The 256,232-nt window shown below is 48.6% G+C and overlaps 8 protein-coding genes, 1 long non-coding RNA gene and 1 other non-coding gene across 33 annotated transcripts; 4 read left to right on the top strand and 6 right to left on the bottom strand.

The window, feature by feature from the left end:
- Positions 1-6,371: 6,371 nt before the first annotated feature.
- Positions 6,372-11,962, bottom strand: LOC114782565 (monocarboxylate transporter 2-like). The gene is made up of 5 exons (XM_028968393.1): positions 11,918-11,962; positions 11,239-11,444; positions 10,166-10,309; positions 7,996-8,769; positions 6,372-6,511 (listed from the first exon to the last, which is right to left on the bottom strand). The coding sequence occupies exons 2-5, from the start codon at positions 11,435-11,437 to the stop codon at positions 6,372-6,374; spliced, it is 1,257 nt and encodes a 418-aa protein (XP_028824226.1). The 5' UTR covers positions 11,438-11,444; positions 11,918-11,962.
- A 1,391-nt stretch (positions 11,963-13,353) lies between these two features.
- LOC114782575 (kelch repeat and BTB domain-containing protein 8-like) lies at positions 13,354-17,720 on the bottom strand. The gene is given in 5 exon segments (XM_028968424.1): positions 13,354-13,840; positions 15,279-16,251; positions 16,253-16,382; positions 16,634-16,841; positions 17,664-17,720. Coding segments are annotated over 5 exon segments (1,788 nt in total). The 5' UTR covers positions 17,680-17,720; the 3' UTR covers positions 13,354-13,379.
- Positions 17,721-40,148: 22,428 nt separating this feature from the next.
- Positions 40,149-63,895, top strand: LOC114782579 (leucine-rich repeats and immunoglobulin-like domains protein 1). Its single transcript, XM_028968428.1, has 18 exons — positions 40,149-40,828; positions 47,190-47,261; positions 47,784-47,858; positions 51,574-51,711; positions 51,788-51,931; positions 52,677-52,820; positions 54,002-54,145; positions 54,595-54,738; positions 56,129-56,209; positions 57,637-57,708; positions 58,282-58,353; positions 58,428-58,591; positions 58,684-59,004; positions 60,668-60,949; positions 61,786-62,220; positions 62,307-62,438; positions 62,521-62,742; positions 62,814-63,895. Exons 1-18 carry the CDS (start codon positions 40,644-40,646, stop codon positions 62,936-62,938), a joined length of 2,952 nt encoding a protein of 983 aa, XP_028824261.1. The 5' UTR covers positions 40,149-40,643; the 3' UTR covers positions 62,939-63,895.
- A 766-nt stretch (positions 63,896-64,661) lies between these two features.
- LOC114782584 (S-adenosylmethionine mitochondrial carrier protein-like) lies at positions 64,662-82,498 on the bottom strand. Of its 3 annotated transcripts, none has more exons than XM_028968433.1 (10): positions 82,389-82,498; positions 82,129-82,285; positions 81,650-81,759; positions 78,052-78,156; positions 77,924-77,971; positions 70,398-70,442; positions 68,446-68,515; positions 66,138-66,202; positions 65,821-65,894; positions 64,662-64,908 (listed from the first exon to the last, which is right to left on the bottom strand). In XM_028968433.1, the coding sequence occupies exons 1-10, from the start codon at positions 82,419-82,421 to the stop codon at positions 64,812-64,814; spliced, it is 804 nt and encodes a 267-aa protein (XP_028824266.1). In that variant the 5' UTR covers positions 82,422-82,498; the 3' UTR covers positions 64,662-64,811. The 3 variants fall into 3 exon arrangements, with proteins under 3 accessions (XP_028824266.1, XP_028824267.1, XP_028824265.1); XM_028968434.1 differs by lacking the exon at positions 64,662-64,908 and adding an exon at positions 64,930-65,309; XM_028968432.1 differs by lacking the exons at positions 64,662-64,908; positions 65,821-65,894; positions 66,138-66,202 and having other exon boundaries at positions 67,462-68,515.
- A 13,816-nt stretch (positions 82,499-96,314) lies between these two features.
- LOC114782569 (membrane-associated guanylate kinase, WW and PDZ domain-containing protein 1-like) lies at positions 96,315-155,564 on the top strand. 13 transcript variants are annotated; one of them, XM_028968410.1, is made up of 24 exons: positions 96,315-96,909; positions 121,576-121,692; positions 133,055-133,174; positions 133,515-133,721; positions 134,105-134,315; positions 134,584-134,666; positions 135,307-135,342; positions 136,205-136,262; positions 136,595-136,680; positions 137,095-137,214; positions 137,729-137,914; positions 138,014-138,637; positions 144,789-144,820; positions 145,471-145,690; positions 146,485-146,576; positions 147,129-147,321; positions 148,743-149,090; positions 149,519-149,722; positions 150,136-150,229; positions 150,331-150,418; positions 150,597-150,746; positions 152,189-152,327; positions 153,439-153,518; positions 154,110-154,289. In XM_028968410.1, the coding sequence occupies exons 1-24, from the start codon at positions 96,624-96,626 to the stop codon at positions 154,152-154,154; spliced, it is 3,819 nt and encodes a 1,272-aa protein (XP_028824243.1). In that variant the 5' UTR covers positions 96,315-96,623; the 3' UTR covers positions 154,155-154,289. The 13 variants fall into 13 exon arrangements, with proteins under 13 accessions (XP_028824243.1, XP_028824242.1, XP_028824236.1 ...); XM_028968409.1 differs by having other exon boundaries at positions 96,315-96,975; XM_028968403.1 differs by lacking the exon at positions 153,439-153,518 and having other exon boundaries at positions 154,110-155,564.
- A 14,547-nt stretch (positions 155,565-170,111) lies between these two features.
- Positions 170,112-196,286, top strand: adamts9 (ADAM metallopeptidase with thrombospondin type 1 motif, 9). 10 transcript variants are annotated; one of them, XM_028968423.1, is made up of 39 exons: positions 170,112-170,286; positions 170,351-170,712; positions 172,259-172,415; positions 172,947-173,233; positions 173,526-173,609; positions 173,691-173,815; positions 173,890-173,930; positions 174,012-174,117; positions 174,207-174,350; positions 174,444-174,585; positions 174,688-174,792; positions 175,515-175,660; positions 175,736-175,917; positions 176,014-176,150; positions 176,321-176,438; positions 176,516-176,611; positions 179,502-179,668; positions 179,744-179,873; positions 180,091-180,217; positions 182,097-182,307; positions 182,378-182,539; positions 182,632-182,793; positions 182,941-183,060; positions 183,563-183,670; positions 183,800-183,967; positions 185,183-185,428; positions 185,595-185,756; positions 186,376-186,552; positions 189,531-189,698; positions 193,064-193,234; positions 193,460-193,654; positions 193,736-193,865; positions 193,950-194,041; positions 194,107-194,201; positions 194,276-194,409; positions 194,995-195,086; positions 195,600-195,704; positions 195,894-195,998; positions 196,130-196,286. In XM_028968423.1, exons 1-38 carry the CDS (start codon positions 170,220-170,222, stop codon positions 195,981-195,983), a joined length of 5,511 nt encoding a protein of 1,836 aa, XP_028824256.1. In that variant the 5' UTR covers positions 170,112-170,219; the 3' UTR covers positions 195,984-195,998; positions 196,130-196,286. The 10 variants fall into 10 exon arrangements, 8 of the variants coding, with proteins under 8 accessions (XP_028824256.1, XP_028824255.1, XP_028824251.1 ...); XM_028968422.1 differs by having other exon boundaries at positions 173,890-174,117; positions 193,040-193,234; XR_003748085.1 differs by having other exon boundaries at positions 173,890-174,117; positions 193,040-193,234; positions 193,460-193,865; positions 195,600-195,697; positions 196,130-196,143.
- On the bottom strand, positions 188,922-192,368 carry LOC114782574 (uncharacterized). The gene is made up of 2 exons (XR_003748086.1): positions 192,066-192,368; positions 188,922-191,877 (listed from the first exon to the last, which is right to left on the bottom strand). It is a non-coding gene; the product is annotated as an uncharacterized LOC114782574 (long non-coding RNA).
- Positions 196,287-197,852: 1,566 nt separating the features above from the next.
- nucks1a (nuclear casein kinase and cyclin-dependent kinase substrate 1a) lies at positions 197,853-206,180 on the bottom strand. The gene is made up of 8 exons (XM_028968427.1): positions 205,947-206,180; positions 203,836-203,885; positions 202,821-202,917; positions 202,690-202,736; positions 202,292-202,450; positions 202,056-202,208; positions 201,754-201,903; positions 197,853-199,016 (listed from the first exon to the last, which is right to left on the bottom strand). The coding sequence occupies exons 1-8, from the start codon at positions 205,961-205,963 to the stop codon at positions 198,754-198,756; spliced, it is 936 nt and encodes a 311-aa protein (XP_028824260.1). The 5' UTR covers positions 205,964-206,180; the 3' UTR covers positions 197,853-198,753.
- Positions 206,181-215,038: 8,858 nt separating this feature from the next.
- Positions 215,039-215,111, bottom strand: trnav-cac (transfer RNA valine (anticodon CAC)). Its single transcript has one exon. It is a non-coding gene; the product is annotated as a tRNA-Val (tRNA).
- Positions 215,112-230,191: 15,080 nt separating this feature from the next.
- On the top strand, positions 230,192-254,809 carry epha8 (eph receptor A8). The gene is given in 18 exon segments (XM_028968411.1): positions 230,192-230,452; positions 235,568-235,632; positions 242,157-242,823; positions 248,237-248,392; positions 248,474-248,538; positions 248,540-248,912; positions 248,987-249,111; positions 250,186-250,348; positions 250,422-250,527; positions 250,894-250,961; positions 251,034-251,159; positions 251,246-251,431; positions 251,502-251,563; positions 251,642-251,851; positions 251,996-252,145; positions 252,238-252,428; positions 252,781-252,936; positions 253,538-254,809. Coding segments are annotated over 18 exon segments (3,072 nt in total). The 5' UTR covers positions 230,192-230,364; the 3' UTR covers positions 253,653-254,809.
- Positions 254,810-256,232: the final 1,423 nt, after the last annotated feature.

The raw sequence follows: 256,232 nt of genomic DNA, 5'->3' as shown, positions 1-256,232 counted from the left end.
CGGTTTGGATTAAAGTGATTATGATGTAAATTCTATTTAAGGCATCTGCACACAAGGACAATATGTCAGTGGACAGAAGAAGCCCTGAAAGCTCCGTCCTCTGTTCTCAGACCTGGGTCCTTGTACAGTACTCTGTCCTACTTGGGTTAATGATCTAAGTCATGGAGCACCAGGGGACACCAATGCTGCAAGGGCCTGAAAGTTCTTGTTTCTTGCTGCATTCCCATACTCCATCATGATGTCGTGCCGGCAGATGAACTGAAATGTAGAATTTTGGGGCTGAACTTCAGCAGCTGTAATTCTGCAGTTCTGTGGTGTCTTCGCTTACCGGAGCCATGCCTCTGTTAATCAGGCTGTTGTTGGGGCGCTGCCTTGCAGTAGACCCACTGAGGTGGACCTATGGTCTACCCAGACATGAGTAGACCCACCAAGGTGGACTCGTGGTCAATCCAGGCACAAGTAGACACACTGAGGTGGACCTATGGTCTACCCAGACACGAGTAGACCCGCCAAGGTGGACTTGTGGTCAATCCAGGCACAAGTAGACACACTGAGGTGGACCTATGGTCTACCCAGACATGAGTAGACCTGCCAAGGTGGACTCAGGGTCAATCCAGGTATGAGTAGACCCAATGAGTATGGCCCACTGTCTACCCAGGCACAAGTAGACCTGCCGAGGTGGACTCATGTACAGTCCAGGCATGAGTAGACCCACTGAGTGGACCTATGGTCTACCCAGACATGAGTAGACCCGCCAAGGTGGACTCGTGGTCAATCCAGGTATGAGTAGACCCAATGAGGTTGTCCCACTGTCTACCCAGGCACAAGTAGACCTGCCGAGGTGGACTCATGGTCAGTCCAGGCACGAGTAGACCCGTGAGGTGGACTCTGCTAATAACTAGGATTTTGCTGGTGGGAGCAGAGACATAGAAATGAAAAAGATTGAAGTCTCAGCCCCAAAAAAATGACATGTCACCTTTGGGAATAATCACAGTTTCACTGTGATTTTCTAATTCCTCTAATTCCACTAATAACCAAGAGCAGAAATCATCTGAAATATCCAATCTGCCTGATGTCTGGCACTGACAGGACTTGTCCCAAGAATGCCAGGGTGGCAGCTGTAAGAGGACATCTGATGCCACCCCCCGTTTCAGCAGCCAATTAAGCTCCCTAATTAGTATTCGCGTGATCAATGTAGAGTTCATGCAGACCGGCACCATCCTCCACCCTGCAGCTGGGCTTACAATATTAAAAATAATAATCAGGTAATTAACGCGTCTAATAACACAACAAAGTTATCCCGCTTGTATCCTCCCGAGACGAGACACGGCGTCCCCGTCTAAACGCGGGGACGTGCCCGCGCTCCCACGGTGGCAAACTGAGGGATTAGGGCACAAATCCTTAAAGCAACTCCGAGAGTAAATGTATTAATATGATTTACATAGAGATAAAACGTCCCCGACCGAGGACGCCGCACTAAAATAAGGCCGCTGACAGCAGCCATGCGTTATACGTGCCACGCCCGAGGGCTGCCGGGCCTCGCGGGACCGCTGGCCTGAAAATGACACAAAGTGAGGAAAGAGGGCCGATGCAGAGAAATCCGTCATTTTCACCGGGGGGGACCGCTGTGTGGGACAAAAATCGTTGGTGGACTGATGTTGAGAAAAGCGGTATTCCTCGCGGGGGCCTCCGTTTATGGATTTTATTGAAGCCACCGGCGTGTGGATGCTGGTAAATGTATGAACCTTCTCTTCGCTGTAATTAGACCTATCTGTTTTCATGATTGAAATCTGAAAGATTTCTGGTTTTGCGTTTCAGATTCTCGAATTATTGGGTGAAAAGCGCCCCCGATTTATGCTGCTTTTGTGTTTCCACTTTGAAAAGGCCGAGAAGAGTAGCTGACCTGAAGGAGACCACGGGCCTTCACGTGGCACCATAATGAATCAGCGCCGCCTCAGTACTCCGCTTATGCCAGGAAATTCAGAGCCACGATACCGTATTAATTACCCCGGCAGGGATGGAGAGCAATATTTAATATGCGCATCTTCATTTCAGCTGGTCGTCGTGTCAGCAGCAATCACATCAACACACTCGTCAATCAATAAAGAAAACCTGGAGAGACGGACACTAAATTAGAATCGTAATGATATGTTCGGTAACAATAATATTGTCTGAATGTGATAAACAATTTTCAATATTTAACTGCTCAAAAAACCTTTTAAAAAGGGAAACAGTTACAGTTATGAACGGTATGTCCTTGTTTCAATCTGGTATTTTTATCATACTTACGTGAATATAGTTCGCGTTTAAACGTCTGATCTCCTGTAGAGCAACAGTGACATCTAGTGCTGAGCAGACCCGTGTGAACCATCTGACCAGCTGAAGATCTGCGTTGTTTGAGGCGGAGCGGCGCGCTCCGTCCTCTAGTGGACTGTGGATCTATGTCCTCCGCAGCTCCTCCGGAGGCAGGTCGCGGTTATAGATGCTCTCTGGAAACAGGGTCACCTCTGCGCTGAGCGGCTGGACTGACAAAGTGCAGTGTTTTCTAATTAGAAGTTCCGCTCCATCCCTGGTGGTCAGAGCCTGACGCTCGTCACGCTGCACCCACGGGTGCTTTCTGGCACAGGGAGGCTCATTAGCGCCAATTTGCATTGTCCCAATCAGATGAGGATAAACAGGCCGCCACACGACCCGCCCTGGGGTGGCAATCTTCTCTCATAAGAGACAGGTGTAGAGACGTGGACATCCCCGCCACTCCAGCCCTAATTAACGAAGGCCGCCGAGCTTCGTCCAGTAAATTAGCGGCGGCCATCTTGGCCGGCCTGGCGCTTCTGCTCGTGAGGAGACTTCACCAGGTGGCATTCAGGATGACCGGAGCGAGTCCAGCCCCGGTGTGACATATTGCGGTAATAAAAAGCTCGTCCTCTGGGACCGTCATGCCGGACTAATTAAACACTGCGCGAGCCTGTTGCCATGGCGTCCTAATACATCTTCTGGGCCCTGTGTCAACGTACATCTCCCGTCTCCGCTTCGGAAAAATAAACCGTCATGTGCTGCAAGGTCGTTACCACAGAAGGTCCAATTACGTGGGACAATCAAGTGGGGGGACAGGTGATGGACAAGGACTTCAGATGTAACGAAGATCAATGGCGACTAATGGGGCTTTATTACACAGCAGGCTCCACCGGCAAGTTCTGCTGCGATGTGACCACTGCTTCACGTCTGCTGTGAAGATGCCTTCAAAGAGAAGACCGACTCAGAATGGAACCTTCATTCGTTTCCAGTCAGGACTCCTGAACCCCCCATAATTCATCAGAACACAAGCCATGATCCAAACAGAACAGAACCTTTTCAGACCAGGAGCAGATTTTTTTTTGGTTTTCTCTTGTTGTCAAGGTTCAGATCGCTGGAAACAGGTTGGAACTGGTGACATTTTCTCTGATGGCTTCTTTATGGGCAGTGACCCTCATAACGAGGACGACTCCACATTTCAGAGATCCTCTCGGGGAATATTAATGGGCAAGTCCTACAAGTCAGCACCCGTCACTCTGGGGTCACCACTCATCCATCAGCACCCATATGCTGCCCATTAAATTCTGGTCACCTGCCTGACGGGGCTGCACCATCCAGGTGACCCTGTCCACATCTGCTCAGAGACCTGCAGAGGACTTCACCTTCCAAACCGAAACGAATGTGATGGAGCTGGAACGACTGCACTTTCAGGCACTTTAATGGCGTTATTATTATTTTTATTATTATGCAGTTTCCTCTTTCCTGTGTTTCAATAAATATATATTTGGTGGGGAGAAAAAGACGAAGCACCTTTGGACACTTTTTTACACTTTATAATGAAGTGTAAACGAGAACAGAACAGAACACGCGAGTATTCTTCAGTCTATAATATAATAATCACATAACCTTCTTTTAATTGGGTTTGTTTGTCTGTTCTACTTGGTGCTTGTACTATATTGACTGGGTTTAATAGAATAACATTATAAAAGAGACTAAAATACAATTTTCATTTACTAAAACTAGACTTAAATAGTCTGACTAAAATAAGACTAAATTGAGTCTGGACGTGATGAAGACTAATAAAGACTAAATTGACAGCTGGACGAAAGGACAGGACTAAAACTGAAATGAAGACCGGCCGCTAGTCGCTAGTTAGCTGCATGGGGCAGCAGTGGCCTAGCAGTTAAGGAAGCGACCCGGTAATCAGAAGGTTGCAGGTTCGAATCCCGGTCCGCCAAGGTGCCACTGAGGTCCCCTTGATGAAGGTCCCGTCCCCACCCGCTGCTCCCCGGGCGCCTGTCATGGCGTCCACTGCTCACTCAGGGTGACGGTTAAATGCAGAGGACACATTTTGACGATCACTTCACTTTGCTGGAGACGAGGAGGTGACGACCCATCCAGCCTTCTCATGGAGACGGACGGAGGGTTGGTGTGGGATGAGAGGCGGGGCTGAGCCTGCACATCAGCACCACCCGACCGCCGCCCCTTCACCCGGCCACGCCGGCCCAGTCAAGAGCACATAATAAATACACTCCATCACCGGCGAGGCCGGCCGCCAGGAGCTGGGAGAAGCCGAGGAAATTAATTATAGATGCACGTTAAATTACTTTCGTCTCCTCCCCTGGTCCAGAGGCGGGACGTGGAGGAGGCGATGACTGATTAAATGGAGTTTCAGTACGTCCCCGAACAGCGTGCCGCTCGCCGCGCTCCTCGCGGTGCAGTGATGTCACGCGTTCGCTGTGCGAATAGATAAGGTGCTGAAAGAGGCACTGGGGCAGAGACCCACAATGCATCACTGCTCTGAACTCTAAAACGGGGACCAAAAAAAAAAGAACCCGAAGAAGCGATTTCCAGTCGTTTTTTTAATAAAGACAGTAGAAGAACAGCCTGACATTTCCTCAAACTCAGGCTTCACTGTGACACTTCACACATCTGGGACACGGGCGCCACAGCCTCAGGAACGTCCACTCAGCTCCGTCTCCAGCGGATCAGCGTCCTACCAAACGGCATGGATGTAAAACCCTGGACTCGGTGGTCCCTCGGATCCGGAACATTCTTCTCACCATACGTTCTGAAGCAGAAAACAACAGGGTCCCAGGTTCAGTACGGGCTCATTAAGCATAAAGGACAAAGCCTGGGCGGGACAGCGGGGGGGCGAATTAAAATAATAAAAGGGACGCGGCGTCTCCTGGGCCCCTCCCGGTTAATTTATGGACGCGCGGATCTGCTGAGTGAGTACGGGACAGCGCTGGACTCGGCCCGCCGGGCCGGAACATCCGGGTCCTGCTTCATTAGGTGGTCACGCCCTTTGCGATGACATTTTGAAACTTGTTAACGGAGATTTTTAATTGTTGTCAGTCGAGCGCTTCGCCCCGACCGCCGAATAAAAACATGAAATATACAACCAGCATACGCTATATATTAAATACAGGGGTCGTAGTGCAGGGGTCATAGCGAATGAAGTGCACACACGGTGCACACAGTGAAATTTGTCCTCTGCATTTAACCATCACCCTGAGTGAGCAGTGGGCAGCCATGACAGGCGCCCGGGGAGCAGTGTGTGGGGACGGTGCTCAGTGGCACCTTGGCGGATCGGGATTCGAACCGGCAACCTTCTGATTATTGGGCCACTTCCTTAACCGCTAGGCCACCGCTGCCCCATAGCGCAGGGCTCCTAGCGCAGGGGTCGCGGCACAGGGGTCGTGGCGCAGGGCTCCTAGCGCAGGGGTTGCAGCGCAGGGGTCGCGGCGCAGGGCTCCTAGCGCAGGGCTCCTAGCGCAGGGGTCGCGGCAGGGCTCCTAGCGCAGGGGTCGCGGCGCAGGGGTCGCGGCGCAGGGCTCCTAGCGCAGGGCTCCTAGCGCAGGGGTCGCGGCGCAGGGCTCCTAGCGCAGGGGTCGCGGCGCAGGGCTCCTAGCGCAGGGCTCCTAGCGCAGGGGTCGCGGCGCAGGGCTCCTAGCGCAGGGGTCGCGGCGCAGGGGTCGCGGCGCAGGGCTCCTAGCGCAGGGGTCGCGGCGCAGGGCTCCTAGTGCAGGGGTCGCGGCGCAGGGCTCCTAGCGCAGGGGTCGCGGCGCAGGGGTCGCGGCGCAGGGCTCCTGGCGCAGGGGTCGCGGCGCAGGGCTCCTAGCGCAGGGGTCGCGGCGCAGGGCTCCTAGTGCAGGGGTCGCGGCGCAGGGCTCCTAGTGCAGGGGTCGCGGCGCAGGGCTCCTAGTGCAGGGGTCACGGCGCAGGGCTCCTAGCGCAGGGGTCGCGCTCTCCACTGGTTTCCGGTGTGTGTGCCGGTGACGGAGGATCGGAGCGGGCACCTGAGAGGCTGCAGGAGGTAGAACGCGTCGGGGCAGCGCAGGACGAAGACGCCGGCGCTACGCGTCCTCCGGTCCCTCCCGCCGCCGCCTGTAGTTGTAGCCGTTCATGGCGAAGAGGAAGAGGCCGGCGGCCAGCATCATGGCGCCACACAGGAAGTACATGTAGCGGTACTCGCCGAAGACGTCCACCAGGGTTCCTGCGCAGGGGACAGCGTGCGGCGTTAACCGATGACTCGCGACAGATTTTCCACCAGCTGTCCACCGAAATATCACCATTAATATTAGAAACGAGCCGCGCGCTCGACAGTCGCGGAACCCACATGAGCGGCGCGGGCGTGGCCAGACGGAGGGCAGGCTCCAGGTTACATCAACCAATTAAAAGCACCATGATGAGGGAGCGCTGGCCGTCTGCCGTGACCGGCGGCGGCCCTTGATTGGCGCGCGCGGGTAATTGCGCCCATCTGGTGGAGTCACCTGCTTTTTTGGCGTCTTCATCGTTTAATCATCACACAGGTACTTTAATGAGTGGCGGCTCATCTGAGATTCATTAGACACAAGAAGCACGAGGCTAATTGCAGCCGTTTGACCGGCCGGGTCCTCATTACGCCGACCTGCGGAGGAGAGCGCGCAACACGTGGGGAGACTCTTCTTTACCCCATTAATTCCAACAGGGTCACACCACACAAGCCGGGGGCCCCACACGTTCCCCGCTCATTAAAAAGAAGAACATGTTCTTCCAGAAGAACACGACCGGCATCCAGAAACTCCTCGGCGGAGGTGACCTGTGTGTTTTACCCACTAACAGCTCCAAGGTGGCAACCACAAGAGCCAGGGAAGCCTCCGGAAGGAACAGCTTCTCCTGGAGACACGCTCTGGTTAAGATGGGAAGAAGGGGCTGATGGGAAAGCGTGGAAGGCGCAAAGAGACTTCATTACGGCCCGCGCCTATTTAGCTGCGAAAAATGTTCCATAATTTGCGTGGAGGACGAATTCTCCAGCGGGCGCCGCTTCTTTATGCCACTAAGTAACCGTGACCAATTACAGCCTTTCTCTGGGGCGAGAGAGAGAGATCCATTCCGGTAATGACACCCTGGGCAGAACGTCCACGTCCAACCTGAAGGACACAAATAAAACCAGTTCCACCTTCTACAACGTTCCAATTCCACAATCTGCAGGTCTAAAACAGGACGAAGTACGAGCAGGTTAACGTAATAAGTAAGAAGAATATTTCAAACTTTGAACGCCCTTATCCAGAGCGACTTACAATCAGTAGTTACAGGGACAGTCCCCCCCCGGAGACACGAGACGGTTAAGTGTCTTGCTCAGGGACACGATGGTAGTAAGTGGGATTTGAACCTGGGTCTTCTGGTTCACAGGCGAGTGTGTTACCCAGGCTACTAGCACCCACAATTAAACATTGAATCAAAAGAAAAAAAGACTTTTTGCATTTAGTCGTTTTCTTATTATGTGTCTTTTTCAGGCATCTTTCACTTTGATTAGAGCCTTTCCAGTAGCAAGGGGGTCACCTGGAGACAACCCTGTCAAAAAATGGACGTAAAGGTGCTTAAGAGAGACCAGAACGATGATAATCAAACACATTTTTATAACATTTACGGAGGAATACAGTAAAAAACCCACTAAAATCAGTTTGTGCAGATGTTTGCACCGCTCCATGTTCTTACCTCCAATAGGTGGCCCCAGAAGAACTGGACAGCATTCAATGATGGTTACCAGACCTACGGCGCTGGAGAACCTCTCTGGTCCGACCAGGTCCATCAGACACTCGAAGAGTAGGGCGCACACCATCCCAAACGCGATGCCAACAAAGATGGCGTAGACCACCAGCCCACCATACCCAGAAGCAAGGGGGCATAACAGGTGGCAGATGCCACTGTAGGAGATGGCAAAGCTAAAGAGGTACTGGACTCGGGGGCGCATCCATTTGGTGTTGGCCAGAAGGCCTGTGCCAGGTCTGGCAAACATGTCCACCATGGCCAGGATGGAGAGCAGAAAGGCAGAAGAATACTCATCCACCCCCTGGTGCTTGGCATAAGGTGCGAGGAAGACAATCGGAGCGAAGAAGCCGAAGAACATGAGCACGTTGCCCACAAGGTAGATGACGAAGCCTCTGTGCTTGAAGAGAGAGAAGTCCAGAAGCTTGCCGACATTGTCCATGCAGGTTCTCTTCTCCTGACGGCCCTCCACCCTCGGCTGGTCCGGGCGCAGCGGCCTCATCAGAGAACCGGCCACGCAGCAGTTCAGCAGCACGGCGCCCAGGATGAAGAAGCTGTTCCGCCAGCCAAAGCGATCAAACAGGAACTGGTTGAGCGGCGCCAGCGTGCAGAGGAAGACTGGACTTCCTGCCATGGCCAGACCGTTGGCTACCGGCCTCCTGGCCTGGAAATACTTCCCGATTATGGTGAGAGAAGGCTGGAGATTAAAGGAGAGGCCGAACCCTAAACAGAGAGGAGAGCCAGCGTTACTTCACCGTTCAGCGGGGCTAGCGGGCGTGGCCCCGAGATCTTCTGGTCGTCAGAAATCATTTACGTTTATTAAAGTCTAAAAAGTCACTCATGGAACTTTATTTCATTCCAGGAACAATTTCCCCATTTAAATGACAATATATGAAGGTCAAGATGATCCATTCCGTCGCTAAAAATCTATTAAACAGCGTTTCATCGTCTAAATGAACATCTCGGCTCCAAATGAGACTCCAGATGAAGACAGAGCTGCACGTACTAGAAATTCATCTCTTAAAACCCAATCACCAACATTTTTGCCGCTATGTTTTCCACTTTTTTTATTTTATTATCGAATGAGGTCCAACTTAATATTAGGCAATTTTATTTAATTCCGTAAGCTCCTCTTATACGGACAGAGTAAAGTGGCCGGTCAGAATAAATACAAGCGACTTCCAGCCGGCGTGTAATGAGACCCGTGGAGGGCCATCGGGTCCCCGCGGGCGGAACCAGGGTGGGGGGGACGCTGCTGCTTTAATTACACCCACAAACAGCAGCCCAGACCCGGTCTGATGATGAAATCTACCAACGATTCGGCACATGATGCACACAAACCAAGGATATTCTCATAACCTTCATTTTTATATTCATCATGTTATTGTATTTTAGATTTATTGCATTTTGTTCATTTGTCCATGAAACAAGATTTTATCACTTAAGTAAAATCAATTTCTGTAAAAAGCACTTTGAGCTGAAAGCTCCCTCGGAACCTTCAGGACCTTCAGGACCCTGCCACGGAACTCCAACGACGATGATTTATTATAAGAGAATTAAATGACAGAATTTAAACTATCGGGGAAAACTCACAGGTTATCTTCATAACCTTCATTTTATATTTATCATGTTATTGTATTTTAGATTTATTGCATTTGTTCATTTGTCCATGATACAAGATTTTATCACTTAAGTAAAATCAATTTCTGTAAAAAGCACTTTGAGCTGAAAAGATGGAAACTGCTCCATTCCGGGTCCCTCAGGACCTTCAGGACCCCGCCGTGGAAATCCAACGACGATGATTTATTATAAGAGAATTAAATGACAGAATTTAAACTATCGGGGGAAAACCCACAGGTTATTTTCATAACCTTCATTTTTATATTCATCATGTTATTGTATTTTAGATTTATTGCATTTCGTTAATTTGTCCATGCTACAAGATTTTATCACTTTCTGTAGCACTTATAAACAGAATAATAGTATTAATTACTGTATTTCTATTACTGTTATTATTGGAGATTCCCAAAGGAAAGCAGCGCGATTACACGATATTAAAAACCCCACAGCACAACGCACAGGAAAATATGTAACAGAGGGATAATAAATACTGAAATACCTCCAACGACTCCAACGCACACATACAAATGTGTAATGGTAGTGGCAAAAGAAGCGGTTACCATAGCAACCCCACACATAACTCCTCCCGCTATGACCACGGGTCGGCTGCCGTAGCGATTGACCAGGATGCTGCTGACCGGTCCTGCGGGGAGAAAAGTGGAGGCAGGATTAGCCCTATTTACTCTTAATAAGGGGGAATTAGGCGTTAACGCAGTTCAGAGATTTATAGATTCATAGGTTGTAGTTAATAGTTTTTCTGCCGGATACATCCTGACACGACAAGTACGGACCATCAATCAAACAAGCGTCAGGGCGGCAATAACCGAAATGGTGTGTTTACAGACACAGAGCAATAATGGATATTAAATCAGGGCGGTTATTAAAACATCAGGCGTTGGAAGACTCAAGGACGCGGCATCTGGAGCAGCCAGCAAGTTTTCCGTGTCTGATATTAATAAGAGGAAAATATTCCAGCACGGGACTTTTCTCTTTGATTCATGAATCCCGTCCTGGCAGGGCGGCGTCCCATCGCGACTCTTCACTACCGGAGTCAAAGTCTTTCAGACAAGGTCACCACGGTATTCCCACAGGGCGGCGGGCGCGGCCAAAACGCACTGAACCCCAGTCTGATGTATTCCCCCTGTCTCTGCTTCTCTTTGGGGTGACATTGCTGGGAACAACGTGGAGGACAACATGATGGAGGCCACGCGCCTCCGCTAATACACAAGGGGACATTCCGGGTCCCTCGGAGCCTTCAGGACCCCGCCGTGGAACGATGCCGATGATTTATTATCGGAGGATTAAATGGCAGAGGTTGAAAACTCCCGAGTCGGCTCGGGGGGTCTGGACCCTGGACTGCAGGATAAGGACGTCAGCTCTGATCCTGGTCTTTAGGCGTCGAGCTGATTCAATCAGGCCTGATAAGAGCAACACAAAGTCCTCAGAAGAGGTTTCACATGAAGAAATTCAGAAAAGTACAGATCAGTTCTTCATATTTCATGATGTTTGGTGCTCCACACGTGAGACCTGCCGCAAACTGGTCAAACTGGCGGTTCCACCCTGAGAACGTACCTCCAGCGTACATGGCCGCCAGCATCAGCGACGAGACCCAGGCGATCTCGCTGTAGGAAACGGAGAAGTACTCCTGGATCTCCTTGAAGAAGATGGTCAGGGCTTTGGGGAAGGCGTACGAAAAGCCGATGGAGATGAAGGCCCCGAAGACCACCGCCCATCCCCAGCCGCCATCTGGAGGAGGATGTTCTACAGACATGATGGACCTGTTTTAAAGAGTGAAGAGATGGTCATTGTGGTGACGTCACGGTGACCCAGTGGGCGGATTCGAACCCGTGTCCGATTCCGAACCACCACCGTGATAACCGCGACACCACAGCCACGTAAAAAGCACATGGCGCCAGCAGCGGAGCAGAATCTCGTTTCCGGGTTTAAAAACGACTTTAAAATATTTCATATAAAGAACACGTGACCAGAGTGACGTCGACGCGGCGCCAGTTGGACCCACGTGGTCGAAGTTCTCCTCCTTTACTTTACTTCCTCCTGGTTCTAACTTGTTCTGTGTTTTTAATATACGACTTTTTGCTAATGGTATTAACGGCAGCGACGCATTTATAAAAGTGCAAAAAACAAAAAAAAACGAGTAAATAACGTGCAAAAAAGCCAATTCAGTCTGTCGTGGCGGCGAATTAACACACACACAAATAACATTAATAAAAGTTGTAAAAGTTGAAGTGACCTGCACGTAAACACGGACCTCCGCACAGCGCGACCCTCCAAAACAGGGAGGGGACCTCAGCTGACGTCACCGAGCCCGCACCACGTGACCAGGCCGCGGCTGGTCACACGTGATCAGTTATAGATCAGTGACGTGCTGATACAGCTGATAATATACCATCATCATCATCATCATCAGCTCAGACAGAAGCGAGGTCATCTCCATCTCCACCAGGGTCTCCTCTCAGGCCAGACTTGCTCTTCTTCTCTACCCCGCGTCCGTTTGGTGTGGAAGGAGAACCTCAGAAGAGCCACCTGAGAAGATCTGAAGGCCCCTGTTCAGTGGAGAATGTCTCTGGTCGTCTGTACCACAATATAAATCCGATCCGCAAATGGACAGAAAACCCCAGCGTGGCGTTTCATCATTTTATTCTCAAATTATGTGCAATGTGAATTTCACAGTAGAGATCAATTATTAAACCAAAGTCTCTTTTTATCATCATCATACAAACAAGGGAACGAAAAGCGGAAAAAAAAAAAAAAACCAAAAGAACTTAAAAAAGCGAACGGAGAAGAAGTGAGCGGAAAGGAGGTTTTCATACGCGCGGCGAGGAGCTCAGCTTAATGCACCGTACTGCCGTGTTTCCATAGTGAAGAGCAGACGGTAAAAGTTTTGCTTTTCTCACATTGATCTTAAACAGAAAAAAAAAAAAAAAAAAAACCTGCAGATAAACGTCGAAATATAAGGAGAGGGAAACCAGAAGCAAAAACCACGTCTATTATAAAACCGAACGGTAAAAAAAACCTGTGCAAGTACAGCAAACATTAGAGTACAGTATTTTACACATAAACCATTTAAATACAGTACTGTATGATCAGTAGAAATCCTGAGAAGTGTCCATCGTCCAGGGGGGTCGCGGAGAAGTAGTGCAAACCACGGGACCCTGCGTACGAGAAGAGGAGGGACGCAGCGCGGCCGCACCAGATTGTCGGAAAAAGCAGCACCGCGAGCCGGCCGTCCTCCGTGGCGCGGACGCAGGGACGGACGTCTCCGCCTCGCCGCCAGTAGGCACGAGGGACGCCAGCACCAAAGCCCCGCCCACCGGCTAATGCACTTGCAACAAGGAGCCGAGAATATTAACATATTCATAATTTCAGTCCTTCTGGTTATTGCTGCCAGGCTCGGCCTGGTCACGTGACCCCGCGGCCCCCGCGGGGCGGGTTCGTGCACCTTCCCTCCAATATGGAGACGTAAGTTCCCTCTCGCGGCAGAAACAGACGGAAAAAAAAAAAGAAAAACCAAGAGGGCCGCCGAACGTCCCTCGCCGTACCCGTATGCATATATCTCTCATATACGTACTCTACTATCAATATTCCGGACGCTGGCGCCCCGCGCGAGGCCTCGTAACGTACGTTCCTACAGGATAATTGCACTTAAAGTTGGCGGGGGGGGGGGGGGCCGGCGTAGGCTGCCAGGGGCGGGGCTAGAGCACCTTCTGCAGGCACTGCGGGTACAGCTTGGCCACCACGCACTCGAAGTGGCGGCCCAGGTCCCAGAGGCGGTCGGGCGTCTCGTACACCTTGGTCCAGCGGTCCGCCTGCTCGTCGTACTGGTACAGCGAGTTCTTGCGGCTGGTGCGGAACACGTGCTCCTCCACCATCACCTGCGTGGCGCGGACGAACAGGTGCAGCCGGCCCTGCAGCAGCAGCGCCTTGATGTACGGGCTGGCGGCCTGGTCGAACGGCAGGTCGCGCTTGCAGCTCCAGGCGTTCTGCTCGATGTCGTACGCCTCCACGGTGAAGGTGCGCTGGTGGTTGCGGCAGATGCCGGCGATGTAGTAGATGCAGCTCCGGTGCACGGCCAGGCCCTGGCTCCGGGGGACGTTCATGGGGGCCAGGTGGCCCCAGTAGTCCTTCCGAGGGTCGAAGCAGAAGAAGTGCTCTCCTGTAAGCGGCAGAGGGCGTGATTTACGTTATTTATCAGGAATATTTACAGAATTACACATAGATAAATACATTTACATATTCATTTCTTCCCGTTATTTCCTCTGTTTATATCCACTTTCTGCCGTGACAAATGCAATTTCCCACTTTCCCACAGGTGCAGGGGGCCTAGCGGTTAAGGAAGCGACCCCCGTAATCAGAAGGTTGCCGGTTCAAATCCCGACCCGCCAAGGTGCCACTGAGCAAAGCACCGTCCCCACACACTGCTCCCCGGCGCCTGTCATGGTGCCCACTGCTCACTCAGGGTGATGGTTAAATGCAGAGGACAAATTTCACTGTGTGCACCGTGTGCTGCTGCTGCTGTGTATCACATGTGACAATCACTTCACTTAACCACTTGCGAGACTAATAAAGTTGGAACTTATCTTAATATATACGCGGGTGGGCGGGGCTCTTCTCCATCCAATAAACAGACCTTTCACTGTCACTCACTCTGGACTCCGTCCCACCCAGAATTTTTTACGCTTTTACTTTGACTCCTTGTTACACATATTTTATGCTAAAAACGTAAAAGTGTAATATTATTTGGTCATGTTTGCAATATTTGCATATTGGTTCACTGTTTACTTGCAATATCTGCAATATTGAGGCCTGTACAGTCGCTAAAGCGTCTGACTGCATATCGTACCGCGCACGACTGTCAATGCGAAAATATCGGCAAAAAGGACGTGCAGTGGTGCCGGCCCCCGTTTTTGAAAAATCGGAATGTTCTGTTATTTACATTCACGGCATTTACGGGACGCTCTTATCCAGAGCGACTTCCAGTCAGTAGTGACAGGGACGTCCCCCCCTGGAGACACTCGGGGTTAAGTGTCCTGCTCAGGGACACGATGGTAGTAAGTGGGGTTTGAACCCGGGTCTTCTGGTACGTAGGCGAGTGTGTTACCCGCTAGGCTACTACCAGCCAGTAGTTACAGGGACAGTCCCCCCCCCTGGAGACACTCAGGGTTAAGTGCCCTGCTCAGGGACACGATGGTAGTAAGTGGGGGTTCGAACCCGGGACTTCTGGTTCACAGGCGAGTGTGTTACCCCCACTAGGCTACTACCAGCCACACCCGTTCTTGTCTGACTTCTGTATAGAAACTAGAACAGAGTGAATAAAAGGTTGTATTCATAGTTGAACCAGAACTGACCGCTTCACCACGGCAACACGGCAGCAAGTTGTAAGTCGCTCTGGATCAGGGCGTCCGCCAAACGCCTTAAATGTAAATAAAAGTGAAGTGATACACAGCAGCACAGCGCACGGTGCACACGGTGAAATGTGTCCTCTGTATTGAACCATCACCCTCGGTGAGCAGTGGGCGGCCATGACAGGCGCCCGGGGAGCAGCGTGTGGGGACGGCCACGTCGTGGGGAGTTGGGACGCGGCGCCGGCTCACCCTGCAGGATGTAGATGCGGTCCTTGTGCTCCACGGCGCTGTGGAACTCCATGGCCACCGGCATGGGGCTGACGGCGGTCCAGCGGTTGTCGCGGGCGTCGTAGCACTCGACGGACTTGAGCGCGTTGCGGCCGTCGCCCTCGTAGACGCGGCCGCCGAGCGCGTACAGCTTGCCGCAGCAGTGCGCCAGGCGGCAGCCGATGCGGGCGCGCAGCAGCGGCGAGCGCGGCAGCCAGCGGTTGCCGGCGTGCTCGTAGTGCCAGAAGTCGCTCTCGGCGCGGTGGTCGATGCACACCTCGCTGCTGCTGGGCCGGTAGCCGCCGGCGATGTAGATGTCGTTCTCGGGCGTCACCAGGATGCCCACCTCGCAGGCAGTGTTGGGGGCGCTTGCACAGCTTGTAGACGCGCCCGCGGCGGCGTCCAGGCACGGCACCGTCTGCTTCTTCCCCGAGTGCTTGTGCGCCGCGTCGAAGCAGATGACCATCTCCGACGCGGTCATGCCCAGGCGGCGCGGGCAGCCGCCGGTGCCGTTCAGCCGCGCCTCGGGCAGCGCCAGGGCCAAGGCGGGCGGGATCCGGTCCCGGAACGTCTCGTCCAGCAGCGGCAGCCGCACGCACCGGGAGAAGACCTCGGCGAGGTGGGCCTCGCGGCGGCCGCGGTCGTGCTCCAGCCAGCGCACGATGCTCTCGTACACGTGCTCCTCCTTCTCCACGTTCAGGTCGTCGTGGTCCAGGATGCGGACCAGCTGGTCCTGGGTCAGGTGCAGGAACTCCTGCTCGCCCGCCACGCACAGGAACTTCTTGCGGATGTAGTCCTGGGAGCGCTCGCGCAGCTCCTGGTGGCCGTAGGCGTCGGCGAACATGAACACCCCGATGCAGTTCTGGGGGTCCAGGCGGCTGACCATGAAGTGGGCGCACTGGTCCTGCAGCGCCGGGATCTGGAAGATGCTGGCCGCCGTGAACAGGGCCTGCACAGTTGGACTCGGTCAGCGTGACGCGCGAGGTGTAGGCGTAGTCCAGGACCAGGTGCATGGACTCGTGCTCCACGCCCACGATGCGCACCTCCCGCTGGCTGCTCTCCGTCAGGCCGCTGGTGAACATGGATCTGCAAGCAAGGAGAAGAGTCAGCCGGCGCCCGACGAGCCACCGGGGCGGCAAAAGGGCGGTAGTAGCCCAGCGGGTAACACACTCGCCTATGAACCAGAAGACCCGGGTTCGAATCCCACTTACTACCATCGTGTCCCTGAGCAAGACACTTAACCCCGAGTGTCTCCAGGGGGGACTGTCCCTGTAACCTACTGACTGTAAGTCGCTCTGGATAAGGACATCTGATAAATGCAGCAAATGTAAATGCACCTGAAGTACGGGCTGATGGCGGCGAGGACGTTCCGGTGGCACGAGAACGTCCTGCCGTGGTCCACCTCCACCACGATGTCGGTGAGCTGGGACTCGTCGTACAGGGCCTTCAGCTGCTGGAGGATGTTGCAGGCGTGCAGGGCGTCCACGCCGTTGTAGCTCGAACTCACCGGAGTCCCATTCTGTACCTGTAACAGCTTCCCAGCCTCTGCACGAGTAACAAGGGGACATTTTAAACACATTCAAATTCAACGTGTCACATACAGATATGCAGTGAAATGCTGTGGCGACTGCTACAGACCTCAGTATTGCAAAGAAACAATGAACCAATACGCAAATATTGCAAACATAACCAAATATCACACGTTTATGTCTTTAACATACAACGTTTTAAACGTTTCAGTAAAATCTCGTCCAGCTTCCCAACCTCAGCAGAAATAAACACATTTTAAACGTTCCGCTAAACTCTCATCACTGGCTCGTCATTTGATCCCCGTCGAGCGGGTTCCGACCCCACAACTTTCTACACGGGACCCGGAGCCCCCGACCGGCGACACAAAGGACGCGGCGCCGGCGGAGACCAGCCGGCAGGCCCGCGGCGCGGAGCTCTTCCCCCGGCGACGCGACGACCGCACGGAAGTTAGCCGGCTAGCGCTACGTAGCCCCGGCTAACCCACCGGGAGGCGAGCCGGGCGGCGTGTTGTCATTTTCTCCGCCGGCGGACGACGCGGCCGTTTAAAGGAGCGGATGAAGCCGGACGGCGCCGCCCCGGCGCGGCTCGCCGAACTCTCGCCCCCGGCGGCGCTCACCCGGTCGGCTAGCCGGCTAGGCTAACGCTAAGCGCCGCTCGTTCCCCCGACCATTCATTTCAGAGTCGGTCTTTCTGTCGGGAAATAGGGAGCCGCGTCCCGCATCAGCCTGCGGATCAGCTGCCGCCACGCCGGGCAGCGCCCACGGCGACTTTTCACACGCGGGACGCGGCGCGGCGACTCCCACCCAACAAGCGAAAGAGACAGAAAGCAGCTCTGACCTCCACCGGCAGCCATTCTCGCCCGTCTGTGTGAGCGCGGTGACCACGGGCCCCGGAAACAGGCGGCGGGGGCCGAGCGGGGCCGAGTCGAGCCGAGCGAGGCCGAGCCGAGTCGAGTGGTTCCGAGCCGAGCCGAGTCGAGTCGAGCCGAGAATGTCTAAGCTGCTTAGTTTGGTTTTTGGTTGCAGCTCTTCTGGGTGGAGCAGTTCATTTGTCGTGCACACTTGAACAGGCACATTTATTTATTTAAAGTGACTGCGTTTTCATATTGCATTTCATTTTAATAGAACAAAATTCTCTAAATCAAAATTCCAGACGTAGATGTGATTCTTCTGTCTGGACATTTTGCCATCTTATATTATCTGAAGTGAAAGTGACAGCACAGCACGCGGTGTCACTGTGAAATGTGTCCTCTGCATTTAACCATCACCCTTGGGGAGCAAGGGGACGGTACCTCAGTGGGACCTTGACGGGTCGGGATTGGAACTTGCAACCTTTTGATTACCAGACATAGATTACACATTATGAGAAAAATATTCATAATTTAAGGGTAAGCTGAATTACTTTGATAGAATTCTCGACCATTGAGGTAGACCTCAGGAAAGTAAGGTTGTAGACCTTGGTGTAAAACAGTATTTATGAAGAGGGGGGGTTGTGGTAGAATGGACCACGGAACCCCTAAAACCATGCCGTTGTGCCCGGGGCGGGGTTACCTAGTCCGTCACATGCCAACATACCACTTAATGTGCTCAGGTCCACGTATTTTTACTTCCTCCAAATCGCCACCCAATGCTGTAAAATGGCCAGAGGAGAGAGGAATAAAACAGAACTGCAATGCACACAATCGATTTCCCTTTTTTCTTCCAATTTCTTCCTGCTCAGCCCCAGTGTATTCTGTGAAATTGGCCCCGGCTGCTTCCTGGGGAACCTGTTATTTAATGATGGCTTCAGTTTAGGCTCAGCTCTCGATAGGCCCCGAATCTGCTCTCTTTATATACGTGCACTTTATCATCATGTTTCACCATGAAACTGCTGTTTATTAATTCAACATCTGGCATCAACAGGAACAGATAGAAGAGGCACATGTGGGTGACCAAGTGTTTCTTATTCCTCACTATTTCTTCTGTCCTTCCTATATTAATAACACATATATGTACATGCAAGTTTGTTATTTTGAAGCATGAAGCAATCAGTGGATTTTTTGGTTCTTTTTGATCTGCAGCTGTACAGTTTTCACACGGAAGATGACAGATTAACACGTATAACAGGGTTTAAATAATATACATGAACACATATACATGATGATAAATTTTTGTTTTCATGGTTTGAGTCCTAGTGAACCAAACTGATTAGTTCATTGATGGTAACATGAAAGCACGCGGTACATCGCTCTGGATATAGGCCTCTGCCAAATGTCATAAATGTAAATGTTAAAATGTACTATTGCTTACATCTGAGCAAAGGAGTAATCACACAACTAGCCCCGCCCTGTCTCTGATTGGCAGATCAAGTCGTTCTTAAAAGTCGCATTATGAAATAAAAAGTTTCCACTCCCACCATCTCCCAGCTCTACGAGAAACACCTCATCCGTCGAGCTCGGACTCTCACCACCCCACACACGCCCCGTTCTCCCTCCTACCGCCTGGCAGCATCAGAACTGTAACTGCCAGACACGGCAAGAGCTTCTTCCCACAAGCAGTCAGGGCTCTCAATGCACCGCCATCAAGTGAAAAAGTGAAAGACAGCAGCACAGCACACGGTGACACGGTGAAACGTGTCCTCTGTATTTAACCATCACCCTTGGTGAGCAGTGGGCACCATGACACACACATATCATACTGGAACCAGTCCACTGCACAAATGCTCAACCACTTACAAGCATCTTACATGATGTAGTTTTCTACTATTTGTAAATGTATTTAAATTTCATTTTAAGTTAGTTTTATATACACACACACGTTTATTTATTTATGTGTTCGCTTGCACTATTGGGGAGTCTGTGTGAAACTGTATTTTATTACACTCTTTACTGTTGTACTGACTATAAACGCCTCTTGAATCTCTCTTGAATCTAACACCCCTAATTAATACATCTAATATTATATACGTAACACATGTCGTGTGTAAATAGGGTGTAAATATTATATACACCTACACTAGGGTGTAAATAACATACGTAAATTCTGTGTATGTATGTAAAACATAAATGATACTTTAATAAATGCAGTAAGAGTGAAATGGCGTCCAGGATTGAATACGTATTTAAGGTAACATGTCTGCTGCAGTTATGTGAAGTGTATAAGAATTCTCGATCTGGCTGTGAGGCACGGTGGATTGCGGAAGAGGCGAGGGAATGAGATGGAGATGGCAGGGGGTGTAATTGAACTTTAAATGTGTGTTTTTGTCAGAGATGTAGGTGATAGGTTATTATACGACTCCGGGGACCTGGGAGAAAGTGCCTGCAGGTGTTCGGAGGAGTTGCATGCCCGCCCTGCATCTTCCATGCCACCCAGGATGAGACGAATAGGAGCACAATAGGAGGCGCCTGTAAATACCATCGCGAGGTTCCCTCTTCATGTTTAAAAAGTGCCTCTCGACCCCCCGTCTGCGGGCCTGGATGGATCCTCGAGCATCTGCTCGGAGCGCCGCCATCACTCACGGGGAATTTTTCCACATAACGTCAGCAAATAAAAGCCAGAAGAATGGGTGGCATATGTTCACGTCGCGAGGACTGTGCCAACACGACAGCGGTGGCCTAAATGGCCTTCTGTCTGCCATTTGCGAGAATAAAAACGACTGATTATTGATTTACTGATTGATTGTGCATCTCCACTCAGAACACCGAGTCTGTATTAAAACAGCAGCAGCACTTCCATTTAGAGACACATTTCCTACAAACGATCAAATTCCTGAAACCAGGAACAAAAGTCTCGTCTCACATACGAAGATCAAGGTATAGAAGATGTGGACATTTTCACAAATTTCAGTATAAAAACAGTAATAACAAGAATTATAATGACTATTATTTTATAACATAAGATGGAATTAGTCAATGCATTAAATAATTTAAAATTATAACATGTATAGTTATTCTGGAGTGAAAATGGCTAAAAATATTACATTTGAAACAATATATGTATTTTTTTCTATTTGTTTTATTTAATATTTTTAACATGTGTAAATTTGAATGCTGCATATGAAGAATCATGTTAACATGATAGTTTTGATGTTAACATGTCATCAAATTTATTTTTTTATGTATATACTGATACTTTTATTTTTAAAACTTAGATCCACTGTTTTTTCTAATAGGACTATTTATTTGTACAGTGAACTTTTATATTATACAGTCGACATGGTGTCTGTACTCTTGTATGTAGCACTTTCTGCTGAGACAATGTAAATTTCTTACTTGTGGGACTAATACAGAATCGTCTCATCTCTCATTAAAGTATTTTTTTATTAAGTTTAAGTTTCTCAGCTGGCCTGACTTTAAGAAATGAAGGACAGGAGCCTTTATTACTCGGTCGGAAGTGATTGATTAAACGAACGGCCGGCCGGAGGGGCAGATCAGACCAGGCGGGGGCATCAATCGGGTCAGCCTAAACAAGGACAGGGCATTTTAACACGCGCCGACTTTGGTCTTTTTCTGCCAAACAACTGTAGAAAAATCTTCACCGTTTTACTCATTTCTTTTTATTCCCACATTCTGAATGTTTTTATTCTGATTCAGCTGCTGAGCTCTACAGAAGTTGACCGTGGATCAACACCGTCCACCAACCACAATGTTTTTCGCAGACAGGAAGTCGTGTCGCGTTTTCCCAGAACAAAATAAAATGAATCCGCCGGTTCTTCAGAGTCTCGCGTGATGGAACTAAAAAATACATTCGTGCACATTTTTACATCCAATCACACAGCAACTGCGATGCTTCACATGTTTGGAAGCCATGACGGTCGGTGGCGATAATGTTTTAGGAGCGGGGCGGGAAATTCTCTGGGCGGAAAAAGCATGAGAAGCGGGAGGTAACATTTCCCCTTATGATGTCATGAGGGGACAAATTCCAGATCTGTGCTAAATTCAGTTCAGTACTCATAAATCCTCCTAAGTAAAGTAGCAGAATATGTTTTCGCTGATTTAGGTGAATCCACATTTTTTCAGGTCCTTCGGAGGTGTCCACCCCTCAGTGAAGAAATGTCCATCACTGAGAGTAGGGACGTGGGAGCAGGAATTCTAATAACAAGGCTTTCAGTGTCAAAGGCACTGACCTGACGCATATACACACACACACGCACACACACACACCACACAACACACACACGCACACAACACACATGCACACACACACACCACACAACACACACACGCACACAACACACACGCCACTCCGGTGTAATAGTGTAGAGTCCGGAGCCCCGAGTGGACATCTCTTCTCAGGAGGGACTGTGGTGGGGAGGTAATTAATGTCTCCGCACCCGGGACCGGGCCTGACGCCTCCTCGCTCCTCGCTGAGGAAGAGGATTTGCTGGTGATTTGCCGGTTTATGGCCACATCCTCCTGGTTACTGGGAAGGCAGTCCAGCACCCTCTTCACTGTAAAAACGTCCCGGTCTTCTCTCCTTCTGTGTGATGTTATTACCATTGATGAGGAGTTAAAGAACATTTTTATGCTGGAAGCTAGATGTAGTTTTGATGCTTGTAAAGCATCTGAGTCTGAATAATTAGCAGCATCATATAATCACCTTTGGCAACTTTGGTCATTATTTATAAAACATTTGTCTTATTTTGTCTTATTCTGTGTGTACATGAAACCTGTCATATCTGTCATGGACTCTGTCTTGTCCTTATGTCCATATTTTGAAGGTTGGACACAAATAAAGAAGTGAAATACATTTCATATTGTAATTCATGTGGACCATAGATCTCATTTATAAATCTTATTCATGTCCCTCTCAGTCAGATCAGATGTCCAGGTGATAATATTTTTGATTATTTTATTTATGACATTTAAAAACAAGAAGTATGAATAGTATAATACTATATGAACAGAATTTATAAGGTATGAACATCCTATCAGCGCAGATTCTTTGGAGGAGCAACATTGCCATCTATCATCTGAAAGCAACATAACATCCACAAATACTTACCACCGTGATGCAGATCCTGATCCCGAATGGTGGAGACTATACAAGATTGGGGTGAATCATCTCCTCTGATTGTCATTGTGAAACGCTGCAGCACAGCACATGGTGACACGGTGAAACGTCCTCTGTATTTAACATCACTGGTGAGCAGTGGGCACCATGACAAGCGCCCGGGGAGCAGCGTGTGGGGACGGTGCCGAGATCAAGGGGACCTTGGTGAACCTTCTGATTACGGGGCCACTCCCAGGGTGGCCGAGAGTGAAATGCTGATGCTTGCATCCAGTGTGACATCCACTAACATAAAATCATAATAATGTGGCACAATAAGGCCTGGCGTCCCACCGCGGCGTCCTTGTTCACTTCCATGGTGGCCAGTGGAGCTGCAGCAGTAGGCAGGTTCAAGATGTTCTGAGGCAGGTAATGCCAAGCAAACGGTCCGCAGCGCGGAGCTTCCAGAGCCTCCTGCTGCCCCACAGTGTCTGATTAAGGGATCCTTCTTACAAATACTGTTTTCTGCATAAGGTCACAGGGCACTTGGACCATGAATACTAATTTAACATTCTGAGTTGGGCTGCAGCAGAAAATCTTTCCTCAAGTTAATTGGAATGACGCATTGACTCTAAAACAACACTGTGTTCACTAGATTACACTGTATTGGTAGCAGGGAACCAGTGTGTGTGTGTGTGTGTGTGTGTGTGTGTGAAAAAGCTCATTAATGCATGTTCACTCACAGTAGAGAAGTGGGAATTTGATGAAGCAGAAACTCAAAACCAGGCTGGTTCCACGCTGCAGCCCTGAACGCGGCCCGCATAATCACGCAGCACACGGCCCAAAAAGAAGAATATATATAATATATATTAATATATATTAATGCTCAGGCCTCAGAGTGGAGCACAGAGAACAGTGTGCCACACACTCTTCCCTAACAGGCCCCGACAGCTGGAGATGAAATAGAAATTTCTATATCAAACACCTACACAACGGAGGGGTGACCTTTGATCAGCCGAACGTTTGATGTCCCGACATGAATTTTGCATCAGAGGAGCGCGGCACGGACCGCTCGGCGTGCGGCTAATGCTCCCGCTGGCCGAGGGCGCCAGAGGTCGCCGGCCTTTTTTAAGGGAATAACGGGCACTTTAACGCCGACGCTGCCATGGCTCCTTATTTGAAGTGCCGCAGTGAAAACGGGCGCTCTTTAACAGACGGCGCGCAGCGGGCCGCTCTTCATGCGGATTAAAGTCAAAGGAAAAGTACAGCGCAGTTGGCAGCGCAGCTCCATCGAATTGCGGTAAATGTGGTGGCAGCCTAGCGGGTAACACACTCGACCCAGGTTCAAACCCCACTTACTACCATCGTGTCCCTGAGCAGGACACTTAACCCTGAGTGTCTCCAGGGGGGGACTGTCCCTGTAACTACTGACTGTAAGTCGCTCTGGATAAGGGCGTCTGGTAAATGCTGTAAATGTAAAATGTAAAAAAAACGTCCAATTATTCACACACTTGCAGAAGCCGCTTGTCATGGCAACGCCTCATATGTGATATGAGGCGATATGCAAACTGCAGTTATATCCTCTCAACATGAAAATTCACCGAAGTTTCACACACTTATCATCTCAGTGACATGAAATTCCATATTTCTTCAGTCATAATGCACAACTGTACGACACTGATAAGAAATACTAAATATAAGACGAGTCACCCATGAAGATTCAAGATGGGTTTATTGTCAGAACAATGAAATAATGTGTATTGAAATAATGTTTCATACAGACCCCCATAGTGCAATCATAAAAGAAATAAAAGAATATATGTATATACACACTAAACTAAACTAGAGTAACTGAAAGTAAAGCTTAAATACTGTACAGGTTTCTCTGCAGGAGAAAAGTAGAACTTTTCTGTACAATGAACAGGTTGAGCAGGACATAACTGGACATCATCATGTAGGATGCTTGTAAGTGGATATGTTGGATATTTCAGGACACACAATACAAGACAAACATGCAAATGTGCAGGAATGTGCAAAAAGAGCAGAGATGTGCGAAGTGAGTTGAGATGTCAAAATGGGCTGGAAGTGTACGGACTGTTGAGTTCATCAGCGTTCTGGTGATGGCGGTGCATTGAGAGCTCTGGCTGCTCGTGCGAAGAAGCTCTTGCCGTGTCTGGAAGTTACAGTTCTGATGCTGCGGAACGTCTGCCAGACGGTAGGAGGGAGAACAGGGCATGTGAGGGCTGGTGTGAGTCGGATGAGGTGTTTCTGGTAGAGCTGGGAGATGGTGGAAGTGGAACCCCGATGATGCGCTCTGCTTTCTTCACTATCCGCTGCAGGGCCTTCTGCTCAGCGACAGTGCAGTTCTAGTAGCAGACAGTGATGTAGGAGCAGAGAACATCTCAACGGTCCCTCGGAGGTTGGCCTTCTTCAGCTTCCTGAGGACGTGTTGAGGTTCCAGGAGAGGTCGTCTGTCATGTGCACACCCAGGAACTTCACGCTGCTGACAGCAGATCCATCGATGTGCAGTGGGGTGGGAACAGTCGGTCCCTAGAAGGTGAGATCAGCGTTTAGAGCAGAGCCAAGACCAGAACGAGGAAGTAGAGGCTGCGGCAGCTATCAATCACGCATACTGGCCCCTCCCCTTTTTAAATACAGATACAGAAGTTATAAATGATATTTCATTTTTTAACTCTGCCCATGTTCTACCAGGAAAATACGTCCCTGTGGGCCTGATACGGATCAGATTGCATTTACACAATTTATTTGATCGGTCTTGTCCAGACTGGGATTACATTTCATCATTCAAACCAAAACAGCAGCATCAGTCAAGCCAGCTGCTCAGGAGGTCACCCTGCACCACGTCACAGATTCAGAATAAAGAGGACCTGCAAAAGCCCAAACCAATCAATGGATGCTGCCTATATTTACGGCTTTTACAATCAGTAGTTACAATCAGAGCATCTAACAGTCAGTAGTTACAGGGACAGTCCCCCCTGGAGACACTCAGGGTTAAGTGTCTTGCTCAGGGACACAATGGTAGTAAGCGGGATTTGAACCTGGGTTTTAAGTGTCTCACCCACCAAGCTACTACCACCCTGTTTATCTGACTATCTGTGTGTCGGAGTGGAGGAACTAACTACTCAGCCAGACCCTTTTCTTGGTGTGGACTTGTTTTAAAACAGTATTTTAAACGGGGGAGGGACCTGTAGGCATGATTGACAGCTCTTGCACTACCTACTTTCTCATTCTGGACGAATGAAATGTTTGTTCAGAGACCCTTTACCAATAATGAAAAGCAGCCACTTCCTGACTGAACCAGAAAGATGAAAGTGAAGTGATTGTGATATACAGCACAGCACATGGTGTCACGGTGAAACGTGTCCTCTGTAATTAACTATCACTCTTGGTGAGCAGTAGGCACCATGACAGGCGCCCGCTTCCTTAACCACTAGGCCACAACTGCCCCATGATATGACTTCAGACAATATTTCTAGATTTTTTAGGAACAAATCCGTCATTTTGATCAATATTTTCATTGGCAATAATTACATCCCCATTCTAGAAATTATTTACACTTTTAACCATGATCTTTGTTGGGGTGGATGAATAAAGTTGTCTGACGTTGGAAGTGGCTGAGGTTATTGCCCGTCTGTCGTAATCCTCTCCTGACTGCAGCTCGGCTCGAGACGTAGAGGGTACTCTCAACATATTTATCTTAACTACAAATTGAAGTCCGTAGTAGGGATACGAAGACAGAACCGTGGTCTGTGGGAACAATAATCCAGGATATCTGTAGGTGAGGAGAGTGTAAAGTGTTATGATGAGGGTGAAAAGTCTGATTTTGGCTCCATGTAGAAAGCAGATGTCAGATTTACTGGAAGCCTGGGGTTCGACATGAAGCAGCTGCTGCCTCCGTTCCTGAGGTGACAACACTGGATCTCTGTACAAGTCTGACATCAGAAAGAGACTGGAATCAATGGCATGACATCATATTCTGGCCCTGAAACTACTGGAATAGCTTCAGTTAATCAAAGGCGGAGAGGTGACCTTGATCACTCTTCACCATAAAACCGCTCGCCTTCATCCCTCTTCACCATAAAACCACTTGTCTACATCACTTCACCGTAAACACACTCGTCTTTATCACTCTTCACCGTAAAACCGCTCATCTACATCACTCTTCACCGTAAACCCACTTGTCTACATCACTCTTCACTGTAAAACCACTCACCTTCATCATTCTTCACCGTAAACCCACTCATCTACATCACTCTTCACCGTAAACCCACTCATCTACGTCACTCTTCACCGTAAAACTACTTGTCTACATCACTCTTCACCGTAAACCCACTTGTCTACATCACTCTTCACCGTAAAACCACTCACCTTCATCACTCTTCATCGTAAACCCACTCACCTTCATCACTCTTCACCGTAAACCCGCTCGTCTACATCACTCTTCACCGTAAAACCGCTCGTCTACATCACTCTTCACCGTAAACCCACTCAGCTTTATCACTCTTCACCGTAACCCACTCGTCTACATCACTCTTTACGGTAAACCCACTCATCTACATCACTCTTCACCATAAACCCACTCGTCTACATCACTCTTCACCGTAAACCCACTCATCTACATCACTTTTCACCGTAAAACCGCTCATCTACATCACTCTTCACCGTAAAACCGCTCATCTACATCACTCTTCACCGTAAACCCACTTGTCTACATCACTCTTCACCGTAAAACCGCTCGTCTACATCACTCTTCACCGTAAACCCACTCATCTTTATCACTCTTCACCGTAAACCCACTCGTCTACATCCCTCTTCACCGTAAAACCGCTCGTCTACATCACTCTTCACCGTAAACCCACTCAGCTTTATCACTCTTCACCGTAAACCCACTCGTCTACATCACTCTTCACCGTAAACCCACTCATCTTTATCACTCTTCACCGTAACCCACTCGTCTACATCCCTCTTCACCGTAAAACCGCTCGTCTACATCACTCTTCACCGTAAACCCACTCAGCTTTATCACTCTTCACCGTAAACCCACTCATCTTTATCACTCTTCACGGTAAACCCACTCGTCTACATCACTCTTCACGGTAAACCCACTCGTCTACATCACTCTTCACCGTAAACCCACTCATCTTTATCACTCTTCACGGTAAACCCACTCGTCTACATCACTCTTCACCGTAAACCCACTCGTCTACATCACTCTTCACCGTAAACCCACTCAGCTTTATCACTCTTCACCGTAACCCACTCGTCTACATCACTCTTCACCGTAAACCCACTCGTCTACATCACTTCACCGTAAACTAGTTTGGATGAAATAAGACTGGATTCTCTGTGTGCAGAGTACAGGTGCAGTTTACATTTAACCAGAAGAACAGAATCATAAGAGAAAAAAGTCAACATTGCAGCATTAGCATAAATGTTTACTCCGTATTATTGTAAAACGGGTTTAGTTGAACGAGTGATGAGTTCTTTTGCTTTTTGGCTTGTCTGTTTCTGGTTGGGAATGTTTCTAGATTTCGGTGTTTGGTGGTCATTGCAAGCTGGTCAAACCCAACACATCAAGAGCTGAGCAGTCAACACCAGCTGATCCATCAGCAAATAATCACCTTCTGAAAAGCACAAGATGATGTCTGTGTTCCCCCCAGCTGAAAAGTATTCCTGGTTACGTGACGTGTGCAGTTGTTCGTTCAGGGGCGGTTGTGTAAATTGAAAGGGTGTGTGGGTGCAGCAGGTGGGAGCAGAACGAAGACCACACCCACACACACACACACATTTCACGCCTCAGCAGCAGAGAAGTGAAGTGAGAAACGGGGTGTAATAAACCCACAGAGGGTTTTCAGCCCAGACCTGCACTGCACGAGACCATCTGGTAATGCGACTGTTACAGCCGAGTCTTTATTTAATGTACCAGTTTACCAGGGTTACATCATATTGGGTATGAATCATTTATTATTACCATGTATTAACAAATTAATACGTTGTGGGGCAGTGGTGGCCTAGCGGTTGAGGTCCCCTTGATGAGGGTCCCGTCCCTACACGCTGCTCCCCGGGCGCCTGTCATGGTGCCCACTGCTCACCAAGGGTGACGGTTAAATACAGAGGACACATTTCACCGTGTCACCGTGTGCTGTGCTGCAGTGTCTCACCATGACAAATCACGTCACTTTCACTTCATGTAAAACAAACTCAAACTAAAAGCCCAAATAAGCTTACGTATGCATAATTATTTGTTTCATTTAAAAGATGAATTAAATATTACAGAAGTAAATACAGTTTGTTGCTAGAAACAAGAGCCTGAAAAAGAGGCTCAGATGGCTTCTATGTAATGCATCCATTAGATATGACCAGCAGGTGGCGCTCCCGCCCCATTTACACTCATGTCTGGCGGGACGGAGGCTGGAAAGAACAGAACATATTTAATGAATTCGGAAAGCTGTTCCTCACCAAACTCTTTACATTAAAGAAGTCAAAATGAATATTTTATTCTCCTGATTACTCCAGACAAGGAAAAACCAGACAGACGTTAAATCAACTCCATGTTGGAGATAAGACAGGAAACAGGTGTGAGCCTTGACCTTGAAATCTCCAAAGGTTCCATCCCTCTCCCACCGAACCCATGACGTTCTCCTGGGGACTGCGGGCTTTAGCTGATCATGGAGCACAAAGGATACTGATCTGGGATCAGATTCGGCTTATCCTCTGCACTAAAGCTCCACGGCGCGGCCTGCAGACGTCTGGATCCCGACGTGCCACTGGGAGGCATTACGCTGAAATATCGCGTTGTTGATTCATAGAGTCAGATTTGGGGTTAAGCCTGGACAATGGGCAGTAAAAGTTTGGAGGCCCTCGGGACGGGCCCCTAACAGGCCCCCTCTGCCCCCCCCTTCAACTTACCTCATCTGTCAGCGCTCGCTCGTATCAGCCGCTGCTGCTTTCCTCATAAGGAAAAGATTCATTCAGCAGATTATGGAGGCTGGATAAAGTGCTCGCTGTTAACTGGTATCTGAAGGAACTTCTCGCTGTTTAACCGCCGACGGTGAAGATCCTGGATGATGCCCGGCACTGTTCTCAGACCTGTGGCTGATGCTCCAATGCAGCGAATTGTGTGTCCCTGGACAAAGGAAGGCCTGTGACAGACCAGAGCAGGAGCGAACATCTCGCACAAGAACATGTAGAAGTGGTCGGGCCGCCTCGGTGTGTGTGTGTGTGTGTGCGTGTGTGTGTGTGTGCGTGCTTGCCCGCGCGTTGGCCGAGTTAAATGGTGTCGTGTTGCAGGACTATGTGCTGACACGGCGCGAAGGGCTACAGGTCGCACCTGGCGTGCGAGAGGAGTTCACCAGCTGCTGACACACACACACACACACACACACACACACACACACACCAGCTTCTTCACTGCATGAACACTAACACGTACACATGCTCTGCGCAGAGGTCGGGGATGCGGCTGCACGGCTCCCCAGCGAGATGCATGTTTCGCCGCATGCATTTCCCAGCTGTCGTTCTGAACAGCCAGTCGACTGCAGAACTGCGGCGAAGCAGGAAGTCGCGGAATCGGTCCGTCACGCGACTGCCTTTCATTGGACAAGAACGACTGGCCACGCCTGCTGACGGCGTGGAAATAGCCGCCCGGACACGAGGGGGACGTATGAGCGGAATTCTTCTCGTATGGGGGCGCGGCGTGTGAAGGAAGGTGCTGGTGAACGTTGGGAGCTTATCAGCTTGTGAAGGAGAACGCAACGTTCTGCTGATTCCTCACCAGCACCCAGGAAATGAGAAGAATGGAAGGAAGCTTCATTTAAAGTGAAGCAGCACAGCAGCACAGCACACACAGTGAAATTTGTCCTCTGCATTTAACCCATCACCCAGAGTGAGCAGTGGGCAGCCATGACAGGCGCCCAGGGAGCAGTGTGTGGGGACAGGACCTTCATCAAGGGGACATCAGTGGTACCCTGCCGATTTGGGATTCGGCAACCTTCTGAATACGGGAGCCACTTCCTTAACCGCCAGGCCACCACTGCTCATGTTGAGCTTGATATCGATAAAGTCCAAATCACACCGATTAACACACTCACACCAGGAACGTTTCATAGAAATCCAGCATCTTGGACACAGAAGGTGTTTTGATCCAGTGACTGTTGGGAGTCAATCAATCAATCAATTTTTTAACAACACACACTAGCACATTCGTATTTAACCGTACTTCACAGCGACATTATAAAGTTAAAGTGAAGTGATTGTCACATGTGATACACAGCAGCACAGCACACGGTGACAGTGTGAAATTTGTGCTCTGCATTTAACCATCACCCTGAGTGAGCAGTGGGCACCATGACAGGCGCCCGGGGAGCAGTGTGTGGGGACGGTGCTTTGCTCAGTGGCACCTTGGCGGCTCGGGATTCGAACCGGCAACCTTCTGATTACGGGGCCGCTTCCTTAACCGCTAGGCCACCACTTATTCTGTGGCCCGTAACTGGTCACCCCGACAGGAAGCTGACCGGGAGATAAAGGCGGGAGAAATCAGAAGGGACAGCGTTGTGCGCGTGTGACCGCGGGGACGGAGGAGAACGTTGCTCTGGGTCGGGTGAAAGTATGTGAGCCCGGGTGACGCGTCACCCACAGATGTTTGTTTTTCCCATTTTGCCGGTATTGACATAGCTGTTCCCTCGTTCCGGCCTGTCCTGTCCTTCCACAAACACGCCCAGGTGCATGCTGGGAGCCTAGCCGCCAACGAACCATGTCCCTGCAAGCCTGCTCGGCGGAACTTGGCCTGAAGGATTGACGGCTTTCAACACTTCTCTTCTGGAGAATCAGAGGAGAAGAAGGTGTGTTGGGGCAGATGCAGTCCAGCTGCTCCTGCAGAACAATGGGGCTTGTTGGTTCCACGCTGAGCGAACCCTCTTGCTTAATTTGGGATTTTGTGCCAGTGTTTGGTGTGACATTTCGCTGAGAGCTGAGAACTGGAGCCGCAGCTGTCGTCTCCGGTCTTCCTGGTTCCAGATGCTCAGATGCTCTGCTCGGCCTCAACAAACTGCTAAATACCATCGGATGCAGCGTTTCTCCGGCCAGATGAACCAGCTGGCCCGTCTGGACCCATGTTTCCTACGTATGCTGCAAGGAGACCTTGTTGGGTCATTGTCCTCAATGTCACTCCTATGGACCACGGCGGGGTCGTGTTCCCCCACCCGGCTCCAGCCGCCTCTGCTTATCAGATGAGGCTTCCACTTCAATTTGCAATTTTAATGAAAACCAGACACCTGCGCTGCAAGCGATGGGGACTCTGTGGACCTCCACCAACACGGCCGGGCGAGGGAGAAAGGAATTTTGGCTCCTTCTGCCCTCCCCCCTATCAGAGGAACTGGAGCTGCGGCCGTGTCCAGTTACCAGAGACCCACCAGATTGGATTTTCAGATGGGTGACGGCCGTGGGGGAGAAGAAAGGCCCTTTCATTCTCCATGCAGCTACAGCGATCTTCTCACATGGTGAAAGAATCACGGGACGATGTCTGCTGTTTGGCCCCCCGGGGAGACCTCTGAAGCTGTTTACTGGGGGACCAGTGGAGGGAAGGAGGGGGTCCATTACAGCAGGTTCTCCCTCTCACACGCGGCCCTCAAACATTCCACCAAACGTTGAGAAGTTCCACAGCAGACCGTTTAAAAGCTCGGAGCGGAGAGTGGCGGCAGGTGGCCCGCCGGAGAGTAAACGGTGACAGGAGACCAGGCCGGGCCGCCATCGTGCTGAGGCAGGTGGGACCGCGGCCTGTTTGTTTGTGCGCGCGTTGCAGGGGTCGCCGGAGGGGGCCGGTTAGAAGAAACATCTGGAGAACCCCTTTTCGGTTGCTATGGCGATGACACGCAGGGGCTTTGGCTGCAGATGGACGTCGGGCCTGGGCTTTAGATTATGGGCCAGAGGTGACGGTCGCCACACGAGCTGCAGATGACAACGCGGGAGAATCAGTGATGGTGTCAGTCAGGTCAGGTGACCATCAGCAGCCGCTGAGAGGAAGACGAGCGAAGCAGCTGCGTCCCCCCCCCCCGGGAACCGGACCGAAGCCAGGTAGAACTGGGGAAAAGTTCACCATCTGCTTCTGTACACCACGATAGCACCATGTCGGCTTCTATACGTTTCCCTCTTATATATCTACATAACATCATTCCGAGCCGTAATTATTCCCCAGCGCCGCTCAAACGCCAATTTGTCACCACCTTGCAGGAAGTGGTCCCGTGGGGCCGCGAGCTAATACCAACGGGCCCGTTTAATTGAGAAGTAAGTGCTTGCAGGAATTTGAAACCCCCGAGGTACGGCGGCCGGTGGGCAGCTCGGGGAGGCGGATCTTGGCAGATGGAGGACAGGCGGGCTGGTTGATGCAGGCATCCGTCACTTCAGCAGGTGTTCGCGATACTCAAAATGGATCAGAGATGACCTGTGCACTGAAGATGAATCGAAAGTCAAATTATAGTAAACTTGGAGCCAAATACAATATTAGTTAGTGAGTACTTAGTTTTGAATCTTCTCTTAACAGTGATAAGAAGGTTGGTTATAATTATAATTATACTATAATTAAATATTATAATTATTGTTAAAAATGGCATGAAACTGCATAAAACCGGGTGTCTGCTGTGCAAAGAGCTTCTATGAACCAGAAGACCCGGGTTCGAATCCCACTTACTACCATCGTGTCCCTGAGCAAGACACTTAACCCTGAGTGTCTCCAGGGGGGGACTGTCCCTGTAACTACTGACTGTAAGGTGCTCTGGATAAGGGCGTCTGGTAAATGCTGTAAATGTAAATATTCTTCAACATTATTCTTCTGAAGGAGCTTCAGGAGTTGTCCTGCACGCTGCTTCTTCACTTATGACGGTGTTGAGCAGCACATGTCCCTCCATCTTTAGCAGACAAAAGGATGTGATCTGAAGAACAGAATCCGAGTCCAGGCCTGCTTTTTATGTCCCGGGGATGTAACTGGACACGATGCAGCAAATCTCATTCTGAAGTCATAGTTCTAGTCAAAATATTAGAAATGACACGTTCTCCCTCACGGCTTGAATCTCTCAGTGGGTTCTTCTTTATTCTCGGTAGTTGCAGCGCGAGGCATCTCGCTTTCCTTTATCCTGCTGCTCAGACCTGCCTTCTGACAGGGTGGTAAAACTTCAGGACATTTTATGGAATCCATATCTGTACCTGCATGAAGAGCATCAAGATTCTTCAGATTATCTTCTGTGAAGGTCTAGGAACCTGAAACAAGGTTTTATTTTGGTGTGTGTGTGTGTGTGTGTGTGTGTGTTCCATGCCTTGGCTTCATTTACAGTGTCGGACAGAGTGAGAAAGTGCCAGTTTGTCAGAAGATGAGATCAGTAGAGCAGGAGGTTGGGGGCTGCAGGCGGGTGCAGCAGGGGATCGGGTGGTGTTTGGCTTGGGGCTTTAGGAAGTATCGTATGTGACACCTCCAGGTTACACCGAGCCGCAGCGAGGACTGGATCCAGGCTCCCCGCTCTCCAGACCTGCTCCTCTTTCCATCTCCAGCTCTCCTTCTCTCCATCTCTCCACGGAGCAGAGATGACGCTTCGTTAATTGATAAATCCATGTGTCCATTCAAATGAACCCAAACCAACCTGTACAATCCTTAAATAATTCCAATAAAAGTGAGGGGCTGAGGGACGTGGACCTGCTGCTCTGGACACGGGAGGAGGGTCTGTACACCGAGGTTTCACCCCCCGGTTTCTCCTGGAACGGGATGACTGACAATTTCATTTTTAATTATTCATCCGGCCCTCGGCGTCTGAAGGTCAGAAGATGATCCGCCTGTGCTACCCCACGGCTGGGGAGAGGTGGCATTGTCATCAAATATTTATTTACCCGGTGTGTTCCACGAACACCGTCTCCTGGCTTCAGGGTCGGAATTCCAGCACAATGTCAGAAAGTGGGCTTTTTGGACATCACTGTACTGGGGCGAAAGGTTATGGGGTTATTGATACGATGTAGGCTGAAGGTCCCCATAATTCCGAGCTGTGACCCCCAAACGATGGCGCTGATGATGAACAGGCGCGATATGATGTTTGGAACGGCAGAGCCATGACCTAATCAGATCCTGCTCCATCATGTTCCTCCTGGCCGGCGTGGAAGCATTACTCACACGCGCAGGTGCTGTGCTGTTTGTTCTTCTCTGGCAGCGAGCGCTCTGAAGGTTCCTCGGCTTCGGAACGCGCCATCGTGACTCATTAACGGCTCCTTGTCTGAGGGTTTTGCAAGAAGCGGGTTGTTGTGCAACAGAACTGAGGTGAGAACGCTGGAGTTTAGCTGGTGTGTTAACGGTGTGTGTGTGTGTGTGTGTGTGTGTGTGTGTGTGTGGAGAGAGACGAGTCCGGACCTCGTGTGGTCGACGAGTAAAACATCAGCGCCTGATGCGTCTCATGAGTGTTTATTTGCCTTCCGATGAGCTTGTAGTCCAGCAGTCAGGAGATGTAGACGTCTGTGTGTGTGTGTGTGTGTGTGTGTGTGTGTGTGTGTGTGTGTGTGAGATGAAGTGCACATGCTTGATTGCAGCGTGCACCTTGAAGCTGGATGTGTTTATAATTACGCAGGTCACTGGGCCCGGGGTCACAGAGGCGGGGCTGACCTTTGCTGCAAAGTCCATCATTTCCATTCGAGCCGAGATCCAGCATTTCCCCCGTTCTCCTGCTCTCCTCCCGAACGAATATTAAAGACCGTCTATAAATCGCAGCTGCTAACGACAGCGTGCCACTGCTGAACGGAGGGGTCAGAGGTCAACTGCGGTGCTAGCGGTTTGTTTTATTCTGGGAGCTCAACAGGTGAGCAGGGGAGGGGCGACGCTTCTAAAAACAAGGAGAACACACACACACACACACACACACACAGTCAAATGTTGTGATGGGCGCAGGAGCAGCGCTGCACCTGTGTTCGTCCAAAAAATTATTATACGAATATAAATACCCGCGTTGTTGGATTATTCGCATTATCTAAGGCCTTTCCTCATGATAATAACATGGAGATAATTCTACCACTAATATCTCCTGGCTGAAGATGGGTTCCATGTGGGAGGTCATGATGTTCTGGCTGCTGTGTATATATGCAGAGGGATGGACGTATGGAGGATCAGCTTTTCTATGTCTGTGGAGATGAACCCCACCCCACCGCCTCCTCCTCCTGAGGTAATGCTGTTTAAACGAGTAATAACGTGTAATGGTGGCTCCTGCCGAACGGATCTTCTGAGGAGATGCCTTCGTTACGCTGGTATATACATACATATATACACACACCTGATACTATCCCGTTTTTCCCAGAGATGTGATACGAATACGGCGTCTCCGTGTCCTGTTGGTCCACCAGCTCCGGTAACAGCTTCATATAAACATGTGGGTGACGGCTGGTTGTTGGACCGCGGCCCCTCTTCTCCCAGCAGAACCAACAGGAAGCGGCGGCCTAATTGGGAAGATTAGCGGAGCTTCTGCCAGCTGTTGGAGAAACGCGGGAAGGCGAGGAGATGTGACCTCCTGCAGCACGACAATTACAATCTTGCGAGGAATTCTGGCAACACCACGACTGATGGGCTGTGGGGGTCACGACATCTAGGATCAGAAGGGCAGTTTCCACCACATGGTTCCATGAATAAATGAAAAGAACCAGCTGACATGAACCTGAACATGAAAGTGAGCATCATGGGTTCAATATTTGCACAGTTTATACAAATTGAATCATGTATAAGTATGATAATTCAGAAGATGACTCCCGCGCTCCAGGGAGGATCGTGTACTTCAACACAGGTCCACGTGTTATGATGAATTAAAAATCATTCCCAAGTTCCGGAGGAGTTCGCCTTGTTCCATTTACACGCAGGCATGGAAGCGGAGCTCTAATTAAGAGTCCTGAAGCTTTTCTGGGAAAAGCCTCCATTCATCAGTGAGCAGAATGGCCCTGCCTGTCCAAGTGCTTACAGCTGGGCTCTCGCTGGCCCGGGGGCCCGGGGCCGGTGGGACTGAATGGCCCTGCTGTGTCCAGCTCAAGTGCTCTTGCTGGTGGGACAGATGTATTTTCCGGAGCAGAGAGGGAACGTTTGGGATTATAATCCCAGTGCTCGTTACTAATCTGTCCGACTGACTGTTCATCGTGAGGACTTCGCGGGGACCCACACGTCCAGTTCACCCCGGAACATTGTAATTCAAGGCACATCTCGGCTTCTGTGAAATCAAGTACTTGGCATTGATGTTCCTCTGAGTTCCTTTCCTCTATTGTTCTCACGTTTTGCACTCTCTCTCTCTCTCTCTCTCTCTCTCTCTCCCTCTTTCCCCCCCTCGTTCCCACAGCGGTGTGATTTAGAGCATGCCTCCCAGCACAGCAGCGTGGGCCGCCATTCTGCATAAGGTGGCAACCATTATCCCATTAGCTGCAGCGATGGCCGGCGGGCCTGGAGTCGCAACCCCGGCAGATGTGGCGCGGCCGCGTCGGCCCCGTTTTACCGAGCTGCGGATTCGTCCGCGCCGCGGCTTCATCAAAGCACGCTTATTTTTTAGGTGGGGTCGAGAAGTCCGGAACGGATTATTACCTTCAGAGAGGCTTTTTAGGGGGGTTTTCTTTAAAAAAAACTCCCAGAAATCTCCTGCACCTGTTTGGACGTGGACTTGGATTGGCTGCATTTTTGCATGAGAAGGAAGCCTGAGGTCGGCATGTTTGCGCTCGGCTCCTTTGAGCCCCCCCGAATAATGAACTTTTCTGCCGGGTTCATTACACCATGCTAATTTCTATTATGGCCGATTAAATGCTGCCCCGCCGTCCGTGTCCCAGCCGCAGCGAGGAGCGGCCCCCTGACAGCCCCTCACACCCCATTCAGAGCCCTTCTATTCAGGCCCCGGGAAAAGGGCCCGGCAGCTGCAGCTGCTCCGGCTTTCGCTCAGGTGGAGAGAAAGAGGCGAAGCGAGGGGGCTCTGTCCTCCATTATACTCCACCAAGAAGCACAGCCAGGTTTTAATACGCCAGATTCGTGTCTTTACAGTCCCTCGAAGGGGTTAATTTAGTCGAGGATTCGGTTTAATAAGTGTCTACGAAACTGGCCCCGCGTCTACATACATGCGGCATATTTAACCAAAGTCATGACGCGCGGCGGCGTGCTCAATTATTAACCCCGGTGAGACGTTTTTAACTGTGGAGGGTTCTTAATGAGCCACTACTATATATTAGATGTGAATAAGATGCACCAAAGCACCACTTTTCCCTGTTTGGTGGATGACTGTGAAGTCGGCAGCCGTGTGAACCCCAAAGCCACTGAAAGTCCCCCCGAAACGCTCCACCCCGAAAAACAGAGCAGAGTATTGAGTTTATAGTGACCCCGCCCCGCTCCGCCCACACCCGCCCACTGAGGCCTAATTGGAATTTCTCCACACCAACCATGCAGTGAAGATAATGTAATGATGGACCCCCCCGTAATCTGAAATAAATGTCACCGTGACCGGGATTTACGTCCAGGAGCCGGTCGGCGAATGTCAAATTTCTCATTTTACAACCTCATTAGATTCAGTAATTATCAGAAAACATATTCTGGTGCCGTTGATGCTGAGTGTGACGTAGTAAATATGTTTTGCTCCTTAAATGTTGCACTAAAGTCTACGTTTTAAATTCAGTTAATGCGTTTTATAGGAGTGTGTGTGTGTGTGTGTGTGTGTGTGTGTGTGTTTGAGAAAGAGAGAGTAAAAGAAAGCAAGAGAAAGAGAGATGGCGCAAATGCATTCAACCCAAAAACACGGAACAAAGAATGCTGCCAGACAAAAGCTCCTTCACCTCCCGGCAGCCCAGCCGCACAGAAGTCACCTTTCAGTGCCGCTCAGCCCGGTACATTCCTCTCCTGGGGCAGGACAAAAAGCGTTCCGGGCCACCGCGTCCTTTATGAAATATTCTATAGCGGAGGGCCGCTAAAACAATCACCGGCGAATAGGAACAGAAAAACATTCCACCTGATTCCGCCGCTGACCCCGCCGAGCACCCAATCGGGGCCCTTCAGCCGAACAGGTCGGGGAAGAAGGCGTCGGGCGTCGCTGGCTTCATTAGACACACAGCGGCGGGAAGTGTAAATGTTGGTACACGTACTCCGTCCGGTAAAAAAGCAGGAGGAGTCTGCGGAGCTCCAGGCGCTGATTACGTGCCATCGATTACCGAAAGCAGCAGTGATTTATGATAAAATCCCGGATTATCTTTATTAACTGATGATTAAGGACGCCTGCTTCCCATTATCCAGGTATTTCCACGCTCCGGCACAGCCATTGAGCGAGAGCGCGAAGAACTGGCCTCGTTTCACGCCTCTCCGTTTTATTGTTGATGAATGGCTGCAGCAGATGGCTCCGGATCTTTGAAGATCCCAACATGCCGAGCATGATGAATTGTCTTGGGCCTGAGACCCAGGTCCCCTCAGACCTGGAGAAATCCCCAGCCTGAACGGTCCGACTCTCCTCCAGATCCTCCACGCTTCACACCTTTCTCATCCCTCTCCGGCCAGATGGCACAGACGGGGTCCCTCATCTGGCACACGAACTGACCCCCAACTCTGCCTGGTGCTGGCGTAGAGAGAGAGGAGGAAAAAAACAAGGAAGAGCTTCTGCTGCGGAACATTCCTGAACCCATGGCCTCGCCGGGCCTAAGATTAACCCTGCCGCTCTGACCCGCATGTCACACAAAAGTTATTTGTACACCAAATAATTTACAGCTGGGCCGCGTTCGAATAAATCACCGGAGGAGACGCGTCAATGGTGCCCCGAAAATAGTCCTCCGGAATACCTGCACCGCATGCCACTTCGGCGAAAGAGCAGGAAAGGCAGCGGCGCGTGGCTGGGATGGCACTGACTGGGGTGACACGGTGAAGGACAGTGGTGTCCAGGTGGCGTCCAGCTCAGGATGCATCATCCCTTCTGAGGAATCACTTCGGAGACATTTCCATGTGAGATGCATGATGGTGGACCTCTCACTTATTACGTAATAATATTTTTTATTTTTAAGTGTTAATTAGATTTTAATAGACTAACATGTTCTTGTTCAGGTTGCTGTTGTCATTTTTTCCTGATTAAAAAGCGCAGGAGAACCGCGCAGCTGCGCCTTTAAGGCCGGAAGGAGGCGAGGCGCGTTCACACCCGGGGTGGGAAAGATGGGCGGGGCCTGAGCGCTGTGAGTGACAGATGGCTCCGGCAGAGTCCAACTATGGGCCGCCTGAGAATTCCAAACGGGCCAATGGGAAGGCGCGCTCGCCCGCCCCTTGCGGTCGGCCAGCCAATCGGCGCGGCGGGTGGGCGGGGCCTGCGCCGTCTCCAGCGTGGGACGGAGGACGCGGGGAAAGAAGGAAAGTGAAGCGCGGAGGAGGAAGACGGGATTTCGGCTGGAGTTCAAACTTTCCGCTTCGTGACTGGATCCCGCGGACAAAACCTGCGTCTGGAGACCTGGAAACTTTTTTTGGAACTTTTAGGAACCGGGCCGGGACCGTCCGGGGAATCCGAGGATCTGCCGCGACTTGGGAGCATGTTGGTGGGACGCGGTTCGGTCCGTGGCCGTGAAACGGGACCTCTTTCTCCCCCATCGCCCACCGAGGCGTAGAACCCGAGCACGCCCGGACCGCACGGACCCGTTTCAGCCTTTTAAGGAGAAGTTGACCGGGTCTCACCCCGGTTCGGTTCCCGGGACCGGAGCCATGCGGCGGCGCCTTCCTCTCCGTCCCTTGCCCGTGTGACACGTCGCGTTTGGACCGAACCTCCGCGATCCCAGAACCCCGGACCCCCCCGAGCCGAAGTTCCGCCACCGCAGACACTCGAATCCCGGACACAAAATGGCGGCGTCCGCGGCTCGGATCCTGCGCCTGGTTCTGGTTCTGGCTCTGGCGCTGCTCGGCCCCGGCTCGGGTTCGGACGCGCCGTGCCCGGGAAGCTGCACCTGCACGGCGGACCGGGTGGACTGCAGCGGTCTGGACCTGACGGAGATCCCGCGGGACCTGCCGAGCCGGACCGGCGCGCTGTAGGTCCAAGTCCGCACACTTATACGCGGTTCCGCTCGCCCGCTTTATTCTGGAATAAATTGTCCCGGTTCTGTTACTCTCGGTGGGGTCCGTCACCCCGAAAACGGCAGAATTTACATCCAATCTACTCACTTTATAAAGTTCTGACTGCGCGTTTTTATCGGGGTTCTGCAGGGTTCAACTTAAGGAAACAGGTGGTCTCCTGGTTCTTGAGAGAGTTTTTTGTATGTATTTTTATTTACTGGATCTCCTGGTCCTTGTGTGGTGGGTTTTATTTACTGGATCTCCTGGTCCTTGTGTGGTGGTTTTATTTACTGGATCTCCTGGTCCTTGTGAGATGGTTTTATTTACTGGATCTCCTGGTCCTTGTGTGGTGGGTTTTATTTACTGGATCTCCTGGTCCTTGTGAGATGGTTTTATTTACTGGATCTCCTGGTCCTTGTGTGGTGGGTTTTATTTACTGGATCTCCTGGTCCTTGTGAGATGGTTTTATTTACTGGATCTCCTGGTCCTTGTGAGATGGTTTTTGTACAGACCAAAAGTCTGGACACATCTTCTCATTCATGTTTTCACTTATTTCACCTTTTTTTGTTAAGTCCAGAACTCCACATGTGTTCATTCATAGTTTTGATGCCTTCAGTGAGAATCTACCAACGTAAATGGTCATGAAGATAAAGAAAACACGTTGAATGATGGCCTGTAGTGTATTTTTCTTTAGTGGATCACCTGTTCCTTGTGAGGTGTGTGTGTGGATATTATATATAAATTTAGGGGATCTTTTGGTCCTTGCGACACGGTTTTTGTATGTATTATTTTATTTAGCGGATCCTCTGGTCCTCATTATTTTGTGTGGAGTTTTTGTCAAGTGTTGGGGTGTAAACTGTAGGGTCCCTCGAAGCCCATTGAGACGTACTGTATGTGATTATGGGATATATAGGAAGTAAATGTTGATGATGTGCTATTTTTGGTTGAGGTTGCCTGCTTCTCTGTGGATTCGAGGTGTTCCGAGCAGCTGTCACCTGTGAAACGGGACGGGGAATTGAGCTGAAATGGTGGCATGTTGTGATGTCCACTTGTGTGGGAGAAGATTTACACAGCCCAAATGGTCAATGTCATGGTCAGGGTTTCTAGTGACCCCTGTGTATTGATGCATCTTATCAATAATCAGTTTTTTATCTTTTAATACCGCGTAACGTTCACCGCGATGACGAAAGAACGGATTCCAGTGTGAAGGGCAGGAAACCAAACCGGTTTAAGTTTGCTCTTCTCTGATTGGGAGCAGAGTGTTCTCGTTCAGAACAGAACTAGAACCGATACATTTAAAACCCGTAAGTTTGAAGGTCTGGAGAAGGTGTATGCAGGGCTGCTGTAGTTATCACCCGCGTTCTGCTCTTTGCTTCGTCGTAATTGGACTGTTAGTATAGTTGGATATTTATCAGATTGCTGTAATTTGTTGTATTTTACATTTTTGTCCCATCGTACCGTATCTGGCCGGCAGACGGATTTAGAAGAGCAGGATTAGTAGGTCCTCCGCCGCTGATGTATGTGGCCGTAAACGGCGCTTTATGGCAGGAAGAAGCGCCGCGCTGTGCCGTCTTCATAAACGGCCGCCGCTGACATCACTTCACACTTCCAGAGAGCGAAGTTCACGCGGCGCTTATCAGCGGCGAAGACGGGCAGATGAAGCGGGAAAATGAGCTCACTTGTCTGTCTTTACCCGCCCTGCACAGCTAGTAACTTCACACCAGCGCCGTTCCTCCTGCTCTCATCTTCATTTTCATTCACTTCCAGCCATCACTGACATACACATTTACAGCATTTACCAGACGTCCTTATACAGGGACAGTCCCCCCTGTCTTGCTCAGGGACACAGTGGTAGACTACTACAATTTGTCCAGAAATACTCAATATGCGGATGTTCCAATTTATACTTCCAGAGTGTAATTATGGTATTTTGGATTTAAAAAAGCAGGAAAAGAGGGGTGGTATGAAGGAGAGGAGCACAAAGTCCCAGGTTCAAACCGCACTTACTACCATTTTGTCCCTGAGTGTCTCCAGGGGGGAAATGTCCCTGTAACTACTGATTTGTCATGGCCTGATCTTGGAGGGCCAGTGGACGTACAGATTTTTCATGCAGTCACATGAATCAATCACATTATTATTAGTATTATTATTGATAATGAATAGGACATTGGCGTGGTGGTGGTGGTGGCGCTCTGTGGGAGGCAGCCTGTTAGGACTAGGGTGAAAGGGCCTTCTGTCAGTGTGGGCGTGTAGTGTGGGGTTGGAAGTCGGAGGTCAGGTGGGGTCAGTGAGTGGGTGGCTGAGTGGCATTGCCCCCCCTCCCCCACTGTGCCCCACCCGGCCCCCAGCAGAACTTTGTCAGCTGTGGAGAGTTTGGAGAGGGACCGATCTAACCAGATATATCACTAATAAAGCAGACAGTTCTTTTGTGTGTGTGTGTGCGTAAAGGAAAGAGTTCACTTATCGCTCCAGGGTCATACAGTAGGTGTGAAAGTAATCTGATAAGATGGAGGTTAAAATCCAGCGTGGAGGAGGAAAGAACTGGGCCTTGTGTAAACACTACCTCTGCAGGCCAATCAGAGTAGCTGCCGCTCCCCGACCTCGTTTCTCACCAACGAGAGATTGAGTAGCTTTTACTCTTTCACTTCCTCCCTCCCTCCCTCACCTTACTACAAAAGCAGCCCAAACCAACAAAACCTCCCTTTTTCATTGGGTTGCAGCCCTTCTTCTTGTATCTGTCATGTTGAGAGGAAAAAAAAAAAGGATAGCAGAATTAGTGTATTAATATAGCGTGGAAGCAATATGTGGTGCATCACCATACTGAACACTGTCAGAATCACCCTGGAACGATGGCATCGCCATGACTGTTCATTCTGTCACCTTGCAGCATCTTCCACCGGGTTCAGGGTGTCAGAGGGAATATGGTCATATATTGCTTCATCATTATATTATAGTGATGAAGTGCAACTGTTCTGTACAAAGTGGCCTGGTTCGGTACGACTGTTCTGTACGAAGTGGCCTGGTTCGGCGGCATGGTTCGGTACGACTGTTCTGTACGAAGTGGCATGGTTCAGTACGACTGTTCTGTACGAAGCGGCCTGGTTCGGTACGACTGTTCTGTACGAAGCGGCCTGGTTCGGTACGACTGTTCTGTACGAAGTGGCCTGGTTCGGTACGACTGTTCTGTACGAAGTGGCATGGTTCGGTACGACTGTTCTGTACGAAGTGGCCTGGTTCGGTACGACTGTTCTGTACGAAGCGGCCTGGTTCGGTACGACTGTTCTGTACGAAGTGGCATGGTTCAGTACGACTGTTCTGTACGAAGCGGCCTGGTTCGGTACGACTGTTCTGTACGAAGCGGCCTGGTTCGGTACGACTGTTCTGTACGAAGCGGCTCGACTCGTCGCCTGGTTTGGCACGACTGTTCTGTACAAAGTGACCTGGTTCGGTACGACTGTTCTGTACGAAGCGGCATGGTTCGGTACGACTGTTCTGTACGAAGCGGCCTGGTTCGGTACGACTGTTCTGTACGAAGCGGCCTGGTTCGGTACGACTGTTCTGTACGAAGCGGCCTGGTTCGGTACGACTGTTCTGTACGAAGCGGCCTGGTTCGGTACGACTGTTCTGTACGAATCGGCCTGGATCGGTACGACTGTTCTGTACGAAGCGGCCTGGATCGGCACGACTGTTCTGTACGAAGTGGCTCGACTCGTCGCCTGGTTTGGTACGACTGTTCTGTACGAAGCGGCCTGGTTCGGTACGACTGTTCTGTACGAAGCGGCCTGGATCGGTACGACTGTTCTGTACGAAGCGGCCTGGTTCGGTACGACTGTTCTGTACGAAGCGGCCTGGTTCGGTACGACTGTTCTGTACGAAGCGGCCTGGATCGGTACGACTGTTCTGTACGAAGTGGCTCGACTCGTCGCCTGGTTTGGCACGACTGTTCTGTACGAAGCGGCCTGGTTCGGTACGACTGTTCTGTACGAAGCGGCCTGGATCGGTACGACTGTTCTGTACGAAGTGGCTCGACTCGTCGCCTGGTTTGGCACGACTGTTCTGTACGAAGCGGCCTGGTTCGGTACGACTGTTCTGTACGAAGCGGCCTGGATCGGTACGACTGTTCTGTACGAAGCGGCCTGGTTCGGTACGACTGTTCTGTACGAAGCGGCCTGGTTCGGTACGACTGTTCTGTACGAAGCGGCCTGGTTCGGTACGACTGTTCTGTACGAAGCGGCCTGGTTCGGTACGACTGTTCTGTACGAAGCGGCCTGGTTCGGTACGACTGTTCTGTACGAAGCGGCCTGGTTCGGTACGACTGTTCTGTACGAAGCGGCCTGGTTCGGTACGACTGTTCTGTACGAATCGGCCTGGATCGGTACGACTGTTCTGTACGAAGCGGCCTGGATCGGCACGACTGTTCTGTACGAAGTGGCTCGACTCGTCGCCTGGTTTGGCACGACTGTTCTGTACGAAGCGGCCTGGTTCGGTACGACTGTTCTGTACGAAGCGGCCTGGTTCGGTACGACTGTTCTGTACGAAGCGGCCTGGATCGGTACGACTGTTCTGTACGAAGTGGCTCGACTCGTCGCCTGGTTTGGCACGACTGTTCTGTACGAAGCGGCCTGGTTCGGTACGACTGTTCTGTACGAAGCGGCCTGGTTCGGTACGACTGTTCTGTACGAAGCGGCCTGGATCGGTACGACTGTTCTGTACGAAGTGGCTCGACTCGTCGCCTGGTTTGGCACGACTGTTCTGTACGAAGCGGCCTGGTTCGGTACGACTGTTCTGTACGAAGCGGCCTGGATCGGTACGACTGTTCTGTACGAAGCGGCCTGGTTCGGTACGACTGTTCTGTACGAAGCGGCCTGGTTCGGTACGACTGTTCTGTACGAAGCGGCCTGGTTCGGTACGACTGTTCTGTACGAAGCGGCCTGGTTCGGTACGACTGTTCTGTACGAAGCGGCCTGGATCGGTACGACTGTTCTGTACGAAGTGGCTCGACTCGTCGCCTGGTTTGGCACGACTGTTCTGTACGAAGCGGCCTGGTTCGGTACGACTGTTCTGTACGAAGCGGCCTGGATCGGTACGACTGTTCTGTACGAAGTGGCTCGACTCGTCGCCTGGTTTGGCACGACTGTTCTGTACGAAGCGGCCTGGTTCGGTACGACTGTTCTGTACGAAGCGGCCTGGATCGGTACGACTGTTCTGTACGAAGTGGCTCGACTCGTCGCCTGGTTTGGCACGACTGTTCTGTACGAAGCGGCCTGGTTCAGTACAACTGTTCTATATGAAGTGGTCTGCAGATGTTTTATGCGTTTTCGCAGGTTGTGGTTTAAGCGGCTGCTGGAACGCGTTGGTTTTGCAGCCGTATCTGCTGCTGCTGCTGCTTACCGTAACAGATTAGCGGCGGGTGGCGCGTCCCTCCAGTGGAATTCCTGCCTCCCAGCACAGCCGACGTGAGGGAACCCTGCAATTTTTCACTTTGCTTCAGTATAATTAGGTAATTGCCTCCTGTTACAGGGACGGCAATTTTGCAATCCATGACACAATGGCGGTGGGTGATTCTGCTTGTCAAAGCAATGGCTTCAGGGCAGAACACACATACAGAGGCCATCTTGTTCCTCATTTGTCACACTTTTACAGCCAGCAGAATGTTTCTGCTGATCTGATCGTTTGTGAGCCGAGTCCTGCACTTGTCCTTCTGAGTTTCTGCTTTCCAATTCCTCCTGGTGTGAGATGTTGCCCATCTTCCTGAACTACTCCTGTGTTCCTCCCAGGTGTGATCACTACATGAACGATCACCTGAGGCCTGTTCAGACCTGCACTGTTGTCCGTGAGAACATGCGTGTTGGAATATGTTGGACTGGGTTCAGGAGCTTCTGAGGACCGGTCCCTGAAACATTGGTCCCTCACCTCAACCACCATGGTGGAATATTTGAATATGGTTCTTCATCAGCAGTTTAGACGTACACATAGTTGTATTTTGCCAGGTGTGTGTGTGTGTGTGTGTGTGTGTGTGTGTTTGACCACCCCAGCAGCTCTGATAACGTCCTCCAAGTCCTTGACAGCTGGTGAGACGCAAGAGATCCCTCTCCAGCACTGAAGTATGTTTAGATATCGTACCGTAATCAATCACCAGCATTTCAGCAGCGTGTCCCTCATGGAGCTCACAGCTGACCAGCTGCTCTGCCCCCCCCCCCCCATCACCACGCACACCAACAGCGTTTAATTATCTCTGTGTAACGATCGATTTCTGCGTCTGAAAGTGTATTTAATTCTGTGAGTATCTGCAGTGACCTGATCCTCCTGGCTTTCTCTGTCTTTCTCTATCGCCAGTAACCTGAGCCACAATAAACTGGCAGAAGTCCAGACCGACGCGCTGTCCGGCCTCCCCAGCCTGCGAGAAGTGTGAGTATCCCGGTCCATCTCCACCTGCAGGTTCACATTTACAGCATTTACCTGTGCCAGGGACAGTCCCCCCCCCGGAGACACACTCGGGGTTAAGTGTCCTGCTCAGGGACACGATGGTAGTAAGTGGGGTTTGAACCCGCTAGGCTACTACCACCGTGATACGCACGTTACCATCACCGCCAGTCTTCAGGTTGGAAATCAGCCAGTAGGAGTTCAAGAGAATAACTTTTTTTTTTTTTTTTTTTGGGGGGGGGGGACCTCCAAAGTTAAAATGTGTTTGTGGGTAATGTTACATTTTGATTCTATTTATTGACGGACCCCCTCAGTCACCATGTGGTCTTGGTATTTCCATAGAGGAAATATCTCATCCAGCTAAAATTCCCGCTGCTGGAGCTGGACCCCTGTGTGAACTCCGACCCCAGAGCTGGGAACGCTTCCACCACCTGCTTTCTCACGAGCTCGGTCCGTCCAGCCGATAAACACAGATCCTCACAACATGTCTCATGTCTTCGTGTGCAGGAGGTTGGACCACAACGAGCTGACTGCGATCCCGTCTTTCGGAGACGCGTCTTCCAAAATCGTCCTGCTCCATCTGTAAGTACCCGGAACGCGTCCCTTCCCGAGTCCGAGCATCACGGTGTGCGGACGCTGCTGCTGCATCCACAGTGCTTCACTCGGCCCATCGTGAACGTGTCCCTCACGGGTGGAGATCAAACCCGGCCTGCAGGGATCGCCTTCGCTGGCATCCCGCTGGAGATTTACTGCCCTATTTGGGGAGAGTGAATTTCTGAGTGTGTGTGTGTGTGTGTGTGTGTGCAGTCACACAGAGCTGTGAGCTCTCTGCCCTTTGAATAGTCTCTCACACACACACACACACACACACACACACACTCTCTGCTGTGACCCCCATCCTCTCTGGTCGTAGAGAATTTCCAGTTTCAGAGCGTGAAGGTTTCAGTTTCCCTGCCCTCCATTGGCCCGGCGGCCCATAATGCCGCAGGGTTCGGATATGTGCCGCTACGACAGTAAATGTTATTGCAGGGGGTGGCCGGAGTGGGGAATTCGGAGCAGCTCCGTGTTTTGGAAGATGGGGGGTGGGCTTCTTTTTTTGGTCTGGGTCGATGCCTGTTGCTATGGAGGGCTGTATGTCTGCAGTGCATGCTGGGAAGACATAACTTCTCAAAGCTGCACAGCTGAAAGCAGCAGAAAGCCACAGCTGCCGTCGTCAGTCACCGAGCTTACTGTAAACGAGAGAGGGGCGGGGCCAGGCATGTGTGACATCACCCTAGTTACAGCCAGAGACCCCTCCCCCTCGGTCCGCACCCCGGATCCTGTTCGGAGCGCGCTGCTCCACCAAATTCCTCTCCACTTGGTTCACCGGCTGGAATGTCGTCAGACGGCAGCGTTCCGTGTTCTCCTGGAGCGGCGGGTTTATGGTGGAAACATCACAGTAGGCTGCAATGTAAATTATTGATTAACCAATTCATGTTTACAGAACTGCATCTATGATCCCCAATAATTATTATTTTCATAAACATTATTTCACAACGATGTTAGAAAATGTTAGAGGGCCAGTGGTGGCCTAGCGGTTAAGGTAGCGACCGGTTGCCGGTTCGAATCTCGATCCGCCAAGGTGCCACTGAGCAAAGCACCGTCCCCACACACTGCTCACTCAGGGGACACATTTCACTGTGTGCACCGTGTGCTGTGCTGCTGTGTATCGCTTCACTCTCTCAATCACTCAATCAAAAGGGTTTTCACAAACTAGTAGTTATGAAATTAAACTAGTATAAAATAAAAGCCGCTTCGGATGGCTGCAGTGTTAACAGTATTGATCTTCACATTATCAATTATTATTGATATGTTGTCCAGCCCTCTGTAAACGGGCTTTTGATGCGGCTGAACGGGCCTCTGTGGTTCTTGGCAGCTCGTGTGGTCCTGAACGGGCCTCTGTGGTTCTTGGCAGGTCCAGATCTTGGCCGATTTTTCTCATCTTCTCACTTCTGGAGTCCATCAAGCAGTTAAGCCAATCACAGCGGCGCGGAGCAGCTAACGCGCTAATCCCCGGCTTCAACCGGGATTAATCAGTGGAGCCAGATCAAGTGCGGCGGTCCCACCACACAAACAGTCACACGGGTGACGGGCGGGGCTTTCCCCCCTCCAGATCAGCAGCTGTTGACCCCCGCGGACCCGCCGCTGCGGTGAGCCTCCGCTTCGCAGGAACTTCCTGTAGGGCCCCGGGGCCAGGACTGGTTTGTTCAGGTGTGGAGAGACCCAGACCCCCTCGGCCCGGCTCGCTACTTACGAACTATCGGTTTATCACGTTACGTGGTTATTTTACATATTACGTCTGGTAACTCCTGGTTGTCGGTATTTCGGTAGGTCGCAGGGTGAGACTGGTTACCCTCCTGGTAGACTCGGCCCGGCTCGCTACGTACGAACGATCGGTTTATTACATTACGTGGTTATTTTACATCTGGTAACTCCTGGTTGTCGGTATGTCGGGGGGTCGCAGGGTGAGATTGGTTACCGTCCTGGTAGCCTCGGCCCAGCTCGCTACGTACGAACGATCGGTTTATTACATTACGTGGTTATTTTACGTCTGGTAACTCCTGGTTGTCGGTATGTCGGGGGGTCGCAGGGTGAGACTGGTTACTGTCCTGGTAGCGTCGGCCCGGCTCGCTACGTACGAACGATCGGTTTATTACATTACGTGGTTATTTTACGTCTGGTAACTCCTGGTTGTCGGGGGGTCGCAGGGTGAGACTGGTTACCGTCCTGGTAGCGTCGGCCCGGCTCGCTACGTACGAACGATCGGTTTATTACATTACGTGGTTATTTTACGTCTGGTAACTCCTGGTTGTCGGTATGTCAGGGGGGTTGCAGGGTGAGACTGGTTACCGTCCTGGTAGCCTCGGCCCGGCTCGCTAAGTACGAACGATCGGTTTATTACATTACGTGGTTATTTTACGTCTGGTAACTCCTGGTTGTCGGGGGGTCGGGGGGTCGCAGGGTGAGACTGGTTACCGTCCTGGTAGCCTCGGCCCGGCTCGCTAAGTACGAACGATCGGTTTATTACATTACGTGGTTATTTTACGTCTGGTAACTGCTGGTTGTCGGGGGGTCGGGGGGTCGCAGGGTGAGACTGGTTACCGTCCTGGTAGCCTCGGCCCGGCTCGCTAAGTACGAACGATCGGTTTATTACATTACGTGGTTATTTTACGTCTGGTAACTGCTGGTTGTCGGGGGGTCGGGGGGTCGCAGGGTGAGACTGGTTACCGTCCTGGTAGCCTTGGCCCGGCTCGCTAAGTACGAATGATCGGTTTATTACATTACGTGGTTATTTTACGTCTGGTAACTCCTGGTTGTCGGGGGGTCGCAGGGTGAGACTGGTTACCGTCCTGGTAGCGTCGGCCCGGCTCGCTACGTACGAACGATCGGTTTATTACATTACGTGGTTATTTTACGTCTGGCAACTCCTGGTTGTCGGTATGTCTGGGGGTCGCAGGGTGAGACTGGTTACCGTCCTGGTAGCGTCGGCCCGGCTCGCTACGTACGAACGATCGGTTTATTACATTACGTGGTTATTTTACGTCTGGTAACTCCTGGTTGTCGGTATGTCTGGGGGTCGCAGGGTGAGACTGGTTACCGTCCTGGTAGCGTCGGCCCGGCTCGCTAAGTACGAACGATCGGTTTATTACATTACGTGGTTATTTTACGTCTGGTAACTGCTGGTTGTCGGTATGTCGGGGGGTCGCAGGGTGAGACTGGTTACCGTCCTGGTAGTGTCGGCCCGGCTCGCTAAGTACGAACGATCGGTTTATTACATTACGTGGTTATTTTACGTCTGGCAACTCCTGGTTGTCGGTATGTCTGGGGGTCGCAGGGTGAGACTGGTTACCGTCCTGGTAGCCTCGGCCCGGCTCGCTGTGCGTGAAGGTAAATAACGGGAAGTGTCTGGAATTCTGGCGGACTGAAAAGACGATCTCTCTCCTCGCCGAGGCGGTGGAACTGGACCAGAACCCAAATAAATGGCAGATGTGGCGAGACGGCGACCTGCCGCTTTCTCAGGCTGCTGCAGGGGATTGTGGGGAGGAAGAGGGCTTCCCTGGAGGAACGTCTGCCTTCCACAGCTGTCTGATTATCCGTATTAAACCTGCACGTCTACAAACGTCTACAAACGTTCTCATTAGAGCAAAAAACGGAATCCTTTTACTGTTAAATAATTTACAGGACGTTTTTTTTTACGCGAAGGACCGCTTTGTCCCCACGCACACCGTAGCTGAGCTGCTCCGCTTTCCCCCTGCAGGCAGCATAATAAGATCAGCAGCGTGGACGGCCGGCTGCTGAAGCCGCTCGTCGCCCTGGAGACGCTGGACCTGAGCAACAATGACCTCACCGAGCTGCGCGCCCACTGCTTTCCTGCCGGCCTGCGGATCCGCGAGCTGTGAGTGAACTAGAACTTTCTACAGAGATGTGTGGTAGGTGTGAGGGTTTAATTCTCCAGTATTAATATGCTTCAGGTTCCTGGCGAGCAATAAGATTGTCCAGATGGAGGCGGGAGCGCTGGACCGGCTCTCCAGCAGCCTGCAGGTTCTGCGGCTGAACAGGAACCGCCTGAGCCAGATCCCCATCAAAGCCTTCCAGCTCGGTCACCTCGCTCAGCTGTGAGTACCTGGACGAGGGCTGCTGATGCTTTTTACGTAGTGGATTACATCGCAATGAAGTCGGTTTTTGCTCTGCTTTGTAGCGGCTGGAAATGCTGGAGCTGAAATGCTGTATGGACGCTTTGATTTGTCCCAATGTGCAAAAATCGATAATCGAATCGTGACACCAGTCAAGGGTCACACCTCTGCGCGAGACTGACCTTCAGTCCAGCTGTAGTACCAGATACGTAAATGTCCAAACCAACTCTTCTGTTTCCATAGTAACATGCCGGGTTGTAGAAGACGTGTCTGGCCTGAGGTCCCCTCCATCCATACCTCAGCACTCGCTGCCTGGCTGTAACTGGACCCGGCTCCTTTGTAAATCAGGGCTCCCACTTTGTCTGCCCTGTGATACACGTCCCCACCCCCCCACCCCCCCGGTCCCAGTGGCCATTGTTCCCCAGGTGGCCGGAGTGACACCGAATCTCTGGCTGCTTGTGGCAACATGGAGTGTACAATGGCCGTCCTTTAGATGCTGTCGGGCGGTGATGTCACGGCTCACACACCTGGTGCTCTTGTGTGTGATGTAGCAGGAATACGATACGAATGGCCTTTTTTTGCCCGTGTTTATTTGCTGTGCTGCGCCCATGATGCTCAGCTGTCACTCGAGTGTTTGGTTCCACTGAAGGGCTGCTGTTTTGTGTTGTGGGTACATCTGTCACACTGGCTTTCAGGTGGATGATGTGGGTGTGTGCCTTGCCTGCAGGGAGCTGAGCAGAAACAAGCTGCGGATGATTGAGGGTCTGACCTTCCAGGGCCTGGATGGCCTGGAGGTGCTGAAGCTGCAGAGGAACAACATCAGCAAGCTGACAGACGGGGCCTTCTGGGGTCTGTCCAAGATGAGAGCGCTGTGAGTTCCTCAGCAAATTCATGGTCTTCAGAACAAGAATACAATACATTATAATGCAGATACTGCAGTTATAAAGAGGAAAAAGCATTTAAAAAATACAGACGCTGCGGCCGTGACTAGTAAAACATACGTTTACGATATAGAAATACAGACGATGCGGCTGTTACGCATAAAAAACACGTTAACGTTACAGAAATACAGACGATGTGGTCGTTACGGGTAAAAAGTATGTTAACGTTCCGGGTAAAAAGTACGTTAACGTTACAGAAATACAGACGATGTGGTCGTTACGGGTAAAAAGTATGTTAACGTTCCGGGTAAAAAGTACGTTAACGTTACAGAAAAACAGACGATGCGGCCGTGACTATTAAAACGTACGTTTACGATATAGAAATACAGACGATGCGGCTGTTACGCATAAAAAACATGTTAACGTTACAGAAATACAGACGATGCGGTCGTTACGGGTAAAAAGTATGTTAACGTTACGGGTAAAAAGTACGTTAACGTTACAGAAAAGCAGACGATGCGGCCGTTACGGGTAAAAAGTATGTTAACGTTACGGGTAAAAAGTACGTTAACGTTACTGAAAAACAGACGATGCGGCCGTGACTATTAAAACGTACGTTTACGATATAGAAATACAGACGATGCGGTCGTTACGGGTAAAAAGTATGTTAACGTTACGGGTAAAAAGTACGTTAACGTTACAGAAAAGCAGACGATGCGGCCGTTCCGGGTAAAAAGTACATTAACGTTATGGGTAAAAAGTACGTTAACGTTACTGAAAAACAGACGATGCGGCCGTTCCGGGTAAAAAGTACATTAACGTTACGGGTAAAAAGTACGTTAACGTTACTGAAAAACAGACGATGCGGCCGTTCCGGGTAAAAAGTACATTAACGTTATGGGTAAAAGGTACGTTAATGTTACAGAAATACAGACAATGCGGCCATTATGCATAAAAACACATTAACGTTACAGAAATAGACCATGTATGTAATGAACTTACATGAACGTTCATTTTACTGTTGAAAAACACTTATGTAATTATGCAACAATGTCTCTATTAATTTATGTAAACTAATCAATTAATAGCCAAATGATTTAAATAACGTAATTCTACTAAAATAATTATGTGTCTTGAATAATGCTCCTAATTGTTCGATGATAATCTTCAGGCACCTGGACTACAACAGCCTGAGGGAGGTGAACAGCGGTTCTCTGTACGGCCTGTCCTCCCTGCTGCAGCTCTTCCTCAGCAACAACTCCATCTCCCACATCAACCCCGACGGGTGGAGGTTCTGCCAGAAGCTGCGTGAGCTGTGAGTGACAGTCCCAGGCCCCGCCCCCTCTGGATAATAAACCCCCTTTATCCCTAAATGAGGGGCAGATTGGCAGCCCTTAAGCGCTTGAAGAGCTCGTTTTATTCACCTCTCAAAAACGTACACAGCCAAAGCGTGTAATCTTCTGTCGGGATGAATAGCCGACTTTTCCCGTTCTATGAATGAAATATTGTCCCAGTTTCCCCTCGGGCTGAGTGTTCTGTACCACACCCACACGCCGGCTTCCATTAATACAAACCACAATTAGCCTTCCGCACCTCCCTGATGGTGCCGCGCTGTGGCGGTGGGTTGATAGGGTTTTATTAGAGGGTTTTACGACGTCTCCGTCCACAGGACTGTCCCCGCGCTCGGCTCTGATTGATTCCCCTGAGTGGCCACCACCCCAAAAACTGTTCCTAATAAACTGGCCGTTTTCTAACTGCCCGCAGGAACCTGTCCTACAACAACCTGACTCGTCTGGACGAAGCGAGCCTGGCGGTGCTGGGAGACCTGCACACGCTGCGTCTGGGACACAACGCCATCGGCCACGTCACCGAGGGGGCATTCCGGGGTCTCCGGACCCTTCGCAACCTGTAAGTCTTCATGAACCCCAACAGAAAACCCTGAACTCGCCGGGCTCGATCCTGCATTTATTCGTCCTCGTCAGGGACAAACATTTTTAAAGCTCTTTCGTTTTTCCCGTTTTTGTCTGCTTGTTTGTTCCCACTGAACTTTGATCCACATGTGGCCTCCCAGGAGGATCTGAGTGGGGACAGGGGGGCGGGCGGGTCCCCGAGATCTTTCTCCAGCAGTACTGGAGGCTCGGAGTATACGAGGTGCAGTGCGAGGTGTAATAAGGGCTGTGAGGTAGGATGGTGCTACTCCATGTTTGGCTTTGTAGGCCAGCATCAGTATTTAGAACCTGATGCGTGCAGCTACTGGGAGCCGGTGGAGGGAACGTAGCAGAGGGGCGGTGTGGAGAACTTGGGAAGGTTGAAGATCAGTCGTGCAGCTGTGTGCAGCTACTGGGAGCCAGTGGAGGAACGTAGCAGAGGGGCGGTGTGGAGAACTTGGGAAGGTGCTGCTGCGTTCTGTATTAGTTGTAGAGGCCGGATGGAGCTGATTCTGGGGTTTTGGGAGCCGGTGGAGGGAACGTAGCAGAGGGGCGGTGTGGAGAACTTGGGAAGGTTGAAGATCAGTCGTGCTGCTGGTCCTGTATGAGTTGTAGAGGTCGGATGGAACATAGAGGTAGACCAGCTAGAAGGTAGTTACAGTAGTCCAGTCGTGAGGGTACTGAGGACTGATCCAGGATCTGGGTGGCCTGGGTTGGTAGATCAGGGCGGATTTATTCCGTATTTCCCCCCGTTTTCCTCCGCCGCTCTCGGCCAGCTCTAATTGAATCAGCCGGGCGGCGCAGCGTCCCGTCGGCGCGCTAAGCGGAGTGGGGGAGCTTTAATTGGAGCGCGCGTTTGGCCGGGGGTAGAAGTGCCGGAGCGGCCGGGTCCGGGGCCCGCGGGGTCAGCCCCCAGTGGCCCCGCCCTCCTGCGCCATCATTAACAAGCCGGGCCCCATTCATGGCCGGCCAGCCAGAAGGAATAGGAAATTGGCAGCGGGGGCTTTCAGGGTCTGAAAAGTCTTTTAACGGCGCCCAGACAAAGCGGAGCGCTCAGGAACGGCACCATTGTCTTCTGCCTCTTTTCTTCACAACGTTTCTTTCTTCAGGATTCAGGGAACTTTCTGTGTGTGTGTGTTTTTAATATCCGAGTATTCCAATTAAGCTCATTCCAGTTCTTCATATCCGAGTGTCTGCAGAACATGTTCTGCAGATGTAAATGTTGACTGTGAGATGTGCTGCTTCTCCCTGCTGATGGATGTGGGGACGAGAATGGGGAAACGGGCTGGGAAATGGGGTTTGTTAAGATTTTGGAAGCTGCACCTCCATCTCATCGCTCCCTCCCTTCCGCTTTTCTTCTCTCTCCACAGGGAGCTGGACCACAATGACATTTCAGGCACTATAGAGGACACCAATGGGGCCTTCGGTGGACTGGACAGCCTCAGCAAGCTGTGAGAGTCTCCCTCCATTCCTCCCTCCTTTTCTTCTCCTTCCCCCAACTCGGCATGTTGTATGGGGTCCTTTCAGAGGTCGGCCATTCTTCCTCCCCCAGCACTCCGCCTTGCCGGCAGGGGTGCGCTTATCCGCGCGGCCAACAAATTCCCACTCGTTTCCCCCAGTAGGCGCGGAGCGGCGTGAGCGATCCGAGGCTAGCGGGTGAAAGGTCACAGAACACGCTAGTGACGTATTTATGCCTCGTCACTCGTAATATTGTAATATAGGGGTGGTAGTGGCCTAGTGGGTAACACACTCGCCTATGAACCAGAAGACCCAGGTTCAAATCCCGCTTACTACCATTGTGTCCCTGAGCAAGACACTTAACCCTAAGATGCTCCAGGGGGGACTGTCCCTGTAACTACTGATTGTAAGTCGCTCTGGATAAGGGCGTCTGGTAAATGCTGTAAATGTAAATGTAATATTTAAATTGGAGCGAGAACCCAGACTGCTTCGGTCCCCGGGGTGGGGCCGTGAGGGGTCCCTCCGCCTTTCTCCCGTCCGGGGACAGGACATCAAAGTAATGGCCGCATGCTTTGTGTCTGTCCAAACGGGATCGGGAAATATGTGGTGGAGAGGATGATGGGAAAGGGGCCGTCACGCCGTCACCCTCAGAGTCAGGGGCGGGGCCAAAGGTGAGGTCTCTCTCCTGCCTGCCTCTGGCTGACCTGCGGCTCGGACGTCCCGCTGACAGGCGGCGCCGAGGCCTTTCCCCGCCTCACTGACAGAAGCTCTCCGCTCCACGGGCCCCCCGGGTACCTCCCAGCGCCATCTTCCTCCCCGCAACGCAAATGGAAGGTTCTGGACTCTAGAACAAGATATAGAACAAGTGAAATGACTCTTTTTATCGTGTTAAATATACACGGACTAGAAGGTTCCAGAACGTTGTGGTTTCAGTAAAAGTCGGTCCCTGTGATCCCTCTGGTCAGGAAACGGGGATTTCGGGAACTTCCCCCTGGATTGAAGTGTTTGGATGCTGGGGTCACCTCTGTGAATCGGGGGTCTGTTTTCTTCCTGCCGGGGGGCTGGTGGGCTTTTGAAGACCGGATTAGACCCCCAGAACGGGGCGAGCAGCTTGTTCACTGTTTGAACCCGGCTCCTGACAAGGCTACTTTTATTACTTTACAAGCCGCGTTGTCTTCCACCGCGAGGACGTGGCTCCGCCCTGTCATCGCTATTAAATTCTAATAAAGATAAAAGTGCGCTTTGAAGAGCTGCGCGCCGGGGCCCCGAATCCGCCCCTCGCCAAATCTCTACACAGTTCGGATTTCCAATACCTCCATCCCGCCGCTTATCAGATTCAGCCGCACTAATTGTTCTCTTTTCCCATCATGCCCCCCTCCCTGCGCCGCTCACCGCCGTCCTTCTGGTGTGGAAATGGCAGGACTCTGTTTGGAAACAAGATCAAGTCGGTGGCCAAGAAAGCCTTCTCCGGCCTGGAGGCCCTGCAGCACCTGTGAGTTTCCCAGCATGCCGCGCGGCCCTGCGGCGGCTGCCAAAAGTGGCTGCCTGAGAGGCCTGCTAGCGATTTAATAGCGTCTTTGTAAGCGGAGAAGCCGGCCGGCTTCGGGGGGCCAGCTGCCTCCGTCCAGGGGTGGTAGTAGCCTAGCGGGTAACACACTCGCCTATGAACCAGAAGACCCGGGTTCGAACCCCACTTACTACCATTGTGTCCCTGAGCAAGACACTTAACCCTAAGTTGCTCCAGGGGGGGACTGTCCCTGTAACTACTGATTGTAAGTCGCTCTGGATAAGGGCGTCTGGTAAATGCTGTAAATGTAAATGTCCTGGTCCCGGGGTGGAAACGGGATCGTTTGGAATCCCGTTATAATGCAGAGAGTAAATGGGGGAAAAGAGCTAAAATAGAAGGTGTGGTGGTGGTGGCCTAGCGGGTAACACACTCGCCAGGTTCACCCCACTTACTACCATCGTGTCTCCAGGGGGGGGACTGTCCCTGTAACTACTGCCTGGATACGGGCGTCTGGTAAACGCTGTAAATGTAAATAAAGACGTGTTATCTGCCATCCAGGAACCTGGGAGGGAACGCCATCCGTTCCATCCAGCTAGAGGCTTTCTCCAAGACGAGGAACCTCCAGACCCTGTGAGTTCCTATCGAGAACGGGGACGTCTGTCGGGACGTTTTTCGGGAGTTTTCACCCCCCCTCGTCTCTGCAGGGTGATCCAGAGCGACAGCTTCCTGTGCGACTGCCAGCTGCGCTGGTTCCCCGAGTGGCTGGTGGCACGGGGCTTGCAGGGCGGGGTCAGCGCCACGTGTGCCCACCCCGAGAGTCTTAAGGGCGCCAGCCTGTTCAGAGCGCCGGCCGAGCGCTTCGTGTGCGGTCAGTACCACTCCACGACCTTTAACCTTTCAAAGACACGCTGATGCCGATCAGCCTGTAAGTGACGGTGACGATGATGCTGTGACCTGCAGACGACCTTCCGAAGCCGCAGATCACCGTGCATCCCGAGTCCACCATCTCGGTTCTGGGGAAGGACGTCCGCCTGACCTGCACGGCGGCGAGCAGCAGCAGTTCCCCCATGACCTTCGCCTGGCGCAAGGACCAGGAGCTGCTGCGACACGCCCAGATGGAGAACTTCGCCCACGTCAGCACTCAGGACGGCGGGGTGATGCAGTACACCACCATCCTGCTCCTGCACCAGGTCACCTTCTCCCACGAGGGGCGCTACCAGTGCGTCATCAGCAACCACTTCGGCTCCTCCTACTCCAACAAGGCCCGCCTCACTGTCAATGGTAGGCTGACGAGGTTCGGGTCGGCTCGAGCTCGTGCACTACCATTCTTTTCCATACGATTTGCTGCTTGTAAATTAGTTTTTCGTAATTTCCTAATTGGTAAAAGGGCTTTGCATGCTGGGAATTAAGTTTTAAATGTACTTTTTTTTTTTTTTTTTATTGAAACGGTCGTTTGATGTGTCGTTGGCGTATGGTGATTTGTTTAATTATCGCGAGAGACGTAGATAAACCCTGATGACCCGCCGTGCCGCTGTTCCCACAGCCTTAAAATGATCTGGAATGTTCAGCTGTGAAAAAGCTGCGATTCCAGTGATGCAATGAATAGAATGGGAGAGGGCGGTAGTAGCCTAGCGGGTTACTACGAACCAGAAGACCCAGGTTCAAACCCCACTTACTACCATCATGTCCCTGAGCAAGACACTAAACCTTGAGTGTCTCCAGGGGGGGACTGTCCCTGTAACTACTGATTGTAAGTTGCTCTGGATAAGGGCGTCTGGTAAATGCTGTAAATGTAAATGGAACAAAATGGGGCGTCCAGTCATGGTTGCCAGACCCAGCCGTAGCATGGCGGGAATCTCTCCAATCTGGCCTGTCGGTGTGTCCAGCAGATGTGGACTGATGCCCGTCTGTAAATTACAGTTTCATTACAGAGCGTGTGTGTGTGAGTCTGTTTGTGAGCGTGTGTGAGTCTGTTTGTGAGCGTGTGTGAGTCTGTTTGTGAGCGTGTGTGAGTTTGTTTGTGAGCGTGTGTGAGTTTGTTTGTGAGCGTGTGTGAGTTTGTTTGTGAGCGTGTGTGAGTTTGTTTGTGAGCGTGTGTGAGTTTGCGTGTGTGAGCTTGTGTGTGAGTTTGCGTGTGTGAGCTTGTGTGTGAGTTTGTTTGCGTGTGTGAGCTTGTGTGTGAGTTTGTTTGCGTGTGTGAGCTTGTGTGTGAGTTTGTTTGCGTGTGTGAGCTTGTGTGTGAGTTTGTTTGCGTGTGTGTGTGTGTGTGTGTGTGTGTGTGTGTGAGTTTGTTTGTGTGTGTGTGTGTGTGTGTGTGTGAGTTTGTTTGTGTGTGTGTGTGTGTGTGTGTGTGTGTGTGTGAGTTTGTTTGTGTGTGTGTGTGTGAGCATGTGTGAGTTTGTTTGTGTGTGAGCATGTGTGAGTTTGTTTGTGTGTGTGAGTTAGTTTGTGTGAGTGTGTTTTTGTTTGTTTGTTTGTTTGTGAGCGTGTGTGAGTGTGTTTATAGTTGTGTGTATGTGTGTGTGAGCGTGTGTGAGTGTGTTTATAGTTGTGTGTATGTGTGTGTGAGCGTGTGTGAGTGTGTTTATAGTTGTGTGTGTGTGTGTGAGCGTGTGTGAGTGTGTTTATAGTTGTGTGTGTGAGCGTGTGTGAGTTTGTTTGTGTGTGTGAGCGTGTGTGAGTTTGTTTATAGTTGTGTGTATGAGTTTGTTTGTATGTGTGTGTGAGCGTGTGTGAGTTTGTTTATAGTTGTGTGTATGAGTTTGTTTGTATGTGTGTGTGAGCGTGTGTGAGTTTGTTTGTGTGTGTGAGCGTGTGTGAGTTTGTTTGTGTGTGTGAGCGTGTGTGAGTGTGTTTATAGTTGTGTGTGTGTGTGTGTGTGAGCGTGTGTGAGTGTGTTTATAGTTGTGTGTATGTGTGTGACGCTCTGCTCTCCTTCGCTCAGTGCTGCCCTCGTTCGTGAAGATGCCTCGTGACATCACCATCCGCACCGGCACCACGGCCCGCCTGGAGTGTGCCGCCAAGGGCCACCCGACTCCGCAGATCGCCTGGCAGAAGGACGGCGGCACCGACTTCCCCGCTGCCCGCGAGCGCCGCATGCACGTCATGCCCGACGACGACGTCTTCTTCATCATGGACGTGAAGCCGGAGGACATGGGCACGTACAGCTGCACCGCCAAGAACACGGCGGGCACCGTCTCCGCCAACGCCACCCTCACTGTGCTGGGTATGGCTCTCTCTCTCTCTCTCTCTCTGTGTGTGTGTGTGTGTGTGTGTGTGTGTGTCTGGGGGGGGGGGGGGGGTTGCCAGTGGAATGTTGTTTTGTTTGCTGCAGCTGTGGCCTTGTGCTGGGGGCTAAAGGTCAAAGGTCAGCAGAGAGGTCGCCTAAGGGGCACGAAACTCACAGAGCTTTGTGTGTCACCATTTCTGGGACGTTCTCTGAGAGGGGGTGTTGGGTGGTGGCAGGAAGTTGTGCACCCTCCCTCTCCAGTTGAGATGGGGGCGGGGTTAGTAGACATGTATTTGATTTTAGATCATATTCATATTTTAGATCATATTCAGGATCCTATTCATATTTTAGATCATATTTTTAGATCATATTCAGGACCATATTTCCATATTTTGGATCATATTCAGGACCATGTTTCCATATTTTTAGATCATATTTAGGACCATATTTCCATAGTTTTGGATCATATTCAGGACCATATTTCCATATTTTTAGATTATATTCAGGACCATATTTCCATATTTTTAGATTATATTCAGGACCATATTTCCATATTTTTAGATCATATTCAGGACCATATTTCTATATTTTTAGATCATATTCAGGACCATATTTCTATATTTTTAGATCATATTCAGGACCGTATTCATATTTTTAGATCATATTCAGGACCATATTTCCATATTTTTATATTATATTCAGGACCATGTTTCCATATTTTGGATCATATTCAGGACCATATTTCCATATTTTTATATTATATTCAGGACCATATTCATATTTTGGATCATATTCAGGACCGTATTTCCATATTTGGCTGTGTTGTCGTACAGAGACGCCTCACCTGGCGCAGGACCTGGAGGACAGGAGCGTGGTGGTGGGGGAGACGGTGGCGCTGCAGTGTAAGGCCCTGGGCAGCCCCGCCCCCCGCATCACCTGGCTGCGCGGCGACGAGCCGCTGCGCCCCGGCGACCGCCACCACTTCACCGCCGGCAACCAGCTGCTGATCATCCGCAGCGCCGCCCTGGACGACGCCGGCCGCTACACCTGCCTGATGTCCAACACGCTGGGCACCGAGCGCGCCCACTGCCAGCTCAGCGTCCAGCGCCGCGCCCACGCCTGCCTGGCCGCGCCCGGCCCCAGCACCATCACCGTGGGGATCATCGTCATCGCCGTGGTAACCAGCATCGTGGTGACCTCGCTGGTGTGGGTTTGCATCATCTACCAGACGAGGAAGAAGGGCGAGGAGTGCAGCATCACCAACACTGGTCCGTCTCCATGGAAACGGGCCGCCTGCAGTACACCACCGCGGCGTTTTCCTTCTCTAACCTTCTCCGTGTGGTTCTCCTTGCAGATGAGACAATCATCCCTCCTGACGTCCCGAGCTACCTGTCCTCGCAGGGAACGCTGTCCGAGCGCCAGGACGTCTGTGTCCGGGTGGAGTCGAGTGCAGGGTCCCAACCCAACGGCCACATCAACTCTAACGGTACGTCTTCCTCGCTTCTGAAGATCATGTTTTGAGGGTGTATCCTGGTGAGATACTCAAAGTTCTCCACACGTTCCTGCAGCCTTCGATGGGCCTGTCTGCACTGACTGTCTGGAGAACTTCTCCTCCAAGCCCCCAGAGTTCATCCAGCAGGAGCTGGACTACCAGAAGAGCCACCCTCCCACGGGGTACAGCAGCGTCCCCACAGAAGACATGATGGGCACCCCCAATGGTGTCCGAAGGGAACCTCAAGCCCCGACCTTCCCCAGCAACCACGACCGGATATGTCCTGGTGGCCCAGAAGGTGAAGCAGATGAAGACTCCTCCACTTACTGCATTATTACTCCATACGTCAACTTTCATTTTTCTTCTCAGGTTCCTTCCACCGACATGGTCAACCACCCTCTCTGTCCCTGTCACTCGTCACCGACTGTGGGTCAGAGGTCACACAGACTCTCCTGTCCAATGGACACGTTCCCCGAGACGCCCTGAGCGACTGACGCTGTCCCCACCCCTCTTTCTCTGCACTGAGAGCTGCTACCTCAGACCGGGAGGGGCGCCGAGGAGGAGGGAGGAGGGGGCGGAGCTTGTGCGGGCGCGGTTCCACGCGAGCGTTGTGGCTGTATATAAATCCTTAAATCTTCCCAAGGGAGCTTTCATTCGTAGAAAAATGTCTTGCATTTGAAGCATGCAAATGTGGGGAATATTGTACAGCGGGAGGGTGAGTGCTAGTGTCCCATAAAGATTGTACATAAGAGTTTTCATATATGAATATATAAAAAAAATATATAACTTTTACAAAGAGTATTTTGGTTTTATTCTGTGCATGAATAGAACGGAGTGATGCTTTTTTTAATAATGAAAATCAACTGTGGTGCCTTAACACATGAACAAAGAACGCAGGAACCCGAACCCCAATAATGGACTTTTTAAAAAAAAAAAAAAAAAAAAACAACTCCTGCATTCTGTCACTTTTTTGAAGGAAGAGATTCGATATATTTGTGAAATTTTTAAGCACTTTGCTCCGATTTTAAGTTTTTAAAATGCAGATAAAAGGTGGAATCAGGTCTCTTCCATCTGTTACAGTACCGAGTTCTCCCCTCCGTTCTTCTAGAAGCTTCAGACATGAACGCGGCTTCTTCCAAAAGCAACTCTGGTTTCCTTTAACGACAAGAAAGAAGCGCGACGTTGCCAAACTCGAAAAGGGAAAAAGCTGAGACCTGGACTGACTTGAAAGGAAGGGACATGGGACCTTGCAGGCAGGAAACGGGACTTTTATTCTGTGAAGATGCTAACTTGTGAAACGTAGTCCTACCAAATGTGAGCTGACCTCTGGTTCCTTTTTTTTCTTTTTAATGTCTCACTTTAATTTATTTTAAGAGAGAGTAAAAGTCCTCTAAACGTGGTGTCTAACATGGCTTGTGTTTCATTATTAAAGTCACATTTGCTACTTCAAATGAAGCTTCTCTCTCGTGTTCTGTTTTATGGAGAAAATAATATGGATATTGTAGGTTCTGTAGGGTTTAAGGACAAGTTACTCCTTCTGCTGCACAACCTTCTTCCAGATGGAGGTTGAAGTTGAGCGTTATAGTAATTTCAGACAAAGTGGGTGAGGTCCTGGTCCATCGTTTTGATGTACAGGACGCTGTGATGGAATGATGCAGTCATGGTCTTAAGATGCTGCAGTAAATGACAGTTCTTTTGGGACCAGATACATGTGTGTAATGGTGAAACGCACTCCAGATATCTGCAATAGTTCCTCCTGTGAAGACCGGGGCTCTAGATTAGACCAAACATCTTCATCGTACACATCCATGTGGGTCCCTTGTAATGTTCTGCATGTTCTCCGGTTGTCCAGTCGGAGGCGGAGAGAACACATTCCAGATTCCTGCCTGCTGATGACGACAGGGCTGGAATGGCCACCAATGTCCCCCCCAGCAGGATGGTGACAGGCCTGACAAGGATCCACACCTGTGGCCTCATTTGTCTCCAGGAGAGTGGCATAATGGTAGAGGTTCCTCAAGGTTAAGTCAAGATAGGATTTACTCAAGGATCTCATGGGCGAAAAGCCTGAATTACAGAAGGTCATGTAAAGGGTGCAAATGTGGACCTCGGATTCAAATCCAGGCCTTGTTTTCAGATCTTTCATGATGACTGGTGTCAGACCTTCACACCTTAAAGACCCTGAGATGATGGTGAACAAAAAAGCCCAGAAAGCAGCAGTTTGAAAAGAACAACGTTTAATGTGGAAACCATGCAAAGGTGGTCATACAGCAGATACGTGAAGTCCGGTCCACGCCACCAGGTGTCCATCTGCGCCCACAGGAGGACCAGCTCAGACTGGGACCGCACCTTCACCCGTCCGCCCAGCAGTCAGAGCAGGGTGTGGCGGACCTTCTCGTACGCCCCCAGGAAGATGAACCCGCCCACACTAATGAACGTGATCCTGGGAACGCTACCTGCGAAGAGCCTGGGATGGACACACGTGCAAAGTTGATGAGAATGAGGAGCTCCCTCAATGACAGGAAGGTGACGGGGGGCGCAGCCGGCCTGCGGAACCGGGGTTCTGCTTGCTCCCACAGCTGTTTTCGGTGTTAAAGCCGGCCCCCGGGGGCCAGCCAGCATGACTGGGAACGGCCCGCTCTCTCTCTCTCTCTCTCTCTCCCCTCAGGAAGGAACCGGGTTGCATCGGGAATCGCTGGGAGCTGTGACCATGAGGTGACCGGAGCACCGGAGTCCACGTTTCGAAACGGGGTCACAAGCGGCCGGCCGCCAATACGTCAGTTTCGCCAACTGCCAATGTCGGGATCTCCGAACTATTCCGGCCATTCCGAGCGCGCTTCGGAGCGCCGCCGTGTGTAAACGCTGCACCTGGAACAAGTCAGCAAGGACGCATGTGTCCCCGGCTGCGCCGCGCTGCGACTGGGGGTCAGTGTCGGTTTTTAATCTGTAGCCACGTCACTGCTGTAGCTTTCGGGGACACGTTTAAGTCCCTTCCTGTCCCTGTCCCTGGGGCTCTGACTCGGCACAACACGTCACCTCCAGTCACTGTTAATAAGGCTAAAAATAAGCGATCACTTCCCAGAGATCTGGAACCCGAGCTGGCCGCGTTCAGGGTCCGGCGTGGGGGCGTGGCCAGACCCTGACCGCTGCAGCGAGGGGTCGGATCGGGACTCCGGGGCTCTGCGGACACATGGAAGCATTTTCTGGCCTCGCTGGGCCGATTGAAGCCTCGCCCCGTACTTTCAGTCTAAATTCATATCGGAATACCCAGCACATTTCCCAGAATTCCCCTGGCTGGTCAGCTGCCAGTCTCGGCAGTATGTGTGGAATATTTTCAGACCACCTACCAGCCAATCACAACTGAGGGCGCCAGACTTACCCAGACACGCCCCGACTCCGCCACACTCCGTACAGGACCGAGGGGAGGCTGCCTCTGGCCACGCTGGAGCCGGCCTGAGGGGACAGAGGGGACGAGTGAAGGACCATTAACGCCTCATTAACGCCTAATAATCAGAATCATGTAAATAATAACACGTTTATTAACGTTGTAGAACGTCCATTTCAGACATGTTCTACCAGGGATTTACACGCCCGCGGCGGGAGACGGATGAGGGTGTCACCGCGTCCCCAGTGTTTGTTCCTCACATTCGGTCTGGGAGGCATCAGCAGACAGGAGTTTTAAACACGGCGTCGTACCTTCGCCAGCATGATCCTGGTCTTCGCTACGTCCAGTGGCGTGGTGACAAATGCAGCTACTGCACCTGAGTGCGCGCACACACACACACAGACACACACACACACACACACACACACACACACAGACAGAGATCAGGGATGTGGAAACTCTGCAGCTGCTGACACTGGCTGGTGTGGTGGAGATAAATCCAGTGAACTGACACACCGACTGAGGTCAGGAGACCAGGAAACATCTACCCACCCCGACCTGAACATACACCATTATTACAACACAAAACCTCAACATCATGTGCTTCAGTCGGACCCGCCCCTTCTGGACCAAGACCCCACCCACCTCTCCACTCCAGGCCAAGTTGGAATGATGTGAAGGACACCCCTAAACCTGCTCAGAAGGCCCCAAAACAGGAAGACTGTTATATAATATGGATTATGGATGCTGAGTGTGAACGGAGAAGAAGCCAGGAGGGATGGAGCACTGGAACACCGAGAGGCTTTTAAATCACGTCTCATAGTTGAACGAACCGGGTCATCGCGACCTGGGTGTGTGTGTGTGTGTGTGTGTGTGTGTGTGTGTGTGTCTAATAGTCTACAGAAGAGGCTGCGTCACATCACTAATGGCACTTGGTCACACACGGAGCTTCTTCATAAATCACAGAAGACTCAATAAAATATTGAGAAATGTGTACAAATTAAATGTGAGCAGAAATCTGCTGGTGTGTGTGTATGTATGTATGTATGTGTGTGTGTGTTTGTGCATCGGTTTTCATATAATTGTGTGTGAAACCAGTTGCTAGAATCAATGAAATCTGTGCATGTATCTGGTTTTTGTGTATATAAAGTCCCTGAAAAGTCTTTTCTCTCGTGTTCTCTCAAGTGCCACTATAAATACACAGTACAGGCCAACATTCAATGTGGTTTCTTTATCTTCATGACCATTTACGTTGGTAGATTCTCACTGAAGGCATCAGAACTATGAATGAACACATGTGGAGTTCTGTACTTAACAAAAAAAGGTGAAATAAGTGAAAACATGTTTTATATTGTAGTTTCTTTGCTCTGATTACTGCTTTGCACACTCTTGGCATTCTCTCGATGAGCTTCAAGAGGTCGTCACCTGAAATGCTTCTCCAACAGCCTTGAAGGAGTTCCCAGAGGTGTTTAGCACTTGTTGGTCCAGCTCACCCCAAACCATCTGGACTGGGTTCAGGTCCGGTGACTGTGGAGGTCAGGTCTCCACTTTTTGTTAAGTACAGAACTCCACATGTGTTCATTCATAGTTTTGATGCCTTCAGTGAAAATCTACCAACGTAAATGTTCATGAAGATAAAGAAAACACATTGAAGGAGAAGGTGTCCAGACTTTTGGCCTTTCTAATCAAGAAATGTCTAATTTTATTCCCAACAGCTTTTGTAATAATGTTTCAGTGCAAAAAGAAACAGTCACAAAGTATTCTGATATTGGAAGCCTGGTAAAGCCCATTGAGTCAATTTTTGCAAGGCATTTTTGCCCGGGGGGCAGTGTGTGGGGACGGTGCTTTGCTCAGTGGCACCTTGGTGGCACCTTGGCGGATCGTGATTCGAACCGGCAACCTTCTGATTACGGGGCCACTTCAGGACATCATGAGGCTGGTGAGACGTCGCCATCAAGCTGTCATTGTGGCAAATGGTGGAAACACCCGCTACTGACAATGTCAATTGTTGTTATTTGGGGTGATCCCTGTCCCTGTCTACATTTTTGGGGTAATAAATATTAAACTGGTGCATCTTGAAAATTGTGTTTCTTCTCATACATTATTAGTAATATCAAAGGGAGCTTTGAATTACAATTCAGAGCAAATAGGAAGAGCACTCCTGAAAATAACAATGTCCCTAACTTATTGTGAGTAGAGTATATATTTTTTATGTATATTTGTGTATCTGTTATATATATATATATATATATATATATATATATATATAAATATAAATGAGAGAGAGAGAGAGAGCTCAGCCAGGTGTGGTGGCTTGCGGCCATGCTCTGGGTCCTGCGGGTGTCATGTCCTCTGCATGACGCCACTGCAGCGCGTCTCAGCCGCTCTGAATTATGGGTCCCGCGTGGAAACCAGCACAGGAGGTCAGACAGCTGGGATGGACCCCGTCCCCACTGACCGTCCCCTGCAACTCCGCCTTCAGCCTGACTACATTTTCTATACAACAGCCAATCAGGCGCGAGTGACAGCGACCGATCGGCCGACCTGCTGGAATGGAACGTGAATCCAGAACACTCCGTCCCCTCCCCGTTTCCCAGGGATCCACATAATCCTCCCCACCTGCAAACGCTCCACACAGCGCAGCCTGCCAGGAGTGGACGGGGCGACCTTCCCTCCACGACCACAGACTCTGAGGGAGAGAGAGGGAGATGTTCTTCACAGTTCAACCACAACATTCTACTACACTGAGATTAAACCCAGGATGATGTTCATTTTACATCAATTCTGGAATATGCCAGGTGATTATTTCACTATTTATGGACCAGACCTGACAGGATTAGTGTAAAAAACAGCATTCACCCAATTTACTGCCCATATTCAATAACGCTGCAATATTTCACGTGTGAGGGCGGGCCGACGCGACAGAGGAACCTTCAACCCAGCTGAAGTCTGGTGATGAAGCTGCACTCCCAGGTGAAGGTCATTCCATTCTACATCATGCTGAGCAGGAACGCTTCAGAACATCCAGAACCTCCAGAATCGAGCTCGTGTTCATGTTCCAGTCAAAAGGAAACTTTCTCTCTGGGCAAATTCCTGGAATATTAATGGTGTCCCAGCCAGTCTTGTTTGTTTGTGTGTGTGTGTGTGTGTGTGTGTGTGTGTGTGTGAGAGAGAAGGGCGGGGCTGCAGGTGATCTTGCACCTGTGAGCTGCTGATCAGCCTGAGGGCAAAAGCAAGTGAAGCAAAGCATGAAATTATTGTAAATATTTCACACCCACCCACACACAGTATTCATATATTTGTGGGAATCTTGCACACCACAGTAATACAGGGTGTGTGTGTGTGTGTGTCAGGACTGAGCTGGGGAGCATCGTGTGTGTTTCATTAGTGTGCAGATTAAAAGGAATAACAAATTGAAAGCAAATCTGAGCACACACACACACGCACGCACACACACACACACACCTGGACAGAGGAGTGTGTCATGGGTCAGTTCTGGGGCGTGGTGAACTTATGTTGCCATGGTGATGTTGCGAGACAGAGGAACACACACAGGTGACTTGTGTTCCATGCCGTAGATGCACTGACTTCTTCAGAAACAGATCAGGTTCACGTGGTAACCTGGTAGCCCCGCCCCCACGTGCAGATTGGCAGATTAGCAAGGAGAAATGGCGGAAGGCGGAGCTACAGACCTCCAGCAGCAGCAGTTTCACATAGTCAACAACGTCTTCTTGGTTGACGTGACTGAGGCCAGCGTTAGAGATGGAAGAACCCAACATCTGCTGGATTCCAGAGCTTTTTTCAAATGTGAGAAGATGCTGAAGAGCCTCATGGCGAGTTTCATCCAAACGAGCACTTCACTCCACCCAATCATAAACCATCTAATGACCAAGGAAAAATGAGCAGAAACACCAGAAACATTTTTCCTACTCTGATCAACTTCCTGCTGAGAAGATGTTACATGTGAATTCTGGTTAAAAGTGTACATGGTCAGATGAACACTGGGAGCTGGAAGGACATCAAACATTTGGCTTCAAACAGCCAAAAACAGTCCAATCCATGAAGTGGCGCACAAGATCTGATGTGTTCCCACTGGAAAGTGTTCCTGCTGGCAGATGTTTGTAGAAGAACACAAAAAGGCCTTCAGCTGAGACTCGGCTGTCACTTCACGCCTCTGTGGCCGTTATGGAGCGCGGTTCTGCACCAGCTTTGTGCAGATGGCCTGGAGAGAATGTCTTTGAAAGTGTGACAAGAAGGGGGGGCCATGAAAAGACGCCTCTGATTCTCAGAGAGGAACGTGGTTCCGTCACCCCACAGCTGCCAGCACCATTGTCCTCCGCACCAGGATTCCGGGCGGCTGGACCTTCCACTCCAACGTGACTGGAATCTTCTGTTTTCGCTTCAGAGACGTGATGTCATTCGCAAAATTGAGCCGCGCTGAGCCCGGGCCCCGGGGCCGAGGCTGCAGACGAAGCGGGCGGGGCAGCGGGGTCACTACAGGCGACGGCTCCTTCAAATCAACCCTGCGGTGGCCACGGCCGTAAACATGCCAGAGGAGCGGCGCTACGTACCTTCAGGTACTCCCACAGCGGGAACTGGACCAGGGAGAACGGGATCTGCAAAAGGACATAAAAAGACGTCTCACAGAACCGAAGATGGAAAAGACGTGAAACACGTGAGGTTATAAACCTAAAAAGTGACAAAACCAGGGAGCTTTTGCTGTGATGGCAGCATTTACATTTACCGCATTTACCAGACGCCCTTATCCAGAGCGACTTACAGTCAGGGTGACAGTAGTGACAGTGTCTTGCTCAGGGACACGATGGTAGTAAGTGGGGTTTGAACCCAGGTCTACTGGTTTATAGGCGAGTGTGTTACCCACTAGGCCACTAGCACCCCATTTCACCCTCTAGTCTTCTGTCCACCAGTTTCCAACAGTCCTGGAGGTTTATTATACTGAACTCCTTCTGATCATTCACTCATGTTAATGATCATCTCATCGAGCGGCTGACGGGGATGACGATGGTGAACAAAGCCGCCATGAAGGTGAAAAGGGGAAAAAAATGATTCATCAAACACTTCTCAAAGTGCCCCTAGAATGGGAGTTTCAGTCCTGATGGACAGAGAACATCTCCCGTTACACCCCGCACACGTCACCACGTCACCACGTCACAAGGTCACTACGAGACGTTACGGGGGTGCAGGCGAGGCGGTGGCGAATGCGGGCGTTAAACGAAATTGGCCGTGGCCCAGAGACCTGTGCCATATAATGTTGGGGATCAAGGTAAGCGAGGAGCCATATTTAAACCGGTTTTACAGTGGTGAAAGAGATTTTGAATTACGATGATATCAGATGCAATGACGACTCGACTCATTACTCACTAGCAGATCACTGAAAATAAAACAGCTTCTAACTTTTCAAAGATAATAACGGTCCAAATCTCCTGGATCTGTTTGGAATTTGACGTTTCCTGGTCTGCACCTGGTCACCCGCTGGAGAACCATGCTTCAGTTTAGGGGAGCGTGGAGTTCGAGGCACAGATGACGCACACTCGTACTTTACACACTCGTAGCAGCCTGAATGAGAACTTCTGAGACATCCTTCAATCCACAAGCTCCTCAAACATCTGTGTGTGTGTGTGTTTGAGGGGTGGAGCTTCACACATGAATGTTAGATGTGTCTCCGTGTGTGTGTGACATTATCATTCCCTGTGACCGTCAGGGAGATAAAGACCAAGTTTCTTGTCACTTTGTCCCATGGGACGCGGCGGTGAGGACATTAGTATTCTGGTGGGCCCTCGTCTGACGTGGAGCGTAACGCGCGTCGATATAAAGTGAAGCTGAACCTGATCACCGAGGCTGCGGCCACCTGAAATTTGACTTTAAATGGCTTTAATAGGGCAGCCGTGCCGTCTGCATTCTGATGAGAAGTCCAGATCCAATCAGGAGGCGTGTCTGGAGGCGGTGAGAGCACACACACACACACACACACACACACACACACACACCAGCCGGAGGACAGCTGGACACAGACCCAGACGAGGAACCTCCCTCAGACCTCAGCAACACAGGTCTGAACGTCCAGGAACGTCCAGTGGAAGTCGGAACGGTTTCTGGCACTTCACTCGTTGGAAAGAGAGTCTCAGGAGGAATTTTTGGAGATTCGTGAGGAGAAACATCAGCTCCAGCGTGAGGGGAGGGAACAGAGACTCATAAAGGGGGGAGGTTGAGCAACAGGACGCAGATGGGACTCAGATGGTGAAGCAATCAGCGCGGCCTGATTCAGCAGAACACGGCACGGACCATCACATGAGAAGAAAACAGAGCATCTTCACCCAGGACCCTTTCTAAAGATCGCCAGTAACGGTTCTCCAGGTTTATGGCCTCGGGTGTGGTCATTCTTCTGGGTTCTGGTTTTGCAGGTGCTGGTCTTGTCCAGCCAAGACTGTCAAAAATCACATCTGTCCATTCCTTTCAACCTGCAGGTCAGCCCCTGCAGATGAAAGGCAATTTCGAGAAGAAAGTGTAAAATATGGTGGGCGGGGCTAAAGAGAACTGATGTCTCCACCTTTACTCTCATTTTTAATTTCTCCATATATGGGGTCACAGCAGTGAACACCACGCCCCCCACATACCTCGGGGTCAGGGGTCGACGCTGAACAGGTGTGAGTTGGAGAGGACGTTCTCCAAGCTCTCTTTTCTCTTGCCAGGCCACAGAATTGCGGCTGGATGGCTGATTAATTCTGAATTTGGTTGGAGAGGAATTTGTTGTTGGGTCTAAGCTGGGATCAATAAATCACAGAACACCACCGGATCATCAGCTAAGTCGGAACGTGAGCAATTAACCACGGCGGTCCATCCCCCCCAAAAACTCTGTTCTCTTTCATCGGCACGGAGCCAAATCAACCTCCAAACGTCCTGAATGCTGAAATCACACTCCACCCACTTCGACACACACACACACACACACACACACACCAGATCAGTGGAGAATCTCAGCACAGAGCTCACAAACACAGAATGGCTGTAATGGAGGGGCGTGGCATTCTGAGGAATCATCGTAAGTGCTAATCCAATTTCAGAAGAAGATTTGATCTCGTTCCTGTGGGACCCAGACATTTTACTCCTGTTCAGGTATTTGTGTGTGTGTGTGTGTGTGTGTGTGGGTGTAAATGTTCATCAGTGCACATGACCGTAACCGGAGAGCTGAGGCTCCACCCTCTCCAAGCTGCCCCGCCCACGTCGTGCGCTCGCCAGCAAATTCCACCTGACGGCTCAGAACGCCTCGGCCTGCAAAAGTGTGTTTAAACAAGCAGAACCCCAGATCCCACTCCGGAATGTCTCCCTCGGCCAATCACGGCGCAGGCCACCTCCGGTCCCATCAGCCTGCAGTGCTGCACCAGGCAGGACGAGCCAATAATATTCCTGACAAATTAAGACTTGTCTTGAGGTGTGTGTGTGTGTGTGTTCGGAATCAAAATGCTGGCAGGCAATCAGGAGAACAATTCCAACACGATGAGAGAAACCGTTCCCAGAAAAAAAGGGCAAAATATTTATGTCGTGCGGTTCGGAAAAAAACGCCGAGCTGCAGCCGCAAGTGACGGCGTTCCACGCGACAATCAAACAAACAAGACAAAGTGCCGCATCAAGCTGCTACCAGTTCACACACACACACACACACACACACTTCAGAGCACGCTGAGTCCTGGAGGTTTAGACCGTTATTATCTTTGAAAAGTTAGAAGTTAGAGTCGAGTCTTCATTGCATCTGATATCATCATAACTGATTAAAAAAATGTATGAATGCAATAAACGAGTTCCCGCTTCATCATGACACGTGATGCCCCGAGAGGCAGGAGGACGTTCAGAGATGTTGTTTTTTACGGAACTCCCCAGACAGACACCAGAAGTATCTGCTCGCTGCTCCTCTCCATGTTATTTCTGAAGTTCTCACAGACATGACTTCCTCCTGTCAATAGGCCACATGGCCAAGTGTAGCACAGCATCTCCACCCCAGACCCACTGGTGCTGCTTTTCTAAATGTGTCTAGATCCAGATCATTCTGTACTCATCATCTCAAAGATCTCCCATCAGAAGAAAAGACAGAGGGAAGGAGGGAGGGAGAGAACACGGACACAGCAGCGTTCCAAGAATCCAATTACTGACCCAGAAAAAATCTAAACAAACACACACACACCAGAATAAGATCTGGTTGGATTATGGAGGTCAGGACTCTGAGGAACATGGACGGAACCAGAACAACAAAACTCCCTCAGGCTCAGCGGTGCTGCAGACAAACACTCCATGTATGGAACTCCCTCCGTCCCACACAGCTGATTCAGCGGCGTCCTGACACCACCTCCACAGGGCAGCGTCTCCAGCAGGTGCAGCCCACCTCCTGGTCCATGCATGTGTGCCCCCCCCAAATAAGGTTTAAATCCACAGGTTCTAACGAATTTACAGCACACAGCTCTGCTTTCTCCTCGACCCTTTTCAGGTGCAGCGTCTCCTGCACGTCTCATTAAAACGTGAGGAGTTCAGAAGGTTGAGCAGATCTTGGAACCAAAGTGAAGTCTAGGGTCAAGGTTGGAACCGAACTTTCAACTGTTAGACAGGAAGTGTCTTAATCGTCAGCATCTTCCTGGAGACGTCCTCACCTCGTCAACCAGCGCCAACCAGCTGATTTATCACAGCCAATAGGATGAGAGGAGCCCAGCCAGGTCTCACACACATTCCTGCTCGGGTCAGAGGTCATCGGGCCATTTGGAGAGCCCCACTTACCCAGTCCAGAATGTCCACGCAGACCCCCACAGCCCCTTCTCCTCGCCGCGGCATTAACCTTTATTGGAAACACATGTGACCGCGATGGTTGGCTTACATTGTATTTTTGGTGACATATCACTACCGACTGGGAGTAGAATCAATGACAATCAGCTGCGGCTTAAACCCCAAAACACGCCCCATCCAAACCCACTCATATCCGAGCCGGGACAGCAGCGTCCCACCGAGACGGAGAACGAGGGAACACGCCGACCAACAGCCTGTCAGGCCTGATGAGAACCAACCGGCACGACTCCACCACAACACACAACCTGCAGGGCCTGATAAATCACGGCAAGGCGGCGAACAGACGCTGGTCCCGTACGAGTCCCTCGCCAGAGCTGATTGTCTCTCGGGTCTGGGGCGCATGTGGATTACATGAGCAGTGATTTAGGGGCGAATATAAAGTTACAGTGCAGGGTGCTGCAGTAGAGTCACGTACCGTATACCACGCACCACAGTGTCCCTGGCGTGGAGCACGAACTCCATCCTGTCCACCACCCACCATATGAAGCATGTATACAGTGGACAACAACATTTATTTCTACATGAAAACAGGGACTTATGAGCAGAAGAGATCCCTGCTGTGTGGGTCTGTGCTCCATATGGACCAGGGACAGCCTGATGGCAACACGCTAATGAAGACACGCGTCCAGGTTCTGGGAAGAACCGTCCCTTCAGACACATGGTGTAAAATATCGCCCTCATTTGCCGGGTGAAAAACCAAACGTCCCACCCGTCCACCGTCCACCCCTGGCAGCCAGGATCAGATGAGCGAATGTGGACCAGAGAGGACATCTACAGAGTACGAGCAGAGTGGTCCCTTCAAATTCAAAACCACAGCATTGCAAATATTGCAAGTATACACTGAACCAATATGCAAATATGTGGAAGGTGTGGAAGTCCAGAAGTGATTGACAGTGAAAGTGCTTTAGTGTATTAGTGTTACGTCCTTAAAGTGTTGTGTTTGTTGAGAGCTCGTATTATTACATTAAATATAACACTGTAATCCCATTTTCACCATTATATTAAATTACAGTAATACGCTGTTACGTTTTTCGTGCGAATACGACAGAAGGAGCTGCAACTCCTCCTCCACCCGCCCGAGCAGAACGTGCTGCGAGCGCCACGCTGCAGCAAAGTAAACTGTGGGTTAATCCAGACAAATTGGGCTGGTGCCGCACGGGCCCCGAGGGCGACGCTGCCTCGCGTCGGGTGGAGGAGGGCCGCCCGGACCTGCTCAGAGAGAATTCCCACGTGCTCCACGCGGCGAGCTTCCGCACCTCAACGCTGCAAGTCCTCCAGGCCACCAGCTCACCTTCCCACTCATCTCTGCCCAGAAGAAGCGCTGATGCTCAGGAGCCCATGGAGATTCGGGGAACGTGTTACGCAAGGAACGCCAAGCCCATAAATCATCGGGGCTTTTGTTCTGCTGAGCCGCCAGCACCCCGTAGTGCAGGTGAGGGACCTGCCAGGAGGTGGTGAAATCAGAGCGAAGATGGACGGGTGGCACGGCTGTCAGAACAGCAGGATGTCTCGTGTAAGACAAGTGTCGTCATCATTGAAAGATTTAGGACCATTTAGAAATGTAAAAGGGGACAAAATACGTATATAATATTTTAAATGACAAACAGGTACAATATGGCAACCTGAGACATTATTTTTGAGTGATATTACACTCAAACATAACCCATATTAATAACAACAATAAATATATAAAAAGTTATATCCTTTGTCTGACCCCTAGTGGCTAAAGTGCTCAATGTGACAGAAAGTGAAGTGATTGTCACATGTGATACAGCACACAGTGCACACAGTGAAATTTGTCCTCTGTATTTAACCATCACCCTGAGTGAGCAGTGGGCAGCCATGACAGGCGCCCGGGGAGCAGTGTGTGGGGACGGTGCTTTGCTCAGTGGCACCTTGGCGGATCGGGATTCGAACCGGCAACCTTCTGATTACGGGGCCGCTTCCTTAACCGCTAGGCCACCACTGACCCAATGTTGATGAACACCAGTTTCAAAAATAGTTTCAAAAGCCGGTCGCTTTCAATTAAGACACTAAAATTCTGAGCATCTCGACAGGCAACCAAGTAGATTCATCTTTTCAGAGCCCCTTCAGGACGACTTGCATCCAGAAAATTACTAATTAGGTGGATTAGATGGATAAAACGAGGGCGGAAAAAAAAAATCCTACATCTTAATTTCTCCAGAAATCAAAACGTTTTAGAAAAAGACGCTGCAGCACAACACACAGTGACACGGTGAAACGTGTCCTCTGTATTTAACCATCACCCTTGGTAAGCAGTGTCCACCATGACAGGTGCCCGGGGAGCAAGGTTATTATAGTTAACGAAAACGAACGATAAAACTAAAACTAGAATTGAAAAACCATTTTCATCAACTGAAATAAAGAGTTAAAGAAAAAAAAAAACCAAAACTAACTGAAACTGTTTTGTGTGTATACAAAACGAACGATTATTATAGCAAAAACGTCCTTCATTTTCGTCTTTGTAATAAGCCTTTTGGGTTGAATTAAAATCTATTTACTTCACGCTGCCAGTTTTAAGCCAGGTGTTTGTCCAGTATGGTAACACGTGGTCTGTGACGTCATGTGTCCATAGTCTGTCCGTGACGCCGCCGGCTAGCCTGGTGGCTGCAACGAAAGTCGGAAGAAAGCGGCAGAGTCCTATTTGGGATTTCTTTGATTATGACAGTGTCAAAAATAAAAGTAAGTGCCTTGTTGTAGAAGCAGGTGATACAATATGTGGAATATTTCCCAAGGGGAAAAACCCCACGAATCTGAAAGTCCATTTGAAAAGCTCACACAAAAAGGCGAACCAAGAGTACCTGGACAAGCCAGCCTCTCGCCCGCCCTCCGCCGAAAGAGAAGCGGTAGCCAGGCCAGGTAACATGGGAAAGGAACGTGATACGAGACCTTCATCAAGGGGACCTCAGTGGCACCTTGGCGGATCGGGATTTGAACCCTCAACCTTCCGATTACGAGTCCATTTTTCCGTACCTGCTAGGCCACCACTGAGCCAATTACATAACATATGCATTACATAACGAACAGTAATATTGGGTCTGTGCCCCGTTCAAGAAGCTCAGTCCAGGGCTAGGCCTTAATTAACACTTATTACACAATCATGTGGTGGGAGGCTTTATTTAGTGGCTATAAAATTCATCCTTGGACCCCCACCACGTCTGTACGGTTCTGAATTCAGACCTCAGTTATTGTTGAAGGTGGAGATAAAGGTGGAGCGACGTGTCATTACCTCTCTGAGCACGGTGCTCCCGTAGCCTCGATAAAGCCCGCGGAGACCCTGGGTGAGGGATGAAGTGAGGTTAGATGGGCATGCAGGAAATGCAGGATGGACAGTCCTCCAGGGAAGGGGGGGGTTACCTCCTCTCTCAGGGTGGACAGCAGCACCCGGTAGGTGTTGGTGGAGGGAGACGCCTGCGTCCTCTGCTTCACCACTTCGGTGGGCACACGGACCAGGCAGGCCACCTGCAGGACATGTCACAGGTAAACAGAGCCCAGTACTTAATAAAAAGTGGAGACCTGACCTCCACAGTCACCGGACCTAAACCCAATCCAGATGGTTTGGGGTGAGCTGGGCCAACAAGTGCTAAACACCTCTGGGAACTCCTTCAAGACTGTTGGAGAAGCATTTCAGGTGATGACCTCTTGAAGCTCATCGAGAGAATGCCAAGAGTGTGTAAAGCAGTAATCAGAGCAAAGAAACTAGAATATAAAACATGTTTTCACTTATTTCACCTTTTTTTGTTAAGTACATAACTCCACATGTGTTCATTCATAGTTTTGATGCCTTCAGTGAGAATCTACCAACGTAAATGGTCATGAAAATAAAGAAAAAACATTGAATGAGAAGGTGTCCAGACTTTTGGCCTCTACTGTATATGTGTGTGTGTGTGTGTGTATATTTACAAAACCGCTAAACACATAAAAATCACATTACATTAAAAGCAAATATGTAATAAATCAAATGTCTCCGCATCCTACTGGCTCAGAAAAGCGCTCAAGTTAGACAGGAAGCCATGTTCTACAGTGCCAGTCAACTGCAGGCCCAGCTGTTCTTACTGGTAAAAATGACCAATAACTACAAGATGTGAGTCATTGAGAGAGAGGGGACAGCAGGTACAGGTCCCTTCACTAATGTCCCATCATTCCTGCACTTAAACAACTCCTATCCACCAGCCCCAGGACGCGCCACTTCGCCGTCTGTATCTTTAAATGCTAATGAGGAGGGGAGAGGCGGGACGAGGACGAGAGCGGCCTATAGAATCAACACCATTCACCAACCACAGTGTTTGGTACAGACAGGATATTGTGTCATTTGGAAGCCATGACAGTCGGTGGAGATGATGTTTTAGGGGCGGGTGTAAAAAGCGTGAGAAACAGGAGGTGACCTTTCCCCTTATGATGCCATAAGGGGAAAAATTCCAGATCCGACTGTCTGAGCTGCCGCTCTCAGAACGGTGAAGCAGAACGACCAAAACTCTTTACATCGACCGCCATTTCTAGCCACCGCAGGACCGTAGACAGACTGGAGGAACTCGTATTAATGTTCAATCATCTCACAAAGTCACATTTTCATGTCGGGGACCTTTAAATGAATCCTGTGGATGTTTTCCACCTTGCTGTGATACGATGCTCACAACAGCCATAACAAGAGTGTAGAGCGCCACCAAGAGCTGACCGAGCTCTACCATGTGATGTGAGCGCCGCCGAGTGTCAAGTCAGGGAACAGCACCGCCATCTGCTTGAGATCCAGGGTGACAAAGCTCGTTTCACAGATCTCCTGTAGTTGAGGCCCCTCTGAACATTCAGAATCAAAATTCCTGCTTTAATCGAATGGGGGCGCTGCTGCTCACTCAGACCCCAGCTGGTTGGAGACCCACTGGATGCCCCAGAACAGTGATTGGAACGCTGGACTGTAATATGGGGACTTTTTGAAAGATCCTGACCAGGGGGACCGTCCCTGTGCTGTGGCCAGTTCAGAAACGGTGGTGAAAATGGGGCAGTTAGAGAGACAGAATAAATGTGAGGCGACGCGTGGATCATTTGTGTAGCCGCACTCCTCCCGAGTCGCGTCACGCTGTATTTTCCACCACGTCCCCCAGAGACGAGGTTTATAAATGCAGAAAAAAGAAAAAGTCCTTTAACTTGACAAATGAGCTTTCAGCACAAACATTGCGAGAATGAAGATGAATGTGCTGGACAGCAGCGGTTCTCCACCCCGACAGCAGTGAACAGGGTTTTTCTACACAAACACACAACAAACATCAACACAAATATACACACACACACACACAAACCGTACACACACAGCACACAACAACCAAAGATACACACAAACACACACTACACAACGAAGCGAGGAAGTGTGACCAGTGGTCATGAAGTGGACTCTAATAAGAAGGGTGCCACTGATGTCCCCTTGATGAAGGTCCCATCCCCACATACACTTTATTCTTTAGACCATACTGAATTTTTGCAGTAGACTATGAGGTTCAGTATGGAGCGCGGGAAGGGCCATGTTAACAAATATGTTTAGAATAAACCCTCTTTAACCATAATTATTATTGACTATTTCCATCAGGATACTCTATAAAGTTTCATAGAAAGCTATAAAATCCATAAATCAGCAGCAGCTGAATGCTAAACGGCTCAGAGTCGACAGAGACGCCAAACACATTTACAGCATTTACCAGACGTCCTTATCCAGAGCAACTTACAACCAGTAGTTACAGGGACAGTCCCCCCCTGGAGACACTCAGGGATTTGAACCTGGGTGTTCTGGTTCATAGTCGAGTGTGTTACCCACTAGGCTACTACCACCCTACACCGTTCATTCAAGCTAGTGACTCTATACAGGCAGCACTCAGCATACAGCGTGATTTCAACACGTATTCAACATCAGATGGCGATAAATCATTTTATGCAGAAACGCAACATTCATTCAATTTGTTGCTGTCCGCTGCAAAATATTATACAGCCGGACGGAGTTTTAGGCAACCAGGTGCACTGATGAATCCTACGCGTTCCATTTACAGCATTTACCAGACGCCCTTATCCAGAGCGACTTACAGTCAGTAGTTACAGGGACCTAAGTGTCTCCAGGGGGGGACCGTCCCTGTAACTACTGACTAAGTCGCTCTGGGTAAGGGCGTCTGGTAAATGCTGTAAATGTACATTTTTGATGAAGCTGCACATGGTTGAGCCGGCATCATTTATCCCGACGCCAAGCTCTTTGCAAGTGAAAGTGAAGTGATTGTTGTGGTGAGACACACCACAGCACAGCGGTTCGAATCCCCTTGATGAAGGTACCGTGTCCACACGCTGCTCCCCGGGCGCCTGTCATGGTGCCCACTGTCACCAAGGGTGGTGGTTAAATGCAGAGGACACGTTTCGACGTCTCACCGTGTGCTGTGGGTAGCTGGATCACCCACTTCTCTATCAAATCTGCTCTGGAAATGTGGACACGGTACCTTCATCAAGAGAATTCGAACCGGCAACCTTCTGACTACGGGGCCGCTTCATTAACCACCAGGTCACCACTGCCCACCAAAGTACTACTGCCAATCATTGAAATGACATAATGTAAGAAAACCGCAGGCGGACTGATTTTCCCTCCCTGAAATCTGTGCATTTCTCCCGTTTTTTGGTTATAATGCCCTCAAGTGGCCGTTCGTCTGTCTGAGGGCTTTATAACCAAATACGGGTGAACTCATGACGTTGCGCGGATTTCAGGGAGGTAATAATTCCATAAAATGAACATTGTTTATGAACGTCCATGTCATTATTGGAGCGACTCTCTGAATCAGAGCCCAACTTTCAAAATAAAGACAATAATTTAAAAACAACTGTGTTAATGTATAATAATTAGTTAAATAATGCAATATAATAATGAGTCAATTTGCACATTTTGTGCACATACATGCACAAATAACCAGAACCCCCCCAACGGCACACTTACCACTTCTCCAAGAGATGCAGCCATCATGTGGCTGACAGGAGCCATCGGTGCTGCCATGAAGTCACCAAACAGAGTCTTGCTGGTCTCATAGGTGACAAAGAAGGCGGCAGCTGGAACCAGAAAATCCCCAAATCCTGAATTCTACCCTGGGACTCCTTCTCAGGATTCATGACATTCCTGCTCACACCGTCCTCATAGGCTGGTATCTGGAACTACGTAACTTGAAAAGTTCACGTCTCCCACCCTCCTGAGTGTGAATATTAGTTCTGGTTAATTCCCTCATCAGCCAAGTTACAGCACCATTACGCCCCGTCACCGAGTACAGAACATTAAAAACCAGAAAGACATTCCTGGTACAATCATAAAGCAGTTTTATCTTTAATCCGCTCTTATAATCTTAACGTTAAACTCTGAGAGAAAGATGCAGCTGTTTGTGGAGGTTTAAGGGTGACATGAAGATGTACTGGTGCAGGTCTCACCGCTGGGGAAGGACCCGGCTGCTGCAGAAGGGACCCCGGCGTAGATCCCTCTGAAGCCCCCGGCCTTCTGGAAGCCCTGTTGGCTCTGCAGCCTGGTCTTAATGGTGTCCAGTGGGAACAGTGCGAGGTCAACACACATCCCGGCGCAGCCACCTGCCTGCAACACACCCCCTTCATGGAAAACGCGGCTGTGCAGGAATATGCAAACCACCAGAAACGAGCAGCAGATGCAGCCGCCGGAGTTCTGCTTAAAAACCGACCAGAAGCGACGCGGTGAACTCTCTCCGGTCCATAACGCCGGTCACACCAACGTCCACTTTCTCTCCGTCGAAAGCACGTTTACCAAGGACGCCGCCATGTTGGAACTGATGGCGGCCGTGTCACGTGACGTTTACATTTCAGATCTGCAGATTCGCTACAGTCGACACTTTCTTACATCCTATAAATACAAGTTTTATATAATCTATGAATCTACCTCCCCAGGTGTACATTTACAAATGATTTAATGCATAAACGTGTCATAAAACAACTGCACCGTGCAGGGTTGACCAGTATAACCAAGATGGAGTCCAGCTGTGATCTCTTCATTTCCAGAGCAGATTTGATAGAGAAGTGGGTGATCCAGCTCTTCCTGGATGATCTCGTACTTTCTGTACATGTCTTCCCCCTCATTTTATCCCATTTTATCGGTTACTGTCAGCATGAAACAATTAGTGTTGCTCATCCAAGTTCTTTGCACCGTCCACGATGGACGATCAATCATCATCATCGCCGTTCCCTGTCAGTCCCCCCCAGACGCCCTGATCTTATTAATGTCCCTGTCTTGTGTTTTTATAGCTGACACTTCTGTCATTTCTCAGGTTTCTACTAAACGCCTCTTTCCTCTTCCCATAGTGCCACCTAGTGGGCAGCTAAATTCAGGCCACTTTGAGATGACAGTCCTGAATCTGGACATTTCCATATAAAGCATTTATCCAGAGTGACTTGCGCTTCTCCAACCTCAAGCCGTTCTTTGTTGTTCTCGTATGAAGTTCCTGGACTACAGATTATAGAACGAAGCTCTGAAGGTTGTTCTATCGTTCAATATCGGAAACTTTTTACGTCTCGGTATTCATAATTGCACCATATATCATCACTGAAAGCCCGACAGAAAGCAGCTCTGTCACCTTCAGCATGGTCACAACCTCCTACTACCCCCAAACGACAGCTTTTAATGACTAATTAATATGCTAATTTACAGGAAGCACTTTATGGATAATTGTCCCCTTTGGCTAAAGGTATCATTTCATATTCAGTAATTGTTTTATCATATTTTCACATATTTTTTCATACTTTTGTGCTAGTTTGACTGTGTAGCGTGCAACATGTTCTGTTACTGCCTCCGTTTTTGTGAAATATTCTTATGTTATATTAATGTATTTTTTACATTGTATTGCATGTTTCCTGCTTCAGTCCACACTTGAACCAGAGCTGGAGAGAAGAAGGTCGTGAATTGGTGAATAATATTAATATTCTGCTGTCGCTTAATATCAGACATGAAGAAAACAGACACAGGATACTTCTAGGAATTTGTGGATGGGAGGTACATGGGCGGGTGGTAGTGGCCGAGTGGGGTAACACACACATTATAAACCAGAAGACCCAGGTTCAAACCCCACTCAATACCATCGTGTCCCTGAGCAGGACACTTAACCCTGAGTGTCTCTAGGGGGGGACTGTCCCTGTAACTACTCTGGATAAGGGCGTCTGGTAAATGTAATCCCAAATGTAATCTAAATCTAACATAGAGGTAAAATGTTCAAATGCAGGATCCCTCTCGGCCAATCAGAACGTACTATAATATTACATCAGAATAAGAATGTGCGACTTGACGAGGGTGGTAGTAGCCTAGTGGGGTAACACACTCGTCTATGAACCAGAAGACCCAGGTTCAAATCCCACTTACTACCATCGTGTCCCTGAGCAGGACACTTAACCCTGAGTGTCTCCAGGGGGGGACTGTCCCTGTAACTACTGACTGTAAGTCGCTCTGGATAAGGCCGTCTGGTAAATGCTGTAAATGTAAATGTTGACGAACATCTGCAGTAACCTCTCCAGTCCTGCAGGCGGCGCTGAAGTGCCACTACCGATGCAGATGCAGTCAGAACACACAGTTATGGTAAGTTTTTTAATAAAATATAACTTAATTGGTCCGGATATTTTATTATGCACCACTAATTCATAACACCTGCTTAGCAGATGATGTTTGGGTGCATAAATAGGCGTGTTCTCCAGGAGAACATGCTGTAGAGCATTTCCGTCCAGGCTTCAGCGGCCTGGATTCCGTGTCTCATACAGGAATTCTGGATTTTCAGGGCTGGCGATGGTGTTGCCAGAACTGCAGGTGAATAAAATGCCTCAAAAAGCCAAACTAGTAAACCTGTTGAGTTCTGTGCGACTGCTGAATCAGGGTAAATGCACTAATTACACTGAGCTGGTGTCACAATATTCCCGCCACCAGGGATCATGGTCTGGCCACCGCCTATAACAGCCGGGTTCCCACTGGGCTTCCGCCGCCAGGCTGTGTTCCCCTGCCAGAGATTTATGGGTAAAAAGCGCTTGGCGATGCATATTCTGGCGCTCGCAGAACACTGCAGGAACGCTGGGTTCCTCAGAGCTCAGAACGGACCTGCACCATCACCCACTGCACGCTGTAGGGAGGACATGCAATTTCCATGATGCTCCAAACGTGTTGGACTCTGCCGTCATTGTCTCAGTATTAACACCGGCGCTGATGTTTCCAGTTCGTATTAAAGAGTCTTACTAAAAGTACAAGACCACGTGAATTTCACGGCGTAGCACAGCCTATTAAGAAGAAGCGGTAATAATAATAAGGATAATAACGTAATTTCCCCCTCCGGCCCGCACCATGACCAGCCAACAGGGCCGATAATCACCAGGTTAACAACCTCAGTCCTCGACAACGTAAAAAGCGGCATTCTGGGGACAGTACCTCGGGTTTGGGTGACTTTAACAGCTCGGACGGAATTCGGAACTATCAGCCTTCCATCATGCTGGTGAAAGGTGTTATCTGTGGACACCAGTGATGTTTGCCTGGAGTCAAGTTCACGATGATGTAAACGGAGGAACCGGATAGTCGACTGTGGTCGGAATTCCAGTGGAAACATCACACATGTTATTTTACTATAGTAGAATATATTAAACACAGTTGGTCTCCCACCGTGTGCCTTGTGTCATCAGCACAAAATATGTCTGGTAAACCATAACATTCCCAATCCGCCCTGATCTGGGTGGTGGTAGCCTAGCGGGTAACACACTCGCCTATGAACCAGAAGACCCAGGTTCAAACCCCACTTACTACCATCGTGTCCCTGAGCAGGACACTTAACCCTGAGTGTCTCCGGGGGGGGGACTGTCCCTGTAACTACTGATTGGATAAGTAAGTCTGGTAAATGCTGGAAATGTAAATCCGGTGCCTACAACACCTCAGTTCTCAGGCCAGAAGGTGTTTCGGTGCAGATCTGAAGAAGCCGCGCCCAGGAAGGAGTTCACGTGAAGCTCGCGGTCTGCTTGCTGCTCACCGGCGTGGATCATTCGCTCGCCGGAGTTACATAAGTCCATTGTCTGTGTGTGTCAGGGATGAGTGTGGAAGCCACCTAAACGTCATGAAATATTCACCCAGCCGCTGTGCACACGGTGAATGAAGAGAAGATGTCGTATTAAAAATGGGCTCTGATGCATAAAATACACGTTTTGCCTAATGTAGGCTGTGCAGGAGCACAAGTTACGTAAAGTAAGAACTCCACTTCCATGTGTAGATGCATCGTGCACCTTCAGAGTCCCCAGAATCCCCCAGTAAGCAGAATTCGGGGGACTGTTCTGAATTAGCCGGAGCCCCTTGTCCATATGCCTGAAACCTGATACACCTCTGAAATATAGAAGTGGGGTTCGGCTCGGGCCCCCCGCCCACGTGATGGGGGGAGCGTTGCTCTTATTCTCCTCTCCTAACGGGAAGCCACGTTAACAAGAGAAATGTGCCCAGATTAAGGGGCTAAGACAGGCCGCTTTAACCACACCCACTTTTTATCACCGTCTGCCATCATTTATTTTCCTTTGATGGATCGCAACGATGACACGGACACCCTGGGCGGGACGCATGTCCTCCACAGATCGTTCTGACTTGTTCCAGCGCTGTATGTATGTGATGTATGAGTATGAACATGTCCACTTTCCCTGATTTAGAAAACCTGTGCACGGGGGTCCCGGTTTTCATAGGGGCCCTTTGTCCCAGGCCTCCTTGACGTGGGAAGAGGACGGAACCACCTGCACTGTGACGCCCTTCTGAGCAGGACAGGAGAACAATACAAGATCAGCGTCCCTGGAACCCATTACCAGGCCTCTTCGGACCCTGGTGTGGAGGAAGATGGTCTCTGAAGAGCTGTTCCTTCGTGGACACGTTTCTTTTTCTTACGAAGGTTACGATGTGACACGTCGATAACTTGAACTTCCTAAAAGGCGGCAGACGCCAAGTCCATATAAAGTCATGCAGAAATCCGTCAGCCTGGTGTGTTTTGGAGCCACTCCAGGACCCACAGGAGCTCGCTGGCTTCCACGCTCTGGAGGAGGAGGAGCCTGTCGCGGTGAAGTCTGTCCAGAAGTCACCGTGGCCTGCTGCGATTTTCTGTTTCGGTTTAGAGAGTAATTAAACGTCATTTAAGAAGCCATTACAGCGTCCAGGGTGTGATGGATGTCCTCTTCTAACTTATTGCCATGTTTCAGTAAATAACATTTCGTTTAGCTGACATTTTATCCAGAGCGAATTAAATTTGTGCTGCACAATGATTCGAATCTAATGCCAGCGTGTGCTGTTATGTCACCGCGTAATTCTGCATGGACATGGCGACGCCTCGCTCTCGGCTAATAAAAAGATGACCAGATCGTCCACCTCATGATGGACAACATGTCTTACATTCACATTTACACTTAAGGCATTAATCCAGGACAACTTCATGGTGTTGATGAGATTGTTGTCCTGATGGGACTGATGGTACTGACATCACTTCATCAGCAGGTCCCAGTGTTAGGTGTGGTACAAATGTCTCCATCATCGATTGATCCAACCATAGCCACTCTCAGGCAAACCCCACTTCATCGCAGAGATGAATAAGGTGAAAAGTTTGTGAATGGACATCACATCATCATTAAACATCATCATCTTCCTCAAACATGCAGATCGAGTAGAGATTGGAGAACATCTGCATGGGCTTTACCCGTACTTCTGGTATTTGTTCTGTTTTCGTATCACTTTAGTGAAGTGATTGTCACATGTGATACACAGCAGCGCAGCACACAGTGCACACAGTCAAATTTGTCCTCTGCATTTAACCATCACCCTTGGCATGTGGGGACGGTGCTTTGCTCAGTGGCACCTCAGTGGCACCTTGGCGGATCGGGATTCGAACCGGCAACCTTCTGATTACGGGGCCGCTTCCTTAACCGCTAGGCCACCACTGCCCCTTTAGCCACTTTTGCTTCCTTACCAATAAGTCAATACACTTAACCAAGTCCCTAGGGTAGCAGCATTTTCATTTGTGTTATTAAGTGCACTGACATGCAGCATTTCATTCACTGTGATGGATTCCTGCTCCTCTCAACACATGCTGCATTTCAGTTTCATCTCCTGAGAGAAAAAATATCTCCTTATAATGTAAAGACTGAGTCCTTATTCGGATAACATGATTTTCAGAACGGCGAAGCACACCGAGCAAAATCCCGAGCAAAGACGCAAGGCTGCACAAACAGTGAAGTGAAGTGATTGTCACTTGTGATACACAGCAGCACAGCACACGGTGCCCACAGATTCATAATCACGACTTACGGACCGGATCATGAGAGTAATGAGTGTGTGTGTGTGTGTGTGTGTGTGTGTGTGTGTGTGTGTGTGTGTGTGTGTATATATATATATATATATATATATATATATATAAATAAAAAAAGGGTGGTAGTAGCCTAGTAGGTAGCACACTTTCCTATGAACCAGAAGACCCAGGTTCAAACCCCATTTTTCTACCATTGTGTCCCTGAGCAAGACACTGTATCTGTAAGTCACTCTGGATAAGGGCGTCTGACAAATGCTGTAAATGTAAATGTAAATGAGGACGAGACTCGAGGCGTGTCTCTATAGAGGAAGGTAATGAGGTAGAGACTCGGGGCGTGTCTCTAAAGAGGAAGGTAATGAGGTAGAAACTCAGGGCGTAACTCTATTGAGGAAGGTAATGAGGTAGAGACTCGGGGCGTAACTCTATAGAGGAAGTGTAATGAGGTAGAGACTCGGGGCGTGTCTCTATAGAGGAAGGTAACGAGGTAGAGACTCGGGGCGTGTCTCTATAGAGGAAGGTAATGAGGTAGAAACTCGGGGTGTAACTCTATATAGGAAGGTCATTTGAAGTGAAGTGAAAGTGAAGTGATTGTTACACGTGATACACAGCAGCACAGCACACAGTGAAATTTGTCCTCTGCATTTAATTCATCAACCTGAGTGAGCAGTGGGCAGCCATGACAGGCGCCCGGGGACCAGTGTGTGGGGACAGTGCTTTGCTCAGTGGCACCTCAGTGGTACCTTGGCAGATCGGGATTCGAACCAGCAACCTTCTGATTATGGGGCTGCTTCCTTAACCAGTAGAGACTCAGGGCGGAACTCTATAGAGGAAGGTAATGAGGTAGAGACTCGGGCCGTGTCTCTATAGAGGAAGGTAATGAGGTAGAGACTCGGGCCGTGTCTCTATAGAGGAAGGTAATGAGGTAGAGACACGGGCCGTGTCTCTATAGAGGAAGGTAATGAGGTAGAGACTCGAGGTGTGTCTCTATAGAGGAAGGTAATGAGGTAGAGACTTGAGGTGTGTCTCTATAGAGGAAGGTAATGAGGTAGAGACTCGGGGCGTGTCTCTATAGAGGAAGGTAATGAGGTAGAGACTCGGGCATGTCTCTATAGAGGAAGGTAATGAGGTAGAGACTCGGGCGTGTCTCTATAGAGGAAGGTAATGAGGTAGAGACTCGGGGCGTGTCTCTATAGAGGAAGGTAATGAGGTATAGACTCGAGGTGTGTCTCTATAGAGAAAGGTAATGAGGTAGAGACTTGGGGCGTGTCTCTATAGAGGAAGTGTAATGAGGTAGATGGGCATGTCTCTATAGAGGAAGGTAATGAGGTAGAGACTCGGGGCGTGTCTCTATAGAGGAAGGTAATGAGGTATAGACTCGAGGTGTGTCTCTATAGAGAAAGGTAATGAGGTAGAGACTTGGGGCGTGTCTCTATAGAGGAAGTGTAATGAGGTAGATGGGCATGTCTCTATAGAGGAAGGTAATGAGGTAGAGACTCGGGGCGTGTCTCTATAGAGGAAGGTAATGAGGTAGAGACTCGAGGTGTGTCTCTATAGAGGAAGGTAATGAGGTAGAGACTCGGGCGTGTCTCTATAGAGGAAGGTAATGAGGTAGAGACTCGGGCGTGTCTCTATAGAGGAAGGTAATGAGGTAGAGACTCGGGGCGTGTCTCTATAGAGGAAGGTAATGAGGTAGAGACTCGGGGCGTGTCTCTATAGAGGAAGGTAATGAGGTAGAGACTCGGGCGTGTCTCTATAGAGGAAGGTAATGAGGTAGAGACTCGGGGCGTGTCTCTATAGAGGAAGGTAATGAGGTAGAGACTCGGGCGTGTCTCTATAGAGGAAGGTAATGAGGTAGAGACTCGGGCGTGTCTCTATAGAGGAAGGTAATGAGGTAGAGACTCGGGCATGTCTCTATAGAGGAAGGTAATGAGGTAGAGACTCGGGCGTGTCTCTATAGAGGAAGGTAATGAGGTAGAGACTCGGGCGTGTCTCTATAGAGGAAGGTAATGAGGTAGAGACTTGGGGCGTGTCTCTATAGAGGAAGTGTAATGAGGTAGATGGGCATGTCTCTATAGAGGAAGGTAATGAGGTAGAGACTCGGGCGTGTCTCTATAGAGGAAGGTAATGAGGTAGAGACTTTGGGCGTGTCTCTATAGAGGAAGTGTAATGAGGTAGAGACTTTGGGCGTGTCTCTATAGAGGAAGTGTAATGAGGTAGATGGGCATGTCTCTATAGAGGAAGGTAATGAGGTAGAGACTCGGGGCGTGTCTCTATAGAGGAAGGTAATGAGGTAGAGACTCGAGGTGTGTCTCTATAGAGAAAGGTAATGAGGTAGAGACTCGAGGTGTGTCTCTATAGAGGAAGGTAATGAGGTAGAGACTCGAGATGTGTCTCTATAGAGGAAGGTAATGAGGTAGAGACTCGGGGCGTGTCTCTATAGAGGAAGTGTAATGAGGTAGATGGGCATGTCTCTATAGAGGAAGGTAATGAGGTAGAGACTCGAGGTGTGTCTCTATAGAGAAAGGTAATGAGGTAGAGACTTGGGGCGTGTCTCTATAGAGGAAGTGTAATGAGGTAGATGGGCATGTCTCTATAGAGGAAGGTAATGAGGTAGAGACTCGGGGCGTGTCTCTATAGAGGAAGGTAATGAGGTAGAGACTCGGGGCGTGTCTCTATAGAGGAAGGTAATGAGGTAGAGACTCGAGGTGTGTCTCTATAGAGGAAGGTAATGAGGTAGAGACTCGAGATGTGTCTCTATAGAGGAAGGTAATGAGGTAGAGACTCGGGGCGTGTCTCTATAGAGAAAGGTAATGAGGTAGAGACTCGGGCGTGTCTCTATAGAGGAAGGTAATGAGGATTTCAGGTGTGTTGTGGAGTCGAGGTAAACAAGGTAATGATGATATCGAGTTGGACATGGAGAAATTTAGTTTTTAGCTGAGTAATGTAAAGAACTGGTCCAATTAATCTTCAAAATGTAATACTGAGCAAAGAAGAGTGAAGAAGGAATGTTCTTCATTTTTGTGTTTTCTCCTCTGGTTCTTAATCTTTCATATTAATAAGACCAGACTGTAATAATAGTGCTGGTGATGTTATTTAGATCACCATTATGATATGATACAGGGTGATTAATGACCCCGTATTAAAGCCGGCTTCTCAGTAATCAGATATCCCCTCTTCATGACTGACATTCATCTGCAGGGCAGCACCAGGCCCTTCGCTGCTGCTTCAGTTCAAATGAGGGATTGAGTTCATTCACACGGTTGATTTGAAGAATTCACTGGAGTTGTGTTGAAGTGTTTTTTTCTTACCGACGTACACCCCTGACGTTCAGTGGTGCACACGAATGTTCTACATTATTAAAAGCTTCCTTCCGATCGTCCCTGCGCTCATGTATGCATGTACGTATGAAAATGTAGATAAAACAGAAAGCGAATATAAACTCTTATAACGGCCTGATATAATCTCTTAATTAAATCACTTTAGTGCCAGATCGTTGGGCAACATGAAAAGCTCGGTGGAGATCAGCAAAAACTCAAAACAAGGCAGCAATTTTTCAGCCACAGGCTACTTGTGGAGTAAAGGCCGCTATTAATTTCATTCCTGGTACACCACGTCTGCATGACTGATGTAGCTGGCTGCTAATATTCAACCAGCATTATTTATGAAGAATATCAGAGGGCCTAAATTGATTTTGGGCGATTGCAGCATCAAATTGTGCCTAGACAAAATAAGTTGTCAGCCATGAAAAATGGGCCCGTGTGATGGATAAAGTGAGAAAAACCCCACGCCGCCTTCATTAAAGCAGGTACCAGGACGCCTGGCCACTGTGAAGGCCAGTAGTTTCATCCTGGCTACAGATCTGACATTTCTGCATAATCCATTCATATGGAAGAGAAGAACGGCCTGAATCTTCACGTTAGAAGAGTCTTCACGTCAGAATGCGCACGTTATGTAAAGGAATGTGAAATGTCCCCACCCTGCTTAAAGCAGGAATCACTCCGGTGCTGGTGACACGTTGTGACAGGAATTTGGCCGCGGTGGTTCCTGACGGGCAGAGCTCTCGACAGTACAGGAGAAGGACGAAAGAGGAGAAAAGCTCGAGGTTATATTTCATCTGTCCAAAAGACCAACGGAGGAGACTGTTCCAGCTTGAGTGATGTTGACCAGGCAGCGTCCAGCTGATTGCTCACCAGCATCTTGTAGCTCCGCCTCCAACTGGCCCCACCTTCGGAAAAACACGTTTGAAAGTGTGGTGGGGAGAATGGTGTAGAAGCAGCACGAGTAAACGAAATAGATGTAATAAATACTTCTGTATAGATCATTTATGTTTAATATCTCGTCTGGATCATTTGAAGGGGGCGATTTTCGATTTTAAATTGGGAATGACTGTCTGAGACAGGGGGTGGGCGGAGCCATGGAGGGGGCGTGGTCAGCATCCACCTTGGGGGATTTTAAACAGTAGATGGCATCTTGAGACACTATTCTCATTTTACCAATTTACGTTTCATGACAGAGCAGACAGAGAAGCAGAATCTGACGCTGCATGGACTCCACACGCCTCTGAAGTACAATATGATCCATGTCCCAGCATGATGACAGAACGTTCCAAAAACTTGCTGCAGACCTGGAGGCCAGTCTCCTCAACATGACTCCTTCTCCTCGTTTTATATCATCGTGATGCGGTTGTATTCAGGCAGACGGCTCTGTGGACGTGATGATCAGAGGAGAAGTTAAAAGTGCTCCGTCTCCCATTCCCATCCAGGCCAATGGTTCCACTCTTCTGGGATGGTGCGTACGTCCACCGTTATTTTTAGGCTTTGAGAGCTCATGTGCTTTTCCCCTGGTGAGCTGTACAGCCCATCTGATCCCATCAGAGAGCAGTGGACCAAAAACCACAGCGGAAAACATCTATTACTGCTTTATATTTCTGACGTCTAGTCTCAGCTCTACTCGGTCAGGGTGGGAGCTGGACATGACAGCTGGATTTTCCAAGAAATGGAAATTCCGAAATCCCCATAGGCCTCGTTTGACCTGATGAAAACTGAGAGCAGGTATCAGTCAATCACTAACGAAGGGAAGGTTACGGGGAATTACGGGGAAGCGGCCCCATAATCAGAAGGTTGTCGGTTCGAATCCCGATCCACCAAGGTTCCACTGAGGTCCCCACACACTGCTCCCCGGGTGCCTGTCATGGCTGCTCACCAAGGTATTAGAGTGTTTGTGTGGGGGTGTGGTTGTGTACATATGCGAGTGTGTATGTGTGTGTGTATGCGTGTGAGTGTGGATGTGTATATGACTGCTTGTGGATGTGTGTTTGTGTGCATATGTGTGTGTGTGTGTGTGTGTGTGTGAGGTCTGTATTGTAGTGTGTGTGGTTCCCGGGAGGGCTGCAGTAGTGTGTGTGAGGTCTGTATAGTAGTGTGTGTGTGTGTGTGAGAGAGAGAGAGAGAGAGGTCTGTATTGTAGTGCGTGTGTGTGTGTCTGGGTCTGTGTGTGTGTGTTTGTGTGTCCATGTCTGTATGCGTGTGTGTTTTTGTGTGTCTGAGTGCTTGTGTATGTGTGGGTGTGTGTTTGTGTGTCTGTGTGTATATGTATGTGTTTGTGTGTGTGAGTGCTTGTGTATGTGTGGGTGTGTGTTTGTGTGTGTGTGTGTGTGTTTGTGTGTGAGTGTGAGTGCTTGTGTATGTGTATGTGTGGGTGTGTGTGTTCGTGTGTGTGTGAGAGTGCTTGAGTCCATGTGTGTGTGTGCGTGTGTGTTTGTGTCCGTGTGTGTATGTGTGTGTGTGAGTGCTTGTGCATGTGTGGGTGTGTGTGCGTGTGTGTATGTGTGTGTTTGTGTGTGTGAGTGCTTGTGTATGTGTGGGTGTTTGTTTGTGTTCGTGTGTGTGTGTGTCTGTGTTTGTGAGTGCGTGTGTATGTGTGTGTTTGTGTCCATGTGTGTATGGGTATGTGTGTATGTGTGTGTTTGTGTGTGAGTGTGTGTGTGTTTGTGTCCGTGTCTGTATGTGTGTGTGTGAGTGCATGTGTGTGCGTGTTTGTGTTGTGTGTGGGGGTGTGTGTGTATGTGTGTGTATGTGAGTGCGTCTGTATGTGTATGTGTGAGGTCTGTATTTTAGTGTGTGTGTTTGCCCGTGTGTGTGTGTATGTGTGTGAGTGTGTGTTTGTGTCCATGTCTGTGTGCGTGTGTGTGTGTGTGTGTGTTTGCGTGTGTATGTGTGTGTGTGAGTGCTTGTGTAAATGTTTATGTATGTGTGCGTGTGTGTGTGTGTGTTTGCGTGTGTATGTGTGTGTGTGAGTGCTTGTGTAAATGTGTATGTACGTGTGTGTGTGAGTGCTTGTGTAAATGTTTATGTATGTGTGTGTGTGAGGTCTGTATTTTAGTGTGTGTGTTTGCCCGTGTGTGTGTGTGTGTGTGTGAGTGTTTGTGTATATGTGTATGTATGTGTGTGTGTGAGTGCTTGTGTATATGTGTATGTATGTATGTATGTATGTGTGTGTGTGAGTGCTTGTGTAAATGTGTGTGTATGTGTGTGTGTGAGTGCTTGTGTATATGTGTATGTATGTGTGTGTGTGAGTGCTTGTGTATATGTGTATGTATGTGTGTGTGTGTGTGAGTGCTTGTGTATATGTGTATGTATGTGTGTGTGTGAGTGTTTGTGTAAATGTGTGTGTATGTGTGTGTGTTAGTGCTTGTGTATATGTGTATGTATGTATGTGTGTGTGTGAGTGCTTGTGTATATATGTGTGTGTGTGTGTGTGTGTATGTGTGTGTGTGAGTGCTTGTGTAAATGTGTATGTATGTGTGTGTGTGAGTGCTTGTGTATATGTGTATGTATGTGTGTGTGAGTGTTTGTGTATATATGTATGTATGTGTGTGTGTGTGAGTGTTTGTGTAAATGTGTGTGTGTTAGTGCTTGTGTATATGTGTATGTATGTATGTGTGTGTGTGAGTGCTTGTGTATATATGTGTGTGTGTGTGTGTGTGTATGTGTGTGTGTGAGTGCTTGTGTAAATGTGTATGTATGTGTGTGTGTGTGAGTGCTTGTGTATATGTGTATGTGTGTGTGTGTGAGTGCTTGTGTATATATGTATGTATGTGTGTGTGTGTGTGTGAGTGCTTGTGTATATATGTATGTATGTGTGTGTGTGTGAGTGTTTGTGTAAATGTGTGTGTATGTGTGTGTGTTAGTGCTTGTGTATATGTGTATGTATGTATGTGTGTGTGTGAGTGCTTGTGTATGTGTGTGTGTGAGTGCTTGTGTAAATGTGTATGTATGTGTGTGTGTGAGTGCTTATGTATATGTGTATGTATGTGTGTGTGAGTGTTTGTGTAAATGTGTGTGTATGTGTGTGTGTGAGTGCTTGTGTATATATGTGTGTGTGTGTGTGTATGTGTGTGTGTGAGTTCTTGTGTATATGTGTATGTGTGTGTGTGAGTGCTTGTGTAAATGTGTATGTATGTGTGTGTGAGTGCTTGTGTATGTGTGTGTGTGAGTGCTTGTGTAAATGTGTATGTGTGTGTGTGAGTGCTTGTGTATATGTGTATGTATGTGTGTGTGTGAGTGCTTGTGTATATGTGTATGTATGTATGTGTGTGTGTATGTGAGTGTTTGTGTAAATGTGTGTGTATGTGTGTGTGTGAGTGCTTGTGTATATGTGTATGTGTGTGTGTGAGTGCTTGTGTATATGTGTATGTATGTGTGTGTGTGAGTGCTTGTGTATATGTGTATGTATGTATGTGTGTGTGTATGTGAGTGTTTGTGTAAATGTGTGTGTATGTGTGTGTGTGAGTGCTTGTGTATATGTGTATGTATGTGTGTGTGAGTGTTTGTGTAAATGTGTGTGTATGTGTGTGTGTGAGTGCTTGTGTATATGTGTATGTGTGTGTGTGAGTGCTTGTGTATATGTGTATGTATGTGTGTGTGTGAGTGCTTGTGTATATGTGTATGTATCTATGTGTGTGTGTATGTGAGTGTTTGTGTAAATGTGTGTGTATGTGTGTGTGAGTGCTTGTGTAAATGTGTGTGTGTGTGTGTGTGTGAGTGCTTGTGTAAATGTGTGTGTATGTGTGTGTATGAGTGCTTGTGTATATGTGTATGTATGTGTGTGTGAGTGTTTGTGTAAATGTGTGTGTATGTGAGTGCTTGTGTATATGTGTATGTATGTGTGTGTGTGTGTGTGTGAGGTCTGTATTTTAGTGTGTATGAGCGTGTGTTGGGGCTTTAGGACCCTGCAGGTCGGGGCAGCAGCCAGGATTCCCCTTCAGGGTTCCCGGGAGGGCCGCAGTGCGCATGCGCGCCTCCCTCCCTCAGCGCGTCCCGATCTTCAGAGCGCAGAACCGAGCAGGACGGGACGGGACCGGACGGGACTTTAACGGAGTACCTGTTCCAAGGAGCGTCAAGTAAAAGTGGAGTAAAGAGAGTAAAGTGCGCGGAAGTACGAACCGGGCGAGTCGAGTGGATTAAAGATGTAAAGAAGGTGAAGAAGACGTCCAGCACTCAGTAGGACGGGCTTGATGCTTCAGAAGTGAAGCGCCGGGACAGGCAGCATTCATGCTTCCGGGGAAGAGGAGGAAACTTCTTCTTCTCCTCCTTCTTCACCTGTTTTAAAGCCGCCATGGCCAAAGTGCTCCAGAAGAAGAACCACTGGACCTCCCGAGTGACCGAGGTCGCCGTGAGCAGGGACGCCCGCGGGGAGCTGAACGTCCCGCTGCGCGGCGGCGCCGAGAGCGGCCAGTTCGCCCACGTCGGCCCGCTGCCGGACTCCCAGCGCGGCCCCCTGGCCGAGGGGGAGCTGGTGCTGGAGGTGGAGACCCTGTCCGTGTCCGGACTGCCCCTCTACGACGTGCGGGCCATCATCGCGGGCTGCCAGGGCGCCGTCCGCCTAAAGACCGTCCGGCCAGGTGAGCTCAAAAGTGGGGTTCAAATGGGCGCAAACAGGGTGGCGCCTCGATCAACTGGAATTTCAGGTATTTCTCCCTCAGACCTGCACGTTGCACGTCCCGAATATAATATTTCTACTGTGATGAGAGTGATTTGTCCTTCCCCTGGTCCGCGGTCTGGGGTCAGGGGTCAGGGGTGGTGCTCCATCCCGAATATAATATTTCTACTGTAATGAGAGTGATTTGTCCTTCCCCTGGTCCGGGGTCAGGGGTCAGGGGTGGTGCTCTGTCCCGAATATAATATTTCTACTGTCATGAGAGTGATGTCTACAGGAGCAGACTTGGCCTTCCCTGGTCAGGGGTCAGGGGTCAGCGTTTTACTCCGTTACAGGTGCAAATGTCCATATTATTACAGTAAAGGCCAAAAGTTTGGACACCTTCTGATTCAACGTGTTTTCTTTCATGACCATTTACGTTGGTAGATTCTCACTGAAGGCATCAAAACTATGAATGAACACATGTGGAGTTCTGTACTTAACAAAAAGTGGAGACCTGACCTCCACAGTCACCGGACCTGAACCCAGTCCAGATGGTTTGGGGTGAGCTGGACCAACAAGTGCTAAACACCTCTGGGAACTCCTTCAAGGCTGTTGGAGAAGCATTTCAGGTGACGACCTCTTGAAGCTCATCGAGAGAATGCCAAGAGTGTGTAAAGCAGTAATCAGAGCAAAGAAACTAGAATATAAAACATGTTTTCACTTATTTCACCTTTTTGTTAAGTCCAGAACTCCACATGTGTTCATTCATAGTTTTGATGCCTTCAGTGAGAATCTACCAACGTAAATGGTCATGAAGATAAAGAAACCACCTTGAATGAGAAGGTGTCCAGACTTTTAGCCTGTACTGTATGTCATTTACATGTCATTTTTAGTGATGATGAGAACAGGAAGTTCTCTGGAATAATCAAATTCCGATCACCAATTCCACATTGTAGATGAGGACGTAGAAAGAAGGAGGTAAAAATTGTTTTTTTTTTTTGCTTGCTGTATAAGTTTGGATGGCGTATCGCTCCGGCGCGATTGCTCGCCTTTTCCTGTGGTCAGAGGAAGCGACTCCACTTCCTGTCCGGCCTGTTCTGTGTCGACTCGCTGCTTCCTGTAAAGCAGGGCTGGTTATTACAGGTATCAGATATTTAGTTAATGTAATTATGGGTCGGCCGAGTGAAAGTCCAGTTATAGTCATGTTGAAATCTAGAAGTGATGAAAAGATTCTAATACCGACTTCACTTTTCATTAGAACGAGACAGAACGTGTGGGGGTTCCTGGTCGCCAGGTCGACGCCCGTAAACCTGCCAGTTGGGAGGGGCTTCTGTCCTGGTATCTGTGGGTGATCACAGACGTCTGCATTCGGGGTTTTTTAGGAAATTGGGAATTTCTTCCACAACCCCCCGTCTCTCTCTGTCTCTCTCTCTCACACACACACACACACACACACACACACACACACACACACATATTTCCAAGGTCTTTGAAGATCCTGTGTGACCAACATTCCAGACGTCCTGGTGGGCTGCCCGGTGGTGACGGTGTCACATGGCGAGTGTGTGAGAGAACAGATGCCTGTAAAGGTGATAAGATCACGTCAGGTGGGCGGAGTCCGAGTCGGGGGGGTCCCGGAATAAAACTTCCGTACGGACGGTGATTCTGCATGCACACGCTTGGGTAAAATATGAGGCTTAGTGACCCAGTGTCAGCTTTGTTATTCAGAGGAGTGTGTGTGTGTGTGTTACAGGTCAGTGTACAGGTTTCTACTGCAGGTTACAGAGTTCTTGACTGAGTTGTTTTTTTATATAAAAAATGTTGAGAGAACATATGTATTATAATGTGTATAAATAATTCATCCGGTGTAGTTTTTTGTTTGGTTTAATTTTACCTTGTAATTATGGCCGAGCCAACACTCCTGGGCTCTGAGGACACAAATCTCATTAAAGTACAAGGTTTTTTTGGGGACATCAGTGAGGGCCAGTTTTGATAAAGAAGATTTGGACAGAAGCTGCATGCTCTTCATCAGACCCTCCCCGCCCCCCCCAGAGACGCGAGTGGATCCGCCCCCAAATCCCACAAGTCCCGGCGTGGCTTCCAGCTGCCGTCTGGAACTTCAACTGAAAAACTGACTCGCTGGTTTGAAGCAGCAGATATTATAACACGGACTGAATGGGCTGTGTGTGTGTGTGTGTGTGTGTGTGTAGGGACGGGTGTTTGATTTGGTGTCTACCCTGCAAGTAAAAGTCTCAGTAGGGTGTGTGTGTGTGTGTGTGTGTGTAGGGACGGGTGTTTGATTTGGTGTCTATCCTGCTAGTAAAGTCTCAGTAGGGTGTGTGTGCGCGTGTGTGTGTGTGCGCGTGTGTGTGTGTGTGTGTGTGTGGGGACGGGTGTTTGATTTGGTGTCTACCCTGCTAGTAAAGTCTCAGTAGGGTGTGTGTGTGTGTGTGTGTGTGTGTGTAGGGACGGGTGTTTGATTTGGTGTCTATCCTGCTAGTAAAGTCTCAGTAGGGTGTGTGTGCGTGTGTGTGTGTGTGTGTGTAGGGACGGGTGTTTGATTTGGTGTCTACCCTGCTAGTAAAGTCTCAGTAGGGTGTGTGTGTGCGTGTGTGTGTGTGTGTGTGTGTGTAGGGACGGGTGTTTGATTTGGTGTCTACCCTGCTAGTAAAGTCTCAGTAGGGTGTGTGTGCGCGTGTGTGTGTGTGTGTGTGTGTGCGCGTGTGTGTGTGTGGGGACGGGTGTTTGATTTGGTGTCTACCCTGCTAGTAAAGTCTCAGTAGGGTGTGTGTGTGTGTGTGTGTGTGTGTGTGTGTGTGTAGGGACGGGTGTTTGATTTGGTGTCTATCCTGCTAGTTAAGTCTCAGTAGGGTGTGTGTGCGTGTGTGTGTGTGTGTGTAGGGACGGGTGTTTGATTTGGTGTCTATCCTGCTAGTAAAGTCTCAGTAGGGTGTGTGTGTGTGCGCGTGTGTGTGCGTGTGTGTGTGTGTGTGGGGACGGGTGTTTGATTTGGTGTCTACCCTGCTAGTAAAGTCTCAGTAGGGTGTGTGTGTGTGCGCGTGTGTGTGCGTGTGTGTGTGTGTAGGGACGGGTGTCTGATTTGGTGTCTACCCTGCTAGTAAAGTCTCAGTAGGGTGTGTGTGTGTGCGCGTGTGTGTGCGTGTGTGTGTGTGTAGGGACGGGTGTCTGATTTGGTGTCTATCCTGCTAGTAAAGTCTCAGTAGGGTGTGTGTGTGTGTGTAGGGACGGGTGTTTGATTTGGTGTCTACCCTGCTAGTAAAGTCTCAGTAGGGTGTGTGTGTGTGCGCGTGTGTGTGCGTGTGTGTGTGTGTGTGTGTGTGTGTGTGTGGACATGTGTGCTCTTGCATTCTCCTGATGAATTGGAGTCTGGGATGAGAATGGTCATTAACGCCTGTTTAATTGGCCGTCGTCTCATTTCTCACATGTTAATGAGTGCTGGGGGGGCGTGGCTCTGTGATGGACGATGACGGAGGGGACGGGGGACACGGGAGGGGGGTCACTGCCGGAGGATAACACGCTGTGACACGCGCTGATCTTTCTGTCCAAATCCATCTCCCTCCCGTCTGCCTCTGGCCGTAAGAAGCGTGGGAGGTCGGGAGGGGCGGAGCTTCGTAATTTTGCTCTATCGATCCGCCGACGCTCCTCCACTCCGGTTCTATCGTGGCGTACGGGCTGCGGTGTGTGTGTGTGTGTGTGTGCGCGGCTCCGTAACTTCGCGTCGAGTACAATCATCTCATGACACGCCGATTCGCCGGCTGCCTCCGTAATTCCAACATGGCTTTCAAACGTCCACACTCATCCTCGCCGTCCAAGCCTGTCCAGATCCAGCACCCTGTCATGCCGTCTTCTCTACCTGCAGACAGTAGGATCAGGTGACCCCTGACCCCTCAGAAGGTTCCAGGTTCGAATCCCGACCCGCCTTGATGAAAGTCCCCACACGCTGCTCCCCGGGTGCCCGTCATGGTGCCCACTGTCACCAAGGGTGGCGGTTAAATACCGAGGACATGTTTCACCGCGTGGTTTTAATACGTTCTTCAAGCAGAATTTATTAAACACTCGCTGAGCCGGAGGGGCAAGTTCTGTAGATGTGGAGGAACGTGCTCTGCTGGAGGTTTTATATCCGTGATGTATCACCTCATCTGTTTAATAGATACGGAGGAGCGTCTCAAGTATTCGTGGAATTTGTGCAGTAAAGGTTGGTGGCTGTAGAGGTGGGGTGCAGAACATCCGAAATCCAGGATCGTTCTGCCGGCTGACTTGCTTTGGTCCTTCTCTGTCTTTACAGAAAAATGTCTCTGAGACTCTATTAGAGCTGTCTGTGTCTCGGCACATTGGACATGGGTAGGAACAGACAGTAGATCGAGACATCGTGTTTATTTGGTGGAGCAGAATGAACGGTCGTAGATCTGATCTCCATTCTTAGACCAGTTTACTTTAGTCGGATTGGCCCAGAAGGTTGAACATTTTGTCCCCAGACCTGGATGGAAAAGCCGGTTACGTCGTGTTCAGAGTGGTGGAGTCTAACCACAAATGTTGGACCTTTTCTCTTCGTGTTGAGGTCCTCCACATTGTTCTGCGATGGTGGGATCAGAGCCTTGGACTCTGCTGCTGTTCGTCTGACATTTGAGCTCTGACTGTTTTCCCATCGCAGGGCGGGGCTTCAGAAACCGGCGTTGAAGCTTCGGCCTGACGCCTTGCGGCTGTTCGACTTCAGAAAATGCCAGGAATGCATCTGGCACAGTTTTTAAGTCTGGAGAGCACAGAAGAACAAGTCCTCCACCTTGCTGGAATCTGGCCTGGCCGGTCGCCTCTCCCCATCTCCAGCTCGCTTGTGCTCCTCTGGCCCGCTTGTCGGGGAAACTGTCCCATTTCCCGCCAGTTCGGCATCGCGCTCATCCCGTAATCTGGAGCTCTTAGCGCCCCCGCGTCCTGCCAACATGAGTGACCCGGCCGCCGCTGCCATGCCGGAGATTACTGCACCGCGGGGGCAGGCACCTGCGCTCGCCAAACAGGTTCGGGCGAAACCGCGGCATATCTGCATTTCACCTGCCTGGGGGGCGGGGCCAGAGCCGGAATGTTCATTTACAGCATTTACCAGACGCCCTTATCCAGAGCGACTTACAGTCAGTAGTTACAGGGACAGTCCCTGGGACCCGGGACTTCTGGTTCATAGGCGAGTGTGTTACCCTACCACCCTACTACCACCCTACATGTTCAGGGCTGGGTGGGCGTGTCCGGCCTCTTTTCAGCAACGTGGAGCAGTCCTGGCGTAGGAGGTGGCCAGTCGGGCGAAACCGCGGCATATCTGCGTTTCACCTGCCTGGGGGGCGGGGCCAGAGTCGGAATGTTCAGGGCTGGGTGGGCGTGTCCGGCCTCCTTTCACCTGCCTGGGGAGCAGTCCCGGCGTAGGAGGTGGCCAGTCGGACGAAACCGCGGCATATCTGCATTTCACCTGCCTGGGGGGCGGGGCCAGAGCCGGAATGTTCATTTACAGCATTTACCAGACGCCCTTATCCAGAGCGACTTACAGTCAGTAGTTACAGGGACAGTCCCTGGGACCCGGGACTTCTGGTTCATAGGCGAGTGTGTTACCCTACCACCCTACTACCACCCTACATGTTCAGGGCTGGGTGGGCGTGTCCGGCCTCTTTTCAGCAACGTGGAGCAGTCCCGGCGTAGGAGGTGGCCAGTCGGGCGAAACCGCGGCATATCTGCGTTTCACCTGCCTGGGGGGCGGGGCCAGAGTCGGAATGTTCAGGGCTGGGTGGGCGTGTCCGACCTCTTTTCAGCAACGTGGAGCAGTCCCGGCGTGGTAGGAGGCCAGTCGGGCGAAACTACGGCATATCTGCATTTCACCTGCCTGGGGGGGGCGGGGCCAGAGCCAGTTGGGCGTGTCCGGCCTCCTTTCAGCAACGTGGAGCAGTCCCAGCGTAGGAGGAGGCCAGTTGTCTCATGACACAGATTCCCAGATAACCTTGTTTAGATCTGTGTCCACATTCCTGGCGTCCGGCCGTGACTCCGGTTGGAATGTGGAGTTTTCGCGCCGCGCCGCGCCCCGGGATTAATTGGGTATCGGTTTTACAGTAACGCCTCGTAATGTAGGTCTGGCAGATTAGAGGGTCACGCGTCTTTTCAAGCGCGGCGATACCAACGCGAGCTTCCATTAATCTCCTCAGCAGATTTGCATGCTAATGGAGATTTATTCTCGCTTCTGCTCTGAACGTAGGTGCAGATCCTACAGAGGTCTTGGCAGGTTGAAGTCATGGTGTACCATCCTGTCTAATGACGTCGTTCACGGTGCGTCATTTTGTAGGCCTGTAACAAAAGTGAAATCTCGATACCGACACGGAGGACGGTACTACAGGGGGAGGAAAAAGAAACGCAGGAACTTTTAATCATTTTAAAAACTATTTAAGGAATAAACACCTACTAGGGCTGCACATTATATTGAAAAATTATCGTTATCGCGATAATAGTATAGTTGCAATAAATTAAATGTTTCTTTTTAGCCTGAATTAGATTTAATTAGATCAGATGAATATATATTACCTGTTTATTTTAGTATGATCATTACGTATATAAATGATTTTTTAAAAATAGCTAGTAATAATAATAATAATAATAATTTAAAAAGCATTTCTCTAGGGAAATGTTATATCGCAAGAAATATTGTTATTGCAATATTCAACAACAATATTGCATATTTTCCCAATATCGTGCACCCCTAACACCCACCCACCCCCACACACACACACACACACACACACACCCACACACGCTTCATAAGGAAACGAATAAATGAATAAAATGATAAATATATATATTTAAAAAGGCGCTCCTCGCTTCTCATGCTGCGGAAGTGAAGAGCGAAGCGAGGACACGGCTGTTCTTATAATTAACAGTACGATCAGAATATTCGTATTACGTTGGAACAACTTTACTCCGCTCTCCGAACTCCACGTATGATTGGGAGTGCCGCTGTTCCAGATGTTTTGCTACATTTTGAAGCACCGCTTGCAAACGGGTTCCTCTGGTTGATCCCTGAAGGACCTCCACACCGCGCTCCTGCTTTTTACGTTTTCCATCGAGGTCGGTGCGCTGGGGACGCCGCCGCCAGGTTTAAAATGTCTCTCGTGGCCCGATTTACGCCGGTGCTCGTTGATACCTGAACCAGTAGGACATTTTAGTATGGAGTAGTATCTGAGGATGGATCAGGATGTGATGGTGCATCATGGTGTATATCTGCTCCTGCATAAATCATCTGTATTTTGATGCAGGCGGGACCCCAGATGTTCCTGGATGTTCCTCCCCTCCTTCACCGCTTCTTCTCTGGCCCTCAGCATGCCAGGCCTCGAGCAGGCCACAAAACCATCTCCGAGTCTCCAAACCGTGATGTAATCACATGTAACAAAGCCCTACTGTATCGCCTGACCTGGGCCCCGCCCCCCTTCGCTCTGTACACACGGGCGTGGCCGTGTTTTGTAATGTGGAGAATGTCCCCCGACTGCCGCCGCGACGAGCGCTCCTTCCACCGCCCGCGGCGGGTCAGCTGCTGCGGTCCCGCGGAGCGTGAAGGGAACACGCTCGGTCACATGTCCCCGACATGACGGAGCCACTCTCCTGGTCCTAAAACTGACGGGACCCGCCCATCCCTCTCCACGCCGCGTTATTGACTTTTCCCAACCGACCGCGTTCCCGGGAATTCTGCACAGCGGGTGACCAGGCCTTCATCTCCTCTGTAGGTCCGGGGTTCTCCACCAACTCCATTTATACAGCGCTGGGTTTATTTGTTCTGTGTTCTGTCCCGCTGCCTGGTCCTCGGGTCACGGTTTACATCTCCACGTCTCCCTGGGCGTGGTCTCTTGGCCTGCACACCTTCTGGCTTCTTACCACCGTGCACACGTGTGTGTGTGTGTGTGTGTGTGTGTGTGCTGGAAAACATCATTACGCTGCGGGGACCTTGAGTAGAAAGCGCCAGATATTGGAACCATATTTCACACGGGGGGGGACATCTACAAATCACACCCTCTCCATGTGATGTTCACTACTGCATGCTCTTCACTATTCTCTCCTCTGTGTGTGTGTAGCCTCACGGAGGGCGGGGCTACACGTCAGGTCTGCTCCGCCCCTGTTGGAAGTCCCCATCGGCGTGTTCCACTCTCGCTTGTTCCTTCCGTTCTGCAGACGGTTTTGTTAGAACCTGCCAAATTCGCTTCGTTTGAAGAGTTGCTCGTAGCGGACGTGGCGGCGTCAGAATCCTCCCGTGGTTCTCCTGAGGTTGTGTAAACACCATGGAATCCTGAAGAGCTCCTGATTCCCTTGATGAAGGCGACGGTTGATACACAACAGAACCCTGTTTCTCGCCCGCATTCTACAGTCTGGCTGTTTAGGCATCAGCGCGACCTGTGACCTCCGTGACCTCGGCCATTGTGTCCGTTACACTGCGGTAAAGTAGAGTAGCGAGGACACCTTCATCTTCTGAGCCTCGCAGCTGATTCTGATGATTGTGATGTGTGTGTGTGTCTGGGCGGCGGCCATGTTGGGTGGTTCCGACCGTAGAACAGCGCCGAGCTTCTGTTTCTCTCCAGGCTGCTTGTAAACAGCTAATTAGACGGGCGGGGCGGGCGGAGCGGCGGAGAAGCAGATGGACGGGCAGAGACCCCCCCGCTGGGGGCGTCGCCACCTTCCTCCTCCACTCCTCCTTCTGTGGCGTCGCGTGTCCGTTATTCTTCGATGGCTGTGGTTGTGGGTTGTGGGTTGTTATTATCTCTCCTTTTGTCCCGAGAATGAAACACTCGGTTTAATTATTAATATGTTGACGTGCTCCGCTGTGATTGGCTAGTTGGGTACTGGGCTCCTCCCCCCCAGTCCATGTTGGTTTCTTTTCCAGCTGTTCTAATGGCAGATTGGAGGTCGTGGTTGAGATGGGGTGGAACTGGAGCTTCTTCTCTTTTACCGCCATCGTTTACTTCTGCAGGATTAACAGATTAACCAGGACGGGTCATTAGTAACCTGCTCAACCAACTGAGCGTGGAAACGGGGAAATGAAGAAGTTCTAATAGACCAGTTCTGTATAGCCAGTGGTAGTCAGACCCGTCCCAGGTGTCCCTGGACAAGGCCAGGCGTGTGGACTAATGAAGACACTCCCCTGATGTGTGTGTGTGTCAGTCACATGATGTATTTTGGTAAACAGGCCGTCTGTCTGCGAGTGGGCGTGGCTCCTGCAGACAGACCCCGCCTTTAAGTGCTTAAGCAGAATTAGTCCCTCTGTGTCTTGGCTTAGACCCCTGATGGCTTCATTAGTGTCACGGGCTCCCGGCGCGCCTCCCCGCCCGACGTCTGCTCGGACCTCTTAATGGAGATCAGATGCTGCGGATTCCGCTGGCGGCGCGGTGCGACCACCACTTCCTGTTGCTCTGCGCCCGCCCCTTTTCCGACTTAATAAGCGCCCGTCGATTCAGATAGTAAAAATCCACGGCGGTGGCGTGGACGGCGTCTTAAAAACACGCACAGGGACCCGCCCCTCCCTCTCTTCCCCCCTTTTGCGGGGGGAGGGAGGCAGGCGGACGTTTCGTGTTTCAGGTTAATGGAAATGGATCCGTTGTTTATCCTGCCATTAAAGCCTCTCTGCAGGCCCCGCTGCAGTTTAACCAAATGCATGAATAAAAAAATCCATATATATATATATATATAAATATATAAGTAAATAAAAAGTAGAGAAGGAGCATTGATGCGGTCCGGGACATGTGGAGCTGGGTGGTCTGCTGTCATGATCCACGAATCTCTCTCGCTCTCTCTCTCTCTCTCTCTCATACACACAGTGGGTACGGAAAGTATTCAGACCCCCTTTAATGTTTTCACCGTTTGTTATATTGCAGCCATTTGCTAAAATAAAGTAGATTTTCTCCTCTTTAATGTACACACAGCACCCCATACAGACAGAAAAACATATTTTTGCAGATTTGTTAACGAAGAAAAAGTGAAAGATCACACGGTCCTCAGTATTCAGACCCTTTGCTCGGTATTTAGTAGAAGCGCCCCTTTTTTTCTAATACAGCCTGGATTAGAGGGGATCCTGTGCCATTCCTCCTTGCAGATCCTCTCCAGTTCTGGATGGTAAACGTTGGTGGACGGCCATTTTTAGGTCTCCCTAGAGATGCTCAATTGGGTTTGTCAGGACTCTGGCTGGGCCATTCAAGAACAGTCACGGAGGTGTTGAGAAGCCGCCCCTTCATTATTTTAGCTGTGTATTTGGGGTCATCATTTGGGGTCATCTATTGAATACCTGGTCTGAATACTTTCCGTACCCACTGTATTCACAGAAATCGGGACCTTTTAACCCGCCACACCTGAAAAGTGCCCCATGTGGCTGCAGGGTTACTGATGGCAGAACCCTGACGGTACTGTGTCCCAGGTCATGAGGGAGGAGCGAGACGCTCATTACAAGCATCTGATGCGTCTTCTCGTCTGGAGCGGAGACGTGATGCGCCTACCCTGTATGTCTGTAGTGGAGGTCACGGAGGGGTCACATGATGATCACAGCAACGATTGATCCGAATGATTTGGCGAGTGTGATGATTCTGAGGTGAGAGCACCATTCCACATCTGTCCAGCCCATTGTCTTCCTGTGAAAGGTCTCCAGCTCCAGACCTCGCCCCCCCGCCACACCCCCTAAGCATGATACCTTTATATTGAACAGAACTGATTGTTGCGGATAAGCACTTTAGACGCCGAGTGTTTATTAGATGTTGCCAAGTGGGAAAATGTGTAATTAGCATTGAAAGACATTCTAGAGGGCGGACGTTATTTCTGCTTCTGTTCCTGAAGTTCTCTAGGAGAATTGTGCACATAATGCTTTTTCAGCAGCTCTACTGCATGGTGGAGAAAGTGAGATCATCGCTCTCAGGCGTGAGGACGTTCATTCCACTCACCTCCCCATCTCCGGATTTCAGCTGGAGTCGTAATTCGTATGTTGTATTACATCACCGAGATACATTTACATTACATTTACAGCATTTACCAGACGCCCTTATCCAGAGCGACTTACAATCAGTATTTACAGGGACAGTCCCCCTCTGGAGCAACTCAGGGTTAAGTGTCCTGCTCAGGGACACGATGGTAGTAAGTGGGATTTGAACCCGGGTCGTCTGGTTCATAGGCTACTACCACCCTGTCCTTCCAACGCAGGAACCTCCAGCGCCATCTAAATTTCCGTCTTTATTGTTGCCCGATTTGTCAGGAAGACGCTGGTTCCATCTGCATTTGAATGATTTGTTTCAGAGCTGCTTTACATGGAGAGTAAAGCCCCAAGGTGTGTATGTAGCCTAGAGGGTAACACACTCGCCTATGAACCAGAAGACCCAGGTTCAAACCCCACTTACTACCATCGTGTTCCTGAGCGTCTCCAGGGGGGACTGTCCCTGTCACTACTCTGGATAAGGACATCTGGTAAATGCTGTAAATGTAAATGTACGTGTAGATGTTGTGAAAATGTTGGGGTTCTACGTTTGTTTAATGCGTGCCGCAGCGTTAACTCGGGAAGAGTAATGTTGGTGTTGTTCCTGGTGCATTGTGGGAGTTTCTCTCAGGGAATATTACGTAATAAGCTCTGACAGAGCTGCTCTCTGGGACTGAGACGCCGCCAGCCTGGTGACGTTGTGAGCGCCTCTCTTCAGCTGTGATTGGCTGCGCCGCTGTGTCTGAACGAATGAATGAAGGTCCTTCCAGTCATGTGACGGTCACATGGAAGGTCAACTTGCTTTTATTTTTGGACGTGTCCCTAAGGAGTTGTATCACTCCAAACACACACACTGTATTTTGTAAATAAGCATTATGTGGACCTGCCCTGTCTGTCTGAGGGCTTCAGGTCCTGGACATGAGGAGATCTTGCTCCAGAGTGGTCTGATGAGACCAGATGAGAGTCTGACAGTAGTCTCCACACGCCACATCAGTCTTGAGATGGTGTGAAACCTTCACTCTTCAGGAAGTGGGGCGGCCTGGGCTCCTCATAGAAACCCAGAACCCGACCCTGAGGTCACATGATCAGCACTGTGATGTCAGAGGGGTGACAGTTGAGACCACAACGACACCATCCAGGCGTGTAGGTCACATTCATCATAGCCGAGGAGATGATTGGCCTTTAATTCTTGGCTGCTGGCCTGCTTCGTGGATGCCCACCAGCCATCAGGGAAGGACGCAGCAGATTGTCTACTGGATGTCATTGGACAATCTTCTCCTTCTTACCTGCACAGCCTGGAGTCTTCTGAGCGCTGTGGAGTGACGTTTCTGGTCTTGCTTGCTGGCTCCTCCTGAGCAGATAAATCACCGGGAGAGCAGACACTCTCTCTGGCACGTCTGTTGTAGGAGGGCAGGTCCGATGGATGCAACATGTCTTCATAAAGTCCTTATTCCCCAAACGAACATATCTTCATTAGGTGGAAATTCCCTCTCTAGCCGGAGTCACATCACCATCAACCAGGCATCTGGCTGAGCTTCCAAGTTGTAACCTTGCAGGAATAAACCTTAAAAAGAAACATACTAGTAATATACTAAACAGGACTAGTTGAGGGCCGGGTGGGAAGTTAGTTCCTCTCCTTCAACAGAGTCTAGATCACGTAGCTCCAGAAGATTCTGTAAATCCTCTAATATCGTATGTAAAATGTATAAAACCTGGAACAGTGTCTCCTGACTGGGGTGTGGAACACCTCCGAGGTTCTCCTGCTCTGTTGGAGATCTGGAGATTAGAATGGAAGGAGTGGGAAGGAGGGTTTTCCCGGTGGGAGTGATGAATGAATGGACGTCAGCTCGTGTTTATTTAACTGCCGAGGTCTGAAGTCCTCCTTCCGGCAGAGCTGCTCTGGAACATTCCTTTTTCCGGATGCCAGGTTGCTGCTTGGTGGAGAACTTCACCTCTCTCTCTCTCCCTCTCTCTCTCTCTCTCTTCCTCTTCATTTTGAGATCGGACCGGATCTCCTGAAATTCTCAGCATCTGTTTCGGATAATTCCGCAGAGCCGCGCCGTCCCGAGCTTGAGTCACCGTCGACAGATTTATATAAAACAGCAGAGCTGCAATGCAACGATGACCTCATCATCTCAGGTCACCGGCGGGTCAGGCCACGCCCAGCACGATAAGACTGTGGTTGGCTGAAACGATGGCAGCTGAAGATACGGATGAAGTGCCGGATGAATAATTAATCGCTGGACCGAGGTCCCCAGTTCTACCTGCAGGACGGGCCGTCATGTTTCCTTCCAAATGTGATGAATGGGGCTGAAGGCCAGGGGCAGACGTGGGTGTGGCCTGACTCCGCCCATAACCGAATTAGCTGTCTGGCATTTTTGCTCCCTTTCTTAACCATTTCTTCTTTTTTTTAGAATAGAACATTTTAATAAAACGTCATTTTCATGTTTAGACTATAATGTTGTTTTGTTTTATTGCAGTAAGAGTGAATTTTCAGGCAGCAGGTGGTCACATGACCTGTGGAAGGATCTTATTACGTGCTATTAAATATTATAATAAATAGAATGTCTAATGCTAATAGTCGCTGTTCTGCTGGCGATTACGGAGTTGTACCTCGGTTCTTCACTGTCACACGTGGTTTTAAATGGCGCTGCAGTGTGATTTGAAGAGGTGGCCCTCGGTCTGAGCGTCTTGTCTGGGGAGGAGAGACGTCCTCACAACTTTCTCCAAACTCCCAGACCAAAGAGACCCTCACGGAAACACGAGAGAGCCTGACTGCATTCGCTGTGTGTTCAGAAAATACAGCAGGGCGTGGTGTGCAGACAATAGCAGGGTGTGTGTGTGTGTGTGTGTGTCTGAAAATAATTAGGCATAACCGCTGTTAAAAATACCTCCAGTTTGGCTGCAGGAAGGTTATGTGCATCTGGAGATGGAAACGCCTGTCTTTCTCTCTATCCATCTGGCGCTTTCTTTTTTCTTTTTTTTTTTTTTTTGTCCGTTTGACCTGCCTGTCTCTTTGTGTCTGTCCCTCTGCTTGTCTTGGTCCATTTCTCCGCCTGTGTCTTTGTGTGTGTTGTCAGTGTGTTTTTTTCCATCCTGCTCGCCTGCCTGTGGGTTTGGTGAAGGGGTAGAGAGACAAAAAAAGGTGAATAAACTGTACAAAAGTGCATTTATTAACAGTGAAGATATATACAAGCAGACATTCATCACAAGACAAACACACAGACAGTATGGAGGACTAACAAAGGGACAACTAACAACACACCGAGCAACCTATTCAAACTGCACAACCAAACCACAGGGCGAGATCTCTAGCAGACTTTCTGAGCACATTCTCAGGTCGTCTTTTAAATCCTGTGGCAGCCAATCATACAGCAGCAGGCGGAGCCAGTAGGCAGGAAGCTCCTCCCACTACGGCAACCTAAAAGCGACAGACACACACGAAAACAGAGAGACACACACACAGGTGGAAACGTTCGGGCCGACAGCACTGGGACGCGATACATGGGACAAACGAATGAAGGACATTTCCCAGAACTAGTGGGTGACACCCAATGCGACTGTGGTGTGTTTCTAAAGTATAAGATGAAAGTGAAGTGATTGTGATCACAGCACAGCACATGTTGACACAGTGAAATGTGTCCTCTGTGTTTAACCATCACCCTGAGTGAGCAGTGGGCGGCCATGACAGGCGCCCGGGGATCGGTGTGTGGGGACGGTGCTTTGCTCAGTGGCACCTCAGTGGATCGTCATTCGAGGGCCTTGGGTTCTCCATTCGTACAACCTGCCTGAACCACGTCTGAAGCAGCAGGTTAATGCCCCTGCCACACTGCACAGATGCTTCCAGAACAGTTTCAGGTGTTGACTTGGTCTTCACAGGTCTAGTTGACCAGCTCGTCCTGTTTGACCGCTTTACCAGAGGCTCTAATGAGCAGCATTATCTGACCAGGACGAGATTGCGGATCTTTGGAGAAGAGAGATGCCCTGTCCTGCCTCCTCTGATCTGCTATCTGTGTCCTTCCAAAGGGCAGAGGATGTGGCCCAGGACGGGCACCATGCCAGCCAGATAAACTGGCGTTTCCTCCTCCACCACCTCCTGCTTCTCATGTCTCGTTCCATCAGAGTCAAGTAGTGGTGAGAGATGCGTCTGACCGTGACCCTGCTCCTCTGACCTGCCACCACCCAGTCACGGCCTTCAGACCTGAATGAAATGGTGAGGGTGAGAAGGGGGCGTGGCAGAGGGAAAGCAGTAGAGATTTATGGATCATCTGCTGCCTGGTTATCTCCTAAAAAGATTCTCCTTCTGTTGAATGCTTTATTATTACCATTTTTTTTATTTGTGTCCTGAGTGCTTCTTGAACCACCATCTGATGTGGATACCATGATCGGATAACAATCCGTCTCCAGAGGGTGTCGGTCACCAACCAGAGATCCATCCCATCAACCCCAATACACCAGGAGCGTCTGAGTCATGTCAATTTTTTATTGGGTGAAATATGAGATGTAAACTACTGACCGTTATGGAACTCATTACATTACGTCAATGCCAAGTTATTACAGATTCATGGTAAAGCTTTGGTGAAGGTTGAATTCCAGGGAATCAAAGTGACCTTCGGCCAGACACTGGACTTTCTGCAGAGCTTAAATTAGCCTGGCTGTGGAAACACCAGCCCTGCTGACCTGTGATCTCCATACTGAATGCGCGTCCATTCACGTTCTTTAATTGACGTGTCGTTCATTCAGCCTGAAGCTTGTCTGCTGTGACGATGACGAGCGGAGGGGAGTCAGGTTGATTTTCCTCATATCATGGTCTTGTCTATGAGATTTGTGAGATGTACATCTGATGGGGTTATGAGGAACCCAGTAAGACCTCCATTCTCACTGTATTGGTCCTCTGATGTCTGCGTCAGGCTGCTGTCAGAAGCCGAGTCGTCAGCCTCGTTCGTGTGACAGATTCATTTCCGGAGCCTCATCGAGGTGACAGTCACCATGGAGACATCCTGACGCACCCCTTTAGTCTCCATGATCCCCTTCATGCAAGTATGGTTGGTAAAAAGGTCCCTGCCATGGCTGCCCACTGCTCACTAGGGGTGACGGGTAAATGCAGAGGACACATTTCACCGTGTCACCGTGTGCTGTCCTTGTATCACAATGACAAGACAGACAATCAGCTTCACTTGTGTGATCTGCTCTTCCTCATCCTCCCAAAGTAAGACGCCCTGCCATGTATCACTAAAATACTGCATAAAACGTAACGAGACTCTAAATGGGATTCGGCGTCTATTGTGCTTTAAGATCAGCGCCTTTATTGTTCTCTGCTGGGTCCCATCCAGCCCACCAAGTACCTGCTCTTCATCCTGGTATGGTATCTTTTCAGAAGATAATTCGCTAATCTAGCGCAGTGCAGAAGCTGCATGACTGGTCACTCTGGATCGTGGGCGTGTCTGTTGATGATCGTGCAAATCCCACTTTTTTTTCGTAGAGGGCTGTCGCCCCGCCCAGCCTTGATCCTGGGTCTCTTAGGAACGTTGGTCACAAATCCAAAAAGCCATAAAAGTCATGAATGTTGAGGGCACTTGGTCACAGAAACTGGGTCTGGGCAGTATGGCCTAACAATAATATTGCAATATTTTCAAGCGATAAATGCAAAATGTGGCCCTTTTATTGCATAAAATGACACCAATATAATGAATTTAAAGTGAAGTGATGGTCATTGTGAGACGCTGCAGCACAGCACATGGTGACACAGTGAAACGTGTCCTCTGTATTTAACCATCACCCTTGGTGAGCAGTGGGCACCATGACAGGTCACATGTGGACATGTGGAGTCACAGCGGAAATTTCGAATTCCGTTGAACTTTAACCTCTGCGTATTACAATCATCAGAAAGAAGGCGGGCTCTGGACCCAAGATGGAGGACAGGCTGATTGTAGCGATTTAATTCAGCCATACCATGACGGGGCGGAGACAGGAACCTCAAAGTACACGGCATCAGATGATCTAGAACTGTTCTAGAATGGCTCAGTATGGGCCCTGAGTTTACTGAGTCGAGATCAGTGGAGTGTATTTGGAGTTTCTCCTCCCTGCTGTGGTGAGACAACGCGGGTGGATGCTGGCAGGTGGTGTGACCGTATCTCTTACAAGTCAAGTGAAGGGCGGAGTGAAGACGAGATGTTTTTGGTTGTTAGGACCTGAAAGGCTTGTTCTCCTAAAAGGAAAAAGTTGCCCTCTGCAATATTAATGCCTCTTCATCTATTCCAGGCCGGGGCTTTTAGAGGAGCCGGATCCGGGAGAGGGATGATCAGGAGTTGTTGATTGGAGGGAGTGGGTGGAACCAGGTCACTGAGGGAAATATCTAGCAGCTGGAGCTTCAGTTCATCTTCATCACATCTCGTGTTCACCCTTTCTGTAGATGTTGGGCCAAGAAAGCAGTCCAGATGTGGTGGTTGGAGGAGGCGGAGTCCAGTAAATGGTTGAAGGTGTTGAAGGTGATGAAGAGACATTACTTTGAGGAGGTGATGCACAATAGATCCACTGGTCAGGTCTTCATTCTCGGTAGCGCCACCTCAGTCGGTTGGCACTTCACCGTTTTACCCTCTTCCTTACTGGCAAGTTATTCCACAGATGTTCTGTTCTGTCTCCCTCCAAAACATGAACCGTTTTTTCTTCTTCATTTGAAGCCACTCCTTTGCAGCATATTTTTAAACTCCTGCGACAGGTTCTACTCCAGCTTTTCTCCATTTTCCATGTGTGGCACTGGGCTGTGTTGTGGGCGTGGTCCACTTCCTCCAGGAAGTTCCCTTCTGAAGTTGTCAGACTCATGTCTCACGGCGTTGGGGTGGGTACCTGCTGAACACTGCAGCCTCTTCATGGAGACGAGATGAAGAGCTCAGGATTTGTCGTTCTGTTCGGTTGTATTTTTTTTGTGATTTTCACTATTTGGTTACGGGGAGGACTGGGGCGCATTTGCAGACGTGGAGAAGCAGGGGACCTGGGAGCCGTGACAAGCCCAGGAACATCTCAGATGCTTACAGGTGAAGAAGATTGACCATAAGGAGTCTGGTGATTTACTGGTACAAGTTAAATCCACCGTGGTTCCATGTGGACTGTATCCTGTCTGTGTGTGTAAGACTCCTTTCTGTTTCATTTCCTTTTGGCATAGAGCAGGAAGACATGGAAGCCGTGGCTTCCAGGTTTATGGTGGGGTTCGAGGAAGCCGTTTTGTCACAGTCTGCTGGGATCTGTGTGACGAGATGAGATGAAATGATCACATCTACTCTTCGATCTCCAGATCGGCTCATTTGTGATTACACACGTGATGCTTTAGACTGTTGGACTTAGCAGACGGAGTATTTATTTGCAGGAAGTTGTTAGTTGAACGCCCTCTTCTGGCCAGAAGGTTGTGCTGCAGTTCTCTGGCAGGGCCATCCTGAGGACAGCTTCAACCAGTGAGAGTGAACCACAATGTCCCGGGACCCTCAACCTGCACCCAAAACAGGACGTCAGTGACACTGAGTGGTCATGGGAGCAAATGAATCCATTTATGAATGAATTTAGAATTTTTTTTATTATTTTCTCATACACAGGAGCTGAAGTTGGAACATTCTAGAAGGTTCCATTCTGCTCTTTTGTTGTTAGAACCCATCTCTGTTCTCAAATGTGACCGACAAGGAACTGGAGGATCATTGTAATGATTAAAACGTTCTAGAACGTTCCTGTGGGCGCATCCGTAAGGGCGGGCTGTTCTCTGCTGACCTGAGGTCAGGCCTGTGAGCTCATCTCACACACGTCCCTGGGACATAATGGCTCTCTGTGCGGTCCTGAACAGACGTATTGTCCGTATGGTTTTATTTTAGCGGCGGAGTCATGTGCTCGGTGTCGTGACTGTGCAGCCGGGCGGAGAGAAGCGCTTCACCTCCTTCTCCTCCGTACGCCTGGATCTGCTGAGTGTAAATAAAAGTCATATCTACATGGTTCTGGTTGTGCCACGTCAAACTGTTGCCATGCTTTCTCATGCGTGCACTCACACACACACACACACACACACACACACACAGAGAGCACATGGAAAGTAGGACTGGATGGAAGGGGCTGGTGCTAAAATTAGATGCTGGCAGATGTGGAGAACAGCACAGCTCTCTCTCTCTAACTCTCTCTCTCTCTTTCTATATCTCTTACTCTCACTCTGTCTCTCTGTGACTTTTCACTGATGCTCGGATTCTCTCTCTAGTTCCCTCTCTCTTTCTCCCTGTCTCTCTCTCTAGCTCCCTCCCTCTCTGACTCTCTCTCTGATTCTCTCTCTAGCTCCCTCTCTCTCTCTCTGATTCTCTCTCTAGCTCCCTCTCCCTCTCTCTGATTCTCTCTCTAGCTCCCTCGCTGACTCTCTCTCTCTGATTCTCTCTCTAGCTCCCTCCCTCTCTGACTCTCTCTCTGATTCTCTCTCTAGCTCCCTCTCCCTCTCTCTGATTCTCTCTCTAGCTCCCTCTCTGACTCTCTCTCTCTGATTCTCTCTCTAGCTCCCTCTCTGACTCTCTCTCTCTGATTCTCTCTGTAGCTCCCTCTCCCTCTCTCTGATTCTCTCTCTAGCTCCCTCTCTGACTCTCTCTCTCTGATTCTCTCTCTAGCTCCCTCTCTCTAACTCTCTCTCTCCCTTCTCTGACTCAGCAGGAGTGCTGCAGGAAATGGGGTCATGGCGCCCGTGTCGGGGGTCGCTCTCCAGTTGGGAAGGTGAAGGGATGGTGTAGGAATGTAGGGACGGTGGGAAGGAAGGAAGGAGGGGGCGGGGTCAGGGAGGAAGTGTGTAGCGCGTATGTTGTGCTGGTAGGAGCCTTGTGGGTAAAGCTAGAAAACGGAGCCGAGGAGGGCGACGATGGTCATGGTTTCATATGTTAATAAAACGTGTGTTTCTCTGGTGTATTTGGGTTCAGTTGGACAATATCAGAAATAAATGTGATTGAATTGATTGAAAAAAAATCTATCCACTCAATCGATGGGAAAGTATATTGTGATTAAATTTCTGCCATGTCGCTCAGCTCTAGTAGTAAGTGGGGTGTTTGAGTGTCCACCCTGTATATGAATGTGATCTGTCTGTTATTATATGGCGTTTTAATGCTGCTCGGCGTTATGGAGGAGTCGCACCCCCTGCTGGCCGTGCTGATACTCCGCCCCCCTCAATTTCAGATGACTTCACAGGTTTATTGCATGATATAAAATACTATGTTGATAGTGATTATTGTGCCTGAGTATTATATTACATGTACATAACATGGCGCTAACCCCAAGTTGTCCTGACAGCTACATAATTGTATTTATTACGCTGTTGTTTTCTTCCATACTGCCTGCTGTGAATATCAGGGTTTTATAAGAAAGTCATTATAAAAAATCATGTGTCTGGGATATGACCCACATTTTCTCGTTGAAAGTCCCTCTGTTTTTGCTGGATGTACGAGACGTTTGTCTTCCCCTGGACACTGAACAGCGTCTCCGTCTGAGTCATTACTCGTCCCTGGTGGAATAATGAATCTCCCCTTCATGTAATTACTTCCTTTTATTCTGGACTCTTCACAGGCGGCAGCCTGGTCAGGCCTGATGAATATGAATTTTCATTTTCAGATGCTACGTTTTTCAGGCAGTCCCATACGGCTAAAACACACACGCACTCATAGTTTCATACTGTTCATAAACAGAATTTGGCCATAAATGATCCTTGTGTACTGTTCTTACATAGGTCATAATAATAGCAGGAATTATTTTACATAATAATAGGAGCGTTACGGGATACGGATCACTTTCTTTATGTTTATCTAAACGGAATCAGAGATCAGCCACCAGGGGGCAGCACACCTCCCTCAGTTCAGGCGTTACCATGGTGACGGGTTCTGCGTGACCGAGAGGAACACAGAGGGCAGTGTTGAGCCGAGAGGAGACACACACACACACACACACACACACACACACACACACAGATAAGAGCAGGTGAGGTAAAGACCTGGATCTGGATGGAGGACAGCAGCTGCAGACTGGTCCGGGTCCCCAGACTGGTCCCCACATTCCGTACTGTGACTATGAACATTCACCATCATGGTGCATCTTTAATCAACACTATACTATTCATACCAGTCATGTTCAAGAGGGGAGGATCATGACCAGAGGATGGCAAATGGAACAGGAACCTGCTTCCTGAACACCTTCCTTCCTGACGTTTCTAGCATTGATTTCATTTTCACCGCCCTGTGACGTGGATCCAGAGTGAAGTTGAACTGCAGCAGACGTGACTTCATATAGAAGAAATCTGATGGTGGTTTCTGGCCAGCACACCTCTTCTCTGGTCACCACGGTCATTACTACATTTCTCACTGATGAACTGCAGGACACTGATAGCTTGGCGTGTTGTGACCTGGTCACCTGGCCCTGTCTAGATAGATCTTGTCATTTGTGGCATGTGTTTGGTAAAATTGCTGTACGGAGGGCATCAGAGATGTTTCCATGGTATCAAAAGCCATTAAACCCCAATGAAAGTGCGATCACAGTTTATCACTAGTGACATTTACAGCTGAGGTGTTGTATCATAGGAAATGTATGAACAGACTGATACAGGTTAAAAAATAAACTACACTTGAAGCAATCAAACATCTTGTTATAATCAATCAGGCACCACTTCAAAATGCAACTTCAACACCTCTTTTACGCACAACATGTTCATTTCTCGAGTGATTATAATGTCCGGGTCTGTAAATGCTCACACTTTATTTTAATCAGTCAGTAACAGGGTGTAAATGGTGCACTTTCTGACCTATTAAGGATTCTCATACTTTCATATCAACACTTGTAAGGAAGATGTTAATAACACCACAATCACAATTTCAACCTTCAGAATGCTGGAATTAAAGCGCCTGATAACCTGCATGTTGGTGTTGGTAGTGGGCGTGGTCACGTTGACTGGAATTAAAGTGCCTGATAACCTGCATGTTGGTGTTGGTAGTGGGCGTGGTCACGTTCACTAGGAATTAAAGCACCTGATAACCTGCATGTTGGTGTTGGTAGTGGGCGTGGTCACGTTGACTGGAATTAAAGCGCCTGATAACCTGCATGTTGGTGTTGGTAGTGGGCGTGGTCACGTTCACTGGTATTAAAGTGCCTGATAACCTGCATGTCGGTGTTGGTAGTGGGCGTGGTCACGTTGACTGGAATTAAAGCGCCTGATAACCTGCATGTTGGTGTTGGTAGTGGGCGTGGTCACGTTCACTAAGTATTAAAGCGCCTGATAACCTGCATGTTGGTGTTGGTAGTGGGCGTGGTCACGTTGACTGGAATTAAAGCGCCTGATAACCTGCATGTTGGTGTTGGTAGTGGGCGTGGTCATGTTGACTGGAATTAAAGCGCCTGATAACCTGCATGTTGGTGTCGGTAGTGGGCGTGGTCACGTTCACTAGGAATTAAAGCGCCTGAGAACCTGCATGTTGGTGTTGGTAGTGGGCGTGGTCACGTTGACTGGAATTAAAGCGCCTGATAACCTGCATGTTGGTGTTGGTAGTGGGCGTGGTCACGTTCACTAGGAATTAAAGCGCCTGATAACCTGCATGTTGGTGTTGGTAGTGGGCGTGGTCACGTTGACTAGGAATTAAAGCGCCTGATAACCTGCATGTTGGTGTTGGTAGTGGGCGTGGTCACGTTGACTGGAATTAAAGCGCCTGATAACCTGCATGTTGGTGTTGGTAGTGGGCGTGGTCACGTTCGCTGGATTTAAAGCGCCTGCGTGGGTGTGTGAGAGCTGTCAATCATGTCTACAGGCTCCTCCTTTTTAAACACCAGTGAAGTTCAGCTTCTGGCTGTCAGTTCTTAGTTCCTCCGGTACCTTGTTTTATAGCGCATGTTTTTTATTATCAGGATGCAGACGGGAACGTTTTCGTATTAGAACTAGATGAATAGTAAAAGCACATTAAAGTTTCATAGAAGCCAGTTTGTTCTCTGTAATGAATTGTGTCTTTAACGAAGTGCTGCACCGCGGGGCTGAACCTCACCAGCCTGAAAGGAGACGGGACTGAACTGTAATACGATTCTCGTGAAGGACTCAGACAGTGACAGACTGGCAGACAGGCTGCGCGGGGGGGTCTGTCCAGTAAGCGGCTAACTGCAGATAAAGTGGACGGGGACGCCTGACGGATGAGCCCCGGATGAGCCCCGGGGGTTGAGTCATGGCCCCCCGAACCCCTGCAGGGATTAAGTCACAGCGATCGGTCTGGAGCGGAGCAAGACTGGGCCACGCTGCTTCCGCGGCGAGGAACCAGTCAGGGGGACTGCCGAGGCTCCCATCATGTTAAAGGCCTCCAGGTTTATTTACTGGCGGGCCCGTGCACAGCGTTGCCATGGAAACAGATTCCACAGCGGTTGGTTTTCTGGACCGGGTTCTCACAGTGACGGAAATGTCCGAAACTTCGTCCGCTGCTGGGAAGAAGGAGGGAGGAATAGTGGGTAACGCTCCCGGCAAGTTGGGAATATTCATTTGTTGCTTCTGATAAAATCATCTGCTAATTACTGTAAATCTAATTCTAAATTCGATTTTAAAAGTTGAAACTTTTGCAACTGTATCAAAGCACCAAAGCCGCTTTCATAGTGAATTAAGTATGGACGTTGTCCCCACTCTTCCATCAGAAAAATCGGGTGTGGACGAGTGTCTTGTATAAATTAACCTCTCTCTGTCTTCTTCTATAACTGTCTCAAGGTGATCCAGAACATTTTTACTCTGTTCACATGAGACTCAACCTGAATCTGGACTCTGAAGGGGGACTCTAGCCTCTGTGGGTTGTCCTACACACATGTTCCACGTTCTCCGTGTGTTCGTATGGTTCTTCTAATGTTGGATGTACGGGTTTCACACCTTCTGGACTGGTTCTGATGTTGAGACGTTCTGAGACCATTTCTGCGCGTCTGATGTCACGGAGCAGTGAAGAGAGCGGCGAGACGTGTAAACGGCGCCCGTCTGGTCTTTCGCTGGGCGGTGAGGTATTTGTAGTTAATGGTCAGAACGTGGGCAGGTAGACCTCAGGCCGTGGAACGCGGTGAGAACACCGGACAGAACAGCTTGTTGAGGTTGAATAACTTTGGAAGTGAAAGTGACATGATTGTCATTGTGAGACACTGCAGCACAGCACGCGGTGACGCGGTGAAACGTGTCCTCTGTATTTAACCATGATCCTTGGTGAGCAGTGGGCACCATGACAGGCGCCCGGGGACCAGCGTGTGGGGACGGGACCTTCCGATTACGCTTCCTAACTGCCAGGCCACCACTGACCCAATAACCATGTTAATATAATATTAAACGTGATAAATTTTATTTCTTACTACAATATTACTATTAAATATGAAGAATTATGTGTTTCCCTGTATTTTATTCTGATTAATGCTATGCTAATAATATGACTTTTTTTTTTTTTTATAAATGAACCAGAATATAATTTAATTTAGGTGAATATGTAAATAAACATGGATCGGGGTCTGCTTGATATGTTTTTCGGATTGTGTGGAAAATGTCCCAGTCGTTCCAGGTGAACCAATAGTGTTGCCGGGTGTGGGATGCTGACCTTTGAACTTTCCCAGCTTTATTTTGTGCATGGTGGCAGGGGACCGGCATTGTCCTGCGACACTTTAAACGTCTTCCTGTTTGTTCCACAGGAAACAAGCTGAACAAGGACCTGAAGCAGTATCTGAGCCAGAGGTTCCAGAAGTCCTCCGCCGACTACGAGCTCCAGCAGACCATCCGGGACAACCTGTACCGCCACGCAGTGCCTTGTGAGTCCCCGCGTCTGTCCTCTCTTTATCCACCTCAGGAGGGTTCACATCTCCGCAGGTCGCCGGGTTGCTGTGCAGGTCACACTTTACAGCAGGAACTCATGCAGGTGATGAAGTGACCCCCATGAAGCAGGAGGTTGGTGACGCCGAATTTGCTGGCTGAACGTCATCTTGTGAAATCCTGGAGGAGGCGTCTGACGGCATCTCTTCTGTTTCGTGTGTGCTGTGATTTTTGTGTTCTGCGCACGTTCTGCATCAAGGTTCTTCACACATGGATGAGTTACTTTACACCGATTCCCTCCTGCCTGGTTTCCAGCTCTACATCTTGCAGGCTTTCGTTCCCCGACGTTCTTGAATCCACCAGCGCTGTGTTCATGTCCTCATGACACGCATCTCTGCATTTCAAAATTAGCATGGATGTTGTAGGAGAGACCAGAAGAATCCACAGCTTGGTTGTTTGTGACTGGGAGACGACCGCTGGGGAGAAGATGCTGGTGGAGCGTTCTCACAGTCTCGGCTGGTCTGAGGTCAGCCGCTGCCTATTCGTGATTGTGTTGAAGTGCAGCTGCTCTTTTCTTCTCAGATGACCTGGTCGCCGCGCCAGCTTGCTGGGTGTCTGGGGGCGGGGCAGTTAAAGTTGACCGTGAGAGAGGGGTGACCAGTGAGGGCTGCTGGGAGAACACACCTTACTCAACCTTCATGCGCTCCATGTTGCTCACGTGTGGAGATATTCTTCACCGCTGTCCTCTGAGCAGACCTTCTGTAGATGCTGGGGTGTTGATGGACGTCTGTGGTGTCTTGGAATGCGCGCTTCTCTCTTGCTTCCCGTTTGGAGGCGGGACTCCAGCATCCTCTGGTAGATGACAGGTGACTCTTCTGCTGCTGCGGTGGTGCACATGAGGTGAAGTGTGTGTGTGTGTGTGTGTGTGAGAGAGAGAGAGCGTGTGGTCGTGGGTCATATGCAGGCTAAAGAGGCGGTTGGGGGTGGGGCTTGTGGTGGGGGTTGGGTTGCAGGGGAGACGGGAGGGAAACATCCAGCACAGAAGGACAGATGGCTGCTGGTTGTTAATTTATCATGAACGTTTGATGTGTGGAGCTGCCGGGGCTGCTGAGATGTGCTGTGGTGGAGCGAGAAGAGCTTCTCTCAGGGAGGAGACGGACGGCGCGGTTCTGCTCTGCTTTACAGATCTGTTCCACTGCGTTGCATCATTCCGGTCCTGCTAGTGTCAGCATGCAGGCCAGAGGCCCCGCCTCCTCCTCCCTGCTCGCTCCTGGACTGGAGTCATGTGACCGGAGGTCTTCAGTGCAGCTTTTGACTTCCTTTCACTGCTTGGTTCTGGTTACTGAGTTAATCCAACGTTCCCTCAGGTTCCCTCTGACTCGTGACTAGAACGTCTTCAGATGATTTAAACTTCTCACAGCAGCAATCAGTTTAATATCAAGTGCAGAATCAGCATCATGCTGGTCTCGGTCCACATTACCAACCACCACATTGCACCAGGAAACTTTGAAACTTTGAAACTTCTACAGATTCTGGTCCGATACGGATTAAAGGTCCTGATTGGCCAGCTCCTGCCCATCTCTGGTTTCTCCGTGGACGCAGAATTCGCAGGATTCACCACTTTATTTAGGGTGTGTTGGGTGTAAAAGGTTCTGCGTCTGGAAGGAAAGGAGCCACTTGGACTCGGGAACATGCAGCCGCTGGAGGGCGTTTTCATGTCAGCCTGCTGCTTTTAAAATAAATGAAAATTACCGACGCGCCGTTAAAAGGGGAATTTAGTATTTTTATTACGGTCTCATACGGGCCAATAATTGTACTTGCTTCTCTACAAACGAAGACGAAGAACCGTTCTACTTTTATATGAACATTTAATGAACAAAACAACATCTGATTCCAGTCACCCAGCTGATGAAATACAAGCTGTGCCCCAATGGTTGTGATTGGTCGGCTGTGCTGAACTCTGACCCCCACAGCCACTGCAGGAGGTCGCAGGGGTCAAGCGAAAACAATGGCAGCTTACACACACGCCCAGCGTCCCGCCCTAATCCACACACACCCCACCGGGGGCTGCTGGGAGCGCTGATTGCTGGGGGTCACATGACCTGCCAGAAGGGCTCGGCGTGAGCGAGAGAGGGAGGGAGGGAGGGAGGAAGGGAGGGTCGGTCTGGAGGTGGGTGATTGTGGGCTCGGAGACGGTCTCCCCGGGCAGCGGCTCACATTGGCTCGGCGTGGCGGAGACGGGGCCGTGATTGGCTGCGCTCCGGGTCTGGGAGTCGAGCGGCGGATGCGTTCGCACGAGGAGACGGATCGGCTCGGAATAGAAGGACTCCTCTGCGTCTCCGTGGCTGGGATGAGGCGGTGAGGTATTTATCAGCGGTGTGTGTGTGTGTGTGTGTGCGTCTGCATGTCTGGCTGAGACGAGGACGCTGTTGACATTGTCTCCAGCGTGGGTGGCGTCTCCACCGCGTCCCTCCCTCGCTGCCGTTCCTGCTTCCTTAAACCTGTAGCCTGGCACTTGGGCTTTTGTTCGCCACCGCAGTGGGCAGAACCCTCCAGAAGGCGTGCGAGAGAGAGGGAGAGGGAGAGAGAGGGGGAGAGAGAGAGAACCGGGCCCTGTTTTCAGCTCATTGTCCGCCGCTTCCATCCCCCATTAAACAAAAAAACAAAAAAATCCCGGCCAATTGATCAATGTGACAATCGATGACAAACGCCGAAGCCCAGCGGTGACGTGCTCGGGGCACCTGGGTGGGGGTTCTGCGTGGAACGTGTCGGGTGGAAAATGCTGGAATCCAGGCCCGCGTTCTGGATTAACCCTTTGGTGGGACAGATGGTTTTGTCCCCCGCTGTGGTCGCCGAGTCCTCCTCCGTGTGCTCAGATGGTCCGTCCACAGCAGGTTTTCCAAGTTGGACGTGCCACAGCTCCATGCCTGCATCGTCTCGACCATTCCAGTCCACTTTAATCTACAAGTAGACCAGAAGCGAGGACCTGTCCAACTTTTCATGAGTCTGTCCAGAGTCGTCCCCGCGCAGATCGCCTTTAATTCGTCCTGCGATGCCGTTTCCTGTTCCGCTGCCAGCCAGGAATTGCTGGACCTGCGGCCCGGATCGGCGTAAAAGGGCGGGAAACGAGAGGAGGGGGCGGAGCTGACTGGGTCACGCCTGCCGATGGCCGCTAGCTTGGAGGGAATTCTTGATGATTTCTCCTTTCTCCGTTTTGTTTGCTCTGTACGGTCAGGAGTGGAAAGATAATAGCGAATCGTTGCCGAACGGGCTACTTAGTGCCACTGCTGTGGAACTGCTCCAAAAATGGCGGCTCCCTCCTCCGGTGGGTTTTGTGTGTCAGGAATAGTGGTAGTAGCCTAGCGGGTAACACACCAGGTTCAAACCCCGCTGACTACCATCGTGTCCCTGAGCAGGACACTTAACCCTGAGTGTCTCCAGGGGGGGACTGTCCCTGTAACTACTGATTGTAAGTCGTCCTGGGTAAGGGCGTCTGGTAAATGCTGTAAATGTAGGAATTAACTTATTTAGATGGACACACCCGATTATGGTGCTTCAGCCAATGAGAAGACCTGTTGAGCAGGGAGATTTTAGACCATGATGACGCTGACGCTTCAAGAAATGGCCCAATACGCCGTGATGATGTAGCTTGATGCACGATATCTTCTGAGCAGGTTCTTCCGGGGGAGACAGGAGCTGGGGATCAGATACTGGCTGGTCTAAATGTTTGGTGTTGGGAGAACACCAGAACATCGTTGTTCTCATAAAATAGCTTCTTTTCTCCATACTAATGTCAGCAAGCCTGTCGTAGCCCACAAGCTTTTAGGAGCAACAGTGTTGTCCTCTCCTGAAATCCGCCATCAGGTGACCCCGGTTGATTTTGTGATGCGTGCTGGCCTGGTTGTGCTGAGATGTACATTCATGCAACTTAAATAAATTAAATTACACATGGAATGACTTTCAGGCTTATAATACCACATTTATGCTTTAGCCACAATGACAGAGGGCACTGTTCTTCACCGTGGAGGTCCCCATGATGACGCCGTGACTGCTACAGGCAGGTACGGGTCTGAAAAGGCGTCCTCAGGCCGCAGAACCTTCTTCATCTGTCAGCTCTGCTCACCTCACTCTAACCCCCTGTCCAGTAATCTGGTAATCATCATCTACCGATGATTCTTCTTCTGGAGGCAGGACATCTGTCCACCACTTCGGGGGTCTGGAGGAGAAGGGTTCTCGCGCTTGCTGATGAATGTAGATCTGATGAACATACTGAGCAGCGCAGGTCGGGCTGTAGACTCCAGCTCCAAGTCCCAGTTCCTGCGCCCCCCTGGCAGGGAGGTTTGAATGTAGGTCACATCTGAAATCTGGGGACTCCTGCAGCAGGAAGTAAACTGGTTTTTCACACAGTCCTATTTATGGTTTGTGTTTGTGAGGCGTGTTCCTTCCTTCCTTCGCGTCGTGTCATGTTTTTTTTTTTCTAGACTCTGGCTGTCTTCAGTAGAACCTCCGGTTCAGTTCCCGGCTCTGCCCTCTTTCCAGTCTATTTTTGATCCCCCAGGCTGTATTTTCGTCTCCGCCTTCAAATGCGCGTATTTGATCAGATGATAAAATGAAATCCATGAGAAGCCTGCAGGTTATTAATAGGTAACCCGACCATGGAGCTCTTCTTCTTTTGGGCTGTTTGTCATTAGAAGTAAAAGTGTGTGTTCATTGAAGGACGAGAGGATAAAGATCTTAAAATAGTTGAAGAGGTGTTTAATTATAAATGAGGAACTTGATTTGTTCTGCCAAGATGCAGCCATGTCTTCCAGCACAGAGGGTTAGATTTGTTCTCAACCTCAAAGCATTTTCATGTGACCTCTGCTTTTAGTTTTTCACTGTAAACTTCTTTGCACTTTATTAGGATTGTATTTTGTTGTCTCTGATAAACAGCAGCTTTTGATTAACATTTTTTTGGCTTTAATATCGGTCTTGTTGGTCTCCTAATTCTGTCTTGGTGCAGAATTACACCCACGTTGATCCAATCCCACAATGAGATTTCCCAGGACACGCCGTTTTACCACCTGTAGCTTTAAATGCTAATGAGGGGGAGAGAGGCGGGGCGAGGAGGACAACGGTTGATTGACACACTGTTTTAGGGGACAGGTGGGAAATTCTATGAAGTTGGTGGCTGTTGGTGATTTGTGGTAGTTTATGACTGTGGTGGTTTGCGGTTATTGGTGGATGTTTCTGGTGGTTCTAGTAGTATGTGATTGTGGGTCACAGTTTATTATTTAGCTACACTCCTGCACGGCCTCTCAGATCTGCAAATGAAATGAGACTGAAAATTCCCTCTTCACGGGGTCTCCGATCCCAATCGACTCTATTTGTTGTCACTGGCTGGTGGGACAACTTGTCCTGCTCCATTCGACTAGTCGAGACCACCACCACCTTTAAAAAGCAGTTGAAAACCCACGTGTTCAGACGTATTTCAGACGAATCTAACACTTACATATGCACATACACACACACACACACTGCACAAATTAAAACATTTCTTCGTCCAGCACTTAACAATTTCCGAGCATGTTCTTTGCTGACAAGTTGGGCCTTATCAGGGATCTTAGTTCTGTTAACTCTAAACCTATAGAAATCGAACGAGAATTGCTGGTGTCTTCCTCCTGTAAGTCGCTTTGGATAAAAGGGTCTCCTTAAAGTAAAGTATTCCTGATGTTTTGTGATTACTTGATACTGTCTGGAGATTGTTAGTGATTAAGGTGGTTTGTGATTGTGATAAGGTTGAGCCTTATCAGGGCTCTTAGTTTGTATACTCAATATTCTATAGAAATCGAACGAGAATTGCTGGTGTCTTCCTCTTGTAAGTCGCTTTGGATAAAATAAAGTAAAGTGATTGGAAGTTTGTGGTTGTGGAAGTTGGTGATTGTTGTAGTTTTTCTGTTAATAGTGGAAGTTGGTGGTTGCTGGTGGTTCTAGTAGTATGTGATTGTGGTAGTTTATTTCTAATTGTGGTGGTTTGGTGGCTGTTTGTGTGTTAGTTTGTTTGTGATGTTGACCCACATTGTGGTGTTAAGTCCATGTGTGTCATGTGTGGAGCTGCAGATGGAATGAACCTGAGTGAAGGCTGTTTGTCATTGTGCTGTAGGAGGCTTTCAAACCAACACTAGTGCTGCTCGATTAATCTTATCGCAATCGTAATCGCGATGTCAGTCTGTGCGATTACATGAACGCAAAAAGCTGTGATTTAAATGATTAGTACATGGATTGGATCGGATATGTTGCCGATCCATTCTCTAATTCTCTCAAAGTTTGCGAGCTGACTGAAGTCTCACAGCTGTTCTTAGCTGTTTAGTTAACTTTTCTCAAACTTTGAAGGTTTCCTAAAGAAATTCACCTCAGTTTACAAATCTTAACCTTAGCTAAGCTAGCGAAGTTATGCATCCCTGTGTTCAAGTCAGCCTCCAAACAACGTTTTGGTTACGTAAGAACTATAATACGGGATTTTATAATGGCCAAATATAATCAAAACAGTTGTTTAGCCTTACCAGGGTTTGTCGTTCGACAGTAATGTAAAGAGTTTTTTGTGATTATTTAATTTAGTAGAATATTGTATTTTGAAAGCACTGGGCATTTCAAGTTGTTATAAGTAGTTTGTATGTTTCACTTTGAAATTAAACATTTCACTATTAGTATGCGACTTTTCATTGGTATACAAGCAAGTGTCCTTTATCACATCGCAATCACATATCGCAATATTGATCTCAATAATCGCAATATGTCTTTTTCCCCAAATCATGCAGCCCTACTGGGAAGCTGTCCTGTTGCCTGTGTTCAGTAAATATTAACAGCAGAAGTGTAGACTGTGGTGACGTGTGACATTTCTGAACCCAAGCTAAAGCCAACACAATGGTCACCTTTGATATAACGTGAACTTCAGGTTGTTGAGGCCAATGGTGTACCAGAATTTTTCAATCCATTCAGATCTCAATGAGTCTCAATGTCATTCTGGAATTAAATCTTGGGGTGAAAGTGAAGTGATTGTCATGGTGATACATCAAGGGGACCTCAGTGGTACCTTGGTAGTTCGGGATTCGAATGTCCTTAACCGCTAGGCCACCACTGCCCCAGAACTGCTGGTTCTTTTACTTAGAGCTGAAAACTAGAGACGACTCTTTGCGGTGGAAATTAAATTTTCACACTGTTTCACTTTCTGCTTTGCATTTATGTTGAAATATAAGGAGTTCTTGGTGTTGGTGGGCTTGGTGTTGTGTGATCTCTGGTGAAGGAAGCCTGGATGAAGTTACTTTATTTAGCAGACTCTTTTATCCAAAGCGACTTACAAGAGGAGTTACAAGTTCTGTCAGTGATGGTCACCCAGCCGGGCCTGATCTTCAGCTGTGACAGTGATTCAGAGTGATGCCCCCGCTGCTCTTTCCCCGTCTGGGAAAGCTGTTCCCTCCTCTCACCGGTGGCCTGTTTCAGCTCCATGTACCATCTACTGTCATCTAAAGACCGCCGCCATGCAGTTCCTCATCTTCTGACGGTCACACCTGTACCTAATATAGACATCTTCTGAAGCGCAGGTCACTTAATGTGAAGGTGAACCCAGAACATTCAACAACAGTGACATTCATGGAGGCAGAAGTATTTAAAAACCAGTCATAGTTACCTGGCATGATCACCGACTAGAATTACCAGCATAACCAAGCAAGTCTAACCAGTTATAGAACCAGCAATGAGCTCAGTAACATGCCCCTGCGGTTCTACCACGCGTGCCTGAACAAGGAACGTGGTCAGGAACGTGCTTCCCTCTCCCTGTGGAGGGTGTGGCCTTGTCTCCCGTCGTTAGTGGTCTGCTCACTGAAGTGAAGATGGTGTAAACGCCATGGAGACGAGGCCTCCACCGTCAGGGGAAGGGCAGAATGCAAGACCGTTCTGTTCTTGAGTGAGGAGTTGAAGAACTGTGCTCCACCACCGTACCCATGATGAGGAAATTAAAACAAGGAGAAGAGGAACCGTTCGTGTTCTGCTAAGTTTTTTCTTTGGCCTCCTGTTCCATGATTGGTGACCGCTTGCTCCTGCTCGCCATGGTTACAGGTACCTGCCACAGGTCCTAAATTCACCAAGACAGGAGACAGGCTTCCATACAGTACAGAGACATGTTCTCAATGAAAGTTCTACCAAGAGAGTGCAGATGTTTGGTATTGAGGGATTCATTATTAATCATCTTTAGCTGGATTAGCCCATCTGTTCTGGAATTTCTTGAAAGATTCCAGCCTCAGTCAGTTGCTTCTTGAAGCTCACAACCCCATTTAAGACCATTTAAAAGTCTTTGAACTATTTTTGTGTAGGATCTCGCTGATCATTTCTCCTCAACTCGGATCCTGTAGGGTGGAACGCATCATGCACCACCCCTACCTGTCAGAATTAGATTCCCAGGTGTTTGATTTGCTGATGCTTTGCTGCACACGCTGCTGCAGAGGATTTCCCATGATTCCATCGGGCTGCACATTTTCTAAAGCAGAGGAAAATATGTCATGGATCCCACCTTGAAGATAGTCATTTCCATCTAGATGGCTGGGTTAGAGGTGAAATCTGTCCAGCGTGGTCCAGAAACTCATCCACCGCAAGCACTCTTGATCCTCTCCTCCCATCCAGGAACAGAAGGTGGTGGGCATCCGCCTGATTGTCTGGAGCGAATGGTGTGACAGCTGAGAAAGTGTAGAAGGTGTTTCAGGAGCAGTAGGGGGGGGGTTCAAATGTTCTCAAGAGCTCATCATCAAGACTGAAGTGGTATTCTTTCATTTGCTGTCGCAGTGATGCCGTCGGATGCGTATTTTCACGTGAGCTCACTAGGTCCCAGGATCATGAAGTCCTCATAGGTCCAGCCCTGTGCTGTGTCTCTTGGCTTAGTGAAAGTGTATGACCCCAGTTGGTGGACATCAGGAGATCTGATGGATCATTGGTACAGTAGCTGGCAATCGCTTTGATGACAATGGCTTTAGTCACCATGTGATTTATAGATCAGAATTGTTGAGCTAAATATCATCAGTGTGAACTAGTGTAGTTTTCGTCAATGGAATTTTTACGAAATATCTTTGTCAATGAACCTCTATGACCAAAACTGACTGAAAACGAGACTCTGCTTAAATGCTGGTCATGTGTTTACGAAATAAAAACTAGACTAAAATATCTCCTTATTTTCAATGACAGAAATGAGACAAGACGTTATTTCCTCCCGTTTAATTAAGCTGCCATCCACACCAGCTTCATTTTATTACGCTGAATTTCCTGTGTCTCCCATTTGGTCACACCAATGACGTCACTTTGGCATTATTTATATTTATTTCGATTTCAGGATGCTTGTGGTTGGTTATATATTTGGGTGGGTTATCAGATGTGTGAGAGAAAAAGACAAAGCACCTTTGGACAGTTTTTTACAATAAAGTGGAAAGGGAAACAGAATGTTTGGCTTATAAAGACGGGGAGAAATGCGCCGTCTGGAATGGATGTCGAATATTCTTGAGTCTATAAGGTAATAATAATATCATAATAAGATAACATTTTTTGAATTATGAAATGGGTTTGACTAAAAGAAAATGTTCTTGTCTGTTCTACTCGGTACTTGTACTATATTGACTGGGTTAAATAGAACTGCATTACTAAAAAAAAAAAAAAAAAACGACTAAAATACAATTTTCATTCACTAAATCTATAGTCATGGCCAAAAGTTTGGAGAAAGACACAAATACTGGTTTTCACAGAGTTTGCTGCTTCCATTTTTATTATGGCAAGTTTCATATACCTCAGAATGTTATGAAGAGTTATCAGACGAATTGCAAAATTTAAATGGAGGGTGATGGTTGAAATGATTGTTTTCCCTCTTCACAGGCCAGAATAGTGCTGCTGCTAACATTGCACATAAATCCATAGCTTATCAGATCATCAAAAACTTCAAGAAGAGAAGTTCAAGTGTTGTGAAGAAGGCTTCAGGGAGACCAAGAAAGTCCAGCATACGCCAGGACCGTCTCCTAAAGATGATTCAGAGCTTGCTCAGGAATGGTAGTACGCTGGTATGAGTGGATCTGCACACACAGTGAGGAGAAGACTTCTGGAGGAGGGGCTGGTGTCAAGATGGGCAGCAAAGAAGCCACTTCTCTCTGGTAACTTCTCTCCCAACCATCCAAGAACAGTGTGGTAAAGATCGAAGCCTTTTCCAGCATGATGGAGCACCGTGCCGTAAGGCCAAAGTGAGAACTAAGTACCTCAGGGAACAAAACATTGAAATTTTGGCTCCATGGCCAGGAAACTCCCCGGACCTTCATCCAAATGAGAACTTGTGGTCAATCATAGTACATAGTATGGGTTTGCTATTACCTTCTGCTTCTGTCCACTTTCTGCCGTGACAAGTGCAATTTCCCACTTGTGGGACTAATAAAGGTTTATCTTATCTTATCTTATCTTATCTTAGTACATAGTGAAGTGATTGTCACATGTGATACACAGCACACGGTGCACACAGTGAAATTTGTCCTCTGCATTTAACCCATCACCCTGAGTGAGCAGTGGGCACCATGACAGGCACCCAGGGAGCAGTGTGTGGGGACGGTGCTTTGCTCAGTGGCACCATGGCAGGATCGGGATTCTGATTATGGAGCCGCCTCCTTAACCGCTAGGCCACCACTGCCCCGCTAGGCAATCTTCAAGAAGCGGGAAGACAAACAAAAACCCACAAATTCTGACAAACTCCAAGCACTGGTTATGAAGGAATGGGTCGTCAGTCAGGATTTGGCCCAGAAGTTGATTGACAGCATGTCCTGCAGAGGTCCTGAGGTCTGAAAATATTGACTTTTTGCATAAACTCTAAAAGCCTTAAACACTAAAGCAGGAAAACTTTGTAAAAAAAAAAAAAAAAACTAGTATTAGTGTCATTCTATGTTTTTGCCATGACTATAGACAAAAATTATTAATGGGTAATTCTGAGTAAAACAAGAGTAAAATGCTCAGACGTGGATAAGCTGACTAGCTGGTTCGCCGTAGTTCCGTGAGTGGCGGCAGGCCGGTGTGCTGGGTGCTTTAGTCTCGGACCGGGGTGGAGCGCCGCCCCACCGTGGCCCCCCCGCCGTTACAGCATGTAATCCTGTAACAACACGCCGCCGCTCTCCACCAATCAGCCTCTCCGACGGGCCCCAGACGGGCCGCGGTGCCGTGCATGCCACGTTCTAGACGTTCTCATTCAAAACTGGTGAACTTTAGCCCAGGATCTTCAGATCTTCGTCACCTGGGGGTTTTTTGGGGAATTATTTCCATTCTGCTTATGATCCTGGTGCAGTTTGACTGAAACGCGCTTGATGGTTTCCACAGGTACAACCCGTCCTCCACGTGACAGCGAGGTTCCTGGTGTAGATTACAACTTCCTGTCTGTGGAGGAATTCCTGAAGCTTGAACAGAGTGGGACGCTACTGGAGATCGGATCATATGAAGGTATGAAATTCCATAATTCTCTCTCTTGCTCCCTGTGGTAAGGAGAGGTGTTCAGCATCTTCTGGTCTAATCCTTTGCTCAGAAAGTGGGTTGAGGTGCATAGGTGTTTCTAATAAAGTGGCCAGTGAGCCTCCAGCTCGTGGTTTCACTGCGCTTGTTGTGGAAATATGCCGCGGTTGCAACCAATCATCAGCAAAAGAACAATCCAGAGAGCCAGAAAGAGCTTCTGGGCTCTGACTTGTTCCCTTGTCTTCTTACAAAGACTAATGTTTCGAAAAAAGCCCCCTACCTTCACCGCCACCCCTCCGTTTTAACATGCTAATATCCCCTTGTTGCCAAGGTAACTACTATGGAACACCCAAGCCGCCGAGCCAGCCCCCTAGTGGGAAAGTGATTACCAGTGATGCTTTGCAAGACAGCCTCCCCGGCTCCCAGCACTCCACGCCCAGACGCACCAAGTCCTACAATGAAATGCAAAATGCTGGAATAGTGCCTGCAGAGAATGACGAGGACGGCGAAGGCCCTGAAATGAACAGTAGCTTTACAGGTAGGAGGCGTGGCCTGGTGGACCCTCCGATGGGGACGTTATTGGTGTGTGCGGGTTTCAGTTATTAAAAACAGCGCCATCTGCCTGTAGTTGGAGGTGTTGAGATTTAGTCTCTTCAACTTCCTGGCCAGTAAATAAACGTGGAGCAAAATGCTAAATTAGTCTTAAAATACCTGGTCTCTTCATATTTAATGGACTAAGTGAGTTTCTTCATGTGTTCTCAATATAAAGAGTGAATTATAGGTGATTATGTTTGCCTGGAACAATCCACTGTGTCTTTGTTCTGGAGTGGGCAGGAAATGGGTGGAGCTGTTAATGAACATTTCCAGGTGGAGGTGTGAGGACCACCCCCTGACCCATTCTCGGTCCGCCCCTCCCTGCAGGAGACTCCAGTGAAGCCGACGAGCACACGTCCGTGCGACCCAACGCCTCCCGCGACAACGCGCTCTACAACAGCACCCCGCCACCAACCACGGACGGCCCTCAGCAGACCCACACGCATCTCCTGCACCCTCCTGAAGAGGACCAGCTCGGACCTCTTCCTGAGAACTGGGAGATGGCCTACACCGAGAACGGCGAGGTCTACTTCATAGAGTACGTGCTCTTCGCTCCTTTTGCTCTCAGCGTGTAAAATGTTCCCTCTTTTCTTAGGAAAGGTGGAGCATTTACGTTTTTTTTTTTACCCTGGTAAGATCTTCAGTTTCAGCCTGAGCACTGAATCTGGTGCCCTCGGTCGAATCCAAGCTTCTCGTTTATTGTCGTCGAGAGCGAGAGTCGGGTCTTGGTTTTCACGTGGCACTAAAGATAAAATAAAATCCCAGGGTGCGTTTTTTTGTAACTCAACTCTTCCGTTTCTTCTCAGCCACAACACAAAGACCACATCCTGGATTGACCCCCGGTGCCTGGAAAAACCTCAGAAACCTTTGGAAGAATGTGAAGATGATGGTATGGACATGCAGTTTTTCTACATGTTTGCACGTATATCCATATTTTCTTTTTTGGGGACGTACCTGCAAATAGGGCTGTTTTTATCTTTTTATCTATCTTAGCATTTCTTTGTTGGGTTCGTTGAATTGTAGCTTTATTCATCATAAAATCTCAAAGCCATGTCATATTTAAACTTATTTTTTTCCTAAATTGTGGTGTAAGTGATCGTGCTAAATCTAGTTGAGGTGTTTTTAAAGGGACCTGCAGGGGTCTCTCTTGAGCTGCGGCTGTGTGATCGGTGTAGTGATTTTCTCCTCCTGTACGCTGCGCTGGAGCCCCAAATCCTGCAGGAGGAGCCTGGTTCTTCACACCATCCGTCATAAATAAGCCATACCGCCATCCTGCATGGGCTGCTGGGCCGACGTGATTCGTCAACGCAGCCTTTTCCCCTCTTGTGTCTGTTCTGAATAGTTATTGTTCATTAAGCAGGTTCTAGTCATCTCTCCACATCGCTTTTTTTTTCTCCACCCCTTGTGCGTTGGCTTTGTTCTAATTCTCTTCGAATTCTAACCAAATCACCGATCTTTCGTTTCCCACTCGCCCTTCATCCTGCCGTCTGGTTCTTTCTCTTTCTCTCTGCAAACTGTCCCTGGAGAAGAAGGGGTCCACACTGAGGAGCTGGACAGTGAGCTAGGTAGGCCATTCTGCCCTGGGAAACACACACACACACACACACACACACACACACACACACACACACACGCTGCTCTGTCCCCGTGGCAGCTGGTTATGTGGAAATGCTTCGCCGTGTGTTGTGTGGACCTCATTATGAATCCGGCGTCTTGTTATTTCTGCTTTACCGAAGACATTAGTGGATGTGAGTCCGGTGCACGTGGTCCGCCGCGGCTTTAATGGCCAATTTGTCACCAGACTGCTGCGACTTCCCCGCGAGGGCGGGCCGGAGGGACCCCCGGGTGATAAGTGTGAAGTCGTCGACGGCGCTTCCATTTCAAAGCAGCTCCTCCGTCCAGCAGAGGTGCTAATGAGGGAGGAGAAACATCTAAAAGCCCATTTACCTTCGCTCATCATTCTTCACCAGTTAGATGAACCTATGTGGCTGGTGTTGCTCAGATGGAGCGTCTCTTCTCCTCGTTTCTTCATTTCTGCCCGTTTTCCTGCCGCCTTCTACAGACTTATTTCCCTAACTGACGTCCTGGGACCTGGAAGGACATTTACTGCCGCTCACAGGCAATGTGGTCCTGAATTCCACGCCTCTACATATTCTCCGTACATTCCTGTTGGAAAGTAGACGTGGAGTTTTGTGAAATCCCCGTAGAGTTCAGGGGCTCATTATCTCTGCTCTCCGGAGCTCCGTCCGGGGTGTGTTTGGAGAGGAGGACGGATGAAACATCTCGCTCGTCTCCCCGTCTGCCGCCGGATTGACACGGACACCGGCGTCTGACGGGCGAGACAATAGAAGTTTAATTGGAGCCCGGCGCGGAGAACAAAGCCTCCAGCCCGCGACTGACGGCCAGCATCTCCTCTTCCTTCCACAGAGCTGCCGGCCGGCTGGGAGAAGATCGACGATCCCATGTACGGCGTTTATTACGTGGAGTAAGTCCTTCTCTTATTAATAGCTTGACCCGCCGCATCTTTTAATATCTGTTCCTGCCATTTCCTTTCTGAATACGGCCACCATCAATCTCAACCTGGGCTTCCTGCCACAGAGCCTTTAGTAGCTGCGGGTTCCATGCGGGCCCGCAGTGGAACCGGGTTCTCCTCCGCGCCACTCGGCCCGCTGCCAGCAAGGCTGCCAAAGCGCGTGTACGACCATTTATCACCGTCTCCATGCGTCTTTCTTCTCTCCTCCTGCTCTTCCATCTTGTTCTCCTTCTGCTGCTTCCCTTACCCCCCCATCTCTCTCTCTCTCTCTCTCTCTCTCTCAGCCACATCAACAGGAAAACTCAGTACGAGAATCCCATCCTGGAGGCCAAGCGCATGAAGCAGCTGGAGCAGCCGCAGTCGGCCGAAGGTGAGCGCTTTCGTCTGTCACGTGGTCTATCATTTCATCGTAACATGCTGCTCTCCATCATTAATCAGGTTTTTTTTTTTTTTACAATCGACACGTGCTCGATATGAAAAGCTCGATTTTAAAGGTGAAGAGTGTGCATGTTGGATCCACGTGGTGAAGATTTATGTCGGCTGCAGCCGGAACGCAGGAGCCGGTGTGGGTTTCAGCGAGCTCAGCTTAATTTGTGCTGGTCCGGATAGCCTCTTGACTTTTTTTCCCCGCTTTGAAGCTCAATATGCAGAATTTTATTCTTCCATCGATTTATTCCGGGCGCTGATGCTGCGCATTAAAAGCACGTTAAACATGACGCAGTATTTCTCCGTCCGAGCGCTTATCAAGTCCCAAACGCAGGAATGCTGCACCTTTACCTTTCAGAATGGATCGAGGAGCAATCGTCCAGCGGAGAGCCGCTGGCCAGCTACGCCACGAACCACCAGGAGACGTACAGGGACCCTCCGTCCGGGCCCCCGCTGTTACCTTCCATGGTGCCTAAACGTACGTACCCTCCACCCCGTCTCCAATTGGGGACTTTCTCATCTAGACTCTTCCATCTCCCTCCTTCCTCTGGCCTTTTATCTGCACCCTCCTCTCCTGTTGTCTCGTCTGGGCTCCCATGTGCCGCCTCGGCCTGTCAGTTACGCGCTGAATAAAACATCGGCGATGTAGTTAACACAGGGGGCCAGTGCCTGACTCGCACTTCTAATGCAGAGAGAGTCGCCATTATCGGCCCGCCACTTGCACCAATCACCGCAGGACTGGAGCGCACGTCCATCTGCACACTCCCTCAACCCGCACACGTGAGATATGCACAGGCATCATGGGTAGAGCGCCACGGCTTCTCCTCGAATCGCGCTCATCATGCATGACCTTGAAAGCCCGGAAGCCTCGTCTGAAGACTGTCAAGCCTCAGCAGTCCAGCATGGTGGATCTGCTGCTGCTTCACAGCCTTTCCAGGTTCCCTGCGCCCGTGGCCGTTAACCCCGCATGTTTGTTTGTGCCCACGGCCCAGGCGGGAAGCCCTTCTTCACGCGCAACCCGGCCGAGCTCAGCGGCACCTTCATCAACACCAAGCTGAAGAAGAGCCGACGCGGCTTCGGCTTCACGGTGGTGGGAGGCGACGAGCCGGACGAGTTCCTGCAGATCAAGAGCCTGGTCCTGGATGGGCCCGCCGCCCTGGACGGGAAGATGGAGACGGGTACACGGCCCTCTCTACTGTCACGTGTTGCGCGGCACACGCCAGCGCCAGTGGCATGATACTCTGGTGACGCTGTCTCTGTTCTCCTGCCCCCTGCAGGTGACGTGATTGTCAGCGTCAATGACATTTGTGTTCTGGGCTACACCCACGCCCAGGTGGTGAAGATCTTCCAGTCCATTCCCATCGGCTCCATGGTGGACCTGGAGCTGTGTCGGGGCTACCCACTGCCATTTGACCCCGACGACCCCAACACCAGTCTGGTGACTTCGGTCGCCATCCTGGACAAGGAGCCCATCATCGTGAATGGACAGGAGAGCTACGACTCGCCGCCCAGTCACGGCAGCCAGAACGCCAGTGTGACCAACGGCGTGAAGGAGCCGCGGCCCTACAGCCCCTCAGCAGAGGCGACCTCTGACAGCTCCCTCGGTTACCCTAGCGATGTGGTGACGCTGGCCTCGTCCATCGCCACGCAGCCCGAGCTCATCACCGTCCACATGGAGAAAGGAGACAAGGGCTTCGGTTTCACTATAGCCGACAGCCTGTCGGGTGGAGGACAGCGGGTGAAGCAGATTGTGGATTACCCTCGCTGTCGGGGTCTGAAGGAGGGTGACATCATTGTGGAGGTGAACAAGAGAAACGTGCAGAACCTGACGCACAACCAGGTGGTGGACATGCTGAGCAAATGCCCCAAAGGCACAGAGGTCACCATGTTGGTGCAGAGAGGTGGGTTCAACCACAATGTCCCCATCAGAGAAGACACACACACAGACACACAGAAGAGAAAGGAGAGAGAAGGTGGCAGTTGGAGTTGAGTGAGCGTGACAAGTGAGGGTAGATAGATACAGGTGGACTCCATAGATACAGCCTAGGTGGACACCACACTTCAGGTCTCATGAATATGGAGCTTCGCCATCCGTCAAGCCTCGCTGGCTGCTGGTTTTTAGACTCTTGGAAGGAAGCGTCATTTCCACCTGAAGTCTCAGAGCTGTAGAGTTATGTGATGAATTGAAAGCCCTCAGATCCAATACGCTTGACTGTTAGTCATGTTTAGTGAAGTGAACATGAAGTGGTTGTCATTGTGATACACAGCAGCACAGCACACGGTGACACAATGAAATTTGTCCTCTGCATTTAACCCGTCACCCTGAGTGAGCAGTGGGCAGCCATGACAGGCGCCCGGGGAGCAGTGTGTGGGGACGGTGCTTTGCTCAGTGGCATCTTGGCAGGTCGGGATTCGAACCAGCAACCTTCTGGGGGCCGCTTCCTTAACGAGGCCACCACTGTTGTTTATCAGCCCTACAATCAGTAGTTACAGGGACAGTCCCCCCCTGGAGACACTCAGGGTTACGTGTCTTGCTCAGGGACACGATGGTACCCACTAGGCTACTACCACCATAATTACTCCTTCTGCACTTATCGCTGCTCTTCGTGTCACACACACACACACACACATGCACCATCTCAACTACAATCCACACTCCCCGTCCCACAACCTCTTATTATAACTCAACAGTGACAAGCCATTTCACAGTCAGCCATTTAGTGCTCTTTACCGGGAGCCGGAGGATGAGTCTCCTCCTCTTCTTCTGTCCCTGTCCATGTGTGGATCCTCGTTACAACACTGACTAATGCACTAATGTGTTTGGGTGGAACTCGGGAAGAAAGCTGTTCCCTCTTTCGGCTTTTCCTTTCTCCTCGTCTCCTCGTGTGTGTTTTGTGTAGGTGGAAGTGACTGTTCTCCTTTTCTTCCTGTTTCGGGGACTGTGGCGTCAGCTGTTCCTGTGCTGATCTGGCCTGAATTCTTTATCACCTCCATAAATTGTGCCCATTCCCATCAGCCCCGGTCAGGTTGCAGGCCTCCAGTGAGGCAATGGCGGCTCCTCTGGGGAGTGGTGGAGCGGGTGTAAGACGCTGTTGGTGACTGTGGAGATGGAGGCTCAGACATAGCTGCCGGTTTTGGGAAAGCTGGAGCAGGCAGACAGGAAGTGGTGGTTTGGGTGAACTCTAGATGTCCTGCTAGATATGCTAATGATCTGGTGTTCTTATTGCCAAATGTTTAGCGCTGATAAAAGGCCTGATGGCATTGACTGGCCCTTTGGCTGGACCATTATGGGATTGTTATTGTCCCGAGGAACGCCGGTGCGTTTATGGACAATTTGTTAAAATAAGGCCGTTCTGTCCAAAAAAACGCTTTAATCAATTTCTCCAGAGGACACAAACAAACAGGCAAGAAGGTGAGTGTCAGTAACAAGAAGAATTGATTTCTTTATTTTGCTGAACTGGCTGGAGGCTGTAATCGAGACACCCTGCAAGCTGCTGGCAAAGAGAACGTGTCTGTATGTAGACAGTTACACACAGCTTACTAGCAACATAAAGACTCTTTTATATGTTTATTAGTGAGCTGTCCGTAACTGTTTACATACTGACTCTTATACGTTTATTAGTAAGCTATCTGTAACTGTCTACATACAGACTCTTTATACATTTATTAGTAAGCTATGTGTAACTGTCTACATACAGACTCTTCTATACGTTTATTAGTAAGCTATGTGTAGCTGTCTACATACAGACTCTTTATACATTTATTAGTAAGCTATGTGTAACTGTCTACATACAGACTCTTTATACATTTATTAGTAAGCTATGTGTAACTGTCTACATACAGACTCTTTTATACATTTATTAGTAAGCTATGTGTAACTGTCTACATACAGACTCTTTATACATTTATTAGTAAGCTATGAGTAACTGTCTACATACAGACTCTTTATACATTTATTAGTAAGCTATGTGTAACTGTCTACATACAGACTCTTTATACATTTATTAGTAAGCTATGTGTAACTGTCTAGATACAGACTCTTTTATACGTTTATTAGTAAGCTATGTGTAACTGTCTAGATACAGACTCTTTATACATTTATTAGTAAGCTATGTGTAACTGTCTAGATACAGACTCTTTATACATTTATTAGTAAGCTATGTGTAACTGTCTAGATACAGACTCTTTTATACGTTTATTAGTAAGCTATGTGTAACTGTCTACATACAGACTCTTCTATACGTTTATTAGTAAGCTATGTGTAACTGTCTACATACAGACTCTTCTATACATTTATTAGTAAGCTATGTGTAACTGTCTAGATACAGACTCTTCTATACGTTTATTAGTAAGCTATGAGTAACTGTCTACATACAGACTCTTTATACATTTATTAGTAAGCTATGTGTAACTGTCTACATACAGACTCTTTATACATTTATTAGTAAGCTATGTGTAACTGTCTAGATACAGACTCTTTTATACGTTTATTAGTAAGCTATGTGTAACTGTCTAGATACAGACTCTTCTATACGTTTATTAGTAAGCTATGAGTAACTGTCTACATACAGACTCTTTATACATTTATTAGTAAGCTATGTGTAACTGTCTACATACAGACTCTTCTATACTTTTATTAGTAAGCTATGAGTAACTGTCTAGATACAGACTCTTCTATACGTTTATTAGTAAGCTATGTGTAACTGTCTAGATACAGACTCTTCTATACGTTTATTAGTAAGCTATGAGTAACTGTCTAGATACAGACTCTTCTATACGTTTATTAGTAAGCTATGAGTAACTGTCTAGATACAGACTCTTCTATACGTTTATTAGTAAGCTATGTGTAACTGTCTAGATACAGACTCTTCTATACATTTATTAGTAAGCTATGTGTAACTGTCTACATACAGACTCTTCTATACGTTTATTAGTAAGCTATGTGTAACTGTCTACATACAGACTCTTCTATACGTTTATTAGTAAGCTATCTGTAACTGTCTACATACAGACTCTTTATACATTTATTAGTAAGCTATGTGTAACTGTCTAGATACAGACTCTTTTATACGTTTATTAGTAAGCTATGTGTAACTGTCTAGATACAGACTCTTCTATACGTTTATTAGTAAGCTATGAGTAACTGTCTACATACAGACTCTTTATACATTTATTAGTAAGCTATGTGTAACTGTCTACATACAGACTCTTCTATACTTTTATTAGTAAGCTATGAGTAACTGTCTAGATACAGACTCTTTTATACATTTATTAGTAAGCTATGTGTAACTGTCTAGATACAGACTCTTCTATACGTTTATTAGTAAGCTATGAGTAACTGTCTAGATACAGACTCTTCTATACGTTTATTAGTAAGCTATGTGTAACTGTCTAGATACAGACTCTTCTATACGTTTATTAGTAAGCTATGTGTAACTGTCTACATACAGACTCTTCTATACGTTTATTAGTAAGCTATCTGTAACTGTCTACATACAGACTCTTTTATACATTTATTAGTAAGCTATGTGTAACTGTCTAGATACAGACTCTTTTATACATTTTTTAATCAGTTAAATGTATAAAAGAGTCCGTATATAGACCGTTGGTTTACATTTTGGTTTACATTTAAGATCCTTTATTTAATAATGAACACATGTTGTTGTTCATAATGCAAAACCATAAAGATAAGATACAATATAACATCTAACATAATGCCAAACGGGTATCTAATATTATTATACAGTTTCATATTAATGTCCAGCTATATTCAATATTTTTTCAAGGCAGATGGGCGAAAAGCGCACACACACACACACACACCACACACACACACACACACACACACTCTCAACATACCTGGCCATTAATAGACAGGAGTCAGTGGGCTCACAGTCAGCACACCACACCTCTACAAGAGGCCGAATCAGAAGTGTGTCCCTGTAGACCAGAGGGTCGCCAGGCGGTGTCTGTCACTCCCCTTGCACGGCTGCAGTTGCCAGGAGACCGTCTGGTGTTCTCGTGGCATGTCCGCGGTGACAGATGGGCTGGACTGTTGGAAACTGTTCTCCTGAGCCCAAACGCTCCTGTCCTTTTTACCTCATAATCTTCTCATTAATGTCCTCCGTTTAGAGTCCAGTGTGCTTCGGCCCCAAGAGCCCGTCTCTGGCCCGCTGTCTCACGTCGCTTTGTTGGAAGACGCTTCTTTTTCTCTTAATTTTGAGCAGATTGGTTTCATCAGTGAAGTCCGGCTCTGGCTCGTGTTTATTTTTCCCAACATTGCTCTGAAAGGGCCTTCGACCAGATCTGGTCAGAAGTTGCCAGAGGGGAAGAAAGTGGAATGGCTGGGTTTATAAAAGAAGATTGAAGGACTGGGCTGCTGGAGCTGAGCTCACCAGATTGTGTTCCTGTATTAACACAAAGGTTCATTTTTCAGCAGCTTTTTTCTGCTCGAGACAATTCACTGTCATTCTTCTCACTTGTGCTGTTGCCCAGGGGATGAGAAGATCTTGACCCCATCCTGAAGTTGGGTGCGGATGGGTGTTGGGTGTGAATAAACATAGAAGAACGTTGGAGGTCATTTGTTGCTGTGAAAGCAGGAGAGAGGGAACACATTGAGGTTAGCGAGATTAAACGCTGGGACCATTTCTATTTCTGAGTCTGTGTGGGACCCAGCAGTTTGGTTTTTGCAGTTGCTGCTTGACACAACACCTGAATGCACTGATATTTATTTCAGTAGCAGTGAGGAGGTTGGTGGTGGTTGTATGTAAATGTTGGTTATATGTATATGTTGGTGGTGGTTGTTAGTTGTATGAAGATGTAGATGTTTTTGGTGGTTGTATGTAGATGTTGGTGGTGGTTCTTAGTTGTACATAGATGTAGATGTTGTTGGTGGTTGTATGTAGATGTAGATGTTGTTGGTGGTTGTATGTAGATGTAGATGTTGGTGGTGGTTATTAGTTGTTTGAAGATGTAGATGTTGGTTGTATGTAGATGCTGGTTATATGTAGATGTTGGTGATATTTGTTAGTTGTATGTAGATGTAGATGTTGTTGGTGGTTCTATGTAGATGTAGATGTTGGTGGTGGTTATTAGTTGTTTGAAGATGTAGATGTTGGTTGTATGTAGATGTTGGTTATATGTAGATGTTGGTGATATTTGTTAGTTGTATGTAGATGTAGATGTTGTTGGTGGTTGTATGTAGATGTAGATGTTGGAGGTGGTTATTAGTTGTTTGAAGATGTAGATGTTGGTGGTGGTTATTAGTTGTTTGTAGATGTAGATGTTGGTTATATGTAGATGTTGGTGATATTTGTTAGTTGTATGTAGATGTAGATGTTGTTGGTGGTTGTATGTAGATGTAGATGTTGGTGGTGGTTATTCGTTGTTTGAAGATGTAGATGTTGGTTGTATGTAGATGTTGGTTATATGTAGATGTTGGTGATGGTTGTTAGTTGTACGCAGATGTAGATGTTTTTGGTGGTTGTATGTAAGTAGAGCCCTGTTGTCATGATCCTGTGTTTCTGTGTTTCATGTAAAGATGGTTGATGCTGGAATGATAAAAGATGGTAGAAAGGCAGGCAGGCATAGGAGGGAGGGATGTGGGAAGCGAGGATAGGAGGGTGCAGAGCGAGCGAGAGAGAGAGAGAGAGAGAGAGAGAGAGAGAGAGAGGACGTGCAGGAGACGAGAGAAGCCAGCGCTGCCTCTAGATGCAGGAGGTTTGGACGGACGTGCGGCGCGGCACTAGCGACTCGGCGCTGGAAGATGGTTTCAGTAAGAGGGGAACTGACGGTTGCCTATAATTTAATGTTCAGTATCTTGGACTCCTTCTCTATGGGTAATAGCTGAGTGGCTGCCTTGTTCTCTCTCTCTCTCTCTCTCTCTCTCTCTTGCTGCCTTATTTATGTACACACACACACACACACACACACAGTCTGTGCATTTGTGGCAGTTTGAGGGTCTCTGTGGACAGCGGCCACCTCTGAATGGGGATGAAGTGTGTGGATTATTAAGGCACGTCACTAATTAATTCCCTCTGTTCTTCTGTACAGGGGTGGCTCCTGCGAAGAAGAGCCCCAAGCTGGTGAGTACCATCACTCTGTTGTTTCTGGGTTATTTTTGGTGCAGGTCGTGTCCTGCTGTGCCTCGGCGTGGTGGACGCTTTGATGCCCAGCTGGTGGAGTTTTAATGGGGGCTGATGGGAGGGCAGCGCTGGGGCTGCGACCGCGAGAACAACTTGATGTTGTCGCTTGTTACATGACCACCTATTAAGTTTGTGTGGGTTGTCTGCAGGGACCAGGCCTGGTGTGTGTGTGTGTGTGTGTGTGTGTGTGGTTTGAAGATGCAGGAGTGCATTGCAGTGAAAGGTTCTTTTCCTGGTTGTTGATGGTCTGCTGGTGTCCATACTGAGGTGATGTTGCTGTAGCCCATGATGGGACGCCATCATTTCACACCACGTCTTCTGCTCCAGGACCACAGGGACTTTGGAAAGTGCTGTAATTAAGCTGTGGGATTTTCACACGGAATGGGTGACTTGGAATGGCTTTGATTAAAGTGGCATCTGCTCGGGCACGACTGGATAAATCCTTGTTGCTTGTTGGACGCTGAGCGGTCCAGTGAGACGAACCCAGGAGGACTAATTCCAGGGACAAGTCCGGGGAACGGTGGGCATGAACGAATGGAAGCGTGTTTGTCCGTGTCTGATTCCTCTTCTCCCCCGGTTCCTCCACACAGCAGCAGTTGGAGCGGAAGGACAGCCAGGGCAGCTCTCAGCACAGCGCGTCCAGCCAGCGCAGCGTCCACGCCGACTCTCCCCTCCACGCCCCCGAGCCGGCCGCCCCGCCCGCCCCGGCCCAGCCCCTCCCCCAGGACCCGGCAGCGGACGGCACCATCCAGAAGAAGCCCGATCCCTTCAAGATCTGGGCGCAGTCCAGGAGCATGTATGAAAGTAGGCGTAAGTAGTATGTCTTTGGTGGAGGACGCTTGTTGCTGCTGGGTGGGCGTGGCCGCTTGTCTCTTCTGGAAGAGACATCTGTCGCTGATTCTTCCTGCTGGTGTGTGGAGCTGCAGGTGTCGGCTCTGATGGCCGCCGTTCTGTTTCTAACCGGCCCGTTTTAATGGTGGGACTGCAGGTCTGGAGATAAGCGAGGCTCTTCATTTCTCCTCATGGTCCTGCTTTCATCACTGCCTTTCATTCTTCAAGCACCTTGGAGCAGCATCCCCCGTCGCTCGCTGGATGGAGACCACGTCTCTGAGTAGCGTGAAGCCGTCCCAGCAGGGTAATGGAGATGGAATGATGCCTGCTCCCCCACCGGCAGCCATTTTGTAGCATTTTTGGAGGCGCGCTTCCTCCCTCCCGGTCATCTGATACCGTGGGCGAGGCAGGAAGAGTAATGACTGCCGAGCACCTGCTTCATGGTCAGAAGGTGGTGCAGATCCGAGCGGAGTTCTCACAACGAGGGCTTGTAAGCGACTTTCATGTTCGTCTCATTGCGGCTTTGTGAACATGAGCGCTGTGCCCGTCCACAGGCCACGGCATCTCTCATTGGCTGGTCAGGTGTGAGGAGCAGTGTCTGGACTGAGAAGGAGGACATAGGACGTGTCCAGGCCGCTGCCGGAATGCTCCTCTCTCTTTTCCTCCTGCGCTTCTGATCGCTGGTGCCATCAGGCTGCCGCGGTGGCGGGGGGACGTCGGCGGGGACTTTGTGCACGTGTCTTGTAGCTGAATTGATCTGTTTGTCATTTCAGTGCCGGATTATCAGGAGCAGGACATCTTCCTGTGGAGGAAAGACACGGGCTTCGGATTCAGGATCCTGGGAGGAAACGAGCCCGGTGAGCCGGTAAGTGACCGCCTTCGGCTCGCTCTTCCCCGTCCATCTGTCCTCAGCAGGATCGTTTGCCTCCTAATTATAAATTCAAGGCCAACTTCCACCTTCAGCAGTTTTCAAAGAAATGATGTCCGCGCTGTCGTCCAGGTAGGACGCGTCGTGGGAGGCGGACAGTCCAACTCGATTGGCTTTGACATCTACAGACACGCTGAGCAAATTCTGATCTTTTTGAAGTTGCCCTTCATTTTAATGGCGCCGCCTTGGCAGGGGTCCTCTGCGTGGACTTCACAGTATTATCTGTCTTCCATTATTTCCACTTCCATTTTTTTGGCCGGACCAGACAGCCAGCAGTTCTCCTCCTCTCTGTCTTTGATGTGGGCTTTGCTTTCTCTCTCTGAGGAAAATACCTTCAGAGCACCAGTTGTCCATGAAGAAGTCTTGGTGAATCCACACCGGTCCTGTTTTACCTTCAGAAGGTTGCCAGATCTGTGTAGTTTTTGGCCAAGATCTGTAGACTAATTGGCCGCAGGAGGGTTTCTGGTGCTGAACCGTCTCCTCTCGCAGATCTACATCGGCCACATCGTGAAGTACGGCGCGGCGGACGAGGACGGGCGCCTGCGCTCCGGGGACGAGCTCATCTGCGTGGACGGCACGGCGGTGGTGGGCAAGTCCCACCAGCTGGTGGTCCAACTCATGCAGCAGGCGGCCAAGCAGGGACACGTCAACCTGACCGTGAGACGCAAGACGGGCTACGGAGGTAAGCAGCTGGGCGGGGCTTTCCGCTCAACAGATGATGATATAACAGAGAATACTAATCTAATAAGGTTTTGAATAGTTATTGATTATTGGTTATTTAATATCATCAGCTCATTGGGGGTTTAAGAAAGCCCAGAAACGGGCCGTAAAGTTATAATTGAATCTGAACGAGAATATCGTTATTGTCGCTGTGACAAGTACACCGACATGATGTCCCTGAGCCAGAGGGGCATCTTAAATACTGCGTGTAATTGTGGGTGAGGCTCAGGCTTGATTCTGATTGGCTGCTTGGTGTACACTGGGATTATTTGGGACTGATGCGTTTCTGCTGCGTACCGTTACCATGCCGTAATAATTATGCGGTAATAATTCTTCTGTTTGGTGCTTGCGGGGCCTGTTCGCTTGTTTTTTTTTACTTCTGCACCTCCCCCACGTCACTAATGCTCAGAGATTAATAGATTCCTGAATTATGCAAAATCCCGGCTAATAATTTATGCCTTACTGGACAGATTTTATTTTATGAGAAATTAAATACTGCAGCGCATGTTAATAAAAGTGGTATTATAGTAGCCTAGTGGGTAACACACTCGCCTAAGAACCAGAAGACCCAGGTTCAAACCCCACTTACTACCATTGTGTCCCTGAGCAACACCCTTAACCCTGAGTGTCTCCAGGGAGGGACTGTCCCTGTAACTACTGATTGTAAGTCGCACTGGAGAAGGACGTCTGATAAATCCCGTAAATGTAAAAGAACGGGACTCTGTGGGGCAGTGGTGGTCTAGCGGTTAGAGGTAGGAGGCCCCATAATCAGAAGGTCCCCGAGAATCAGAAGGTTGACTTCTCAATTCCCGAGAAGTCAAGGTGCCACCGAGGAGCCACTGAGCAAAGCACCGTCCCCACACACTGCTCCCCGGGCGCCTGTCATGGCTGCCCACTGCTCACTCAGGGTGATGGTTAAATGCAGAGGACAAATTTCACTGTGTGCACCGTGTGCTGTGCTGCTGTGTATCACATGTGACAATCACTTCACTTCACTAACTGAAAGTGAAGTGATTGTCATTGTGAAACACTGCAGCACAGCACACGGTGACACAACAAAATGTATCTTGTGTATTTAACCGTCACCCTGAGTGAGCAGTGGGCACCATGACCTTCGGATTACGGGGCTGCTTGGCCACCACTGCCCAAGAGGAAACTAGCAGAGGATGGATTTGATCCATCGACCTCTGGGTTATGGGCCCAGTCCATTTGAGATTTAAAGGGAGAAGATTCATCAGATGAGCTTGACTGGCCTGGAGACGGAGAGAAGGATTAGGAAACGTTGTGTTAGGATTGTTGAAAATCGATCCCTGTAGACCTGCATCTGCTGCGTTCGAAAACGTTCCCACTCACTCTCCCCCGGTTCTCCCTCGGGTTCCTCAGCATCGAAGGTGGATGGAGACATGCCCCCATCACCGGCCTCGTCTCACCACAGCAGCAACCAGGCGCCATCGCTGACCGAGGACAAGCGCACGCCGCAGGGCAGCCAGAACTCCCTCAACACGGTCAGCTCTGGGTCGGGCAGCACCAGCGGCATCGGCAGCGGAGGAGGAGGAGTCGGGGGCGGAGGAGGAGGAGTCGGGGGCGGAGGAGGAGGAGGCAGCACCGGCGGTGCGGTGGTGAGCAGCACCATCCAGCCCTACGATGTGGAGATCCAGCGTGGAGAAAACGAGGGCTTCGGCTTCGTCATCGTCTCCTCTGTATCTAGGCCTGAGGCGGGGACAACCTTCGGTAAGATCTGGTGCCAGAACACACACTCGCAAACATACACTCACAAATATACACACTCACATTTACACTCACACACAAACAAACATACACAGTCCCACAAACACTTCTCCTGCTTTCTGTACCACTCCTGTCCTGGTGTCCAGGTGTCTGTTTCGTGCTGCGCTCTGTGTCAGTGTTTGTGTGTGTGTGTGTGTGTGTGTGTGTGTGTGTGCGTGTGAGTTTCCTCTTTCCACTCCATACAGACACTTGGCTGCCGTTTTCGCTCGGTGGCGTGGTGAATTAACCCTTGACCTTCTCTTTCCTCTTTTTTTCTTTTCTTGTTGTCCTCCTTTCATCCTCTTGGTTCCTCCATGTCCCCACATCCACACACCCACACACACACACACACACACACACCTTTCAATTACACACACGCCGTTGCCCAAAAGCTGCAAACGCATGTGTGGCCATGCCCCACAAAATAGGTCGCATCATCGAGGGCAGCCCGGCCGACCGGTGCGGCAAGCTGAAGGTGGGAGATCGTATCCTGGCCGTCAACGGCTGCTCAATCACCAACAAGTCCCACTCCGACATCGTCAACCTGATCAAGGAGGCGGGGAACACCGTCACGCTGCGCATCATTCCTGGAGACGGTGAGACCTTGTCCTGTCTACATGTGGGGCTCAGGGTGTGCTGGGTGTGCTGGAGCGAGGCGGTGAATAAAGATCTCTCCTGGTTGGAGGACCTCACGTTGTGGGAAATGTGAACCTGCTGGTGCGAGTTTTTTTTAAAGATTCCCTCATCACCACCAGCCTCTGCTCATCCGGCCGGAATTAAAGGGCCCTCACACTCCACCAAGCTCCACCAAGGCTGAAGACGGGATGGGAGGGGGCAGGGAATGCTGGGATTGAGGAGCTGTTGTATCTGTGCGTTTGTCAGATGATGCGGCGCAGCAGCAGCAGTGCATCCTGGGAGAGCGACAGTGCAGCGTGTTTCAGCTCATCGATAAAATATTGCGATCAAGATTGTAATTTGGTCTCTCACACCATCCTCATGATCTTCCCAGAATCCTCCAACGCGTCTCTGCTGACCAACGCCGAGAAGATCGCCACCATCACCACCACCCACACGCCACAGCAGCAAGCGGCACCTGAGCCACGGTGAGTTCGGATCGGAACCCGCACAGGCCTGGACCAGCACTCCAATGTTTCATATCGGTTTCTGCCCGTCGGCGTTCGTTTTATTCTCTTCTGTTTCGCAGAAGCAACACGAAACCAAAACAGGAGACGTTTGAGGCGAAAGCCCCTCAAGCTCCGCCCCCTATGGCCCCCATTCAAGCCACTGTGCAGGTACTGAACAGCAGAGCGTTCTACTCCTCACTGTCACCTCTAGGGCCAATGATGATGATGATGGTGGTGGTGATGTTGCCTGTGTGACTATCAACTCCGTTACCCAGAATTCCTGCGCATCAGTAATTAATCCCGGTGGCTGAACCTGTCACAGTGCCCGTCTGCGTTTGTCTTTCAGCAGCAGGAGGCGGAGCTCTACTCCGTCGATCTGGAGCGTGACAATAAAGGTTTCGGTTTCAGCCTCCGCGGTGGCCGCGAGTACAACATGGACCTGTACGTCCTGAGGCTGGCGGAGGACGGCGCGGCGGTCCGCAATGGGAAGATGAGGGTACGTTTACCCCCAGACACACCCGGCCCCATTCTCAGCAGCAAAACACCCAGAAGATGAACTTACATGTTGTATGGGGAGGAGGAGCCTGTACGCATGATTGACAGCTCTCAAACACCATGCATCCTCATTCTGGACTATTTAACCCCGACCTGTCAATACGTAGCACGTCCAGGTGTAGCGCAGCGCCCTTCTCCTCCCTTTCTCCATTTCTCTCCGTCCTCTACACTCCTAATATCCCCTGTACAAAAACGTGACCACGCCCACTACCAACACCAACATGCAGGTTATCAGGTGCTTTAATTCCAGTCAACGTGACCACGCCCACTACCAACACCGACATGCAGGTTATCAGGCACTTTAATTCCAGTCAACGTGACCACGCCCACTACCAACACCAACATGCAGGTTATCAGGCGCTTTAATTCCAGCGAACGTGACCACGCCCTCTACCAACACCAACATGCAGGTTATCAGGCGCTTTAATTCCAGTCAACGTGACCACACCCACTACCGACACTAACATGCAGGTTATCAGGTGCTTTAATTCCTAGTGAACGTGACCACGCCCACTACTGACACCCACATGCAGGTTATCAGGCGCTTTAATTCCTAGTGAACGTGACCACGCCCACTACCAACACCAACATGCAGGTTATCAGGTGCTTTAATTCCAGCCAACGTGACCACGCCCACTACCGACACCAACATGCAGGTTATCAGGTGCTTTAATTCCAGCCAACGTGACCACGCCCACTACCAACACCGACATGCAGGTTATCAGGTGCTTTAATTCCTAGTGAACGTGACCACGCCCACTACCAACACCAACATGCAGGTTATCAGGCGCTTTAATTCCTAGTGAACGTGACCACGCCCACTACCAACACCAACATGCAGGTTATCAGGCGCTTTAATTCCTAGTGAACGTGACCACGCCCACTACCAACACCAACATGCAGGTTCTCAGGCGCTTTAATTCCTAGTGAACGTGACCACGCCCACTACCAACACCAACATGCAGGTTATCAGGCGCTTTAATTCCTAGTGAACGTGACCACGCCCACTACCAACACCAACATGCAGGTTATCAGGCGCTTTAATTCCTAGTGAATGTGACCACGCCCCCTACCGACACCAACATGCAGGTTATCAGGCGCTTTAATTCCTAGTGAACGTGACCACGCCCACTACCGCCTTCAACGTGCAGGTTTTCAGGCGCTTTAAAAAGTCAATGTGACCACGCCCACTACCAACATTTATACAGGCATGCTCTAGAGTGGTTTCTGCTCCATCTGGCCAGCATGTTTGGAGATTTTTCTCACAGCTGTCCAGCGGTTGCTGGATGTTGCTTTTGGAGATTGGATCTTGTTACGGAGTGAAGCGAGGAGTCGGCTGTGTTTTATTAAGACAGAACGTCTCAACTTCTTCTCCCGATGCAGGTGGGTGATGAGATCCTGGAGATCAACGGCGAAAGCACCAAGGGGATGAAGCATGCCCGTGCCATCGAACTGATCAAAAGCGGCGGGCGCCGGGCGCACCTGGTGCTCCGGCGCGGCGACGGATCCGTGCCGGAATATGGTGGGTCCATCTATGAGAACATTCCCTTCTCTCCGGTCTTCACCCCGTGAGACGCCACCTTCCAGGGCTTCCTGTGGGCTCTGGGTCTTCCTCCTGTTGCCTTTATCACCCTCTTCACTTCCGGGCTTGAATCAGGGGACACTTCTGGATGATGGGCGTCTTCTGTGGCACGTCAAAAAAACCAAAACAAAATAACCACAACAAACTGCTGAAGATTCATGTTTTGAAGCGTGGATTTATGTTTATGGTCTGCAGATTTATGGCTATTTCTAGTTGTATAAAGAAAAGAGAAGAAAAGGCCGTCATGCTTTCCTGTTTCCAAGTCAGTGAGGCGTATTGATCATATTTATAATATTTATTGAAGGTGAATGTAAGCTACTGAGAAGTCGTGTGGTAGTCGCGGTGAAAATCACAGTTCCGGTCCTGATTCCACGTCTTCCGCTCCGTGTACAGAACCGTAAATGTAGACACAAGAACAATACATCTACTGCTGCATGATACTGTCTGCCATGTTCCATAATATTTATGGAAGAATCCTTTTACATGTATTGATCTTTTGATTGACGGCCACAGTTCATCTTAAAAAGTGTTTTTTTTTTGTTTTTGTTTTTTGTTTATGTTATTTGTTTATTTCGATTATTTTTTTTTTCATTCATGTATTTTTGTCAAGTTGAGAATGTGATTTGACACTTGTCCTGCGCCGATATCTGACATCTCTGTGAGGTTGTATATTTTTGTAACATTTTTGTACCTTTTTGTCCATCCGTCCGTATTTTTTCTTGCTATGTAACCTGCTTCATATGGTGTGTGTGTGTGTGTGTGTGTGTCAGCGCATCTCACTGGGTTTGTTGGGGTTGGGCTCACTACTGGTTGCTTGTGTCTGTTGGTTTTCCACTCATGGGCGGGGCATTTCTGGGACAATCTCTTATCTTTGATTGACAACATGAGCAAATAAACACTTTTTTTCCATTCAAAAAAACAGATGAATCTTCTCTCTGCATCTCTCTGCTGATCTCATGGTCTAAATTCTCCGCTCTTCTCTTGTTTCTTCATTCTTGTGTCTTTTATCTTCCTCCCCCCTCCGTTTGCTGGGCTCGTCCCCCGTCCCCAGCGATGGCGTCCCCGCACTGTGTCAGAAACGACAAGCCGGACGAGGCCTGTCTCTACCTAACTGGACAAAACCAGAACACGGTTTGTAGCCGAGCGTCCGTCTCGTCTCGCCTGTTCGTGGCGTCGCTGCTGCTGCTGCTGCTCCATGCAAACAAATCGGACGGACTCATGCATCTCCATTGTCACGTTAGACGTCCCTCAGAGAACGAGTTCCAGTCAGGTTTCTTATTCAGCTACTGAAGTGTCCACCTGTTCACGTCCATGACGAAACGCGTGGTTTTCACCGCATTTAGATGTTTAGAAGAAGTTGAATAAAATGTCCTAATTTACCGTCAGTTTCCCAGTCGTGTCCCAGGCACATTGACACTTGCCAATTCAGATGGAACCAGCAAATAATGGAATTCATCCCTGAGCTGTAGATTTAATAATCTTTCGTCTCGCACATTCGCAGAATTCATTTTCACGTTGCAGCCCGCGTCCGAGTGCATTATACATGTCCCATCGTGATTGACACGTCCGTGCTTCATGCTGCATACGGGAGCGTTAATACGGAACCGGCCTGGGTTTAATCTGGCTTTGGCTGCCCGTCATTCGTAGCGCATGTGTGTTTACTCACAGATACTAATTCTGTCGGGAACCTGCAGTCATTTCATGACGTGTCCTGTCTTCCAGACGGCGGCGGCGACCGCGTCGGGGTCGAAAACGCTACGGAAGTGAGCGCAGCGCCGACCGCTCGACAGACACAACAACCACTGGAGTCCAGCTACCGAACAGATCTTCACGAACCATCACAGAACGGGGACAGGAGGACCCGGGCGGCCACCAACAAGAGGGACCAGGGCCACCACTCCAACCAGCGCCAGCGCTCTCCTGACGGGACCGGCCGGAGTCGACATCGCAGCAGGAGGTCCTCCAGGAGGAGAGGAGACAAGAGGTCCAGCACGGAACACCACCACCACCACCACCACCGCCGCCGACATCACCACTACCACCACCACAGCCCCCACAGGAGGCACCGCTCCCCAGAGAGACGGAACCGCACCCGCAGCGCCGAGGACAACCTGGACAGCCGGCGCGGCCGGAGACACGGCCGGTCCCCCGAGAGACGCGGCCACCACCGCTACTCCTCCCCCTACCGGTCACGGTACCAGTCCCCACCCAGGTACCGGGCCAGATCCTGGGACCCGTTGGCGGAGAGACAGGCCAACGCCAAACCAAAGGAGGAGCCAATCACGTTGCGAGAACCTCCCAAACCCGTCCCTCCCTCCAGAGCTGAGAGCATCCTGACAGAACCAGCGGCCCTGGGGCGCCTGAACCGAGGGGACAACCTGCTCCGAGAACCCGCCTCCACCCTCGTCAGGGCCGTGTCACCCATCCAGCCCGCCAGAGACCCCCGAGGACAAGTCTACAGGGACGCCACCCTGCCCAGGACCCGGAGTCCTGAAGAGGACTCGGCCTACAGGAGGTACAGCTCGCTCTTCAGAGGCCGTTCCCCCGAGAGGTCGAGTCACCAGGCCCGCTACAGAACCAGGAGCCTCGGGAGGGATCTCTCACCAGAGCGGAGCTACCGAGGCTTGGAGGACGATGGCGACGACGATGATGATGATGATGATGATGACGATGAGGAGGAGGAGGAGGAGGAAGAAAATCGTTCCAGACTTCAGGCCCATTACAACGTTCCCAGACCCCGGTACAGCCAAGGCTCCAGCACCTTATCTCAACCCAAACGCAAGACCTACAACCCCAAAGATCTCAGCATCTGACAGAACCTCTGAGCTGCCCAGGGTCCGAACCCCCATCACCCCGTACGCTCTTTATTTATTTCACTCCGAGTTTTCTCCTCCTTCCTGCTCTCCTTCTTCACACAAACACAACGATGTGCCTAACAGAACGTTCCTGATGGACCAGCGACCCTCTGTCATTGGTGCTCAGACATACGCTGTGCATGATGTCTCCACCGTCCTCCAGTGTCCCCAGCGCCCCCGTTTTTTACACATTTGACCAGATTATAGCACAAGCCTGCGTTTGTTTGTATATTTTTGACAGTTTGATTATGTGAACATTCAGAGGTGATCATTTAATGAAGGGATGTTAAAAAAAGAAATAAAAAGTAATATATTAAACACACTCTGTCCACAGTACATAAGTCATTTCAATTAATCCTGGATCTTCTCAGGAGATTAACAACCTTCATGTTTTGCAGGTGATCTTGGAATTTTCGAGCATACGATCCTGTTTGATGTGGTTTTCTGTCTCAGGTTTGAGCTTTAAAAACCCAGCAAGGTCCTCCCGTCTCTAAATGCCAGGCTGATGGGTGGAGGTATCAGGTTCACTGCTCCATTCCCAGCTCGGTTCCATCGTGTCTTCTGACTCTTTAGCTCAGGATTCGCCTGAGATGAACCTGGTTTTTGCTCATTTATTTGCTTCTCTAACATGAGGACTTCTGACCAGACCATGAGCTGAACATTTTTTTTATTCATCCTGAAAGTCCTGCAGGATTCATGATGTGTGACGTGAGTGGTTAATATCGTCGGAGATGGGCCGTGCTGCTGACCTTGGTGTGCATTCATCTGTTGTCATGGTAACACGTGGTGGGGCTCCATCCTGTTGAGTCACTGGTGACGAAAGCCGGGTTGACGCGGCGCTCTGCCGTGCGGAAGAGAGCAGAAGAAGGGATTCAGTCATTAGAGGCAGAAGGTATCTGCCCCATCTTTCTAAATTAGACGCTGCTGAAACGCGCACGTGGAGAACTCGTATTCTGTCTGAGATTCGGACGGAGGTGGCGTCAGGTTGCCATGGCTACCTGAAGGTCATTATCTTCTTTTCCCGTGAAGCACGTGATCTCGGGAGCAGCACGTCCTGTATAACGTGTCATTGTTAAAGGAACCTTGGTTCCTAAATGCCCTCTGCAGGATATGAAAGAAACATTAAAGTACAAAGTAAAAAAAGATCATTCATAAACATCAACTGTTCTGCTTTTATTATCAGCCATTATTCCACAGTCTCCTGTAGGAGTTGTGTCATATTTACCATTTTCATGGTATAATAAATGATATTTGGGGTTGGATTTTCTTTCAGATGCCGTATAAGATGCGTGTCTCATACAAATATAGCACAAACTGGGTGACAAACTAGTCCAGTGGACACCAGACAAAATCACTCACTCACTCACTCAAACATTGCTCCACACCTGCTGGCTACATTAATGAAGTTTTTCACCCACAGAGACACACACCACTCAATCACAAATAGAAAAACCACCCACATTTTATAGAAAAATTACATATATATCCATATTATCGCTTCAATTATCGGACAATTATGGTCCTTCACCATTGGTCACAGCAGCACAGAACACGGTGCACACAGTGAAATTTGTCCTCTGCATTTAACCCATCACCCTTTTGTGAGCAGTGGGCACCATGACAGGCGCCCGGGGAGCAGTGTGTGGGGACGGTGCTCAGTGGCGCCTCAGTGGCACCTTGGCGGATCGGGATTCGAACCAGCAACCTTCTGATTATGGGGCCGCTTCCGATGGTTACACCAGAACATCAGGCCATGGTCGACCAGTCCGTGGTGGGCTCCTCTGGAAACCCCTTTGTGATGCTCCACTGTGCTGCTGTGGTGATGAAAGATTGGTTGTCATGTTAGAAATGTCCATCCCTCAGCACACATGGGCCAAAACCCCCGGCATACAGGAGTGACCTGAGTGATGAGACTGAGCAGATGAACATGATATTTGTTATTGCCTCTGAATTTTCACCGTGGTCCTATTGGTAGTTGTGCTGGAAACGCTTCATCGGGTGACGTCAGGGCTGTTGAAATGCAGCTTGTGGGCTCCCTCTGCTGGTAGAATTTCATAAACAGTTGAGATATTCCAAAGTACTCCAAATAAAAATGTATTTAATGAGACTCCAAATGGGACTTCTGATGTTGCAGAACCAACATGGTTCAAAACCATCCACAATTATTCAATCCCATCAATTCAGAATGACAACAGCCTGAGTTTGAATGAAAAGCTGAAGATGTTTAAGCATGTGACACGACTGTAACTGTAGGGGACATTTTCAGGTCACTGGGGGCGCGTGACAGTGACCGGAATTATCATCACAGCAAAACACCCCCCGTCTCATCAGTCTTCAGGTTATAGTGAAAGGTCCCGATACAGAAACACTGTTCTGGTTCAGTTTGATAATTAGGGTGGTAATGGCCTAGTGTGTAACAGAAGACCCAGGTTCAAACCCCACTTACTACCATTGTGTCCCTGAGCAGGACACTTAACCCTGAGTGTCTCCAGGGGGGGACTGTCCCTGTCACTACTGACTGTAAGTCGCTCTGGATAAGGGCGCCTGGTAAATGCTGTAAATGTAAATGCTGTGCTGAACTAACACAGTTAAATAAATTCAATCAAAACGGACCATGTTCATGCATATTAGCCTCAAAACAGATTTATTCACATGTGGTGAAAGTTTGGTGCAGGAACATCTGTCCAGGTTACTGCTGATGAGAACTCGGTACAGAAAGTGGCTGATTGAGGTTCCCACACTCTGCAGTAATGAAGAGCATTCGTAGAAAACAAGAGATTTTCTCCGTCTGTGCTTTTTCACCCATCATCTTCCTGCCGTTTGGATAAGAGTCCAGACGTCAGTGCTGGATGGCGTGGAAGGTGTCTGGTCTCTGGACGCCTGCTGCTGGGCTGTGACCAGGCCAGCAGACCTTCAGCAGATCTGATGGGAGTTCAGTTCCTCCTGCTCTCAGACCAAGGTAGACGTTGTCGCTGAGATGTAATCTGGTTGGCCTCTCAGGTCATGTGACCAGTGGAGGGTCATAAGCAGTGGAAACAGGAAATGGGGCTGTAAAGCTACCCTGAAATGAGAGATCATGCCAGATAAAAAAAACCCACAATGGGTTAGGCATTCGACCTATTAACCAGAAGACCCCAAAGTCCCAGGCTTAAACCCCACTTACTACCATCGTGTCCCTGAGTGTCTCCAGGGGGACTGTCCTTGTCACTTCTGGTTGTAGGTCTGGTAAATGCTGTGGATGTAAATGTACTGCGTTATTTTTAAAGGTGACCCCTTTCATGTCCTCTGTGGAAAGTTTTGGGCTTCCTTCCTAGAATTGATCTTGTGAAGATCTCTCATGTGTGAGGAGTGAGCAAGCAGGGTGTACGGTAAGTGGGTGGGGCCGGGCGGAGCTGCTTCCTCCCCAGGCTTGACAATGCCGAGCAGGGAAATGGCTCAGTCACACCTCTCGCAGGACGTGGTCCTCCTCATGACAGGAACATTCAGGCCACTTCCTGCATGTGGCGAGAAGGTGACTCAGCCGGGGAGGAAGTGACGGAGCCAGACGTAGTAAAGGGGACGTCCTAATGTCCAGGCTTATCTGTGGGAAAGGAGCAGTGACCCGACCTACGACCCCCGTCCCGGCCTCGAGCAGAAGCTCTGCTGAACTCTGGACGAATTCATCTTGTGTGATTAATGATCTCTGCAGTTGGAAGCGGACCATGTTTATAGGATCTTCTGATGTATCTGAGGCAGCTCCACAGTGTGAAGCGAGTGTGTGGAAATGATGTACGTCAAGACTCTGTCCTGACGTTCTCCACTAGCGTGTGTGGTGGAGCTCCGATGCTCTTTCTTGGCAGCCCAGGCCCCCGTGACGTAGCTCCGCGGCGTTCTCTCTGAGAGGATAAGCGCGCTGATGTCTGCGCTCAACGCAGGGCGGTAAATAATACAAGCAAACTGACGTGGTCCTTCACGAGTTCCCGTAAAAAACATCCATAGAGAAGAGCTCCTCAGGGCCAGTTTTAAACTCAAGTGGAACCTTGACCTGCAGATGAGCAGAGCAATGAACCCCATTAACCTGCAACCATGGACCTCCTGACCCTGACGCCAGGCAGGCTGTCCTCCTGTCCTGATGCGTCGTGCCCAGCAGTTTACAGAAGAGCTTCGTGACCCACTAACCGCCCCATCATCTGTTCTTCTGCGACTGTTCCTGAAAAACAAACCAAAAATACCATGAAGACAGGCTGTAAACAGCTTTACGCTGCAAAATGAGGAGCAGGAACGTCTTCTGACTCCAACGTTGGGGAGGCTGAGGACTTTGAAGTGCAACAGCCGCCCATCATCTGGTTCCAGCCAAGGCAGATTAACCAAGATTTACAACAGCGGCGACCCGGCAGAGCTTCTCCGCGTCCAGCCACCCTGTAGGACTTTGATGAAAACAAGCCACGTCACCATAAAACATCAGCAGCAAGGCCCTCCTCCCCAACGCTGCTTGTAAATGGACACCGAGGTCAGAGCCACAAGCGCGAGGAGGAGGAGGTGGTTCTCCTGCTGCCTCAGCAGTCTGGGAAGATCCAGCTCGCCAGCGTGAGGGTGTTTATACCCCCCATCCACCTCCACGTCTTCATCCCACTGTCACGCCATCAATAAGGCGGGAGTGTGTTTTCATTAACGCACATTCCCTGGATTCCCGGACCATCATTCCGGGCCCAGGCAAGCGGCGAGGGAGTCGGCGTGAGCGAAGACAGACAGCGCCGGACTGGGGAGGACGAGAAACAATGGAGAAGCTTCTGGTGGGGTCTGGTCTGTAGCTCCAAGGATCCAAACAGAAAAACAGACCCGTGAGAGATAAATAAGCTCGTCCACCACAATCACGAGAATCCGGGCCTGGTCTCGCTCAGCATCCTTCCACGGTTTCACACTCAAGACTCCTGCCTTGTGCTGGTACCCTGATAGATTTAGAAGATGGTTGGAGGTTCATTATTTAACTGTATGCCTGAGAGCAGCTGTCTCTCCTTAGTTGAAGTGACTTGATCTCTGAATGTGTCCACCAAGAATGGGTTGAGGCAGCCCACTGGAAGGATGTTGTTAAGAGAACCAATGAAATCGCTGAAAGTTTTCAGGAGAAACAGCTACGACTTCAGGTGTCAGGTTTGTAGGAAACATCACGGAAGACGTCACATCAAGTCCACTGCCCTGGTCCAAACAGAGGACTCAACTTTTTGTTGCTACTCTTTGTCTCCTTTTTCACTGAGAAGGTTCTGCTCAGATCACCTGCCCAGACACATTCTGAAGGAATCTCCCTTTCATCATCTCTCCTTTCTGCTGTCTACTACCAGGCCTTCCAGTCTTTACCCTGAAGCCACCAGTGATCTGAACTCCACAAAATCAAATTTGAAAAGTCTGATAAATAATACTGAAGTTAACCATGGTTCATAAATATGAATAATCTCTGACATGCAGATGGCCATGCAGGACGACCTGCTGGTCTCCAGTCCTCCTTGGTCTCACCAGACACGCACTTCTCACACTTCCCCCTCTTATAGCTTCTTTTTTAGGTTTTCTCTTGCTAGGTCTGGTCTGGAATCTGCCAGGCAGGTTCTGCGACTAGATGTTGGAGGAAACAATGTTGTGGTGTTTTTCCTGGGGGTATCTGGTGCATGATGGAACTCCATCTAACACGTTGGTTTTATGAGAGAAGACAAGATCGTAGTCGATGGGGAATCATCCAGAACAGATGTGTGATCTGCTGAGAAGGCACCTGGCCTTGTCTAATGAAGCCCTGCTTTTTAATGGCCTCACATTTATTTGAATTAAACCTGTACATTTTCACCACATGACCACCACCGTCATCTGGCAGGAATGACACCGACGAGCTGCTTACAGGGACACTCGTCAGGGGTGGATATGCTTGGTAGAAAGTGAAGTCTGTGGAAACATCTGGGCATGATTTAAAGGATCTGCTGCTAACGTCTTGGTCCCAGACATCACAGGACACCTTCGACAAGTCCTGTAGAAAGACAGTTCAGAGCTGCTTTGGCAGCAGAAGGACAATATTAGACAGATGGTCCGTGGCTGATTGGTTCAGCAGGTTAATCTGCGCCAGGCCTCAATAGATATATTTACATGACATCCTGCGGCCCCCAAGTTCTTCACCATCCTTCCTACCGATATTTACCGCAGCTCAGTTTCGGACCGGCTCGATTAGACGTGTTGAGGGACTCACCGCAGCTTTCCACACGCTGGGCTGCAAAAAGGGGCCGACCGAGTAGCCCGCTGGGCGGAGCTTCAGCCGCACCTGACCTGGATGAAGCCAGGCCGGCATGTCTTCTCAGCTCCTCCCCCAGGCAGGATGTGAACCCGCTTCTCCCGTGTTTATGTGCCGATCTCCCCGGGACTCTCCACAACCTCCCCGCTGGCTTCGTGGGGCTTTGATGCAGGCAGCTGCAGCGTGAGCTCATCCTTCGGGGCCTTTTTTTACTTTTTACGGTGATCTCTCTGTCCTGTTACTTTACACCAGACCTCACGCCGCTGATCAGAGAGGAGGTCACGTCGATCGGGGGGGTCACGCAGCACATGGGCCCACCAGGCGGAGAACGAGGCCAGAGGAACTCTCCTGGGATCAGAAGGGGGCGTGTTACAGTCGCCCGCCTTTCACACAATACGGCCAGGAAGGAAGGATTAATAACGCCGCCGACATCCGTTTATTCAACCTTTCTGAACGCCTCCCTCCCGAAGCGCCATCTCCACGAGCCGGGTTCCTGAGAAGCTTCTGTTATTCCCATGGTTCCACAGTGCACAAAATCCCACCATCGTCATCAGATTCCAACATCTTCAGATGTTCATGTAGCACGGTGAGGCGCCATGGCCACATCGCCATTTTTAGCCACAGGAAAGAAGAATCGGTTTAGTGAAGTAAACATTTCAGTTGTTATGGGACCAGCAGGTCTCACTGGTGCATATTTGACTGTCAACCTTCCCAACATTCTGATGTCCAGAAGGTCTCTCAGGCCTCTGAATGGTAACTCTGCTTACAGCTGGAGATGAAAGTATCAGCAGCCCGCCGTCCTGTGGAACTTAGGCAGGAACTGTTGCTCCTCCCTTCCCTGGATCTGCAGTTTATGACTTCAGACCGAAGACAGAAAATGGAGCTAAATCCTGCCTGAAGTTCTTATCCTGTTTGCCATTCTGGTTCCATCAACTCCATATTTACAGGTTTATCATCTCACCACCCCGCCACCCCGAAGAACATCTCCTCTCTTCTCTTTATTTACGGCTTCATGCCGTCCCACCCCTCCGCTGAGAGACAGCTGGGCCTGGGAGTTGAGGAAGTCCCACAGCCCCATGGGAGATCTGTAGATCTGAATTGTGGGCATCACTGCTCTGCATTATCAGCTGCATTGTCTGCACAGTCCCGAGGGACATTGGAGATGAGGAAGTGTGTGTTCCTGCTGGAGATAAATGCAGAAGGTGCAGTGCCTTTTTACATTCATTTCCAGATGGATATCCAGAAAAGTTCATATGTATGAGAAGGCGAAGTTTGATGAGACACGATCTGAAAGTCCAGTTTATGAGTTCTTCTCTTTCAGTGTAAACATGTAACATGGTCTGGAGGTGGAGGTGGAGACTGACGTTCCCCTGCATTTACATTTACATTTACAGCATTTATCAGACGCCCTTATCCAGAGCGACTTACAATCAGTAGTTACAGGGACAGTCTCCCTGGAGCAATTTAGGGTTAAGTGTCTTGCTCAGGGACACAATGGTAGTAAGTGGGGTTTGAACCTGGGTCTTCTGGTTCATAGGCGAGTGTGTTACCCACTAGGCTACTACCACCTTTACAGTGACCCTGCAAAGCTGCAGGGTCACTGTAAAGATGGAATCAGAGGGTTTAAAGATGGATCATGGACCCACGTGACAATTCAGGTCCCCAGATACCCAGATCCCAGATCACACACCATCCAAACGCTCCAGTTCTGTCTGTTGTTTTTGTGCCAGTTCTTGTTTGGTCTGATTTATCTAAGTGGCTGGTGGTGCTGGGTCCACGTAGCTCACAACTCAGTCATGGGAATGATTGGAACGATGTCGAGGTTTTCTTCTCAAGCTCTACTCTATCCACAGATAGCGTGTGATAAATGTTCTGTATACTGATCCTGGTTTCTTCTGCACACGTGCTGCATGTCTACAGGACAGGAACATCGTCACTGTAAACCGGGAATCCATCACTTCTCCAAAGATTCCTACGTGCTGCTCACTTTATCAGTCATGCTTCAGTCTGTCCTAGCAGACATCAGCAAGTGTAAATCCAACTTCAAAGTGCTTCAGTGTTATGATGGTACTGCCGGGGTATTCCTCTCAACATCTCAACAAGTCCCTCAGAGTCGGTGACTCTGCGTCGCTCCGCTGATTCGCTCCAATCACACCAGAGGTCGAACCAGGAGAGCAGAAGCCAACATCTGGACGTCCCTGAGATTAAAGATCCACTGTGTGACCCGGACTCCTGCCAAAGAGGGCGGGGTGGGGCGGCGAGTGGGAAGCGGGGACTTCGGTTACGGAGTTCATCTGGCAAAACCCCCGGCCTGCGTAGTAGTATGCGATTTGGCAGCGTTTGAAGATGTAATCTGCCATTTGATTTCCATTCATTTAGCAGGATGGGAGGGTGCCAGCCATTCTACCCCCAGGGTGACACCTCCCACCCATATCAGGGTCAAACGGGCTCTCCCATAAACAACGAGTAAATGCCCCGCTACTCGCCCCCTGCTCCGGAGCCGCTCTCCATCGATCTGCTGCTCCGTTTCCCCTCCTCATGAACAGTGGAGAACACGTGGAACCGCTATCTGTGCACACAACATACCTCTATTCAGACGGGAAATGCAGGCCATCCGTAATACACAAACACAGGGATTTATTCCAGCCGTCGACTCGGTGTGAAACCAGGACAAGTTGCCGTGTTGGACTACCGCTACTCTGAAGGACACTTCAAACAGATCTTCTCTGAGATAAGACCTGCAGGCCTTCATGGTTTCTGGCATCAGAGTGTAACGGAGAAAACTGATTTTAGGGTAGAGAGGACAGAATAAAAAGAATAATCATATTTAGAGGCAAGAAGAAATGTTCAGGGTTTTGAAACGCTCTACTATACTCTATATATTTCGTGTTTGTTGAGACAGGAAATGGCAGCGTGAAATTATAGTGACACGTCCTCATTACTACACGACAAATGAATCTGGAGCGAGAGTTAAAAAATCTTCCCAAAATGCTGCTTCAGGAATTGTTTTCTTGTGGTTTTCAAATAATTCTGAGTTTGGGCCTAAAAATAACGAAATAACAGGGCGTGTAAATTTAGAACAGAAACCAGTCCGGACTGGGGTGCTTCTGATGGGCGAATTTAAAGGCGACAGAGTTTCTATATATTTAGGACGCACAACACATACAACACACGCTATGATACATATTTACATGTATGTTTTCAGTTGGAGTGGCAGAAGTAGCTAATTGAAAAAAACGAACATTTCACATTACATTGATTTCAGATATAAGATATAAGATTTCATCTTATTAACGAACGTCTGTAGTGCTGCTCCATATCATTATACTGGATTACCATTGCCAATCCAGATTACTGGATTACCATAGCAGGTTACCATACCATTTTATCAAACCATATTACCATACCAGGTTACCATAACATATAATTATACTCTATTACCATACTGGATTATCATACAGGATTATCATACCATATTACCATACTAGATTACCATACAATATTATTATACCAGATTACCAAATTACCATGATGGATTATCATACTATATTACCATATTATTATACCGGATTGCCATACTGGATTACCATACCATATTACCATACCAGCACTTTTAAAACTGCAACAAGTGCTGTACAATACAAGTAGACATAAAACATGATGAATAAAAGAGACACATACAAATAGTAAAGGAACTGTAAAATAAAATTATATAAAAAATTATAAAATGTGGTAGAGTAATAAATTTCACTAAATCTAATAAAGATCTATAAAAACAAGTTAAGAAGCACAAAACCCGTAAAAGTCTCCACCTCATGCTGGGTCGAAGGCCAGGGAGTAAAGGTGTGTTTTAAACTGAGTGAAGGGGCCTGTCTAACAAACCTTGGCAGGTTGTTTGACAGTCGAGGGGCTTCTACTGCAGAAACCCCGTCACCTCGGAGTTTGTAATGTGACTTGCAGCAGAGATGTCGAGGGGCTTCTACTGCAGAAACCCCGTGTAATGTGACTTGCAGCAGAGATGTCAGGTTGTTCTGCTGCTTGTTGGGTGGAAAGTGCGTAACTTCTGTACAACTTGCTGTAATGAGGCTGTACGTCGTGCGTCTTCATGTTTTATCTTATAACAGCTTCCTGACTGCAGTAACATCAGAAGAAGATTAGGAGCACCCTCGGTGGTCATTGTTCCTTGCCTTGGCGTCCCAGCAGGACCCAGTGGACGCTCGATAGCGGTTGGTAACAAGACAGAATGTTTCCCCTTTTATCAGTTGTGGAGCTTCCTTTGAGGTCATTACCCCTCTCATTACCGCGCCCCGCCTCATCAGGATAATGAGGGCTGAGAAGAAGAGGCTCTTCTCGCTGAGCCTTCAGGTACAACTGTTCCCCAAAAACGTCCCCCCCTGCCATCCAGCACAGTGCTGAGGACGACTGAAGAAGCTCGGTGTGGAAACGGCCACGCATGGGCTGCTTCAGAAGAAGAAAGTAGGAAGGCAAGTGGCTGGCGTCCCTTCGTCAAAGCAGATAAATTAAAGTGGATGTCCAGGATTTTCAGAAATAAAGGAGTGACTGTGGTTGACAGCCACGTCTCATACGGAAAACATGGCCACTTTGGTGGCATTTTGGTGAAGGTTTATTAAAAGTTCCTGCATGTGTGATCGTCTGGATGGGTTCCGATCTCACAGTGACTGCTGGCTTCCACGAGAAGAACAGGAAGGGAGGAGCCGTAGCGGCGTGGCGTAAAGTTCCTGCCCTATCGCCTTTCAGCAGCTGGACCGTCCCCAGAACCACCAAACCATTCACATGAACCCCACTTGACCTCTGGTCGCTGTGGACGGGTCACCGGCAGATTTTTGGTCTGCTGCGATTTCCAGTCATTAGATGCATGACGTGGACGTCCATGTCACCGGTTCTGTCTCCCTCGCCAACGGTAACAGAAAAAAAAGGAAAATCCCTTCACTGGATGGCCGATTTGAGGAATTTCTGATATATGATATTTCCTGTACCGCGCACAGAGAGAAATGGAGACAAAAGACGGCAAGGACAGGACACCGCGGACATGAAGCCTTAAAAATGGTTCAAAGGATGAACACTGCAAAACTGGAGTCAAAAACCACACCACAAAACATTATTTTCAATATTTTTATAATTCCAATGAAATTCTCCGCCATAATTGATGCTCGCTAGAAAGCATCCGAGGATCTTCTGTAACCGGTGCCATCAGCCACCTGCACGTATGACAGTATTACAGCCAGGAGGTAAGATTGTGGTGAGGTACCAGCACCTTTCCCGTATTACAGAAATAAACGAAACTGTGTCATCCAGTAGCTGTTCTAAAACCTACAAAATAAGACATTTACATTTACGGCATTTACCAGACGCCCTTATCCAGAGCGACTTACAGTCAGTAGTTACAGGGACAGTCCCCTCCTGGAGACACTCAGGGTTAAGTGTCCTGATCAGGGACACGATGGTAGTAAGTGGGGTTTGAACCTGGGTCTTCTGGTTCATGGGCGAGTGTGTTTCCCCACCAGGCTATTAGCACCCACTAATATAACCTATACAATGAATATTCAGCATTTCTGAGATATGGCCAATGCACTGGAAATTTACAATGTTCTACTTCTAACCTAAAGTAAAGTGAATGTGATCACATGTGATAGACAGCAGCACAGCACACGGTGCACACAGTGAAGCAGTGGGCACCATGACAGGCGCCCGGGGAGCAGTGTGTGGGGACGGTGCTTTGCTCAGCGGCACCTCAGTGGTACCTTGGCGGATGGGCAACCATCTGATTACGGGGCCACTTCCTTAACCGCTAGGCCACCACTGGCCCCACCTGGAACGTACTACGAACGTGATGTGAAATGACATGGTCCCACATTACAGATTTTCACAGGATTTTCCCCGATAAAGGGACTCATGAAGCAGCGTTATATAAACGAGTCCTAATGGGCCCCGGGACCCTAATCACATGATTATGAAATATGGCTCCACGCTGGACAGATTGAAGAGATTAAAGTCTCCAGGCAAGAACATCCATTAACGCACTTTAAAGAGAATCCTGGTTCACCAAATGAAGAGGAAGGAAAGGGGCTGGATGGGATCTACGAGGGGTTCGTGCTCATTTACATTTCCTCGCTCTTCTGACGAACGCGTATCCGGCTCCCCACCTCCGGCTGCTGGGGGCCACGTTCCTCCTGCACGCTGCTGTGAGCCTGTCATCTGCTGTAGGCCTGGAAGTCACACTCTGCCCGGCACACAGTGGTGCTGCCAGCGGGACCCGCGCCAGCCTATTCTCCAGCGACTGACAGCCGCAGAATGGAGCCCGTGACCCAGAATACGGGACTATATATAACATGACAACGAGGGCAGGGCCCGTCCTCCCCAAACTCCACTTGGCACGTCCCTCAACCCCGCTTTGATGTGGAGGGAAAATCCTGTGGTCAGCGGGTACAAGGCATTATCCCACCCAACGAGACCCCCCTCTTTACATCCTGCATACCAGCCTGATGAGCAGGACATGAGTTAAACGTCCTCTGTGGAGAACTACGACCGGGGTCAATAAAAGTTGGACATCTCCCCGACTTCTTCAGCCTTAATCGTGTTCTGTCGCCCCTCGTTTCCTGGGTTGTCCCGGGCGCGTTCCTCCATGTCCATCCTTCTTCTGTCCAGCTGTGGTCCACACTTTGCACAATGTCCCTGGTGTTTAGGCTGCAGTCTTCCTGCCGTTCTCCAGCCCTGAACTCCTCGGATGAGAAGAGGCGAGGGGAGACGTGTGTCCCGATGCTCCTGCGTCTGCTCAGACTCGCTTACAGCTGCACGGCCGCTTGGTCGGCATCCAGGTCACTTTCTGCTAAATGTCCCCGCCGCGCTGGACAACGCAGATACCATCTTCTAACCAAATATTAATAGCCCACAGTCCACAGTTCTCAGCGTTTCATCATGGAGCACACAGACCTCTAATCTTTCATCTTAAATCTGCAGAGTCATTACAAATCCCGAGCTTTACGTGCTGTGTGTGTGTGTGTGTGTGTGTGTGTGTGTGTGTGTGTGTGTGTTTGGCCCTCATTACCGTGTACATGGTGCCCGGCGGCAGGAGGGCTGTCCTCACTTATCAGAAGGAAAAGCACAACTTTCCTCTCAGCGGAACCGTTCAACTCCCAGCTGTCCCCGTCACACGCTGCACGCCGCTGACCTTTCACCCCCCCGCCCACCGGACACGCACTCGGGGACACGCACTCGGGGACCCGAACGGAACCTGGAGCTTCAGGAAGGTGTCCAGACCGGCTGAGGGAGGAACGCTGAGTTAATGCACGAGAGCTCCGCACAGCCATCAGCTGTGAGCTGAGATGTTTCTCCTGCTGAGGGACCTGCATTTCCGGTCTCACTGAAGCCTTCATCTTATCTTCTGTATCAGAACGTGGTGACGGTGACGTCACCAGGGACGCAGCTGCGATGTTTAAACGTTGCTTTGTCCTTCTGTCTGTAGTGACAGGGTGATAATAGCCTGGTGGGTAACACACTCGCCTGTGAACCAGAAGTCCCAGGTTCAAACCCCACTTACTACCATCATGTCCCTGAGCAGGACACTTAACCCTGAGTGTCTCCAGGGGGTGACTGTCCCTGTAACTACTGACTGTAAGTAGCTCTGGATAAGGGCGTCTGGTAAATGCTGTAAATGTAAATGTAACTGAGGCTCATTTTAAAGTAAATGGGTGCCACTGAGGTCCCCATGATGTAGGTCCTGTCCCCACACACTGCTCCCCAGGTGCCCACTGTCGCCAAGGGTGATGGTTAAATACAGAGGACACGTTTCACCGTGTCACTGTGTGCTGTGCTGCAGTGATGCACAATGACAATCACGTCACTTTCACTAAAGTGCTGGAATTCTGGCGAGTTTGAAAACTAGGAGGTTCTGGTCTGGACAGTAAAACAGGACAAAACAGGAATATTCTCCCTGACAACCTGAAAGATTAGGAATGTTGGACATCGTGTCGTCCAGGACGTTTTATTACATCCTGTGATGCATCATCATCATGCATCATCATATCACATTGATTAGAACTGTGTGTGTGTGTGTGTGTGTGTGTGAGGAAATAATGAAATCTAGACCTCTAAAGCCCGTCTCGGAAGTGAACGTGATGAAAGAGACGCTGCAGGCAGAGACGCAGAAGAAGCGCAGATGTGGAGGTTCCTGCTGCCCTGCAGCTGATCCTCCGGATCTGTAGAACATCCATGGAGGCTCCACCTGACGGATACCTTCAGAGGTCCAGTGGAGTCCAACGAGGACCTACTCAATTAGGTCCTGATGTTGTGGCTGATTGGTCTCCGCAGCATTACTTAATATCACATATATGGGGACTGTGTGAACTGTCCCAGTGACCTTCACCATGAGGTCCACGTGTTCCAGGTACCTGCAGTGGTTCAGGTGGATCCAGTGTCATGCGGAGCGGGCGTGGCTTGGTGGAGGGGCGTGTCCTCCACTCACGTACCTTCAGCGCTAACCCCGCCCATAGCTCCTCGGCCAGAGTGGTCTGCGGAGAGAAGCCCACCGCAGTCGTGTCCGTCAGCAGACCCAGCAGACCCCCCTTCTTCTCCTCGAACTTCTCTCCTTTTTTGCACAGTATGCACGTTTGCCCGGGAGTCCGCGGATCTTCAGCACGGAGCAGCGGGAGGAGCAGGAGGACATAATCGGCTGTTTTTGGTACCGGGACCGTTCCACCGTGGGTTCCAGTCATGCTGGCGCTGCTGTGGGGTGTGGGCTTCTTCTCGCTGCTCCCGGACCTTCTGAATGGAGACCAGGGTGAGTAACCGGCGCGGGAGAATGGATGGTTCACCTGTAGTTCATAATTCCATCTCGCTTCCAGACAGATCTTTCGATCATCTCGGCGCCTACGAGATCGTGACTCCATCCCGGCTGAGCGACGCCGGCGAGCCGCTGCCCACGAACGTTCACTTCACCCGGAGGAGGCGCAGCGCGGACGCGCCGGAGACCCCGCGCCGGGTCCACTACACCCTGCCCGCCTTCGGACAGCAGCACCTCCTCAACCTGAGCCGGGAGTCGGGATTTATCGCCCCGCGGTACACCGTCACCGTGCTGGGGGGACCAGGCAACCTGACCGGGCTGGAGGACGAGGAGCAGGACACGGACTTCCAGCACTGCTTCTACCGGGGACACGTGGACTCGTCCCCGCAACACAGAGCGGTGATCAGCATCTGCGGGGGTCTGGTGAGGAACACGGCCTCAATACACAAAATACACACACACACAACACATACACACTTACTCAACAATACACACACATACACAACAATCCACACACACACATAGACAACACATACACACTTACACAACACACACATACACAACAATACACACTTACACAACAATACACACTTACACAACAATACACACACGCACACACCATGCACACATAGACAACAATACACACACATACACAACAATCCACACACACACATAGACAACACATACACACTTACACAACACACATACACAACACATAGACAACACATACACACATACACAACAATACACACACACACACATAGACAACACATACACACTTACACAACACACACATACACAACAATACACACTTTAACAACACACATACACAACACATAGACAACACATACACACACAACACACACTTACTCAACAATACACACACACAACAATCCACACACTTACACATAAACACAACAATACAAACACACACATAGACAACACATACACACTTACACAACAATACACACATACACAACACACATACACAACACATAGACAACACATACACACTTACACAATACACACATACACAACACACAGACAACACATACACACTTACACAACACACACATACACAACAATACACACTTACACAACAATACACACACGCACACACCATGCACACATAGACAACAATACACACACAACAATACACACTCACACCCATACACAACAATACACACTCACACAATACACAACTATACCCACACACAATACACACTTTCATACAATACACACATACACAACTATACACACACAGAATACATACTTTCACACAATACACACACACACACACAACAATACATACTCACACACACACACACACAATAAAATCATCAATACACACAACACACTCACACATACCATCATCAATACACACTATCATCTATACACACTACACACTCACACACACATCATCATCAACACAGACCATAATCTATACTTCTGCATATCTGCAGTGTAAGAATCTCATATTGAGGCCAGTGGTGGTCTAGCGTAATCAGAAGGTTGCTGGCTCGAATCCTGAACCGCCAAGGTGCCACTGAGGTCCCCGTCCCCCCACACTGAAAGTGAAAGTGAGGGGATAGTCATTGTGAGACACTGCAGCACAGCACGCGGTGAAATGTGTCCTCTGTATTTAACCACCAGATTACGTGTCTGTTTCCTCCAGCCGACCACTGGCCCTGCCCCACTGCTCCCCTGGACCTGCAGTGTTTCACAATGACAATTAAAAAACAAACCACTGTCTCCAGAAGCTGTGGTCTTCACCTGAAACCTTCACCATGTTGGAAATGTTCACTCGTGCTCAAATGCAGGTCTTTTAAGCCCGGGTGGTTTTCATCGTGATGATACATGATGATGAGTTTTTGTATTCGGTTTATGTGTTTGGTAGAACAGTAGAAGTCCCGGGCTCTGAAGGTCAACACCTCTTTTGTGATTCCCCCCCCCCTCCTGCTTTTTCAAGCTTGGCACTTTCAGGTCTCCAGAAGGGGAGTATTTTGTGGAGCCCCTTCACAGCTACAACGGTGAACATTATGAAGAAGAACGTTTAAAACCTCACATTGTGTACAGAAAACCCCCCCCTGAGACGACGCTTGAGGAGGACGCATGTGGGGCTTCAGGTAAGATGGATTTGCTCTAGTTTTTGCGATATCACCAGCACCATCTCTAGTAGCACAGAAAGAGAGAAAGAGAGAAAGAAAGAAAGAAAGAAAGAAAGAAAGAAAGAAAGATCAGTTGTTGAGTTTCCGTCATGTTTGTGAGTTGAATGAATTTCCGTGAATTGGAGCAGAAGAGCTTCTGAGGACCTTCTGGAAGCCCCGCTCGGCTATCGCCACATCTCGGCCGATTACCGCCGATTCCTGTTGACTCCCGCACTTCCTCTTGGCCCCGATCGGGAAGAGCGATAGTCTCCGAGCCACGAAGACTGGGGACAGCTGGCCGTGGGGTGACGCTGCTGTCAACTCTGCCTTCGTGTGGTCTGAAATCCCGGAAGGTAGAAGGAGGCGCTCCGTGTCCAGGAGAGCTCCGGGACTAGGACGTGTTCCGTTCGCGAGCGGCCTCCTGCGTGCATCAGTGGAGACGTTTGTGTCCTCTGTGAGATTAGTTCCAGAGACGTCCTTCATAATGAACTCTGTCTTCCTCCACACCAGGACGCCAGAAGCTGCGTAGGAGACTCAGGGAAAAGGCTCCGAGGAGGACACCTGCCGGCATGTCGGCCGACCTGGAGACGCTGGGCGCCGGACGTTTGGCAGATCCCGTCCCCAGGAGTGAAAATAAGCGCGCTGCTAATGACAGCAGGGACTCGGGACCTCACAGGAGATCAAAGCGCTTCCTCTCCTATCCCCGGTTTGTAGAAGTCATGGTGGTTGCGGACAGCAAAATGGTGGAACATCACAGGGAGAACCTCCAGCACTACATTCTGACGCTGATGTCCATCGTAAGTTCTGCACCGCTGACCACAAGCCTCTTTGATGGCCGTGCGTGAGCTTTCCTTTCTCACCATGGGGCTGCCGAGCCGGGCAGGAGCCTCCAACCTGACAGTGTGATGAATGTGAGAAGAATAACAGTAGATGCCACACGGCGAGCCAGCATAACTGGTTCTGATCCTGGCAGAAATAAAGAGGAATCATGTTCCTCGGCGGTTCCTCTGCCTCTTTGTCACAAGTCACAATAAGACTGGTTCTCTTCAGTGGTCTAATGGATCTTCTATTTCATTCTAATTCCATCAGGTTTCGTCTATCTACAAGGACCCCAGCATTGGAAACCTGATTAACATTGTTGTGGTGAAGTTAGTCATAATTAACGATGAGTTGGTAAGATTGTTTCTGTTCGTGTAAAACGGAACTGTTCCGTGTGCCAGGAGAACGTTCCGCTCACGTGGGTTTTTTTTCCAGGATGGACCCGTGATTTCCTTCAACGCACAGACCACTTTAAAGAACTTCTGCATCTGGCAGCAGGGCCAGAATCACATGGACGACGGGCACCACGCCCACCACGACACGGCCATTCTCATCACCAGGTGAGCTCGGCGGGAGCGCGAGGACAACTTGGTCCTGCCGCACCCTGAAAAACAACCTTCTCTCCTGCTTTCAGACAGGACATCTGCAGAGCACGGGACAAGTGTGACACCTTGGGTGAGGCCTTCAGATCCACTCCTGCCGACGCTCATGACCGGGGTGACAGTAGTGATGATGGCGGCAGTGTTCCGCTTGCAGGTCTTGCGGAACTGGGCACCGTGTGCGACCCGTACAGGAGCTGCAGCATCAGTGAGGACAACGGCCTCAGCACGGCGTTCACCATCGCCCACGAGCTGGGCCACGTGTGAGTACATCGGAACCTCCTCCGCTCCCTGTGCACGTGCCTGCAGAAGATCCGCTTCAGAACCGCGCCCGCCTTGGTCCTGTTGCCAGGTTCAACATGCCGCACGACGACAGCAACAAATGCAAGGAGGACGGCGGGAAGAACCAGCACGTCATGGCGCCCACGCTCAACTACTACACCAACCCCTGGATGTGGTCCAAGTGTAGCCGCAAGTACATCACCGAGTTCCTCGAGTATGTATGTTCCTGGAGCTCCGCCCCGTCTCTGTGTCTCGTTTCTCTCTTTGTCCCCATTTTGAAGTCACCTTCTACATTATTTCTCACTAGCACAGGGTACGGCGAGTGTTTACTGGACGAGCCCGTGTCCAGGCCGTACGGTCTCTCGCAGCAGCTGCCCGGACGCATCTACAACGTCAATAAACAGTGCGAGCTGATATTTGGGCCGGGGACGCAGGTGTGTCCGTACATGGTAAGTCGGGCCGCGATTACGTCGCGGGGACGTTGCGAAATGCGAGCGGGTGTAAACACGGCGCGAGGGGGCGTGACCCCGGCTTTCTGTGGTGTCCTGCAGACTCAGTGCCGCAGGCTGTGGTGCACCAGTCCAGAGGGAGCGCAGCGGGGCTGCCGCACCCAGCACATGCCCTGGGCGGACGGGACCGACTGCGCCCCTGGAAAGGCGAGTATCAGAGAGACATTCACGGCACTTACCAGACCTACAGTCAGTAGTGACAGGGACAGTCCCCCCCTGGAGACACTCAGGGTTAAGTGTCCTGCTCAGAGACACGATGGTAGTAAGTGGGGTTCGAACCTGGGTCTTCTGGTTTACATTTTTTTTACATTTACAGCATTTTTATCAGACGCTCTTATCCAGAGCGACTTACAATCAGTAGTGACAGGGACAGTCCCCCCCTGGAGCAACTTAGGGTTAAGTGTCTTGCTCAGGGACACGATGGTAGTAAGTGGGGTTCGAACCTGGCTCTTCTGGTTCACAGGCGAGTGTGTTAACCTACCACCACCCCAGAGATTTAGCTCTGGATCTTCTGCTCAGGTGGAGATCACTTCTCATGCTGCTTCATTCACGTGCTAATCGTGTAGCTCCAGCAGGACCAGAGGCGCAGATGCATTTATTCCGGAGACTTGTCTGCTCGTGGAGCCTAAATTACTACGTGTGGAGAGCTTTTTTTACTGGTTTAGCGTTGCTTTTAATTAGCCGTGTTCCAAACGTCCACTTCCTCCTGCCTCGGCGGGCTTTAAAAAGAAGTGAGGCGAAGCTCGGAGGAAGCAGCGCCGGTTAGCCGGCACCATTGTATTCCGCGCCACATGAAACACGCGAGTTCTCTTAGTTGTGGTGTGAGAATGTCCTTCTGATCCTGTCCCTGCTTGTGGACGACATTGCAGCACTGTAAGCACGGCCTCTGCATGCCCAAGGAGAACGAGGCCACGCCAGTGGAGGGCGCCTGGGGCGTGTGGAGCCCCTTTGGGACCTGCTCCCGGACCTGCGGAGGGGGCATCAAGATGGCCGTCCGGGAGTGCAACCGACCTCTGTAGGCCGCCGTCCACGCTCTTACGGTCCCGCCTTGCGGTCTGGCCGCTCTGACGATGCTTCCCCGCCCTTGCAGGCCCAGGAACGGGGGGAAGTACTGCGTGGGGCGCAGGATGAAGTTCCGCTCCTGTAATTCGGAGCCCTGCTCCAAGCAGAAGAGGGACTTCAGGGAAGAGCAGTGCGCCGCGTTCGATGGCAGGCACTTCAACATCAACGGTCTACCTCCCAACGTTCGCTGGGTGCCCAAGTACAGCGGAAGTAAGGGTGCCGCCGCCGCCGCCGCCATTGTGAAATGATGGCCTCCATCGATGGCCTTTAATGAGCACGTGTGAAGACGAGTCTCCTCCCTTCCAGTCCTGATGAAGGACCGCTGCAAGCTCTTCTGCCGAGTGGCGGGCAGCACCGCCTACTACCAGCTCAGGGACAGGGTGATCGACGGGACGCCCTGCGGCCCCGACACCAACGACATATGTGTGCAGGGCCTCTGCAGGGTGAGTGGCTTCCATGACCTCTGACCTTTCGGGGGTCACAGATTCCTGAAAGCGTTACAACCAGGTGGAACGTCCCTGATTCCCTAATGCTGAAATACCAGTGTAAGTTCTACAAAGAGCAGGACCAGAGTTCCCATGTTGACACGCATGTTCTGCACGTTCTCCTGCAGCAAGCTGGATGTGACCATGTGCTGAACTCCAAAGCCAGGAGAGATAAGTGTGGCGTGTGCGGCGGAGACAACTCCTCATGCAAGACGGTCGCCAGCACCTTCCACAACGTCCAGTACGGTGGGTGGCGGAGCCGGTGGCCTTCAGCCACAGAACGCGCTTCGGTCCGTTCATGCGTGGTGGTCTGTGTTCCTCAGGGTACAACACCGTGGTGCGAATCCCTAGCGGAGCCATGAACATTGATGTGAGGCAGCACAGTCACCTGGGCAGGCCGGAGGACGATAACTACCTCGGTGAGGCTCGGTCTGGACCAGAAACTGCAGGGCGATGGTGCGGGGCTGTGGGCGGGGCTTCCTCTGATGCTGCGGCGTGGGTGTGGTTCTGTGATCTGTGATGAATCCGATGTGGTCGGACGGCGTGGATCGCATGTGGTCCAGGGGCGGAGGAAGTGGATTTGTGGGGCGCAGTCTTCCCTGTTAATGATGCGTATCTCCGAGACCCTCAACGCGGTGATGAGTGTTTGTGTATGTGTGTGCAGGTGTATTCTTTGTGTATCACTTTGAATAATTGTTAAATTCTAATACCAGTAATCATTGGTTGAACTGAATGTGACTGTGTGTAAACTATTTGCAGACTGTGTAAGCTGTGTGTGGGTGGTGTGTACCCTCTGTGTAGGCTGTGTGGAGACTGTGTGTTGGTTGTGTCTGTGTAAGCTGTGTGTGGGTGGTGTGTACACTCTGTGTAGGCTGTGCCTGTGTAGGCTGTGTGGAGACTCTGTTGGTTGTGTCTGTGTAAGCTGTGTGTGGGTGGTGTGTACACTCTGTGTAGGCTGTGCCTGTGTAGGCTGTGTGGAGACTGTGTGTTGGTTGTGTCTGTGTAGGCTCTGTGTAAACTTTGTGTAAACTCTGTAAGATGTGTGTAGACTGTGTCGGCTCTGTAGACTCTGTGTATGCTATGTGTAGATTCTGTGTAAGATGTGTGTAGTTTGTGTAGACTCTGTGTAGAATATGTGTATGCTATGTGTTGGTTGTGTGTGTATGCTGTGTGTATATGCTGAGTAGATTCAGATGAGGTGTGTAAGATGTGTGTAGACTGAGAGTTGGTTGTGTAGACTCTGTGTATGCTGTGTGTATGTTGTGTCTAAGCTGTGTATAGGCTGTGTGTAAACGTTGTATAAACTCTGTAAGATGTGAGTAGACTTTGTTGGCTTTGTAGACACTGTATATGCTGTGTGTAGGTTGTGTCTGTGTAAGTTATGTGTAGTTTGTGTAGACTCTGTTTAGATTCAGTGTATGCTATGTGTTGGTTGTGTGTGTATGCTGTGTGTATATGCTGAGTAGATGTGTAAGATGTGTGTAGACTCTGTGTATCCTGTGTGTATGTTGTGTCTGTGTAAGGTATGTGCGGACTGTAATGGCTGTGTACACTCTGTGTAAGCTGTGTGTAGGCTGTGTGTAAACTTTGTGTAAACTCTGTAAGATGTGAGTAGACTTTGTCTATGCTGTGTGTAGGTTGTGTCTGTGTGCTGTGTTTGTTTAGAGTGTGTAGATTCTGTGTAAGTTGTGTGTAGAATGTGTGTAGGTTGTGTCTGTGTATGCTGTGTTTGTTTAGAGTGTGTAAATTCTGTGTAAGTTGTGTGTAGAATGTGTGTTGGTTGTGTCTGTGTATGCTGTGTTTGTTTAGAGTGTGTAGATTCTGTGTAAGTTGTGTGTGGAATATGTGTATGTTGTGTCTGTGAATGATGTGTTTGTTTAGAGTGTGTAGATTCTGTGTAAGTTGTGTGTAGAATGTGTGTATGTTGTGTCTGTGTATGCTGTGTTTGTTTAGAATGTGTAGATTCTGTGTAAGTTGTGTGTGGAATATGTGTATGTTGTGTCTGTGAATGCTGTGTTTGTTTAGAGTGTGTAGATTCTGTGTAAGTTGTGTGTAGAATGTGTGTATGTTGTGTCTGTGTATGCTGTGTTTGTTTAGAATGTGTAGATTCTGTGTAAGTTGTGTGTGGAATATGTGTATGTTGTGTCTGTGTATGCTGTGTTTGTTTAGAATGTGTAGATTCTGTGTAAGTTGTGTGTAGAATGTGTGTATGTTGTGTCTGTGTATGCTGTGTTTATTTAGAGTGTGTAGATTCTGTGTAAGCTGTGTGTAGAATGTGTGTATGTTGTGTCTGTGTATGCTGTGTTTGTTTAGAGTGTGTAGATTCTGTGTAAGTTGTGTGTAGAATGTGTGTAGGTTGTGTCGGTGTATGCTGTGTTTGTTTAGAGTGTGTAGATTCTGTGTAAGTTGTGTGTAGAATGTGTGTATGTTGTGTCTGTGTATGCTGTGTTTGTTTAGAGTGTGTAGATTCTGTGTATGTTGTGTGTAGAATGTGTGTTGGTTGTGTCTGTGTATGCTGTGTTTGTTTAGAGTGTGTAGATTCTGTGTAAGTTGTGTGTAGAATGTGTGTTGGTTGTGTCTGTGTATGCTGTGTTTGTTTAGAGTGTGTAGATTCTGTGTAAGCTGTGTGTAGAATGTGTGTAGGTTGTGTCTGTTTATGCTGTGTTTGTTTAGAGTGTGTAGATTCTGTGTAAGTTGTGTGTAGAATGTGTGTATGTTGGGTCTGTGTATGCTGTGTTTGTTTAGAGTGTGTAGATTCTGTGTAAGTTGTGTGTAGAATGTGTGTAGGTTGTGTCTGTGTATGCTGTGTTTGTTTAGAGTGTGTAGATTCTGTGTAAGTTGTGTGTAGAATGTGTGTAGGTTGTGTCTGTGTATGCTGTGTTTGTTTAGAGTGTGTAGATTCTGTGTATGTTGTGTGTAGAATGTGTGTTGGTTGTGTAGACTTTGTGTAGAATGGATGTGTGTGAAATGGCTGGGAATGTAACTCAGGAAATGAGCTCCATAATCGCATTAGTGTGAATTTGCGCAGCAGACGGGACTCGAGTGGAGCTGTTTCACCCCACTTCTCTTCTCTTCTCTTCTCTTCTCTTCTCTTCTCTTCTCTTCTCTTCTCTTCTCTTCTCTTCTCTTCTCTTCTCTTCTCTTCTCTTATCTTCTCTTCTCTTCTCAGCTGTGTGTGAAAATGATGAAGAAAGAGGAGAAAGTAAAGAGCGAAATAAAGTTGTTCCTCTTTTATCTGAGGAGTTGGGTCGGTGGCGGATCTTTGCCCCAGGTGGGTTATGTTGTGGTGATGTTCTACATTCTTCTCAGCTGTTTCCAATAGTCGTGGGGAGTATCTGCTGAACGGAGACTTCGTCGTCAGCATGTTCAAAAGGGAGGTGAAGGTGGGAAATGCCGTGATTGAGTACAGCGGCTCTGACCAGCTGGTGGAGAGGATCAACTGTACAGAGCGCATTGAGGAGGAGATCATCGTCCTGGTGAGAGGTCCTTCTTTAGAGAACTTCCTAGATCTGCTCCAGCAGGATGCCGTAACAATGCGTGTTTTACTGCAGGTGCTTTCTGTAGGAAACCTGCACAACCCTGATGTCAGGTACACCTACAACATCCCCATCGAGGACAAACCTCAGCAGTTCTTCTGGGATGCCTACGGCCCGTGGCAGGAATGTAGCAGGCCATGCCAAGGTGTGTGAGGTCAATCGACCTCAGCAAAAATGCGGTGCCAGCAGCGCCAGGCCAGAACATCTGTTGGTCACGTCCCACACGAACCCGTTCACCTCAGAGCCGGGGCAGCTGAGGACGCCGAGTGTGAGAGTCCTTCTCTGAACCACTGTGTGTGTGTGTGTGTGTGTGTGTGTGTGTGTGTGTGTGTGTGTGTGTGTGTGTGTGTGTTTAATTGCAGGTGACAGAAAGAGGAAGATTGTCTGCAGTCGAGAATCAGACCGTGTGGTGGTGTCAGACCAGAGGTGCCATGGGTCACCAAAGCCAGGAGCCGTTTCTGAACCCTGCAACACAGAATGTGAACTCAGGTGAAGCCATTATGACCTTCCTGAGAACTTATTAGACCCTTCCAGTGTGGTGTTCTAAACCTGTTCCCGTGTCTACAGGAGTCAGATGTTCTAAACCTGTTCTCATGTCTACAGGAGTCTGATGTTCTAAACGTATTCCTGTGTCTACAGGAGTCTGATGTTCTAAACCTGTTCTCGTGTCTACAGGAGTCTGATGTTCTAAACCTGTTCTCCATGTCTACAGGAGTCAGATGTTCTAAACCTGTTCTCATGTCTACAGGAGTCTGATGTTCTAAACGTATTCCCGTGTCTACAGGAGTCTGATGTTCTAAACATGTTTCCGTGTCTACAGTAGTCTAATGTTCTAAACGTGTTCCAGCGTCTCTAGAGGAATCTGAAGGTTCTAAACGTGTTCCCGTGTCTACAGGAGTCTGAATGTTCTAAACGTGTTCCAGCGTCTCTACAGGAGTCTGAATGTTCTAAACGTGTTCCCGTGTCTACAGGAGTCTGAATGTTCTAAACGTGTTCCAGCGTCTCTACAGGAGTCTGAATGTTCTAAACGTGTTCCCGTGTCTACAGGATTCTGAAGGTTCTAAACGTGTTCCCGTGTCTACAGGAGTCTGATGTTCTAAACGTGTTCCCGTGTCTACAGGAGTCTGAATGTTCTAAACATGTTCCAGCGTCTCTAGAGGAATCTGAAGGTTCTAAACGTGTTCCCGTGTCTACAGTAGTCTAATGTTCTAAACGTGTTCCAGCGTCTCTAGAGGAATCTGAAGGTTCTAAACGTGTTCCCGTGTCTACAGGAGTCTGAATGTTCTAAACGTGTTCCAGCGTCTCTACAGGAGTCTGAATGTTCTAAACGTGTTCCCGTGTCTACAGGATTCTGAAGGTTCTAAACGTGTTCCCGTGTCTACAGGAGTCTGATGTTCTAAACGTGTTCCCGTGTCTACAGGAGTCTGAATGTTCTAAACATGTTCCAGCGTCTCTAGAGGAATCTGAAGGTTCTAAACGTGTTCCCGTGTCTACAGGAGTCTGAATGTTCTAAACGTGTTCCAGTGTCTCTAGAGGAATCTGAAGGTTCTAAACATGTTTCCGTGTCTACAGGAGTCTGAATGTTCTAAACGTGTTCCAGCGTCTCTAGAGGAATCTGAAGGTTCTAAACGTGTTCCCGTGTCTACAGGAGTCTGAATGTTCTAAACGTGTTCCAGCGTCTCTACAGGAGTCTGAATGTTCTAAACGTGTTCCCGTGTCTACAGGATTCTGAAGGTTCTAAACGTGTTCCCGTGTCTACAGGAGTCTGATGTTCTAAACGTGTTCCCGTGTCTACAGGAGTCTGAATGTTCTAAACATGTTCCAGCGTCTCTAGAGGAATCTGAAGGTTCTAAACGTGTTCCCGTGTCTACAGTAGTCTAATGTTCTAAACGTGTTCCAGCGTCTCTAGAGGAATCTGAAGGTTCTAAACGTGTTCCCGTGTCTACAGGAGTCTGAATGTTCTAAACGTGTTCCAGCGTCTCTACAGGAGTCTGAATGTTCTAAACGTGTTCCCGTGTCTACAGGATTCTGAAGGTTCTAAACGTGTTCCCGTGTCTACAGGAGTCTGATGTTCTAAACGTGTTCCCGTGTCTACAGGAGTCTGAATGTTCTAAACATGTTCCAGCGTCTCTAGAGGAATCTGAAGGTTCTAAACGTGTTCCCGTGTCTACAGGAGTCTGAATGTTCTAAACGTGTTCCAGTGTCTCTAGAGGAATCTGAAGGTTCTAAACGTGTTCCCGTGTCTACAGGAGTCTGAATGTTCTAAACGTGTTCCAGTGTCTCTAGAGGAATCTGAAGGTTCTAAACGTGTTCCAGCATCTACATGCATGTAAATGTTCTAAAAGAATCGGACGTCTTATTTCTGCAGGTGGAATGTAGCTCGTAAGAGTGAATGCACAGCACAGTGTGGCCCGGGGTTCCGCACCCTGGAGCTCTTTTGTGCCAAACACAGTCGCTCTGATGCCAAAGCGCAGAAGGTGGACGAGCGGCACTGCGGTAACCAGCGGAAGCCGGACGACAGGGAGCGTTGCCATGGCGACTGTAACCCGGGGGGGTGGGAGTACTCCTCGTGGTCGGAGGTGAGGGGTTCCCCGGCGTGCGCGTGCAGCGTGTCCAGCGCGCGTTCTGACCAGTTTGGCGTTGTTCTAGTGTTCTAAAAGCTGCGGAGGGGGGACCCGGCGCCGGACGGCGGGGTGCGGCAAGTCTCCCGCCGGCGGTGATGACAGCAGGTGCAGCCAGCAGGACAAGCTCACCGTCCAGCCCTGTAATGAGTTCGCGTGTCCTCAGTGGAAGACGGGCGACTGGTCCGAGGTGAGGTCGGTTCTGGCGGGAACAGTTTACCGCGGTGGGAGACGGGTAAATGAAGAACATTTCTTCTTCTTGTCCTCTGTGGTGTGGCGTAGTGTTTGGTGACGTGCGGTAAGGGGTACAAGCACCGGCAGACCTGGTGCCAGTTCGGGCAGGACCGGCTGGACGACCGCTTCTGTGACCCGTCCAAACCCGAGTCCGTCCAGACCTGCCAGCAGCAGGAATGTGCGTCCTGGCAAGTGGGATCCTGGGGACAGGTAGACTGCTTTCTTCTGGTTGTCTCAATAGTGGACATGGTGGACATAGTGGACATCGATCATTAATTGCATAATTAGCATTTTGGAGAACATTATCTGACTGATGGGTTGGATGTGCGTGACATTACGTGTCCCTCTGTGCTGCAGTGCACCACCAGCTGTGGACCAGGGTACCAGATGAGGGCAGTAAAGTGTGTGGTGGGGACCTACGTCTCCGTCGTGGACGACACCGAATGTAACGCGGCCACGCGGCCAACGGACACTCAGGTGAGAACTCGGACGCTGTTGACTCACGGCCGGATGTCATCTAGGACATTCTACTGATAGCCAGCAGCCATGAGGGACCCTGTAGACACAACCGGAGACGTGTTTAGTCTCGTCCACACGCGTGCTATCGTGGTGGACACACTCAGACGGAGGAGGCCGCAACAGGCAGGATGGAAGGCAGCACAGAGTTCATGTTTTTGGTTTGATGCATTTTTGGACGTGTTTTATGATATTTTATTGATGTAAAGTCGGTCGCAGTAAATGACGGTCGCAGTAAATGACGGATCTGGTGTATTTTGCCCCCCCCGCTCCTAATTCCCGACTCGGCCGCGAGGCCCGCTGACCCAGAACAAGTCGCTTCGCCCCCGTGTGATTCCAGGCAGCCACCCGTGAAGCCGGGGACAAGGGGGAGGAGCCCGGCTTCACCTGACACGGGGGCCCTGCGCTGTTTTTACATCGCTGAGCCGTGCCTGGAGACGCTTCTGTCCTTCTGTCTCTGCAGGACTGTGAACTGACTCAGTGTCCCGTCACCCACCCGGTCTCACCGGAAACGAGGACCCAGCCCCACCCCGCTCACAAAACCCAGTGGAGATTTGGATCCTGGACCCAGGTAGCTGAGACGGCTCTGGCGCTCACCGCAGAACAGAACTAACACACGATATACGTATTAAAACGTTCATAATTACAATAAATCACATACGATACCAACAGTGCGGCGGTTTGTGGTCCTCCCCTACAGTGCAGCACCACATGCGGTAAAGGGACACGCATGCGCTACGTTAGTTGCCGGGACAACCAGGGCGGAGTTGCCGAGGAGTCGGCCTGCCTGCACCTACCCAAACCTCAGCCGCTGGAGGTCTGCACCGTGGTGGCCTGTGGCCAGTGGAAGGTTCTGGAATGGACTCCGGTAAGGGTTGTGTGTCAATTCTGCTGATTGGTTCACTGCGAACTGGTGAGATTTGAGGGCCGGGGGGGACGCGTGTTTACAGCTGTTCTCCATCACAACTTCCCATCTTCCCAGGCTGCAGCTATCAGGCGGGGGGCCGGGTTATTTATACCAGAATAAGTCCAACAGGAAGCCGTTTATTCTGTTCAGAGTTTACGGCAGACAGGCGCTCACTTTCCCTCCAACAGCTGAAGGGGTCAGATCCAGAGAAGAACTTTTAATAATGCAGCGAATCCGATTCATTCCCATATTCATTACGGCCAGATGAGAAATCTCAGAATTTATTCTGAATATAATTTCGAAAGGATGGGAAATTAGTTCTGACCGTAGACCCACTGCGCTGACTTCATTACAGCATCAACGTGTTGCCAGATTGGAGAGTTTCCAATCCTGCTTTGCAGGTTAAAAGGTCATAAATGAAACTGAAGTGACTGTCATGATGAAACACTGCAGCACAGCACACGGTGACACGTGTCCCCTGTATTTAACCATCACCCTTGGTGAGCAGTGGGCACCATGACAGGCGCCCGGGGAGCAGCGTGTGGGGACGATGCTTCGCTCAGTGGGACCTCAGTGACACTCCCTCTTCAGACTGGTGGTGGCCTAGCAGGTAGGAAGGTGCCACTGAAGTCCCCTTGATCAAAGCACCGTCCCCACACACTAATCCCTGGCCGCCCACTGCTCACTGACGGTGATGGGTAGATGCAGAGGACACATTTCACCATGTCACCATGTGCTGTGCTGTAACAATCACTTTCATTTAAGTGTTTTGCCCAGGGACACAAGAGTAATTGGGGCTTGAACCTGTGACTTTATGGTCGAATGTAAAATCCTGTTAAAGAAGCGGCCCCGTAATCAGAAGGTTGCCGGTTCGAATCCCGATCCGCCAAGGTGCCGCTGAGGTGCCACTGAGCAAAGCACCGTCCCCACACTCTGCTCCCCATTGCTCACTCATGGTGATGGGTTAAATGCAGAGGACACATTTCACTGTGTGCACCGTGTGCTGTGTATCACATCACTTTTTAAAATCATTATTATTTGGGTATTGTTAGTGTTTTTGTGCATTATTTGCATTTGATGCTACGATCGGAAGCTCGCTGTTCATGAGAGTGTTAGGTGGAATTATTCCTAGATTGAACTGTGTGTGTGTGTGTGTGTGTGTGTGTGTGTGTGTAGTGCTCAGTGTCCTGCGGTCAGGGTAAAGCCACCCGGCAGGTGCTGTGCGTCAACTTTGGTGACCAAGTGGTGGAAATGAGTGAATGTGACCCTGACGACCGTCCAGTGAAGGAGCAGGAGTGCGCCATGCCCCAGTGTCCGAGCCGAACCAGCGACCAGGGCCTTCTACCCCCCAGTCCCAAGAGCGCCCTGCCCACAGGGAACAACAGCGGCCGCAGCCAGTGGCGGACAGGACCGTGGGGAGCGGTAGGTCTCTCTTCATCTTCGGCCATCTGTCTGTCTGTCTGTCTGTCTGCTGTATTGGACGCAGTTTTAAATAGAACAGATCTGTTCGTGTCTGAGCTGAAATGTGCAGCATGCGCCTGTCCCAGATAGAAGTTGACGTTCCTGCGTCTTCCTGTCCCTGGCCCAGTGTTCCAGCACGTGTGCCGGAGGGTTCCAGAGGCGGGTGGTGGTGTGCCAGGATGAGAACGGCTACTCCGCCATCAACTGTGACGAGAGCGCCCAGCCCAGCGAGCAGCGCTCCTGCGAATCAGGGACCTGTCCACAGTGGGTCTACGGCAGCTGGGGGGAGGTGAGACAAGGTTCTTCTGGTCAGATGAAGTCTAGAAGATAAGATGAGATGATCCTTTATTAGTCCCACTAGTGGGAAATTTTGACACCACGTCGACTGTATAATATAAAAGTTCACTGTTCAGATAATGATGATTATGATAAAAGTTGAATGTGTCTGATGTTCTCCATGATTCCATGTCTGCTGTAATCTGGATGCATGGAGAGCTTCTCATGATTTACAGCTGCTGGTCAATTACCTGCCATTTAAAAAAAAAAAAGAATAATATGGTGGCAGTGGTGGCCTAGCGGTTAAGGAAGCGGCCCCATAATCAGAAGGTTGCCGGTTCGAATCCCGATCTGCCAAGGTGCCACCGAGTAAAGCACCGTCCCCACACACTGCTCCCCGGGCGCCTGTCATGGCTGCCCACTGCTCACTCAGGGTGATGGGTTAAATGCAGAGGACAAATTTCACTGTGTGCATCGTGTGCTGTGCTGCTGTGTATCACAAGTGACAATCACTTCACTTATTTAAGATTTTAGGATGAAACCTGTCCAATGCCCGGGGTAGTGTGGTGGGTGTGGCTCCTGTCAGGGTGTGGTTCTCACCCGGGCCTTTGTGCTCCTCCCCTGGCTTGCAGTGTTCAAAGTCCTGCGGTGGTGGAATTAAGACGCGGCTGGTCGCGTGTCAGCGGCCCGACGGGGAGCGTTTTAACGACCCGAGCTGTGAAATTCTGGACAAGCCGCCCGACCGAGAGCAGTGCAATACTCAGCCCTGCCCGACTAACCCCCACTGGAGTGCGGACCCCTGGAGCTCGGTACGCACATAAATATTCCTTCTCATTTTCAGAAAAGACAGAAAGGTCCCTCACAAGTGCCATGACCATCATGACCATTTCTTTTGCACTTACAACACACACACACACACACACATACACATCCTCCATGTTAACTGTTGTCTCTCTGCTCATTCAGGACCCATTTTTAGAGCCTTATCTAGATTGTAAAGTTTTGTAAGTTTCAGATATAATTTATTAGATTATTTTTTTTGTCTAGGTGTACATAGTATTATTGTAACTATGGTTTGTAGATGTTATGTCACAGAAGAAGTGCTTTTTTTAACGCACACTTAACAGATATTGCTGAACATTTCTGTATATGAGGATTCTGCAAAAATGTTTGTCTTTTTGTTTTTATGAACATTGGAAACGTAAAACTGCTACTTCCAGAAGTGATGATGCCAATATTTGTATTATGAGATGCTTTTCTGACGTATGTTGACAGCTATGAGATGGATTTTTTATTGTTTTACTGTTATACGTATGTATGGGAATTAGAATTTAAGGACCTTTTTGCTGAGTGTTCATGGCAGCTGGGCTACTATAGTACAGTACAAATTAGTCAAGGTTGCCAGTGTTTGGTCCTGGAAGTGGACCAGCGCCGGTCTGGTCATCTACAGGTTAATCCAGTGGGGTCCACGCTGCAGAAGGTCCTCTCGTGCTCCTCTGGCTTGTCGGGAATGTACTGGTCACGTACTGGTACTAGCCAGAGGCCAAAGGCTCACTACTCAGACGGTGCTAAATTTGATGAGTAAAATGACATTGAGTATAATTTTTGATAACTGAGCTACAGTAATACATAACTACACAGTAAATACTCTGACTTTCACCATACCTCACATGGGAAAATATCACTCAACTGGTGCTTTTTTGTCAAACAAGGGAGGTGTAAACATTGCATGGTTGCAATTCTCTTACATTTAATAGTTTTTTAATGTTATTATGGATTTGTCTATATTTGGGCATCTCAGTCACCTAATTTTCGAGAAGTTTTTTTTATATTTACATTATTTGATCTCACAGTGCATGAGATAACCGTTTTATTTGCTGGAGATCATTCCGAAGGTCGGTCTTTTACATCTACCTCATTCTCAGCCAAACGTGTCCCTCCTTCCCTCAATCCTGGAGGGCGTATGGCCGGGAAAAGACAAGATCTTAAAACCGCTGAGTTACTGACTGCAACCTTTCTTTTAATTTCATTTCGACCGATCAAGACGTAGCAAACTGCACCCTTGATTTGAAGGGCCTGTTACCTCCTTTTCACAGTCTAAATACAGCTGATGACCATTGCATTCATTTATTTGATCTAATTTGATTCCATTAAATGTGGAAAATAACATGTTGTGTTTCTGTCCAACTGTGATTTGTTGAATGTATTCTTTCTGTGTGTGTGTGTGTGTGTGTGTGTGTGTGAGAGAGAGTTTCATGTTCAGCGTGACATTATCTGGCTAAATAAAGTGTGGCTGAAACCAAATTGCAGTTTAACAGTCAAAATGTATATTTATCAAATTAAGTGTATTTATTGCTTGTTTTACATAACAGTATTTGAAATATTATACAAAATATTTTTATATTGCATTGTGTATTGTTAAAGAAGAATAGAAGTCTTTTGAAGTACACGGTAATGCGATTTTGTGAGGTATCCCGACATTGTTCCCATTCATTCTTTCATGAATGCATGTCATGTATATATTGGGTTCAGACATCCAATGTTCCCAGAATCCTCTCTTCTGTCTGCGCTGTCACACTGACCATCATTTGAATGAACAGCCATCAGATTGACAGTGGAGGAGTCTATTGAAGGTTAGGGGTCACCTTTTGATGTGTGACAGGGCCTCTACTAAGCGCCTAATAAGCACGGTTGGGCTTCTCTGAAAAGTGCTTTAATCCCGGGAAACCCTCCTGAAATCCGTGCATCTGCGCTGTTCCCACTCACTCCAACCGTTTATCCGGGGTTCCCAGTGTTTGCTCTGCTGTGTCACCACATTCCTACACTGAAAAAAACACCCTAATATGAAGGTCTACATCGTGCGTCGCAGGCATGTATCATCAGTGCATCTGAAATTGTTTTTGCTTATGAAAATAAAGGTTAGTGTTAAAGCACCACGCCCTGTAGTACGCCATGTTCTGTATGTTGGACACCATTAATCACATCGAATGCCGTCTGGTGTGTCATTGAGCTCGGAGATTATTCACATTTAATACATTTACAATTACATCTCCATATGTTTTTTATTCACATTTACAATATGTCTGCATACTGTCCTTTTGTATGATGTCTTGTGACAGAAATGATTGTGTTTGCTGGTACGATCTGAATGTATACTGATAATAAAACTTACACCTTATAATGTCGTTTATTTTATTTTTTTTTGTTCCGTCCCAAATAAAGGAACAAATAACTGATAAGCAGCACTTTCACTTGGCTTCTTTTGCCACATTTCAAGGTCCAATCGATGCAGAGCTTCTTGTCACCTGCAGAGGTGAAAGGTCGGCGTGTTCCCGTCGAGAGTGGCATCTCGCTGTGCATGCCACGCTGGGCCTGCACTCGTTCAACCCGCGAACTGTCGCATCACATCCGTCCCTTTCTGGACTGTGCCTTTGATGACCGAGCAGCGCTGGACATGCCGAAATCCTCCAGTCCCGGCCCGCCTGTCACAGGGGGTTAGGCCTTCAGAGGTTCACCGAAGCTTTCAAATACTGTACCTTGCGATGTGGGCGGACCCCTGCCGCGCTGTCCGAGAGAGCTTAAAGAACAATTAACCACCCAGAACATCAGTTAGATCATAAAATGATTCAGTAATAAAATTATAGAAAAGGTTAATTAATTAATCAGGTTCAAAACGTCTTGGTTTATATTTTTACATTTACAAATTCAGTCCAATTTATTGGCCTAAATTATAAACACTTCTTCAACTTGGCCATTTGTCCGATCAGCTGTTTTTGCCCCTTTGCAGTGCACTGCCCCCTGTGGCCGAGGATGGAAGTACCGCAACGTAACGTGCGTCAGTCAGTCTAAACGGCCAATCGCAGGGGAGAACTGCCAGCACACGCCCCGCCCAAGCGAGCGACGCCGATGCCGAGGGGGGCGCTGCACCAGATGGAAGACGGCCGCCTGGGGGGAGGTAAATCTGCACACAAGCCAACTTTTTTACATGTTTTAATAAAAATGTTGTTTGCAGTGACGCAGACGCAGGGTTTGATCACTTTCCCGCTGAAATGTAAGAGCCGTAGGCCAATCAGGCAGCATCTCTGGACACAACTTCCAGTTGGGAGGGTTTGAAGTGGTTTTGTGGACATGTGGTTTTCACCGCTTTCATCTGGGCTCCAGCGATGTAAACTCAGCCAGTCAGAGCAGTGGACCCTTCCTCCCACCCACCACAAAGGAAAACATGTGTCTTCTGTAGGACCAGACACATATCCCAGCATGCACCAGAACATCTTTACACAAAGCACCAACACTCATGTGCACATCAGTCGTTTTGATGCAGAAAAACAGAAAAGACCTTCATCTGTCCCTCATGAGATCAAATCCATCTTCTCTGAGGCTGGAAACTTACCTTCTCACTGCAGAACCCGAGTTCAGTGGGTGGTAGTGCTGAGGACAGGTCTGACAGGCATGGAGATTTCCCAGTTGTGGCTGCATTCTCAGTGACTTTATTCTCAATGTTTATTAGTGTAGCTAAGATACTGTACAGATAATACAGAAGGCATCTATCTAAAAAGACTTCATTCACTTCTAAAGAATGCAGATGTTCCAACCTCGGATTTAAAGAATCATACTTGGGGAAATTCATGAATTTTGTCTTTACTAAGTAATATATATAGCATAATGTAAATAAAATTAATGTCCCCTAAAAAATCACCAGATATTTCAATCAAATAAATATAAATATACTACTAACTATTATTAAATTACTTTAGTCAATATAACAAAACTATGAAAAATAACTGCTATGTTTAGCATTAAAGTATTACAATGCAAGCTGAGAACTGTAACATTAGCTGTAAACTATACACAATATATCAAACATATATCCTGCGTGTAATAACAGGACTGCAATAAACTATACACAATATATCAAAAAATGGACCATGAGTAAATATTCAAAATCTATCCAAAATGTCTCCTGCTATTAATAATGACACCACAATAAAATATTCAAAGTATATCTAAAATATCTCTTATAATAAATAAATATGTGTAATATATCAAAAAATTCTCCTGCTATTAATAACAAAACCACAATACAATATACACAACATGTTCAAAATATCTCTCACATATCTGCAATAAAATATACACAGTATATCTAAAATATTTCCTGCTTTTAATCATGCCACTGCAATATAATATACACAATATATCTAAACTATCTCCTGCTGTTAATTATGCCACCACAATAAAATATACACGATATATCTAAAATATCTTCCGCTATTAATAACACACCACAATAAAATATACACGATATATCTAAAATATCTCCCGCTATTAATAACACCACCACAATAAAATATGCACGATATATCTAAAATATCTCCCGCTATTAATAACGCCACCACAATAAAATATACACAATATATCTAAAATATCTCCCGCTATTAATACCACCACCACAATAAAATATACACGATATATCTAAAATATCTCCCGCTATTAATAACCCCACCACAATAAAATATACACGATATATCTAAAATATCTCCCGCTATTAATAACACCACCACAATAAAATATACACAATCTATCTAAAATATCTTCCGCTATTAATAACACCACCACAATAAAATATACACGATATATCTAAAATATCTCCCGCTATTAATAACACCACCACAATAAAATATACACAATATATCTAAAATATCTCCCGCTATTAATAACACCACCACAATAAAATATACACAATCTATCTAAAATATCTCCCGCTATTAATAACACCACCACAATAAAAAATACACAATATACAACATACTGGAAATAACAACATACTGCCCATATATGGTAATAACAATATTTTCTGTTAGAATATACTAAATTTTCCCAAAATATCTCTATTACCACTGTTACTGACAGCACTGCAATAAAATATATAGTGTGTGGGTGTGTATGTGTGTGTATGTGTGTGTGTGTGTGTGTGTGTGTGTGTGTGTGTGTGTGTATGTGTGTGTGTGTGTGTGTGTGTGTGTGTGTGTGTGGTTTAGCACCATGACCTTCTTGGGTAAGTGGACCCATCCGCTTGAAAGTAACTTTTCACTGTCAGTCTTGTGTCTGTTCATCTTCATTTACGTAATTGTTGGCTGTATAATCATATATTTAGTAACAACAATAAATCAGAAAAATATAAACATGTAAACAGAATGCAGAACTAATCGATCATAATAACAGAATCGCCTTACTAATAACAGTAAAGAAACGGGAAGCGAGTGTAACAGTGAACAGAGGATCATTGCTAGTGTTCCGTTTGGTAGAACAGGTTCGTACTCACCGCTACGGTGTTCCTGTCTGAGTGGAGATGATCGCTGACGCAGATGTGGAGCTCCTCTCTCCTGCTGATGAGAGTGGAGAGGCGCGGGGGGGTTGCAGTGGAGAGGGGGGTGTAACTTGGCAAGTTTTATGTTTACGCAGATGAACCACCGCCAGGTATGAGGCTTGGAAATAAGACGCCGTCTCTGTCTGATTTAGTCTGTAATGAAAATGCTGTTGAGTGACTGAAATATGCGTAGAAATAAGAATTGTCTGATTAGGTCTAATTCTAAATGAATTTCTCAGTCAGGGAAATTTGAAGTGGGTGAAATGAAATGCAGGTTCATGGTTCCGCTCGTAAAAAAGAGGAGTGGGAGAGCGATTGTCCAGGAATCTGGGTCACTAAACAGCATGAAAATTCTCATTAGAGGAGAGCAATGCTCAGAAAAAGAGCAGCTGGAGAGCATTAGAGCCCCTCGCTGCGCTTTGGCCGTTGCCGGGTCCTTCGGGGAGAACTTACACCACGAGACGGGACAAGCAGGTAGCTCAGCCCAGAAGCAGGAGGGTCCATGTGGGTCCGGCTTCACGTGTGGTTTAGTGGGAGTGGCCGATGTGCAGCAGGCGGGACTTGGGAACGTGGAGTTGAGGACGTTTCTGCAGAGCTGTCCAAAGGAGGGAGAAATGACCCAGAATGTAGCAGTAATGTTGGTGTCCAGCAAATTCACCAAATTTTACACACTTTTCTAATTTATTGGTTGGTTGGTGATTTCTAAAATATTTGGGATGGTAGTAACCAAACCAGAAGACCACAGAGTCCCGGGTTCAACCCCACTTACTACCATCGTGTCCCTGAGCAGGACACTTAACCCTGAGTGTCTCCAGGGGGGGACTGTCCCTGTAAATACTGACTGTAAGTTGCTCTGGATAAGGACGTCTGGTAAATGCTGTAAATGGAAATGGCAACTACATTTGTCATGAAGGCTTATTGTCATGTAGATGTTTGGATCGTTGCTGTTGCAGTGCACCAAGACGTGTGGGTCAGGCCACAGAAGACGACTGGTGTTCTGCCTGGACCACCAGGAAGACGAGGTCCATGAGATGCACTGTATGGACCAGGAGAAGCCGCTGGACTCTGAGAGCTGCAACACTCAGGCCTGTGAATTCGTCTGGATTACAGGAGAGTGGTCTGAGGTGACACTTCCTTGGTTCCTCTTCTGGTCTAGATGAATACATGATTGTCATTGGCTGATAGATGCGTGTTGAATCATTGATATGGATTAATGCACTAATATTGGGCAGGGAACTAGATTTATCTGAATAATAATAATAAACTTCATAATATGATAATATAAGTGGAAATATTAAAAGCCCCCATCTGAACTACAATATGAAAGCCATGCTTCTGTCCCATATTAGTGCAGTGCCACCTGTGGACAGGGGTACAGGAGGAGGTTGGTGTCCTGCAGTGAAGTTCATTCTGGGAATGATAATTATGAATATGGCCACCAGTCCTCGTCCAGCTGCCCTGGGACTCCACCCGACAGCTTCTCTGCATGTAACCTCGGTCCCTGTCCCCCTGACGCAGCATGGACGCTCGGCGTCTGGGGTCCGGTGAGAGACGTGCTAATCCAGACACCAGACAGCAATGCCGATGTGTGGTCAGTGTGTCACGTCACGTCGTGTCGCCCTCAGTGTTCGGTGACGTGTGGAGAGGGCAGGGTGGAAAGGAGTGTGAAGTGCACCCCGCCCGGTGGCGGTGCCGGTGGCGGCTGTCCCTCTTCTGACAGGCCGGAGTCACAGAAACCGTGCAGAAGGCCAGACTGTAGGTGACCTCCGCCCTCGGTGTCGGTCCTGCAGTTTAGAGCAGAACTTCTGCTGAAAATGGCTTTTTGTCCCCACACGCCAGGCAATTTTGCCACAAGTTGCAAAGACCTCCAGAGCAGGAGTGTCCTGTCAGATGGAGAACAGACGCTGAATATACAAGGAAGGGCTCTGAAGGTAAATCACACGCTCTCTCCATTCGTCCCACCAGACCTTCCCTGACCTGTCCTCCATCTCCTCAGATCTACTGTGCTGGAATGCAGATGGACAGTCCGGGGGAGTACATCACACTGATGACGGGCGAGGCAGACAACTTCTCAGAGGTCTTCGCCTTCAGGTGAGCCACGCCCCACAGCTCTTCTTGGAGGATTTTTCGTTTTTTTTTTTAGTGTTTTAATTTGCGTGATCCAGACTCTTGGATCCAACTGAGTGTCCCACCAACCTCAGCCGCCGAGAAGACTGCAGGTGCAGGAGGGACTACGCGGCTGCCGGCCTCTCCACCTTCAGCAAAGTCAGGGTGGACCTGAGCAAGATGCAGATCATCAGTGAGTTTAAAACCTGGCGCCGGTGGGCGGAGCCAGCAACCTTCTCTTGCTGAAGCTCAACTCAACCTTTTCTGTGGAATATGAATAACACGATAAAGTTGAACTGTACGCATGGAACGAGGTTAAATTACGGCGCCGCCGTTCCGCGTCGTATCAGATTATTGTGTTTGGAGGGGAGAAAAAGACAAACATGTGGCCCCTTCGACGAACGGGGCGCGAGCCAAAGCTAACAGGAAATAGCGGAGATTGCTGTGGAGCTGGCCAGTCAGCAGATCGTGCTCCTCAGGCCACGCTGGAGAACGTGGAGGGCGTCAGGCCCGCGGAACCCCACATCTGGCTGCTTAATTAAGGCCAAGAATGGAGGGGCCAATTGCTTCAAGATGCACCCTGGGGCTGTAAAAATGGGCACAATTAAAGACACGGGTCAGATTAGTGTGAATTACGCCCAAATGATGTTTGCGGTCGTAATCAGACGGCGATATCTGCTGACTCCGCGGTGGCGTCGATTATACGAATTATCCAGGAAGGGAGGTCGTTTCCCTGCTCCGTGCTCACATGTGGTGAATCTCTTCCTGTGCTCTTTAGCCACGGACTGGCGCTTCGCTTTCACTCCGGAGGGGAACCAGGTCCCGTTCGCCACTGGGGGAGACTGCTACAGCGCCGCCCGGTGTCCGCAGGTGAGAACTGCACCACTCGGGGGCGTCACAGGTGGACCAGACAGATGGCCTGGGGATGGAGTCTCCACAGACCATGCTGGTTTCAGAGAGAGAGAAGCCAGGACGTCCCCTGTCCGGCCCCTCGGAGGACTGCGAGGACCCCGTGTCATACTTAAACCAGATGCTGGGGTCCTCACGTGTGAAGAGGGACGGAAAAATACAGGGAAAGCTGGTATATAGTCTCTATGTGTGGCTCTACATGAGATTCATTCCCAGGACTGAACACTTGGGGGTGCACCGGTCCCCCCCAAGTGCAGGGGAGTAAACGTGGGGGAGTAATGCAGGGGAGTAAACGTGAATTATGAGAAAAATGAAGAGTATGTGGCTCTGAGTACATGAGTGTGTACCAAAATGTCGTCTCTGCACTTTCTCGTTCGTGATGTTTACATTCTTCAGTCCCCCGAAAGTCCCCCCGAATTGTCCTGCAGCTCGCTGCTGTCCCCTGCTGGCTGGTGATATTCTGTGTTCCCGCAGGGCCGATTCAGCATCAACCTCTCAGGGACAGGATTTCAGGTGTCCGAAGAGACAAAGTGGATCGCTCAAGGAAACTACGCTGTTACTGATATACAAAGGTCACAGGTCGGCTACAGCGTTTCCCAAATAGAAGTGTAGCACAGCCCCCCCCCCAACTAGTTCATTTCATTTCTATTCAGAAATAGTCAGCATGTTCAACTATGTCAAGAATTAAATCCGAATATTTATGTCTTGTTTTTGTATTTCCTTTATTTTGGAGCGTATTATCTGATCTTCTGGCCCCTGATTCCACAGGATGGCAGTCGAGTGACAGGACTGTGTGGAGGATACTGTGGGAAATGTGCACCGTCCACCACTTCTGGCCTCCTTGTTCGAGTAACATAACCCGGCGCCTCTCAGGTGGCTTCTCATTTCCTGCTAACGTGTGCAGAGATACTCCTACATAGAAAGTGCATTATGTTCATGTCACTTTATTATAAAGTAGTGAATTGTGGTGATTTATATTTTATGTTCGTATCTCTGTTTCCCAGCAGTCACTTCTTCTCCTGTGGTGCTGTGGTCCGTGAAAGTGAAGTGATTGTCATTGTGAGACACTGCAGCACAGCACACGGTGAAATGTGTCCTCTGTATTTAACCATCACCCTTGGTGAGCAGTGGACACCATGACAGGCGCCCGGGGAGCAGTGTGTGGGGACGGGACCTTCATCACGGGGACCTCAGTGGAACCTTGGCGGGTCGGCAACCTTCTGATTACGGGTCCACCTCCTACCTGCTAGGCCACCACTGCCCCACCAAAGGGTGTCTCTCTGTAAAGTTATACATGAAAACATGTAAGTAATGTACAGAAAATGCCATATGAATTATTTATTTTACTCAACATTTATTTTTATTTATTTAGGAGCTTTTTTATGTGATAAGAGCAGCTGGTTCACTAGAACTGTTCATGGACTGATGAGAAGTTTATCTCAGCATCTTGGAGGTTGTGAAGGTGCAGGAGAAACAGAAGAAGGGAAGGTGTGGAGAGAGTAGGAAGTTCGAGGAATGTTAAATCCCATAATCATCCAACTATCAGATGTCAGGTCGGAAATCTAATTCAGGGATTTATACCCCACACCTTTCATCCCAGCCCGAGGTCGTCTCATGCAGATCAATGTTAGAAGGTCTGGTAAATCAGACGATTCGAGATGCTGGTTTTATTCCACAAGTGCATCACCGTGCACCAAAATCAGTGTGAACTCACACACGACTTCAGATGTACTAGTTCTGGACTGAGAATACTGGTTCTAGGTGCTATTTTCTAAAAAGGGAATTTCCTACACTGAGAGCACAAATGCATTTCTATTCATTTTGTATTAAAAATGGCTGTATTCATGTAAATGCAATGATCCATAAATACAGGAATTGAACTCAGGTAATAAAAAGAGGGATGGCGATGTGTGTACATTATTACATCGAAGAATTTATCCATGTACTTCAGGAAATGATGCGTGGACATGTTCTGTGTTTCTGTACATTGCTGTAATTATTAGATTATAGTTCCCAACATGTCCCGCCATGCATGTGCAGATTTCTATTTAAATGTGATATTTGTTAATGTTTTCGGAGAATAAAAGAGCCTGGTTCCCTCCACCCCATTCCCAGATCTTCCATAGATTACACAATACAGAAATCAGGTGACCTGAAAGGATTAAAAAAATAACTTAAAATACAAAAATACAGAGAGCAGGTATCAGTTCAATCTGTAAAAAAGTTGATTTATTGGAGGCAGGGAAACGGTAATCATCATCAGTGTCTCCTTTAAAAACGTCAGACCCCCTAAGACACACACACTGACCTCTGACCCCCACAAACAGAAACGCTATGATGCACGATGGTTATGAACGAACGAACGGAGGGAGGCCTGTTCACACGATCATCTGGAGGTGCTGTAGGTGGCGCTGTGGCTTCCTGGATTGAAAAGGTCGCCATCACTACAGGTCTCCAAGTGTAGGAACAGGTCTGGTCTCACAGCAGCGTTCGAGACCAGGTTCAACACAGCAGGAAGTCGGAGGTGACGTATCTGTGACTTTTGAGTGGATGTTTTCACCATGGCTCTGGGGTCCAGTCTGGAATGACCACAACCAAGCCACCTACGTTACAGGTCATCTCAAGATCTCAAGCGGGAATTCAGACGCTGCTAGACCAGTAGAGGAACATGTCAGCTCATTGTGAAGAACAGAGCAGATGAGAGAAAATCAAACAGAAAAATGAATCTTCTCTTTAAAATGAACCAACTCTTTATTTCTCTTTATTAAAAAATACAAAAAAAAAAAATAATAAACTTTGGAAATGAAACGGATTCCTGGCTCAAACGATGAAACCAACAGCAAGTGGTTCAACTCTAAAACCAGATCACTTCCTGTGACTTCAACAGCACAGAAATGGACAAACCAGAGGTCAGAGAAAAACAACATTACCAGTAAAGGTCAGTGAAGGGTCAAAGGTCAGGATATCGAACAAAAGTTTGACCATCCCAATAAAGCAGACATTAAAAGCATAAAAAAAAAAACAAAACAAAAAACGTTTTCAGTTTCTCGCATAGAAATGATCCAAACCCGTTCAAGCCCCGCCCAACCTCACCACACTCCAATCCCCAATCAGAACACGTCCATCCTCCGATCACAAGAACAAACTGAAGGGAGGACGTCTGATCTCCAGCCAGAATCATGCAGCTGAACTACAACGATGATGATGGTGATGAAGATGCCCTCACTGCAGCTGAATTCTGATGTTTACTAATGAGGAACATCTTCATCACCATCACCTCCAATCTCACCCTCCTGATGATACATGGTGTAGTGTTGGGATTTCGTTCTCCTGTGGTTGTGTGTGTGTGTTCTGCTCAGTTCACTTTGATCAGAAAGGTTTAGTATCAGTGAGAGACGAAGATGAGGACTCCTTTACGCTTTACATGAAAAAACAGGACACACACACACACACACACACACACACACACACACAGACAGAGAGAGAGACGGACGAACGGACAGACAGACAGAGGGGCGGAGTCCAGCTTGTAAAAAGAGGAGTAGAGTTCGGTCGGTTGAGCCAGGGCACCATGACAGGAAATAAAAACACAAACGGGAGAAAAAGGGGGATGAAACGCAGCACCCAGCTAATCCTCCCCTGATGGAGCTTCCTCCTCAGAGCCATTCTCCTCCTCTTCTTCCTCCTCTTCCTCGTCATCGTCAGCAGGCGCTTCCTTCTTTGCCTTGCGGGCAGGTGGAGAATCTTTCTTCTCCACCTCCTCTTCCTCCTCCTCCAGGGGACTGTCTGCATCTTCCTCGTCCTCCTCCTCATCCTCCTTAGCAGAGCGCTTCTCCAGGGCCTTGGCGCTCGGCCGACCTTTGCCCTTTCCTTTCATTGGGCTGGGTGTCACTGAAAGGGACCATAAATGAAAGTTACCACCACAGACAGCGTTCTATCTCCAGGTAACTGCAGAAGTTGGACTTTCCCTGGAAGTGTGGAGCAGAACCAGCAGAGCAGCAGGATTTTAATAACTAACTAACGCCCTGTCCTGTCCTGGGTCTGTTCGTTTTCATTTCAATTTCAGTCTTTGCATCAAGCGGTCATTTTAGTCTTAGGTCACGTCCAGACTCATTTTAGTCCGGTCAGGTTTCAGTAGACAAAGTCTGAACATTTTAGTCAGAATTATCCATGACTATTTTAGTCCAGTTTAAGTCAAAGAAAACGGATTCCATTTTATTTGCTTTTTGGATTATTTGCTTTGGTCCAGATCAGTCGGTGAGATCATTTTCAGGGTTTCTTCAGGTTTAAGGAAACCAAATTTAATACTTTTAAAGGTCTTCAACTACATTTGTTTCTCAGCAGACATCGCGAGGGCCAGAACTTAATACGAACACAATACGGCAGTAGATCTAACACATTTTACCATTCAGAAGTAGCAACAATAAACCACATGATGTCATTTCAGTCACATGACCACACATTTCTGACTGCCTTATTCAGAGCGCCTTACAGTCAGTAGTTACAGGGACAGTCCCCCCCTGGAGACACTCAGGGTTAAGTGTCCTGCTCAGGGACACGATTGTAGTATGTGGGGTTTGAACCTGGGTCTTCTGGGTCATAGGTGAGTATCTTACCCACTAGGCCGCTACCGCCACTAAATACCACCACAGTCACATGACCTCACACAAACCAGCTTGGAATAATGTGGCATAATGTGGAATAATGTCTCTGAATAGTCATCGTTCATATGGACACTTTTTACGTTTGTTCACATTTTGTTAAATGGTGTCAGTAGCCAATTAAACATTTTCAATAGCAGAAGGAATTAGCGTTTGGCCGTTTAATTTAATATACCAATGCTAACACACACATATATGTAGTTTGTACACTCAGATTTAGCCCATTAATGAATACAAATCTTTAATAAGTTAATGTTATTAAGAAACACCAGAATTATATATGGTATTAAAATACCATATATTTTTCTGTCCAAATACAGTTCCTTAAAAAAATAAACAGTTTATCACTACATGCATTCTTGAGTACATTTTTGGACGATTCCTTTTTATTTGTACTTGAGTATTATTATCGTGGAGTAACGCTACTCATACTTGGGACACCGCCCAAAATCTGTTATAAATGCTGTTTTAGCTTTTAGTTCCATGAAGGTTATCATCGGGGGTGGTAGTAGCCTAGTGGGTAACACACTTGCCTATGAACCAGAAGACCCAGGTTCAAACCACACTTACTACCATCGTGTCCCTGAGCGTCTCCAGGGGGGGACTGTCCCTGTTAATACTGATTGTAAGTCGCTCTGGATAAGGGCGTCTGATAAATGCTGTAAATGTAAATTATATACGGATCTCTGCTGCCACCTGGCGGCAGAAGTTGATACTCGCCACGAAAGGAATGGTCTGACGTCATCGGCATGAGACGTGGCTCTCGCTGTAGAGAAGCAGAGTGAGAATTGGCACTTGTTGCTCTCATTTTCTTCCTTGTCTCAGGGTGGCTCTTTGTAAGTAGGCGTTTTACCTACTTCAACACCACAAAAGACGAATTCGGACCCGTTTACATTACATCCATTTACATTTACGGCATTTGGCAGACGCCCGTATCCAGAGAGACTTAGAACGTGCTTTCAAGTTACCATCGATGACGCGGGTGGTAGTAGCCTAGTGGGTAACACACTCGCCTATGAACCAGAAGACCCAGGTTCAAATCCCACTTACCACCATTGTGTCCCTGAGCAAGACACTTAACCCTATGTTGCTCCAGGGAGACTGTCCCTGTAAATACTGATTGTAAGTCGCTCTGGATAAGGGCGTCTGATAAATACTGTAAATGTAATGAAGTGATCAATTCCGGTTCACTAGGACCCCCAACCGTGAATACAATCTTTTTATTCACTCTGTTGTAGATTTTGTACAATTTTCCGTTTGTTGGAGAACCGGAAAATTTGGAAAAAAATGTAACCCAAGAATTTAAGGATCCACGGAAACCCTGCATTTCCCTCTTGGTTCAATTCCATTTCATACAGGGAACGTTCCCTCTGCTGATTGGCGAGATGTTTCACCATGGGAACTCAGGTAAATACAGGAAGCAGATCTGCTGTCGTGGACTGATTGCACGAGATTGGATGGACACGATTAAAGTAAATTTACTGTGGCTGTTGCCATGGCAATTTATTTATATATATATATATAAATAAAAAATAAAAAATGCATTCACAATGACTTTGGGCAAAACATACATTTGGAAACAATTTGCTGATGCACTGGAGACAACACAGGAGGTGGCGTACATTAATCGTACAAAACGACATCAAAATTTACCCAGAGTTCACTGGTCTCAAAGTTGAGTTCAAGCACTAAAGCCTGTAGGTGTGAAACCAGCTTTTTTTTTTTTTACTAATGCGATTCTATTTAACCCAATCAATATAGTACGATAATGGTATCGTGAGATCCTTGCCGATATACACTCCTACTCTACATCCATTCCAGACACGGAAGACGTTCTCACTTGTTCCATGTTCCTCGACATACATTCTGTCTACAGGTCCTCAACAAGCAATTTCACCTCCTTTTAGTCAATGAAAAAGAACTTTAGGTCACATACTGGTGACGCCCTCCCTCTCTGAGTATCCTACCTGTGGCCTTGAGTCGAGGTTTGGGGGACTTCTTCTCCTTCCTCTCAGGACGGCCCCTCCTTATCACCTTCTTAGTCTTCTTTTTGGAGCGTCCATAATCACTGTCATCATCATCCTCGACCATGAAATCTTCGTCACTGCCTGACTCCTCTGTGAGCAGCAGAGAGACAGATCAGACGACAACACACACACACACACACACACACACACACACACACACACACACACACACACACACACGCTACTTTATAATACAGAAGGTAAGGGGTGACTGGCAGCAGCCTGTTGCCATGGTGACGTACGGTCCACATAGGCTGGCTCCTCTTCATCACGCTCTTCGTCCTCGCTGCCGCCGTCCCCGAGTAGAATCTCTCTCTGTTTGGACACTGCTTTGGAGGCGGCCTGGCGGACCTGCCTCACCTTCCGATTTCCATCGGCATCGTCGTCACTATCATCTACACACACACACACACACACATTACGTAAATAAGGCCACTTCGCATGAGGAATGTTCTGACCTCTGACCCCATCACCTCACCTGCACCCCGTTTCCTCTTCAGCGACCTCTTACTGGCCTTCTCCGGCTTTCCTCGATTTCCTCCCTTCTTCCCTTTTTTGGCTTCGTAGTCGCTCCCCCCGTCCTCCTCTTCCTCCTCCTCCTCTCCAAAGTCGTTATCTTCATCACTCCCAAAGTCGTCTGAAAGACAGGGCAGCACCCCAAACCCTCAGTTCTCTCCACAACCAGCAGGTTCCCTGTTGGCGTGGTCTGGCACTGAGCAATGTGACCTCGTAAGCAGCGTTTTATCGCTCATTAACTACGCACACACATTTATCAGAACTGGAACAGAAGCGGAACTGTCGTCAGCCCACTTACTGAAGGTTCTGGAATTTCGCCACCAGACACCCCGGTGATGACTCGGGAGAACGGGGTCTTACCTGCAGAATCATTTTTGGGTTTGGGCCGCTTATCATCGGAGTCTTCGCTGGAAAAACGAGAGAAAGAAGATCAACAAACATCTACTGCTGTGACGTGGAGCTTCGGACTATAAACCACATCAGCATGTTACCTCTCGTCCTGGGAGTTTTTGGACTTCTTATGCTTCACCTCGCGTGGGGCCACACGCATTTTCTTGGGCTTCTCGGCACCTCTTTCATAATCTTCCTCTGAAAGGTGTAAATGTCAAATTATTATGATCAAAAAAATAAATAAATAAATAAAAAAATAAAAAAAAATAAAAAAAGTGTTAAATATCATTAAAAAGACTAATAACCCTTAAATGGAGAGTTTAAAGGTCTAAATACCACAGACTCAATACATCAAATGCAGGCGTGCCAGTAGCCCCCGTTCGGTTCCGTAATGAAGAAGCGTGGTGTTATTTATAGGGGTGCACTTATATCAGAACATATTGTGATATTCTGAAATTCTGACTGACGTACGGGACCCTGTGGCCCACATCGCGTTCAAGATTCAGCCAAAACTCAGAATTTGATTTTGGACTAAACATTTATGTAAAATATTCAATGTGTATCGACACAATATCACCACATATTGTATCAATATTTTCTAGTACCCCTTATTATTAATAATGTCAAATATTTAAATGTTGAGAAAATCCTTAAATTTTATAGAAACTGCAAAAACGCATCATACGAATACCTAGTGCTTCACTGGCCTTATGGGTTTTCAGTAGAACTTGTTTTATCTGGTATACGATCACGCTGTACGCTGATGTAGCTGTAAAAGGTTTATTATATAAATTCCCGCCGCGCCTGTTCGATGTACACGCTACGCTTTCCGCAGCCTATCGAGTATGGAGACACGTAGAATGCGCAGGGAATGCGCTTTTTGGGCAGTGGTGGCCTAGCGGTTAAGGAAGTGGCCCCGTAATCAGAAGGTTGCCGGTTCGAATCCCGACCCACCAAGGTGCCACTGAGGTGCCACCGTCCCCACACGCTGCTCCCCGGGCGCCTGTCATGGCTGCCCACTGCTCACCAAGTGTGATGGTTAAATGCAGAGGACAAATTTCACTGTGTTCACCGTGTGCTGTGCTGCTGTGTATTCACTTTATTCTGGGCCGTTACCTGCATCGTCCGACTCGTTGAACTGCGAGTAGTTCACCACCTTCCTGTTCCTGCGGAACCAAAGACAACAGAGACATTAACATTAAACGTTGTTCCTGCGGAGCGGATGTGATGGTGGGACTTGGAGGTCAGGTCCACGCACCACGTTATTATTTAATGCTAAAAAAACCTAGCGAGTGAGAAACACTGCCACCGAGTTCCCCTTCAGCAAGGTTCTGTCCCCACACGCCGCCTTTCACGGAGGACACGTTCTGCACCATGTGATGGCCGCAGAGCAGATATTGAGGTTTATATATATACACATGTTAGACGTTACCTAGTGAAACTAAATAACGTTTCTCCAGAACCTGGTTCTACATGGAACATTTGAACGATTAAACGATTAAAAGTGTGAAATGGGAATAAACTGAGCAGTGAGAGATGATCCAGGACTTGCCCACACCAGCTGCAGGAACAAGAGTCAAAATTCATTATAATCATAATCACCACGGCAAGCGTGAGGAGTTAATGAAGTCGACTCCAAGAAGTCATCAGTAGATGAAGGAGCAGCTTCAGCTTCTGAGCAGTGAAACTAAAAACTCGAACCCCAGAGTGTCCAGTTACCTCCACCACCATCTCAAATACACCCAGAAATAACCGGACCCAGCCCATTGATGAAGCCAATCCATCTGGGGATGATACAGGTCTTCGACACAAGCCATTTCATCTCCTCCTCCACCTCATCTACAGGTCTTCCACACAGGCCATTTCATCTCCTCCTCCACCTCATCTACAGGTCTTCCACACAGGCCATTTTATCTCCTCCTCCACCTCATCTACAGGTCTTCGACACAGGCCATTTTATCTCCTCCTCCACCTCATCTACAGGTCTTCCACACAGGCCATTTCATCTCCTCCTCCACCTCATCTACAGGTCTTCCACACAGGCCATTTTATCTCCTCCTCCACCTCATCTACAGGTCTTCGACACAAGCGACCTCACCACCTCCACAGGTCTTCCACACAAGCCATTTCATCTCCTCCTCCACCTCATCTACAGGTCTTCCACACAGGCCATTTTATCTCCTCCTCCACCTCATCTACAGGTCTTCGACACAAGCGACCTCACCACCTCCACAGGTCTTCCACACAAGCCACCTCACCTCCTCCACCTCATCTACAGGTCTTCGACACAAGCGACCTCACCACCTCCACAGGTCTTCCACACAAGCCACCTCACCTCCTCCACCTCATCTACAGGTCTTCCACACATGCCATTTCATCTCCTCCTCCACCTCATCTACAGGTCTTCCACACAGGCCATTTTATCTCCTCCTCCACCTCATCTACAGGTCTTCCACACAGGCCATTTTATCTCCTCCTCCACCTCATCTACAGGTCTTCCACACAGGCCATTTTATCTCCTCCTCCACCTCATCTACAGGTCTTCGACACAAGCGACCTCACCACCTCCACAGGTCTTCCACACAAGCCACCTCACCTCCTCCACCTCATCTACAGGTCTTCGACACAAGCCATTTCATCTCCTCCTCCTCTACAGGTCTTCAACACAAGCGACCTCACCTCCTCCACCTCATCTACACCCAGAAACAACATTAAAAAACCGCGCCAGCTTCATCCATACTCAACTGGAACCATTTTCCTCTCCGCATGAGGTTGTGCTCGCTGCCCGCTCATTACAGCTCTGACCCGGTTTAATTAGCGCCCATCAGACAGAACGGGGAGGGGGTGTGGCCACGACAGGCCCGCCCCTCGCTGACGTCACCGCCGCGGTCCGCGCACAAACCGAGTCTGATCTCGCCCGCGCGCGTTTTGAGCTGAAAATCCCCCCGTCCGTGTTACTGTTACACAATAAAAATCCAACAATCACACGACCGGTAACGATGAAAAACACGCGTCGTGGCGCAGCCCGAACCGCGCCGACCGCTCCGCGTGGACCGGCCGCAGACGAGGCCGTGTCCCCCGCCGCCCGGTTCCACGCAACGAGACGCACGCCCGCGTCCTTGTCCTTGTCCTGCAGCGAGGAGCCCGCACCGGCGGAGAAGAAGCTCCCGCCGCGGCCGCGGGGCGAACGCCGAGCGCCGTCCGGCTCGGCCGGAGCACAATCCTACCTGACTGGTCGCGCCATCCTGCCTGCGGCTCCGAGGATTAAAAGCCCGCCGAAGAACAAAAGCGTCCCACTTGTGCAGCAACGCGGCCCGGACTCTTCGCACAAAGACTCGCTCCGCGGCTCCGCTTCCGCCGTGAAATGACGCCGGCGGCCGTAATTTTTACCTCCAGACGCTCAAAATGGTGAATAAAACAAACTGAAACTGCAGCCCCCCGCGCAACCTAATCCTACGTCGCTGGGCGGGCATTCGGGGGCAAGCCCCGCCCCCGTCCGCCGCTTACCGCACGCACGGCTCGGCGCTGGAGTGCTGCCATTGGTCGGTTTGAACGATGATAAAGGCGTGTGATTGGACAAGAGCGGTGTTCGTCAAACCCCGCGCTTTTCCCCGCGGTACCCGCCTCCCCGCCGCTAGGCTGAGAGGACGGTGTTCAGAAAACAAAAAGAGGCCTAGAATGAAGCTCCAGACAGTCTTCCTCAGCTTCTCACACCGATCTCCGTCCCCAACGTGACGCTTCACTGGTAATAAAACATGGCTGACGTGCTTTAAAACGGGTTAAAATGGAGTCGGGGCTGAGGATGGAAATGTGGGGGTTCTGATGTTCTTCTTCAGACCTTCAGACATCACTTGTCTTCTTATTCAGTTAAAGCTCCTGTAATCCTAATGAAGTGATCTGCCCAGTCTGAAAGCCAGTATTTATTTTTAAAAACATTTACTCCCTTAGAACAGTATAAAAAAAAAACGGCCCAAATCACAAACGTGAACAGACCATGAAACATCTCTATATTCATTTACTTATTAGCATCTCATGCAAATGTAGCAGAGAATAAATCAGAAACGCTGAAGAACTACCATATTCTTCAGCAATTCTCTAAATCCATTGTTCTAAAACAAAGGAACCAAAAGCAGAAGTTTCTGGGTGAACAAAACATCTCACCAATGGCCAGAAGAGGAGACTGTGGGTGTGCTGGTCTGAAATTTGCTCTTTTCTCTGACTGAGTAGAGACACGCTTTCGCCATACCACACCCAGCGAGGTGTAGCGTGGCAGATGTGAGGATGCTTGTTCATGTTCATGAGTTGCTGAGGTCCAGATGGTGGTGTTTGAGACTGTAAGGACCCAGATTTACATGGTGAATTTATACATCTGTGTGTGTGTGTGTGTGTGTGTGTCCTTAAAGTCTCCTGAAGTAAGGTGGTTGGTTACCATGGTAACAGTGAGATGGTCATGTTCATATTTCTGGTAGTCGGTGCTGGAGGGAGATGGTTCTGTAGTAGCCTGCAGTTATTCCTGAGGATCACCGGGCTGTCTGCTCCAACACCATCATCATTCCGAGAAGAACGACCATCAGCCACCACCGAGACAAAGAGGTGTGATTTTTGTCTAGTGAAGCACCAGCCTCTGATCTCTTCTCACCTTTATTGTACTCAGCTTTACTCACCCTGACATTGTACAGATCTTTCAGAAGTGAATGGAATTGGTCAATAAGCCAGTTTAAATGGAGTGAATATGTGAACAGTGGGTAATCTGCAAGACTTTGCTGTTGCTGAAGATGCTACTGAATGAGGAGTTCATTTTCTATGTCTGGCTAACGCCGGCAGTCTGATACTGGAGCAAAGTGCTGCTTCACCAATGGTCCACAAGATGTCAGTCTAACACAATGGTGCATCCATCACCGACCTCTTCTAAATTCCTACAGCTCACCAAACCACCAGACCTGCTGTTGTCCTGCAACAGACCTGCAGATGTATTAGATGAGTCTCTCAGGATTTGACAAGAGAGAAGTTGGACAAAAAAAAAATCCACACCCTGAAAAAATTCCCAGATGCGGATCAGCAGATAATCAGCTATGAACCCAGAAGACAGAAAGTAGAATTTCAGAGCCATGTGAGTAAAAGCTGATCATTAGACAGCTCATACGAAAAGGATTTTTTATGTTCAGATCATTGTCTGGAAGTCTTTGAGGGAACTGAGGTTCTCTACACTGCAGTCCTGTAGCTGAGGAGGCCAGGACTCTGCTTTCTCACGCAGGCGTGTTTGCTGGAGAGACGCTCCAGGGCATGTGGAGCTCACTCACCGCAGTGTGGTGAGAATTCGGGTCTCAATGACCTGGTTAGCACTTCCTGTTTCAGACATGAGGCCGGGATCAACATGTCCAGATCTGTCCAGGAACCACCAGCACACGTAAATTCTCACTACGCTTCATCTGTGCATCTCAACTAGCAAAAGAAATTGTGAAAAAGTACATTTACCCACAGAAGTAAAAAAATATCCTGGTCTGACTGAAGATGAATTGGGTGTGGGTGGTAGTAGTCTAATGGGTGTGTCCCTGAGCGAGACACCCATTTGTCCAGCTGGAGCTCCATTCCCCTGGTTTATTTCAGGTCCAGATGCTGAATCCAGACTAGGTCTCTAGTTTAATAATGGAGACGGAACATTTTCTGGGACCTGGGAGAGTTGGGATGTTCTATCAGTAATTAATTGTCTGTAATGGGGTGGATAGTTCCGACTCAGTTTTGAAGCTCCGTTGTCCTCACAGTGATCTGAAATGCTGCTTTAAATCCGTTTATTCTCCATCCACTTCCCAGCAGCAGGTCTCCGTTCGTGAAACATGTCTGTTTCCATGGAAACAAGAAGTTTGTGTTCTGCTGTGTGTGTGTGCATGTGTGTGTTCAGCTCACACACACAGCAGCTCTGAGTGTGTGATTCCTTGTTTGTTTGTTGCGTGTGTGTGTGTGTGTGTGTGTCTCAGGCTGTCAGTCATTGATGAAATTTTCAGAAGCTCCTCCCCCTCCCTGAGCTGCTGCTTGTTGAAGATCTGTCACCCGCCCCTCCACTCCAACCCCCGCCGTGCGTCTGCAGAGGAACATCAAAGCTGTGTGGAGGCTGAGAGTTTCGGGGTGAACGGGAGGACACACACACACACACACACACACTCTCTGTAAAGCTACTGTGTAGACGTTTTTGGGTTTAAAGACACAGCCAGACTGGATGCCCTGGATGCAGCTCCACCATTGCAAAAGTGCTGAGGGGGTTCTCACACACACACACACACACACACACACACTGCGTACACTGCAGAACTGATGTGGCTGGCAGAGTAAACTTCAAATCAACACAAGCCAACACACACTTATCGACATTAAAAAGCACTGAGAGACCAAGAAGAACGTCTGCACCAACCTTCATCACCTCTTTTTATTTCAGATGAGTGGTCTTAGTTTCTACGGACAGTATGGGCTATAGAATCAGAAGATCTGTACCTGGGTGCCAGGTGAAAAGAAATCAAATAAAATCAATTTAAATAAAAAAAGACTTTTGTCTTAAAAACAAAAGTGTGTGAGACTCTTTGTACTGAGGGTCCATTGAAATGCAGAAAGTTGAGGTGGTCTTCAGAGGTGAACGCCCTTTAACCCTTCAGCAGTAATGACTCCTGATTCAGAAGACTGAGGTCAATTCACACCTGCACCAGGAGACCGTCAATCTGCAGAAGACTGAGGAACCTCTACTGACTGCTGCTCATGTCTGGAAGTCCAGCAGCAGATGTCACTGTTGGCTTCTTCACGTCCCACTGCAGAACGAGTGTGAGGAGGACAGCGGGACAGAGAGCAGAACCACAGGGATGTAATCATCTTCTCACACTACAAACGTTATTCAATAAAATGCACAGACATTCCACTTTCTGTCTTCACCCGACAGACTAAGAGGAGACACGGACAGAAATTGTTCAAGTGTCCTGGTGATCAGGACAGTTTTAATAATAATATAGACACAGTTACCAATATGATGAGATTATTGATTAAAACTTTTGGTGTGAAGTCAGTGTTTATTTGAAGATAAAGAACTTTGATGAAGTTTGCAATGCTTACAATTTAATTCAGTTTCATCTGCTTTCAGATTATTCTCCTCAGTGTCTGTCAGATGTTTTCTGAATGATCTGCAGGAATAATCCACCCCATCTCTGATGAAGTCCTGCTGTAGCTGGAGTTCTGGAGAGGTTGAACCTCTTCATGGTTCGGCTTGTGTTGTCAGGACATGCAGAACCTGTGGAGCTGTACAGTAGAAGACCACATATCTCTGCTGGAAGCTGAGGAGATCCAAACAGCCAGGCAAAGACAAGTTGCTTTACAAAAATCTTGAAGAAACTGGTTCCTACCTCATGCAAAAAGCTTTCCTTCTGGCTGCCGATGATCCTCAAAAAATGTTGAGATCAATTGAGTCTCTGTTTTTAAAAAGGGAGATTTTGAAAATAATGAATATTTTAATCCCCACCATGAATTAGAAATGTTGCTCCACTTTGGTTTTTTTGTGTGCTTGAATCTGCAGTTTAGTTCACAATTGAAAAGTTTGACATAAACAAAGATGCATATTCATAAGTATGACCTGGGAAGACACATCTACATCAGGTTTACATGCAGGTTCTTCTAAGCTCTCGCCTGAAGACATCTTGAGTTCCTGCAGAATCTTTCTCTAGGAACCAGACTGGTCACCCAGAGAAAGAGATGGCGAAGCTCCAGTGAACTTCTCAATTGGGTTCTTTACCCTGAAATCAAGGTCTCTTGATGCCTTCAGACCTGTTGTGTTGATGTTACATACTGGTCTAGGACATGAGCATAAATAAGAAAGGAAACACTTCAAATGCGTTTAACAATTTTAATAAAACAAAAAGAAGATATGACATGAAGATGAAAACAAAGTCATCAATGTCATCAGGTGAATAAGAACTGCTGCGGAAGGGCGTCTGTCAGACTCATGTTTTTCTCCTTCCTCTCCTCAGACCCACGGCATCTTTAAATTCCCCTGCTCCGACCGGAACGCGAATCAGCATCAGACATGGAGAAGTTCAGGAATGACAGGCTCCTCCTACTAAAAAGTAAACAGAGACATCACATCACACGACCACGGGACGTAACTGTTGATAGTCTGTGTTCTACCAAACGTCCCTGCAGAACCTGGTTACGAGCTGCTACAGTGAAGATCTGGTAGTAGCCTAGTGGGTAACACACTCACCTATGAACCAGAAGAACCAGGTTCAAACCCCACTTACTACCATCATGTCCCTGAGCAAGACACTTAACCCTGAGTGTGTCCAGGGGGGGACTGTCCCTGTAACTACTGACTGTAAGTCGCTCTGGATACGGCCGTCTGGTAAATGCTGTAAATGTAAGCTCTTTATTTTCAGGAATGTCACCATCCATGATATAAACTCAGCTCAGATCAGCCACAGTTTGAATTGTTTCTTCAGAGAGATCTGTCTGTCAGTCCAGCAGTGTGCACAGTATAAGTGTATTGAAATGCTGTTTCACACTGACCCCCCATAGTGCAAATATATATATATATATATATATATATATATATATATATATATATATATATATATATATATATATATATATATATATATATATATATATATATATATATATATATATATATATATATATATATATATATATAAAAACTAGAAAAAAACCTGATCTTCAGCTCTGTTGTGGGTGGGACGACTGTCAGGGACGACCACAGAGAGTAATGCGCAGAACTGGCTTCTCTGAAAAGAGAAATATGGCATCTCTGATTTATGCAGAACGTTATTCATCATTATGGCTAAACCAAAAAATTTGGAGGACCCAACTTCTGCTGTTCTGGTGATTATGATGCTGATTGGACCTGAGGGGATTTGAACAGGCCTTTTCTGCAGCAGGGGACGCCGAAAAAAAGGTTTCATCATTTAATTCAGGCTTCATTTTGTTAATTTGATTAAACTCAACTTACACATCATATCAAAGTTATTAATCTTTAGTATTAATGTTTAAGGTGTGTTTGATGTGGACTCTTACTCTATTCCACGTAACTACTACCACTTACTACCATCGTGTCTCCAGGGGGACTGTCCCTTGTAAGGCGCTCTGGATGAGGGTGTCTGGTAAATGCTGTAAATGTAAAATGTCTCAGCATCCACGACTCTAATTATAAACCATTTGACGGAACACATTGAGTCCAAACTGGGCCAACTGGGTCAAGGTTAAATGGCCTGGGAGGAATGTGGGCGGAGCCACTTTTCTCTTTCCCATGCAGGGCACCGCCGGCCGCCACCCCCGATAAATAAACAATTTGAGCTCGGGGATTGTCACCCCTACTCGCAATTAATTATTCTCTGGCACAGTAACAAGACGGCGGCGGTTTAATCAGTTCATCCGTCAGCGGCAGGAAGCGGGAAAAGCTGAAGGACGCCGGGCACTCTGGGTGTCCCTACAACAAATCTCCCCACTGTTTACCAAGCCAATTAAAGTCTGATTACTGTCAGCAGAAGATAACACCGGCCACTCCGCTCATTCCTCCGCGTTGTCTGGAGATGTCCCGCTTCATCTACACCAGCATCACACCTGGAGACCCTCAGCAGCTTCCTGCAGTTCCTCCAGTTATTCCTAGCGTGTCTCCTGAGGAGCTCTGCTCTCATGCTTGTGGTGCTCGGTGGTGAATGTGAGTGGGACCGGGCTGCAGCTGGACGAGGGGTCGGCGCCGCCGCCTGATTGTGAGTCAGAGGATGTGACTTGGCGAGCAGGTCGACCCCTGTCACAGACGCTGCCACTCCCACGTCAGGGCGGACATCACCCCGGCCCTCCTCACCGCGCCCATTTGCATTTCCTGCAGCCCCCGATGTCACTTTGAGGAGAAAATATCACACCAGGATCTGTGTGCCACTCAGCAGGACGTCTCCCAAATCCCCTCAGCTCCATCCACATGTTAATGTTGGACGATTAGGATGGACGTGTGAGACAGCTACTCGATTGGACGAGACAGCAGGCGTCTGAGGAGTGTCATTAATGAGTGAGGCTGAGCGAGGAGTAATGAACGACTTCATGTCCACGTGTGAAGATTCCCCTCCTCGCTTGAAGAAACGTGAGATCTGAGATCAGCTACGTCCTGCTGCAGGTTCCTCTGCAGGTTCCTCTGCAGCTCCTCTCGGCTCATTAGTCGATGTGTGTTTATGTAATAAAACAGGAAGTGGAAGTGGATTAAAGCAGTCGCGGAATGTGGGGTGATGAATCACTCCGGGCCCGTATTGACACGTCATGCATCATTTTTATTGCTGCGTTTTACTCCATCCTGCCCCCACCCCTCATCCTCACACACCTGCTCATCACTGCAGAGTTCAGGAGCCTCCAGAAAGTTCCTGTCTTCATGTGGGACACGTCTTGTTCTGGTGTGGAGCCGCGTCTCAACAACAGGAAACAGGAGTGTCACAGTGTGTGTGTGTGTGTGTGTGTGTGTGTTAAAGTACACACTCTTTATTGTCTCCAGTCTTCTAAGTCCTTGTGTGTGTGTTCCAGATAAAAGTTTCACTCGTTATTTCCCCAAGTGGTTCTAAACACAGGTTTTCCAGCTCTGTGGGGACGATGTCCTGCCTCTTCATATTGACCCTGGTGCCCTGTGGAGATGGAAGGGTGCTGCTGCTTTTATTCAACTTCTGATCCATGAGACCTGCCTCTCTGTTCCTCAGCTTCAGGGGTGGAGAAGGTCCATGTGGTGAGGAATGATGGCAAAGCCGACATGGACTGTGATGCTGCAGTGGAGGTGTTTTCATCACCCTGTTCATTATTTATATTGCCGTACAGAACACCACGTATGAACACCATCAGACAGGAGGCTATTTAAAATTAATCAAATTCTGGTCTTCTGTTCCCCTCTCCATGGCATGAAGACGGCGATGTGTTCACTTGCAGTTATTTCCCACATATCATGTAACGCTCATTGAATGTCGGGGCGGGGGTGGCCTAGCGGGTAAGGAAGGTTGCCGGTTCCAGTCCCAATCCGCCAAGGTGCCACTGAGGTGCCACTGAGCAAAGTCTCCACAAAGTTCCCCAAGAGGAAGCATGTACGTTTCATACCCAGCATTGATTGGCTGGTGGCCACGCCCCGTCACCTGGTGACACCTGGACCCAGATTCTGTGGTGATTGAGATGTGAAGGGCGGCCACATCATCTCTCTGTGTTTCTCAGTAAAATGAGTTGAAATTCAGAAATGTAATCCCCACATTTACGTCGACATGAAAGAGAAGAGGATCAAAGTCGCACTTTTTGCAGTGAATCCCACCAGTGATAAAACGAGCAAAAATAACAAATAAATAAATAAAGATATAAAACAAAAAGGGTAAAAACACACAGAAGAAGTGTAACGGTGACAGTTCCTCCTCTCAATGTTTCAAGGGCTTCCTGCCTTTCCCTCCTCAGTGCTCATCCCTCTTTTCTCTCAACAAAGAGCGTCAGTCGTCTCCCTCCTCACTGCGCTCAACTCAAACGGCACTCTGATGAAGAGGAGGATGTCAGACCCAATGTGGTGGGTTCACCACGGGGTCGTCTGTTTCTCGGGGCATCAGGGAACCTGTCTGGAGCACTAACACAGAGGAACATGGAAAAGAAGGAGAGGAACAAATCAACTGCCCTGTCCACATCAGGCCGGTCCACCTGATCCCGGTTCCCCTCAGATTGGTCCACCTCAGCCCTGTCCACCTCAGGCTTGTCCACCTCAGGCCGTTCCACCTCAGGCCGGTCCACCTCAGCCTAGTCCACCTCAGCTCGGTCCACCTCAGCCTAGTCCACCTCAGCTCGGTCCACCACAGCCCAGTCAACCTCAACCCGGTCCACCTCAGTGTGTGTTGTGTACAGTGTGTGAGTGATGCGGATGGCAGGTGTGTGTTTGTGTGTGATGCCGGTGTCTTCAGATCATCCCCCACCTATTTTCCCTGTCAGAACTTCTCTTGCTCTTGAACTGATGGGATTTTGAAGATTAAAAAGAGTCAATTCTCTCCTGCTCAGTTTTATCTTTTTAAACTGTTAATTTATTAAGTGATTAAGTGAAGTGATTGTCACATGTGATACACAGCGGCACAGCACACGGTGCACTCAGTGAAATTTGTCCTCTGCATTTAACCCATCACCCTGAGTGAGCAGTGGGCGGCCATGACAAGCGCCCGGGGAGCAGTGTGTGGGGACGGTGCTTTGCTCAGTGGCACCTTGGCAGATCGGGATTCGAACCGGCAACCTTCTGATTACGGGGCCGCTTCCTTAATCGCTAGACCACCACTGCCCCAAAAGCTGTTTCTGCCCGGTTTCGAACCGAGGACCTTTCGCGTGTGAGGCGAACGTGATAACCACTACACTACAGAAACTTGGATTGGTTAATTTATGAAGGACTGAACAAAGTCAGAGTCAAAACGTTCTGGTGTTTAATATACGACTCGTAAAGATTAGAGACGTATTAAACCATGAAATTGGACTAAATTCCCTTAATAATTATCTAAAACTGGGAGCAGGATAATGAAGCTCAGGCTGGATGATACAGACCAGTAAACCGGGTTTATTACACCAAGTCCTTGAGGACAGGATCCACCTGACCTGGGCACGACTAGGTGCCCATGGCTCTGAATCAGGCATGAATTGGTTCTAATCACCCGCGTCTGCCAGTAGCTGGGAGTAGGTGATTAGAGCCCTTCATATGTGGGCAGCATCGGGTGTCGTACATTGTTTGTGTGTAGAAGCATGGAAGACTTGGAAGTAACAGAATAGTATGAAGAATTCCAGGATGCCTTTTCAGTGCTGTTTGTGTTACATTTTACCCAGATACAATGCTGCCATTTTCTGATTGTGCCACGGTATGAAAAATATTGTGGACATATTACCCTCAAAATTATTTTTCTGCTCACCAAGGGTTTAAATATACAAGATACATTCTATTTTTCAACCCTTGGTGAGCAGTGAGCAGCCATGAAAGGTGCTCGGGGAGCAGTGTGTGGGGACGGTACTTTGCTCAGTGGAAATTCAGTGGCACCTTAGTGATTGAGAATTCGATTACAGGGCCACCAGTCTTAGTCATGTCTAGGGGCCTGGGAGGAACAGGATGGGAGGAAACAGGAAAGAGAAACCGCAATATAATAACGCAACTAAACGAGAGCAAATGACATCTTGTCTTGATTTCATCAACGAAAATTAGGAGACATTTTAGTTTAATTTCTAATTTGTAAACCATAATTTATCCGTCAATGTTACATGATATATTTTTTGTAATAGATTTCATCACATGACTAGCATATATGTCTCGTCTCATATCAGTCATGTCAAAAAGGTATTTTGTCAAAAAAAATTATGCAATTATGCAAAATCTATCATTCCTTTTTACTGATGAGTTATTACTTAGTGACATAACTGCTGCATTTTGTTACCATCCTCTCGTGATTAGTGCAGCAAATAAATCTTCACATATTGCAGTGAACACTACACCTGCAAGCCCCGCCCCCCTGACAACACCTGAGTGTCTAACAGCTGTAAGAGTGGGTGGGGTGAGAGGTCTGTTTGACATCAGTTCGTTGTCAGTAGTCCGTGATGTGTGTGTGTGTGTGTGTGTGTGTGTGTGAAATATTGTGTAATAGCTTGTTTATAACAGCTGTAGTAGGTGGTGGTGCCAAATTCTGTTTGTTTGAAGCCAGTTTGTTGCCAGTCCTATGTGATGTATGTGTATTTATTATTATGTAATAGCTTGTTTATAACAGCTGTAGTAGGTGGTGTTGCCAGAGTTCTGTTTGTTTGATGCCAGTTTGTTGTCAGTACTATGTGACGTGTGTGTGTGTATGTTTGTGTGTGTATTTATTATTGTGTAATAGCTTGTTTATAACAGCTGTAGTAGGTGGTGTTGCCAGAGTTCTGTTTGTTTGATGCCAGTTTGTTGTGAGTACTATGTGTGTGTGAGTGTGTATTTATTATTGTGTAATAGCTTGTTTATAACAGCTGTAGTAGGTGGTGGTGCCAGAGTTCTGTTTGTTTGATGCCAGTTTGTTGTCAGTACTATGTGATGTGTGTGTATTTATTATTATGTAATAGCTTGTTTATAACAGCTGTAGTAGGTGGTAGTGCCAGAGTTCTTTTTGTTTGATGCCAGTTTGTCGTCAGTACTATGTGATATGTGTGTGTATGATTGTGTGTGGGTATTTATTATTGTGTAATATCTTGTTTATAACAGCTGTAGTAGGTGGTGGTGCCCGAGTTCTGTTTGTTTGATGCCAGTTTGTTGTTAGTAGTATGTGATGTGTGTGTAATACACTCTAAAAAACGCTGGGTTGTTTTTTCAACCCAAATGCTGGGTTGAGTCTGTTGTTGGGTTGATTTAACCCAATTTGGGTTGAAAATCGGTCTTGATCTGTAACCCAGCGGTGCTGGGTTGGGAACGCAGACCTGAAAGAGAGCACGCACGTCACGTCAACTACCTGGGACATCAGCGAGAGAAGCCGCCATTGTCTTTGCACCGTCTTTAGTTTCTGAGGGGTGAAAAAACACGTTTCTGAAAGCCGCGGGGGTAGGAGACGGGCGGGAAAAAAATTTGGAGGCTGCGGGGGGAAGGAGAGGGGAGAAATTTTGAAGTTTTATGCAAGCTTCACTGCTTAATATCTTGCTAACTAACACTTGCTATGCTAACATTGCTTAATATTGGAGCCACCAATTTGTGTGTGTATTCACTCACGGAGATCGGTAAGCTTTATTTTGCATATACGCTGTGAAAGGGGGTTTTGGGTTTAATGTTGTATTTTAGAAGTATACCTTTATGTCTACATTTGTCTGTTTCTCTCAAGTTTTGACTTTTTAAAGGAGTTTTGCTTGCTGCAACGAGAAAACCATTTTGTGGACGAACAAGGTGAGTTTTTTTCTTTATTCAAATACTACTAATTAGAAACTGCTGGAACGTTTTAGTTTGAAACGTGCATTTGAATGTGTCTCTATTGAGGTTGTCTTAAGTGAACAGTGAGCATTTGATACTTGCAGCAATGTGTTTTTAGAGTAGCCTTCTACTAGTTTTGTTTAAAGCCACTTTAAAATGCTTTGGAAATGCAAGTACTGCTCTGATATCTGCGAGAAGAGCACAGTTTTTTAAACATTACAGGCTAAAACATGGATCTTATTCAAGAACTAAGCACTTTCCTTGCTTGCATCAGGAATCACATTTGTTCTTAGACGAGAGGAGGTTGTAAAGGATGAGCCTGACATCAACCAGATGATCCAACGCTGGCCAGCGCTTTTCACTGAAAGCCAGGTTTGTGAATGTGTCCTTTAATGTTTTTTTTTTCTTATTTGTTTTACATACATGATGTTCAGAGAGGTTTATTTATGTTATTAATAACGCTGCCTGAATATCAAAACTGAGCATATTTCATATATTACCTAGGGTTTAACAGGATTGTTTGTATAAATCTTAAAGAAGAGTTCTTTGGTGTTCTTGATGGGTTGTGTCCAAGTTTGATGGAAATTTCAAGAGGAAGACAGGTCGGATAGGAAAGCAATTAGCCGACCTGCTACAACACAACGGTGGGTTGATATTTCTCTTTTCTTCTTGTAATGGTATTGATGGTTAGTTCAATACATAAACTTGTTCTCCCACCTTCCCTTGTGGTATTTCTCTATATGGACAAATAAACTGATATAAGATATATTTCCTTTGTTCTACATTCAAGTGTGTTTTATACCACTTTGCAGAGCACAGAGCCAACAGCCATTAGATGCCTTGTCCTGAGAGGACTTTCAATCATTCTTGGAGATGACGCATCTATGTTCTTCAAGAGCAGTTCAGTGAGTAAACTGTTTCTCCATTTGTACCATTCAAATATCAAATTGTGTAATATACCACCTACTGTCACAACATGAAAGACACCTATATATAAACACACACAAAATAGCTTGTTTACAGTGCCTAAAATAAAATCACATTGAATTACAAAAATTATAATATCAAATAATTCTATACAGCTGATTGTAGACAAATTGCCGTGAACCTGAATATTCTCTTTTTGTCTTGTTTCTTGCACTATGTAGAGCCTTACTGAGGGAGACTCCATGGCCACTTATTCCTCTGCTACAAGGACAACAGTACTGCAAGCCCAGCATTGCCACAACTCAACCCCTCAAAACTGGTCATCATATGAGAGGGCAACCTGGCAATGGAAGCACTTACCAACCTACCTCAAGCAATGTGCCTCTTGTTTGGCTTTACCTACGTACTTCACCTGCAGTACCGAAGTGCAGAAAAACACTTTTATCTTCATTCAGCAGGCAATGTGAAATTAAGTTAGAAATGAGCTACCTCCAAAGGCTCAGAAGCTGAAGAATGAGCTAGCAGGGTAAGACACAATTATGCTTATAGCACAGCTCTTCATGCCTGTGTCTGGATTGTTGCACTGATTAGAGCAAATAGGCTTGCAGTTGTTCATTTTGTATCTGATTCTTCTTGTGCTGGATGTGTCTAGTATTGTATTTTTTTTTTTTTTTTTTTACAGAGGGCACTTTTTAGAAAAGTTGCAAGTTTATTTTTACCAAATCTGATCCTCATAGTTGTTATTAAGTCCGATGTTCTTAATGCCTGCTTTGTTGTGTGTTTCTTACAGATGACTCTTATATCTTAGTATCTATTGATGTTTATGCACGACAAAGTTTTCATATGTCAAATTGTGATGCGTTGTTTCTGACTTCAGTCACAGTGTTTCTGTGATACAGTTTGATACATTTTCATAAAAATTGTCTTAATGCTGAGGTGGAGATGGAAAAAATATCTTAAATTAATATGGACACATTTTTTATATGTTTTGTCATGAATAAAATTCCATTATTGAAATATGTTGCTGTAGAATTGTTTTTATTTTAGTCATTTTAATCACAAGTTTCTAGATTACATTTCTGACCCATTTTGGGTTGCCTTCAACCCAGCAGCGTAGTCATTTTTAACCAATAGTTGGGTTAAAAATCGCAACCCAGCATGCTGGGTTAAACGTGTAACCCAACTTGTTGGGTCAAAATAACCCAGCGTTGGGTTGGTCCCTTTTTGACCCAGCGCTGGGTTACCAAAATAACCCAAATTGGGTTGTTTTTAACCCAGCAGTTTTTAGAGTGTATAGTGTAATACCTAGTTTATAACAGCTGTAGTAGGAGGTGGGGTCTGTTTGTTTGGTTCGTCGGCATGTGGATGAGATCTGAGAGGAGAACTCGAGTTTCCTGTGTTTCGTGTTTAAGAGCCTCTCATCTTATTTTAATGCGCTGGAGGGAAGCGCCATCTTCTCCTCAGCAGGGGGTTCCCCGAGTCACGGAAGCCCGTCAGTCAAGCGAGAAGAGCATCTACTCGCTCACGCTACACTGGCACTCCTAACCACGCCAGCAGCCAGCCTGGCACCGCACTGGGCACGCGAACGGTCACACGCACGCACACACACACAGTACAGCAGGCACAAGACGATAATTAACATGGGAATTTTTGTAGCCACAGTGACGTGTAGAAATCGTGCTTCGTGTTACAGATCCTGCATTGGGTTCTGGTGTGAAAGTGAAAGAGTAAGTGAAGTGATTATCATGATCTACTGCAAGACAGCACACGGTACCATCTCAGTGGCACCTTGGCAGATCAGGACAGGCAGGACAGGCAACCTTCTGATTACGGGACCGCTTCCTTAATGTTATACCACCACTGCCCCACTGTGTGGTGGAGCAGCATTGTAAGAGAGAACTTGCTGGAAACTGGGACTGAGAAATTTAAGTTCTAGTGGGACAGTGACCCAAAATGTACACCGGAGAGACTTTTTACAGCAGTAAGGATGAATGACCTGGTGTGGCCCAGATAAACCCAGGATCCAGGATCTGGGGAGCTGTGGGCTTACAAACAGCTGAACTTTGACCTCTAAACACTCCAACACACACAACCCACTCAGTGGTGGACTAGCGGTTAAGGAAGCGGCCCCGTAATCAGAAGGTTGCCGGTTCGAATCCCGATCTGCCAAGGTGCCACTGAGGTGCCACTGAGCAAAGCATCGTCCCCACACACTGCTCCCCGGGCGCCGGTCAAGGCTGCCCACTGCTCACTCAGGGTGGTGGTTAAATGCAGAGGACAAATTTCACTGTGTGCACCATGTGCTGTGCTGCTGTGTATCACATGTGACAATCACTTCACTTTCACAACACACACCCTGCCCGTATCATACACTACAATATTTACTGTAGGGGTGTATATTGGCCAGGATCTCATGATACGATTGTATCACGATATATTGTGATACTGTACATATTACGATATTTTGCCAGTTCACTGAAAGTGTAAAAAAAAGAGCTGATGTACAAGATGCTGTGTACAATCTGTGTGGATCACATTACATTAATAATTCCGTCAAAACAATATAACTCAGAAGTGAATTCTGGACTAAAATTGTGTTCTAAAATGTTTGATGTCCCTGTATCGATACAATACCACCACGTAAACTATGACAAGATATTGCTGTATAAATATTTTCTAACAAACCTATTTTATTTATCAAAGATAATTAAAAAATATAATATAACAAAATATCATATTTGTTGCCATCAACCAGTATTGTGTTTTGTCTAAACTTTAAATCTCTATCGTTTAACAGTTTTGCTGAGATGAATATTAGTTCAAGCGTTTCATCTTGTATTAACATGTGCTGTGCTAGTGACATAAAAATCTAAATTCCAATTTGATGTTGGAATTGTGCATCAAATAAAACTACATTAACCACCTGTTTTCCACCAATAAAAGGTCTTCATCTCTGGACCTTCAATCCAGCGTTTTCATATGAACACCAGTAATAAGGAATATGCAGGCCATGACCTTGCTGTGCTTTACCAACACACACACACACACACACACACACACACACACACACACAGATGCAGTGCTGTGAAAGTGGAGATGTGCTCCGGTTCTCGTGGGTTCTGCCAGATAATCCCGTTATCTGGCCGTGTTCAGCGCTTTGTCACTGCGCCTCCAACAAAGCATCGGCGCCGGAGTCACACTTTTCTCTTATGCTTTTCCAAATGTGTCCTCCTGGTAACACAGGAAGTACTTCACGCCTTATTGGAAATTTGCTGTCCTACTCAAACCCTGCTTCATGGTGGTGGGCAGCCGACTCTCTCTGGATTTAAAGCTCATCAGTGCTTCTCAGAGCAGAGCCGGAACTTCATCATGTTGCTGCTGGGGTTCAGAACCCAGTGGGACAGGAAGGTCCTTCAGACGCTGGTCACCTGTTTCTACCTGACAGTGTTGTAATCAATTACTTTACTGTGACGACTTGGGAGACCTGATGAAATCTGCATCAGCACTTCTCATCGATGTTCACAGAACTGTTCTGATGACGCTGCTCGTGTCTCACAGCAGCAGAGACCCTCTCCTTCTCCCGTGGGGCCTGCTTCAGTCTCTGGAGGCTCCTGTGCTCTTCTACTCTGCTGCTACTATTTATGTTAGACCTCATTAGGTGAGCAGAGACGTGGAGCAGAGATGGAGATGGTGGAGCAAAGTGGTGAGAGGAAACTGGGGTAAGAAGGTGACCCCAACACCGATGGGTGGAGCTCCTCCCACCACGAATGCTGCACATCAGCAGAATGGCTCAGCACTGTTTGTCACGGCACTCCATCCAGAAGTTTCCTATCTCCTCTGTGCCCATAAACCACACCTTAATGGCCCCTGACCTGGTATTACAGTTCATTTACTGAGCGGTCTGATACAGAAGAGAAGAGAAGAGATCTGGACCCCTGAAGCTAGAGGGTAGGAGGGTTCCTGGATTGTTTCTCCGGATGACCAACAAGCTGGAGTCCCAGTGAAGTTGAAAATAATCAAAAATCTTGTTTTTTCTTCAACATAAGAAGCCAATGGTGGCTGAGAAGAATGAACAAAAGGCAGCATCTGGACGCTCATGGTACCTGCTCTATGTTTGAATATTCATCATGAAGCCACTTGACGCTGAAGAGCGTTGATGACCAGCATGGGCAGGGCCCGCTGGTCTCTCTTCTTGATGCCTGTTTCATCTGATATGGCCGCAACAACAAATCAGTAGCCAGAAAGTCCACTTGTCAGTTCCTCCTCACTGTTGAACCACAGGAACCCATCAGAGAAAAAACGTTTACCGAAGACCATCCATGAGGGGGTCTCACCACACTGACGGAGGTAATTAAAATTCACCAGCTCCCCCGCCGCTGCTCTGGACGTTTGCAGTCTGCAGCCACACAGCGTCCCTCAAATGCTGAAATTGCTGGAGGGACAGAGGGACTCTGGCATAGGCAGGAGTGGATTGTGGGAAATCTTTGGGCTGCGGTGCGTCTTGATGGTGATGCTTGCTTATCTCGGCTCCCACATGCTGGACGTCAGTTCCTCAACCGAGACGTCCACCGCGGAGGACGTCCAAACTTCTACCATGTGAATGTGGTCCAGAGTGATATTTATTTTGTGAAGAGACTTTTATTCTGTTGATGTGTGTGATCTGTGATCTGCTCGGCGGATGAAGAGACCTGCATCATGAGATCTTTTTCAACAGGGTGACCTGAAGACAGACGGGGGGTGACGGGCCAGGGACTCGAGTGTCCGGGGTGAGGCAGCTTCTTCTCGCCCTCCTGATCTCTGATCTTCATGCAAGTCACACAACTGACAGCTGCTGACAGCTGATTCGCACACACACAAATACACAATCCCAACACACTCCATCATCATCATCATCATCATCATACTGCTGAGGCAAACAGCAGGAATTAATTTATCATTCTGATGAGTTTCAGAGGTTAAAGGTCACCATATTTCCTAAAGGTGCTACTGGTCCAGATGCAGCTCTGTGTCTGTCCCGTCCCGTCCCACCATCAGGAACAACAAATCTGATCATCGCAGCATTCTGTGTGTGTGTTTGTGTGAAAGGAGTTAATAAAACATTATTATTTCTGTTATCATTTAAAACGTGAATCCTAAAGAAACAGACACACACACACACTCACACACAACAGCACACACACATTACATTTACAGCATTTACCAGACGTCCTTATCCAGAGCAACTTACAATCAATAGTTACAGGGACTGTCCCCCCCTGGAGACACTCAGAGTTAGGTGTCCTGCTCAGGGACACGATGGTAGTAAGTGGGGTTTGAACCTGGGTCTTCTGGTTCACAGGCGAGTGTGTTACCTGCTAGGCTACTACCAGCCTCATGGTTACAAGTCGCCTTTTGAGGGATCCAGTTATGGAGCATAGTTGCATATATAATGACATGTGGTTCAACAGAGGAACGTGGTTCTATATTTTCCAACAAGGGTCGTGATTCACAATGAAACACACACACACACACACACACACACACAGAAATGCTGACATACGAGCCTCAAGGGAAGGAGCTGAGAAGCCAGCAGCATCTGTGGGTGCAGGTGTGGGTTTAACTCCAGTTTAACTCCAGTTTTACTCCTGAGCACCTGACACATTGCAGGAAACTGTAGGAACTCTGTAGATCCAGCTCTCTCTCTCTGTGTGTGTGTGTGTGTGTGTGTGTGTGTGTAAAGCTGAGATGGGGGACGTGACAGGACCGGACCCTCGGAGCTGTCCTCTCCTCCGGACCAGAGTGCACCGGGGCAGCTGGTATCTGCAGGGTTGCGCTTGATTGACAGCGCGTAGCGCGGGGCGGACGATTTATCCTCCTGCCGCGCCCCCAGCCCCGCCCCTCATTCCACTCAGAGCCCCGGGAAAAAGATGCCCAGCACACATACACATTCTCATACACCGAACCTAAACTACCGAGGGTGAGAAGCTACCAGAAAGTTTCCTCATGGCGAAGTGATAAAAATATTAGATCCAATAAAATGACGGCCTGGTTACACACATTCACGTCCATTAAGACAGAACATGTCACCACTGCTGATGACCCCGGGGTCATTCATACTTTCTCACATTAATGGAAGGTAAAGAGAGCGATAATGTGCCTTTATCCTGAATAATGCAGATCGATGGCGGTTTGTGACTGTATGACGTTTCTGGTGGTACTACAGGTCCCAGTCTAGTTCTGATTATTAATATCCTGTCGTTTTCACGGCGGTTTTGTGGTCCTGGCGAAGACATGGCGCGTCTCTCGTCAGCGGCGTTGCGATTGGCCTTCTGCTCTATTAATCATCCTGACAGCTCTTTTGTTGTCACTCGGCAGCTGTGAGTGGAGAACATTACTCCTCTGTCCGGCCCCGCTGAACAGCCCCTTCACCACCAGCCGGAACTGGGGGCTCCGGACCCCCACCCGCCTCGGACCAGCTGATTTGTTGTGTGTTCACTAGTTCAGCTCAGAACAGAGTTCAGCAGTGAGATGTGAAATGTGACGTTTTACTCGCTTCCATTCGTCTGAGTGACGCTGCGCTTCTCATGTCATCAGAATAAACGACTATTAATAGCAGCATGTTCAGCTTCTGCAGATTAGTGTCAGGGGGTGTGTCTGTAGGTGTGTGTGTATGTGTGTACGTGTCTGTGAGTATGTGTGCATGCATGTGTGTGTGAGGAGGGCTGATTTTCTCAGTGAACTCATTTTCAAGTCTTCCCCTGCATCTCACACTGCGACTGGAGGCGACTAACAGCAGCGTTTGTGCAGCGCCACTCAGCCCCCCGAAGACAGTGGGATGGTGGTGGAGAGACGAATCCCTAATGAAGCCCCCATCACTCAGAGACACTGAGGAGACGACGTGTTTCCTGCATCACCAACCTACAAAACCGCTGTCTGCCTCCCACCACCATGGAATTTATAACACGCTGATGCAGACACACCCCTCTACCCCATACAACACTGTACGTCATACAGTACTCTATACTGTACTATACTGTATATAATACTCTACCTCGTATAATATTGTGCCTGATACTGCCCCATGCTGTACATTTACATGTCCAGACTCCAGAGCGACTTTTTAAAGTGGAGTGATTGTCACATGTGATACACAGCAGCACACAGTGAAATTTGTCCTCTGCATTTAACCATCACCCTGAGTGCGCAGTGGGCAGCCATGACAGGCGCCCGGGGAGCAGTGTGTGGGGACGGTGCTTTGCTCAGAGGCACCTCAGTGGCACCTTTGCAGATTGGGATTCAAACCGGCAACCTTCTGATTACAGGGCCGCTTCCTTAACCGCTAGGTCACCACTGCCCAACATGCTTCCATGTCACCATGGATGAAGAGATCAATTCCGGTTCACTAGGACCCCAACTATGAATACAATCTTTTTATTCACTCTGTTGTAGTTTCTATACAGAAGTCAGACAAGAAGAAGGTTACAAGTTCATCTAAATCTTCTCTAAAGAGGAAGGTCTTGAGCTGCCGTGTGAAGGTGCTCATTGACTGAGCTGGAAGTTCATTCCACCACCGAGGGGCCAAGACGGAGAAGAGTCTAGATGAGCGTCTTCCTTTTACCTTCAGAGATGGAGGGACCAGGCGAGCAGTACTGGATGCTCGGAGTATACGAGGTGCAGTGTGAGGTGTAATAAGGGCTGTGAGGTAGGATGGTGCTACTCCATGTTTGGCTTTGTAGGCCAGCATCAGTATTTAGAACCTGATGCGTGCAGCTACTGGGAGCCGGTGGAGGGAACGTAGCAGAGGGGTGGTGTGGAGAACTTGGGAAGGTTGAAGATCAGTCGTGCTGCTGCATTTTGTATGCTGTACATGCCTCATACTGTACTCTACCTCATACAATACTGTACCAGATACTATACTGTATCTCATACTGTACTCTACCTTATATAATAGGGTGGTAGTAGCCTAGTGGGTAAAACACTCGCTTATGAACCAGAAGACCCAGGTTCAAATCCCACTTACTACCATTGTGTCCCTGAGCAGCAGTGTCTCCAGGGGGGGACTGTCCCTCAAACTACTGATTGTAATTCGCTCTGGATAAGGGCGTCTGATAAATGCTGTAAATGTAAATAACTCTATACTCTACCTCATATAATATTGTGCCTAGCGGTTAAGGAAGCGGCCCCGTAATCAGAAGGTTGCCGGTTCGAATCCCGATCCGCCAAGGTGCCACTGAGGTGCCACTGAGCAAAGTACCGTCCCCACACACTGCTCCCCGGGCGCCTGTCATGGTGCCCACTGCTCACCAAGGGTGATGGGTTAAAAGCAGAGAAGCAATTTCTTTCGGGGCTAATAAAGTTTAAAGAGATAATATTATACTCTACCTCATAATGTACACGCCTCGTACAATACTCTACCTGACACTTTACTCCACCTGATACTATACTCTACCTCATTCTGTATGTGACACTATACAATACCTCATATTATACTCTTTAAATACTATAGCTCATATTGTGCTTCATACTATACTGTACACGTGTTGTACTGTACTGGACTTCTGGTTCATAGATGAGGGTCTTAGCCATTAGGCAGCAACAATGCATCATCATTAAGCATAATACCACCTTACATAATTTCTCATTAATACCTAAATATGAATTGGTCCACTGTGATATAAAATCACCCCAGATGCTCCATCGTATATCAACACAAACCATCACACAGAAAGGATTGATGGATTGATTTAAAGAACTGTACCATCTGCATTGCAGTACGTTTAAGCAGTAGCATATTAAACAGACCTGGAATATTTATTATGTTTTAATGTAAGTTCATGAAAAGGACAGGATTGCCTTAAGAAGATGTTGAAAGAGTGAAATCTCTTGATTGTTCCTCAACCCTCACCTCTCTGTGGGAGGAATATCACCCCAAAGGCAGGAAGATCGTATTTAATTGCTCCTGGCTGTACAAAATAAAAACATCATCATTCCTGCGTGTTTGCTTAATTACCCCAAGCGCAGTATTGATGAGTGCGGTGCTTTCAGCTCCTCTCACGGTCTCTGGAGCTCGGGGGTCAGGGAAAGGCCATGCAGACATCCTCAGATCTGCCCTTTTAGAAATTCTCTTTGGTCGCACTGAGCGTGTTTCTCTCTCATTATTCTCACAGCTACTGCAGAAGGAGAAACGCAGCAAGGAGGACTTCGCCTCGAACCGTGACAATGAGCTGCTGAAGGACAATTCAACATCTTACAGCTGAGGTTCAGCACATTTCCAAAGCTCAAATCATAGAGTTTCAGCCAGAGAGTCAAAAATCTCGAAAAATCCTCTCCTCATCCAATCAGGAATAAAATTTTCTGCTGAAAGATTCTCACAGCCTCAATTATTGCTGTTGAAATGCAATGGAACATTTACATTTTAATATTTGTAGCTTCATATCACAAAATCTTGAAAATGTTTGAATATTGCGTCCCAGAGCCCCGTTTATCAGCTCTCAGCTTATTTACATCTCAGTTCTCAGGGGAGGAGATGTTAATCAGCAGCAGGAACTGTGAAGGATAGCAGCTTCATCTCTTTACAGAAGATAAGACCCCCCTGAACAACACGAAATTACCAGATGAAGAGCTTCACCTCAAACCACTGGACCATCTGCACACCCAGACACCCCAGATGACCTTTTATTAATGAGATTGGTTCAGACGGTCAACTGCTTGTTCCCATCTGGAGATTGGAGATGCATGAAATTTCATGAAAACATTAGAAAGTTAAATTCAGGTTGATTAAAGGCTTTCTGTCTCCAAACAGCAGATGTTCTCACAGCAGCATCAAGCTGTCATCAGATCTCCAGCACAAACCAACACCAACCAGTGCAGAAGAACACCGTTCGTGGAGCTGCTTCTACAGCTGCTGATGGAGATGACACGGTGGAGACCTGTTGGTTATGTAACTCCGTCATGGTCGCACCGCTCCCTGGGACTGGACAATGAGATTAGCTGGAAGTGGGACGTGACGCCTCAGCAGCGGCTTTAAGCTGGCAGGCATTTTTAAAACCCTGTCTGTGTTGGGATGAACTGAGGTTGACCTGCGCACACAGAGAAGAATCATGGCCCCGCGGCTGATCACCCACAGCCGACCTCATTGAAGCAGGTTAGCTCATCATGCTGCTTAGATAAATTAGCTGTGGTTATCCTACCTGATTCACTGTACCATGAAACTGAAGAAGTCACATGTCACACCACTGCCAGACACTTCCGTAATCAAATTCAGGTCATCACAAGATTGTGATGTCTTGGTCTGCACCATCTACTTCAACTGTGTTCCTCTATTGAACATCACTAAGTTGTAAACTTCATATGATTCAGACATACGATTCACTCACATCCACTTCAGACTGGTTCCCAGAAGCAACCACCCAACTCTGGAACTCTTTCTGTACGCTCATTACCTGGTCTTCACACATTAGGAGCTACTGCACTGATGCTTAAATCACTCTAGATAAAGGCCTCAGATGACTGTGAAGGGATGAAAACAGCAGAGCCGAGCCTAAACCCAGACCAGGCTCACCAATCAACCTCACGTGCCCAGGTGACCTGTGAACCCTGACGCCGTACACCTCTCTGTATGAGATCATGTCCAGAAATGTGACGGTGGTCGGAGACAAAGCTGAAGAGAAGAAAATGTGTAGAACAGACCCCTGCCGGGCCGTACGTGGAGCCAGCCATGTTATACTAAATGACTTTGTCATCACGCCTCTATATTTAGCAGATCCACGCTGGCCGGGGCTCCGCTGTGACCCGACCATCTGCTGCTGCTCTGGGAACAGGCTGCCACACCAGAGGCGTCCGGGCAGGTAGCTGAGGGGACCGGCCGGCTCCCCGTGACCCTGACACCGTCCACTTCTACTCCACTCAGACCCTGAGCGCAGCATTTCACACCCGCCCGCCACCACCACCCTGCCCATGGGCGCCATCCCTTCTTCTACGCTGGACAGGTTCTAGGTCAGGTGACAGTGAGGCTGGTGGACTGGGCCGCTCTGAATGTTAAGTAGCTTCACTACAGGTGAGGGGTGGAGCCTATTGTGCTTATCGTGGTCTTAGAGGGTCTGAGGGGTCCAACATCTCCTCCTCCAACTCAGGTTCTAACACTGGTGAGTTCTGTAGGGGAACAGAGCTCAGAACCTCCTGCTTGGAGGATCCGTCTCTCTCGGCATTCTCGAGCAGGACATCTGAGAACCTGAATCAATTCACATGCCACCAGCAGCCATCAAGACCATCATCAGACTGGAGCACATCTACATCTACGGAACTTGAATGTCTGAAGTTGTTCAACACGTGGGAATTATGGGAAATAGGAAATCATGAACAGTGTGCACTCAGCTGCACTGTGATGTGTGAGATCATATTTGAAAAAAATTCTCTTTATGATTCATTTTCAGATTTTCAGATTTACAGACGAAGAGATTAATGAGCAAAAAGAAGGGATGGAGGAAGACGTAGCTGCGTGTCCAGAGTATCGAGCTTGGTGAATGTGCCAGAACTCCAGCTCTCTGATTGGCTAGTGAGGAGGTGATGGGCGGGCAGGCTCCACCCACCCACTGATGGCTGTGTTGCGTGCGGCAGAGTGCAGGCAGTTTCCAAACTCGGACCAAATGAGCGCAGACTTCCCCTCCGAGCCGAGCACAGTCTCCACTGGTGGCAGGGAGAGAGACTGAGGAGGGTGAGAGAGAGAGACGGGCGTGTTTCTGGTCCACGCACACACACGCACACACACGCACACACACGCACACACACGCACACTCACGCACACACACAGAATGGCGTGGGACTGTGGGCTGCTGCCTCTCGTTGTGTGGACTTTATTCCTGTCAGCGTTGGGAACTAGAGACACGGTGAGCAGTGAAGGTAAGACTGGACACACACACACACACACACACACACACACAGCACTGTCGAAACACAGGAAAACACACACACGTTTCAGTATTTCTGTATGTGTATGCATCTGTGTAAGCATGCCTTTCATTCTCTGTCTCTGTTTATGTGCGTGTGACCGAGTCACAGTGTCTGTGTGTGTGTGTGTGTGTGTGTGTGTGTGTGTTTGTACACTTATGTTTCAGAGTCGCTCCCGGTGCGTGAGGAGCTGCTGCTGCTCTTGTGCGTGCAGAAGAATGTGAGCTGCACGCACATGTCAGAATGTGTGTGTGTCACAAAACAGGTCATTCACAGACACTGTGTGTGTGTGAGAGAGAGAGATATGTGTGTGTGTGTGTGTGAGAGAGAGAGAGAGAGAGAGTGCATGTGCTGACTAATGCATCAGACATCTAATATGTAGAAGACATAAAGCTGTAAGTTGAGGATGATGAGGGTCACCGTGGTCCCGCCCATTTAAAATGACTCTGATAATTATTCATTGTAATTAATCAATATTACAACAACATTTCACAAACCAATCTGTGATTAATTCTGAGTTCATCTTTAATCTCACTGTGTTTGTGTGTGTGTGTTTGTATTGGGGGGTGAATAAAAAAGTTCATGCGCACACACACACACACACTAAACACTAAACACCAAACAATGAAATTACCCAGAATTTGTCTGGACATCAGCTCATTTCTGACAGTTTCTGCTGAGCCCCAACCACTGCATCTGATTAATTTCCCAGCATGCATTTCACCACATGGAAAAGTATTAAAGAGCATGAGATGTCACTTCATCACGATGTTGTCAATCTAATAATTTAAAGTGATGAAACGAAATAAAGAAGTAAATGAATATACAGCCTGGAGTAAAATATATATAATCAATATATAATGAACAATGAAAAAAAATAGTTCAAGTCTAAATCATTTTATTTACAGGAACTGCATCAACTGAATGATCATTATATATTTTCTTCATTTCATTCATCGACAATTAGCAGTAAATGGAAGAAAACTAAAATTAAAGCGGTCAGCATGGACACAGGTGTACAGGCATCCATCATCCGTTCGTTCGTTCGTTCATTAGTTCATCACTTCGCTCGCTCGTTCATTCGTTCGTTCACTCCCTGAATGCACCCTGCAGGTGTGCATCAGGACTCTGTACGTTCAGGCAGTCCTGCAGTGATGGAAAAGACGCCGTTTATTCCCATAATCGCACATCAATCACAGCCAGAATATGATGGAGGAGAGGAGGGGGGTGTTTTCTTCAGTTCCAAAACAAATACATTACAACCAAACCCACACACACACACACACACACACACATTATCACAAAGTCAGCCTCCGTCCATAAACAAAAATAATCATGAAAAAGAGAAAATGTGGTGGAAAAGTTCACATTGGTTCTTTCACTCCATTGCATCAGTTGTGGTGCAAAACAAGTACGTTGTGTTGGCGAAATGAGAGAATTGCTGTGTGTGTGTGTGTGTGTGTGTGTACAGTAGTAAATGGGAGGTTTTATTTAACATTTTATAGAAGGTGAATAGTTGAAGTCTGTGGAGTTTTCTTCTGTGGATTACAGGACACAGACACACACACACACATGCACACACACACACACACACACACACACACACACAAACCCACCAATTGGTCACGTGTTGAGGAAGCAGCACTGCATGAATGCAGTTTTTGAATGCAGTGATGGAGATTAACCAGAAAGAGAACTGCAGCTCTACCAATCACAGCACCGTAACATGGTTAACAAGGTCAAGGTTGAAAGGTCGCTCATTTGTTGCTGACGCTCTGAACGTGTTCTGTTACATGGATTATTATAACTGTCACCTGTGTCATGCAGCACCTCTGAACTTTATTGTATTGCACCTGAACATGACCATTCCTACAAGAGATCAAGTGTGTATTTAGCGCAGCAGTCGGGCAATACACCTGCGCTCCATCCTGGATCTGCAGGGTTTTGATGGACCTCCTCCTGCTTCTAGACACTATACATATCTGACGGGCCGCGGTTCCCAGGGGAACGCTGTTTCTGATGCGCCGCGTTCTGCTCGTCCCGCAGGAGCAGCAGGGCCAACGCGCTACACACACCGCCGAACAGATTTTTATAGAACAACAGTCCCAGTCACCAGAACAGGCTCATAGACCCCGGTTCCGTTCTGACCTGCCGCTGGGTCTGGCAGGTGTGGGGCTCCAGACATCATGCTGATGTCAAGTTCAGGCTGGGACTCCTGGCCTAGCGGTTAAGGAAGCGGCCCCGTAATCAGATGGTTGCCGGTTGCCAGTGACAATCACTTCACTTTCACTACTTTATGAGCTTATGAAGTTCTGAGAGTTCCTGCAGCTGATGTTTCCATAATGAAGCCTCCTCTGACAGCATCCTGTTCAGATGAATAATGAAGATTGGTAAAGCAGATGGATCTCCGTCATAAGTCAGAAGCATTTATGAATGCTTTACAGTCCCCAAGTCCCGCCACTGGCTGTGCTGTTGTCAACATGATCTTTGTCAGCAACCCAGTCTGTCTGTTGATCATGATTTATGATTTATAGAAATATTTCTACTTGTTGATTCCCTTCTCCCCCCTCACATGCTTAGGTTAATCTACACTTTTTACATGGAAGCAGAGGCTCAATAAATATTAAAAGCCCTAAAATTGTTTATGTGGGACCTTCCTCTGACCGGTAGAATTGTGGCTAAATGTCCAGAAGTGTCACATGAAGCAAGAATGGGAAAACCAGACTCTCCCTGTTCAAATTAAACCATGAAATATTTTTCTTTGCATTATTAACGGACAAGAGGTAAATCAAATCTTTTAATATCAGAGATGTTCTGTTATTATGGCTCAATAAAATAACATGCATGATCATGGGAGAAGAAGATTAGCAAAATCCAAATCCATCCAACACATCTCCATCATCCTGCTGCATCATACTCTTCCATCATCCTGCCACACCATCATCCTATTCCATCTTTCTTCTCCACCATCATCCTGCTACATCATTCTGCTCCACAATCATCCTGCTACCTCTTCCTGCTCCATCATCCTCTTCCATCATGCTGCCACACCATCATCCTATTCCATGTTTCTTCTCCACCCTCATCCTGCTACATCATTCTGCTCCACAATCATCCTGCTACATCATCCTGGTCCATCATCCTCTTCCATCATCCTGCCACACCATCATCCTGCTCCATCATTCTGCTCCAAGATCATCCTGCTACATCTTCCTGGTCCATCATCCTCTTCCATCATCCTGCTCCATCATTCTGCTCCAAGATCATCCTGCTACATCTTCCTGCTCCATCATACTCTTCCATCATCCTGCCACACCATCATCCTATTCCATCTTTCTTCTCCACCCTCATCCTGCGCCACGATCATCCTGCTACATCATTCTGCTCCACAATCATCCTGCTACATCTTCCTGGTCCATCATCCTCTTCCATCATCCTGCCACACCATCATCCTGCTCCATCATTCTGCTCCAAGATCATCCTGCTACATCTTCCTGCTCCATCATACTCTTCCATCATCCTGCCACACCATCATCCTATTCCATCTTTCTTCTCCACCCTCATCCTGCGCCACGATCATCCTGCTACATCATTCTGCTCCACAATCATCCTGCTACATCTTCCTGGTCCATCATCCTCTTCCATCATCCTGCCACACCATCATCCTGCTCCATCATTCTACATCTTCCTGCTCATCATACTCTTCCATCATCCTGCCACACCATCATCCTATTCCATCTTTCTTCTCCACCCTCATCCTGCGCCACGATCATCCTGCTACATCATTCTGCTCCACAATCATCCTGCTACATCTTCCTGGTCCATCATCCTCTTCCATCATCCTGCCACACCATCATCCTGCTCCATCATTCTGCTCCAAGATCATCCTGCTACATCTTCCTGCTCCATCATACTCTTCCATCATCCTGCCACACCATCATCCTATTCCATCTTTCTTCTCCACCCTCATCCTGCTCCACGATCATCCTGCTCCATCATTCTGCTCCACGATCATCCTGCTATATCTTCCTGGTCCACCTTCATTCTGCTCCAGGGTTAATTATTAATTGAGTTAAGCCATTTTTTCTTGTTTGAATTAAGCGAAAATAAAAATGTTAAATTAGAAAAAGTGTTTTTTTCTAACATACACACAACCACACACACACATCAGCCAGATGGTCACAAAAACAATACAAACGCAACAACAAGTAAACAGCTTCACATCAAACGATGCCACAACACCGAGACACTTCCCTCCGTCCGTCTGCTGGTGTCATGGTCACCTTACAGTCCCCAAACCAAGTTTGGTGGGGCAGTGGTGGCCTAGCGGTTAAGGAAGCGGCCCCGTAATCAGAAGGTTTCCCGGACCCGCCAAGGTGCCACTGAGGTGCCACTGAGTAAAGCACCGTCCCCACACATTGCTCCCCGGACACCTGTCATGGTGCACACTGCTCACTCAGGGTGATGGGATAAGTGAGGAGGACAAATTTCACTGTGTGCACCGTGTGCTGTGCTGCTGTGTATCACATGTGACAATCACTTCACTTTCACTTTCACTTTCACCTTACCGTCACCAAACCAAGTAGATGCCACAACACCGAGACACTTCACTCCGTCCGTCTGCTGGTGTCACGGTCACCTTACAGTCACCAAACCAAATAGCCGCCGTCTGTCAGGCTATCGATAACGGCAGCGGCGGCGCGTCTCCGGAGGACCTGTCAATGCAGCACTTGCAGACATTTCATCATTTCCAGCGCGGTGAACGAGGGCCGGAGGCCGAGCCGCCGCTCTGCCGGTGATCAATGCCGGCGTCACGCCGCTGAACGGCGAAGGACTGCAGACAGGATCGAGTCCAGATGAATCAGACAATTAGAGTCGCCAGCAGCACTTTCCTCGCATCATGCAACGAAACACTTAAACACTTATACGTAATAATACAGCATTAATACCATAATATTGTATAGTAAAATATAGTTGCATTTATAACATACAGTTGCTACATATATATTTGCATTAAAATGTAAAATCATGTAGCCAACATGCACCAACACACTTTGTGTTTTTCAGTGAATCTGCTGGATACGACACTGATAATGGGAGACTGGGGCTGGCTGACGTACCCGTCACACGGGGTGAGTCTCGTCTCATCTCGTCTCGTCTCTCTGTTTCTGTGTACGGACTGTGTGTGTGTGTGTGTGTGTATATATATACAGTGTATTGGTTTGTACATGTTGTGTGTGTTGTGTAGGGTGGTAGTAGCCTAGCGGGTAACACACTCGCCTATGAACCAGAAGACCCAGGTTCAAATCCCACTTACCACCATCGTGTCCCTGAGCAGGACACTTAACCCTGAATGTCTCCAGGGGGGGACTGTCCCTGTAACTACTGATTGTAAGTCGCTCTGGATAAGGGCGTCTGGTAAATGCAGTAAATGTAACTGTAAATGGTCATGATTTTAGTTACATTTTAATACAAAGCCATCTGTGCGCTCTGTGCACAAAAAGCCATCACTAAAATGTTAAAGCAGTGGCACAAAACCCGTTTTTCAGTGTGCAACTAATCGTGTAACATTTAACACAATCAAACATGTCAGAGTCCAAAAGAGAAAATTCCATTTATGCAATGCACAGTTTTACTGAAGAAGGAGCGGCATTTCAAACCGATGCACAAAATCTACAAGTCCAGAGTTCCCTGCTGCTCTCACGAGAACTAAAAAAATCACTTTTTTACCAAGTCATGTTCTTCCTAAAACGCAACACAAAACACCAGGACTGAGAAGTTGTTAAAGACGCATTTAAAGCACAGAGGCAGCAGGTAAAGTAAAGCAGAGCTCCTGGACATGCTGTTGTCTCAGCGCACAGTTCTGTTTTAATGAGCTCTGTGTGTTTATCAGAGCGGTTTTTGGAGATATCTCCTGACCATTTTACTATTAAAAGAACACCGGAGGTGAAGATATTTTCCACACTTTCATGGAATTTGTTACTAAGAAGCCACTTAAGCTAATTTCCATCACACTGATGGTTGGCTGAACTAGACAGGAGAAGCATGAAATCAACATTTAAAACCTGATGGGAGGCTGCAGAACTTTCCTCACAAATCAGGGCAAAGACTCTTCATAACATTGGAAATTGACATCGCCAGCTCCCTGTGTTAGAACTGTGATGCAGCACTGTGAGCCATCGCGGTACCTCCGATAGAAACGTGGCATTGAAGCGGCTCTGCAGCGAAGATGGAGGTGTGATTATAGAAAGAGTTTGGAACAAGTCAATGTTTAGTTATGTTATATAAGGTGAACACTTCCAGGTTACAAAATAAAAAAAGAGGTAATCAAATGTTATTAGTTACATTACTTTTTTTATTGTATTTGAAATAGTTTCACTACCTTTACATTTTAAATAGGGTAACTTGTAATTGTAATGAATAACATTTCCAAAGTAATCTTCCCAAGAATTGTGTATTTTATTGTGTGTGTGTGTGTGTGTATGGACTGTGTTGGTTGGTATGTGCTGTGTTGGTGTGTTGCAGCTGGTTTTCCTGTTCCTTTCGTGGTTTTGGGACGTTCCGGGATCTGTACGGTGTGAACTCCAGTCGTCCATCATGGTGATCCAGTTTAGCTCCAGTCCTGCAGGCCGTGGTGTCTCAGGCCGTGGCAGATGGGTGGCGTCCCTCTGTGTCTCAGTGATGATCAGCCAGTTGCCTGCTGGGGTCTCCTGGATGTGGACGGTGGATCTGAGGTCCTATACAGAAATGTCATCGTTTGTGGCAGTGGTGACAAAACCCCGTCCCCACACACTGCTCCCCGGACGCCTGTCATGGCTGCCCACTGTTCACCAAGGGTGATGGTTAAATACAGAGGACACGTTTCACCGTGTGCTGTGCTGCACTTTATTTGCTGCCAGTCTTTAATTTAGGTTTAGTGCTGCAGTACCTACTTCTGGATGAGATCTTTTATTTTGTAGGTGTGTACAAAACTACAGAAACGTTCCTGACTGCAAATAAGACGAGCAGCAGATGCTGAACTGAATTTTTCAGTAGAAATCTTGCCAGCCCAGTTTCCACTTTTTGTCATTCTGTTTCTGCCTCACTCTGTGTGGGTGTGTGTGTGTGTGTTCCTGTGTGTGTGTTTGTGTATATACACCTCTGTATATACAAGCTCTGCTTGAGAGACACAATTATGATGGCCGATGTGACAAAAGGGTTCAGTTCAGTAGCAGAAACTGAAATATAAAATATTTCTAATCTGGAATCAGGCTGGCTTCATTTGTGAATCTGAAGACTTACAAAACATCATAGTTAGGATTATTATTTACACACAAACTGTAATGATAACTGAGGCGCAGTGGTCACACCTTGATTTGACAGTAAAGTGACTGATTTTGCCATTGTGAAACACTGCAGCACAGCACATGGTGACACGTTGAAACATGTCCTCTGTATTTAACCTTCACCCTTGGTGACAGTGGGCACCATGACAGGCGCCCGGGGAGCAGTGTGTGGGGACGGTGCCGAGATCAAGGGGACCTCAGTGGCACCTTGGCATTTCGGAGTTCGAACCAGCAACCTTCCAATTACGAGTCCAATTCCTCACCCACTAGACCACCACTGTCCCATAGATGACTGGTCACACCTCCTGTAAATATCAATAAAATATCACATAATAAAAACAAAATTTACTTTTCTTCCGTTGTGAACAAACCTTTCATGCAAATTAGAAATATGTATGTGAATATTAGAAAATTACAGTAATCTCATATAGATCACTCATGTGTGTGCTAATAATACACACATGCTGTGTTGTGTGTGCGGCCGACTGAGTGTCGTCAGTGCATCTCAGCGGAGTCATGAAGGAGTAATGGAGCCACCTGAACAGGTGGAGGAACAGGAGCTGTGAGGCATTTACATTCACGGCATTTATCAGAGCGCCTTATAATCAGTAGTTACAGGGACAGTCCCCCTGGAGACACTCAGGGTTAAGTGTCTTGCTCAGGTACACAATACATTGTTGGTCTTTTTTTAATGTCATTTATTTTAAGGAATGTTTTCATTAGATGCGTTTGTGCCTCTAGTGTACATTTATTATGGTTTGTTATGTGATGTAACAGTGACTTTAGTTTTTTAGATTTAAGGCAGCTGCATTATTATGTCTGTACTGCATGTCTGTAGTATTGTATTTTATTTGTGTTTTGTTTTTGTAATAGCGTGAGAGCTGCATAATTGTTAATAGGTGAAAGTGAAGTTATTGTCATTGTGATACACAGCACAGCACACGGTGACACAATGATTATTATGTCTGTAGTGTTATGTCTGTTTTGTTATGACTGGTTTTGTTGTATTATTATGACTGCTGTGTTGTTATGTCTGTAGTGTTATGTCTGTTCTGTTATGACTGGTTTTGTTGTATTATTATGACTGCTGTGTTGTTATGTCTGTAATGTTACTTACAGACATACTTACACATGTCACTGCTGTTTTGTTTTTGTACGTAACGTTATGTTGGTTATGCTATGACTGGATTTGGGATCTTTTTGAAGTCTTTGTGTTTTTATATCAGTAATGTTATGTCTGTGCGGTTCTAGCTGAATTTGTTGTCTGCTGTAATTTCTCTAGCAAAAGAAAACAAATCTCTCTGGTTGACACAAATGTGTGTGATGAGACACAAATGTGTGTGATGAGCAGTGTATTGTGATACACTGCTGCACAGCACACCATCACCCATGACAGGCGCCCGGGGAGCAGTTTGTGGGGACGGTACCTTCATCAAGGGGCGGTTCGGGATTTGTGTTTGTGTGCATGTCCGTGTGTGTTTGGCTGTGTGTGTGTGACCCTTTATCCAGTCAGTCGGACTGAGCGCTGATTAGCAGGAATGATGAACTTGCTGAGCGGTTGGAGGTTACGTTTCAGCAGCTGGAGTCGGTGGGGCGCAAGTGGTCAGCAGGCCTCATGTGTGGCGTGTGTGAAGCGCTGACCACCTGTAAATCATTCATGTGGCGGGTGGCGAGGGGGTGGCGCTGATGCCAGGTGTGCCCGCTGTCTGACCCCCTCATCAGGCAGCTTTAACACGGCGCCGTCAGCCAGCTTGACAGCTGCTGTCAGAGGACTTCATTATCCTCCCGCCTTCCTCTTCCTCCCCCCATCCGTCGTGACAACTTCATTCTGTCTGCACCGCCAGATCAATAGCGCTGTCAGTGCTGGCGAGCCCGGTGACAAATGCATTGTGGGAAAAAAAGAGATGATACGGGTTTTTCCGGAAGCACCTCCACAATCACAGCCCTGTTCTCCTGTCCATTACCCTGCTGACCAGCTCATAATGGACACACTCCACCCTGACACACACACACACACACACACACACACCTCACTGCCTCTCATCTGCTGGAACATCTTCTGACTGCATGCAGTCGGCTTGTAAAACCTTGACTGGGTGTCAGTGAGGCGTAAAAGACTAAATAATGACATAAAGCAGCTCCTTCTGCTCCCACACTGATCCTGGCAGCAGCTCCGCCCACCCACACACACACAGGTTTCTGAAATAACTGTACAACATGATCATTCTGCGCCTGTTATTCCAGGTGGACACCTCCAGTATTGTCCTCATAGCCCAGTGTGTGCAGGATGGTCTTTGCGTCCAGCTGTCATTTTAGTCTTTATACGTTTAGACTCATTTTAGTCAAGTTTCAGTCGACTAAAAGTCTGAGGATTTTACTCTTATTTTAATCAGAATTAACCATGATTATTTTTGTCTAGTTTCAGTCAATGAAAATATTTTTTTAGTCTCGTTTTTTAGTAATGCAATTTTATTTAATCCAGTCAATATAGTAGAAGTAACCGGTAGAACAGACAATAAAAACATTTTCTTTTAGTCAAACACATTTTTAAAACAAGGTTATCTTACTACTATATTACTGTTACATTATAGACTTCTCCACATCCAAGTGTGCAACCGGATGTCAGAGACAGGAAACAGAAACATGATAATAATAATGCAAATAAACAGGAGGAAATAACATCTCGTCATTTTAGTATAGTTTTAATTTTGTAGGCCACATTTAGTCTCTTTTTTATTTACCAACAATTTTACTTAAAGTGAAGTGATTGTCACATGTGATACACAGCAGCACAGCACACGATGCACACAGTGAAATTTGTCCTCTGCATTTAACGCATCACCCTGAGTGAGCAGTGGGCAGCCATGACCGGCGCCCGGGGAGCAGTGTGTGGGGACGGTGCTTTGCTCAGTGGCACCTTGGTGGCTCGGGGTTCGAACCGGCAACCTTCTGATTATGGGGCCGCTTCCTTAACTGCTAGGCCACCACTGCCCCCCACTGCACCCCAAGATATATTTAATAATAGTTATCATGACCAGCATGTACATTGTGTCTCATCTTGTTGAAAAAGATTTCGTCAAAAATTTTGTTGACAAAAATAACACAATAACGTCCCCACAATGTCCTCAGTAAATTTTTTATGTACTGAGTACGTGAAGAAGATTATACTGACCTCTTTTTGGGGCAGTGGTGGTTAAGCTAGCGGTTAAGGAAGTGTCCCCGTAATCAGAAGTTTGCCGGTTCGAATCCCGATCCACCAAGGTGCCACCGTGTCACAGTGTGCTGTGCTGCTGTGTATCACAAGTGACAATCACTTCACATTACTCTTTTAGTACCAGACAGCGGTTAATCATTTTTTTGCTCATAATACTCATTAATTGACAGATTGTACAGTTTCAGAGCTGTAAGTGAAACGGCCAGTAGAGACGATCCTCTCCCCGCTGTGGGCTTCTGCTCAGACCTGCACCGTTAGCTGCCATTTCTGGAAAGGTTACTGCTGTCATCAGATTGCTGAGAAAACCGGATGATATTTTGGGTTTTAACCCCTCGTAACTCCAGACTCCAGGGCCTCTGATAATGAATGAATAACTTGGAACACACACGCCAGGCGTTTTGTCAAAGGTAATTTTCTTCTGCTATCTCCTCCTCCTCATCAGCCTGGTTGCCATGTTGCTCCACCTTTTTTAATGCAGATACACGGATTTGTCCTCCTCAGCAGTTAATCTGAAATGGGATCTCAGGGAAAAGAGGCGAAGTTGGTGTCTTTCTGCATCTGCTGTTGATGAAGTCAGGTGACAAGATTGGAGAAACTGGACAGGGCTTTGTTCCGCCTGGGGAACGGGACAGTGGACCATGTCCTGTTGTGGCTGGGAGACGAGGTGGGAGATCATGATGCAGCAGGGACACACCGGACCCCACCTCACCGGGAATGGATCTCGGTGTAAAACCCCACAAATCCTCGAACTCCAGAGCCGCGGCAATGACAAGGCCTTCTCAGCATCGTTCATCTCCTTCACTTTCAGCAGTGGGCTCGTCCTCCAGCCATCTCTACCAACAAATCAATAAATATTAGATATGAATAACAAACCAATTAACAGAAAATGAAACATTAATCAAGTTGACATTGTAATAATTAGGCTGAACAATAAAATGACAATTGTACTAATTAAAAAGTCAAATTCAGCCTGGCAATAATTTAGAAAATAAAGTTTTATGGCCGGTAGGAAGCAGACGGTGGGTGGAGATCTTTATCTGTGTCAGTGCAGGGAAGATCTCGGTCTAGATTTTTAGTAAAATTGACATCTCTGTAATCTGTCTCGTGTCTGTGGCAGTGGGACGCCATCAACGAGATGGACGAGTACTTCACGCCCATCCACACCTACCAGGTGTGCAACGTGATGAGTCCCAACCAGAACAACTGGCTGCGCAGCAACTGGATCCAGCGGTCGGGGGCGCGGCGCGTCTACATCGAGGTCAAGTTCACGCTGCGGGACTGCAACAGCATGCCGGGCGTCCTGGGCACCTGCAAGGAGACCTTCAACCTCTACTACTGCGAGGCCGACCGCGACGTGGGCCGCGCCGGCGTCTCCGAGAGCCAGTTCACCAAGATCGACACCATCGCCGCCGACGAGAGCTTCACCGGCGTGGACCTGGGCGTCAGGCGGCTGAAGCTGAACACCGAGGTGCGGGGCGTCGGCCCCCTCACGCGCCGAGGCTTCTACCTGGCCTTCCAGGACATCGGCGCCTGCATCGCCATCGTGTCGGTGCGGGTTTACTACAAGCGCTGCCCGGCCGTGGCGCGGGGCCTGGCGCTCTTCACGGACGTGGTGACGGGCGCCGACTCGTCCTCGCTGGTGGAGGTGCGGGGCCAGTGCGTGGACCACGCCGAGGAGAGGGGCACGCCCAAAATGTACTGCAGCGCCGAGGGGGAGTGGCTGGTGCCCATTGGACGGTGCATGTGCTGCGCGGGGTTCCAGGAGCACCGGGACGCCTGCATAGGTGGGTCCTCGTCTCCTTATTTACAGGCTGCTTTATACGGTCAGACGGGGGACAGAGCTGATGTAGCAGATGAAGCTGGGACCCTGGGTGGAGACAGACGGCATTTTAATTCGAGGACATGCGTCTCGTTCTGAACTGGGACGCTGTGTTACTTCACCCAGTCACTGTGTCGGTCTGCATAGGTGGGTCCTCGTCTCCTTATTTACAGGCTGCTTTATACGGTCAGACGGGGGACAGAGCTGATGTAGCAGATGAAGCTGGGACCCTGGGTGGAGACAGACGGCATTTTAATTCGAGGACATGCGTCTCGTTCTGAACTGGGACGCTGTGTTACTTCACCCAGTCACTGTGTCGGTCTGCATAGGTGGGTCCTCGTCTCCTTATTTACAGGCTGCTTTATACGGTCAGACGGGGGACAGAGCTGATGTAGCAGATGAAGCTGGGACCCTGGGTGGAGACAGACGGCATTTTAATTCGAGGACACGCGTCTAGGTCTGAACTGGGACGCTGTGTTAATTCACTGTGTCGGTCTGCATAGGTGGGTCCTCGTCTCCATATTTACAGGCCGACCGGACTACACTGTCAGACGGGGGACAGAGCTGATGTAGCAGATGAAGCTGGGTGGAGGTGGACGGCATTTTAATTCGAGGACACGTGTCTCGGTCTGAACTGGGTCGCTGTGTTAATTCACCCAGTCACTGTGTCGGTCTGCAGTCACGCACATCTCACCAGAGGAGGGGGGGGGGGGGTGAGTGTGTGCGTGTACAGTCCTCTCTCTCTTTAAAAGGGTCACGGGGACACTGTCTAGAGTGGATTTTTAAAGTGGAGATCAAAACAGACGACTGCGTCCCCACCGTCCGCTCCGCACGGGGACCGCCGCCCCCCAGGGTGATCTGGAGTAACGGAGATGGGCGGAGACTCATCATACCAGGAGAAGAACGTCCTGACGTACAGGTCATGGGGACGGAAGAGGGATTTTGGTAAAAACTGTGCAGTGCATCAGAATCAGAAAAAACTTTATTTAACTCGGAGGAACAGCCACATCACACAGACACAAGACAGTCAAATCATCTAAGAATGGACAGTACGATAATTACAACAGTAAAAGTATGAATTGAGTGTAATTAAACTCTACATAGAATAAGTTGTCAGTGTAAAGAAAACCACCATAATATGAATAGACAGTAATTAACAGTAATTAGGTAATTTTGCACAATTTTGAGGGCAGCATACACTAATGAAGAGTTCAGGTTCCTAATCTTCTGATGAGGGGAACAACGGGCAGAACCCAACAATGCTGAGAACATAGAACATACAGAACCAGCCTGTTTCATATTTTTCATTTACCGTAGTAAACATGGAGGTGTTGGTCCAACGTGACCAACATGTCCTCTAGTCCCACTGGCTGACTGACTGGGAAACAAAGCGTCTCTTATCTCCCCCGGACCGAGCCGGCCGCGGTGGAAGCTGCGGGTAAAGTGGGATTTGGGATTTGTGTGTGTGTGTGTGTGTGTGTGTGTGTGTGCGTGGGGGGTTAATTAGCATCTTTGTCTTTTCGGCCGCCTCTTATTGTCTGAGGACGCGTGGATGTTTTTCCGAGCCAACATATTAAACTGGGATTAAAGTCGGCTGCCGGAGCTTCTGCAGATCGTGGTTATTAAAGCCAGACGCTGTCAGTGTGACAAAAGCCGCGGTTTTTAATCTGCCGCAGCCTCGGCGTGGACGGCCGTCCGGGGACCGGACTGATAAACGCTGAATTGTATCTCGTCCAGACGGGACCGCGTTGTGTCACGCAGACACGCCCTTCACCGCGGGCGTGGCCGGTGGTCCTCCACGTTCTCCCCACACCGCGGCACAGAGTAGCAGGTTCATTCAAATCAGGGCCCCGGCGTGGCTCATGAAGTGCTGAGGACAACTTCCTGATGATGGCGTCCACGTTCCTCTAGGTCCCCTGATCAATAAAAGGAACTCAGGTACCTTGACAGCAGCTCAATCAAATAATTAAAGTCCGTTTAGCGCTCATTAGTACCGACACGTGGCTCCTGTTTCCATGTTTCATTAGAAGAGCTGCCGAGGAGGAACTGTGTGTTTTGGCGGCTGTTGCTGCGAGGTTCTCCGAAGGAAACAGCTAATTATTTTCCACCGTGTTTACACGTTCTACAGAGACTTGTTCTTTCATCTGTTGTGCTTTCTGATGTTTTCTGGACCCCCGGAGTCGTCTAGATGACATGTCTGTCGGGCTGAAGCCATGATGAGCAGATGTGATGTTGTAATGATCAATACTCTCTGTCATACTCACCACCGCACCCCACGTCCAGATCTCCTGCTGTCTCCACCAGTCCGTATGAATTGGACCACTGGTCCTTAATAAGATTATTCAAATGGAACCTCTTGAGAGATGCAGCATTGGACATGTTCAATAATCCTAGCATCTTCAGTGTAGCTCCACTCTGTTCTTCTGTGGATCTAAATCCAAGGAATATTGTTCTTTGGAAGAGAAATGAGTCCAAAGCCAAGAACGTAGGCTGAAAAACCAAAGTATCCACAGGGACACTGAAGAAACCAGCGAGGCCAGGATGAAGTCACAATGTGATCCGAGCAGAAACACCGGCAGTAATGCAAAGAACACCTCAAAGAAGGACTACAGCTTAGCAATGAAGCTACAAGACCCTTCATCATCATCCACTCTTCACTCTGAAATTAAGTTCAGTTTCTCTGCAGACCAACACAGACCAAGATTCAGTGACAGCTGGTGTCACAAAGAGGTCTCATCTAACAGCAGACACTGTGGAGGTTTACAGAGGGACACGAGGGACAGTGGAGACAAGACACTTGACAAGGCGCAGGAGAAATGCCTCAAAGTCAAAGAAAGTGGGAATAAACGCTGAACAAGAGAGAACCAGTAATCGCAGAAGTCTGCTGCCGCCACGGTGCTCAGTCACATGACATCGTGTACACTGGAGGCGTGTCCTGGACCAACCGGGAGAAGCGTGTGTGTGTGTGTTCGCCCACGTCTCAAGATGCAAAGTAAGAGTCCCTGCGTCAGCGGGATAAACAATTTAGTCCAATCTAAAAGCAATTCTGCTGAAGGACAATCAGCCCCACTGAGCCCCACCCCGCCCGGCAACGTTCCGGAGAAATTTACGGCACGATCCGGCCGGCCCTGCTGAGACTCTGTAATGAAAAGGTCTGATCTGAACGTGACCTGCTGCTGTTTACTTATTTATCGACGTCTTCGTTACGCAGCACAATGTCGTATTATTCACATTTTAACGTCCTGGAGTTTTACATAACTGGGACCAAACAAGGATCTGTGAGAACTTCACAAGACGAGAAAGACTTCAGGAGATTGGCCTGAACTGGAAAAGGTCAGGTTGGAATATTCAGGCTCTTATCTCCACCCCAAGAACCTGGGCCCCGGGGGACAAATGTCACCGACCCTTCATAATGTCACTCCCGAAATTTGTCCCCCGCCTGAGCCCAGCCGCTTCTCATTAATTCACTTCCGCCATTTGTTGCAGCACTTATGCAAAATCAACATGATCTCTGATGCGGAAAGGGTCCGAATTTCACCGACTCTTTTAAAGATACTCTGCTGTTATTCCTGTGCATGAAGGTCACGGTTATGACATAATTTTACCTGCTGCTTTGTCTTCATATTCATAAAGCAGCAGCTACAGACTGAGTGTGGATGATAAAAAGCCGCTCCTAATGTTCACTTCCTTCAGATTAGTTATGCTTCTTATTTTCATTTAGCTGGAATAAAATTTGTTGCCAATGACGACGGAAACGAAGGCGGGGTTTACGGGACACGTGTGGAGAGGAGCAGTGATGGAGTGTCCCATTTCCAGCTGTGACCTCAGTGACACGACCATCCATCACACAGCTGCTGTCTGTGTGTGTGTGTGTCTGGAAGTTGGGCCAGTTTAAAGTTGGAGATGTTGTGTGGATCACCACGTGAAGGCCACAGTTGTCTTTAAACGGAGAAGAAGAGCCGCGCCTCTGCACCCTCCTCGCCCGGCCGGCCTCTCAGGCGTGTCATGTGACGGATGGATCATTTCCTCTCCCGTTTTTCATCTGATAATTTATTTATTTATCCGTTTACACTGGAAGTAGAATGAAGGTCGGCCCACGGCGCTGAAGATCTTCATTAAAATTCAGTCGGATGCAAATTCCCCAGCAGTGGGAGAGAAGAGCTGACAGGTGCTGACAGTCCGAACAGCTGCTCTAGAACACAGTGCTGGGCCTTTAAGATTCCACCGCGTGCTTACACGCACACACACACACACACACACACACACACACACACACACACACACACCACGCCTGAGATGAGTTCATTTATCAAAATGGAAATAAACAAACAGGTTTAGCAGCGTGTCCACTTCCTACATGTACACTTCACACACACACACACACACACACACATCCTGCACACATGTGCACATTTTAATGTTCTTGGTGGAGTTTATGGAGAGGAACGGTGGGAAGATGCTGGTTGTTCCTGAAACCAGCAGGATGCGAAACGGCCCAGTTAAAAAAGTCCAGAGCCCTGCTCAGGATCCAGGTAAAGGGACGAAGCGGTTGGTGTGACCCCGCCCTACCCACCGCCCAGGGATGTTCCCTGTTCACCAGAACAGTGGAAGCGAACATCAGAGCGATACCTCAGAGTGTAAATAAATGATCAAAGTAGAACAAATTATGATTCAGAACCTTCTCCATCCTCAGCAGGGACTGGATCCCACATGGAACCCAGCAGACCTGGTCCAGTAGAACTGGATCCGGCCTCTCGGAGTTCTTATCGGTATTCAGTGCGTGGCAGGGCATCTTCGACTGGCGCTGATGTTTATCCTGACCTGCTTCTCAACTCGGTAAAAAACATCAGGCGCGGGGAGAGAGAACGCGGAGAGGTATAAATATTGCTCCCCCGGGGCTCTGCAAACCAAACAGAGCAAATATCTCATTCTGCTAATGCTCTTATAACGCTTTTTTAATCTTTCTGGAAACCCAGATGGAGCTTAGCTGAGAACCTGTCGGGCGATGGAGGTGCTGCGCTGTTTTTTTTATTCCTTTAAAGTTCACGTCTTAATGTGTTAAATGTTCAACACCACTAGTTGGCTAAATCATTAAATAAAGTGGAATTAGTAGCGTGAAGCTGAGATGAGAAGATGAGCTGCAGTCCTCATCATGCATCCTTCACACGTCCATAGCAAACCAGAGCAGAGCAGATCATTCAGGCCAGGGTTCATGCCCACCAAACTGGTTGAACAAGCTCAATAAGAGTTTGAAGATGGGATTTGGTACTGCAACAGCTCGCTAGTGTCCTGAAGCTGCTGTGTAGGACGTACAATGTTCCATTTTCCAGTGTAACATGTAACGCGTGTTCTGGCTTCTTCACGCTTCCTGTCTCCAGCCTGTGAAGTTGGGTTCTATAAGCCGCTGGCAGGAGACGATCCATGTGGGAAGTGTCCCCTTCACAGCCACTCGGAGACCCGAGCCGCCCTGTCCTGCCCCTGTGATGCCAGTTTCTACCGAGCGCCCGCCGACCCGCCCAACGCGCCCTGCACGCGTAAGTCAGGTGACACCCTGCAGCACGACGCCATGCCTTGCCTCGCCCTGCCTGGTCAATCGTCCCCTGCTTCTTCCTCAGGACCTCCATCAGCTCCAGTGAACGTCATCTCCTCGGTGAACGGGACCTCCGTCAGCCTGGAGTGGAACCCCCCCCGCGGACAGCGGGGGACGCAGTGACATGATGTACAACGTGACGTGCCAGAAGTGCGTGCAGCAGTGGAGTCAGTGTGAGGAGTGCGGTGCCGGGGGGGTCGTGGTGCCTGCGGTTGGTGGCAGTATGGCTCTCGGGACTGGCAGCGCGGGCGGCGTCGGCGTCGGGGGCGTGGTCTCTCGGACAGGCGTGTCCCAGATACGCTTCATCCCTCAGCAGTCGGGGCTGATTGAGCCGTGGGTGACAGTCCTCAACCTCGTGGCTCATGCCAACTACACCTTCCACATCCAGGTGCTGAACGGGGTGTCCCACCTGAGCAACGAGGCGCCGCACTTCACCAGCGTCAACATCACCACCAACCAGGCAGGTAGGACACGCCAAAGTTCTACACGATATCACCCTGGCTGGTGCAGACCTGACAAGGCCAGCTTCTGTCTGCAGCGCCGTCTCAGGTCAACGCCATTCGGCAGGAGAACGCCAGCCAGGACAGCGTCACGCTGCTGTGGCAGGAACCCGACCAGCCCAACGGCGTCATTCTGGAATACGACATCAAATATTACGAAAAGGTGGGTCAGGGACGTCCGGGCATCATAACTTTACATTTACAGCATTTACCAGACGCCCTTATCCAGAGCGACTTACAATCAGTAGTTACAGAGACAGTTTTGCCCTGGAGACACTCAGGGTTAAGTGTCCTGCTCAGGGACACAATGGTAGTAAGTGGGGTTTGAACCTGGGTCTTCTGGTTCAGAGGCGAGTGTCTTACCCACTAGGTTACTACCACCTACCATTTTATTTCTTCTGTATCTCTTGAGTGAAAAGGACCTGAAGGAACGGTTGTAATGAGCAGCCAGGCTTTCGGTGCCTCACTTGAAGCTCAATGGTGGACCCGTTAATTGAAAGGAAATTGTCCACCGCTGCCAGTTCAGTCTGATTATCAGAAGTGACAATAATGGCAAACCGAGCCAGTCTGAGCCCTCGCCAACCGAGAAGCTAATTGCCACTCCAGCCGAGAGATTTGCTGATTAACGGGGCGAAAGTGTTCAAATTAGCGAAGACTCGACAAGGTAGCCGCGTAAATACGATTCGCCCGTATTCGCATCGTGGCGGTCACGGCAGGGCGTCCCTCGGGGTGGGAGCGGAATCTGCCAGCTCCGCCTCCCCCCAATACGGCAGGAGAGACTGGATTTGCATGCAGCTGTACAGTTTCCTCATGTCTTCTCCTGTTAGTTACTCCGGTTGGAACAAGGAGCACTTCTGACAGGTTCCATCAGGATGCTAAACATGCGCCCGGGTGTTATTTATTCTACCCGCTACAAGGATAAAATACATATCGCACCATTTACATTTACATTTACACCATTTACCAGATGCCCTTATCCAGAATGACTAAGAGTCAGTAGTTACAGGGACAGTCCCCCCCTGGAGACACTCAGGGTTAAGTGTCCTGCTCAGGGACACGATGGTAGTAAGTGGGGTTTGAACCTGGGTCTTCTGGTTCATAGGCGAGTGTGTTACCCGCTAGGCTACTAGCACCCAAAGCACCACCTCAGCATCAGGAAAATGAAGGCGGAGGAGTGACTTCTAGAGCCATAACCTGCAGGAGAAAAGTCCTGGTGACCTTTACTGTCCTCCAACAGGACAAAGAGCTGCAGAGCTATTCAACACTGAAGGCCAAGAACACCAGCGCCAAAGTGTCTGGTCTGAAGCCGGGGACACGCTACATCTTCCAGGTCCGAGCTCGGACCTCGGCTGGCTGTGGCCGCTTCAGCCAGTCGGTGGAAATCGAGACCGGCAGCGCAGGTGAGGGCCTTCACGTGGCCATTTGCTGTGGAGGTAGAAGTAAGGTAAAATAACACCGGTTCATGTTCCACAGTTCCTCTGCGCTACAACACCATGACCATTGTGTGGATCTGCATGGTGCTGGTGATGGGCCTGGTCACCTTCCTGGCTGTGGTCATCTGTAGAAAACGGCAAGAGGAGTACTTCACTCGGTTTCCTTTTACTTTTCATTTCAATTTTTCAGCTGGAATAGAACTGTGAACTGAAGCCAGTGCATATTTTGAGTCCTGTATATACTGAATATGACATTACATTTTGATATGGATTTTATTTGTCTTTCAAATAAGAAAAAAATCGTTAACAATACAAATGTGCTTCATCTCCTTTAACTTGCTCATGTTTGATGTATGAACCATATCTCCATCAGACAGTGTGAAATATTTTATTAGATTACAATTCACATCCGTGGGGAAAGAACCCATTTAAAGCAGCGCATCTGATGCCCCCTGTGAATGGAGTGAATGACACCGTAACTTCTGTCACATTCTTCTGCTTGTGTGATGCAGACACTGCGGCTACAGCCAGGCGTTCCAGGACTCAGACGAGGAGAAAATGCACTACCAGAACGGCCATGGTACTCTCCTCCTTTTCCTGATTCCATCCATGCTGCGGAACGTCTCCCTCAACATCTCCACCTCCATTTCAGTGTCATTTCCTGAAGCTCGCTTCTACATCGACCCCCACACATACGATGATCCTTGCCAGGCCGTGCATGAGTTCGCCAGGGAGATCGAAGCCTCCAGAATTAAGATTGAGAAAATCATCGGCTCAGGTACCCATCAGCAACCCAACTTTGTGTAGATACCGGTACCTGGCACCTGGTTCCAGAGTGTGTGTGACGCTCTTCTGCGTCGACAGGTGAGTTTGGCGAGGTGTGTTACGGACGTCTCCGACTGCCTGGCAAGAGGGAGGCTCCTGTGGCGTTGAAAACTCTGAAAGTGGGGTACACGGAGAAGCAGAGACGGGACTTCCTGACCGAGGCCAGCATAATGGCGCAGTTTGACCACCCCAACGTCATCCACCTGGAGGGCGTGGTGACCCACAGTAAGATTTGCACACCTGGCAATGTTGGAAGCTGGTCATATTTCATCTCACGTCACCATTCTGGACTCAGGTAAACCGGTCATGATCATCACAGAGTACATGGAGAACGGCTCGCTGGATTCTTTCCTGAGGGTGAGCTGGAATCTCTCCTTTCATCCTCCACCCACGTCCGTGGCTCAGTCAGCATGTCTGGTCCCTTTTGTCCTGCAGCGCCACGACAGCCAGTTCACCATCATTCAGCTGGTGGCGATCCTACGGGGCATCGCTGCCGGCATGACGTACCTGGCGGACCTCGGCTACGTCCACAGGGACCTGGCCGCCCGCAACATCCTGGTCAACAGTAACCTGGTGTGCAAAGTGTCCGACTTTGGGCTCTCGCGGGTGCTGGAGGACGACCCTGACGCAGCCTACACCACGAGCGTGAGTTTCCCTACCACAGAACATCACCATGCAGGGATCATCCCGAACCCCCAGAAATGACAGAATAATTTGGGAACATTGATAGAGAGATTTCTCCGGGTCGTGTTGGAAGCCTTTCACCATAAACCCCGCCCTCTTCATAAGGGTGGGAAGATTCCTATTCGCTGGACGGCACCAGAGGCCATCGCTTTCCGCAAGTTCTCCTCCTCCAGTGACGTGTGGAGCTACGGAGTGGTCATGTGGGAGGTGATGTCATACGGAGAGTGGCCCTACTGGAACCTGACCAACAGGGATGTGAGTTGCCCCAACTGGACATCTGAAACGAGGGACTGGGTGTGTTGGTTCCAGATTTAACGTACACGCACGTCTCTGATCTGTCTCCACAGGTGATCAAGTCGGTGGAGGAGGGCTACAGGCTCCCGGCACCCATGTCCTGCCCCGCGGCACTGCACACTCTGATGCTGGACTGCTGGCAGAGGGACCGTAACGAGAGACCTCGGTTCTGCCAGATCGTCACTGTCCTGGACAAGCTCATTCGCACCCCCGAGACCCTCAGGATATCTGACACCATGTGCAGGTGAGGAGCAAAATGTGCAGGCGTTCCAGTTCCAGATAGAGGACTGAGCAGCTCGCTGTTATTTAAAACCTCTCGGCTCAATATGGCCATTGATCATCTGCAGTTGGTGGTGGTTTAAATTGGTGTAGAAACGACTCAGTTGACTGCCGGGTTCATCAGACTCAGCAGGGCATATCATGAGGAGGAGGGGCGGAGACGAAGAAGGAGGATCTCTCGCACTCCATTAATCCACCCAAACCCAGATCCAGCGCTCTGATATTCTATCAGTTTAACCACCATTGATTTTTTTTGTCTCAGCCGGTTGGATTCCAGGTCCTCAGCCTCCTCGTGCTGCTTTGTGCTTCATCTGCAGGCTGAGGAGTCCGCTGATGAACAGGAGCGTTCCAGACTTCAGCAGCTGCCGGACCGTGGATGAGTGGCTTGACACCATAAAGATGAGCCGCTACAAGCAGCACTTCTCAGCAGCCGGGTACCACACGCTGGGACACGTCATGACCATAAAGCAGCAGTGAGTTCATGAAACCCCAACTTCATGTTGCAAGGCCCTGTCAGTATTTATTAGAAATCACCACTAGATGGAGCTGCCCGACTGTATTGCTCATTTTGTATAATAAAAATGTACATTTCTCAGGTGCATCCAGAACGCGGTAGTAAATGGGGTTTGAACATGGAACTTTGGTTCACAGTCGAGTGTCTAAACCACTATGCTACCATAACTAGGCTCCTACCACTTAAACAGAAGGAACAAATGGAAACTTGAACATTTCGGAGACATGGAAACTAGGGCTGTCAATCAATTAAAAATTTCTTACTAATTCATAGCGAAATTGGAAAGGTTAGTTTTGTTAACTGCTAAGACTAAGTCTTTCTGTAATATTTAAAACTATTTTAGAGACAAGTGTAGAAAAGAGGCTCATGATGTTTTGTCACGTTTGTACATACTCACTGAGGACATCAGCCAATCAGTCGAGAATCCTGAGGTTTTAAATGTCTTCAACACAGATTGGTTGCCGCTCCTGTGCTCCCTGCATGACAGACACACCTACCGTTAAGCTCTGACCCCGAGTGTACATGTGAGAGTACAAAAGTGAAGTTTTGTTATCTTGCAGAGATATCCAGAGACTGGGCGTAACGCTGATGGGCCATCAGAAGAAGATCATGACCAGCGTCCAGCTCATGCGAGCTCAAGTTCTGAGCAGGACCGCACCTTCTGTGCAAGTATAACCAGCGGCGAACTCCTGCCTTCCTCGAGCAGCTCGCAACCGTTGGTCAACGTTGGGTTGAATGCCGTTGAAACCTTTAAAGGCTTTTTTTTCAAAGAGACATGAGAGGATCATACGGTGGCCGAAAAGTGAATTATTGGTTTTGTTTTTAAAAGGGCCTCTATTTTCTCTTAATGAGTTGCCTTAATTCGTCATGTCACTCCCTATGAATTTGCTTGAAGACGATGAAATGGACCTGAATGTCCGGAAAAGTCTCCTAAACCAAGAGTCCATGAGCCACTATCCTCAATCTTTTACCTTTCTTTTTTATGACTTATTTGAATGAGTCTGTAAAGTGACCAAAACACAAAGCTGCAAGAGAGGACGAGCGTGCAGAAGAATGAAAAGGGCCGTGTCCTCTGCTGACCATTAAACCATTGCCTGGGATTCTGACACATGTACTGAAAATCATTTATATGCAATGAGTGAGCTGTGAATATTGAATTTGTACAGAAACATGTTTTCTTTTCTATATGCCTTCCACTTAAGGACGAGCTGATAAAAGTCCCGTCTGAATAACCATGTCTGGCTTGTTTTAAATAATAGTTGATATTTACAGGTGTGTGTAACATTATTTTAATTTTCATTTATACAAATGAAGCCAATGGGTTGAATTTTGTGGCATTTTGCCGAGTGATGCACCGATACTGGCATGAAAATTTAGTCCAATTCCAGGCTCACGTTACGGAACTAGTACACGTACTTAAGATTGATGCCACATCTGGTACCGCGACAAATAGTTTGCTCAGTTTGCTCCTCATATATTACTGGTATTGGTGCATCACTGGCTTACCAAATGGCATTATGCGGATTATGAGCTTCTAAAGATTTTTTAATTGTTTAAAAAAAATCCCAGAATGCATCTGCCCTGTGGGGTGGGTGTTTATGACTATTAATAAATAGGTGTACATTTCAGCCAAGATGTGTATTGATTTGGGTCAGATATTTGATGGTGTACATAGAGCTCCAGTGGCATAAACCTCTGTAAATTTATCAAGCAGCAATACGTACCGATGCAAATAAACTTCCGTCACTGCCTCCCTCTCCTCTCCTCTGAGTCTCTCAAGGTTTCACAATCCGACTCGGGTGACGGGACCTCTAGTGTTCACACCTGACCACGGGTGTCAAGAATCCACCACGTCTAACGTCGCGTCCACTAGCAGTTAAACAGGCAGTGAGCTGCTGTTCAAATGGTGATGTCACGGACTCTGAAACCTCTGTCCTGTTTCAGAGCGGAGATGAGTAAAAAAAGTTTAACACCAACAGGTTCTCCTGATACAAGGTAGAGGGTTTGTGGAGATTCTCTGCTGTGAGTCCAGGCCGCCATTCTTCAGTCACCAGTCCGTTTCTTATGAGTCTGGGTTAATGAACGGGACCCAGACTAGTGTCTTCTGGGTGATCCTGTTTCCTTTTAATTATTGTGATGCAGTAGATGCATGAGAACAATTATTTTTACCTCAATAACCGAGTGATTATTTTTACGATGCTTTAATTAATCTGACCCAAATTAATTGACCAATATAGCAATAGCAATTTATTTATTCTAACTGAATAAAAGTTTTATACCAGGACCGCCACCCCGCACCAGTCATAGGTATCTTCTTATAAGCTTCTCCAACACTGAGTTTAATGCCCACATCTTTGATGAACTACGCCGTTTCTTGCACTGTTGAAACTTGGAGTCACTCGTGTGGCTGTCATGCTGCCATGTTTGTTTCGGATCCAACGCATGGGGGCATTTTTTTCATTAAGGCCATCGATGGCGTCGCCACAGTCCTTGTTAAGGACATATTTGTTACAGGTGACTTCTCACCTCGTGCTTTTCACCCTGGAAACGGCTGCTCAGGATGAAGAGAGAGACGAGATCAACAGGACGTTATAGTGATGATTTCACCAGATGAGCAGTTTAAAGGAACATCAATGGAATCTCAATTCTAGAAATTGACTCATTTTCTTTTATCACATGACAAACATAATAGGTGGTTAGATCATAATTAAAATATATGATTGTTATTGTTCAGGGCATGGATGAGAAATAAATAGATAATTATTGTGATATGATCCCCTTTTTCTCGAGGTGGATGAAACAACACCCACAAATAACAACATAAAAAGCCATAATGAGAATAACACCATGACCTTGTGAGATGTTCCTGGTCTGCAGTAGCCAGGAAAGTGGAACCAGGAGGGACTTCCAGTGAACTGGCGTCAGCATCATGGGCAGCTGGAAATTGCAGGACATTTTGGGGACTTGATAAGGATGAGCTGTAGGGGGTCACAGATGAAGTTTGAACAGGTTGGCTGAACGTCGAGCTGGGGTCATGTTTCAGCTCCTGCTGTGGAGCGGATGGAGAGCAGGTGGAGGTGTGGTGCTCAGGACAGGTGTAGCGGACAGACGTGTGTTTACTGTTCCCTCGTGTCCCCCCCATTGGCTGACAGGTGGCTACTGTCCATGGTGCTGATCTCCCCATGCTGCTTCACCAGGTCACATGAGGCAGCGACACCACTGAGGTGTAAGTAAGTCTGCGCTGCACCTAGAACA

Source organism: Denticeps clupeoides, unplaced genomic scaffold (genome assembly GCF_900700375.1).
Source record: "Denticeps clupeoides unplaced genomic scaffold, fDenClu1.1, whole genome shotgun sequence".
NCBI lineage: Eukaryota > Metazoa > Chordata > Actinopteri > Clupeiformes > Denticipitidae > Denticeps > Denticeps clupeoides.
Note: the sequence above shows the minus strand (reverse complement) of the source record. Positions and strands in the feature narration are given on the sequence as shown.

Excerpts from the sequence above, each read along its gene's own strand:
- nucks1a (XM_028968427.1), bottom strand. Across the intron at positions 201,904-202,055 it reads GGAGCCAGCCTATGTGGACC|AGGAGTCAGGCAGTGACGAA; the intron begins GTACGTCACCAT and ends TGCTGCTCACAG. Across the intron at positions 199,017-201,753 it reads ACCTCGACTCAAGGCCACAG|TGACACCCAGCCCAATGAAA; the intron begins GTAGGATACTCA and ends GGTCCCTTTCAG.
- adamts9 (XM_028968415.1), top strand. The coding sequence starts at position 170,220 with ATGCTGGCGCTGCTGTGGGGTGTGGGCTTCTTCTCGCTGCTCCCGGAC. Across the intron at positions 180,218-182,096 it reads AACACAGAATGTGAACTCAG|GTGGAATGTAGCTCGTAAGA; the intron begins GTGAAGCCATTA and ends TTATTTCTGCAG. Across the intron at positions 183,968-185,182 it reads AGGTTCTGGAATGGACTCCG|TGCTCAGTGTCCTGCGGTCA; the intron begins GTAAGGGTTGTG and ends GTGTGTGTGTAG.
- LOC114782584 (XM_028968432.1), bottom strand. The coding sequence starts at position 82,421 with ATGGACCGGAGAGAGTTCACCGCGTCGCTTCTG. Across the intron at positions 82,286-82,388 it reads AGTTCACCGCGTCGCTTCTG|GCAGGTGGCTGCGCCGGGAT; the intron begins GTCGGTTTTTAA and ends GGTGTGTTGCAG. Across the intron at positions 77,972-78,051 it reads TGTCCACCCTGAGAGAGGAG|GGTCTCCGCGGGCTTTATCG; the intron begins GTAACCCCCCCC and ends TCCCTCACCCAG.
- LOC114782579 (XM_028968428.1), top strand. The coding sequence starts at position 40,644 with ATGGCGGCGTCCGCGGCTCGGATCCTGCGCCTGGTTCTGGTTCTGGCT. Across the intron at positions 56,210-57,636 it reads CTGGACAGCCTCAGCAAGCT|GACTCTGTTTGGAAACAAGA; the intron begins GTGAGAGTCTCC and ends TGGAAATGGCAG. Across the intron at positions 57,709-58,281 it reads CTGGAGGCCCTGCAGCACCT|GAACCTGGGAGGGAACGCCA; the intron begins GTGAGTTTCCCA and ends TCTGCCATCCAG.
- LOC114782565 (XM_028968393.1), bottom strand. The coding sequence starts at position 11,437 with ATGTCTGTAGAACATCCTCCTCCAGATGGCGGCTGGGGATGGGCGGTG. Across the intron at positions 10,310-11,238 it reads GGCGGCCATGTACGCTGGAG|GACCGGTCAGCAGCATCCTG; the intron begins GTACGTTCTCAG and ends TTCTCCCCGCAG. Across the intron at positions 6,512-7,995 it reads TCTGGGGCCACCTATTGGAG|GAACCCTGGTGGACGTCTTC; the intron begins GTAAGAACATGG and ends TCCCCTGCGCAG.
- LOC114782569 (XM_028968397.1), top strand. The coding sequence starts at position 96,624 with ATGGCCAAAGTGCTCCAGAAGAAGAACCACTGGACCTCCCGAGTGACC. Across the intron at positions 133,722-134,104 it reads AATGAACAGTAGCTTTACAG|GAGACTCCAGTGAAGCCGAC; the intron begins GTAGGAGGCGTG and ends CCCTCCCTGCAG. Across the intron at positions 138,638-144,788 it reads CACCATGTTGGTGCAGAGAG|GGGTGGCTCCTGCGAAGAAG; the intron begins GTGGGTTCAACC and ends TCTTCTGTACAG.